Here is a 264,404-nt window from a genome sequence, read left to right as displayed (position 1 = left end):
ATCTGTGGACAAATATCTATGTTATTTTCTTCTATACCATAGCCTTGGAGGGCAGGCTTACCAGGAAGTACGGCGCAAAATGCAAATCATCTCTCCCCTTCCACCCCCCTCTCTCTCTTTCTCTCTGTCTCGTTCTGTCTGTTTGAGCAGAGACATTCAGGTGTGCTCAGGTGTTTCATTATTCAGACAGAGCTTAGAGAGCCTAATTAAACTCCAGGGATTGGGGATAGAGAGGAGGGAGTGGTGGTGAATAAGGGAAGGTGGTGGTAAGGGTACCATTCATTACATTCCATCCATATGAGCCATCCTCCCTTACCAGCCTCCACTGTGGTGGTGAGGGAGGTAAATTTGTTTCAGCCCACTGTTCCCCTCTTTGCTCATCCAATCTCAACTCCAAATACTGAAGAGAGAATAGGCTCTTATTATCTGTGGATATAATTATTTCAGAGATAAACCGGTGTCATAGATGGCAATGGCAATCTCACTTTCAAATGTATTTATAACAGCACGCTCAAATAGCATCAACTTGTCATGAAACAGTTCAATCAACTCCAATCTATTTCATCTTTGTGCCTCATTTTCTCCTTCATATTTAGGTTTTACAATAAGAAAATTAGTATTTTTTTCCATCTGGCCAGACAGAATGTTCATTCTTTGACACAATGGATGTGAAAAGAAGCAATCAATACAGTATTGTGCATTACAATAGCGCTCTGGACTCAAGTCTACAACTCTGAATTTGAAACAATTTAGAGAACCACTCTGCTCGACTCTCTTTCACCAGACAAGCCCAAGCTGCAGGTTGCCTATTAAACTGGAAAAGTCTCCGTTCTACCTGTGGTTCCAGCAGCCTTTTAGAGTTCCCCACCGTGTTCCAAGGTCTCTAATAACCACCTCTGTGTGTGCTCACTCCTCTCTGCTGAAGCCCACCTGGCTGCTGCTGCTAGCTTCGCACCCGATTGTTGCATAGCAACTACCTGCTCAGCACCTGTTTTTATCATTTAGAAGTCTGCAGCCTCAAAAGATGTCATTATGTGGGAAGAACCACTCGCATAGGTCACTGTCTGACTCTGCCTAGTGTCCAGAAGCATGATCCTTTTCTTTCAGACTGAGCACTGGTGTGTAACCACCTACTTTAAATCATAGATTACATCCCAAATGGCACCCTATTCCCTATATAGGCTAGACTTAACTACTGGGTGCGTATCATGCCATATAGCCCCCCAGAGAAACACGTTTATGTCTCATAAACGTTGCAGCAATGTTGATATATTGTTACCTAACAAATATCAGAGGGCCCTAATGGCCGGTGACTCATAAGCAAAGTGGCCATGCTGTCAATTGCAGTGCAGGGTTGGGGACTGATAATAGCATTTAGATTCTAAGGGTTTAATTAAGCCCTCAAGGAAAATCCAACTCTTTATTATCAGTGAAGCTTTGTCTTCTCCAAATGTGGATTTTGATTTATAAGTCTGTGTGTATGCTGTCCCCATTTCACACTGTGCTTCTTATCCACCCTCTATTCTATTCAACCACGATTGACACGTTTCTCAGGCAAATGCTGCGTTTATTAATCTGTTTAGTTCTACACACCCACCCAACAACTGGAAAGTCATTGCTTATTTTCTTTGTAAACAGCTTGTCTGTTGTGTTCAATGGGTAAGCTGAGCAGCACATCTTCTAGAAGACCATCGTTTGGTTTCAGTGTGCATTTGCCAAGTTTACATTAAAAAGAAGCATCCCCATTCACAATAAATTCTTAAAGACTTAAGTTATTTCTTCAAAAGCCATAGTGGCTTTTGTTCATTACATAATGTTCTCACATTGTGTTCAATGCAACAAGGTTTGTGATAAACCTATCCAGATGTCTAGTTGACAGCTTTCTATTATTCCATTTGTGATGCGGAGGTGTAGTGAAGTCTTGGATATAAGAAATAAACAAGATATTCATAAATATACTTAGATTGTGTAGTTCATACCTGAGGCACTCTCCTGTTATGTATTTCCAGATGATCCTTACCATAAATGCAAATAATCTGAGCATTATTGGAGAAAATAATCTTATCCCTCTATGGCTTTCCTCTCTAAACTGCTGTTAGACCACAGTGTTCATGCATAAATTCAGTGCAGGCGAATGTCTGTATTGTCCTTGCCATTGGCAGCTATGTGTTGAGATGATGTCTACCCAGCAGCTTCTCCAGAATGATCAAAGACAAGAATCGGACAGGCTCTATAAACAAATCCTACTGTAGAGAATCCTCAGGGTCCTTCCTTAGCCTACTTATCCATCTTTAACCCGCCTACTGTACTGCTCCAAGGTCAGAGCCTTGAGCTGAATAGAACTAAACCTGATCCATTTATTATCTAAAAAGACTCAAACCCTTAACAAGATTCAGAGGTGAATCTCCATACCGGGAAAACGTGACATACTCTAGCTATTAATTGGCACATTTACTTCTGAATACTTCATTAAATTATTTCACTATCACCCATTTTCCTTTTTTGTTAAGAAGTTTTTTTTGACTTCCAGGCCTCAATTTCCATATTATGTAGCTGTGAGGCTCAATGTCTCCACAGAAATGGTTTAAGGAGTCAGGATGAATGTGCTGTGTGAGTAATAATTCACTCCTTTTTGTATTTTCATAGCTCTAAGCATGAATGAGGAGATATTGTAGCCAATACCCAATTTCTCTTCATATGCCATTTAAGACATTCAGCTGAGAGTACAGGATGTTCTGTCCCTGGAGAGATAAGAATGATAGGCTCCTGCTCTGATCTCTCTTCAATCTGTTCCTTACCAAACCCATAAGTATCTGCTCCAAATTAAAGCACCAGTTGTTCAAAAGGCTTTGATAACTTTTTAGCAATAGAAAGCACATTAAACCAAAAATCTTCAGCATTTTTGTGGATTCACAAATACAACAATACATTCTAACGTTTTTCAATGTGTATCTGAAATAAATAAAAACAAGGGAAATGTGAGATTCTGGGGGGACCCTATATTTTGCCAGAAGATTCCGACCGTACCATTACTCTTGTTTACGCTGAGCTGCACTGGGGTCTGTACACAATCATGGGTTAATTTAATACACTATGGAGCCTGCATGAGATATGGGTCGGGAAACGTACCTCAACGCAGGGATGGAATATGCCACTGTACTCCAAATGTTGCCTTTATCCACACTGATACGTCGAAGAGATTGAAATACTGCTAATTTCCTGGAAAACTGCCTTTTTTGTCCTCATGCTAGTTAGTAGTAGCCGACACCGCCATTTTGGAATGGCAGTGTCAGTCAATCAGCTCCTTTTTGTTCAACACAATATGCCATTCCATAATGGCTGCTGTGGCTACTGCTAGCTAGCATGAGGACGAAAAGGGAAGTTAGTAGTATTTCAATCTCCTCGATCTGGCAATACTTTCTATGGCATTATTTACCTGCTGCATGAATAAAGACTAAGTTCATGAAATGGTACATTTTATTTATCTTTGTTAGATGATTCAGTTCTACACGTATCACATTACTTCTCTAAATAAGTATACCCTTAGTAATGATTAGTCTACATTGTCACTCAGACCTTAAACTTCCCATTGAATACCCAAAGTCATCAGAAGCAGGGATTTGTCGTAATTCATCTTCCAGGTGCAGGCAAACAGTGAGTCTGATGTTCTGCTTGACAGACAAATCCCATTTGTGGGCCTGGGCATTGGGCTTGTACCCGTGAGCTTACAGTCAAACTGACACCATGTCACGCCCTGATCTGTTTCACCTGTCCTTGTGATTGTCTCCACCCCCTCCAGGTGTCACTTATTTTCCCTGGTGTATTTATCCCTGTGCTTCCTGTCTCTCTGTGCCAGTTTGTCTTGTATGTTCAAATCAACCAGTGTGGGTTTCCCATGCGCCTGCTTTTCTATTCTCTTTTACTAGTCCTCCCGGTTTTGACCTTTGCCTGTTTTTCTGGACTCCATTCCCGCCTGCCTGACCTTGAGCCTGCCTGCCATTCTGGAACTCTGAACTGGTTTTGACCTTTTGTCTGTCCATGACCCTTCTCTTGCCTACCCCTTTTGGATTGTTAATAAACATCTTGGACTTTAACCATCTGCGTCCTGTGTCTGAATCTGGGTCTCGCCGTGTGCCCTTATACACCCCTCCAATAGTCAACTTAGTTTTAGCTGATGCCCTGCATCACACCAGGCTGCTCAGCGTCTGGAAGAGATTAATGAACAGACAGTGATTAGGGTAAAGGGTTTAGTCAGTATACAACTTATTTTATACAACCTTTGAAGACTTCATAAGACTATCCCACCACCCAAACAGCCTACTACTCAAAATGGATCGTATTACAGTATATGAATCACAAAGGGATAAGATTAATTAAGAATATGGAGTAATCACAGCAGACATTTTCCCCCTTCTTCTAGGAAGGATACATACATCCACCATGCACCATTTCACACAACTTGCCGTGTGGACTGGCCACATGGACACTGCCTGCTGAGCAGTGTGGTAGCGGTAGTCACAGATGGAGGCAGTGAGGTGCTACTTCTCCATCTGCAGTGGACTCTTGTCTTTAATTAAGCACTCATCAGGAAAAATCAATCTGCTGCTAGCTGGCTGGGGCTTGATGCCATCTCTCTAATGGAAAAAACGGTCTCTCATATTGATAATGTGATTCTCTAATTAGTGCTTTATTCCTGTAGTTGGTGAAGAGACAGGGAGACAGATGACAGACAGAGAGAGTTAGTTGGTGTTTTTAACATACAGGAGACAAAGTTGACTTATTTGTTTGTTACTTATTTGTTTATTTCTCTCAGTGTGGTGTCTGCAGTCTGAACCCACTGAACCATTCAGGAATGGTGTGATGGGTTTAGGCTAACTGACAACAGGCCTGGTGGTGGTTAAATTTGCATGGCAAGCTCTCAGACCAATGTTTCCCCTCCATTAGGCTATGGGCAATTCCATGTTAACGGAATTACGCTTTGACTGATTTCTCACTTTAAAATGTATGCCAAACCAAAACCATTGATTTCAAAGTTTAACAAATCATACAAGTCTATGCACAAGGACTACAGTACTTTGAACAATTTACGCAGAAAACTTCACTAAAACACATTTACTGGAAGAACTGTGCAGATGTAAAGTTTTGTAGCAGAATTACGGTAAAATCTCCCTCAGTTTTTTTTATGAACACGTTTTCCAAAAACTCTGTTAAATATCTACTCTGAATTAAGAATCAAAGATGTCTGCAGAAAGAATGGGCTGTCAGCTATGACATGACACCTTGAGTTTGAAAAAAAATGTATTTTGGTTAATGAACTACAGTAGGTGAAGTGGATTTACATTCGGAAATGTAATTACGGTAACGGAATTACATTATGGGTCCATGATCTTTACTATAGAGAGATGAATAATTGTGAATATCATTCTCTTCATTGTGATGTATCCTGAATAGGTACACGAAGATAGAAATATGTAGTATCCTTCTTTTGCATATATGGGTATTATTCTAATGAGCTCCGCCTCCAAACAAAAAGACATTTGGTTGGTCCGGACCAGACCAAATCTGAACCAATCATAGACGTCTGTTTCACAAGTTTAGACACAGTACAGAACAGTAGAGCACAGTAGAGTTCAGTACAGTTGAGTACAGTAAAATAGATATATTCAGTACAGTAGAGTACAGTACAATACAGTAGATTATACTGTACTCTACTCTAGTGTGCTCTACGGTGCTGAACTCTACTCTAATGTACAACTGTACTGTACTGTTCTGTAGCGTACTGTTCTGTACTTTACTGTTCTGTACTGTGCTGTCCAAACTTGTGAAACATAGACATCTATGATTGGTTCAGATTTGGTCGACCCAGGGCGGACTGACCAAATTTCAACAACTTTTCAAGTCCGTGGACGTCCGGTGTTGGTCGGTACTCAGGGGGTGAGGATGCTTGTTACAGTAAATGGAAAGAGAGTAGGTGGTAGGTGTCATGGTAAGTGTCAGTATGAGTTGGGAGAGGTGACATTAACTGGAGACAGATAGAAGAGAGAGAGAGTGGCAGAGAGAAGGACAGTGAGGGGTTGTCCAGACTGTTTTCACAGTCTTGCTTTGAGCTGAACATAACAGTATGCCAGTGAAAGGGAGAACAGTAGCAGGTGACCCAACTGGGGTTTGTGACTAATGTGATTTCCCATTGTAGCCAATTCAACTGCAGTAATTCCATTACTGATTTTTCGGTAATTCCTTCTGTGACCGTTCATTATCTTCCCTCATGAGGAAGAGAAAATAGGAAATATCTTAACGATATGTGTGTTTATGGTAACGGAATTACAAGGCACAAGGCAATGTTTCTTACATTTACAGAAGGCAAATAAGTATTGATATTAGTTAGCAGGGGTCTTTACTTCAACATTATTATGGTTTTAATTTTAAAAAATGCACCCCCTTTATGTCACATCCAAATAGGATCTTGTCTCGTTGCTCCAACTCCCCAACAGGCTGGTAGAGGCGAAGCAGCCACAAGAAGTGCAATTTTTTATATATATTAAAGTGCATTCATAAAGTATTCAGACCCTTGACTTTTTCCACATTTTGTTACGTTACAGCCTTATTCCACAGTTGATTAAATAAATGCTTTTCCTCATCATCTACACACAATACAAATGACAAAGCAAAAACAGGTTTTTAGACATTTTTACAAATGTATTAATAATAAAAAAACAGAAATACCTTATTCACATAAGTATTCAGACCCTTTGCTGTAAGACTCGAAGTTGAGCTAAGGTGCAGATGCATCCTGTTTCTATTGATCATCTTGGAGATTTTTCTACAACTTGATTGGAGTCCACCTGTGGTAAATTGAATTGATTGGACATGATTTGGAAAGGTACACACCTGTCTATATAAGGTCCCACAGTTAACAGTGCATGTCAGAGCAAAAACCAAGCCATGACGATGAAGGAATTGTCTGTAGAGCTCTGAGACAGGATTGAGTCGAGGCACAGATCTAAGGAAGGGCACCTTTTTGCCAGCATTGAAGGTCCCCAAGAACACAGTGGCCTCCATCATTCTTAAATGGAAGAAGTTTGGAACCACTAAAGACTTCATAGAGCTGGCTGCCTGGCCAAACTGAGCAATCGGGGGAGAAGGGCCTTGGTCAGGGAGGTGACAAAGAACCCGATGGTCACTCTCCAGAATTCCTCTGTGGAGATGGGAGAACCTTCCAGAAGGGCAACCATCTCTGCAGCACTCCACCAATCAGGCTTTTATGGTAGAGTGGCCAGACGGAACACACTCCGCAGTAAAAGGTCCATGAACGCCTGCTTGGAGTTTGCCAAAAGACACCTAAATGACTCTCAGACCATGAGAAACAAGATTCCCTGGTTTGATGAAACCAAGATTGAACTCTTTAACCTGAACGACAAGTGTTACGTCTGGAGGAAACCTGGCACCATCCCTACGGTGAAGCATGGTGCTGGCAGCATCATGCCATTGGCCTGTTTTTCAGCGACAGGGACTAGGAGACTAGTCAGGTTCGAGGAAAAGATGGAGTAAAGTACAGAAAGATTCTTGATGAAAACCTGATCCAGAGCGCTCAGGACCTCAGACTGGAGCAAAGGTTCACCTTCCAACAAGACAACGACCCAAAGCACACAGCCAAGACAATGCAGGAGTGGCTTCGGGACAAGTCTCTGAATGTCCTTGAGAGGCCTAGCCAGAGCCCGGACTTGAACCTGATCTAACATCTCTGGAGAGACCTGAAAATAGCTGTTCAGTGACACTCCCCATCCAGCCTTACAGAGCTTGAGATGATTTGCAGATGGGAGAAACTCCCTAAGTACAGGTGTGCCAAGCTTCTAGCGTCATACTCAAGAAGACTCGAGGCTGTAATCGCTGCCAAAGATGCTTCAACAAAGTACTGAGTAAAGGTTCTGAATACTTATGTAAACATGACATTTTAGTTTTTTATTTGTAATAAATTAGCAAAATTTCATAAAAACCTGTATTTGCTTTGTCATTATGGGGTATTCTGTGTAGATTGATGAGGGGAAAAAATGATTGAATCCATTTTAGAATAAGGCTGTAATGTAACAAAATGTGGAAAAGTCAAGGGGTCTGAATACTTTCCGAATGCACTGTATGCCTTAGTTTCTCATCCATATAGAGCCTTATCTTTCATTTGACACCCAATTTGACGTGCTCCAATGAACTTCACATGTTGGTGCTCATGAGTTACTTTATATGGAAATGCCCCTATACTAGCTAAGGGTCTAGCTCTGTTGCCCTCACTCCCCCACATGCCAATGATGATTATTGATTTCAAATGTGTTGGTGTCTGCAGCTCTAACTGTTGCTTCGGGGGTCTTAAACATCTAGAAAAATACAGTTTTCTTACCATAACCAAATAGCTACCATTTATTTTTCATAAGTACATTTTTTTAGTAAGCCATGAACTTTTCAACTTTGGAACTGTGGGACCCCAGAGGCATGCTAATACCAATGATTACAGTACTCTAGTAGTGGGCAGGGGTCTGCTTGCTACATCTATGAAGCTGTTTATTCATGTGTTCCCTTCATTAAACTGCTTGACTCTTAGCTAAAACAGACCATAGATGAGCAGCGATTGTATCCCGATGTGCGTTGGAGGTTGTCTGTTACATGCTATGCTCAAAGGTTCACGTTTCCCAATGCACTATAGGCGTGACTTAGTGAGAGAGCAGCTAGGCTGCTGGTGCTTGTGTAACAGGGTTGGTTATGTTTCCACTTGCCTCTAAAGAAAGGTGTATTTAATGTTCAAGCATTCTTATTGGTTGGTTCAACTCTGATGACAATATGGCTAGTTGTGATTGGCCCCTGCTTGCAGATAGGGGGAGATCGCGAATGTCAGGTCACGTTCTGAATACTGTTTTCTATTTTCTATTTTACAATATGTACAAGTTTGCTGTACATTACTGATTTATACATGTGTGAGTATATGGTACCTGTTAGGGATGTGCTTTGGCATATGATTGCTGTAAATAAGTGTGTTAGCTAGCATACACCGACGTAATGGTCACATAAGCCCACTGCTAACACAGTTGTCTTCATGCTACAGATTTTGCCATCGACAGCCATCAATACTGTTAAGCCCTGCACAACTAACGTACTGTTTCCTATTTAACAACAGGTATTTACACATGTTATATTTTGTATTGTATTTTTGTATTTTGTTCGACCAGTATGAAAATGTGATGCAAGGGTGTCACGACTTCCACCGAAGTTGTTCCCTCTCCTTGTTCGGGCGGCGTTCGGCGTCAGCGGCTTTCTAGCTGCCACCGATCCATGTTTCATTTTTCCTTTTGTCTGTTTACACACCTGGTTCCCATCTCATAATTATGTTCCTTATTTAACCCTCTGGTTTCCCTTTCTGTTTTTTGCGTGATTGTCTTTCGTGTGTTGGAGTTCGATGTCCTGTTTTGTCCTTGTTTTTATACGGGATTTTTGTTAAGGTCTTGGATTGAGTAAATTACAGTGTTCTTTTACTCTTACCTGTGTCCTGCGCCTGACTCCTTCGCTATCTTCTAGATAGACTCTGACAGAATCACGCACCAATATAATGGAGTCAGCAGGTGCAGCCGGCCCTCCGCTTCAAATGGAGGAGCGCGTTCAGCAGCACACGACCATGCTGCAGAGTCTGGGTACAGCCATGGATTGCGTGCTGCAAAACATGGACCGATGGGAGAGAGGAGGTTCTCCCGTGAACCCTGTGTCGTCTCCTCAGGTTTCCCCACTACCTACCGTGATGTCCACCTCTCCGTCATCAGGATCCGGTGGGATTTGGCTCTCGCTCCCGAGAGCGTATGATGGGACAGCTGCCGGGTGTCAGGGGTTCATACTCCATCTGGAGCTCTACCTGGCATCTGTCCAGCCAGCCCCTTCGGGACGCGAGAGAGTGAGCGCCCTCATCTCCTGTCTGACCGGCAAAGCCCTGGAATGGGCCAACGCCATCTGGGGTAGGGAAGGTCAGACGTTGGATGATTATGAGGAGTTCGCCCGCCGTTTCCGGGCGGTATTCGATCATCCCCCGGAGGGGAGAGCGGCGGGAGAACGCCTATTTCATCTACGTCAGGGGATGAGGAGCGCTCAAGATTTTGCGCTGGATTTTAGAACTCTGGCGGCCGGCGCGTAATGGAATGAGCGGGCCTTGATCGATCACTACAGGTGTAGCTTACTAGAGGATGTTCGTCGGGAGCTAGCCTGCAGGGACACCACCCTTCCACTGGACCAGCTGGTAGACCTATCGATCCGGTTGGATAACCTGTTGGCCTCCCGCGGACGTCCTGATCGAGGTCTGTCAGTTCCATCCCCCAGCGCTCCTGATCCAACGCCTATGGAATTGGGAGGCGCTGCAACGAGGGGGACCCGAGGGGGGACCATTCCCTGCACCAACTGTGGCCACAGAGGGCACACTGCTGGTCGGTGCTGGGGGGGTTCCCCAGGAGGTAGAGGTAGCAGGCGAAGTGCTGGTGGGTCATCCCAGGTGAGTAGGCACACCACTCACCCAGAGCTCCCTGTTGCACACATGTGGTTGTCGATAGAATTTCCTACAAGTTTTCCTCGCGTTCCCAGCATAAGGCAGTAGTAGATTCAGGCGCAGCTGGGAACTTTATCGATCGTTCCTTTGCTATGAGATTAGGGATCCCGATTGTGTCTGTTGATGTTCCCTTCCCTGTACATGCCTTAGACAGTCGTCCTTTGGGGTCGGGGCTAATTAGGGAGGTCACAGCTCCGCTCACTATGACAACGCAGGAGAGTCATAGGGAGCAAATTAGTCTCTTCCTAATTGACTCTCCTGCGTTCCCTGTTGTGTTGGGGATTCCCTGGTTGGCTTCGCATGATCCCACTATTTCGTGGCAACAGAGGGCTCTCAGGGGATGGTCCTGTTAGTGCTCAGGGAGATGTGTAGGTGTTTCCTTAGGTGCCACTATGGTGGAAAGTCCAAACCAGGTCTCCACCATGCATATTCCTCCCGAATATGCCGATTTGGCAATCGCCTTCTGTAAAAAGAAGGCGACTCAATTACCACCCCATCGACAGGGGGATTGTGCGATAGATCTCTTGGTAGAAGCTGCACTTCCGAGGAGTCACGTGTATCCTCTGTCACAGGAAGAGACGGCGGCTATGGAGACATATGTCACCGAATCTCTGGGACAGAGATACATTCGGCCTTCCATCTCACCTGTCTCCTCGAGTTTCTTTTTTGTGAAGAAGAAGGATGGAGGTTTGCGCCCGTGTATTGATTATCGAAGTTTAAATAAGATCACGGCAAAATACAGTTACCCTCTACGGCTCATAGCCAGTATGACCGAGTCATTACACGGGGCGCGCTTCTTCACAAAATTGGACCTCAGGAGCGCTTACAACCTGGTGCGTATCCGGGCGGGAGAAGAGTGGAAGACAGCATTTAGCCCCACTTCTGAGCATTATGAGTATCTCGCCATGCCGTACGGGTTAATGAATGCTCCATCATTCTTCCAATCCTTTGTTGATGAGATTTTCAGGGACCTGCACGGGCAGGGTGTAGTGGTGTATATAGATGACATTCTAATATACTCTGCTACATGCGCCGAGCATGTGTCCTTGGTACGCAGGGTGCTTGGTCGACTGTTGGAACATGACCTGTACGTCAAATAGTCTGTTCTTCCAACAGTCCGTCTCCTTCCTAGGGTACCTCTTTTCCGCGTCAGGGGTAGAGATGGAGAATGACCGCATTTCAGCCGTCTTTCAATTGCTGTACACTATGTATTTTTCAGAAATGTTTTATGATGAGTATTTAGTTATTTGGCGTTGGTGTCTGTAATTTTTCTGTCTGCTTTCGGTGCAATTTCTGACTGTAGCTGCAATGTAAACTATGATTTATACCTGAAATATGCACATTTCTCTAACAAAACATATGCTATACAATAAATATGTTATCAGACTGTCATCTGATGAAGTTGTTTCTTGGTTAGTGGCTATTTATATCTTTATTTGGTCGAATTTGTGATAGCTACTGTTGGAGTAAAAAACTGATGGAGTAAAAATAGTGGTGTCTTTTGCTAACGTGGTTAGCTAATAGACTTACATATTGTGTCTTCCCTGTAAAACATTTTAAAAATCGGACATGTTGGCTTGATTCACAAGATGTGTACCTTTCATCTGGTGTCTTGGACTTTGTGTTAATGTGTGAAAGTTAAATATTAAAAAAAATATATATTTTGAATTTCGCGCCCTGCACTTTGAGCTGGCTGTTGTCATAAGTGTACCGACGTCGGGCTTGCATGCCAAACAGGTTATTATGGCCTACCTTCAAACTCAGTGCCTCTTTGCTTGACATCATGGGAAGATCAAAAGAACTCAGCCAAGACCTCAGAAAAAAATTGTAGACCTCCACAAGTCTGGTTCATTCTTGGGAGCAATTTCCAAATGCCTAAAGGTACCACGTTCATCTGAACAAACAAAGGTACGCAAGTATAAACACCATGGGACCACGCAGCCGTTATACCACTCAGGAAGGAGACGCGTTCTGTCTCCTAGAGATGAACGTACTTTGGTGCGAAAAGTGTAAATCAATCCCAGAACAACAACAAAGGACCTTGTGAAGATGCTGGAGGAAACAGGTACAAAAGTATCTATATCCACAGTAAAACGAGTCCTATATCAACATAACTTAAAAGGCCGCTCAGCAAGGAAGAAGCCACTGCTCCAAAACCGCCATAAAAAAGACCGGCTACGGTTTGCAACTGCACATGGTGACAAAGATCGTACTTTTTGGAGAAATGTCCTCTGGTCTGATGAAACAAAAATAGAACTGTTTGGCCATAATGACCATCGTTATGTTTGGAGGAAAAAGGGGGAGGCTTGTAAGCCGAAGAACACCATCCTAACCGTGAAGCACGGGGGTGGCAGCATCATGTTGTGGGGATGCTTTGCTGCAGGAGGGACTGGCGCACTTCACAAAATAGATGGCATCATGAGGGAGGAAAATGATGTGGATATATTGAAGCAACATTTCAAGACATCAGTCAGGAAGTTAATGCTTGGTCGCAAATGGGTCTTCCAAATGGACAACGACCCCAAGCATACTTCCAAAGTTGTGGCAAAATGGCTTAAGGGCAACAAAGTCAAGGTATTGGAGTGTGTAACGGCTGTCTAATGCCTCCTCCTCGGATGAGGAGGTGGTGTAAGGGTCGGACCAAAACGCAGCGTTGTATGCAGACATAATGGATATTTATTAAAGAAAGACGAAACACGAAAACTCTTACACAAACTACAAAACAACAAACGACATAGACAGACCTGAACATTAGAACTTACATATAGACACGAAGAACGCACAAACAGGAAAGACTAGCCAAACGAACAAACAAACGAAACAGTCCCGTGTGGTGCAACAGACACAGGAACAATCACCCACAAACAAACAGTGAGAACAGCCTACCTTAATATGGTTCTCAATCAGAGGAAACGTCAAACACCTGCCTCTAATTGAGAACCATATCAGGCAACACATTTAACCCCACATAGAAACACCTAACATAGACTAACCACCCAGCTCACGTTCTGACCAACTAAACAAAGTTAAACAAAGGAAAATAAAGTCAGGAACGTGACAGAGTGGCCATCACAAAACCCTGACCTCAATCCTATAGAACATTTGTGGGCAGAACTGAAAAACCGTGTGTGAGCAAGGAGGCCTACAAACCTGATTCAGTTACACCAGCTCTGTCAGGAGGAATGGGCCAAAATTCACCCAACTTATTGTGGGAAGCTTGTGGAAGGCTACCCGAAACACTTGACCCAAGTTAAACAATTTAAAGGCAATGCTACCAAATACTAATTGAGTGTATGTAAACTTCTGACCCACTGGGAATGTGATGAAAGAAATAAAAGCTGAAATAAATCATTCTCAACTATTATTCTGACATTTCACAGTCTTAAAATAAAGTGGTGATCCTAACTGACCTAAGACAGGGAATTTTTACTAGGATTAAATGTCAGGATGTAACGTCCTGACCAGAGTGTTGGTCAGGACGTGAGCTGGGTGGGAATTCTATGTTCTGTGTCTAGTTCGTCTGTTTCTGTGTCCAGCCTAATATGGTTCTCAATCAGAGACAGCTGTCAATCGTTGTCCCTGATTGAGAATCATATATAGGTGGCTTGTTTTGTGTTGGGGATTGTGCGTGGTTGTTTCCTGTCTCTGTGTTTGTGTTCTGCACCAGCTAGGACTGTGACGGTTAGTTTGTTTTGTCATTTTGTATAGTGTCTTGTTTTGTGTTAATTAAATCATGGAAAATTACCACGCTGCACATTGGTCCTCAGATCCTTCTCGCCTCTACTCGTCTGAGGAGGACGACGACTTAGACTGCCGTTACAGAACCACCCACCAAACTTGGACCAAGCAGCGTGAGTACGAGCAGCAGCGGCCCACTACACAGGAATCCTGGACATGGGAGGAAACTCTGGAGGGTAAAGGACACTGGGCTCACATTGGAGAATATCGCCGCTCTCGGAAAGAGATGGAGGCAGCTAAAGTCCAGGAGCGGTGGTATGAGGAGGGGGGGGGGGGGGGGCTAAAGGGTAGTGTGGCGAAGGTAGGTAGGAAACCTACGCCCACTTCCCATACTTACCGTGGAGAGCGGGAGTACGGGCAGACACCGTGTTATGCGGAAGAGCGCACGGTGTCTCCTGTACGTGTGCATAGCCCGGTGCGTGTTATTCCACCTCCCCGCACTGGGCGGGCTAGATTGAGCATTGAGCCAAGTGCCATGAAGCCGGCTCAACATATCTGGCCTCCAGTATGTCTCCTCGGGCCGGTGTACATGGCACCAGCCTTACGTATGGTGTCCCCGGTTCGTCAACACAGCCCAGTGCGGGTTATTCCACCTCCCCGCACTGGACGGGCTACGGGGAGCATTCAACCAGGTAAGGTTGGGCAGGCTCGGTGCTCAAGGGAGCCAGTACGCCTGCACGGTCCGGTATATCCGGCGCCACCTTCCCGCCCCAGCCCAGTACCACCAGTACCTACACCACGCACCAGGCTTCCTGTGCGTCTCCAGAGCCCTGTTCCTCCTCTACGCACTCTCCCTGTGGTGCGTGTCTCCAGCCCAGTGCCTCCAGTTCCGGCACCACGCATCAAGCCTCCTGTGCGTCTCCAGAGCCCTGTACGCACTGTTCTTTCTCCCCGCACTCGCCCTGAGGTGCGTACCCTCCGCCCGGTACCACCAGTGCCGGTACCACGCACCAGGCCTATAGTGCGCTTTGAGAGTCCAGTGTGCCCTGTTCCTACTCCCCGCACTAACCTTGAGGTGCGTGTTTCCAGTCCGGTACCACCAGTTCCGGCACCACGCACCAGGCCTACTGTGTGCCTCAGCAGGTCAGAGTCGGCCGTCTGCCCAACGCCGCCTGCACTGCTCGTCTGCCCAGCGCCGTCTGAGCTGCCTGCACTGCTCGTCTGCCCAGCGCCATCTGAGCCATCCGTCTGCCCAGCGCCATCTGAGCCATCCGTCTGCCCAGCGCCATCTGAGCCATCCGTCTGCCCAGCGCCATTTGAGCCGTCCGTCTGCTCAGCGCCATCTGAGCCATCCGTCTGCCCAGCGCCATCTGAGCAATCCGTCTGCCAAGCGCCATCTGAGCCGTCCGTCTGCCCAGCGCCATCTGAGCCGTCCGTCTGCCCAGCGCCATCTGAGCCGTCCGTCTGCCCAGCGCCATCTGAGCCGTCCGTCTGCCCAGCGCCATCTGAGCCGTCCGTCTGCCCAGCGCCATCTGAGCCGTCCGTCTGCCCAGCGCCATCTGAGCCGTCCGTCTGCCCAGCGCCATCTGAGCCGTCCGTCTGCCCAGCGCCATCTTAGCCGTCCGTCTGCCCAGCGCCATCTTAGCCGTCCGTCTGCCCAGCGCCATCTGAGCCGTCCGTCTGCCCAGCGCCATCTGAGCCGTCCTTCTGCCCAGCGCCATCTGAGCCGTCCGTCTGCCCAGCGCCATCTGAGCCGCCCGTCTGCCCAGCGCCATCTGAGCCGCCCGTCTGCCCAGCGCCATCTGAGCCACCCGTCTGCCCAGCGCCATCTGAGCCGCCCGTCTGCCACGAGCCGCTAGAGCCGTCCGTCAGTCTGGAGCCGCTAGAGCCGCCAGCCAGTCAGGAGCCGTCAGAGCCGCCAGCCAGTCAGGAGCCGCCAGAGCCGCCAGCCAGTCAGGAGCCGCCAGAGCCGCCAGCCAGTCAGGAGCCGCCAGAGCCGCCAGCCAGTCAGGAGCCGCCAGAGCCGCCAGCCAGTCAGGAGCCGCCAGAGCCGCCAGCCAGTCAGGAGCCGCCAGAGCCGCCAGCCAGTCAGGAGCCGCCAGAGCCGCCAGCCAGTCAGGAGCCGCCAGAGCCGCCAGCCAGTCAGGAGCCGCCAGAGCCGCCAGCCAGTCAGGAGCCGCCAGAGCCGCCAGCCAGTCAGGAGCTGCCAGAGCCGCCAGCCAGTCATGAGCTGCCCTCCAGTCATGAGCTGCCCTCCAGTCATGAGCTGCCCTCCAGTCATGAGCTGCCCTACAGTCATGAGCTGCCCTACAGTCATGAGCTGCCCTACAGTCATGAGCTGCCCTACAGTCAGGAGCTGCCATTCAGTCAGGAGCTGCCATCCAGTCAGGAGCTGCCATTCAGTCCGGAGCTGCCATTCAGTCCGGAGCTGCCTCTCTGTCCGGAGTTGCCCCTCTGTCCTGAGCTGCCCCTCTGTCCTGAGATGCCTCTCTGTCATGAGCTACCTCTCTGTCCTGAGCTACCTCCTAAATCATGTGGGGGCCTCGGGGAGGATTCTTAGGCCGAGGTCGTGGGCGAGGGTCGCCACTCAAAGGACGCTAAGGAGGGGGACAAAGACAGTGGTGGAGTGGTGTCCTCGTCCTGCGCCGGAGCCGCCACCGCGGACAGATGCCCACCCAGGCCCTCCTCTTGAGTTTTAGGGGTGCATTCGGAGTCCGCACCTCAGGAGGGGGGTACTGTAACGTCCTGACCAGAGTTCTTATGTGTTTTGCTTGTTTAGTGTTGGTCAGGACGTGAGCTGGGTGGGAATTCTATGTTGTGTGTCTAGTTCGTCTGTTTCTGTGTTCAGCCTAATATGGTTCTCAATCAGAGACAGCTGTCAATCGTTGTCCCTGATTGAGAATCATATATAGGTGGCTTGTTTTGTGTTGGGGATTGTGCGTGGTTTTTTCCTGTCTCTGTGTTTGTGTTCTGCACCAGCTAGGACTGTGACGGTTAGTTTGTTTTGTCATTTTGTATAGTGTCTTGTTTTGTGTTAATGAAAACATTGAAAATTACCACGCTGCACATTGGTCCTCAGATCCTTCTCGCCTCTCCTCGTCTGAGGAGGAGGACGACTTAGACTGCCGTTACACAGGAATTGTAAAGAACTGAGTTGTATTTGGCTAAGGTGTATGTAAACCTCTGACTTCAACTGTATATGCCTTACTTTCTCAAAAAGATACTCTTAGCTTTCTTTTGACACCCAATTTTATATGCTCCTATGAACTTCACATGTTGGTGCTCATGGGTCCTTTTACATGGAAATGACCCTTAGAACCTCTGAACAGTGTGTCGTCGTAATTAGGAAACCGATTCCTGCAAAATGTCGGAAGTCAGACGTCCCTAAAACACACCATGACAAACTGGTCGCTAAAACACACCACACCAAACGAATGGCAGATGGACGGTAGATCAACATTCGGTGAAGTGTGTGTGTGGTCCCATAGGCCTATGCCCGTTCCAATCTTAGTTCCAATGTCTTTTAGGAAATGTTCAGACATGGACTTCATAAACTGACTACTTGGGTAGATACAGTGTCATTACTTTATAACAACTACAGTCCATTTTCTTTTTATCAACAAAATCTCAGATGCCCACTTCTTCAAAGCAGCACAATAGAATAACATTACCAGATGAATGGTTGTTTATGATAGATAGATAATCTGTCTAGAGTATTGCCACAGCTTGTTACAGAGCTGGGTATCATCATGAATACAAATGCTCAAAGAGAGATGTGGTGCGTTAACTCGTTTGTCACCGTGTCAACAGTATTAATGCATTTGCCTCAGCCTTGACAAAGGCTTTTTCCATCAGTGGAGCACACTTTAATGTGCTTGAGTGCAGTTGTCACATCGCAGTAAACAATGCCACGCTCAGGCGCTCCATGCATTATTGGTAGGCCTACAGATAATACAACAATCTGGCAGCACTGCAAAGGAAGACATTTCAGACCAGTGACAGAAAACGTAAAACCTATGGTGGGGAGAAAAATGGAGAGATGAGGCCGAGGGTGGTTGGTCATGGCTCAGTGTGGGGGGAGTTGATTCCCCATGCATTAGCCCATGCTCATTGCGCACACACAGCATGTGTTACCCAGACATATTATAAGCCGTTACCGTTACCTCAGGCTACACATCAAGCTATACCCTCTATCTCACCTTTTTCATTCTGACCCTTTCTTTGATACTGCATTCACTCTCTCTCTCTCTCTCTTTCTCTCTCTCTCGCTCTCTCTGTCTCCTCACTCTGCAGTCTTCTCATGGCTGAATGGAGAAACTGTGTGGGGAAAATGTGTGAGAAACTATACTTTATGCTTCCAGATACCAGGTAATGGGGTGGTAGTAGTATCCTAATGGGTTTATAGATCTATACTGTATTGGCTAGGTGGATATGAATCAATACAAGGTTGTCAGTTAATATAAACACAACTCTGCAAGCAGTCGGCAGAGGAGGAAAGCTGGCCTAATGTAGGACAGCTGCTCTGTGCCTCCCTCACACCCACTGTAGCTCGCTATAGGCCTAATGCCTTATTTGATTCAATTGGTTTTGATATGGATTATGTAATCTATGGAAGTGTAAGAATGGCAATATGGTCATGTCAGGATGGATTGTTATACTACTATTGATTTTCTGCCTTCATGCTGGTGTTCCTCTCCCTCTACCACATGGTAACTGATGTCTTACAATACCCTATGGTGGGTTGGGAAAATAGATTACGGTGTTAAATAGGACATAAAGTATACAGGGGTGCGGAAATCATGAATTTGTTTGGGTCGGATGCTGTAGGGCTCAGTGTGTGTGTGTGTGTGTGTCTGCATAGGCTATATAATTGTGTATGTGTGTGTGTTCCCTCAGCAATGTGTGTGTGAGTGTGTTCCCTCAGCAATGTGTGTGTGTGTGTGTGTGTGTTCCCTCAGCAATGTGTGTGTGTGTGTGTTCCCTCAGCAATGTGTGTGTGTTCCCTCAGCAATGTGTGTGTGTGTGTGTGTTCCCTCAGCAATGTGTGTGTGTGTGTGTTCCCTCAGCAATGTGTGTGTGTGTGTGTGTTCCCTCAGCAAAGTGTGTGTGAGTGTGTTCCCTCAGCAATGTATGTGTGAGTGTGTTACCTCAGCAATGTGTGTGTGAGTGTGTTCCCTCAGCAATGTGTGTGTGTGTTCCCTCAGCAATGTGTGTGTGTTCCCTCAGCAATGTGTGTGTGTGTGTGTTCCCTCAGCAATGTGTGTGTGTGTGTGTGTTCCCTCAGCAATGTGTGTGTGAGTGTGTTCCCTCAGCAATGTGTGTGGGTGTGTGTTCCCTCAGCAATGTGTGTGTGAGTGTGTTCCCTCAGCAATGTGTGTGTGAGTGTGTTCCCTCAGCAAAGTGTGTATGAGTGTGTTCCCTCAGTAATGTGTGTGTGTGTGTGTTCCCTCAACAATGTGTGTGTGAGTGTGTTCCCTCAGCAATGTGTGTGTGAGTGTGTTCCCTCAGCAATGTGTGTGTGTGTGTGTGTTCCCTCAGCAATGTGTGTGTGTGTGTTCCCTCAGCAATGTGTGTGTGTGTGTGTGTGTTCCCTCAGCAATGTGTGTGTGTGTGTTCCCTCAGCAATGTGTGTGTGTGTGTGTTCCCTCAGTAATGTGTGTGTGTGAGTGTGTTCCCTCAGTAATGTGTGTGTGTGTGTGTTCCCTCAGTAATGTGTGTGTGTTCCCTCAGTAATGTGTGTGTGTGTTCCCTCAGCAATGTGTGTGTGTGTGTGTGTTCCCTCAGCAATGTGTGTGTGTGTGTTCCCTCAGCAATGTGTGTGTGTGTGTGTGTTCCCTCAGCAATGTGTGTGTGTGTGTGTTCCCTCAGCAATGTGTGTGTGTGTGTGTTCCCTCAGTAATGTGTGTGTGTGAGTGTGTTCCCTCAGTAATGTGTGTGTGTGTGTGTTCCCTCAGTAATGTGTGTGTGTTCCCTCAGTAATGTGTGTGTGTGTGTGTGTTCCCTCAGTAATGTGTGTGTGTGAGTGTGTTCCCTCAGTAATGTGTGTGTGTGTGTGTGTGTTCCCTCAACAATGTGTGTGTGTGTGTTCCCTCAGCAATGTGTGTGTGTGTGTGTGTGTGTTCCCTCAGCAATGTGTGTGTGTGTGTGTGTGTGTGTGTGTGTGTGTACCCTCAGCAATGTGTGTGTGTGAGTGTGTTCCCTCAGCAATGTGTGTGTGAGTGTGTTCCCTCAGCAATGTGTGTGTGAGTGTGTTCCCTCAGCAATGTGTGTGTGTGAGTGTGTTCCCTCAGCAATGTGTGTGTGAGTGTGTTCCCTCAGCAATGTGTGTGTGAGTGTGTTCCCTCAGCAATGTGTGTGTGTGTGTGTGTTCCCTCAGCAATGTGTGGGTGTGTGTTCCCTCAGCAATGTGTGTGTGTGTGTGTTCCCTCAGCAATGTGTGCGTGAGTGTGTTCCCTCAGCAATGTGTGTGTGAGTGTGTTCCCTCAGCAATGTGTGTGTGTTCCCTCAGCAATGTGTGTGTGTGTGTGTTCCCTCAGCAATATGTGCGTGAGTGTGTTCCCTCAGCAATGTGTGTGTGTGTTCTCTCAGCAATGTGTGTGTGAGTGTGTTCCCTCAGCAATGTGTGCGTGTGTTCCCTCAGCAATGTGTGTGTGTGAGTGTGTTCCCTCAGCAATATGTGTGTGAGTGTGTTCCCTCAGCAATGTGTGTGTGTGTGCCATGGATGTAGGTTGATTCTGTGCGTGGCCTTTTTAATTAGCTTTGTTACTGCAGGTTGACTGTGGCCGGAGCAGAACAGAGCAGTCATAGGGCCAGAGGTAGAGAGACTGAGCACAGAGCGCTGCAGGTTGACAGTGGCCGGAGCAGAACAGAGCAGTCATAGGGCCAGAGGTAGAGAGACTGAGCACAGAGCACTGCAGGTTGACTGTGGCCGGAGCAGAACAGAGCAGTCATAGGGCCAGAGGTAGAGAGACTGAGCACAGAGCGCTGCAGGTTGACTGTGGCCGGAGCAGAACAGAGCAGTCATAGGGCCAGAGGTAGAGAGACTGAGCACAGAGCGCTGCAGGTTGACTGTGGCCGGAGCAGAACAGAGCAGTCATAGGGCCAGAGGTAGAGAGACTGAGCACAGAGCGGTGCAGGTTGACTGTGGCCGGAGCAGAACAGAGCAGTCATAGGGCCAGAGGTAGAGAGACTGAGCACAGAGCGCTGCAGGTTGACAGTGGCCGGAGCAGAACAGAGCAGTCATAGGGCCAGAGGTAGAGAGACTGAGCACAGAGCGCTGCAGGTTGACTGTGGCCGGAGCAGAACAGAGCAGTCATAGGGCCAGAGGTAGAGAGACTGAGCACAGAGCGCTGCAGGTTGATCATAAAGGGCGACTGCACATCCTGATTTTGCCTAATTTTTCATCCATCCTCATTTGAAATATTAGCAGCCATGACTGAAGGCAAACGAGAGTTGTCTTGGGGGTGTGGTTTGATGTGGATGTTTCTTGGGTGTGTCTTTTAAAATATATATATATATATAGGCTGTAGATCAGCTTCTATCTCTGAAGATCATCCAGATTTGATTTCTATTTGACAAATATGTTTTTAACTGTGCTGATTCACAATAGTTATGAACCTACTGTATACACATTTTACGGGCACGGTATATTTTACATTCGTTTTCTTGTTTTTTTGTTATTTTTATTCCCATCCAGCTTCCCTCAACACCTCCCATCTATTTCTGAACATAGTTTCTATTGATTGTAAATTAAAGATCAAATGTTTTGCTAAGAATGTTATTATATTTTGAATGTATTGACTATGACTTTTCACATCACCCAGCAGTGCTATTTGCAGAGTTAACACCAAGTAAATGTTGCAGTTCTTCAGCCATTCCTGAACCTGTGACCAAAAACAAGCCACGTATGGACAGTAGCAAAACAAATGATCTAATGATTCTGTCTCTTCGCAGCAAAATCTGCAGAGCTGGGATGGTTGTATCCCCCATATATATAACATTATATTGGTTGCAAGGATTTTGTATAATCATTTAAATATAAAAAGTGTTGTTTTGTGTATTAGTTAATAAACGTGACCGACCGGCTCGATTCAGTCTTATCTAGCAAAATTTGAAATGGTGTTATTTACATTGGATAAAATTAGACTCAGAGCTAGAAAACAATATTTCATACACTACAGCTGAGGAATAATGGGAAGTCATTTTGCTTTGGAAGTTGATCAACTTGAAACCCCACTTTTGAGAAAATGCCCCTTGAATGTTTTGGTACACCTACTGGAGAGTTCTTCTTTGTCTACACCCATTCAGTATTGTTCACACCCTCTTAAGCCTTAGCCCCACCCATCTCTTTAAGGATTCACATGTGAGGCCATGTGCTAAACAGAGTGAGTACAGTGGTGTACTAAAAAAACAAAGATTTCAAGACTAAAAACTGGTTTATACTATGTCTATGGACATGTCAGTAGCCAGTTGTTGCAGAGATATCATGAACATTCTATTGTCGTCCGACATCAAACTTGTCGTTGTCGTGGTGGTCCAAAATAGCATACCTGGTGTATTTTAACACCTAAACCCCCATTTGTTTAAAAATGAATTCACTATATGTCCATCTAGCAAACCAGGCAACTAAAAGCAACTTTCTAAACAATGTTTTGGTTCATTTCTAACTTGTTAGCTAGCTAATGTTAATTTAACTGGCTAGCAAGTTTAAATAATGACCATATCATTTAGCTGACGTCTTAACTTTAGCTAATTTGTATTATTTTATTACAGGAAAATAAACTCACACCAAGATCATTACTTACAAGTTAATGGCGAGCTAATTACAAAAATAGCTTACGGAAGTATGTGTGACGAAATAAAAGCAGTGCATTCTACCGGAGAATTTTTTAACATAGACACTGTCTCGTTGGCCTAACGTTATATCCTCATTTTACTTTGATGCAGGTCATGTTATTCTTCACATTACCGTCTCTGGTAAACACACACTATATCAAATAACATCTATGTTTATTTGTCACATGCACAGGATACAGAAGGTGTAAACGGTACAGTAAAGTGGTTACTTCCATAGTGGAGTCTTTTGATGAGACATATACAGTACCAGTCAAAAGTTTGGACACACCTACTCATTCAAAGGTTTTTCTATATTTTTACTATTTTCTACATTGTAAAATAATAGTGAAGACATCAAAATGAGGAAATAACACATATGGAATCATGTAATAACCCAAAAAATGTTAAACAAATCAAAATATATTTTAGATTAGCCACCCTTTGCCTTGATGACAGCTTTGCACACTCTTGGCATTCTCTCAACCAGCTTCATGAGGAATGCTTTTCCAACAGTCTTGAAGGAGCACTTCACATATGATGAGCACTTGTTAGCTGCTTTTCCTTCACTCTGCAGTCCAACTCATCCCAAACCATCTCAATTGGGCCAGGTCATCTGATGCAGCACTCCATCACTCTCCTTCATGGTCAAATAGCCTTTACACAACCTGGAGGTGTGTTTAGGGCCATTGTCATGTTGAAAAACAAATAATATTCCTACTAAGCGCAAATCAGATGGGATGGGGTATCGCTGCAGAATGCTGCGGTAGACATGCTGGTTACGTGTCCCTTGAATTCTAAATAATAGTCCTATTTATGATTTACAAAGATTACACCATTATTATTTATTGAATTTACAAAGATTACACCATTATTTCAAAAAAATTAATTAGTATATTTGAGTTTAACCATAATATTTGTTGTAATATTTGTTCTCTCTTTTCTGTTGGATTAAACTGAAATTGCAACCAACTTTCTATGGCTTGTTTTAAAAAAAACTACATTTTGGAGATTCTTTTATTTTCAAATAACCTTAAGTGAGAGATTGCAATCTGAATAAAAGGAAAAAGGCCATTCTTAAACACAGGGTGAGCCATTCTTACTAATCTGCTAGAGAACCAGTTTGGATTTAAAATAAAGCTTTTGTATGACTGAAGGCTTTAGTGAGAGGGCTCATGCTTTAATATTTAATCATTTCTGCCCTCCAAATTCATATTCTGTAACGGTCCTGACCAGTTTTATGTTGTTTTTGTATGTGTAATTGGTCAGGGCGTTAGTTTTGGGTGGGCAGTCTATGTTATCTGTTTCTATGTTGGTTTTGGGTTGCCTGGTATGGCTCTTGATTAGAGGCAGGTGGTTTGCGGTTTCCTCTAATTAAGAGTCATATTTAGGTAGGGCGTTCTCACTGTTTGTTTGTGGGTGATTGTCTCCTGTGTCGTTGCATGTATTTACCATACGGGACTGTTTGGCTGTTCGTTTTCGTTTCGATGTCGTCTGTTTCCTGTTCGTGAGTTTACGTTTCAGTTATGTAAGTTTATGTTCAGGTTTCGTTCTACGTCGTTTTCTTGTTTTGTATTTGTGAAAGTGTTTTTGTTATTCGTGTTGCCATCAGTTTTTTCCAAATAAAAAGATGGCTTATTTCCCTCAAGCTGCATTTTGGTCTGATGATCCTTCTCTCCTCTCCTCGTCCGAGGATGAGGAGAGCGACAGCCGTTACAGAATCACCCACCACGCTAAGACCAAGCGGCAAGGGAAAAATAAACGGAGTAAGGGACAGGAGAAGAAGGAGCAATGGACATGGGACGATTTATTGGAAGGAAAAGGTGTCTACACATGGGAGGAGATCCTGGCTGGTAGAGATCGCCTCCCATGGGAACAGCTGGAGGCACTGAGGAGAGCAGAGGCTACCGGAGAGAGGAACCGGAGCTATGAGGGAACGCGTCTGGCACGGAAGCCCAAAAAGCCCGTAAGTAATTCCCAAAAATTTCTTGGGGGGGGCTAGGAGGTAGTGGGCCAAGGGCAGGTAGGAGACCTGCGCCCACTTCCCAGGCTTACCGTGGAGAGCGGGAGTACGGGCAGGCGCTGTGTTACGCAGTAGAGCGCACGGTGTCTCCTGTACGAGTGCATAGCCCAGTGCGGGTTATTCCACCTCCCCGCACTGGTAGGGCTAGATTGGGTATTGAGCCAGGTGTCATGAGGCCGGCTCAACGCGTCTGGTCTCCAGTGCGTCTCCTCGGGCCGGCATACATGGCACCTGCCTTACGCATGGTTTCCCCGGTTCGCCTACATAGCCCGGTGCGGGTTATTCCACCTCCCCGCACTGGTCGGGCAACCGGGAGCATTCAACCAGGTAAGGTTGGGCAGGCTCAATGCTCAAGAGTGCCAGTACGCCTCCACGGTCCGGTATTTCCGGCGCCACCTCCCCGCCCCAGCCTAGTACCTACAGTGTCTACACTACGCACTAGGCTACCAGTGCGTATCCTGAGCCCTGTTCCTCCTCCACGCACTCTCCCTGTAGTGCGTGTATCTAGCCCGGTGCCTCCAGTTCCGGCACCACGCACTAAGCCACCTGTGCGTCTCCAGAGCCCTGAACACACTGTATCTTCTCCCCCTACTAATCCTGATGTGCTTGTCTTCAGCCCGGTGTCACCAGTGCCGGTACCTCGCATCAGGTATAGAGTGGGCTTTGAGAATGCAGTGTGCCCTGTCCTTGCTCCCCGCACTAGTAGGAAGGTGCTTATCATTAGCACGGTGCCTCCAGTTCCGGCACCACGCACCAGGTCTACAGTGTGCCGTATCCGGCCAGAGCCATCCGTCTCACCAGCGCCATCTGAGCCATCCGTCTCCCCAGCGCCATCTGAGCCATCCGTCTCCCCAGCGCCATCTGAGCCATCCGTCTCCCCAGCGCCATCTGAGCCATCCGTCTCCCCAGCGCCGTCTGAGTCATCCGTCTGCCAGGAGCCTGCAAAGCCGCCCGTCTGCCATGAGCCTGCAAAGCCGCCCGTCTGCCATGAGCCTACAGAGCCATCCGCCAGACAGGAGCCGCTAGAGCCGTCTGCCAGACAGGAGCCGCTAGAGCCGTCTGCCAGACAGGATCTGCCAGAGCCGCCCGCCAGACTGGATCTGCCAGAGCCGCCAACCAGACAGGATCTGCCAGAGCCGTCAGAGAGCCATGAGCAGCCAGAGCCGACAGAGAGCCATGAGCAGCCAGAGCCGTCAGAGAGCCATGAGCAGCCAGAGCCGTCAGAGAGCCATGAGCAGCCAGAGCCGTCAGAGAGCCATGAGCAGCCAGAGCCGTCAGAGAGCCATGAGCGTCCAGAGCCGTCAGAGAGCCATGAGCGTCGAGAGCCGTCAGCCTGCCATGAGCGTCGAGAGCCGTCAGCCTGCCATGAGCGTCGAGAGCCGTCAGCCTGCCATGAGCGTCGAGAGCCGTCAGCCTGCCATGAGCGTCGAGAGCCGTCAGCCTGCCATGAGCGTCGAGAGCCGTCAGCCTGCCATGAGCGTCGAGAGCCGTCAGCCTGCATAGACCTGCCAGAGTCCCTCAGCCAGGATCTGCCAGAGTTTATCAGCCGGGACCTGCCCCTTGTCCCGGTGTTGCCCCTTGTCCCGGTGTTGCCCCTTGTCCCGGTGTTGCCCCTTGTCCCGGTGCTGCCCCTTGTCCCGGTGCTGCCCCTTGTCCCGGTGCTGCCCCTTATCCCGGTGCTGCCCCTTGTCCCGGTGCTGCCCCTTGTCCCGGTACTGCCCATTGTCCCGGTGCTGCCCATTGTCCCGGTGCTGCCCCTTGTCCCGGTGCTGCCCCTTGTCCCGGTGCTGCCCCTTGTCCCGGTGCTGCCCTTTGTCCCGGTGCTGCCCCTTCTCCTGGTGCTGGATGTTTATTTAGGGGATGTGAGTTTTAGGGTGGGCATTGGGAGGGGAAGACAAAAACGGGGAGTGCCTATGGTGGTGTGGGGACAGCGTCCAGAGCCGGAGCCACCACCGTGGTCACCTGCCCACCCAGACCCTCCCCTGGACTTTGTGCTGGTGCGCCCGGAGTTCGCACCTTGAGGGGGGGGTTATGTAACGGTCCTGACCAGTTTTATGTTGTTTTTGTATGTGTAATTGGTCAGGGCGTTAGTTTTGGGTGGGCAGTCTATGTTATCTGTTTCTATGTTGGTTTTGGGTTGCCTGGTATGGCTCTTGATTAGAGGCAGGTGGTTTGCGGTTTCCTCTAATTAAGAGTCATATTTAGGTAGGGCGTTCTCACTGTTTGTTTGTGGGTGATTGTCTCCTGTGTCGTTGCATGTATTTACCATACGGGACTGTTTGGCTGTTCGTTTTCGTTTCGATGTCGTCTGTTTCCTGTTCGTGAGTTTACGTTTCAGTTATGTAAGTTTATGTTCAGGTTTCGTTCTACGTCGTTTTCTTGTTTTGTATTTGTGAAAGTGTTTTTGTTATTCGTGTTGCCATCAGTTTTTTCCAAATAAAAAGATGGCTTATTTCCCTCAAGCTGCATTTTGGTCTGATGATCCTTCTCTCCTCTCCTCGTCCGAGGATGAGGAGAGCGACAGCCGTTACATATTCATTATATAAATAGACCTGTTTTTATTTTGTCTGGCTTGCCATTCCAAATAAAAATGAATATTTTTTGCTCATATAATTAAAAAATCAAGTTGTTAGGTTTAGGCAGTGATGGAAAAAGTACTCAACTGTCATACTCGAGTAAAAGTATAGATACCGTAATAGAAAGTTACTCAAGTAAAAGTGAAAGTCACCCAGTAAAATACTACTTGAGTAAATGTCAAAGTATTTGGTTTTAAATATACTTAAGTATCAAAAGTAAATATAATTGCTAAAATATACTTGAATATTAAAAGTCTAAGTAAAATCATAAATCATAAATCATTTCAAATTCCTTATATTAAGCAAAGCAGATGGCACCATTTTCTTGTTAAAATAGTCAGGGGCATACTCCAACACTCAGACATTATTTACAAAAGATGCATTTGTGTTTAGTGATTCCGCCAGACCAGAGGCAGTAGGGATGACCCTGTGTTCTCTTGATAAGTGTGTGAATTTCACAATTTTACTGTCCTTAAAAGCATTTAAAATGTAATGAGTACTTTGGGTTGTCAGGGAAAATGTATGGAGTAAGAAGTACAATATTATCTTGAGGAATATAGTGAAGTAAAAGTTGTCAAAAATATAAATAGTATTTTCACTTAAGTACGTTACACCACTAGGTTTAGGCAGGGCCATAAACAAATAAGTAAAATGCAATATGACTAAAGAGCTAATCAGGTTGATTTTTCCACAAATAGACAGGAATTTTCCTTTCCATGGAAGCAAGATCTTATCTATTTTTGCCAACTTTCTATTAAAATGTATTGTAGTGAGATAATTTCTTTCTTTCGGGATAAGAAAACTTAGCATGTCCACTTCACTGTCAGATAATTTTATTGGTAAACTTCACGGTAATGTAAAAGTTGTATGTTTTAGTGATCCAATACGTAATATAGTACACTAATTTGATTGTTACCCAGGAAGTTAGAAACATGATCTAGATCCTCTATGACGCTATGGAGGGATTCAAATTGTGGATTTAAAGAAAACATGAATCATCAGCTTACAATGACGCCTTTGTTTTTAAGCCCTGGATTTCTAGCTAACGTTTCGATTCTGTAACGCCCTGGGTGTCGGGGGGTGCGAAGTCAGATGCAGGAACAGCAGAGCTTCAATATGTTGAGTCTTTAATGCCCAACTGGCAAACAAAATGTCCAACACGGACGTACTGGGTGTCATACACAACGGTCCAACGACACGAGAAACAAACCCAGTCCACAATAACAATATACACTCCCGAAATCCCAAAAGCTACAATATAACAATCCCGCACAAAGAAGTGTACGGGCTGGCTGACTAATAAAGCCACACTAATTAACAACTAACTGACCACAGGTGATACAAATAAACAATTAAGGAGGGGGAGGAAAAAGAGTCAGTGGCAGCTAGTAGGCCGGTGACGACGACCGCCGAGCGCCACCCGAACGGGAAGGAGAGCCTGCCTCGGTTAGAGTCGTGACAGATGGTCATAATAAATAGAGATGGCGATAGTGGAAAACCTTGTTTTACTACTCTTGACAGTTTAATACTTTCTGAGAATAAGACATTATTTACTAATTTATACCTAGGGTTACTAAACATAACTTTAAACCTATTGTATAAGAGATTCTCCAAAATATTAATATTCCATGCATTTATATATAAATTCCAGTCGTACTTTATCAAAAGACTTTTCAATGTCAGCTATGAATAGCAGGCCTGGTTTCCCAGATTTTTCATAGTGTTCTATTGTTTCCAGTACTTGTCTTATATTATCTCCAATGTATCGTCCATGTAAAAAAACCTGTCTGATTAGGATTAATAATATCCGACAATACCTTTTTAATTCTATGCCCTTTGCATTTTGCTATTTGTTTTGCATCACAACAATAAAGTGTAAGGGGCCTCCAATTTTTTTAATTGACTGGATCTTTATATTTACCATCTGGGTCCTGTTTCAGTAATAGTGAAATCAGACCTTCTTGTTGAGTATCTGATAATCTGCCATTTTTATAGGTATGGTTAAAACATGCTAATAACGGTCCTCCGAGTACTTCAAAAAAGGTTTGGTATACTTCCACTGGTATGCTATCCAGCCCTAGAGTTTTCCCATACTTAAAGGCTTTAATTGCATCAAGAACTTCCTCCTCTGTAATCTGGTCTTTACATGAGTACAGCTGTTCATTTCACATTACTAATTACTAATAGAAAAAAATCCTTACAATTAACTTCGGTTAGTGGAGATGGAGGAAACTGAAACAAAAACATATGCTTAAAGTACTTTTCTTCCTCTTTCAAAATATAGTTTGGTGAATCATGCGTGACTCCGTCATTTGTAACAAGTTTCAGGTAATTATTTTGGTAGCATTTCTATGTAAAATATATAAAAATTATTTGTTGCATTTTCCCCCAAAATCCATCCAGTTCGCCTTATTTTTATAATTTATTACACTTGAGCTTTCTTGAATAAGTTCCTCCAGTTGTTTTTGTTTTTCCTCTAACTTCTTAAGGCTAGGGGGCAGTATTCGGAAGTTTGGATGACTGACGTGCCCAAAGTAAACTGCCTGTTACTCAGGACCAGAAGCTAGGATATGCATATAATTGGATGGAAAACACTCTGAAGTTTCTAAAACTGTTAAAATAATGTCTGTGAGTATAACAGAACTGATATGGCAGGTAAAAACCCGAGGAGAATCCATTTGAATTGTTTTTTTTTTAGGTCACCACCCATTCAAATGCTTGTCTATGGGATTTTCAAAGGAATTCCTCCCAGATTGCCGTTCCTATGGCTTCCAATAGATGTCAACAGTCTTTAGAAAGGGTTTCAGGCTTGTATTTTGAAAAATGTGTTAATAATTGTAGTTTTTCACGGTGGCTCTCATTTTGGACTGTAGTCTTGTGGCGTGCGTGGATGAGGGTGCGCTCTTCATTATTTATCTCCGGTATTGAACATACTACATTCCGTCTTAAATTTGATTGTTTATTTACATATTAGGGTACCTGAGGATTGATTAGAAACGTTGTTTGACTTGTTTGGACCAAGTTTATTGGTAATTACTGAATCAAATGCGCCAACTAAACTGACTTTTTTGGGATATAAAGAAGGACTTTATCGAACAAAACAACCATTTGTTGTGTAGCTGGGACCCTTGGGATTGCAAACAGAGGAAGATCTTCAAAGGTAAGTGATTTATTTTATCACTATTTCTGACTTTTGTGACGCCTCTACTGGTTTGGAAAATGTTTTTAATGCTTTTGTCTGAGTAGTCTCAGACAAAATGCGTAGTCTGAGGTCCTGAGCGCTCTGGAGCAGGTTTTCATCAAGGATCTCTCTGTATTTTGCTCCATTTATCTTTCCCGCGATCCTGACTAGTCTTCTAGTCCTTGCCACTGGAAACATCCCTACAGCATGATGCTGCCACCACCATGCTTCACCATGGATGGTTCCAGGTTTCCTCCAGACGTGACGCTTGGCATTCCAGACAAAGAGTTCAATCTTGGTTCCATCAGATCAGAGAATCTTGTTTCTCATGGTCTGAGAGTCTTTAGGTGCCTTTCGGCAAACTCCAAGCGGGCTGTCATGTGCCTTTTACTGAGGAGGGGCTTCCATTTGGCCAGTCGACCATAAAGGCCTGATTGGTGGAGTGCTGCAGAGATGGTTGTCATTCTGGGAGGTTCTCCCATTTCCACAGAGGAACTCTGGAGCTCTGTCAGAGTGACCATTGGGTTATTGGTCACCTCCCTTACCAAGACCCTTCTCCCCCGATTGCTCAGTTTGGCATGGCGGATAGCTATAGGGAGAGTCTTGGTGGTTCCACACTTCTTACATTTATGAATGATGGAGGCCACTGTGTTTTGGGGGACCTTCAATGCTGCAGATTCTTTTTTGGCACCCTTCCCCAGATCTGTGCCTCGACACAATCCTGTCTCTGAGCTTTACGGACAATTCCTTCAACCTCATGGCTTGGTTTTTGCTCTGACTTGCACTACTAACTGTGGGACCTTATATAGACAGGTGTGTGCCTTTTCAAATCATGTCCAATCAATTAAATTTACCACAGGTGGACTCTAATGAAATTGTAGAAACATCTCAAAGAGGATCATTGGAAACAGGAAGCACCTGAGCTAAATTTTGAGGCTCATAGCAAAGGGTCTGAATACTTACAGTACCTTGCGGATCGGTTTGGACTATTTGCACATTCGGATCAAAATTATTGTTAAATAATATCATCACCGCTTTTGAATTTCTTTGCCCATGGGAGAAGTATATTTCCACACAACTTCATCTAAAATTGTTGAATGAGTTTCCTGTCAACAATTTATATTGCATTCCTTCTCTTTTAGCCAGGTAAATACTGATATTATTTTCTTGCTAAGCTATTACAATTATAACTGGCTATACTTATTTCACCATTTACCATAATGAGATACAAGTTGAAATTATATTTCTCATAATGTAAGTTTGTAAACTTACCATTAAAAAGTACCCCAATGATTCAGTGTCCATGTAGCTGTACCATAATATTTGCACAGCTACTGAGTAAATCTACACTTGTTCTCCACTTTTCCACCTGCTAAAACCTTCCCCCATCCCAAGTTAGGTTGTTGTCCCAGTGACTGGCAGACCACCCCTACCCACCTGGATCCTAGGGCCTTTGAGAGATTGGGACCCATCCTTTAAAAAAAAGCACACAGTGCCACCTACAGAACAGAAGCAAATGAACAGTCAAAAACATTTCCAATGCCATCACCTCGATTGTATTGTATATTGTTATTTAAAAAATATATATACATAAAAAATTATTGCATATCTTAATTTATTTCCACAATTAACTAATAATATGCGTAATAATCTTGGGTTTGTCTTTGCCATTCAATCACAACAAACAAGGTCAGTAGTGAGCACAGCGTGGTAAGCTAAGCTAACTTTGCTATAGAGAGAATAAAGTTTTGAAGTTGAGAACTTCTCCCCTTCTGACTGATTTGCCATCTCAAGATGCTGAGCTAACTCAGTTCTATGTATAGTGTAGCGGTTTCAGGGGTTGTGTGTTGGATGGACGGTATGTGCCTGCGAGGTTTCTGTGTTTTCGGCTGCCAGGACCACTGACAGCAATGTGAATTGTTCTCCAGAGGCAGGACCATGGACAGCTCAGGGGAAACTTCTAGACTGCAGCAGAACAGCCACACCTGTCTCCAGTTGTAATTAGAGCCAAACTGCAGACAGGTGAAACCAATCAGGGCCTCTACTTAAACGTGCCCTAGGTTTTCTTTATTTGGACCCCGGCAGGTGAAGGAGTAGGAGGTTATTGGGGAGACAGAGCATACAGTGGAGAAGGACGTTTACCAGAAGAAAGGAGCTGATGATTTCAACAAGGATTAATCCCCCAAAGACCAAAATTGGAGGACCTTCCACTGGTGATGAAGTGTTTAGTCTGCTTGTTTTGAGTTGTGTATATCAGGAATTCTGCCGAAACGTAATAATAAGAAACCGGTTTAACCCTTCACTTGGACTGTGGCTTGTGTTTGTATGTATAAACCCTGCCTTACAAAGATCTTGGCGCTTAAACTGCCACATTGATGAAGAATGTGGGCAAGGCAGTGAGGATACACATACAGCCACACCAATTTTTTTCATTGGTACCGAGTGGTCAAGAGGTATCTGAAGAAAATTATGATGACGTTGATGTTTTCCTAAAGACATTTGAGCGCATAGCAGAATGACAGGCACTGGCACAGATCAAATGGGCAGGAATACTGGCTCCATTTCTTTGTTGGGATGCACAACAGGTGGGGTCTGATCTGGAAGCAACAGAAGCCAATGACTATGACACACTGACATTTTTTATTTAACGGGATTGATTTGACAACACCCAGTGAAATAGCAGCGTGCCAAATTCAAAAACAGAAATACTCATAATTCATAAATCATACAGTTGTTATACATCGGGTTAAAGATGAACTTGTTAATCCAGCCACAGTGTCAGATTTCAAAAAGGCTTTACGGCAAAAGCAAACCATGCTATTATCTGAGGACAGCACCCCATCAAACATACACATGAAAATCATAATTCAACCTGCCAGGCACAACATAAACGTCAGAAATAACTATATAATTCAAGCCTTACCTTTGAAGATGTTCTTCTGTTGGCACTCCAATATGTCCATTAAACATCACAAATGGTCCTTTTGTTCGATAAATTATGTCGTTATATCCCCCAAAATGTCAATTTATTTGGCGTGTTTGATTCTGAAAATACACCGGTTCCAACTCGCGCAACATGACTACAAAGTATCTAATAAGTTGCCTGTAAACTTGATCCAAACATTTCAAACAACTTTCCTAATCCAACTTTAGGTATTTTTAAATGTAAATAATCGATCAAATTTAAGATGGAATAAACTGTGTTCAATAACAGACGAAAACAAAGTGGAGTGATGAATGGCTACTTAATTTCTCAAAGGAAAAACATCAACCAATTTCTAAAGACTGACATCTAGTGGAAGCGATAGGAACTGCAAGCAAGTGCCTTAGAAATCTAGAGCCACATAGAAAACCCATTGAAAAGAGCGTGACCTCAATTTTTCCCCCCCTGGATGGTTTGTCCTCGGGGTTTCGCCTGCCAAATAAGTTATTTATACTCACAGACATAATTTTAACAGTTTTAGAAAGTTTAGAGTGTTTTCTATCCAAATCTACCAAATTATATGCACATCCTAACGTCTGGGCCTGAGTAGCAGGCAGTTTACTTTGGGCACACTTTTCATATGGACATGAAAATAGTGCCCCCTAGCCTGAAGAAGTTTTAACCAGGTAAAACCCATTTGAGGTTAAAAATCTCTTTTGCGAGGGTGACCTGGCAAGAAGGCAAAACAGGGAAATGGCAGTGTGTCCATAAAGCATTACAGAATAGATACAAAAGACAGTGTCACAAGTTAAAGATACAACTGAAGATTAGAAACAACTGCAGTTAACACAAACAGTGTTGTTGATCAGAGTCTTAAAAACCGGCAAAGACACTAACTCCCCTAATTTAAATCTTCTGAAGCATGTTCCAGGATGAAGGGGCATTATGTGAAAAAAATTGTTTTCCCATCTCAGTACTAGCCTTAGGAACAGACAAAGACAGCAGCGACTGTGAACGAACACCATATTGAGTAACTGATCTGGTCAGTAAAGAACAGAGATACAAAGGGAGTTGTCCCATCAATGCTTTGTACACAAGTGTCCCAGTGCTTTAGCCTCCTGGTGGAGAGAAAGGTCCATTGCATCATAGCATACAAATCACAGTGATGGGTAAGTCATCTAGCATTTATAATGCATCTTAAGCACCATGATACACTGTGTTTCAAGGTACTTTGAGGCCTGCATATAAACAATATTACCATAATCCAGCACTGATAAAGTGCTTTGAACAAGATCCTTTCTGACTAACATTGAAAAGCAAGATTTGTTCCTGTAATAGAAACCCAATTTAAACTTCAGTTTCTCGGTCAAGGTATCAATGTGCTGTTTAAAATTTAACTTTTCATCTAACCAAATCCCAAGATACTTATAGGTGACCAAATCAATTAACTGGCCTTGCAAGTGACTCCATCTGTTAACTTTCAGGGAAGAGAGAACCATAAACTTTGTTTTCCTTTCATTAAGCACGCTTCAATTGGAAAAGCTGTAAGTCCAACTGTAAGTCCTGAAAAGCCTTCTCAATATTAGACGCGCTAGAATAAATAATTGTGTCATTAGCATACAGATGGAGATTTGCAGAGTCAACAGTCTTCCCTATATCATTTATATACAGTGTAAAAAGGATCAGACCTAAAATTGAGCCCTGGCGAACTCCTTTTGTAAGCCTTTGAAACTCAGATTTCATACCCTCCTGAGCTACACACTGTGTTCTCAGAAAGGTCGTTTTGGAACCAATCCAATGCATCAACACTTAAACCAACCTTTTTTTAGTCTATACAACAGCAGGGCATGATCGACAGTGTCGAAGGCCTTCGAAAGGCAATAAAAAGTGAAACACAGTGATTTTTTTTCTTGCCCTGAGCAACTAGAATATCACCTACATCCTTACGAACCGAGTGGGCACTGGATTTTGGTGTCTCTAATGCAACGGCCGAGAATTTCTGCGGATTGTTTGTTAGACAAACATCAATAAGTGTTGACTTAGGATGTCTTTAGGATTGAGTCTTGTAACCGCATTTATAATTTGAGTAAAATGTCATGTATTACACAGTCCTCCTATGGCTTCAGAGTTTGGAGATATCCAATCCCAGTTTAAAATCACCCATGAGGACCATTTCATTTCCCCCCAACCGCGCATCAGTTCAGCCCGAGAATCCAGGGATTCTACTTTTGCAGATGGAGGTCTATAACATCCTATCAAAACACATATGTCTTTAATATACTATACGCCCCCCACCCCCCCTTTACTTTGTTGATCACATCAATAAACATTATAACCATCCAAGGCTATAGACCGATTTATAACAGATTTCTTAAACCAGGTCTCGGACAGTACTAAGACATCTGGATCAGCAGAGTGAACCCAGACTTTTATCATGTCCAATTTTGGCATCAAACTCCTTGCATTAATATGCATCAGTCCCAACCCTGATCTAGTTTTAAAATAATTTGGAGTGGGAAGTTCATCCATAGCCAATGGGCCTTGGTTTGGGTGAATGTTTCCTGACACCAAAAGCAGAAGAATAATAAAACACATTGATTTGTTTCTTCTTAAAATTTCTCTGCACTTAGATGATTTCAAATAATCCAAATTACAATCATCTGATACAACAAACACAGTTTTAGCCAGACCAAACCCTGTAGATGAGAACGTTTTATGTGCATGTCACAGTATGAGTCAAATGGTAAAACAATCAGATCCTTCTGAAAGATAAAAGCTGCTATACCATCAGTCAAAGTAGGGTTTAGCAGTATCTTTGGGTTAGGGAGATGAGATTGTTTTTGATAATTTAGACTATGCAATTTAGACTATGCAGTGTGACATAACCCATGTAGGCAGCAATTAAAACCATTTGTACAAAAATACCCATTTTAACCACTGAATCCAACAGTTCACTAAAACAAAAAGAAAACTAAATTAAAGTATACCGAGTCAATCTTTTGAAACCATGAATTCCCCCAAAATGCTCAGCTGTAGCCTAAAGGTTAAGTAGAGTTAAAAAGCAACTGTGTGTCCGAGCATTGTTGCCTTAGTTAGAATGGTCAGCACGTTCAACAGCCGCTCCAGGAATATACTGACAGGGATTTTGCCCAGTGTGTAGGTCTGGTCAATGCACCCAGTTGCATTGCAGTAGGCTACCGCACAGTGAGGCAGATGAGGTCCAGTGGCCCTGGTGGCTAGTCCACCCGGCAGGGGTATCCTGGGCTAGGAAGCCCAGCGCATCTAAACATTATTTCACAGAGCAGATACCAACCATCCGGCTTCCACTGCACAGCGGGGCAGGAGAGGAGTCCGAAGACTTCGGTAGAGTGGCGAAACACAGATAAAAACCTGACTGTCTAGGAGTATCCAAGGCTAGTCGGCCCAACGTGTTAGACCGTCAGTCACAGCACAGATGTATCCTCTCGGCTTTCAAGGAGGGCACCACACCGGCTTTATCATCTCGTGTAGAAACCAGCATATGTCAATTAACGTTTTAATTGCTTTGATCCTGTAGGATTTTAGATTTTGCCTGTTGTTTAATGACAACTCTCACAGCCTATAACGGTTTTGCTAAGTAATAAAAACTTGTAACACTTGAAACAAACAAACAGTGTGACACAATATGCTCAGCAAAACTGCGCTGCTACCATCTTAATATATCATGGTTGGGAGTCAGTGTCTCTTTGAGGGCCCAGCGGTTCAAAACTTGGACATATCAACCTGAGAAGGCACCCAGGTCACAGATGTTTGACCTGGTTCACCTAGCAAAAAAATGGCTAGAGCCCGCAACTCTCAGTACTGGGGACATCGTGGAAAGAATAGTGATTGACCACTAAATCCGGACCATACCTTACGAGCTAAAGAAGGTTGTCAGCCAGGGCAGTCCCACCACAGCGGACGGAGTGGTGGATCTTGTTGAGAGATGCCGAGCAACTGACGAACTGCTCAAACCCAGTCGTCCGGACAGGAAAAGGGAGGCCTCAAAGGAGGGGGAAGCAAGACATCCCAACTGGAGACTCCCCGGGTTTGGGAAGGAAGAATCCAAAGAGCGGATGGGGAACGTGGGCGTCAGGATCAGGGTTTCCAACCTGAAGCAAAGATGAGGAATAGAGGGGTTGACACCGACACCCGGGAGTGCTACCACTGTGGCGAAATTGGACATATCGCATGGCACTGTCCCAGGAAGGAGGAACCCATGCAGGTTGACATTTCCAATATATACCACTGCCATGTCATTTCTGCCCATATCCAAGCCCACCGCCACCCACCGCACCTCAGTCAGGTACAGGTTCAAGGGAAAGAAGTAGATGCCCTTCTAGACTCCGGGAGCATGGTTTCCCTCATCATGCCATCACTATTAACCCAGCTGCAGAGAACTGCCGCTCCAACCAGGGACATCACCTGTGTACACGGGGACACCCAAACGCAGATGTAGAGATTAACACCACCAGAGGGCGGTTCAGAGGTAACCTAGGGTTGATTTAGAACCTGCGATATCCCGTGCTACTGGATCGCAACTGCCCATATTTTCAAGAATTGTGGAAAGGACGACAGGAGATTACGATGCCAGTAATAGGGCATGCCAGGTACGAAAAGAAAATGAAGTGAAAAGAAAATGAAACCTCTACCAAAGAACTCCCTGACCTATGAAAGGAAAATTAACAAATTGGTACTTACCTGCCTGACACCCGTAGCCGACACTCGAGTTCTTTGAAGAAGGGGAAGGACACGACGAGGCAGGAAACCCAGTAGGGATAAATGGGACAGAAATGGTGGAAGAAGAGGAACAGGAAGCGAAGGGCGAGAGGCCTGGAAATTCTTATGCCCATGAGATGTAACACAGAATAGGGGAAGGTTTGGTACTGCTCAGCTAGAAAATCCCACACTACAGAACGCCAGACAGAATGTCAAGTTAATAGAAGGTTTACCTGTAAATCCTGCTAGTGTACTCACCTTTCACCAGTCCAATGATGTCACAGTGGAGCAGCTGTTGGTTTCAACCCCGTTTTTACACATACCGGCGTTAGTACTTTCGGCCACTTCCACTTCTGCCGAGAACCTGCTGGAGGAGATTACCCTTGGTATCGCCATCCCAGACCCAAGAGTTACGTGAGTTGGTTATGAAAAATAAAGATGTGGTTTCTTCCTTACCAGGACACACCCATCATATCCAACATGACATCACACCTCCGGGGATAAGGATCCATCAAAAACCTTAGTGTCAGAGGTGAAGAGAGCGTCAATAAAACAAGAAGTGGGGAAGATGTTGGAGCTGGATGTCATTGAAGAGACACACAGTGGATGGTCCAGCCCGATAGTCCTGGTGTCGAAACCAGATGATACAGTACAATTCTGTAATGACTCCCGTAAATTGAATGCCATTTTGGAATGTGATGCTTATCCCATGCCGAGAATAGATAAGTTGATTGAAAGACTTGGAAATGCCTAGTTCATCAGTACACTGGACCTAACCAAGGGGTATTGGCAGGTTCCTCTGACCGCGGCAGCTCATGAGAAGACAGCATTCTCCACTCCAGACGGTCTGTTCCAATATTGGCGACTGCCCTTTGGACTTCATGGAGACCACGCCACGTTTCAAAGGCTGATGGACCGCATTCTGTGTCCACATCAATCCTATGCTGCAGTCTACCTGGACGATGTGATAATCCACAGTCACACGTGGGAGGACCGCCTAATCAGATTAACAGCGAAACCGGCACAGTAGGTTAAAGCCTGCGCTGATCTAGTGTTTAGCCAAGCTGACATCAGCTAGCTAGCATAGCTTGGTGATAGGATAGCCAGCTGCACCTATCTAGCTGATATTGTTCTGTCAGTTATGGACAGTTTTGGGGTGTAGTGAAATAAATGCAGTAGCTTGGTGGTAGTTTTAACTAAATTCAAATCTTGGTAGTTGTAACGGTCATCTTGGTTTTCCTCCTCCTCGGATGAGGAGAGGCGAGAAGGATTGGACCAAAATGCAGCGTAGGTGGAATACATGATGATTTTAATAATAATAAATTATACGAAAATATAAGAAAATATAAGAATATACGAAAATATACTTGAGCAAACTACAAAACAATAAACGAAGTCAACAGACCTGAACAAACGAACTTACATAATAACACGAAGAACGCACGAACAGGAACAGACTACTTACACGAACGAAAACGAAACAGTCCTGTGTGGTGCGACATACACAGACACGGAAGACAATCACCCACAAACAAACAGTGAGAACAGCCTACCTTAATATGGTTCTCAATCAGAGGAAACGTCAAACACCTGCCTCTAATTGAGAACCATATCAGGCAACACATTTAACCCAACATAGAAACACATAACATAGAATGCCCACCCCAACTCACGCCCTGACCAACTAAACACATACAAAAACAATGGAAAACAGGTCAGGAACGTGACAGTAGTGTTTTCAGTAGTTAATTACTTTTTTGTCATGTAGTGGTGTAGCTAACTACTGGAACTACACACAAAAATAACATGAATTATGAATGAAGTAGGCAAGAATTGGCCTTTCTTTTTTTGACATCAGACCTGCCTAATTCTCACTTAAAACAGTTTTTTTGTGTGTAAATCTAAATGACACATTCTGTTAAAATCCGACCTCAGAGTGATCAGTTCTTGCAATTTATAGTCTATTTCAGATTTAGATATGATATATCATGAAGTAGTTTGGATGTGGGGAGTAGCTTCCCCAACACTACTAAAGTAGCTTGCTTCTTTGTTCCATTGTTTCATCACATCATATAAATACTTACTGTGAAAGAGATATCAACTATTGCGAGTCCTACAATACAATATTTGTCACGTTCCTGACCTATTTATGTTAGTTGTTATGTGTGTTAGTTGGTCAGGACGTGAGGTTGGGTGGGCATTCTATGTTTTCTGTTTCTATGTTGGTTTTGGTTTGCCTGGTATGGCTCTTGATTAGAGGCAGGTGGTTTGCGTTTTCCTCTAATCAAGAGTCATATTTAGGTAGGGCATTCTCACTGTTTGTTTGTGGGTGATTGTCTCCTGTGTCAGTATGTTTGTTCGTACCACACTGGACTGTAGCGTTTGTTTGTTTCGTTTCGTTTCGATGTCGTCTGTTTCCTGTACGTAAGTTTATGTTTAGTTATGTAAGTTTATGTTCAGGTTTCGTCAACGTCGTTTTGTTATTTTGTAGTTTGGAAAGTGTTTTGTTTCGTTTCGTGTTTTGCCATCATCGTTGTTAATAAAGATGGCTTATTTCCCAAAGCCTGCGTTTTGGTCTTCAGATCCCTCTCTCCTCACCTCATCCGAGGATGAGGAGAGCGTCACCCGTTACAGAATCACCCACCACGCTAAGACCAAGCGGCAAAGGGAAACTAAACGGAGTAAAGGACAGGAGAGAAAGGAGCAATGGACATGGGACGATGTTTTGGATGGAAAGGGTTGCTACACTTGGGAGGAGATCCTGGCTGGGAGGGATCGCCTCCCATGGGAACAGGTGGAGGCACTGAGGAGAGCAGAGGCTACCGGGGAGAGGAACCGGAGCTATGAGGGAACGCGTCTGGCACGGAAGCCAAAAAAGCCCGTAAGTAATTCCCAAAAATTTCTTGGGGGGGGGCTAGGAGATAGTGGGCCAAGGGCAGGTAGGAGACCTGCGCCCACTTCCCAGGCTTACCGTGGAGAGCGGGAGTACGGGCAGGCGCCGTGTTACGCAGTAGAGCGCACGGTGTCTCCTGTACGAGTGCATAGCCCGGTGCGGGTTATTCCACCTCCCCGCACTGGGAGGGCTAGATTGGGTATTGAGCCAGGTGTCATGAGGCCGGCTCAACGCGTCTGGTCTCCAGTGCGTCTCCTCGGGCCGGCATACATGGCACCGGCCTTACGCATGGTTTCTCCGGTTCGCCTACATAGGCCGGTGCGGGTTATTCCACCTCCCCGCACTGGTCGGGCAACCGGGAGCATTCAACCAGGTAAGGTTGGGCAAGCTCAATGCTCAAGAGTGCCAGTACGCCTCCACGGTCCGGTATTTCCGGCACCACCTCCCCGCCCCAGCCTAGTACCTACAGTGTATACACTACGCACTAGGCTACCAGTGCGTATCCTGAGCCCTGTTCCTCCTCCACGCACTCTCCCTGTAGTGCGTGTATCTAGCCCGGTGCCTCCAGTTCCGGGCCCACGCACTAAGCTACCTGTGCGTCTCCAGAGCCCTGAACCCACTGTATCTTCTCCCCCTACTAATCCTGATGTGCTTGTCCTCAGCCCGGTGTCAACAGTGCCGGTACCACGCATCAGGGATAGAGTAGGCTTTGAGAATACAGTGTGCCCTGTCCCTACTCCCCGCACTAGTAGGAAGGTGCTTATCATTAGCACGGTGCCTCCAGTTCCGGCACCACGCACCAGGTCTACAGTGCGCCATATCCGGCCAGAGCCATCCGTCTCACCAGCGCCATCTGAGCCATCCGTCTCCCCAGCGCCATCTGAGCCATCCGTCTCCCCAGCGCCATCTGAGCCATCCGTCTCCCCAGCGCCATCTGAGCCATCCGTCTCCCCAGCGCCGTCTGAGCCATCCGTCTGCCAGGAGCCTGCAAAGCCGCCCGTCTGCCATGAGCCTACAGAGCCGTCAGCCAGACAGGAGCCGCTAGAGCCATCAGCCAGACAGGAGCCGCTAGAGCCGTCAGCCAGACAGGATCTGCCAGAGCCGCCAACCAGACAGGATCTGCCAGAGCCGCCAACCAGACAGGATCTGCCAGAGCCGCCAACCAGACAGGATCTGCCAGAGCCGCCAACCAGACAGGATCTGCCAGAGCCGCCAACCAGACAGGATCTGCCAGAGCCGCCAGCGAGCCATGAGCAGCCAGAGCCGTCAGAGAGCCATGAGCAGCCAGAGCCGTCAGAGAGCCATGAGCAGCCAGAGCCGTCAGAGCGCCATGAGCAGCCAGAGCCGTCAGAGCGCCATGAGCGTCGAGAGCCGTCAGCCTGCCATGAGCGTCGAGAGCCGTCAGCCTGCCATGAGCGTCGAGAGCCGTCAGCCTGCCATGAGCGTCGAGAGCCGTCAGCCTGCCATGAGCGTCGAGAGCCGTCAGCCTGCCATGAGCGTCGAGAGCCGTCAGCCAGCCATGAGCGTCGAGATTCGTCAGTCAGCCATGAGCTGCCCTTCAGCCTGAAAAGGCTAAATACCCAGAACTGCCCATCAGTCCAGAGCTGTCTCTCTGTCCGGAGCTGCCTTTCAGTCCGGAGTTGCCCCTCTATCCTGATCTCCCTCTCTATCTTCATCTACCTCTATATTCTTATCTATCCCTCTATCTTGATTTATCTCTCTGTCCCGGTGTTATCCTTATTAGGTATATTATTAAGAGAATTGTGTGGGGGAGAAAAGAGGGTGGACATTCTTGGAGGGAGGAAGTTAGGATGGATTATGGTGGGGTGGGAACCGCGCCCGGAGCCTGAGCCACCACCGTGGTTAGATGCCCACCCAGACCCTCCCCTAGACTTTGTGCTGGTGCGTCCGGAGTTCGCACCTTGTGGGGGGGGTACTGTCACGTTCCTGACCTATTTATGTTAGTTGTTATGTGTGTTAGTTGGTCAGGACGTGAGGTTGGGTGGGCATTCTATGTTTTCTGTTTCTATGTTGGTTTTGGTTTGCCTGGTATGGCTCTTGATTAGAGGCAGGTGGTTTGCGTTTTCCTCTAATCAAGAGTCATATTTAGGTAGGGCATTCTCACTGTTTGTTTGTGGGTGATTGTCTCCTGTGTCAGTATGTTTGTTCGTACCACACTGGACTGTAGCGTTTGTTTGTTTCGTTTCGATGTCGTCTGTTTCCTGTACGTAAGTTTATGTTTAGTTATGTAAGTTTATGTTCAGGTTTCGTCAACGTTGTTTTGTTATTTTGTAGTTTGGAAAGTGTTTTGTTTCGTTTCGTGTTTTGCCATCATCGTTGTTAATAAAGATGGCTTATTTCCCAAAGCCTGCGTTTTGGTCTTCAGATCCCTCTCTCCTCACCTCATCCGAGGATGAGGAGAGCGTCACCCGTTACAATATTCTAGAACTGACTAGTTGTGTCTCGTCTTGTCTATCCTTATGTCCGCTGTTAGATCTTTTCCTGGGAGCCAAATCCCAGAACGAAATATCCCTGCAGGTGTAGGCCACCAGTGGACATTGCACAAACCATAGAAATAGAATGAATTCTATTTCTACGTCACAAAGATCACCCAGCTTGTGTGTAGATACATCTACAACAAATCGATGGATGTGTTCGTGTTACAAAGACAAAACCTTTTCTGCTGGAAATATCATATTACTTATAAAGACACTTTACCTAACAAATCAAAATCAGTTGTGTGTTGAGTACAACTTCAACTGTCTAACCAGAACTCAAATGGCATTTCGATTCCAATGCACAGCTCCCTGGGTGAGGCTCTGTCTTCAAGTCTCCAGTGGGTGATGTCCCTTTCATCTATGTCATTTATTACAGGTTATGGACATGTGCAGTCAGGTGGCAGGAGGGGTGGAGTGCATGACACTCCATCCTAGATATGACAGAGTTTGCCTCTGTCACGTTCCTGACCTTATTTCCTTTATTTTGTCTTTGTTTAGTATGGTCTGGGCGTGAGTTGGGGTGGGCATTCTATGTTATGTGTTCGTCTTCGTTTAAATAAACGTGATTATGTCTTTAAACTACGCTGCATATTGGTCCGATCCTTGCTCCTCTTCAGATGAGGAGAAAGACGAGCGTTACAGCCTCTTAGGTCCAGCAGGCAGAGTTCAATAACTAGATGCAGGAGGATGGCACTCTTCTCATACTGAGTAGCCTACAGAGTAATATGAGAAAAATACAATTGCTGAACTTATGTAGATATTTTAAACAAAGTGTTTTGATAACTTTCAAGTGTAACAGTTTCATGTAGAATAAATCATCCTTCACATAATACTGTAGAAGCAGTAATTATGCTAATATAACAATGTGCAAATATTAAACTTGTCTTTTATTGTCATTCACATTGAAAAGTTATAGATGTGTCTGGTATCATTTTAATGCAGAGTACAAAATCTTTCCTAATTCAGACATCAGTATCAAACTATCTTTCTGTCAGAGGACTCCATGACCAAGCCTCACTTCTGTCCTCCATCTGTAGAAAAACAAGATAGAGTTGATGAGTGACACATGTATTGAAAGGGTGGGGTTATATTGTCTGTATATTCAGTTTGGCTGTCTGTAAATTCTGTTAATTTAGTCAAATTCCTCTACATGCAAATGTATTTGGTGAATAAAGGTGATTCTGATATTACTAAACACTTGTGATGTCCTGTCTTATTAGTAATCATCTTTCGTCCCTTCTGACGTTTTTGTCAGTGGCAGTAGACCAGCTCTAGATCCTCTCGTCACAGATACTGGTCATGAAAGAGCCTGCCTTACAGATACAAGCCAGCTTCTATGACAGAAAGAGAGGGGGGGGAGTAAGACTGTCACCATACAGTCATGGAATCCAACAGTAAATACACGGTTGGACATAGCCAATCAGAGATTGTGATTCACAACTAATTCACAAGGCACATGTGCCAGCATGGCACTGACTGGTTGGCATTACTCACCCTGGCCCAGGAGTAGTTCATTGCAGCACCATGTATATGGGGGCACCTCCTTACAACATACAAGACACAAACACACACAGCACTGATTACATTATTAATGGTGGTCCTGTCCTCCCTTACTCTGAATAGGTACTGGTATCTGGCCACTGCCTCCTTATCTGGTGAACTGTCATCATTATTTATGCATAGAAAATACACAATAATGTTGTTGCTTGTTGGCATTGTTTTAGGGGTTAGCTGAAGCCCTCAAATGCTAGCTAGCTATTTTGCTTGATTAATCAGCAGAACCTTACAGTAGCGAGCCAGTTTGAGTTTAAACATTATTTGAAAACAAGGTGGCAACATGCATCAAACATAGCTAGCTAGCTGCATCAAACCTGTCTTCAGGTCCAATGTTAGCCATGCAAATCTTCCTCTCACATTAGACATTATGGAGAGGCTATGTATTAAACTAGTTAGCTACATTACAGTATCATAGACAAGTATCATAGCGACATATCCTATCAAAATAATGACATGTAGCTAGCTAGCTATAAACAAGACTTAGCTACAGTACTTACCAAGAGATTTGATGAAAGATGAAATCCATATCCTGGCCATCTGCCCAAGATTGTTGAACAACTTTTATGGAAGCCCATTTTCACTCCTATTTGTCGAGCTAAATGTGTGTGCGTTGCAGCAGTGATGGAGGGGGAAAATATATAGTTACATATCTAGATATTTTTTCTGACAATATATCATATCATTTTGACTATCACAATATTATTTTTGCGCTAGTCAGCTATACCTGCACCAAAACTTTTTTCCTTCATAGCTTGTTCTCCATCTTAAAAATAAATAGGGAGCCAATTTGTTTTCAGCACTTTTATTTCCATGACTTCATGGGCAGTGGTTGAAAAAGTAGTCAAAGTAAAGACACCTTAATATAAAATGACTTAAGTAAAAGTGAAAGTCACCCAGTAAAATACTACTTGAGTTTTAAATACACTTAAGTATCAAACGGAAATGTAATTGCTAAAATATACTTAAGAATCAAAAGTAAAAGTATAAATTATTTAAAATTCCTTATATTACAGTTTTTTTGGATTGCTTACACACTAAAATTAAAAGTAGTACACTATTAGCAAAACCTTACACTCAAGAAGCAAAACATTAGCCCATATTTGCACAACTATAAGCACATTGTCAACCTCACACTTGTTGCAAAACTCTACACACAGTGATTTGCAAAACACTAAACACACTTAACATACATTACACACAAAAATCTATCATGAAGTCATGTCCTTGCAATACCAAAGCACTGACTGTCAAAATACCACACCGTCCAACCAATTGGTTCAACACAGTCATCAGGTGAGCAAACACTCGTTTGCTTAATTGTAGACACACCAATCAGGTGTATAAGCACTATAAAAAGCACCAGGTGAGTTCATCGGTCTTCAAGCACAATGGAAAGAGTCAGAGAAAGAGTAAGACGAGGAGGAGGACGAGGACGAGGACGACGAGGAGAACGAGGAGGAGGACGAGGAGGAGAACGAGGAGGACGAGGAGAAGGAGGAGGAGGAGGAAGAGGAAGAGGAAGACAAGAAGGTGCTCAAAGAGGACCGAATCTGACAAATGAGATCCACGCAACACTGGTTGACCATGTTGTCAACCACGGCCTGACGCTGAGGGAGGCTGGACTGCGAGTACAGCCAAATTTAAGCCGATATACAGTGTCAAGTGTGATGAGAACATTTCGACTGGAAAATAGGTATTGTAAAAATATCATCATATCAAAAACATCTGCACGGTTTCAGTAACTGCTTACAGTACTGTATTCTATGCACTATCAGCACTTCTGTTACCTTTTCCTGTGAAATTACTGTACTATTGTATACTGTTTTTTTTCTACATAGGATTGAGGGTCAGGGACGACAAGGGGGAAGGCCTCCTATGTTCACAGAACAGCAAGAGAGGGAGATGGCATTGTTGGCCAAAACCATGTTTACTATAACACTCAAGCAGCTCCAAGCTAACATTGTCAATAACCACGCCATTTTCAACGATATCCATCAGGTCTCAACATCAACACTGGCACGCATTCTAAAAAAAACAACATATTCAAATGAAGCAAATTTATCGAGTGCCTTTCGAGCGCAATTCCGAAAGGGTGAACCGACTGCGGCATGATTTTTTTAATTTTTTTTATTTAACCTTTATTTAACCAGGTAGGCAAATTGAGAACACGTTCTCATTTACAATTGCGACCTGGCCAAGATAAAGCAAAGCAGTTCGACACATACAACAACACATAGTTACACATGGAGTAAAAACAAACATATAGTCAATAATACAGTGAAAAAAAAAAATAAGTCTATATACAATGTGAGCAAGTGAGGTGAGATAAGGGAGGTGAAGACAAACAGATATATTTTTTTAAATAAATAAAAATATAAAAAGGCCATGGAGGCGAAGTGAGTACAACACAGCAAGTAAAATAAAAACTAAAAAAACACTGGAATGGTTGGTTTGCATTGGAAGAAAGTGCAAAGTAGAGACAGAAATAATGGGGTGCAAAGGAGCAAAATAAATAAATAAATACAGTAGGTAAAGAGGTAGTTGTTTGGGCTAAATTGTAGATGGGTTATGTACAGGTGCAGTAATCTATGAGCTGCTCTGACAGCTGGTGCTTAAAGCTAGTGAGGGAGATAGGTGTTTCCAGTTTCAGAGATTTTTGTAGTTCGTTCCAGTCATTGGCAGCAGAGAACTGGAAGGAGAGGCGTCCAAAGGAAGAATTGGTTTTGGGGGTGACTAGAGAGATATACCTGCTGGAGCGCGTGCTACAGGTAGGTGCTGCTATGGTGACCAGCGAGCTGAGATAAGGGGGGACTTTACCTAGCAGGGTCTTGTAGATGACCTGGAGCCAGTGGGTTTGGCGACGAGTATGAAGCGAGGGCCAGCCAACGAGAGTGTACAGGTCGCAGTGGTGGGTAGTATATGGGGCTTTGGTGACAAAACGGATGGCACTGTGATAGACTGCATCCAATTTATTGAGTAGGGTTTTGGAGGCTATTTTGTAAATGACATCACCGAAGTCGAGGATTGGTAGGATGGTCAGTTTTACAAGGGTATGTTTGGCAGCATGAGTAAAGGATGCTTTGTTGTGGAATAGGAAGCCAATTCTAGATTTGACTTTGGATTGGAGATGTTTGATGTGGGTCTGGAAGGAGAGTTTACAGTCTAACCAGACACCTAGGTATTTGTAGTTGTCCACATATTCTAAGTCAGAGCCGTCCAAAGTAGTGATGTTGGACAGGCGGGCAGGAGCAGGCAGCGATCGGTTGAAGAGCATGCATTTGGTTTTACTTGTATTTAAGAGCAGTTGGAGGCCACGGAAGGAGAGTTGTATGGCATTGAAGCTCGCCTGGAGGGTTGTTAACACAGTGTCAAAAGAAGGGCCAGAAGTATACAGAATAGTGTCGTCTGCGTAGAGGTGGATCAGAGAATCACCAGCAGCAAGAGCGACATCATTGATGTAAACAGAGAAGAGAGTCGGTCCAAGAATTGAACCCTGTGGCACCCCCATAGAGACTGCCAGAGGCCCGGACAACAGACCCTCCGATTTGACACACTGAACTCTATCAGAGAAGTAGTTGGTGAACCAGGCGAGGCAATCATTAGAGAAACCAAGGCTGTCGAGTCTGCCAATGAGGATGTGGTGATTGACAGAGTCAAAAGCCTTGGCCAGGTCAATGAATACGGCTGCACAGTATTGTTTCCTATCGATGGCGGTTACGATATCGTTTATGACCTTGAGCGTGGCTGAGGTGCACCCATGACCAGCTCTGAAACCAGATTGCATAGCGGAGAAGGTGTGGTGTGATTCGAAATGGTCGGTAATCTGTTTGTTGACTTGGCTTTCGAAGACCTTAGAAAGGCAGGGTAGGATAGATATAGGTCTGTAGCAGTTAGGGTCAAGGGTGTGTCCCCCTTTGAAGAGGGGGATAACCGCAGCTGCTTTCCAATCTTTGGGGATCTCAGACGACACGAAAGAGAGGTTGAAGAGGCTAGTAATAGGGGTGGCAACAATTTCAGCAGATAGTTTTAGAAAGAAAGGGTCCAGATTATCTAGCCCGGCTGATTTGTAAGGGTCCAGATTTTGCAGCTCATTAAGAACATCAGCTGACTGTATTTGGGAGAAAGAGAAATGGGGAAGGCTTGGGCGAGTAGCAGAGGGGAGGGCAGTGCTGTTGTCCGGGGTAGGGGTAGCCAGGTGGAAAGCATGGCCAGCCGTAGAAAAATGCTTATTGAAATTCTCAATTATAGTGGATTTGTCGGTGGTGACAGTGTTTCCTATCTTCAGAGCGGTTGGAAGCTGGGAGGAGGTGTTCTTATTCTCCATGGACTTTACGGTGTCCCAGAACTTTTTTGAATTTGTGTTGCAGGAAGCAAATTTCTGCTTGAAAAAGCTAGCCTTGGCTGTTCTAACTGCCTGTGTATATTGGTTTCTGGCTTCCCTGAAAAGTTGCATATCACGGGGGCTGTTCGATGCTAATGCAGAACGCCATAGGATGTTTTTCTGTTGGTTAAGGGCAGTCAGGTCAGGAGAGAACCAAGGGCTATATCTGTTCCTGGTTCTAAATTTCTTGAATGGGGCATGCTTATTCAAGATGGTGAGGAAGGCATTTTAAAAAAATGACCAGGCATCCTCTACTGACGGGATGAGATCAATATCCTTCCAGGATACCCCGGCCAGGTCGATTAGGAAGGCCTGCTCGCTGAAGTGTTTCAGGGAGCGTTTGACAGTGATGAGTGGAGGTCGTTTGACCGCTGACCCATTACGGATGCAGGCAATGAGGCAGTGATCGCTGAGATCTTGGTTGAAAACATCAGAGGTGTATTTGGAGGGCAAGTTTGTTAGGATGATATCTATGAGGGTACCCGTGTTTACGGAATTGGGGTGGTACCTGGTAGGTTCATTGATAATTTGTGTGAGATTGAGGGCATCAAGCTTAGATTGTAGGGTGGCTGGGGTGTTGAGCATGTTCAAATTTAGGTCGCCTAGCAGCACGAGCTCTGAAGATAGATGGGGGGCAATCAGTTCACATATAGTGTCCAGAGCACAGCTGGGGGCAGAGGGTGGTCTATAGCAGGCGGCAACGGTGAGAGACTTGTTTTTAGAGAGGTGGATTTTTAAAAGTAGAAGTTCAAATTGTTTGGGAACAGACCTGGATAGTATAACAGAACTCTGCAGGCAGTCTTTGCAGTAGATTGCAACACCGCCCCCTTTGGCCGTTCTATCTTGTCTGAAAATATTGTAATTGGGGATAAAAATGTCTGAATTTTTGGTGGTCTTTCTAAGCCAGGATTCAAACACGGCTAAAACATCCGGGTTGGTAGAGTGTGCTAAAGCAGTGAACAAAACAAACTTAGGGAGGAGGCTTCTAATGTTAACATGCATGAAGCCAAGGCTATTACGTTTACAGAAGTCATCAAAAGAGAGCGCCTGGGGAATAGGAGTGGAGCCAGGTACTGCAGGGCCTGGATTCACCTCTACATCACCAGAGGAACAGAGGAGAAGTAGGATAATGGTACGGCTAAAAGCTATGAGAATTGGTCGCCTAGAGCTACTAGAGCAGAGAGTAAAAGGAAGTTTCTGGGGGCGATAAAATAGTTTGAAGGAATAATGTACAGACAAAGGTATGGTAGGATGTGAATACAGTGGAGGTAAACCTAGGTATTGAGTGATGATGAGAGAGATCTTGTCTCTAGAAACATCATTGAAACCAGGTGATGTCATCGCATATGTGGGTGGTGGAACTGAGAGGTTGGATATGGTATAGAGAGCAGGGCTAGAATCTCTACAGTGAAGTAAGCCAATAAACACTAACCAGAACAGCAATGGACAAGGCATATTTACGTTAAGGAGAGGCATGCTTAATCGAGTGATCAGTAAGGGTCCAGTGAGTAGAGGTTGGTTGGGGTCGTGGCGATCCAGACAGCTGGCCGGGTATATGGCTATCGGTAGCAGCATAGGATGGAGGTCTGTTTGTAGATACCTCGTGCGTTTCCGTCGGTAGGTTCCGTGTAGTGGGGTTTTGTTCAGATAGCAGCCGATAAGACAGCTAACGATTAGCGGGCCTCAGGTGAGCGTTCAGGTAACGTCGGGACGGAGGTGCCGGTTGGATAAATCCCTCGGGCAGATAACGTCGGCAGTCAGTCGTGAAGGCCCGGTGGGGTTCCGTATCTGCAGCAGCAACAAAAGAAACGGGTCCGGATGGTGATGGAACTCCTCAGCTGGCTAGCTCCAGCATGATTTGAGTTTGCTCCGGGGTCGACGTAAGCCAATAGTCACACGGTATGCAGCTAGCTAGCTGCGAAATCAAGGGGCAAGTGTCCAGAGCCTGCGGTTGGAATCCGGGGAAACTGAGAGAAAAAAAGTCCCGGAATGCTCCGGTCCGAGTCGCGTTGCACAAAAGTGCCGGTAGATTATCGAGCTAAAGGAATAGCTGATGACCGCAAAACGTGGGCAGCTGAAACACCAACGCTAGCCAGCAAACCGGCTAATTTCGGGGCAGCTACAGATTAGCTTCTGGCTAGCTATCGGAGTAGCTTCTGGTTAGCTTTCAGGCTAGCTTCTGAATTAGCCCCTGGCTATCTTCCACGATGGATTTTCAGATTGAGGTAAATAATACTTATTGTAATTGGTGAAGCGGGTTGCAGGAAAGCTTTTGCAAGAAAGCTTTTGTAGTTGAGTTCTTGGATAATAAAATAAATAAAAGATATGTGAAGAAAAGGTGTAAATATATATACAGGACACGACACGACAATACGGAAAAGACGTCTGAACTGCTAAGCCACCTTGGAGTCCAGAGGTATGTATTCACTTTAGCAGTGTGATCTTGCATACTGTCTCATAATCTTTTACTGTACTGTAATATGTATACTAGATCTACACTGAACTACACAATTTTGCCTGACACTGTTTTTCTTAGAGTTTTACGAATGGATGGAGAGGAGATCCAGCATGAGTTCATTTACGTAGATGAGGCTGGGTTCAACCTGACGAGAACACGATGTCTAGTTATTTTGTTTATTTTTGGGGGGGATTTTACAATACGTAAAGTGACGTTTGGTTACAGTATTATGAATCTCCATGTCAACATTTTGGCCGTGTTGAGAAATAAATGAGTTTCTTCAGTCTGCAACATTGGTCTTGTGTAGTGTTTGGTGAATTGACATTATATTTGTACTTTGTTGATAGTAGCCTACTCTAATCATAGGGAAGTAGAAGTGATAAAAGTGTTTTAGGTTTATCACAGCAGAGTGTAACTCGTGCAAACAGAGTATAGTAATGTGAAACGTGTGTGTTTCATATGGTAACAAAGTGTGGTTTTTAAAAAGAAGTGTATAGTTTCTACAAGAGTGTTTAATTTTGCAAAGGATCTGTAGTGTTTTGCTAATTGGGTGTGTGGTTGTGCTAATTGTGTGTAGTGTTTTGAAAACACGGGCCCTGTTTTGAAAATCGTGCTTAAGCAATCAAAAAAAACTGTAAGCAAACCAGACAGCATGGTTATCTAGTTTTTTAAATTTACGGATAGCCAGGGGCACACTCCAACACTCAGACATAATTTACAAACAAAGCATTTGTGTTTAGTGAGTCTGCAAGATCAGATACAATAGGGATGACCAGGGATTTTCTCTTTAAGTGCGTGAATTAGACCATTTTCCTGTCCTGCTAATCATTCAGAATGTAACGAGTACTTTTGGGTGTCAGGGAAAATGTATGGAGTAAAAAGTACATTATTTTCTTCAGGAATGTAGTGAAGTAAAAGTACAAGTCATCAAAAATATAAATAGTAATGTACAGATACTCAAAAAAATACTTTAGTACTTTAAAGTATTTTTACTTAAAAGTACTTTACACCACTGCTCATGGGTCTCGCTTGTCCCTCTGCAGCAGGTTGGAACATCGAGTCGCAATACATATAGAATTGGTTGAATCCCAATACATATTGTATCGGCAGCTAAGTATCATGATAATATTGTATTGTGAGGTTCCTGGCAATTCCCTGCCCTAATATTGGGCATCATTGGCAAAAGTGGGCTTGCTAGTAATCCATACCCAACCCTCCAGGAAGTCGTGATGAACTCTACGTTTTTGACAAGACTGACTTTATGACCAAAATTATCCTATTTACACTTTGTAGTCAATTTTGATACTAGAGTGAATGCATCTGACTTATATCGAGGTGACATAGAAGAAACTTATCTGGTTTTAAACGGCCTAACGGGCAGTTGACCATTGATTGTTTAGGCGGTTGTGTCCTTGGGCGGATCTTGTTCTGTCCGTGTCTACCTGTCTCCTGTTCTTTTCTCCTCTGTTTTGTCTGTTTGAAAGGCTTCTATTATTCTACTTCTAAGGTTTCTATCTCCCTGAGTGGAAACACTTTTGAGGTGGGGGACCTACTGGTACCTACCTATTCAGTAACAATGTTTGTCAACACTGTATCAAGGACATTGAAATAACAATGAAACTACGTTGAAACAACTAATATTGTTGACCATTTTCACCAGCCGTGGGCCAACAGTATTTGCCTGGAGGGTTGTTATTCTTTCACTGCTATGTCTCTATTTATTGTTTTGTCAACAGCTAGGACACCAGGTCGGGAAACACTATCTATTTGAAATTCTCACAAATGGATGCTAGGTTTGCTGAGTTCAAGCTAATAAGCATAGTATTAGGTAAGGACATGATGCCTATTTGATGCACCTGCCCTCTGAAGTGGATACTTTCAAAAGTCTCCAACTCATGCTCAGTCACAACAAAGTGTTGAGTATCTGCCAGAGGATTATACTACGACTAAAGCTAGATCTTTTCAGGATTTTATGAAGCTAGCCAGCTTCAGTTAGCTTCACATTCCAGCTCAGGCTTCATCCATACTACGAAGGTGGATATTGATCATGCAGCTACCACTAACTCAAGCAGGCTTGTAACCGCATGTGCATGTCGCACATGGCTAGTCAAATGCCTAACTATTCATTGAGACAATGCTGAACCATCAATCCATGGGTGAGTCAGTGCCACATTTTAATTTCTGCCGAAATAAACATGAAAGAAAAGTTATCTTGGAAATTCAGCAGGCTATGCAGTGAAATAGGTGCCGTTTTCTTTTAGTATTATCTTTGATGTGCTTTGGCATTATCAATGCACAAGCGCCTTTCCCCCACAGGTTTATCGATTCAAATCATTTACTGTGCATGAACCTTCAAATGCATCGTGCCATTACTAAATGTGTAATGTGATAATTATTATAATGACTAGTTTGAACAACAACATTTTGATTAATAAAATATTTAATCAGTCATCTTCCTCAAATTAAGGTGCTGATGACGCAATCTTTCAGAGAGGAAGGGAATCTGATTTCCTTGGTCCTTAATTTGTTCGATTTTTTTGTAAGATATGTTTGTATATTGTGTTGTAATTGTTGTTAATCAAAATATTTAATTGGTCCTCAACTCGCGGCTCTGTCATTTTCATTCAGGGAAAGTGGAGTTAGCCGTGAGTTAGCCTGCCAAGGAGCATGTTAGTTCTGAAGGATTCTTTGCCATATAAATGTACCTGGCTAAAAGGTGAGCAGCTTTCATATGGCCGGTTATCCCGAGTTGAACTCAGAGTTGACTAAAGTTACCTCGCTAACTCCTCAAACCTGCTTAGTAGTATAGGGCTCAGGTGGTTGTGTTATTTAAAGCTACTGATGCATTAGCCTGTCTTTGATCTGTCTGTGTCACTGTGATATTTCACATGTCTGGCCATCCTGCTGTCGTCTCGGAGAACAGAGTATGAAAAATTCATGCAAGCAATAAGTGCTCTCTGAGTGAGAAATGACACAAATTCCATTCTCAAATAAAATTAAATTAAATGTTATTTGTCATATGCGTCGAAATGCTTACTTACAAGCCAAAGGAAATTGAAGCTCTCAACCTGCTCCACTACAGCCCCGTCGATGAGAATGTGGGCGTGCTCTGTCCTCCTTTTCCTGTAGTCCACCATCAGCTCCTTTGTCTTGATCACGTTGCGGGAGAGGTTGTTGTCCTTGCACCACATGGTCAGGTCTCTGACCTCCTCCCTATAGGCTGTCTCATTGTTGTCAGTGATCAGGCCTACCACTGTTGTGTCATCAGCAAACTTAATGATTATGTTGGAGTTGTACCTGGCCGTGCAGTCATGAGTGAACAGGAAGTACAGGAAGGGACTGAACACGCACCCCTGAGGGGCCCCTGTGTTGAGGATCAGCGTGGTGGATGTGTTGTTACCACCTGGGGGTGGCCCGTCAGGAAGTCTAGGATCCAGTAGCAGAGGGAGGTGTTTAGTCCCAGGGTCCTTAGCTTAGTGATGAGCTTTGAGGGCACTATGGTGTTGAACACTAAGCTGAAGTCAATGAATATCCTTCTCACATAGGTGTTCATTTTGTCCAGGTGGGAAAGGGCAGTGTGGAGTGCAATAGAGATTGCATCATCTGTGGATCTTTTGGTGTATGCAAATTGGAGTGGGCTTTGGGTTTCTGGGATAATGGTGTTGATGTGAGCCATGACCAGCCTTTCAAATCACTTCATGGCTATAGACGTGAGTGCTACGGCTCGGTAGTCATTTAGGCAGGTTACCTTAGTGTTCTTGGGCACAGGGACTATGGTGGTCTGCTTGAAACATGTTGGTATTACAGATTCAGACAGGGAAAGGTTGAAAATGTCATTGAAGGCACTTGTCAGTTTGTCAGCGCTTGCTAGGAGCACACGTCCTGGTAATCCGTCTGACCCAGCGGGCTTGTGAATGTTTATATGTTTTAAGCTTTTAATCACATCGGCTGCAGAGAGCGTGATCACACAGTCATCCGGATCAGCTGATGGTCTCATGCATGTTTCAGTGTTACTTGCCTCGAAGCAAGTATAGAAGTTACTTAGCTCATCTGGTAGGCTTGTGTCACTGGGCAGCTCTCGGGTGTGCTTCCCTTAGTAATCTGTAATATTTTGCAATCCCTGCCACATCCGACGAGCGTCGGAGCTGTCATAGTACAATTCAATCTTATTCCTGTATTGACGCTTTGCCTGTTTGATGATTTGTCGGAGAGCATAGCGGGATTTCTTATAAGCTTCCAGGTTAGGGTCCCGCTCCTTGAAAGCGGCAGCTCTACCCTTTAGCTCTGTTTATTTCACTTTTATTTAACCAGGTAGGCCAGTTGAGAACGAGTTCTCATTTACAACTGCGACCTGGCCAAGATAGAACAAAGCAATGCGACACAAACAACACAGAGTTACACATGGGATAAATAAACGTATAGTCAGTAACACAATAGAAAGTCTATATACAGTGTGTGCAAATGTAGTAAGATTAGGGATGTAAGGCAATAAATAGGCCATAGTGGCGAAATAATTCTGTGCGAACGTTGCCTGTCATCCATGGCTTCTGGTTGGGGTGTGTATGTACAGTCACTGTGGGTACGACGTCCTCAATGCACTTATTGATAAAGCCAATGACTGATGTGGTGTACTCCTCAATGCCACCGGAAGAATATCAGAACATATTCCAGTCTGTGCTAGCAAAACAGTCCTGTAGTTTAGCATCTGCTTCATCTGACCACTTTTTTATAGACTGAGTCACGGGTGCTTCCTGCTTAAATAAAGCAGGAATCAGGAGGATAGAGTTATGGTCAAATTTGCAAACGGAGGTCAAGGGAGAGCTTTGTACGCGTCTCTGTGTGTTGAGTAAAGGTGGTTTAGAATTGTTTTCCCAAATTCATCGGCCACCAGGATCGCCGCCTCTGGGTGAGAGTTTTCCTGTTTGCTTATGGCGGAATACGGCTCATTGAGTGCGGTTTCAGTGCCAACTTCGGTCTGTGGTGGTATGTATAAACAGCTACGAAAAATACAGATGAAAACTCTTTAAGTAGATAGTGTGGTGTACAGCTTATCATGAGATACTCAACCTCAGGCGAGCAAAACTTTGAGACTTCTTTAGATATTGTGCACCAGCTGTTGTTTACATAAATGCATAGGCCCAGCCCCGTGTCTTACCAGAGGCTGCTGTCTGTCTTTCCGATGGAGTGTATAACCCGCAAGCTGTATGTTCTTAATGTCGTTGTTCATGTGAAACATGAGATATTACAGTTTTTAATGTCCCGTTGGTAGGATATACATGCTTTCTGATTCTGATCTTCTCAATACAAACTCCCTACTATCTGATTCTCCATTGGTTGTTGAATGCCAAGTTCTTATAGCAGTGTTCCCATTCTGATGGTTTCTTTGGTGGTGATTGGGTGAACTGTGTTCTTCTGTCCCAGGTGATGGTTCAGCAGGTGGGGCTGAGTGCAGGTATATCCTGGCATTTGTGAGCGGGTTCTTCGTGGCAGTGCCAGTCACCATTACTGTTCTGGACCGCTTTGCCTATGTAGCACGAGTGGAGGGAGCGTCAATGCAGGTGAGACTCTCTCTCTGTCTCTTTCTCTTTCTCTACCCCCCATCAATTCCTTCTGATCTTATTGTACTTTTCCAAAGCCCAATTCCCTTTGTAGCATAGGTAATGGAATCTTGGCATCAATCAAACCGTAAAGAGAGAGAGGGAGAGGTTCTCTTTTATAATGGAAAATATTGGCCTCACCTCACCTCACTTGTTTTCAACCTCTATTTTTAATGCAAGTCATAAATACTCAAACCCATGTTTCATTCAGCTGTCAAACAGAGTTAATCTAGAGGTATACACATGTAGCTATACAGGTATCAAGGTAAGGCAGTCAGGCAAATATGACCCATTGGTTTCACCGCATTGGCTGGGTCTTGTCCTCTGTGTTCAGTGTTGGACGGCAACTTCAGCCTCTTGGGAAAGGTTGACTCGAGAATCTATACAGCGCAATAGCCTTGTAACAATGGAACTGAAGGGACTTGTAGGAGCTCCATCACTGATGAAAGAAATCTGAATTTCTATGGAACAATAATTGAAATTCCTAAATAAAGACATGTTTCAGTCAAGTCAAATTAAAATGTCAGTCCACAGTTCTTGTTTCCTTTGTACCATCCCTCATGACGTCCAATTACAAATAGTTAATTTGTATTTATATGTTTTTCTAAGTAAGACATCGTGAAATGTAACAACTAATTGTGAAGATGGTTATTGATCTCTATCCTCTCATCCTATACTACTACTTAGTGAATCAATACGTTCACATGCTGAATTCGGTTTCCACTGTTGGAGTTAAATTTGCGTAGACAGACAGTTGCTTTACTTTGCCTCTCCTCCTACAAGGCTGCTACAGTCCTCACAAAACCCTTTGTCTTGCCTTAGGTTGCCTGCAGCATGAGATTGAATTGTTGACCAGACAGTCTTATTTTATTAAACTTTCCAGTGTTATTGTTTTTCAGTTTTTATCAATTCTAGGGTGCTTTCCAGCTAGCAAGCTAGACAATACAGCATGTAATATGGTAAAATATGACTAAAAGTGAAAACGACAACGTATCCAACTGTAACAGAAACATTCCGCGACTGGCAGCACTCGTAGGAATATTTATTTTCAGCAGACAGATAAGAGATATTCTGTCAATTACCCCAGCAAGCATGAAATGGCCTGTGCACATCCTGTTTAATGAATCATTCTGCTTGTGTCATGTCACCCGCCGCTTGGAGTGGGTCTTCGTCACACACTAGCTCTTCGATAAAGTGACAAACAGTTTGTGACAAACTAAGTTGTAAGAATAAATTATTTCTGGGGGCGATTTAATGGTCTATAGGCCTATACTATTATACAATAGTTGCCGTTATGGTTGTTGTAGAATCCTGTGGAGTTCCAATTCCCACTGAGGGTGAAATGGTTGATTTAGGCTTGTTTGTGGATTCACTGGTTAGAGAAGAGAATTTTGGTGTGTTGTGTTTAGTAGGAAAATAATCTGGGATGTTCCGTCTGAACGTGTCCAAAACTGATGTACTCTGTAACTCACTGTAGTAGTTTTGTGCATAATTCTGTAAGCATGAGTTGTTGAATAGATTATTATTGACCTTTGTACTGACCTTTGCCATGCCCCTGAGTTGTGTGGTTTTAGAATCTTATGAAGCTAGTTAGCCTACAGCCATGTCTCAGGACAATTCTGACCCCTGGGCATGTATCCACAAAGCGTCTCAGAGTAGGAGTGCTGATCTGGGATCAGTTTAGCCTTTAAGATCATAATGTATATGATTATCTGGACAGATCCTAGATCAGCACTCCTACTCTGAGACATTTGGTGGATACGAACCGTGATCTCAAAATCTGAACGTAGAGCTGATAGACCTGTTCTCAGAATGATGAATGCTTAGAAGGCTGTATGCTTCTTAAAATGCTTCTTGAAATGCAGAATGCTACTGAGTATGTAGATTCCATGACAGATAATATACGCACACATTAATCTGACATTTAATATGGTTGAGTAACCTTTCACACCACTACATTTGATGTTTTATAGAGGGCTACTGTCAAGGCTCAGGAGAAGACCCAGATGCAGACAGTTTCGAAGTAACAAAAGTTTATTACAAAATCAGGGGGGCAGGCAAACGACAGGAACTAGAGACAGACAGGAGCACAGGAAAAAAGCTGGTAGGCTTGACGAAAAACAAAACGAACTGGCAACAGACAACACAGGGGATAATGGCGAAGATGGGCGACACCTGGAGGGGGGTGGAGACAAGTACAAAGACAGGTGAAACAGATCAGGGTGTGACAGCTACTGTGTTTTTGCCACCCGTATCTGTCAGTTTGAATCAGTAGACACAGAAGGACATAGGCTGAAGCCATCACAGTATGGCATAGCAGGAGGATGCCACTTCTCTTTTCTGAGAGGAATATGTCACTTTGAGAACAATAGGTCTCTTTGAGAACAATATATTTTTGAGAACAATAGGTCACTTTGAGAACAATATGTTTTTGAGAACAATAGGTCACTTTGAGAACAATATGTTTTTGAGAACAATAGGTCCCTTTGAGAACAATATGTTTTTGAGAACAAGAGGTCACTTTGAGAACAATATGTTTTTGAGAGCAATAGGTCACTTTGAGAACAATATGTTTTTGAGAACAATAGGTCCCTCTGAGAACAATATGTTTTTGAGAACAATAGGTCACTTTGAGAACAATATGTTTTTGAGAACAATAGGTCCCTGAGGTATTCGGGTGTTATGTGTTCAGTCAGTCAGTCCCATGTTTGTCCCTTCCTTGACCTTGGCTGCTGTATTTCTGTTCAGGAGGACACAAATAACATTGCTGCTGTACTTCTCCCCGATCCTCATATTTTTGTCTATGACTCACCTTATTTGTGTGGGTACGTGTGTGTGTCTCCTCAGCCCGCAATGTGTCCTGAGGGGAATGTGACAGGGTCTGACATGATGCTGCTGAACCGCTGGAGGTTGAGGAACTACCAAGTACGACGAGATGACATTGTGTCAGTCCTGTAAGTAACTATAATTTATCCACGTTTACATACACTGTTGTTTGTTTATTTGCTGTCATACAAACTGGGACCTTGTTTGTTGCTAAGATCAAGTGGATTTCACCTGTGGTACCAATGATGTACTATACTTGTCATATGTGTGTACATGAATAATGACAGGATTGTTGTGTCGTGTCTTTGACTATGCCAGATTAATTGCTATGACATGCTATTCTATAAAATAATTTCTCCGTAATTAATATTACCTGATTGAACTAATCATGTAAATATTAATTAACTAGAGAGGGACACCACGAAAGAATATTTATAGAGCTGTTATCTTCCGAATAAACTCTTAAAGATTTAGTAAGATTTTACATCCATAACAGTCACATTAATCGTCATTTTATTCAGTCTCATCTGAAAGTTGTAAATCCTTGATTATCTGCAAGAATCCTGGCTAACAAGTCAATCAATCAATCAATCAATCAATCAATCAATTTTATTTTATATAGCTCTTCGTACATCAGATAATATCTCGAAGTGCTGTACAGAAACCCAGCCTAAAACCCCAAACAGCTAGAATGCAGGTGTAGAAGCACGGTGGCTAGGAAAAACTCCCTAGAAAGGCCAAAACCTAGGAAGAAACCTAGAGAGGAACCAGGCTATGAGGGGTGGCCAGTCCTCTTCTGGCTGTGCCGGGTGGAGATTATAACAGAACTATGCCAAGATGTTCAAAAATGTTCATAAGTGACAAGCATGGTCAAATAATAATCATGAATAATTTTCAGTTGGCTTTTCATAGCTGATCATTAAGAGTTGAAAAACAACAGGTCTGGGACAGGTGGCGGTTCCATAACCGCAGGCAGAACAGCTGAAACTGGAATAGCAGCAAGGCCAGGCGGACTGGGGACAGCAAGGAGTCACCACGGGCGGCAGTCCCGACGCATGGTCCTAGGGCCCAGGTCCTCCGAGAGAAAGAAAGAGAGAAGGAGAAAATTAGAGAGAGCCAAGATTTTCAAAATGTTCATAAATGACAAGCATGGTCAAATAATAATCAGGAATAAATCTCAGTTGGCTTTTCATAGCCGATCCTTAAGAGTTGAAAACAGCAGGTCTGGGACAGGTAGGGGTTCCATAACCACAGGCAGAAGAGTTGAAACTGGAATAGCAGCAAGGCCAGGCGGACTGGGGGCAGCAAGGAGTCACCACGGCCGGTAGTCCCGACGTATGGTCCTAGGGCTCAGGTCCTCCGAGAGAAAGAGAGAAGGAGAAAATTAGAGAGAGCCAAGATTTTCAAAATGTTCATAAATGACAAGCATGGTCAAATAATAATCAGGAATAAATCTCAGTTGGCTTTTCATAGCCGATCATTAAGAGTTGAAAACAGCAGGTCTGGGACAGGTAGGGGTTTCGTAACCGCAGGCAGAAACAGTTGAAACTGGAATAGCAGCAAGGCCGGGCGGACTGGGGACAGCAAGGTGTCAGCATGCCCGGTAGTCCTGACGTATGGTCCTAGGGCTCAGGTTCTCAGAGAGAAAGAGAGAACGAGAGAATTAGAGAGAGCATACTTAAATTCACACAGGACACTGGATAAGACAGGAGAAGTACTCCATGTATAACCAACTGACCCTAGCCCCCCGACACATAAACTACTGCAGCATAAATACTGGAGGCTGAGACAGGAGCGGTCAGGAGACACTGTGGCCCCATCCGAAGAAACCCCCGGACAGGGCCAAACAGGAAGGATATAACCCCACCCACTCTGCCAAAGCACAGCCCCCACACCACTAGAGGGATATCCTCAACCACCAACTTACAATCCTGAGACAAGGCCGAGTATAGCCCACAAAGGTCTCCACCACAGCACAACCAAGGGGGGTGCCAACCCAGACAGGAAGTTCACGTCAGTAACTCAACCCACTCAAGTGACGCACCCCTCCTAGGGACGGCATGAAAGAGCACCAGCAAGCCAGTGACTCAGCCCCAGTAACAGGGTTAGAGGCAGAGAATCCCAGTGGAGAGAGGGGAACCGGCCCTGGAGAGACAGCAAGGGCGGTTCGTTGCTCCAGAGCCTTTCCGTTCACCTTCACACTCCTGGGCCAGACTACACTCAATCATATGACCTACTGAAGAGATAAGTCTTCAGTAAAGACTTAAAGGTTGAGACCGAGTCTGCGTCTCTCACATGGGTAGGCAGACTGTTCCATAAAAATGGAGATCTATAGGAGAAAGCCCTGCCTCCAGCTGTTTGCTTAGAAATTTTAGGGACAATTAGGAGGCCTGCGTCTTGTGACCGTAGCGTACGTGTAGGTATGTACGGCAGGACCAACTCGGAAAGATAGGTAGGAGCAAGCCCATGTAACGCTTTATAGGTTAACAGTAAAACCTTGAAATCAGCCCTTGCCTTAACAGGAAGCCAGTGTAGGGAAGCTAGCAATGGAGTAATATGATCAAATTTCTTGGTTCTAGTCAGGATTCTAGCAGCCGTATTTAGCACTAACTGAAATGTATTTAGTGCTTTATGCGGGTAGCCGGAAAGTAGAGCATTGCAGTAGTCTAACCTAGAAGTAACAAATGCATGGATTAATTTTTCTGCATCATTTTTGGACAGAAAATTTCTGATTTTTGCAATGTTACGTAGATGGAAAAAAGCTGTCCTTGAAACAGTCTTGATATGTTCGTCAAAAGAGAGATCAGGGTCAAGAGTAACGCCGAGGTCCTTCACAGTTTTATTTGAGACGACTTTACAACCATCAAGATGAATTGTCAGATTTAACAGAAGATCTCTTTGTTTCTTGGGACCTAGAACAAGCATCTCTGTTTTGTCCGAGTTTAAAAGTAGAACGTTTTCAGCCTTCCACTTCCTTATGTCTGAAACACAGGCTTCTAGCGAGGGCAATTTTGGGGCTTCACCATGTTTCATTGAAATGTACAGCTGTGTGTCATCCGCATAGCAGTGAAAGTTAACATTATGTTTTCGAATAACATCCCCAAGAGGTAAAATATATAGTGAAAACAATAGTGGTCCTAAAACGGAACCTTGAGGAACACCGAAATGTACAGTTGATTTGTCAGAGGACAGACCATTCACAGAGACAAACTGATATCTTTCCGACAGGTAAGATCTAAACCAGGCCAGAACTTGTCCGTGTAGACCAATTTGGGTTTCCAGTCTCTCCAAAAGAATGTGGTGATCGATGGTGTCAAAGGCAGCACTAAGGTCTAGTAGCACGAGGACAGATGCAGAGCCTCGGTCTGACGCCATTAAAAGGTCATTTACCACCTTCACAAGTGCAGTCTCAGTGCTATGATGGGGTCTAAAACCAGACTGAAGCATTTCGTATACATTGTTTGTCTTCAGAAAGGCAGTGAGTTGCTGCGCAACAGCTTTTTCTAAAATTTTTGAGAGGAATGGAAGATTCGATATAGGCCGATAGTTTTTTATATTTTCCGGGTCAAGGTTTGGCTTTTTCAAGAGAGGCTTTATCACTGCCACTTTTAGTGAGTTTGGTACACATCCGGTGGATAGAGAGCTGTTTATTATGTTCAACATAGGAGGGCCAAGCACAGGAAGCAGCTCCTTCAGCAGTTTAGTAGGAATAGGATCCAGTATGCAGCTTGAAGGTTTAGAGGCCATGATTATTTTCATCATTGTGTCAAGAGATATAGTACTAAAACACTTAAGTGTCTCTCCCGATCCCAGGCCCTCGCAGAGCTGTGCAGATCCAGGACAGCTAAGCCCTGGAGGAATACGCAGATTCAAGGAGGAGTCCGTAATTTGCTTTCTAATGGTCATGATCTTTTCCTCAAAGAAGTTCATGAATTTATTACTGCTGAAGTGAAAGCCATCCTCTCTTGGGGAATGCTGCTTTTTAGTTAGCTTTGCAACAGTATCAAAAATAAATTTTGGATTGTTCTTTAGCCAGCACCATCTTAAGATTAGCCTTAACGTCGGTAGCCCTGCCCCCTGGTAAACAGTGTATGATCGCTGGGTGATTCGTTTTAAGTCTAATACTGCGGGTAATGGAGTCGCCAATGACTAGGGTTTTCAATTTGTCAGAGCTAACGGTGGGAGCCTTCAGCGTCTCAGACCCCGTAACGGGAGGAGTAGAGACAAGAGAAGACTCAGACTCAGACTCCGACTCGCTACATAATGGGGAAAACCGGTTGAAAGTTTCTGTCGGCTGAATGAGCGACACCGGTTGAGCATTCCAACAGCATTTCCCTCCAGAAGCCATGGGAAAGTTGTCCGGCTGCGGGGACTGTGCGGGGGGATTTATACTAACGTTACTATCTGTACTTACTGGTGGCACAGACGCTGTTTCTTCCTTTCCTACACTGAAATTACCCTTGCCTAACGATTGCGTCTGAAGCTGGGCTTGCAGCACAGCTATTTTCGCCGTAAGGCGATCGTTCTCCTGTATATTATGAGTACAGCGACTGCAATTAGAAGACATCATGTTAATGTTACTACTTAGCTTCGGCTGTTGAAGGTGTTGACGAACCATGTCCAGATAAAGCGTCCGGAGTGAAAAAGTTGAATGAGGGAAAAAAGTTGCGATGGAAAAACTAAAAATATAAACGGTAATTAAAAACAGAAACAAAACAAAAAACGTAAAGTTGTCAGCTAGCAAAGTAAAGTAAAGTTGGCAGCAAAACGCACAGCAACAAAACGCAAAGCAACACGTCTGCAGATTCAACAACAAGTTGAATCAGCAATACAAAATTGGGTTTAATTATTTATTTACTAAATACCTAACTAATCACACAGAATCACACATATACAATTAAATCATAACTTGATCACAAATTACGTCACAGAAAAACGTCCCTAGCGGGCGGAATAGATATGACAGCTTGTTACACAAATAAAAGGGGCTGGATTTTAGTGAAAGAGCGGGAGACTGGAACAGAGGCGAAGCTGTGCTATCGTAAATACAGTATCTTATGCATTCTAAATTACCGCCCATTTGAAGAGGAAAATGCAATAAATATTTACTCTGAGCTGCGCTTCAGTAGGTTGGTGGTAGATGGACCGTGTCGCCAACCCGAGTCCTCTGTCCTTTGAAGAATGTCTCTGGTGCCTTACTGGATACGTTGGAGGAACGTTGTGTGGGTTGGGTGCAGGAACGTCCTTCCTAACCTGCGTTTAGCTGTTGCTAACTCAACGGCTAGGAGATATCACTTCTGTAGTGAATACGAGTTCAAAGTTCATACCATTCACAATCAAAGTCCATGCTGATGTTGGCTTAGTTCTGTAGTTATTATCTGAACCATTCTGACACTGGACCGTCATCCTAGTGTACCCGGAACAGAAAGTTATATTCTTGTCAATGGCTTTTATAGTGGAGGGAGAGGGGTGTGTCTGAAAAGTTTATAACCCATGCCTCTTCACAGGGGCGGGCCACTGTGAGCAGAGGAACACTTATGAAAGTCCAGATCTCTCATTTGGAAGCTAAAATTACATTTCACCTCTTCACAAATAATGTCATATTCAAACATTTGAATTAAACAACAATTCCATGTGAATCCGATACCTCTGACGTTTAGACTTTCCACAGTAGAGTTTATGTCATTCTATCATTGATGAGAATGTGTCAGAGGGCAACCGAACTGACATAATATACCTTAAGTACCACCACATATGTTCAGTTGGTCGGATTACCAGAATATAGTTCATTTCCCCCAACTTCTGATGTTACCCAGAATCTCTATGTTAACCCAGTGGTTTCCTTATGTCACATCAGTTATAGTAGGGAGAGAGAAAAATGGGGAAAGAGGTATTTATGACTGTCATAAACCTACCCCCACTGCCAACGTCATGACAGTTGTGTTTCGCCCAAAGCCTTTGCCTGTACATCATCCATCCTTACTGTACTGCATGTTGATATGGAAACAACATGTTTCTGTCCGTTCGATATCTGTGTTTCATCTTCTTGTTTTATCCTGATATATCCAGCTGACCTTTTTGAGTCACTGACGACTCTCCCTAGCAATGCTGATATGATTAGTGCTTCTCTCCGAGCCTCCAGGCTCCAGCCATGATACAATAGACCGGTGGTTCCCAGCTCCGGTCTTTCAGTACCCGCAACAGTATAATTTTTTGTTGTGGCCCTGGACAAGCACACCTGATTATACTTGTCAACTAATCATCAAGCCCTTGACAAGTTGAATCAGGTGTTTTTGTCCAGGGATATAACAAACATTTGTGCTGTTGGAAATACTCGAGGACTGGAGTTGGGAAACACTGCAATACACCATGTGATCCATAGAGTGAAGGGCAGGCTGTCCAGTTGAGTTTCATCCTCTCTAAACTATTCTGCTAATCCTCATCCTCGTCCACGTCAGTAGATGACGTGTACCACCTTACTTCCCTGCAATCACTCCTCCACTCCCCTGCCGCGCTGAGGAGCACGCAGAACTGGCCTGCTAACCCCTCTTTACCCCTCTCTCTCTCTCTCTCTCTCTCTCTCTCTCTCTCTCTCTCTCTCTCTCTCTCTCTCTCTCTCTCTCTCTCTCTCTCTCTCTCTCTCTCTCTCTCTCTCTTTCTTTCTCTCTCTCTCTACCTCTCACATGCTCTCTCCCTCTTTCTCTCTCGCTCTCTGTGTGTGTTGATTAGGCCTCTGCCCACGGCTGGCTGAACAGTGACGCTCTGCTCCCCTATAGCTCCCCTGTGCCGTTGTTAAAGTAGAGAGCCTGTTGACACTGTTGGTTCCACAGCCGAGACTGGAGAGGGAGAGGGAGGGGGGGGAGAGAGGATTACCAAGGCTCCAATTAGAGTGCCACGTCCCACGTCAAGGGTCCCTGCTTTCAGACACACTCTTTGTTCTGAAGCACCGTGGGAAGCCAAATGTGGCCCTGGCTGCTAATGAAAAGTCTGCGTCACAAATGGCACTCTATTCCCTATATAGTGCACTACTTTTGACAAGGGCCCATAGGGATGTAAGGAAATAGGGTGTTATTTGGGAATCAGTCAAAATCTCCCCTGAAAAAAGTATCCTCTCGCAATCTCTCCTCATAGACTCAAGTCCCTGGGCGCACTAATCCCAGCCTACTTATCTGTTTTTGTTTTTGCGATGGCTTCTGAGATTTCTTCTGAGACATCCCTTCTAGCTCTGTGACTCTACTGTAAAATTTTACTTTTTATGCCTGTGATATGTGCTTGTCCCACTTAGTTATTTTAAGATGAATGCACTAACTGTAAGTTGCTCTGGATAAGAGCATCTATTAAGAAAATATATATTTTTTTTATTTCACCTTTATTTAACCAGGTAGACTAGTTGAGAACAAGTTCTCATTTACAACTGCGAGCATCATTGATATATACAGAGAAAATAGTCGGAGAATTGAACCCTGTGGCACACCCATAGAATCTGCCAGAGGTCCAGGACAGGACCTCCGATTTGACACACTGAACTCTATCTGAGAAGTAGTTGGTGAACCAGGCGAGGCAGTCATTTGAGAAACCAAGGCTATTGAGTCTGCCGATAAGAATGCGGTGATTGACCGAGTCGAAAGCCTTGGCCAGGTCGATGAAGACAGCTACACAGTAGTCTTTTGGTGGTGGTTATGATATCGTTTAGGACCTTGAGCGTGGCTGAGGTGCACCCATGAACCAGCTCGGAAACCAGATTGCATAGGGGAGAAGGTACGGTGGGATTCGAAATGGTCGGGGATCTGTTGTTAACTTGGCTTTCGAAGATTTTAGAAAGGCAGGGCAGGATGGATATAGGTCTATAACAGTTTGGGTCTAGAGTGTCTCCCCCTTTGAGGAGGGGGATGACCCCAGCAGCTTTCCAATCTTTGGGGATCTTAGACGATACGAAAGAGAGGTTGAACAGGCTAGTAATAGGGGTTGCAACAATTTTGGCGGATCAGTTTAGAAAGAGAGGGTCCAGATTGTCTAGCCCAGCTGATTTGTAGGGATCCAGATTTTGCAGCTCTTTCAGAACATCAGTTGTCTGGATTTGGGTGAAGGAGAATTAGGGGGGGGGGCTTGGGCAAGTTTCTGCGGGGGGTGCAGAACTGTTGGCCGGGGCAGGGGTAGCCAGGTGGAAAGCATGGCCAGCCGTTGAAAAATGCTTATTGAAATGATTGATTATCGTAGATTTATCGGTGGTGAAGAAAATGTAAAACGTAAATGTCTGATGCATTTGTGTTGTGTTGCTTTGATGGTATACAGGTTTGATGTTGTTTGATGTGGAAGAGCAAAGGGTCATGAATAGGCAGACATGTTTTAGTTTGATTTATTCACATTAAAGAAGACAAGTGAAAAACAAAAGCGTGCACATAAAAACATGACAAAAACACTGTGCAGGTGAGGTTGGAAACCCAAGAGGGCTTACAGTTGAAGTCGGAAGTTTACATGAACTTAGGTTGGAGTCATTAAAACTCATTTTTCAATCACTCCACGAATTTCTTGTTAACAAACTATAGTTTTGTTAAGTCTATAAGGACATCTGCTTTGTGCATGACACAAGTCATTTTTCCAACAATTGTTTACAGACAGATTATTTCACTGTATCACAATTCCAGTGGGTAAGAAGTTTACATACACTAAGATGACGGTGCCTTTAAACAGCTTGGAACATTCCAGAAAATGATGTCATGGCTTTAGAAGCTTCTGATAGCCAATTCTGATAGCTAGGCCAATTGACATAATCAAAAGAAATCAGCCAATTGGAGACCTCCACAAGTATGGTTCATCCTTGGGAGCAATTTCTAAATTGGGTGAAGGTACCACGTTCATCTATACAAACAATAGTACACAAGTATAAACACCATGGGACCACGTAGCCATCATACCGCTCAAGAAGGAGACGCATTCTGTCTCCTAGAGATGAACGTACTTTGGTGCGAAAAGTGCAAATCAATCCCAGAACAACAGCAAAGGACCTTGTGAAGATGCTGGAGGAAACTGGTACAAAAGTATCTATATCCACAGTAAAACGAGTCCTTATTGACATAACCTGAAAGGCCGCTCAGCAAGGAAGAAGCCACTGCTCCAAAACCTCCATAAAAAAGCCAGACTACAGTTTGCAACTGCACATGGTGACAAATATCCTACTTTTTGGAGAAATGTCCTCTGGTCTGATGAAACAAAAATAGAACTGTTTGGTCATAATGACCATCATTTTGTTTGGAGGAAAAAGGGGGAAGCTTGCAAGCCGAAGAACACCATCCTAGCCGTGAAGCACGGGGGTGGCAGGATCATGTTGTGGGGGTGCTATGCTGCAGGAGGGACAGGTGCACTTCACAAAATAGATGTTATCATGAGGTTGGAAAATGATGTGGATATATTGAAGCAACATCTCAAGACATCAGTCAAGAAGTTAAAGCTTGGTCGCAAATGGGTCTTCCAAATGGACAATGACCCTAAGCCTACTTCCAAAGTTGTGGCAAATTGGCTTAAGGACAACAAAGTCAAGGTATTGGAGTGGCCATCACAAAGCCCTGATTTCAATCCTTGATCAAATTTGTAGGCAGAACTGAAAAAGCGTGTGCGAGCAAGGAGGCCTAGAAACCTGACTCAGTTACACCAGCTCTGTCAGGAGGAATGGGCCAAAATTCACCCAACTTATTGTGGGAAGCTTGTGGAAGGCTACCTGAAATGTTGGACCCAAGTTAAACATTTTCAAGGCAATGCTACCAAATACTAATTGAGTGTATGTAAACTTCTGACCCACTTGGAATGTGATGAAAGAAATAAAAGCTGAAGTAAATAGTTCTCTACTATTATTCTGACATTTCACATTCTTAAAATAAAGTGGTGATCCTAACTGACCTAAGACAGGGATTTTTTACTGGAATTAAATGTCAGGAATTGTGAAAAACTGAGTTGAAATGTATTTGGCTAAGGTGTATGTAAACTTCCGACTTCAACTGTATATAAAAACCACACCTAAAAGACACAGTTAAGAAATATGTAACTGCTTGGTGTATTTTCTGTCTTCTTCAGCTAAACTGTGTTTGACAACCTCTGTCTCCTTTGGTACATTGCTTCAGAAATGTTTCATTTATTTTGGTGCTACATTACTCTTCTAATTCAGCATGAATGTCCACATACCACCCATTAATGCATTTCTCCCTTCGAAAATAGCTATTCTGTCCTCAATGGGGCTACCTGGTTAAATAAAGGTTACATATAATAAATAATAAATTGCTGTGGGGTTTGATGTGATGTGCCCTGTGGGTTGAATGGGCTGAGACAGACAGCGGCAGGCAGGCAGGAAAGCAGGCAGGATAAATCCCTCTTTCATAATTACCCCAAGATGGCAGCCTCTCCCTTCCCTTCCCTGCAGGGGATGTGTTGTTCAGCCATTACAGAGCTCTACAGTGAGAACATTTTACTTGCATATGAGCCTACATTTTTCAACTGAGGCGCACACGTGCTCCTTGTAAGAAAGGTCAGCGTAGAGCCTTGCATTATGAGGCACTATTCCTGGCAGAGTGGAGAGAGGGAGTGAAGGAGATTGAGGGAGGGGGGCATGGAGGGAGAAAGAGGGAAGAAGACAGGGAGCTGGAAAGGGGGAGTGGAGGAAGGAGAGAGAGAGCTAGCACTGAATGCTAATCTAACGTAATCTGACATTGGGTTTAGCCTGAGAGCACTGTTTGAATCTTATATGGAAAATGATTTAAACAGTAACAATGTTACCGCGGTCAATGCTAAGTGATAAGGCAGTGTCTTATGGCAATGTAGTCACACACCACAGAAATAGAATTACAGACTCGAATGAGAATACCCATTCAAGTAATTATATTTCTATGGTACACACACTCAGTATGCAGTAGTATATTGTGGTAATAAAGGAGCTGTGTGTATTTGTGTCTGTTCACAAACTATCTATCTCTGGTATTGAGATGATCCCTGCATCAGATCACCCATGTACATCATAATAATACATATGATTTATATAGCACTTTCCTAAGACCCAAACGAACTTCATATTATCATATCCTAACCTTATTTTATTATCTTATTCTTTTAAACTTTGCATATCCACCAATTAACCTACATGCTTTTGAGAATGATTAAAAATGGCAACATGTGAAATACTGTCGATCTGTTTTGACAGCCTTGGTCGAGAGGGATTTCATTAAAACCACAAAAAGCTGCTATCTTATGTGCCAAAGAATCTCACCCTGGCCTGTACTGTATTTACATTTCAAATGTGATATTGGACTACTGCTACGGTAAGTCAGACTGATTTCCTACTGTAATTGGTACTCATTTTAAACACAAATTGTCCAAGGGAATATTCCGGTCCTCTGAGTAATTTCTTATTTACAGAATAGACTACTCCTCGTTTCAGGGCCAGGCCATAGCAGTGGATGAGGAAAATGGTTCTGTCAGCATGTTTATGAGTGCATATACTGTATGTAAAGCTATCCACCACATTGGGTATTTGTCATGCTTACAGACAAGACCATTACAAAGCTGATTAATTTTATGTTCTGCTGTGAACATAACCATTCGGTTCTGAGCAGCCCTGGAAACAGATTTCTGCAAAATATAATTTTCTTGTGGAAAGGGAGAAGTGCTTCTCCCCGAGTTATGAACAGGTGTCATAACAGATGACTAAATCCCCTTTCCTGGCAGTGTTCTTTTGTTTATGACAACGTTTTACGATTACCATCCTGGTACAAGACGAGAGAAAAACAGAAGTTTAAAGTTTTGACGCAAAAGTTTTGCCCTTCTAAAAGTGTATGAATATTCATGGTATGCACAGCAGCAGCTCGGTAAACCTTCAAAAGCTTCAAGTCTTCATTCTCTGAAGTTTCTTCTCTTCCTGTTGCTTGTCTTTGAAGTGGGGATGCCAAGATGAGAGAAACAGCATTCCTCCAGTTTGGTTGGACTGTATTGAGTTTGTGTAATTAGCATCAACAGAATCCAGTTCAGTTACAGCTCAGAGAACACCGGTACATCCCAGCTTTGTTAAGCTATGTTTTAGCCAGCCATGACCAAAGCCCATTGTTTTGGGATTGGGTTTAGAAAAAAAGAGAAAACAGAGGGGGAAAAAATGGCAAGCAAAAGCCTCTGAAATACTTAATCTAGGAGACTCTGAGCTGACAATCTCCCCTCTGCAGAAATGTTGCTGGGGCAACAGCTGGAACGCGGTCAGTGGAGGTAGGAGTTCCTTCCTGGAAACAGGAACAGGGGAGCTGACTTCCATGAGCCATGAGGTCCCTGTGGAAACAGAGGAACAAACCCCAGACTGCACACTTTGGCCCCTGGGGAGAGATGGGAGGCCAGGAAAGGGAAGGAGGGGAATGGAGGAGAGGAGAGGGGAAGGGTTGAGAAGGGAATGAATGGTATGGCATGGAAGAGCATGTGGGAGGTTAACAGGGTTTGTTTTACCAAAAGTGATCACTTCAGTCCGTCTCCTATCTACCAGATAGGGATGTTTTGCCACGTCTGTTGCCTTGTGGTTGCTGGCTGTAAGATTGTCATTATCTGTCATTTGTGTGAGTGCAGCAGGAGCGTGATGTCTGGGGAATGGCCTCTGTTAAAAGCAGGCCATTGCCCTCTGAGCTAAGGATCCCTCCCTGCGAAACTGCAAGCGTACACGTGTGCACATGCACGCGCACACACATGCACATAGTGCTCTGAGCATGCACACCTGCATTCACAAATGTGCTTATTTTTTTCTTAAACGTTCAATAAAAGACGTTGTTCCCTCTAACTTGCTCAGAGGCAGTCATTTCATTCAGCATGTTAATAAGAATGGACTGAATTAGTAAATTAATTGAATACCCTGTGAAATCTCATCACTTTACTAATATTTATATATGTATAAATTCCTGTTCATCAGAGCAGTAAATTAAGTATTCATATCTTCTCTGCTTAAAGATTTATGGTCATGCTTTTACGCTAAGTAGCTGGTAAATATCCTCCATGTACAGTTAGCCTCCTGTCACTGTTTCAGTGTGCTATTTATGCGATCAGGATCATCGTGATGTTAAGAGTTTTTGATTTTGTCTGGAGTTAGATAGCTTTCTCTTCAGTGGCAATTTTTTTTAAGTAAACCTTACCTTAACCATTTTAAGGACATCCCAAGGACCTACAGTACTTTATAGGCCTGTTTCCTCTGACGCCCCTAGTACTGTATATAGCATTTAAACATGTTTTATCTGACATGACGATTCTTAGATTTGGTTCAGTGTTAAGAGCATGCTGGAGAAAGCAGGGTTGGAGGGAGTAACAACAGTTCAATTCACAGGGTTTGAGTTTTTCCTGAGCCTGGCCATGCTTCTTCTTACACGGAACCCAAACCGGCTGTGCGCGTGCGCCATCGTGCATACATGTATTTTGTCCCCCCACACCAAACGCGATCACGACACGCAGGTTAAAATACCAAAACAAACTCTGAACCAATTACATTAATTTGGGGACAGGTCGAAAAGCATTAAACATTTATGGCAATTTAGCTAGCTAGCTTGCACTTGCTAGCTAATTTGTCCTATTTAGCTAGCTTGCTGTTGCTAGCTAATTTGTCCTGGGATATAAACACTGTGTCACGCCCTGGCCTTAGTTATCTTTGTTTTCTTTATTATTTTAGTTAGGTCAGGGGGTGACATGGGGGATGTTTGTGTTTTTTGTCTAGTCTAGGGTGTGTGTATTGTCTAGGGGGTTTTGGTAGAGTTCATGGGGTTGTGTTCAGTGTAGGTGTTTATGTAAGTCTATGGTTGCCTGGATTGGTTCTCAATTAGAGACAGCTGTCTATCGATGTCTCTGATTGAGAGTCATATTTAGGCAGCCATAGGCATTAGGTAGGTTGTGGGTAATTGTCTATGTTTGACGTTAGTAGCTTGTGTCTGCACTTTAATTTGTTAGCTTCACGGTCGTTTGTTGTTTTGTCTAGTTTGTATTTAGTGTTCGTGTTTGTTTCATCTTCAAAATAAAGAAGATGTATTTATATCACGCTGAGCCTTGGTCCTCTCTTTCACCTAAAGACGATCGTGACACACTGAGTTGTTATTTTACCTGAAATGCACAAGGTCCTCTACTCCGACAATTAATCCACACATAAAACGGTCAACCAAATCGTTTCTAGTCATCTACTCCTCCTTCTAGGCTTTTTCTTCTCTTGACTTTATATTGCGATTGGCAACTTTCATAAATTAGGTGCATTACTGCCACTGACCTCGTTCATCTTTCAGTCACCCACATGGGTATAACCAATGAGGAGATGGCTGCTTCTATAAACCAATGAGGAGATGGGAGAGGCAGGACTTGCAGCGTGATCTGCATCACAAATAGAACTGACTCCTATTTTAGCCCTTGGCAACGCAGACACTCGTTGGCACGCGAGAGCAGTGTGGGTGCAATAATTGAATAATATAGATTTCTAAATGTATGCACGCGACGTGAGCAGTGTAGTCAGCCTCTTACTTGGAAAGAAAATTAAGCTTATATGAAGAATTGTTCGAATAAGTGATTTTTTGTGTCTGCAAGGCTGCACTTCCTATTCATGCATGCATCGGGCTATGAAACACATTTTTACGGCCACACTAATTGGGTAAGATGGCGCCGACGGAGGTCATCTCGCCTCGAGCTCCTACAAAACATTGTAGGTTTCTACTTTTTCTAGTGCTTTTTCTAGTGTTTTCTCAAATGTTCTTACTCAGTTTGTTTTGTGCATTACTTCATACACCCGGCCAGAGCTATTGGAATATGAATCATCATCCACCCAACCTTCCTGAATTCCCAGAGACAGAGGAACAATGGGTTTAAAAAAATGACGTTTTCATCTTTTGAGCTTCTAGTCATGAAATCTATGCAGCCTACTCGATCACTTTTTATAGCTACTGTTTACAGGCCTCCTGGGCCATATACAGCGTTCCTCACTGAGTTCCCTGAATTCCTATCTGACCTTGTAGTCATAGCAGATAATATTCAAATTTTTGGTGATTTTAATATTCACATGGAAAAGTCCACAGACCTACTCCAAAAGGCTTTCGGAGCCATCATCGACTCAGTGGGTTTTGTCCAACATGTCTCTGGACCTACTCACTGCCACAGTCATACTCTGGACCTAGTTTTGTCCCATGGAATAAATGTTGTAGATCTTAATGTTTTTCCTCATAATCCTGGACTATCAGACCACCATTTTTTTACGTTTGCAATCGCAACAAATAATCTGCTCAGACCCCAACCAAGGAGCATCATAAGTCGTGCTATAAATTCTCAGACAACACAAAGATTCCTTGATGCCCTTCCAGACTCCTTCTGCCTACTCAAGGACGTCAGAGTACAAAAATCAGTTTTCTCAATAGGGGGTGCTGTTTGCACTTTGTAATAATTTCGTTCCCAAATTAAACTGCCTCGTACTCAATTCTTGCTCGTACAATATGCATATTATTCCTATTGGATAGAAAACACTCTCTAGTTTCTAAAACCGTTTGAATTATATCTGTGAGTAAAACAGAACTCGAGTTGGAGCAATTTTCCTATGAGGAAGTGAGAAATCTGAAATCTGCAGCCTGTTCTGAGGTCGGTTTATTAATTTGCATGTCTTCTATTGGTTGAGATGCACTGCATACGCCTTCCCCTGGATGTCAGCAAATAGTGAGAATTGGAATGGAGTTGCTAGGCAGATCTGAGGCCTTATAAATGGGCTGGCAACGTGGGGTCCTCTCTTTCTTTCCTTCGCCATGACGCAAGACAGACCTCAGGATGGCGTTCTAGAAAGCTCCCGTTATAGCCCTTAGATATATCCGGCTCTGATTTTATTCGACATATTATATATCTTTATTTGGTCGAAATTGTGATAGCTACCTATGCAGGAAAAAAATGGTGGGGGAAAAAAGTTGTGTCTTTTGCTATCGTGGTTAGCTAATAGATTTACATATTGTGTCTTCCCTGTAAAACATTTTAAAAATCAGAAATGATGGCTGGATTCACAAGATGTGTATCTTTCATCTGGTGTCTTGGACTTGTGATTTAATGATATTTAGATGCTAGTATTTACTTGTGACGCTATGCTAGGCTATGCTAGTCAGCTTTTTTACTGATGGGGGTGCTCCCGGATCCGGGATTGTGATGAAGTAGAAGTTAACCACCTAACTGAGGAACTCAATTTAACCTTGCGCAATACCCTAGATGCAGTTGCACCCCTAAAAACTAAAAACATTTGTCATAAGAAACTAGCTCCCTGGTATATAGAAAATACCCGAGCTCTGAAGCAAGCTTCCAGAAAATTGGAACGGAAATGGCGCCACACCAAACTGGAAGTCTTCCAACTAGCTTGGAAAGATAGTACCGTGCAGTATCGAAGAGCCCTCACTGCTGCTCGATCATCCTATTTTTCCAACTTAATTGAGGAAAATAAGAACAATCCCAAATTTATTTTTGATACTGTCGCAAAGCTCACTAAAAAGCAGCATTCCCCAAGTGAGGATGGCTTTCACTTCAGCAGTAACAAATTCATGAACTTCTTTGAGGAAAAGATCATGATCATTAGAAAGCAAATTACGGACTCCTTTTTAAATCTGCGTATTCCTCCAAAGCTCAGCTGTCCTGAGTCTGCACAACTCTGCCAGGACCTAGGATCAAGAGAGACACTTAAGTGGTTTAGTACTATATCTCTTGACACAATGATGAAAATAATCATGGCCTCTAAATCTTCATGCTGCATACTGGACCCTATTCTAACTAAACTACTTAAAGAGCTGCTTCATGTGCTTGCCCTCCTATGTTGAACATAATAAACGGCTCTCTATCCACCGGATGTGTACCAAACTCACTAAAAGTGGCAGTAATAAAGCCTCTCTTGAAAAAGCCAAACCTTGACCCAGAAAATATAAAAAACTATCGGCCTATATCGAATCTTCCATTCCTCTCAAAATATTTTGAAAAATCAGTTGCGCACCAACTCACTGCCTTCCTGAAGACAAACAATGTATATGAAATGCTTCAGTCTGGTTTTAGACCCCATCATAGCACTGAGACTGCACTTGTGAAGGTGGTAAATGACCTTTTAACTTCTTTCAGCTAGGAGGCAGAATTTTTATGTTTGGAAAAATAACATTCCCAAGGTAAACAGACTATTTCTCAGGCTCAGATATTAGGATATGCATATAATTGACAGATTAGGATAGAAAACACTCTAAAGTTTCCAAAACGGTCAAGATATTGTCTGTGAGTATAACAGAACTGATTTTGCAGGCGAAAACCTGAGGAACTCCAAACCGGAAGTGCATTTATTTTATTTTATCCCTGTTCCATTGCTTAACCCTCATCCATTTAAAGGGGTATCAACCAGAATCCTTTTCCAATGGCTTTCTCAGGCTGTGACCAGGCCTTAGACATAGTTTCAAGCTTTTATTTGGAAAAATTAGCGAGATTTATCAAAACGCGTCAGGTGTCCTTTGATTAGTTCCTGCACAGGAGAGATGTGGCTCGACATTTTCTTTCTCTGTAGTATTGAACAGTTTACCGTCCGGTTGAAATATGATCGATTATGTATGTTAATTAAAAACAACCTGAGGATTGATTATAAAAAACCTTTGACATGTTTCGACGAACATTACGGATACTTTTTGGAATTTTCGTCTGCCCTTCAGGACCGTAACGAGCTTGTGGTTTTCTGAACATAATGCGCAAACCAAATGGTGTTTTTTTGTTATAAAACAAATCTTTATCGAACAAAAATAACAATTATTGTGTAACTGGGAGTCTCGTGAGTGCAAACATCTGAAGATTATCAAAGGTAAGCGATTCATTTTATTTATTTTCTGACTTTCGTGACCAAGCTAATTTAAGGCTAGCTGTTCTAGCAGTGATTGATACACTCACAAACGCTTGGATTGCTTTCGCTGTAAAGCATATTTTCAAAATCTAACACGATAGGTGGATTAACAACAAGCTAAGCTGTGTTTTGGTATATTTCACTTGTGATTCCATGATTATAAATATTTTTAGTATTATTTTTGAATTTGGCGCTATGCAATTCAGCGGTTGTTTACGAAAATGATCCCGCTAAAGGGATCCGTGTGGCAAGAAGTTTGGCGTCAGACCGAGGCTCTGCATCTGTCCTCGTGCTACTAGACCTTAGTGCTGCCTTTGATACCATCGATCACCACATTCTCTTGGAGAGATTGGAAACCCAAATTGGTCTACACGGACAAGTTCTGGCCTGGTTTAGATCTTACCTGTCGGAAAGATATCAGTTTGTCTCTGTGAATGGTTTGTCCTCTGACAAATCAACTACACATTTCGTTGTTCCTCAAGGTTCCGTTTTGGGACCACTATTGTTTTCACTATATATTTTACCTCTTGGGGACGTCATTCGAAAACATAATGTTAACTTTCACTGCTATGTGGATGACACACAGCTGTACATTTCAATGAAACATGGTGAAGCCCCAAAATTGCCCTCACTAGAAGCTTGTGTTTCAGACATAAGGAAGTGGATGGTTGAAAACGTTCTACTTTTAAACTCGGACAAAACAGAGATGCTTGTTCTAGGTCCCAAGAAACAAAGAGATCTTCTGTTGAATCTGACAATTAATCTTGATGGTTGTAAAGTCGTCTCAAATAAAACTGTGAAGGACCTCGGCGTTACTCTGGACCCTGATCTCTCTTTTGACGAACATATCAAGACTGTTTCAAGGACAGCTTTTTTCCATCTACGTAACATTGCAAAAATCTGAAATTTTCTGTCCAAAAATTATGCAGAGAAATTGGTCCATGCTTTTGTTACTTCTAGGTTGGACTACTGCAATGCTCTACTTTCCGGCTACTCGGATAAAGCACTAAATAATCTTCAGTTAGTGCTAAATACGGCTGCTAGAATCCTGACTAGAACCAAAACATTTGATCATATTACTCCAGTGCTAGCCTCCCTACACTGGCTTCCTGTTAAGGCAAGGGCTGATTTCAAGGTTTTACTGTTAACCTACAAAGCGTTACATGGGCTTGCTCCTACCTATCTTTCCGAGTTGGTCCTGCCGTATATACCTACACGTACGCTATGGTCACAAGACGCAGGCCTCCTAGTTGTCCCTAGAATTTCTAAGCAAACAGCTGGAGGCAGGGCTTTCTCCTATAGAGCTCCATTTTTATGGAATGGTCTGCCTACCCATGTGAGAGACGCAGACTCGGTCTCAACTTTTAAGTCTTTACTGAAGACTCATCTCTTCAGTGGGTCATATGATTGAGTGTAGTCTGGCCCAGGAGCGTGAAGGTGAACGGAAAGGCTCTGGAGCAACGAACCGCCCTTGCTGTCTCTGCCTGGCCGGTTCCCCCCTCTCCACTGGGATTCTCTGCCTCTAACCCTATTACAGGGGCTGAGTCACTTGCTTACTGGTGCTCTTTCATGCCGTCCCTAGGAGGGGTGCGTCACTTGAGTGGGTTGAGTCACTGACGTGATCTTCCTGTCTGGGTTGGCGCCCCCCCTTGGGTTGTGCCGTGGCGGAGATCTTTGTGGGCTATACTCGGCCTTGTCTCAGGATGGTAAGTTGGTGGGTGAAGGTATCCCTCTAGTGGTGTGGGGGCTGTGCTTTGGCAAAGTGGGTGGGGTTATATCCTTCCTGTTTGGCCCTGTCTGGGGGTATCATCGGATGGGGCCACAGTGTCTCCTGACCTCTCCTGTTTCAGCCTCCAGTATTTATGCTGAAGTAGTGTATGTGTCCGGGGGCTAGGGTCAGTTTGTTATATCTGGAGTACTTATCCTGTCTTATCTGGTGTCCTGTGTGAATTTAAGTATGTTCTCTCTAATTCTCTCTTTCTTTCTCTCTCTCGGAGGACCTGAGCCCTAGGACCATGCCTCAGGACGACCTGGCATGATGACTCCTTGCTGTCCCCAGTCCACCTGGCCGTGCTGTTGCTCCAGTTTCAACTGTTCTGCCTGCGGCTATGGAACCCTGACCTGTTCACCGGACGTGCTACCTGTCCCAGACCTGCTGTTTTCAACTCTCTAGAGACCGCAGGAGCGGTAGAGATACTCGTAATGATCGGCTATGAAAAGCCAACTGACATTTACTCCTGAGGTGCTGACTTGCTGCACCCTCGACAACTACTGTGATTATTATTATTTGACCATTCTCTCATTTATGAACATTTGAACATCTTGGCTATGTTCTGTTATAATCTCCGTCCGGCACAGCCAGAAGAGGACTGGCCACCCCTCTCCATAGACACACATTGGTAGGAGAATGGCCTTACTGAAGAGCTCAGTGACTTTCAATGTGGCACCGTCATAGGATGCCACCTTTCCAACAAGTCAGTTTGTCAAATTTCTGCACTGCTAGAGCTGCCCAGGTCAACTGTAAATGCTGTTGACCAGGGCAAACATCTAGGAGCAACAACGGCTCAGCAGCAAAGTGTTAGGCCACACAAGCTTACAGAACGCGATGGCTGAGTGCTGAACTGCATAGCGTGTTAAATGTGTCTGTCCTTGGTTGCAACGCTCACTACTGAGATCCACACTGCATCTGGAAGGACCGTCAGCACAAGAACTGTTCATCGGGAGCTTTATGAAATGAGTTTCCATGGCCTAGCAGCCGCACACAAGCCTAAGAACACCATGCGCAATGCTAAGCGTTGGCTGGAAGTGGTGTAAAGATTGCCACCCTTGGACACTGGAGCAGTGGACACGTATTCTCTAGAGTTATGAATCATGCTTCACCCTATGGCAGTCCGACGAATGAATCTGGGTTTCAAATCAAATCACATTTTACTTGAAACATGCGCGAATACAACAAGTGTAGATCTTACAGTGAAAAACTTACTTACAAGCCCTTAACCAACAATGCAGTTAAGAAGAAAAATAATATATATATATATATATATATATATATATATATATATATATATATATATACACAGTCAAAGTCGGAAGTTTAGATACAGCTAATACAAATACATTTAAACTCAGTTTTTCACAATTCCTGACATTTAATCCAAGTAAAAATTCCCTGTTTTGGGCCAGTTAGGATCACCACTTTATTTTAAGAATGTTAAAAATCAGAATAATAGTTGAGTGATTTATTTATTTCAACTTTCTTTTCTTTCATCACATTCCAAGTGGGTCAGACGTTAACTTGGGTCAAACATTTTGGGTAGCCTTCCACAAACTTCCCACATTAAGTTGGGTGAATTTTGGCTGATTCGTCTTGACAGAGCTGATGTAACTGAGTCAGGTTTGTAGACCTCCTTGCTCGCACACACTTTTTCAGTTCTGCCCACAAATTTTCTATAGGATTGAGGTCAGGGCTTTGTGATGGCCACTCCAATATCTTGACTTTGTTGTCCTTAAGCCATTTTCCACAACTTTGGAAGTATGCTTGGGGTCATTGTCCATTTGGAAGACCCATTTGCGACCAATCTTTAACTTCTTGACTGATGTCTTGAGATGTTGCTTCAATATATCCACATAATTTCCCTCCCTCATGAAAACATCTATTTTGTGAAGTGCACCAGTCCCTCCTGCAGCAAAGCAACCACACAACATGATGCTGCCACCCCCGTGCTTCACGGTTGGGATGGTGTTCTTCGGCTTGCAAGCATCCCCCTTTTTCCTCCAAACATAACGATGGTCATTATGGCCAAACAGTTCTTTTTTTGTTTCATCAGACCAGAGGATATTTCTCCAAAAAGTATGATCTTTGTCCCCATGTGCAGTTGCAAACCGAAGTCTGGCTTTTTTTATGGCGGTTTTGGAGCAGTGACTTCTTCCTTGCTGAGCGGCCTTTCAGGTTATGTCAATGAGGACTCGTTTTACTGTGGATATAGATACTTTTGTACCAGTTTCCTCCAGCATCTTCACAAAGTCCTTTGCTGTTGTTCTGGGATGGATTTGCACTTTTCGCACCAAAGTACGTTCATCTCTAGGAGACAGAACACGTCTCCTTCCTGAGTGGTTTAACAGCTGCGTGGTCCCATGGTGTTTATACTTGCGTACTAATGTTTGTATAGATGAACGTGGTACCTTCAGGCCTTTGGAAATTGCTCCCAAGGATGAACCAGGAGGTCTAAAAAAAAAAATCTGAGGTCTTGGCTGATTCCTTTTTGATTTTCCCATGATGTCAAGCAAAGAGGCACTGAGTTTGAAGGTAGGCCTTGAAATACATCCACAGGTACACCTCCATTTCACTCAAATTATGTTATCCTAACAGGATTAGCCTATCAGAAGCTTCTAATATCTTGACATCATTTTCTGGAATTTTGTTTAAGGCACAGTCAACTTAGTGTATGTAAACTTCTGACCCACTGGAATTGTGATACTGTGAATTATAAGTGAAATAATCTGTCTGTAAACAATTGTTGGAAAAATTACTTGTGTCATGCACAAAGTAAACATCCTAACCGACTTGCCAAAACTATAGTTTGTTAACAAGAAATTTGTGGAGTAGTTGAAAAACAGGTTTTAATGACTCCAACCTAAGTATATGTAAACTTCCGACTTCAAGTGTTTATATAAGAAATAATTAGGTAGCAAGAATAAAATAACAGTAGCGAGGCTATATACAGGGTTTTCCGGTACAGAGTCAATGTGCGGGGGCACTGGTTAGTCGATGTAATTGAAGTAGAGGTAAAGTGAATATGCATGGATAATAAACAGAGTAGCAGCAGCGTAAAAATGGGGTGGGGTCGGGACAATGCAAAAAGTCTGGGTAGCCATTTGATTAACTGTTCAAGAGTCTTATGGCTTTGGGGTAGAATCTGTTAAGAAGCCTTTTTGACCTAGACTTAGCGTTCCGATACTGCTTTCCGTGCGGTAGCAGAGAGAACAGTCTATGACTAGGGTGGCTGGAGTCCTTGGCAATTTTTAGGGCCTTCCTCTGACACCGCTTGGTATAGAGGTCCTGGATGGCAGGAAGTTTGGCCCCAGTGATGTACTGGGCCGTACACACTACCCTCTGTAGTGCCTTGCGGTCAGAGGCCGAGCAGTTGCCATACCAGGTGGAGATGCAACCAGTCAGGATGCTCTCGATGGTGCATCTGCAGAACTTTTTGAGGATCTGAGGACCCATGTCAAATTTTTTCAGTCTCCTGAGGGGGAATAGGTGTTGTTGTGCCTTCTTCACCACTGTCTTGGTGCGTTTGGACCATGATAGTTTGTTGGTGATGTGGATACCAAGGAACTTGAAGCTCTCAACCTACTCCACTACAGCCCTATCGATGTGAATGGGGGAGTGCTCGGTCCTCCTTTTTCTGTAGTCCACAATCATCTCCTTTGTCTTGGTCACGTTGAGGGAGAGCTTGTTGTCCTGGCACCACACTGCCAGGTCTCTGAACTCCTCCCTATAGGCTGTCTCGTCGTTGTCAGTGATCAGGCATACCACTGTTGTGTTGTCAGCAGACTTAATGATGGTGTTGGAGTCGTGCTTGGCCATACAGTCATGAGTGAACAGGGAGTACAGGAGGGGACTGAGCATGCACCCCTGAGGGGCCCCTGTGTAGAGGATCAGCATGGCGTATGTGTGGTTACCTACCCTTTACACCTGTTGTAGCGGCCTGTCAGGAAGTCCAGAATCTAGTTACAGAGGGAGGTGTTTAATCCCAGGGTCCTTAGCTTAGTGATGAGCTTTGAGGGAACTATGGTGTTGAACACTGATCTGTAGTCAAGAATAGCATTCTCACGTAGGTGTTCCTTTTGTCCAGGTGGAAAATGGCAGTCTGGAGTGCAATAGAGATTGCATCATCTGTTGATCTGTTGGAGTAGGTCTAGGGTTTCCGGGATTATGGTGTTGATGTGAGCCATGACTAGCCTTTCAAAGCACTTCATGCTACAGACATAAGTGCTACGGGTTGGTAGTCATTTAGGCAGGTTACCTTGGTGTTCTTGGGCACAGGGACTATGGTGGTCTGCTTGAAACATGTTGGTATTACATACATCAGGGACAGGTTGAAAATGTCAGTGAAGACACATTTTGCGGATGCCAGGAGAATGCTACCTGCCCCAATGCACAGTGCCAACTGTAAAGTTTGGTGGAGGAGAAATAATGGTCTGGGGCTGTTTTCCATGGTTCGGGCTAGGCCCTTTAGTTCCAGTGAAGGGAAATCTTAATGCTACAGCATACAATGGCATTCTAGACAATTCTGTGTTTCCAACTTTGTGGCAACAGTATGGGGAAGGCCCTTTCCTGTTTAAGCATGACAATTCCCCTATTCGCAAAGCGAGCACCATACAGAATGGTTTGTTGAGATCGGTGTGTAAAAACTTGACAGGCCTGCACAGAGCCCTGACCTCAACCCCATCGAACACCTTTGGGATAGGGCTAGTTGCCCACCATCAGTGCACTTATGCTCTTGTGACTGAATGGAAGGAGGTCCCTGCAGCAATGTTCCAATATCCAGTGAAAAGCCTTCCCAGAAGAGTGGAGTCTGTTATAGTAGCAAAGGGGGAACCGACTCCATGTTAATGCCCATGATTTTGGAATGAGATGTTTTACGAGCAGGTGTCCACATACTTTTTGTAATGTACGACCTACGCAGATTGATCAAAATGGCGAAACACAAGTATAGGGACATAGTTTGAGGAGCAATTCAGCAGGTCGGACACGCATATGGCAGGGGCTCTTAACGATCACTGATTACAAAAAGAAAGCCAGCCACATCGCGGACATCAACACCACCCCACTGGAAGGAACTTTGAGCACAACGATGACTATCAGTGGCCGAGGAGAGGGCTACGTACTTATGGTCTCCACGGAAGACGTGTGTACAGTATGTCATTCAAATGTGTTAACCCTCGCAAGGCTGCTGGCCCAGACGGCATCCCTAGCCACAGCCTCAGAGCATGTGCAGACCAGCTGGTTGTTCTGTTTTTGACATTTTCAATCTCTCTCTAGCTCAGGCCGCTATCCCGACCTGCTTCAAGATGTCCACTATCATCCCTGTATCCAAGAAAGGGAAAGTAACTTAACTGAATGACTACCGACCCGTAGTACTCACTTCCATCTTCATGAAGTGCTTTGAGAGGCTAGTCAAAGACCACATCACCTCCTCCCTCCCCGATACGCGACCCTCTCCAATTCACCTACCTCCCTGACAGATCCATGGACGACACAATCGCCATTGCTCTGCACACACCCCTCACCCCTGCTGTTCATTGACTACAGCTCAACCTTCAATACTATAATGCCCTCTAAGCTCACCACAAAGCGCAAAGACCTGGGACTGAACTCCTCCCTGTGCAACTGGGTCCTGGACTCCCCAACTGGCCAACCACAGGTGGTGGAGGTAGGCAACATTACCTCCTCGACACTGACTCTCAACACAGGGGGCCTACAAGGGTGTGTCCTCAGTCAACTCCTGTACTCCCTTTATACCCACGACTGTGTGGCCTCACACAATTCCAACTCCATCATCAAGTTCACTGACAACATGACAGTAATAGGCCTGATTACCAATAACGACGAGACGGCCTACAGGGAGGAGGTAGGCACTCTGACGGTGTGATGCCAGGTAAACAACCTCTCCCTAAACATCAGCAAAACAAAGGAGCTGATTATGGACTTCAGGAGGAACCAGGCTGGACACGCCCCCATCCTAATCAACGGGGCTGCCGTGAAGACTGTCAAACCACACAGACACCGACTCTTCAACCAAGGATACTGAAGAAATTTGGCCTGTCCCCAAGGGCCCTCAAATCAAATGTTATTTGTCACATGCGCCGAATACAACAGGTGTAGACCTTACAGTGAAATGCAGTTTTAAGAAAAATACGTTTTAAGTAAAAAACCCTTACAGAGTCAATGTGCGGGGCACTTACAGAGTCAATGTGCGGGGCACAGGTTAGTCACAGTGTTCTACAGGAGCACCATCGAGCGCATATTGTCGGGCTGCATCACAGCCTGGTATAGCAACTCCACTACCGCTGACCACAAGGCACTACAGAGGGTAGTACGCTCAGCCAAACACACCACTGGGTGCACACTGCCTGCCCTCCAGGACACCTACAGCGCCAGGTGTCGCAAGAAGGCCAAGAAGATCATCAGGGACCTCGTATGAGCCATGTCTTTGCTCTCCCCGCTTCCATCATTTAGACGCTGGCAGTACAGGAGCAAAACCAATTGACTGGCCAATTCCGTCTACCCCCAGACCATCAGGCTGCTGAATAGCCACCACTAGTCAGCTACCTGGTCCCCCCCTCCTATGGACATTTCCCATCCCCCCTCAACTGATATTTACCCTGCCCCCACTCCATTGGACATTTATAATTGCCACAGTTGTCAATATGTATTATTATTTATATTCTTTATATTTGTATTGTTTTATTTCTCTTTGTCCTGCATTGTTGGAGCTCCGAGCTCATGAATTTCACTGTACCCTGTAATTACATCTGCAACCCTGTGCATGTCTCTATTCTAATCTAATTAAATAGGTCCATAGAGGTTAGCATATTTTTTCATTAAAAGGAATGATCACTTATACAGTAGTACAGCTTTGAAATGGTACAGCTACTGATGCACATGTTATCGAGAATATTTTGTAAACCTACAGGCTATAACTAAACACATTGAAATATCCTTTAAACAGGTAGACCTTTCAACGTTACTACAGTACAAGGATGTTGAGTTGTAAAGAAGATACCGCACTACTATTTTCCCCCTACCTCAGCCTTTCTTCCTTTCTCCTCGCAGGGCTGTTGTCCCTCACAGTGTGTCAAATTTTCACCTATTGTTTCTACAGTACAAGGAATTTTGAAGTTTAAACAACACAGGGGATTACTAATTTTCAACCTACCTCAACTCTTCTGCCTCTCTAATGCTCTGCTGTGGTCCCTCACATCCCTCTCTCACACAGTGACTCAGCTCGCTGTTCCATTCCACTTTTTCAGATATGATGAATGAATGCCTCCGCCTCTGGTAAATTTCTACGTTTAAATAGGTCGCCTTGAACTCGGATGTGCCTTCGAAACGTTGATTGGGGTAAAATTCCACAGTCAACAACCGAGAAAAATGGCAGAGTCCTTCAGTGGTTGTATGTGTCAACATGAGATATGAAGGGAGAGAGAAGCAGCAGCAGGCCAATGCAATAAGAACCTCTGAAAGAGAGAGAGAGGTGCTGCAGGTAAATTGAAGCAGGGCGGCTTGGGGGAAATGAGCTATGGGTCTGAGGTTCCGTTAATCTGCCGGTACTTCATAATGAAACGTATTCCTAATAGTAGGATTTTACTGTAAATCAGAATCTATATCTGATAAAACATTGTGCTTGCAGGAACACAATGAGGTAGGATTACATTCAGATGGAACTGCGCAGATAGCAGGTTTTCATGGATAGTGGAAAATGCCCACTTGGATGTGGTGATCTGTTTTCACTTCAGCTACATTTCTTCTCTTCTCTTCTCTTCTCTTCTCTTCTCTTCTCTTCTCTTCTCTTCTCTTCTCTTCTCTTCTCTTCTCTTCTCTTCTCTTCTCTTCACTTCTCTTTCTCTTTCTCTTTCTCTCTCTCTCTCTCTCTCTCTCTCTCTCTCTCTCTCTCTCTCTCTCTCTCTCTCTCTCTCTCTCTCTCTCTCTCTCTCTCTCTCTCTCTCTCTCTCTCTCTCTCTCTCTCTCTCTCTCTCTCTCTCTCTCTCTCGCAGAACCTGCCTTCACAAGGAGATGGTGAGAAGAAAAACAGTCAGTCTCCAAACACAAATGATGTTGTTCATTACATGGGAGCCCTGTCATCAGCTCCAGCGGGTACTTTGCTTATGCAGAAAGGAGATATCCCTCTCATTCAGCCGCTGTGTAATTCTACAAACATCAAAGCTGCTTTGCTGGCATTCACATCCATCAGCAGGCATGCAATGAAATGGGAATTACCTCGACATGAACAATTCCCTAATTTCTCAAAAAACAGAAGCAGCAGCTTGGAAGCACCCTGCCCACACCAAGTGAGCTGAGCGCAGTGAGCAGGTTACTCACTTGACACATTGAGGCTATGATAAAAGCCTTAAGTCAAAATTGAGCTCTGGATGGAAGGAAATTGGTGTTTGAAATGCCAGAGGGACAGGATTCTTAATTTAGACTGTTAGTGACACATTTCCAAGTCAGAGATAGTGTAAGCATTATCCTGGCTTTTTGTTTAAGGAACCAAACCAGACTTAGTTGTGAACTGAGGGTTATTGAGTTCACTTGCTTCAATGGTAGAGGTAGGCCTACAGACTAAGTGACCCTGGATTGCTTCTTCATTGGTAGAAGTGTGTCAATGGAGGGTAAGTGAAAAATGTAGTGACTCCTTGAGGGTAGAGTTCTAAGCAGATAACCATATACTGACACAGTACATTTTGAATCCCCAGGGATTAACATATTTTATCCTTCCAAATTACAAATACAGTGAGTTCCAAAAGTATTGGGACAGTGACACATTTTTTGTTGTTTTGGCTGTGTACTCCAGCAGTTTGCTGCTGAAATGATACACTGACTGTGAGGTTACTGAACTAAACTTTAGGCTACTTTAATGCATACATAAGTGAATTTGTCCCTAGATTTGTCCCTAATACTTTTGGTCCCCTAGAATGGGGGGACTATGTGCAAAAGTACTGTAATTTCTAAACAGTTCACCCGATTTGGATGAAAATACCCTCAAATTAAAGCTGACAGTCTGCACTTTAAGTACATGGTACAGAGCCAAAACAACACAATTTGTCACTGTCCCAATACTTTTGGAGCTCACTTTCTAAAATGTCCCTTTTAAACAAGAATCCGTCTTATTTTTCAGAGCTCAACTCCTCTGAGGACTATTTTGAAAGATTGCTGATGGTTTATGGTTCTCCCACATGCTATCTCACAGAGCTGTGTGTTAAATTCCCTGTCACACACACACACACACACACACACACACACACACACACACACACACACACACACACACACACACACACACACACACACACACACACACACAGAGCTGTGTGTTAAATTCCCTGTCGCACACACACACACATACACAGTGCTGTGTGTTAAATTCCCTGTCACACACACACACACACATACACAGAGCTGTGTGTTAAATTCGCTGTCACACACACACACACATACACAGTGCTGTGTGTTAAATTCCCTGTCACACACACACACACACACATACACAGAGCTGTGTGTTAAATTCCCTGTCACACACACACACACATACACAGTGCTGTGTGTTAAATTCACTGTCACACACACACACACACATACACAGTGCTGTGTGTTAAATTCCCTGTCACACACACACACATACACAGAGCTGTGTGTTAAATTCCCTGTCACACACACACACACACACACACACAGAGCTGTGTGTTAAATTCCCTGTCACACACACACACACACAGAGCTGTGTGTTAAATTCCCTGTCACACACACACACACACACATACACAGTGCTGTGTGTTAAATTCGCTGTCACACACACACACATACACAGTGCTGTGTGTTAAATTCCCTGTCACACACACACACACATACACAGAGCTGTGTGTTAAATTCCCTGTCACACACACACACACACATACACAGAGCTGTGTGTTAAATTCCTTGTCACACACACACACATACACAGAGCTGTGTGTTAAATTCCCTGTCACACACACACACACACACACACACACATACACAGAGCTGTGTGTTAAATTCCCTGTCACACACACACACATACACAGAGCTGTGTGTTAAATTCCCTGTCACACACACATACACAGAGCTGTGTGTTAAATTCCCTGTCACGCACACACACATACACAGAGCTGTGTGTTAAATTCCCTGTCACGCACACATACACAGAGCTGTGTGTTAAATTCCCTGTCACACACACACACATACACAGAGCTGTGTGTTAAATTCCCTGTCACGCACACATACACAGAGCTGTGTGTTAAATTCGCTGTCAGTGGTGTTTTAGTACGGTTATGCTAATTGGGCTGAGGGTTAGCGTAGTGGTGGTGTGGTGATGTGAGGGCTGCAGATTACGACACAGCGAGCCACTGTCAACACACTGGAGGAGGAGGGCACAGTCAGAGCAAGGCAGTGTGTGGGTGGATGGGAGAAGAGAGGCAGGATTATAGAAACATGAATGTTCTTTCCTGTGGCAACCGAAACAGCAACACAAGAACAGAGTTATCAGTAGGTAAGAGGAGGATGATTAATATATGCTTTAGCTAAACTGTGCCTCTTGATGTTTCAGTGCTTCATGAAGTGCTTCCCCTCCAGTAAGGTCTCTCTCTCTTTCTGCCAGTTTTGCAGGCATACATCAACTTAAAAATGGATTGTATCGCTGCGCGTTGGCAGTGGCACATCCTACCAGTCATTAATGCTTGTGCTCCAGCATCACATGGGTCATGGATGTTCAGTACTGGTAACTTCTAGGCCTATACAGCTAGCTATAGGGGAGAAATAAAGCATATTTGTAGTCAATTTTCTGAGAATGGTCATCTCTGCCAGGAAAAACTAAGGATGGTTCTTTCTAATCTCAAGTACTGTGTAGGCATGAGCAATTGTATAAGTGTACCTTGTGTTTCTGTATCTGCGTGTAGCAGGTGTGTGTAGAGGCTTTATCACATTCAGTTCGTAGTGGAAATGATGTATCAGTGCCAGGATTAGTGGTCGTTATGTAGCACATATTATTCTAAATTTGATATAGTATATTTTATCATATATATAAAAACCCATGTTCTATCTCTGTACTTATATTATTATGTTGTCATTCTAGTTGAGGCACCTGTTTTGGAGCTAGTGGAGTTAACTGTAGCAATGGGTGGCAGCAGGCAGGCTCCTCACCTTTAGTTCAGATGTGGGTATTTATAAACCGTCATTGAGGGAGACGGATGGTTCGTCCTCAGGTTGCTGAGCTCAACTACACTTTTTAGGGGGGCGTGGAGTGAAGAGTCGATGCCCCCTCCTCTCCCAAGCTGAGGGGGAAGCACAGGGCAGGGGCAGCCAGCCTGGCTGTTATTTTAGGTCTAGTGATTTGTGCTCTGCCTCAAGGGGTTTGGCCACCAGGCAGTCAGGCAAGGGCCTAGTACACTACAACACACACCATCCATCTAGCCACTTCGTCCTTCCCTCCCCTTTTGTATTCAGGACTTTGAGTGGATCTCTTGTTGTGAGGACAAATAGAATGCCGCAGGTGAGCTGTGTCTGTGTTTCGGCCACCGCAGGTGACAGGCTCCACAGCGGGGGGGTTGGGGGGTGGCAATAAGCATTCAGTCATCCGATCTGCCACTGGAGGCAGCGACCCAGACGCCACCTGGGCTGACTTAACCCATTTCTCATCTCACCTCCACTGAGCTCAGGGGAAATGGAGGGAGATGGAATCTGCTCTGCAGCAGTCAATGCCCCTTCGCTGAATAGGAATTAAATATATGAATGCAACAGCTCTTTAGCCAGGGTTCTCAAACTTTTTTTGCTGCTCAACTATGACATTCTGAAATTGCATGCACATTTTGATGGTGTAACTTGTTACATATCAGGTTATGTGGTTAACTGATGATGCAGTCTACTTGCTTTTGGCAGGTCTTCCACTGAATAGGTTGAATTCAATCAATCAGTCAAATGTATTTATAAACTCTGCAGTTGTCACAAAGCGCTTATACAGAAACCGAGCATAAAACCTCAAAGAGCAAGCAATGCAGAAGCACGGTGGCAAGGAAAAACTCCCTAGAAAGCCAGAAATTAGGTAGGCCTCAACATGGTAGAAATACAAACACAGGAAACAGAGGACATAGAAGGGACAGTATGTGGGTATGCGCGGGTGTATACAGAATATGGGGGGAGTGTGGTTGTGATGGAAAATGGGGTATGTTTTTGTGATAGGAAAGTGTGGTGAGTTAAGTGAGTGAAAAAGTAAAAAGGTTGCAAATGCCAGAGCCCATGTCCCGTGTCTGCGAGCAGGAGTTGTGACAGAGAGAATTCTCAATTTTGTCCAGATACGGGATATACATTTTAAACTAAATTTCAAATATTGTCTATTTATTTATTGTCCTATCATGATGGAACGGTCCCCTCAACCCTATACACCCACCTGAGTGACCCACACACTAAGTTCTTAACTGTTTTATAGGCCTACTGCAAGTAGCCTCTACGCAGCCAAGACAAAACATAAACGTTGTCAGCGACACACTGAGCAGCACCACCCCTTCAAGAGTCAGAGCCTGCCTGGCAGTGTTGGTCCAATCAAAGCCCCCGGGTGGGTGAGCATAATATCCAAGGAATTTCTCAAAGCTGCTAATGAGAACCTTAACAACATTGTACCTAGCCGGTGGGAATTCCGATGGATACTCCCACCCAGGTAGTGGCAGTGCTGGCAACACTAGCTGCAGTAACCCATGGGTAGGAGGTCACAATCGGACAATCAGAGGGAGCAAATTACTGTGGCCCTGGCAGCACAAAATAATCAAAAGGTCTGACTGCTCAGAGATGCTTGGGGAAATGATCACAGCGGGGGACCAGTCTGTGTTTCAGGGGAAAGGGGTGTATCTGAGCTCCATCAGCTAGGACTTGACATTGGTCAAGCAAATCTCCAAAATCTTGCTCAATTTGCATGCCTTCTCAAACAGCTACAACTCTATATGAATTCACGCATCGAGTCTTCTCTTGAGTTGGACTCGGGGATGGAAAAAGTTGAACATCTGAGCTTGTGGTTGTTTGTGGGGGAAGGGTAGAGATAGTGTGTGTATGTATCACATATCTGTTGCTAAGGGGTAATGATGTTAGTGACTGTATAGGATGAATTACAATAATTGTTTCCCAAAATAATAATTGCTTGCCAAAAAATGTAACTTTTGTAATGCCAGTCCTGGTTATAGGAAACAATCCTTCGTGTGAAGTGCCTACATCAGAGATAAAAAACAGTGTTCTATATGTCTGTACTTATATTATTATGTTGTCATTCTAGTTGAGGCACCTGTTTTGGAGCTAGTGGATTTAACTGTAGCAATGGGTGGCAGCAGGCAGGCTCCTCACCTTTAGTTCAGATGTGGGTATTTATAAACCGTCATTGAGGGAGACGGATGGTTCGTCCTCAGGTGGCTGAGCTCAACTACGCTTTTTAGGGGGGCGTGGAGAGAGGAGTTGATGCCCTCCTCTCACAAGCTGAAAGGGAGGCATTTTATTTGTTGTGTAAATAAATTAATATATGCACGGTACAAGCTTGGCACAACTGTATTTTGGAAGTTTCTCCCCTTCTTCTCTGCAGATCCTCTCAAGCACTGTCAGGTTGGTTGGGGAGCGTTGCTGCACAGCTATTTTCAGGTCTCTCCAGAGATGTTCAATCGGGTTCAAATCCGGGCTCTGGGTGGGCCACTCAAGGACATTCAGAGACTTGTCCCAAAGCCACTCCTGCATTGTCTTGGCTGTGTTCTTAGGGTCATTGACCTGTTGGAAGGTGAACCTTCGCCCCAGTCTGAGGTCCTGAGCGCTCTGGAGCAGGTTTTTATCAAGGATCTTTCTGTACTTTGCTCAGTTCATCTTTGCCTCGATCCTGACTAGTCTCCCAGTCCCTCCCGCTGAAAAACATTCCCACAGCATGATGCTGACACCGCCGTACTTCAGCGTAGGGATGGTGCCAGGTTTCAGGCCTAGCCAGTCTCCAGACCTTAATCCCATAGACAATCTGTGGAGGGAGCTGAAGGTTCGAGTTGCCAAACGTCAGCCTCGAAACCTTAATGACTTGGAGAAGATCTGCAAAGAGGAGTGGGACAAAATCCCTCCTGAGATGTGTGCAAACCTGGTGGCCAACTACAAGAAACGTCTGACCTCTGATTGCCAACAAGGGTTTTGCCACCAAGTATGTTTTGCAGAGGGGTCAAATACGTATTTCCCTGATTAAAATGCAAATCAATTTAGAACATTTTTGACATGCGTTTTTCTGGATTGTTTTGTTGCTATTCTGTCTCTCACTGTTCAAATAAACCTACCATTAAAATTATAGACTGATCATTTCTTTGTCAGTGGGCAAATGTACAAAATCAGCCGGGGATCAAATACTTTTTCCCCCTCACTGTACATGGACACTCAATCATCATGGTACTTTTTAATGGTAACAATATATTACAAATATTACAAAAAATAGGATTGAAACTTGTATCTCATTATGGTAAATGGTTAAATAAATATAGCTAGTTATAATTGTAACGACTTAGCAGATAATAGTAAAAGACAATCAGTATTTACCTGGCTAAAAGAGAAGGAATATAATATCTTGTTCACAGGAAACTCATTCAACAATGAGCGCGAAATGTATTTCTCCCATGGACAAAGAAACTCAAAATGGGTGATGATATCAATTAACAGTAATTTTTATCCAAATGTGCAAATTGTCTAAACAGATCTGCAAGGTAGATGGATTATTTTAAATATGTTATTGGACCTTAAACAGATTTGGTTTATTAATCTCTACGCTCAGCATTATGATGATCCACTCTTCTTTGAAAATATATATAATAATTTATCAAGCCTACAAGCAATACAAGACTATTATTAGGGTGGGAGATTATAATACGGTTTTAAATACCTCAAGGGATCGTAAAGGAAATCACATTACAAACTATTACCCTCATGCACTGAAGGAAATCATTAATATTATGGATATATTGGAACTAGTGGATATATGGAGGTTTAAAAATCCTGACCTAGCGAGACATACATGGCGGAGGCTCAATCAAGCTAGTCGTCTTGACTACTTTCTTATGACATTGTCGTGGGAGTTAAGAGTGTTGATAGGGTACAGAATGCGGTCGGACCATCAAATAACTGACATATACTAGTCCACCTGGGCGAGGATATTGGAAATGTAATCAAAGCCTAATGGATGGCAACTTGTGTTTAACCAGGACAGAAGAATTTATAACTGATGTTTTCCAACACAACATATGTACAGCAGATCCCTTTATTGTGTGGGACACTTTTAAATATGCATTTAGAGGCCATGCAATTCAATACTCATCTTTAAAAGAAAAGCAATTTAGGTCAAAATAGTTCATATTAACAAAGGAAGTAGAGGGACTAATGGTACAGATAGTAATAAAAACTGTAGCATACAGGTAAAGTTAGAGGAAAAGCAAAAAGAACTGCAGGAACTTATTCAAGTTCAAATATATTATAAAAAATAAAGCGACCTAGATGGAATATGTGGAAAAATGCACCGCATAATGTTTTAATCTTCAACATAGAAAAGCTACCAAAGATAATTTACTGAATCTTGTTACAAATGGAGTCACCCATGATTCACAAAACAATATTTTGAAAGAGGAAGCGGGAAGAGGAAGAGGAAAGAGGAAGATAATGCCTCCCGGGTGGCGCAGTGGTCTAGGGCACTGCATCGCAGTGCTAGCTGTGCCACCAGAGTCTCTGGGTTCGAGCCCAGGTTGGGCTGGGTTCGCGCCCAGGCTCTGTCGCAACTGGGAGGTTCGTGGGGCGACGCACAATTGGCATAGCGTCGTCCGGGTTAGGGAGTGTTTGGCCGGTAGGGATATCCTTGTCTCAGTATGTAAAATGTAATAAAAAAATAAAAAAAATAAAAAATGTATGCACTCTACTGTAAGTCGCTCTGGATAAGAGCATCTGCTAAAATGTAAATGAAGCCTAGTACTTTAAGCATATGTTTTAGTTTCAAATTCCTCCATCTCCACTAATCGAAGTTAATTGACCATTACTGAAACAGGACCCAGGTGGTAAATATATAGATCCAGTCCATGAAAAAAACTAGCCCCTTATCAAAATGCATTGAATTAAAAATGTATTGTGGGATATTATTCATCCTAATTAGACTGTTTTTTACATGGACAATACATTGCAGATAATATAAGACTACTACTAGTACTGGAAACAAAAAAACACTATGAAAAATCTGAGATACCAGATTCTGATAAAGTACGACTGGAATTTATATATAAATGCCTGGAATATTTCCATTTTGGAGAATCTCTTATACAATGGGTTAAAGTTATATATAGTAACCATGAGTGTAAAATAATAAATATGGCTACTTCTCAGAAAGTATTAAACTGTCAAGAGGAGTAAAACAATGTTGTCCACTTTTGGCATATCTATTTATTATGGACATCAACATGGTAGTGATTAAAAGCAGATCCAACAATAATATCAAGGTGCTAGAAATCCAGGGCTTAAAAACAAAGGTGTCATTGTACACTGATGATTCATGTTATCTTTTAAACCCACAATTTGGATCCCTCCATAGCCTCAGAGGACCTAGATAATTGTTCTTACAACCTGGAATTAAAATCGATTTTTGGGGGGGGGTTGTATCATTTGATTTAAACAACATGAATACCACTTTGAAGATGCAAAATATTTTTTCTTGTGAAACAATAATAATAAGACAAAAAAACAGAAAACTTGTGTGCATAACTAGTCACCCCACCTCCCCCAAAGTCAATACTTTGTAGAGCCACCTTTTGCAGCAATTAGAGCTGCAAGTCTCTTGGGGTATGTCTCTAAGCTTGGCACATCTAGCCACTGGGATTTTTGCCCATTCGTCAAGGAAAAACTGCTCCATCTCCTTCAAGTTGGATGGGTTCTGCTGGTGTACAGCAATCTTTAAGTCTTACCACAGATTCTCAATTGGATTGAGGTCTGGGCTTTGACTAGGGCATTCCAAGACATTTAAATGTTTCCCCTTAAACCACTCGAGTGTTGCTTTAGCAGTATGCTTAGGGTCATTGTCCTGCTGGAAGTTGAACCTCCAACCCAGTCTCAAATCTCTGCAAGACTGAAACAGGTTTACCTCAAGAACTTCCCTGTATTTAGCGCCATCCATCATTCTGACCAGTGTCTCAGTCCCTGCCGATGAAAAACATGAGGTTCTCAGAGTGATGAGAGGAGTTGGGTTTGCGCCAGACATAGCGTTTTCCTTGGTGGCCAAAAAGCTACATTTTAGTCTCATTTGACCAGAGTACTTTCTTCCATATGTTTGCTTCTTTTTTTCTTTAAGCAATGGCTTTTTTTCTGGCCACTCTTATGTAAAGCCCAGCCCTGTGGAGTGTACGGCTTAAAGTGGTCCTATGGACAGATACTCCAATCTCCGCTGTGGAGCTTTGCAGCTCCTTCAGGGTTATCTTTGGTCTCTTTGTTGCCTCTCTGATTAATGCCTTCCTTGGCTGGTCCGTGAGTATTAGTGGGCGGCCCTCTCTTGTCAGGTTTGTTGTGGTGCCATATTCTTTCCATTTTTGAATAATGGATTTAATGGTGCTCCGTGGGATGTTCAAAGATTCTGATATTTTTTTAAACCCAACCCTGATCTGTACTTCTCCACAACTTTGTCCCTGACCTGTTTGGAGAGCTCCTTGGTCTTCATAGTGCCGCCGGCTTAGTGGCGTTGCAGACTCTGGGGCCTTTCAGAACAGGGATATATACTGAGATCATGTGACAGATCATGTGACACTTAGATTGCACACAGGTGGACTTTATATAACTAATTGTGACTTCTGAAGGTAATTGGTTGCACCAGATCATATTTAGGGGCTTCGTAGGAAAGGGGGTGAATGCATATGCACGCTCCACTTTTCAGTTTACTTTATGAAACAAGTTATTTTTTTCATTTCACTTCACCAATTTGGACTATTTTGTGTATGTCCGTTACATGAAATCAAAACAAAAATCAATTACAGGTTTCAATGAAACAAAACAAGAAACACGCCAAGGGGGGTGAATACATTTGCAAGGCACTGTAAAGTGTTGGTCCCATGTTTCATGAGCTGAAATAAAAGATCCCCCAAATTTTCCATACGCACAAAACGCTTCTTTCTCTCAAATTTTGTGCACATATTTTTATCCCTTTTAGTGTGCATTTCTCCTTATAATCCATCCACCTGCCAACTGTGACCTATCGTGATGGACAATTTTATGTTTGTGTTTTCTAGTAACCAATTTCTTTGTTCTATTCTTGTGCTTTTCTAATAACCAATTTCTGTGTTCATGCTAGTGACTGATCGAATGACTCCTCACTATCAGTATCTACTATTTGTCAGTACGCCCAGACCCTTGTTTTGATAACGAATGAGATCTCAGTTTTAAGGTCTCAGCTTAGAGAGAACTAGCCTTTTGAAGTAGTGGTATGTCACATGCATGACCCAGCATTGGTCGGTCACATGAATGAAGCAAACAGTAATGATGAATTAATTATGAATGAGGAATAGGCTAAATAATGCAAATATAACTTGTCTGTATGTAAGAGATCTAATGGGACTACCCCATTAGAGCTTCTGATCGACATGTGTACTTGGTGCATTGAGTTGGTTGGAACCTCTCCAGCCCGCTGATAATAAAGAACAATTAATTAAAGATTGACTTTGAGTGTCCCTGTGTAATAACCTGCCCAGGGACTGCGGTTGAAAATTAACCGGCTGGCTAAAACCGGCACTTTTACTGAAACGTTGATTAATGTGCACTGTCCCTGTAAAAATAAAATAAACTCAACTCAACTCCCACAACAATGTCAAGAAGTTGAAAAACAGCATGATCATTACACAGGTGCACCTTGTGCTGGGGACAATAAAAGGCCACTCAAATGTAATGTTTTGTCACACAACACAATGCAATGTATAAGAATATTTTGAAGATAAATACACAACGCAGAAGATGAGAGGACTAAACACTAGAGTACTAACGGTCAATAAGGAATTGTCAATGTAAATAGGAGTTGGGTTTCAGTTCAACAGCTGTTTAGAATCTGTGGAATGTCACTCCTGAACTACGTGTGATACGTTCTGTACATTGAATCTGGAGTTGGATACGTGTTATTTGGCCATTGGCCCAGTTGTACTGCAAGGACTTCTGATTGGTCAACCCAAGGCTAGGGTGGGGGGCTATAAATGGCCTTCTGTCCCTTTGTTCTATGGAGAAAAAGTGAGGACAGGGGAGACTGAACATCTACAGTTGAAGTCAGAAGTTTACATACACTTAGGTTCGAGTCATTAAAACTCATTTTTCCAACTACTCCACAAATTTCTTGTTAACTATAGTTTTGGCAAGTAGGTTAGAACATCTACTTTGTGCATGACACAAGTAATTTTTCCAACAATTGTTTACAGACAGAATATTTATCTTATAATTCACTGTATCACAATTCCAGTGGGTCAGAAGTTTACATACACTAAGTTGACTGTGCCTTTAAACAGCTTTGAAAATTACAGAAAATTGTCATGGCTTTAGAAGCTTTTGATAGGTCAATTGACAGTCAATTGGAGGTGTACCTGTGGATGTATTTCAAGGCCTACCTTCAAACTCAGTGCCTCTTTGCTAGACATCTTGGGAAAATCAAAAGAAATCAGCCAAGACCTAGACCTCCACAAGTCTGGATCATCCTTGGGAGCAATTTCCAAACGCCTGAGGGTACCACGTACATCTGTACAAACAAGTACAGATGTACTTGTACTATGATGGGGTCTAAAACCAAACAGGAGCATTTCGTATACATGTGTCTTCAGGAAGGCATTGAGTGCTGAGCAACAGCTTTTAAAAAATGATACAGTAGGCATATTAGCTTTTTAAAAACATTTTTCAGATAAAAGGTCTAGCTTTTTGTGGAAAGGCTTTATTACTGCTACTTTTAGTGAGTTTGGTACACAGGGCCAAGCACAAACTAGCTTTTTCCCCCAGTAATTATTACGCACTCCTCTTGGTGGAGGGAACGCAACACCCCACTACAACTAAACTCCGTGTGGAGTGAATGATGTATGGGATTGTATGTGCAGGTAAGGATGACACAGGCAGAGAATATTACCGTTTACAGGGAATTTATTCTTCCTTAACACGGTAATTTGGGGAAAAGGATCTGGATGGAACCAAAGCAAATAAAGTTAAAGAAAGAACAGACACAAAGAACAGACACAGTCTCAATGGGGAAAACTGAGCTGACTACTCTGACTGTTCCAGGGGCAGACTCCACTAAGCTGGCATGTTGTAAACAGCCTGCTGCCTGGCCTCACCCTGTCTCATTATGGAGCTAGAGGAGTTCAAATCAAATCAAACAGTATTTGTCACATGCTCCCGAATACAACAAGTGTAGACTTTACCGTGAAATGCTTACTTACAAGCCCTTAACCAACAGTGCAGTTCAAGAAGAATAAAATATTTACCAAGTAGACTAAAAATGAAAAGTAATAATAAAAAGTAACACAATAAGAATAACGAGGCTATATACAGGGGGTACTGGTAACGAGTCAGTGTGCGGGGGTACAGGCTAGTTGAGGTAATCTGTACATGTAGGTGGGGGCTAAGTGACTATGCATAGATAACAAATAACCAGCGAGTAGCAGCAGTGTACAAAAGGGAGGGGGGGTGAATGTAAATTGTCCGGTGCCGATTTTATGAATTGTTCAGCAGTATTATGGCTTGGAGGTAGAAGCTGTTGAGGAGCCTTTTGGTCCTAGACTTGGCGCTCCGGTACAGCTTGCCGTGCGGTAGCAGAGAAAACAGTCTATAGGGTGACTGGAGTCTCTGACAATTTTATGGGCTTTCTACTGACACCGCTTATTATAAAGCGGCAGGTAGCCTAGTGGTTAGAGCGTTGGGCCAGTAACCGAAAGGTTGCTAAATCGAATCCCCGAGCTGACAAGGTAAAAATCTGTCGTTCTACCCCTGAACAAGGCAGTTAACCCACTGTTCCTAGAATGTGTTCTTAACTGACTTGCCTAGTTAAACAAATGTTAAAAAAATTATGAAAAATATAGGTCCTGGATGGCAGGAAGCTTGGCCCCAGTGATGTACTGGGCCGTTCGCACTACCCTCTGTAGAGCCTTACGGTGAGATGCAGAGCAGTTGCCATACCAGGCGGTGATGAAACCCGTCAGGATGCTTTCAATGGTGCAGCTGTAGAACCTTTTGAGGATCTGGTTACTCATGCCAAGTCTTTTCGGTCTCCTGAGAGGGAAAAGGTTTTGTCGTGCCCTCTTCACAACTGTCTTGATGTGTTTGGACCATGATAGTTTGTTGGTTATGTGGACACCAAGGAACTTGAAACTCTCGACCCGCTCCACTTCAGCCCCATCGATGTTAATGGTGCCTGTTCGGCCCGCCTTTTCCTGTAGTCCACGATCAGCTCCTTCGTCTTGCTCACATTGAGGGAGAGGTTGTTGTCCTGGCACCACATTGCCAGTTCTCTGACCTCCTCCCTATAGGCCTACTCATCGTTGTCAGTGATCAGGCCTACAATTGTTCTGTCATCAGCAAACTTAATGATGGTGTTAGAGCCCTGTCTATGTTGATATATAAGAGGAGAGCACTCCTTCAGCTAGGATGGAGTCCGTCACTCCTCAGCAGGCCAGCCAGGGTCCTGTTTGTGGGTGGGTCCCAGAAAGAGCACCAATTATCTACAAATCCATTATTTTTGGAGGGGCAGAAAACAGTTTTCAACTAGTGTGCTGACAAACTGCCTGGGAGCTCCTCAGTGGTGAAACTCCTCCTCCTTCAATCAGTGGTGAACCAGGTGGAACAAATCTTCCAGGCAATCTGGGCGTGCAAGCACCTGGCTCTGCTGTTGTCTTTAGACCACAGTGAAAGGAGCATTTATAAAACCACAAGACCAAGGAAACTTCATCTTTGTGATCAAGGTGACTGTGCAAGTCCAAGCCCTCCACAAAACTGTGAAAGACAGCCGGTAAGCACCATATTGGCCATGGTTTGGTTAGACTGACTTAAGCAGTGCACTGCTAATGATACTCTGGAAAACACAGACTCTTAACTTTGATAGGACTTTTGCAGTGGTATTTATAACTTCAAATGTTGTTTGTGGGGTAAAGGAAAAGTAAGAGCCAAATTCATTGTTGACAAAGAACTTGTTTGAAATTGTTAAAAGTCATTTAAACTTTGTAGAAATCTTAGTAAACCAAGTTCTTAATTCGGTAACAAATGTATAGTCTAAAAAATCTTTGGCTAAAAAATGTAAGATTTGTCTGCTTAAAACTACTGATTAGAAAATAAATGTAATTTTTTACTACTAAAAATATTTTGAATGTATTTGGCTAAAATGCAAATTTAGATAAAATATGCTCATTTGATTAAAAATGGTGGGTTTCTATTTTGGGAAACATTTGCTTAAAAGTGGAAACCTTGTATTTTATAATGGCAGAAATGTGTTTCTGAGGTGAATGTGGATAATTTTGTGTATTTAATTAGGCTGTCAACTCAAATAATAACTTGTATTTGTCATCTCTTTTTGAGGTTTTTCACCTGTTTACTGCCAACCAAAGAATGGTACATAAAAGACAAACAACTGATTCTATGGCTGTTTATTGAGTGAAATCCAGTTAAAATCTTCATGTGGAGGGACTGTCCTTTTCAAGTGGGGAATTGCACAAGAAGGAGGTCAACTTGACAACTAGCGATTGAGTTTTGTGAGTTTGCTATAGAGCTTGTCACTCCCCCAAACAGGGAGGGGGCCAGAGACAATTACTTGATGCCGACACATCTTTCAAGCAAAGTTACACACTGAAGCTATGACCTCTGACTGTTTCATCCTAACATTGTTGGTGCCGACGTGGATAAAAATATCCCTATATGCTATACACTCACCAGTTTTAGCCTCAGTCAGCACCATGTTCAGATTAGCCTTTACGCCGATAGCCCTGCCCCCTGGTAAACAATATATGATCACTGGATGATTATTTTTAAGTCTAATATTGTGGGTAAAGTAGTTGCCAATGACTATGGTTTTCAATTTGTCAGAGATAACGGTGGGAGGCTCAGCGGCTCAGACCCCGTAATGGATGGAGGAGAGACCTGAGAAGGCTCTGACTCCAACTCTTTGCTTACTGGGGAAAACTGGTTGAACGTTTCTATCGGCTGAATGAGCGTCCCCGGTTGAGCCTGCCGACAGGATTTCTTTCCAGAAGCTGTCAGAAAATGCAGGTACTGTGCAGGGGGATTAACACTACTACCTGTACTTACTGGTGGCATAGGCACCGTTTCATCCTTTCCTTCACTTTTTTCCCACTTTTTTTAACTAGGTAGGCTAGTTGAGAACAAGTTCTCATTTACAACTGCGACCTGGCCAAGATAAAGCAAACAGTGTGAAACAAACAACACAGAGTTACACATGGAATAAACAAAACATACTGTCAATAACACAATAGAAAAAGTATATATACAGTGTGTGCAAATGTGGTAAGATAAGGGAGGTAAGGTAATAAATAGGCCATAGTGGCGAAATAATTACAATTTAGCAATTAAATACTGGAGTGATAGACTGTAGTGATAGATGTGCAGAAGATTAATGTGCAAGTAGAGATACTGCGGTGCAAAGGAGCAAAAAAATAAATAACAGTATGGTGATGAGGTAGTTGGATGGGCTATTTACAGATTGGCTACGTACAAGTGCAGTGATCTGTGAGCTGCTCTGACAGCTGGTGCTTAAAGTTAGTGAGGGAGATATGAGTCTTCAGCTTCAGTGATTTTTGCAATTCGTTCCAGTCATTGGCAGCAGAGAACTGGAAGGAAAGGCGGCCAAAGGAGAAATTGGTTTTAGGGGTGACCAGTGAAATATACCTGCTGGAGCGTGTGCTACGGATGGGTGCTGCTATGGTGATAAGGCGGGGCTTTACCTAGCAAAGACTTATAGATGACCTGGAGCCAGTGGGTTTGGCGGTGGATACGAAGCGAGGGCCAGCCAACGAGAGCATACAGGTCGCAGTGGTGGGTAGTATATGGGCTTTGGTGACAAAACGGATGGCACTGTGATAAACTCCATCCAATTTGCTGAGTAGAGTGTTGGAGGCTATTTTGTAAATGACATTGCCGAAGTCAAGAATTGGTAGGATAGTCAGTTTTACAAGGGTATGTTTGGCAGCATGAGTGAAGGATGCTTTGTTGCGAAATAGGAAGCCGATTCTAGATTTAATTTTGGATTGGAGATGCTTAATGTGAGTCTGGAAGGAGATTTTACAGTCTAACCAGACAACTAGGTAGATGTACACATATTCTAAGTCAGAACCGTCCAGAGTAGTGATGCTGGACGGGCGGGCAGGTGCTGGTAGCGATCGGTTGAAGAGAATGCATTTAGTTTTACTAGCATTTAAGAGCGGTTGGAGGTCACGGAAGGAGAGTTGTATGGCATTGAAGCTCATCTGGAGGTAAGTTAACACAGTGTCCAAAGAAGGGCCAGAAGTATACATATTGGTGTCCACATCAACAACAAACTAGAATGTGTAACGGCTTTCGTCGGTGGAAGAAGGAGAGGGCCAATGCGCAGCGTAGTATGTATCCATATTTATACATTATACTTCAAGAATGAACAAAAACAATAAACTGACGAAAACCAACGAAGCTACAGTCCCGAACTAGTGAACACAGAAAAACCAGGAACACACGAACAGGAACAATCACCCACAAAACACACTACAAAACAGGCTACCTAAATATGGTTCCCAATCAGAGACAATGACTAACACCTGCCTCTGATTGAGAACCATATCAGGCCAAACAAGAAACCCCACATAGAAACAGAAAACATAGACTGCCCACCCCAACTCACGCCCTGACCATACTAAAACAAAGAAAAACCAAAAGAACTATGGTCAGAACGTGACAGAATGGTCCAAACACACCAAGACACTCTTCACGACAAAGCCTGTTCCCCCTTCAGGAAACTAAAAAGATTTGGCACGGGTCCTGAGATCCTCAAAAGGTTCTACAGCTGTAACATCGAGAGCATCCTAACCGGTTGCACCACTGCCTGGTACGGCAATTGCTCGGCCTCCGAACGCAAGGCACTTCAGAGGGTAGTGCGTACGGCCCAGTACATCACTGGGGCTAAGCTGCCTGCCATCCAGGACCTCTACACCAGGCGGTGCCAGAGGAAGGCCCTAAAAATTGTCAAAGACCCCAGCCACCCCAGTTATAGACTGTTCTCTCTACTACCGCATGGCAAGCGGTACCGGAGTGCCAAGTCTAGGACAAAAAGGCTTCTCAACAGTTTTAACCCCCAAGCCATAAGACTCCTGAACAGGTAACCAAATGGTTACCCAGACTATTTGCATTGTGTGTCCCCCCCAACCCGTCTTTTACGCCGCTGCTACTCTCTGTTTATCTTATATGCATAGTCACTTTAACTATACGTTGATGTACATACTACCTCAATTGGCCCGACCAACCAGTACTACCGCACATTGGCTAACCGGGCTATCTGCATTGTGTTCCACCACCCGCCAACCCCTCTTTTTACGCTACTGCTACTCTCTGTTCATCATATATGCATAGTCACTTTAACCATACCTACATGTATATACTACCTCAATAAGCCTGACTAACCGGTGTCTGTATATAGCCTTGCTACTCTTATTTTCAAATGTCTTTTTACTGTTTTATTTCTTAACTTACTTACACACACACACCTTTTTTTTTGCACTATTGGTTAGAGCCTGTAAGTAAGCATTTCACTGTAAGGTACCTGTTGTATTCGGCGCACGTGACAAATACACTTTGATTTGGTATCGTCTGCGTAGAGGTGGATCAGAGAATCACCAGCAGCAAGAGGGACATCATTGATGTACACAGAGAAAAGAGTCGGCCCGAGAATTGAACCCTGTGGCACCCCCATAGAGACTGCCAGAGGTCCGGACAACAGGCCCTCCAATTTGACACACTGAACTCTGTCTGAGAAGTAGTTGGTGAACCAGGCGAGGCAATCATTTGAGAAACCAAGGCTGTTGAGTCTGCCGATTTAAGAATGTGGTGATTGACAGAGTCGAAAGCCTTGGGCAGGTCTATGAATACAGCTGCACAGTATTGTCTCTTATTGATGGAGTTTATGATATCGTTTATGACCTTGAGCGTGGCTGAGCTGCACCCATGACCAGCTCGGAAACCAGATTGCATAGGGGAGAAGGTACGGTGGGATTCGAAATGGTCTGTGATCTGTTTGTTAACTTGGCTTTCGAAGACCTTGGAAAGGCAGGTTAGGATAGATATAGGTCTGTAGCAGTTTGGTCTAGAGTGTCACCCCCTTTGAAGAGGGGGATTACCGCGGCAGCTTTCCAATGTTTGGGGATCTTAGACGATACGAAAGAGAGGTTGAACAGGCTAGTAAAAGGGGTTGCAACAATTTCGGCTGATCATTTTGGAAAGAGAGGGTCCAGATTGTCTAGTCCTGCTGATTTGTAGAGTTCCAGATTTTGCAGCTCTTTCAGAGCATCAGCTGTCTGGATTTGGGTGAAGGAGAAATGGCTTGGTCAAGTTGCTGTGGGGGGTGCAGGGTTGTTGACCAGGATAAGGGTAGCCAGGTGGAAAGCGTTGCCAGCCGTAGAAAAATGCCTATTGAAATTCTCAATTATCGTGGATTTATCGGTGGTGACAGTGTTTCCTAGCCTCAGTGCAGTGGGCACCTGGGATGAGGTGCTCTTATTCTCCATGGACTTTACAGTGTCCCAGAACCTTTTGGAGTTTGTGCTGCAGGATGCAAATTTCTGTTTAAAAAAGCTAGCCTTTGCTAGTGGGCCAGGGCTAGCAGAAGGGCTTTAAGAGGGATATCTCGATGGAAGAAGTCTGATCAGCAGGGGTCCGTGTAGTAAAAGGGTCCAGGCCAATTGGCAAAATAGGTAGTAGTAATAGGTAGTAGCGCAAAAAAATTGGCTGATGGACCTCTTCAGCTAACAGTCTGGTATGGTCTAGACAGCTAGCGGGTCGCGGCTAGAAGGCTAGCAGATGGGCATTCAGGGGACGTCGCAATGGAGGAGCCTGTTGAAAAACCCCCTCGGGCAGATTACATCTGTAGTCCAGTCGTGATGGATCGGCGGGGCTCTGTATTGGCAATAAAAGGGGTCCAGGCCAATTGGCAAAATAGGGATTGTAACCCAAGGAGTGGCTGATGGACCTCTTCAGCTAGCCGGGAGATTGGCCTAGCATAGGCTAGCTCCAGGCTAATTGGTGCTTGCTTCGGAACAGAGACGTTAGCCAGGAGAAGCCAATCAGATAGCAGCTAGCTAGCTGCAATGATCCAGGTGAAGAGCTTCAGAGCAGTAGGAATCCGGAGATATGGAGAAAAAGAAGTCCGATAAGCTCTGGGTTGAATCGCATTGTGCAGACTGGAAGAAGTTGTCCGGGCTAAAGGTTAGCTGATGACCACTAGCAGTGGCTAGCTGACTACTAGCTAGTAAGTAGTGTAACACTGAGTTAGCTCCCACAGTATATACTTGTTAACAACATGAGAAACAATAACATAGCCTACAGTACTAACCACAGTATACAGGCCAATTCGCTGTACTCATAATATGCAGGAGACGCAATCGTTAAGCAAGGGCAAATTAAGTTATGATATCCAAGATGGCGTAGCAGTCAGGCGTCTTTTGTCTTCGTCTTGTCGTGTCCCGTGTATACAAATTTTTTTCTTCGCATATATTTTTTTCTACTTTTCTTAACCCCAACTTCAAAATACTCTCCTGCAACCCGCCTCACCCAACGTGGTATGGATCTGCTAATTTCTTTACTTTAGAACCGGAAACCCCAACAGGAGCTAGCCAGCTAACTAGTTACTAACCTCTTATCCTACCAATGTAGATAAATGATGAGGAGAGAAGACCTGTAACCAACGCTGTTACCACACTCACTTCCTTCCTCTCAGGCTAAAGCTTGTAAACAGACTTAATGGTCAGTGCCTCTGATCGGGGTGTGGTCCTTGGAGAGACTGACTCAATGGAGTGTGTGATAAACCTTCTCCTCCAACACCACTGCTAGGCAGACCTGGGTTCAAATACTATTTGAAATCATTTCAAATAATGAATCAGTGCTTGATTGAGCTTGCCTTGCTTAATGAAAGATTAGAATAGTACCAAAACTGTAAACCCTGCACATCTGTCACTCCATGCAGACCATAGCAAACGCTCAGAGTTTGAAAGATTTCCAATAGTATTTGAACCCAGGTCTGCTGCTAGGGTGATCTCTGTTATCTCTCATCTCAGCTGGGCAGCAGATCCAGACAGGAGGAGAGGATGCTCCTTCCGTTTAAACGATGAAAGATGACCGATAGCCTTAGGCAGGGGTGTCTGTGCCACACTCCCGCTCCAAATCCGCTACTCAGGACCCAGGACGAGCTCCCACAGCGACCCTGCTTTAAAGATGATAAATGATACAGGCACACCAAGGGCACCCCCTCGATAACACTCAGACACAAGTATCAGCTGAGAAATAATACTTTCTAATTTTTCAATAAATGTGATGTTCTGTGACATGGATTTCCAATAGCCCACATTCAGAGTTATAGAAGCCATCTCGCTTACAGTACATTGGATTTATTATAAGAAACGCCGAAACAGACGGTTCTGCCGAGTTGCTTTGCAGAGTTTTTTGGAGAAGGAAAGAGATGAAGGCTCCACACCACTCTTTCACTTAAATGAGAATGCGTTCTCAGTCAATTTATCTGGTAAAACAAGGGTTAAAAAAAAAAAAATTAAAACTCCTCCAGACCCTCTGGAGACCTTCTTTCATTCCTTACTTCCCTCATCAACTCATCCCTGACCTTTGTCTGCGTCCCCTCTGACTTCAAAATGGCCCGAGTGTCACGGCCGTTTAAAGGAGTGGACCAAGGCGCAGCGTTTTGAGCATACATACTTGTTTAATATAAGAATTCACCACTAAAACAATAAAAATCAACTGAACACGTGACGCCAACGTAGTGCTCACAGGCAACTAAACATGGACAACAACCCACATAACCAACAGGGAAAATGGCAACCTAAATAGGCTCCCCAATCAGAGACAACGATAAACAGCTGTCTCTGATTGGGAACCCATCCAGGTCACCATCAACATACATACCCCTAGACAATACAAAATCCCCATAGATAACAAAATAACCTAGACAAGACAAAAAAACCTAGACAATACAAAAACTAAACAAACCACCCTGGTCACACCCTGACCTAACCAAATAATAAAGAAAGCAAATATAACTAAAGTCAGTCACTCTCCTCCTCAAGAAACCAACACTTGAGCCCTCTGATGTCAAAAACTACTGACTGGTATCCCTTTTTCCTTCTATTTACAAAACACTTGAGCGTGCTGTCTCTGACCGAATCTCTCGCTATCGCTCTCAGAACAGTCTTCTTGACCCTAACCAGTCAGGATTTAACATGTGTCACTCGACCGAGATTGCGCTTCTCTGGGTCACGCAGGCTCTACGCACTGCTAAAGCTGACTCTCACTCCACTGTACTCATCCTCCTAGATCTATCCGCTGCCTTCGACACTTCGACATCAAATCCTCCTCTCCACCCTCTCAGGGCTGGTCGCCTCAGGCTCTGCACACTCCTGGATTGCATCCTACCTGGCAGGCCACTCCTACCACATGGAGAGGAACCGTGTCTGCACCACGTGCTCTCAAGTGGCAAATATCTCAGCTTGGATGTTGGCCCACCACCTCAAGCTCGACCTAGACAAGACAGTGCTGCTCTTCCTCATGGGGAAGGCCTAACCCACTCCAAGACCTTTCCATCACGGGTTGACAAATCCATGGCGGTCCCCTTCCCAGAGTGCAAAGAACCATGCCATGACCATGGACAACACCCTGTTGTTCTCTGTAAACATTAAAGCAATGACTCGCTCCTGCAGGTTCATGCTCTACAACATCCGTAGAGTACGACCCTACTTCACACAGGAACCGGTGCAGGTCCTAATCCAAGCACTTGTCATCTCCTGTCTGGACTACTACAATTCACTGTTGGCTGGGCTCCCCGCTTGTGCCATCAACCCCCTGCAACTTATCCAGAACGCTGCAGCCGCCTGGTGTTTAATCTTCCCATATTCTCCCATGTCACTCACTCCTCCACACTCTCCACTGGCTTACAGTCAAAGCTCACATCAACCACAAGCCCAGAGTACTTGCCTATGGAGCAGCAAGAGGACCTGCTCCGCCATACCTTCATACTATGCTCAAACCCTACACCCCAGCCTGATTACTCCGTTCTGCCACTTCTGATCTCTTGGTCTTCCCACCCCTAAGGAGGGCAGCTTCCGCTCCTCCCAGTCCAAGCACTTCTCTGTCCAATGATGGAAACCAGCTTCCCCCTGAAGCTAGGACAGCAGAGTCCCTGTTCATCTTCCGAAAACATCTAAAAGAGTATCTTAAAAATAATCCCAAAGCCCCCCAACCCATGCTTAATTTAAACCTTCTTCCTTTCTGTGAAAGTGGATGTAGACAACATGATGTTACCGTGTAAACAGGAATGGTCCATCATGGACAGAGAAGGGCATGTTGTCATGTGATGTAGCACCCTCTCCTCTCTCCCTACTCCTGTTTGTGTGTGTGTGTGCGTGTGCATATGTCCATTGTATCCCTTGTAGCCTAATCCTGGATGTTAGGCTTGACACTGAACAACTCTCTGCAATCTGCCACTTTCACTTACTGTGGTTTGTACCATTTCTGTCAGTCATGTCACATGATGTACTCAGCAGCCACCCTGCCTGTCTGTCACAACCGCCTACCTCACTGGAGTACTACTTCTTCTGCCTGCCTATTCACACGTTGCTACGGTAACACGTGGAAACTGTGGCTGTACTGCTATCTCTACCTCTACCCATGGATGACATTTTTCATATGTCAGACCTAAATTTGGTGTGCAGGTAGTGGATGCAAATTGGAAAGGGAACTGGAATGATTATGGATGTGGCATTTAAATGAACAGGGCTGTAGGGCTCCAATTGACTTCAGGAATGTCCAACAAAAATCATACACCCACTATTTGTTATTTTCTTCATTTTTGTACAAGTACAGCATTATCTTTAAGCAGGCAGATATTCTACTTAATTCTTAAATTCATTCTGTGAGCTCAGTATTAGTTGAAGCCTCAAGTTCCTTTTTTACAAAGAAGTGATAACTCAGTATTGCAACAGTTTTAGACTCAGTATTGCAACAGTTTTAGACTCAGTATTGCAACAGTTTTAGACTCAGTATTGCAACAGTTTTAGACTCAGTATTGCAACAGTTTTAGACTTAGTATTGCAACAGTTTTAGACTCAGTGTAGCAACAGTTTTAGACTCAGTGTAGCAACAGTTTTAGACTCAGTATTGCAACAGTTTTAGACTCAGTATAGCAACAGTTTTAGGCAGGTTCACTTGTCATTATTCCCCCACCAAACATTATAAAAAATGTTTTGTTATTGAACGGATGGTCAGGGGGCCGAAACATAATTACTAATAATTTGTAGACTGCAAATTGACTGCAAGAAGCCAAAACGGATATCATATTTGACAAAAAAAATCACCCACGGACCAAATTTCGGGCCGCCAGTTGGGGAACCCTGCACTAGACTACTGCAAAACCGTTTCCCCTACCGTGTCCCCTCACCTTGGTGCCACAACAAAGAGATGATGAGAAAAGTGTGGTTTTTAGATATTGATTAGCTATTGTCAAGGATGCACAGAAATTCCAAAATACAGTGCATTCGGAAAGTATGCTAACCGCTTTCCTTTTCTACATTTTGTTACGGTACAGCCTTTTTCTAAAATGTATTAAACTATTTTTTCCCTCATCAATCTACACTGTCACACCCTAATCTATTTCACCTGTCTTTGTGCTTGTCTCCACCCCCCACCAGGTGTCTTCCATCTTCCCCTATTATCCCTTGTGTATTTATACCTGCGTTTTCTGTTTGTCTTTTGCCAGTTCGTCTTGTCCCTTCAAGCCCTACCAGCGTGTTCCTGTGCCCTAGTGTTTGTTTTTCCTAGTCTTCCCAGTTCTGACCTTTCTACCTGTCCTGACCCTGCCTGCTGTCCTGTACCGGCCTGACTCTGATTTGGATCACGACTCTTTGCCTGCCTTGACTTACTTTTTGCCTACCTATTGTACTATAATAAACTCTGAGACTCATACTATCCGCCTCCTGTGTCTGCATCTGGTTCTTAGCCTGAGCCGTGATACTATACACAATACCCGAAAATGATAAAGCGAAAACTGTTTTTTAGACATTTTGGCAAATGTATTTAAAATAACAGAAATACCTTATTTACATAAGTATTCAGACCCTTTGCTATGAGACTCAAAATTGAGCTCAGTTGCATCCTGTTTCTTTTGATCATCCTTGAGATGTTTCTACAACTTGGAGTCCACCTGTGGTAAATTCAATTGATTGGGCATGTCATTATGGGATATTGTGTGTAGATTGCTGTAGAAAATTATTTATTGAATCCATTTTAGAATAAGACTGTAACATAAAATGTGGAAAAAGTCAAGGGTTCTGAATACTTTCCGAACGCACTGTATATCTAGCTGTCAGATAACACGTTCTGATGAAATGGCTTGTCCTGGACTGTAAAAACCCAAAGTGCATTGAGTGAATGCTGGAAAAAGATCTAGGTTCCTTTCTAAATATAGCAATGTGGAATGCAAAGAGAACTCAGACCACAAAATAAGTGAAGTGAACTTGCTAAAGAGTTGAGTCCTCATTCAAAGGCAAAGGCATTGTGAATACAAAGATAAATGAGTTCCTTAGATATTTCTTACCCCAAATTCACTTTAAATAGGACTGAGATGGGTTCTTTTAAAGAGGACTGAGATGGGTTCTTTTAAAGAGGACTGAGATGGGTTCTTTTAAAGAGGACTGAGATGGGTTCTTTTAAAGAGGACTGAGATGGGTTCTTTTAAAGAGGACTGAGATGGGTTCTTTTAAAGAGGACTGAGATGGGTTCTTTTAAAGAGGACTGAGATGGGTTCTTTTAAAGAGGACTGAGATGGGTTCTTTTAAAGAGGACTGAGATGGGTTCTTTTAAAGAGGACTGAGATGGGTTCTTTTAAATAGAACTAGATGTGAAAACACCCTTAATGTTGTTCATACTTCACCTTTCCAGAGATGTGCTTCAGCATGACATTACTACATCCTTTAATTGAAGAGCCAATGATCAGTGGTGTAAGGTACTTAAGTAAAAATACTTTAAAGTACTACTTAAGTCATTTTTGGGGGTACGTGTACTTTACTCCATACATGGAGTCTGATAACATAATTTTTTTGAATACTTAGCAGGACAGTGGAAAATGGATGGTCCAATTCACACACTTATCAAGAGAACATCCCTGGTCATCCCTATTACCTCTAATCTGGAGGACTCACTAAACACACATGCTTCATTTGTAAATTATGTCTGAGTGTTTTGCAGTGTGCCCCTGACTGAAAAACAAGAACAAGGTGCAGTCTGGTTTGCTTTATGTAAGGAATTTGAAATGATTTATACTGTAGCAGGTTCAAGGGTGTGGGGTTTCCACATCACCAAGTTCAATAACAAAACATGCACTAGTAACACAATTAGAATGCAAATGTGGAGTTTATTAAGGCTTTTGGTACACAGTGGAAAAAGGGGGAATTCACCAATTACTTCACTGTCCACAAGCTGTTCTCATTGTTGGTTCCGTTCTCCAGGGGTAATCCTAACACTCGGGTCCTCAGCCAATCCGGTTCGGTACACAAGGGGTGTAATCTGACAGTCCAGGTTACAACAGATACTCTCCCACTCTTTGCTCTCTCCTTACTCTGCCCCTTTGTGCAGGCTGCTTCCTCCTTTATCCCTAAGCACTCCCTGGCTTAACGAACTACAGCCTCGCCTCGTTGGGGCAGGAAATGTCCATATAAGGCTCGGAGGTGGAGCCAGTGGGCTGCCAGATATCTCCCCTCAATAACCACTCCCCTCACCGCTACCTGCCGTCTGCCACAATACTTTTACTTTTATTTTTGTTACTTAAGTATAGTTTAGCAATTGCATTTACTTATGATACGTATAAGTATATTTAAAACCAAATACTTTCAGATTTTTACTGGGTGACTTTCACTTTTACTTGAGTCATTTTCAGTGCCGATTTTGGCATAGAAATCTTGGTGGGGCAAACAAACCCAAAAAATGTTGGGATGCATGCCAGCAAAGCCACTACACAACACAACACTAAATGATACATCAAGGCAAAGGGTGGCTACTTTGAAGAATATAAAATATAAAATATATTTTGATTTGTTTTACCCTTCTGTAGTCTTAACATTCTGTATACTCCCCTTGTCCAAAGGGTAAAAAATGACCCGCCTTCACTAAACCCCTAAAATAAAGCAGCTTAATTGAATTTTAAACCCCAAATCTATTTTGCATGAAGAAACAACCTGTTTGAAGAAACAGAAACAAACTTTATGAATATCTGGGTTTTCCCTCTTCACAATGGAGGAAGACTGCATTTAATCAGTGGACACCTCTGGTTTTTATTACAACACACCTGTCATAATTGTTTTCTTTACTAAAGTAAAGGTTTATTATTAGTATTATTTATAAAGGTACTGCATAGGTGTAAACAATTTTTTTTTTAGCAAGAGATAGCATGTGTATAGCCTAAGAAAGTAGCAGAAATGTGCAAAAAGTGGTTTTGAATGCATTTTTTTGAAGGGAAACAATAACAGTATTTTTTTGGCGACATAGTGATATATTCTTATATACTGTACAATGAGGAATTGATCTACAAAATACTAGTCTTCTCACATTTTTTTAACCATTGCCCCCACCCACAAGGTGTATAAACAACAACAATAAATAAGAATAAAATAAGATAATAGATAGAAAACAAAAACGTGAAGAACATAGATCAATCAACTCTAATTAGCACATGTAGGACAGTATGCAAGTGTGTGTACATGGACTTTTCAGATGTATTTCTCACATGTGCAGCACATAGTATTTGTTTTACGGTCCTTCTTTGGGGGGAAGAATTGGCATCTCCTCCTCTTGTATGCCCCAGCTGCAGCCTCAGGTGGATCAGGACAAGATTCAGCCGCCTGAACAGCTTTCACAAGCGCTGCAGAGGCTGCTGTGTGGTGGAGGCGCTGCCTTCTTTGAATGTGTGGGGTTACAAGTGCCTTTCCCAGCTGCTCCAGGAACACCCTCCTCTTGTTTTGCTTATCAGACATCCAGGTAGGGTTGATATTGTTCCATATCATGAAGACATTGTATGAGGACACATCAATGATGTTATGGAAGATGACCAGGGGCCAGCGCGCAGTCATCCTCCTGCAGCTGTAAGTTCCAACAACCTTGTCCAGGTTGTCCACACCTCCTTTGTTGTGGTTGTAGTCCAGGATGATGGCTGACTTCCTGTCCTCACGATCACTGATCTCAGCTGTTTTGTGCAGTGTGCTCAGGAGGACCACATTCTAGAGTGGTGGTGGGGGTGAAGGCAAACTTTGATGAGAAGGCCTCCCTCCCCCTTGTTGTGAGGAGGGCAGGGGGGAGCTCAGGCTTGTTCTTTGTAACTGTGCCAACCTTGGTGTTCTTCCTCTTCAATAGCTGCTGGCTGAACTCTTATGAGTTCATAAGAGGTGAAGAAATTGTCACACATGACATTGTGCCCCCTCAATCCATCTGTCACATCAAGCACAACCCACATCCCCTGGTTCTTCTCCGGGCCTCCACTGATCAGCTTCCCTGTGTAGACTTGCATCTTCCAAGCATAGCTGGATTGTGCGTCACAGGCCACCCATATCTTGATGCCATACTTTGCTGGCTAGTTGAGCATATACTGCCGGAAAGAACAGCGCCCTTTTGACAAAAGAGATCACTATCAGTAATTAGTATCAGTGTCACAGAAAACAATTACATAAATCCATGATATTACAGCAATACATAATACAATTAACAGTGAAAATCACTTACATTACAGATATGAAAATAAAAATCTACCTCTGAATGGAACCAGTTGCTCATCCACTGTTACTTCAGGCCCAGGGTTGTAGCGGATGGCAGACGCTCCACCCACTTCTCCTAGACCTCTCTTATGGCCGTCAGTTTGTCTCTCACGCGTCTTGCAGGTATTGACTCACGGTTATCAAATCATACCCTTTCTTGAGAAAGTGTGAAAGACTTTCAGTTGTATCGTGGCATGGAAAATTGCCCTTCCACTCTTTGCATCCCAGAGACTACATGTATCCTTGCCTCGGGACCTATACACACCCGTTAAGATTAGCAGCCCTATGTAGGCACGCAGGTCAATCTCATCCATACCTTTCCAGTTGTCTCCATATTTACGGAAACTCTCCAAATTTGTCATCTCCTGGGTGATTTTTTTCAATGGCAGGTGTGATGACCATGTAGATTATTGAGGCGATGTCCTGGGCATGGGCAACTGCATGTCTTCTGGGCCCTGGGGTCATCCTTATGACATTTTGTGCTGCCATGGTTGTCATATGGGGACAAGGATCATGTTATTTTGCTGTTCTTTGACAAAAATGTATCTTTTTCAGTTTGTTGGATTTCTTATTAATCTGAAGATGATGCATTGTGCTCTGGGTTGTATTCTTCCCCATCTTCTTCTTCAGATACCTCCTCCTCTTCTAAATCATTCTTCTCTTGTTGCTCCTGGACATCTGAAGAAATCTGATCTACGACCTGTTGGGCACTGAAATGTGCACTCATGGCTTCAGCAAAGAGAAAACTGGAAGGACTGTCATTAGCAGCACCTTTATAGCCTCTGACAGCATTCCCCATTAGTAAACAATGCTTTCAAGAAATTTTTATTTTGTCTGAAATTTTGTTTCTTTTGTCTGAAATTTTGTTTCTTTTGTCTGTGAACCTGAGTTGTGTTGGGTAGCGGAGGGGAGATGCTGCACATGCACAAGAATGTTTTAGATTTGTTCAATCAGTAGCAGTAGTTCAATCAGTAGCACACAAACTAAATATCTCATCGTGTGTGTGTGTCTTTGTGGTTTTTGTGGTGTGTAAATAATTTTATAACTGCCAAGTCAAAAATGGCCCTAAGACAATCTTTGTACCCTGGTGGTGTACAGCTTTCATGGATATATGAACAAAGGCGATGTTTCACTTTTTCTGTTGTTGAGTCACTCTAGGAAAGTAATCATATTTCAAGTTGAAAAAATATAATTTAGGGGGTTTTCTCTGCTGTTAAACATAGTGGCGGGTCATTTTTGACTCTTAAGACAACACAAGGGTTAAAATAATTAACAGTGCAGGCTGACCATCAGGGCGTTGATGAGACAGAATGCAAATGCAGAGAGACTTATGTTTGACCCCTACAAACACAACTACGATGGAGACAAAACAAACACTCTGAAGCTCAGATCAATAAAGAAATAGATAAACACCAGAGGAAACTATTAAGTTACAACATCCTGGTTCAAAAAAACTTAAAGGAGAACATGAAATATCAAACAGCATACATTTCTTGGCTAAAATAGTTGTTCAGCTAAAGAGTCCAAGGCAGCCAACAGACAGGCTAAATGATATGTGTGTAACTCTATCAGACGGAAACATAAAGTCTGACAAGGCGTTCAGGCTCCAACAGAGATGCCTCCAACAGAGCAGCAGCAACAATTGATTCTCCTGCTGCCGTCTCCGTCTCCGTCTCAGTCTCCATTATCAAAATCACAGAGAGACGTCCTGCTGGCCAGCTCAGAGATGAGCTCTATCTTTCAGCTTGTGTCCCAAATGGCACCCTATTCCCTATTTTGTGCATTAAGGCCCTTAGGTCTCTGGTCAAATGTAGTGCACTATATAGGTAGTAGGGTGCCATTTGCGACTTAGACTCTATTTGCAGCTAAATAAGACGACTTACATAAATCAGACAGCCTGGAAACTCAAACATGCTTTAAACATGAGTCAGAGTCCTGATGGGAGACGGAGAACATCACACAACACTAGTTACAAGACATATTTCCTCTGCGCCAAGGCTAAGGATACGTCCCAAATGCCACTCTATATAGTGTACTTCATTTGACCAGGGGCCCATAGGCTTTGGTCAGGGAACTGGTCAAAAGTAGTGCACTAGTCTACATGGTGCCATTTAGGACTCACCCTCAGACACAGCACTGCAGCCAGTGGATCATAGACACCATGCACCCTCCTTTATTAGTTTGATTCCTCTCCTTGTTTTGGCTCCCAAGAATGATACTAATGAGTCATGCATAGCAATAGGAGGAGCGGCTATGAAAAGGATGCAAAAACAGGCAGACCGTCATTTTCAAACCAGCTCCACTCTCCTGACAGATGTGACATGGATGTGAAACTTCCAACACTACATCTACTTCCCAAATGGCAGCCTATTCCCTATTAGCCCTGGTCAAATGTAGTGCCCTATAAAGGGAATAGGGTGCCATTTGGGACGCACATATCTATAGTCTATTCCTCTGACAGATGTGACATGTGGATGTTAAACTCTTCCAACACTCCAGTTAATGAGGCTAACATGGAGGCTAGAATAGAACTATCCCTGGGGCAGGGTCGTGAACTAGGCCTGTCACTGTAGGAAAACAGACGGCCACACAGACAGTTTCACATAACGACAGTCAGACAGCCACACAGACACCTTCGCATAACGGCAGCCATGCCAAAACCATTCTAACAACATCCTGTCGGACTGCTCGGAGTTAACTCACATCCTGGGAGTCCCAAATGCTATTCCCTAAATAGTGCCCTACTTTTGACCAAGGACCGCATAGCATTCTGGTCATAGCGTTCTGTTGCTACCACTCCATAAGTGGGGGGGTGGTAATCTTGATAATTATCGACCCATTTCCAGGCTCCCTTATCTTGTGAAAATCCTAGAATCATTGGTCAACAACAGCTACATTATTATCTATCTGTAAATGGTATTCTTAATGTTAATCAATCCGGTTTCTGACCTAAACATAGCATCACTACGGCTACCATGCTTGAGTAAATTATATTGAAAATGCCTTAGAAGATAGAAAGAATTATGCTGCCATGTTTGTTGACTTGTAAAAAGCTTTTGATACTGTACACCATGTACTTCTGTTGAATAAGCTGTCCTCGATAGGGTTGGGTACTGATGCTTGCAGTGGTTTCATAATTATCTCAATGACAGAACTCAGACCATCAAGGTAGATTGGGTCAAATCTGAATTCCTTGAGTTACAAAAAGAGGTGCCCTAAGATTCGATACTCGGCCCACTACTGTTTACAATCTATATGAATATCATTGGTAATGTTGTAAAAAAATATATACAGTTGAAGTCGGAAGTTTACATGAACTTAGGTTGGAGTAATTAAAACTCGTTTTTCAACAACTCCAGAAATTTCTTGTTAACAAACAATAGTTTGGCAAGTCGGTTAGGACATCTACTTTGTGCATGACACAAGTAATTTTTCCAACAATTGTTTACAGACAGAATATTTATCTTATAATTCACTGTGTCACAATTCCAGTGGGTCAGAAGTTTACATACACTAAGTTGACTGTCCCGTTAAACAGCTTGGAAATGTCCAGAAAATGATGTCTGGGCTTTAGAAGCTTCTGATAGGCTAATTGACATAATTTGAGTCAATTGGAGGCGTACCTGTGGATGTATTTCAAGGCCCACCTTCAAACGCAGTGCCTCTTTGCTTGACATATGGGAAATCAAAAGAAATCAGCCAAGACCTCAGAAAAAAAATGGTAGACCTGGTTCATCCTTGGGAGCAAATTCCAAATGCCTGAAGGTACCACGTTCATCTGCACAAACAATAGTACACAAGTATAAACACCATGGGACCACGTAGCAATGACAACTTATTTTTAACTAAGACAAAATATTTTATACCTGAATTTTTCCAGTATAATATAGGAACAGCAAATTGTTTGGGATACTTATTGTTTGGGATACCTTTAAACGTACCTTCAGAGGTCATTCAATTCAATATTCATCAATAATAAAAAAGCTGTTTCTGGCTGAAGAGACAAGACTAACAAGGCAAATCCATGAACTAATAGTACAGGTAGATAGCAATAAAAACGATACTACAGAGATACAAAATAAGTGAGAGGAAAAACAAAAAGAACTTGAGGAACTTATTCAAGAATTATTTAATGTAATCTATTTAAAAAATAAAGCAAACTGGATGGACTATGGAGAAAAATGCACAAAATTCCTTCCTGAATCTCCAACACAGGAACGCTAACATTTTTTTTTTCAGAAACTCGTTACTGAAGACGGAGTCATTTATGAATCTCCCAATGATATTTTAAAAGAAGAAGCTAAATATTTTAAGCAGATGTTTTCCATCTCATCCTCTCCCACTGAATGAAGATTACATTAAGGAATTCTTTCCAAACAATACAAAAAATTGAAAATTAACAAATGTACAGAAAGGTCAGTGCAAAGGCCAAATTACAGAGGAAGAACTTTTTGAGGCTATTAAATCCTTTCAGTCAGGAAAAAACCCAGGGCTTGATGCATACCAGTGGAGGTATATCAAGCCCTTTTTATATACTAAAAGCTCCATTGTTTGATTGTTTTAACTACTCCTATAGAAATAGTAGTCAGGTACTCAGCAGGAAGGTCTGATTTCACTATTATTAAAACAAGACCCAGTTGGCAAATAAAAAGATCCAGTCTATCTAAAAAACTGGAGGCCCCTTGCACTTCAATGTTGTGATGCAAAAATACTAGCAAAATGCATAGCACTCAGAATTAAAAGGGTTTACCAGGTATTGTTCATCCTGATCAGACAGATTTTTTACATGGACAATACATTGGAGATAATATACGACAACTACTACAGATAATAGAACATCATGAAACATCTAAGCCATGCCTGGAATTTATAGAGGATTTTGAAAAGGTATTTGATAAAGTAAGACTAGATTTTATTTATAAATGCCTGGATTTTTTCAATTTCGGTGATTCTCTTATAAAATGGGTAAAAGTAATGTATAGCAACCCCAGGTGTAAAATAGTAAATAACGGCTACTTCTCAGAGAGTTTTGAATTGTTAAGAGGAGTTAAACAAGGGTTTTCGCTGTCACCATATCTATTCGTTATGGCCATCGAAATGCTAGCTATTAAAATCAGATCCAATAACAACATTAGAGGATTAGTAATCCAAGGCTTAAAAACAAAGGTGTCCATGTATGCCGATGACTCAAGTTTTATATTAAGTCCGCAAGCTAGATCCCTGCAATGTCTCATTGCAACTTTTCTGGACTCTCTGGACTAAAACCTAATTATGATAAGTGTACAATATTACGTATTGAATCTTTAAAAAATAAATTTTTACATCACCCTGCAGTTTACCTATAAAATGGGCTGAAGTAGACGTACTTGGTATTCATATCACAAAATATATAAATAAGCTCTCCACAATGAATTTCAATAGAAAACTTGTAAAAATAGACAATCCTGCAACCATAGAGAGATAAATACCTGTAGATTTATGGAAAGTTGCCCTTATTAACTCCATAGTCATATCTCAGTTTACTCACTTACTTATGGAGTTGCCTACTCCTGATGATTTGTTTTTCAAATCATATGAGCAAAGAATATTTAGCTTTATCTGGGATGCTAAACCAGACAAATAAAGTGTACCTATCTATATAATTAATATGAATTGGGTGGGTTGAGATTATTAAATATAAAAGCACTAAACCTCTCTCTAAAAGCTTCACTTATTCAAAAGTTTTACTTGAACCCAAAATGGTTCTCAAGTAGATTACTAAGAAAATTTCATTCATTGTTTAAAAATTGCCTTTTTGCCTTTGTGCAGATTGCCATGTCTCATTTTCGATTAATTGAAAATGATATATTTTTCAAAGTATCTCACTTTTTCAAACAAGCATTGCAGAGTTGGCTACAATTTCATCCCCCTGAAAAGATAGAACAAATATTACAATAAATATTGTGGCTGAACTTAAATGTGCTGGTTGATAAAATACCTGTATTTATGGGAAAGATGTTTGAAAAGGGTATTTTGTTCTTAAATTATATTGTAAATTGGAATGGTAGAGTTATGTCTTTCATGGAGCTATCAGAATTTTACAGGAAGGTCTGCTCGATCCAAGAACACAACCAATTGATTACAGCAGTACCCCAAAAATGGAGGAGGCAGGTGGCAGCGGGAGGAGGTAGGGAACTGGTCAGTCTGCCAAATATAAAGGATCAAAACTTGCGGGGGAATAAAAATTACATAAATAGGAAAGTATACTAGTTTCATTTGAGGACCAGTATGTTGACAACTGTGCCATACAGATTGCAAAATAGTTGGGAAGAGATTTTTGATGTACCGATTCCATGGTACCGGGTATATGAGTTGATATATAAAATGACGCAAGATTCAAGACTTCATGCTTTTCAGCTAAAATTACTATATAGAATTCTTGCCACCAACAAAATGTTGAATATTTGCGGCATAAAATCATCGAAGTTCTGCAGATTTTGTTGTGAGGATACAGAATCAATAGACTATTTATTATGGTATTGCCCTCAGGTAGCCTGTTTCTGGTCTCAGGTTCAGGAATGGCTGAAAATGCATAACATTGATTTAAAATTGACCATATAAAAAGTATTGTTAGGAGATCTTGGGAAACCGGGTCAGTCAATTACTAATATACTAATACTCTTAGTAAAAGTATTTATCTTCAACTCGCAATCTGTGGATTCGATTAGATAGAATTGTACGTTAAACATCACAGCCTAGTTTAAAGATATATGTTGCGTAGAAACCCGAAGAGGGTGGCGAGCAGAGATAGGTGGGATGGACTGAGTGAAGCTGAGGGTTGGTATGTGGAATTGGAGACAAGTGGGAGTGGAGTTGCAGGTGATAGAATGGTCTCCAGCCCAACAGATAAATTATACAAAATAAAGTACAAATAAAACATAGTAAAAAGTCAGTTTGAATGACACTGAGGTGCAGTGTTTTTACAGCTAATGCCAGTTTGCCTGAGGCTGTGCAGGTGTTTGTAACATGCATATACACACACTCTCATTCAAATACACACATACACTTTCACACACATGTAAATAGTGCCAGACATGCACTCAATCATATAAAGTTGGCCTTGCTGTTATGATTTTAGTTGTCCTTGATGTCCTTTGTTTTTTCTGCATTGTTGTTTTCTGTTTTCTTTTGTCTTTTTCTTTTTTCTCATGAGTTCCATTTCTTGGTTGTTGGTGCATTGGGGAGGGGGGTTCTTGGGGGTGGGGAAATTGAATTTATTATATTTTGTATTATTTTCTTTTTTCTTTTCTTTTTTCTTGGAGTGATTGTGTGAGGGGTCTCGGGTGGTTGATCGACAACTATGGGGAACTGTGAGGGGATCTTGGAGGGTTCACGTCCCCGTTTTTTTGGGGTCTTGTGGGAGATCTGTCAACGTGCCCTTGAGCAGGGCGTTGACCCTAGTATCGCTCTGGATGGGAGTCTGTTGGTTGACTGGTGTGGTGTAGTTGTTGAGCGGCTTCACTGCAAGTATATTGCATGGTTTGGATATTCAAAAAAAAATATATATTTTTAAAATATATATATATATGTAAAACAAACAAGTAATCTAACAATTCCCCAACAACTACCTAATACACACAAATCTAAGTAAAGGGATGGAATAAGAATATATACATATAAATATATGGATGAGCGATGACCGAACGGCATAGGCAAGATGCAATAGATGGTATAAAAAACAGTATATACATATGAGATGAGTAATGCAAGATATGTAAACATTATTAAAGTAGCATTATTAAAGTGACTAGTGATCCATTTATTAAAGTGGCCAATGATTTCAAGTCTGTATGTAGGCAGCAGCCTCTCTGTGTTAGTGACGGCTGTTAAACAGTCTGATGGTCTTGAGATAGAGACTGAAAAACAGCTTCTAAGTCACAGCTTTAATGCACCTGTACTGACCTCGCCTTCTGGATGGTAGCAGGGTGAGAGGGTCGCCTCCCTTCTAGTCCTTAGGAATCTATGCAATATTTAGTTTTGTATGTATTACTTCTTACATTGTTAGCCCAGAAAATCTTAACTGTTATTACATACAGCCGGGAAGAACTATTGGATATCAGAGCGACGTCACCGTACCAACATTACGACCAGAAATACGACTTTCTCAAAGCGGATCCTTTGTTCGCACCACCCCCCAGGGCATTTGATCTGATTCCAGATGCTGACCCAAAACAAGACAGAGCGGCCTCCTGGTCAGACTTCGGAGGCGTGCACACCAGCCACCGCTTCCGAGTATGTACAGTGTACATAACAGTCTCTAGATAACAAGGTAGACTAAATTAAGGCATAACCTAGATTCATTTGTAAAGAAGCATGTCTGACTTTTGTTAATAGGAAGGAAATTGTCCAGGCCACTTTTATGTCCATTTTAGATTATGGGGATTTTATCAAAACTGAACAAAAATATAAACTCAAGGTGTTGGTCCCATGTTTCATGAGCTGAAATGTTCCATATGCACAAAAGCTTATGTCTCAAGAATGTTGTGCACAAACGTGTTTACATCCCTGTTAGTGAGCATTTCTCCTTTGCCAAGAAAATCCATCTAGCTGACAGGTGTGGCGTATCAAGAAGCTGATTAAACAGCATGATCATTACACAGGTGCAGCTTGTGCTGGGGACATTAAAGGCTACTAAATAAAATGTGCAATTAAAGGCTACTAAATAAAATGTGCAGTTTTGTCACACAATACAATGCTACAGATGTCTCAGGTTTTGAGGGAGTGTGCAATTGGCATGCTGACTGCAGGAATGTCCACCAGAGCTGTTGCCAGAGAATTTAATGTTAATTTCTCTACCATAAGCGGCCTCCAACGTAATTTTAGAGAATTTGGTAGTACGTCCAACCGGCCTTACAACCGTATACCACGAGTAACAACGCCAGCCCAGAACCTCCACATCCGGCTTCTTTACCTGCGGGATCGTCTTTGTTGAGGAATATTTCTGTCTGTAATAAAGCCCTTCTGTGGATAAACTCATTCTGATTGGCTGGGACTGGCTCCCCAGTGGGGGGTCCTGGCTGCCAAGCGGGTGGGCCTATACCCTCCAAGGCCCACCCTTAGCTGCAACCTTGCCCAGTCATGTGAAACCCATAGATTAAGGCCTAATGAATTGATTTCAATTGACTGATTTCCTGTAACTCAGTAAAATCTTTGAACTTGTTGCTTGTTGTGTTTATATTTTTGTTCAGTATATACAGTATTCATGCAGCAGCATCTAAACTTAAACCACTATATACTGTTTTCCATTGTGCCCTTAGGTTTATTACTGATGATGGTTATAGAACTCACCGTTGTGTTTTGTATCAAAAAGGGGTTTGGGCCACTTTTTATGTAAGGAGAGAGCAGCATTTTCTTGTGTTTATCTACAAGGCACTCATGCAGAAACTATGTATCTATCATCATTAATTCAATTTAGACTTACAAATGACCAAACCAGGCTTGGATAACACTGGAGGTCCCTTCGGTCCCCACAGAGCTGGGTAAAGCTGCTTTTAGTTTTTTTTAGCCCTTTATGTAGTACAATTTACAGAGATCTCTGAAATTAGATGTTCTGGTCCCCCTTGGTCAGTTCAGAGTAATGACCGGAGACCTCTACGCTGATATATGTGTCTGCTTTTCTTAATTTCTTTTCTAATTTTTTATATTGTATGTGTATAATTTATTTATGCAGGGCTCAACTGTAAAAGATACTCTAGTCTCTGTATGACTTCCCTGTCAAAATAAAGGTTAAATAAAAACAATTTGGGGAATAGGGTGCCATTTGAGATGCATTCCAGACCAGACACCGCTTACAGACAGGTGTATAATGACCTGCCACTGGGTTGTACACCCAGGAACTAGGAACAAAACAGACAACAATAATATGACACACTAAAATTCAAATTAGCCATTCTAGGGAGAAAGATATAGGTGTTTTTTCCATGCCTTACAGGATGAATATTTCATAAAAAATAGACAAGATCGTTTCATTTGCATAATATTAGAGACTAAGGTCCAGTGACGTTATTGGCACACGACACATCTCCTCCTCCAGATAGAGAAGAAAACGATGAACGATAAACGTAAAAACGATGTGTGTCTCCAAAATGGCACCCTATTCCCTATAGAGTGCACTACCATATGGGCCATGGTCAAAAGAAGTGTACAAAATAGAGAATAGGGTTCCACATAGCCACCATTGGCAAAAAGCTGGTCATACTGAAGTGGATCCATTAGATCTTAATCTACACTAGGATCTTCGTCTATAATAGGATCTTTGTCTATAATATGATCTTTGTCTATAATATGATCTTTGTCTATAATAGGATCTTCGTCTTGGCTTGGACCACAATGTACTAAGTCTGCATTAAATGTACTGTATATGATGAACAGTCATCAGTGGCATTGACAAGCAACAGCAGATCTTAGCTCTCTGTAGTCTACTGAAAATTAGCCTGCGGTAGCTACAAACGATGATCACTCCCACCTCCAGAAATGGGCCTGGATTAAAAATGAACAAGCTGAGAGGCTGCACTACTTTAAGTGGGGTAACACCGCAGGCTTAATTGCTTGCATAATGGTAACCTGTACAAAGGCCCACTGATTTTAAAAAGGAAGAGGTCACATCGTTGAGTGACTTTGATGTCAAATAGCCTCAAATAATGATACCAGCCTCCTGGGGAGTTCTAGAATCCTCCCAAGGCCTTTGTTCTGTTCTGTCATTGTTGTGTAATGGTAGCGTCCCAAATGACTCCCTATTCCCTATTTAGCCCTATGGGTCCTGATCAAAAGTAGTGCACTATAAAGGGAATAGGGTGCCATTTGGGACAGATGCAATATCTGCTGCAAGCCGCACTGTTTCTTACCATGGCCTTCAACACAGGACCGTGTCCAGCTCAATGGCTGTGCTTTATGCTGGCACTTCCCATTGATTTCAGAAGAGTATCCAAAGATTTAATTACACAAGTAACACATAAACTGTCCCATGCCAATAGTAGTTACAGGCTGGGGAAAATATAGCCATGCCCTGTTAAAGTAATGGCTGGAGTTGTGTGTGGGTTTGTGAGGCAATAGCTTAGTTTACTGGTGGAGAGCACTTCCAGGCTTCTGGAGTTGTTCTGCTAGTCCAATATGGAGTCCAGAGAACAGTTACGTTAACTTACAGACCTCTCGGTCTCCGAGCAACAATTACTTAGCAGCTGAAGTTTAATTAGTGGAAACAATCCTGAACTTCCCGCCTAACTCGTTTGAGGCAATTAGTCAAAGTCACATCTACTCGTTTTCACACCGGTTTCCTAATGGTCTCCTACGTTTCAATGGGTAAACAGTCTACCTCAGCAAATGTTACACAGCTACTGGGGGCATGTCTCAACAGGATCATCAAGAGAATTGTAGTGTAGTTCCACAGCATAGGTATATTTTAAATTCAATATCATTAACTGACTAAGACCTGTATGGGAAACCAGGTGATGTGATTGGTGATTGACCTCTCTGGCCAACCAATCCGTCAATCCAATAATTGATAATTAAGTAAATGGGATGAAATAAAACCATCAGAAATGTCTAGTCCGTCCTCATTGACTGACTAGAGGTGAATAGTGAATAGGCTTACCACTACTGCTCTGGCTTAAATTGTCTTTCAAGGTGCATCTACAGTACTTAATTTTGGCCTTATAAATTCCACACCCACCGACTCACAATTATTTTCATCACGTTATAACTGCCTGTCGATTTCATCCACTGGACAGAGCCAAGTGACTAGGACTCCGCTGAGCGAGCAGCGCTTTCAGTCAGTACTGGTTCTGGGTTATGACTGAGATTACCATTTCAGTTGCACATAGGTTGCCTGCATCTCCTGACAGACAGAGCATGTTATGCTGCTTCCCAAATGGCACCATATTTCCTATATAGTGCACTACTTTTGAACAGGACCCATAGGGCACCATAAAGGGAATAGGGTGCCATTTGGGACACAGCCTAGGTTGCATGCCTCTACCCGACAAATCATGTCGACTGCATCTTATCTCATCATAACTGGAAATTCACATGCAGCAATACACCAGCCAGGCCAACGTGCCAGTCACTTTTCCCAGGAGAAATCACACCAATTGCCATTTGGAAAATTAATTCAGTGACCTATTATAATGTAAGATTAATTTGCACTGTGTGCTTGCTTGCTGTATTTGAACTAGAAATGAGTGCTTTCTTTTTCTATAGCCATGCCTTTCTCTTTCTCTAAATTAATTTGAGATAATTATCACATGGCAGAATCCTATACACAACAAGGCAGAATCCTATACACATCAAAGCAGAATCCAATACACAATAAGGCCGAACCCTATACCCAACAAGCCAGAATCCCATACACAACAAGTCAGAAAACAGAGCAAAAGGAGAAAGGGATGACTAAATATTCTACCAATTAAGACCAAACATTTGATCTAGTGCACAATTACTTTAGTGCTTAAATGACAGAGCCCAATGAATATACCTAAGCATTCAGTTAACACATGACATTCTCTTTGCAAAAGGACATTGGTTTTTGATAGGCCCCTAACTAGAGAAAATTCAGGAAATGCTTAGAAAAATACAAACTGATACGAACTGGCTATTTCTGGGGAGAGCTAAAACAATCTGTAAAAATAGCAGGCAGCTTTCATGGGCAAAATCTTTCTCCACAGGACTGTTTTTCTCTCAGTTAGACAAAGGAAAATATTCAGATTCTTATTTGGATGTGACAGGAAACTATATCATAAAGACAATGATTGATGATTCAAAGAAAGGTTACCGAAGAAAATATTTAGATTTTATCTATGAATATCTATGTGTGCCAGCCTCTTACAATCATGTTTGAGGAGGACACTTTTGATGTTGTTCCATTACATCGAATTTAAGATATCCACATTGGAGTAATAAGAAGTGAGTGTACGACTGAATACTGTCAAAATACAGGCCCAGCAAACTGCAAACCTAACTGCCTGTAGCCAATAACATCCACCACACATGATGCATCATGAACAAATCATAAAGAAGAAATACACCATCAAAGAAGCTCAATCCAAAGCAATCTCCTGCAGTGTCATGGCGGGGGAAAGGAAGGGAGCCAGGAAGCTCTTGGCTGTCATAGTAACCAGCAGAGAGCAAGGTCATGCGTTCTACTGCCACCTGTCAGCAAGCCAGAGGACTGGGGCCATGGCAACCATCGCTTAATTAGTCTTAAATGACTCAGCCAGATGAAACGACTCACTCACTTACTCACTCACTCACTCAATCACTCACTTCCTTTGAGCCAGCAACAAAGGATCCCCACTTCAGTCAGTCTTTGGACATCTGCCTGACTGTACCCCAGCTCTGGTTGTTGGAGCAATAGAATAAGAACAATAATTTAATAGGATCTCTATGGTCGGAGCTTGGTTTAGTTTTTTTGTTATCCACATTATATTTTACTTTGTGAATGAATTAAACAAAAGGTGTGCTTCTTGGGAAAATTCACAGTGTTACACACCACAGCCTATTCATTGCTGCTGTCTTGAACTCAAAGGACCTAGCTAAGTATAATCAACAAATAACAATGAAAATGCAAATGAAAATAAATGGAACAAGAGCAGGAAATCATTGGCAGTGGTGGAAAAAGTCATCTTTTTTATTTAATAATTTATTTGTTTAGTATTTATTTTTAATTCTTTTTTTATTCTTATTAGTTTTTTAAAATAAAAAAGCTGGATGCTTTGTTCGCACCACCCGGGGCAATTGAACTGATTCCAGAGGCCGACCTAAAACAATACCGGGGGAGAAGAGGGATTCGGAGCGGTCTTCTGGTCAGACTTAGGAGGCACGCACACCTCCCACCGCTTCAGTGTATATTATTCACTAACGTTCAGTTGACGAGACCAGGGCAGTGGTTTCTTTCCAGAGAGACATCAGGGATTGTAACATACTCTGTTTTACGGAAACATGGCTCGGGAAATATTGTCGGAGTCGGTCCAGCCATCTGGATTCTCAGTTCATCTCACCGAATAAACAATAAACATCTGTCCGGGAAGAAGAATGGCGGGGGTGTATGTTACATGATTAATGACTCATGGTGTAACGAAATAACATGTAGGAACTCAAGTCCTTTAGTTCACCCAACCTAGAATACCTCACTATCAAATGCCGTATTATCTCCCAAGAGAAATCTCTTCAGTTATTGTCACAGCCGTGCATATCCCCCCTCAAGCCGATACCACAACTGCCCTCAAGGAACTTCACTGGACTTTATGCAAACTGGAAACCATATATCTGCATTTATTGTAGCTCAGGACTTTAACAAAGCAAATTTGAGAAAAAGGCTACCTAAATTCTATCAGCATATTGACTGTAGTACTCGCGCTGGAAAAACACTCAACCATTGTTATTGCAACTTCCGGGATGCATACAACGCCCTTCTTTCGGGAAATCTGACCACGACTCCATTTTTCTCTTCCCTTCCTATAGACAGAAACTCAAACAGGAAGTACCCGTGCTAAGAACTATTCAACGCTGGTCTGACCTTGTCACGTTCCTGACCTTATTTCCTTTATTTTGTCTTTGTTTAGTATGGTCAGGACGTGATTGTCTTCCGTGTCAGTGTATGTACCACACGGGACTGTTTCGTTTGTCTAGTCTGTTCCTGTTTGTGCCTTCTTCTTGTTCTGTAAGTTCTCATGTTCATGTCGGTCTACGTTGTTTTGTTATTTTGTAATTTATCAAGTATGTTTCGTGTTCGTCTTGTTTAAATAAATTCATCATGTATTCCACCCAAGCTGCGTTTTGGTCCGATCCATGCTCCTCCTCAGACGAGGAGGAGAACAATCATTACAGAATCACCCACCAACCAAGGATCAAGCAGCGTGGGAAAAAGCAGCAGCAGCGATCGCAGGATTTCTGGACATGGGAGGAAATACTGGACGGTAAAGGACCATGGGCACAACCTGGAGAACATCGCCGCCCTCGTGAAGAGCTGGAGGCAGCTAAAGCCGAGAGGCGGCGATATGAGGAGGCAGCACGGAAGCAGGAGCAAAATCTGGACTACACTACGTGGGAGATCGACAGGTGGGCGATCGACCCAGGGAGAAGGCCGGAGCCCGCCTGGGATTCTCTGGCGCAGTGTGAGGAGGGATAGCGGCGAATGGAGGCAGCACGACGACGCGGTAGGAAGCCTGTAAGTCAAGCCCAAAAATTTCTTGGGGGGGGGGGGGTGGGGGCTAAAGGGTTGTGTGGCGAAGTCAGGTAGGAGACCTGCGCCAACTTCCCGATCTTACCGTGGAGAGCGAGAGTACGGGCAGACACCGTGTTATGCGGTAGAGCGCACGGTGTTTCCTGTACATGTGCATAGCCCGGTGCGGGTTATTCCACCTCCCCGCACTGGCAGGGCTAGATTGGGCATTGAGCCAGGTGCCATGAAGCCAGCTCAACGCGTCTGGTCTCCAGTGCGTCTCCTCGGACCGGCATACATGGCACCAGCCTTACGCATGGTGTCCCCGGTTCGCCAACACAGCCCAGTGCGGGTTATTACACCTCCCCGCACTGGTCGGGCTACGGGGAGCATACAACCAGGTAAGGTTGGGCAGGCTCGGTGCTCAAGGGAGCCAGTACGCCTTCACGGTCCGGTATATCCGGCGCCACCTCCCCGCCCCAGCCCAGTACCACCAGTGCCAACACCACGCACCAGGCTTCCTGTGCGTCTCCAGAGCCCTGTTCCTCCTCCACGCACTAGCCCTATGGTGCGTGTCTCCAGCCCGGTACCACCAGTTCCGGCACCACGCACCAAGCCTCCTGTGCGTCTCCAGAGCCCTGTTCCTTCTCCACGCACTAGCCCTATGGTACGTGTCTCCAGCCCGGTACCACCAGTTCCAGCACCACGCACCAAGCCTCCTGTACGTCTCCAGAGTCCTGTGCGTCCTGTTGCTGCTCCCCGCACTAGCCTTAAGGTGCGTGTCCTTAGCCCGGTACCTCCAGTTCCGGCACCACGCACCAGGCCTACAGTGCGCCTCGGCCGGCCAGAGTCTACCCTCTGCCCAGCGGCGCCTGAACTGCCCGTCTGCCCAACGCCGTCTGAGCTGTCCATCTGCCAAGCGCCGCCTGTGCTGCCCGTCTGTACTGAGCCTTCAAAGCCGCCCGTCTGTCCTGAGCCTTCAAAGCCGCCCGTCTGTCCTGAGCCTTCAAAGCCGCCCGTCTGTCCTGAGCCTTCAGAGCCGTCCGTCAGTCAGGAGCCGCTAGAGCCGTTCGTCAGTCAGGAGCCGCTAGAGCCTTCCGCCAGACAGGAGCCGCTAGAGCCTTCCGCCAGACAGGAGCCGCTAGAGCCTTCCGCCAGACAGGAGCAGCCAGAGCCTTCCGCCAGCCATGAGCAGCCAGAGCCGTCAGCCAGCCATGAGCAGCCAGAGCCGTCAGCCAGCCATGAGCAGCCAGAGCCGTCAGCCAGCTATGAGCAGCCAGAGCCGTCAGCTAGCCATGAGCAGCCAGAGCCGTCAGCCAGCCATGAGCAGCCAGAGCCGTCAGCCAGCCATGAGCAGCCAGAGCCGTCAGCAAGCCATGAGCAGCCAGAGCCGTCAGCAAGCCATGAGCAGCCAGAGCCGTTAGCCAGCCATGAGCAGCCAGAGCCTTCAGCAAGCCATGACCAGCCAGAGCCGTTAGACAGTCCGGAGCTGCCCCTTAGTCCGGAGCTGCCCCTCAGTCCGGAGCTGCCCCTCAGTCCGGAGCTGCCCCTCAGTCCGGAGCTGCCCCTCAGTCCGGTGCTACCCCTCATCCCGGTGTTGCCCCTTAGTCCGGTGCTGTCCCTTAATACAGGTGGGTTAATTTGGAGGGTGGCCATTGGGAGGAGGCTACGGAAGTGGGGATTGACTATGGTGGGGTGGGGACAACGTCCTGAGCCAGAGCCGCCAACGTGGACAGATGCCCACCCAGACCCTCCCTTATAGGTTCAGGTTTTGCGGCCGGAGTCCGCACCTTGAGGGGGGGGGGTACTGTCACATTCCTGACCTTATTTCCTTTATTTTGTCTTTGTTTAGTATGGTAAGGACGTGAGCTGGGTGGGCATTCTATGGTATGTGTTTCTATGTTTAGGTTCACTGTTAATTAGCCTGATATGGTTCTCAATCAGGGGCAGGTGTTTTACATTTCCTCTGATTGAGAACCATATTAAGGTAGGCTGTTCACACCGTTTGTTTGTGGGTGATTGTCTTCCGTGTCAGTGTATGTACCACACGGGACTGTTTCGTTTGTCTAGTCTGTTCCTGTTCGTGTGTTCTTCGTGTTCTGTAAGTTCTCATGTTCAGGTCGGTCTACGTTGTTTGTTATTTTGTCATTTATCAAGTGTGTTTCGTGTTCGTCTTGTTTAAATAAATTCATCATGTATTCCACACAAGCTGCGTTTTGGTCCGATCCATGCTCCTCCTCAGACGAGGAGGAGAACAATCGTTACAGACCTATTGGAATCCACGCTTCAAGATTGTTTTTATCACGTGTACTTGGATATGTTCCGGGTAGCTTCAGAGAATAATATCAATGTATATACCGAGACGGTCACTGAGTTTATCAAGAAGTGTATAGGAGATGTTGTACACACTGTGACTATTAAAACCTACCCAAACCAGAAACCGTAGATGGATGGCAGCAAAACTGAAAGTGCGAACCACCACATTTAACAATGGCAAGGTGACTGGAAACATGGAAGAATACAAACAGAGTGGTCATTCCCTCTGCAAGGCAATCAAACAGGCAAAACATCAGTATAGAGACAAAGTGGAGGCGCAATTCAACGGCTCAGACACGAGACGTATGATGCAGGGTCTACAGACATTCACAGACTACAAAAGGAAGACCAGTCACTTTGCGGACACCGATATCTTGCTTCCGGACAAGCTAAACACGTTCTTTGCCCGCTTTGAGGATATCACAGTGCAAACGACGAAGCCAGCTACCAAGGACCATGGGCTCTCCTTCTTTGTGGCCGGCGTGAGTAAGACATTTAAACGTGTTAACCCTCGCAAGGTTGCTGGCCCAGACGACATCCCTAGCCACATCCTCAGAGCATGCGCAGACCAGCGGGCGCGTTTGTTTACGGACAATTGGAGTTTCCCACCCCTGCCCTAGACCCACTTCACCTACCGCCCCAATAGGTCACACACTGCACACTGCCCCTATCCCATCTGGACAAGAGGAATACCTATGTAAGAATGATGTTCATTGACTATAGCTCAGCATTCAACACCATAGTACCCTCCAAGCTCATCACTAAGCTCGAGGCCCTGGGTCTGAATGCCGCCATGTGCAACTGGGTCCTGGACTTCCCCCAGGTGGTGAAGGTAGGAAACAACACCTCCACTTCGCTGATCCTCAACACTGGGGCCACACAAGGGTGCGTGCTCAGCCCTCTCCTGTACTCCCTGTTCACCCATGACTGCGTGGCCATGCACACCTCCAACTCAATCATCAAGTTTGCAGACGACACAACAGTAGTAGGCTTGATTACCAACAACGACAAGACAGCCTACATGGAGGAGGTGAGGGCTCTGGGAGTGTGGTGTCAGGAAAATAACCTCTCACTCAACGTCAACAAAACAAAGGAGATGATCGTGGACTTCAGGAAACAGCAGAGGGAATACACCCCTATCCACATCAATGGGATACATCTGTTTAACTTTGTAAACTAAAGGTGTGTTTTAGAATTATTTTTGTTTTATTAATGCTATTTAATCTCTCCTCAGACTAATATTATTCTGTTTGTCCTGTGGGTACCTTTGCCACTGTTCCACCCCTTGTGTATTGCGCTGTCATGGTGTATTTGCAGTGAAGAACGTGGAAAGTTCCGCGGTGTACATATCACTGACAAACTGAAATGGTCCACCCACACAGACAGTTTGGTGAAGAAGGCGCGACAGCGCCTCTTCAACCTCAGGAGGCTGAAGAAATTTGGCTTGGCACCTAAAACTCTCACATACTTTTACAGATGCACATTTGAGAGCATCCTGTCGGGTTGCATCACCACCTGGTACGGCAACTGCACCGCCCACAACTGCAGGGCTCTCCAAAAGGTGGTGCGATCTGCACAACACATCACTGGGGGCAAACTATCTGCCCTCCATGACACCTACAGCACCCGATGTCACAGGAAGGCCAAAAATATAATAAAGGACAACAACCATACGAGCCACTGGCTGTTCACCCACGCTATCATCCAGAAGGCGAGGTGCATCAAAGCTGGGACTGAGAGACTGAAAAACAGCTTCTATTTCAAGGCCATCAGACTGTTAAATAGCCATCACTAGCACAGAGAAGCTGCTGCCTACATACTCAGACTTGAAATCATTGGCCACTTTAATAAATGGAACACTAGTCACTTTTAATAATGTCACTTTAATAATGTTTACATATCTTGCATTACTCATCTCATATGTACAGTATATACTGTATTCTATACTATCTACTGTATCTTAGTCTATGCCGCTCTGACATTGCTCGCCCATATATTCATATATTCTTATTCCATTCCTTTACTTAGATTTGTGTGTATTAGGTATTTGTTGTGCAATTATTAAATATTACTTGTTAGATATTGCTGCACTGTCGGAAATAGAAGCACAAGCATTTCGCTACAACTACAATAACATCAGCTAAACACGTGTACAGTATGTGACCAATAAAATTTGTTTGATTTGTGATACCTTAACAGAAAATGACCAGTGGCGACCCGTCATTCAGGGCAGGTTGGGAAGAGCCCCTCCAGTTTTGAGCCCCACATTTTTTGTGGGGTAGCCTGTTTTACATGTTATTTTGACATTAATACCTGCCACACATCAGTTTTCAAAAAACAGTACCAGTCAAAAGTTTGAACACCTACTCATTCCAGGGTTTTTCTTTATTTGTACTATTTTCTACATTGCAGAATAATAGTGAAGACATCAAAACTATGAAATAACACATATGGAATCATGTAGTAACCAAAAAAGTGTTAATATTCCATATTCCTTATTTCATTCCCTGTTCCCAATTCACATTCCCTATTCCCTATCCACTACTCCCTATCCACTATTCCCTATTCACTATTCACCACATCGACTCCTGCTGACGTTTGGAAACCCTCTGTTTCAGTGTGAAAATGGCACAGAGCATCTGGTCTGTGTTGTACTGTGCCGTGAGATGAGACGCCATCGAGTAGATATAACACCATCTGTTACAGCGAGCCCAGTGTGATGGTGGCAATAGGTAGTGGTGATGGCTTCCCACGATAAGACAGGCAGCAGAATGAGATGTCGGGCCTCTCTTGCGAGGGTGTATTTATGAGTCTGAGATGTCTCACAGTGTAATGCCTTTTGAAGGGCCTGTTTTTAGGAACTCTCTAACACAGATAATCTATCTCTGTCATACATCTAGATGTACTCCCTCCTATGGTTTGTTTCTGTTTCCCACACTCCCTTGTGATTGATATAATGCTGTGTGATGTAATGTTGATGTCTCTTGCCAGTTCGTTCAGGCAGTTGGACAGCCAAAATGTATTCATTTATTCAATCTTTATTTAGCCAAGAAAGTCAGCTAAGTACACTTTCTGATTTACAATGACATTTACCTGAATTGAACTGATATTGACAAGTTTTAGTATTGTAGCAATTAGCTGGTTTTCCTGACATTAACATGGAGTTGGTTTGAACTCCGTGGTTGACAGCACACTGCAAATGACTTGATTAGTGCAGAACATGGGTTGACAAAACGGGCCTCATTAGTATGAAGATAGCACTCTGTTAGTTTGGCTAATTGTTTTTCAGAATTCTATTTACAGTCATGATGAATGTAGATATGAACAGCCACAGACATTTCTGTTGTAAATGCGACAACATTACCCCACACTTGTAGTATTTGAATGAATTGACCATTTATCCCAGAAGGTAACAATACAGCAGTGGTCTGATTGAACCGACAGTATGTAACCAACCACTGAATCTGGCTGAGCGGGGTCAGGCTACACTGTGTCCACTTTCAATGTCAGGCCAGGAGTCAGCACACAGGAGAGTAAAGTAACGCTAACATTACGTATGGTTGACGTTACGAATGGTTGATGTTACGTATGGTTGACGTTACGAATTGTTGACGTTACGTATGAATGTCCTTCAAAATATATTCTACAGTATGCAACTGACCATTGATTGAGAGGAGTCAAGCTACACTGTGTCCAACTGCCCACGTCAGGCCACACGGGTACAGTACTTCAGCAAGTAAAGCTAACACACTGTTATCCCATTGAGTGGACGTTATGTACAGTTGGTCAGGTAGGGTCCTCCGAGCCGTGGTGAGTCCCTCAGGGCTCTAGTGCTGTCCTTGCTTGCCATCCCACCCACAGTGATTGTTGATTATGTTAAGTGCCAGCCTGTGAGCACAAGGGCCCAGTCAGAGAGATGTCACTTTTATAAATTGTGTCTGCCTCTTTTGTCACTGGTTCTTATCACCATTTTAATTAGACAAAGGGAGAGAAAGGGAGATGAAAGGGAGAGTGGGGGAGAGTGAGGGAGGGAGAGTGAGAGAGAGAGAGAGGTAGATAGCGAACATGAGAGGGACATGAGAAGGTTGAGCGTGAGAGCGATAGAGAGAGAGGGAGAGAGAGATGAGAAAGAGAGAGAGAGAGAGAAAGAGAGAGAAAGAGAGAGAGGGACATGAGAGAAGGGAAAGAGAAGGGGAGGGAGGGACATGAGAGAAAGGGGAGGGAAAGATCAAAGGCGGGAGAGTGGGAGGAAGGGGGAGAGAGTGAGAGGGGAGGGAGGGAGAGATGAGAGAGACATGAGAGAAGGTGGAGGGAAAGAGAAAGGGAGGGAGGGAGATTTTTTGATAGCATGCTGGAGGACAATGCGATGAATGAGGAGGGAGAGAGATTTTTTGATAGCATGCTGGAGGACAGTGGGATGATTTTTTGATAGCATGCTGGAGGACAGTGGGATGATTTTTTGATAGCATGCTGGAGGACAGTGGGATGATTTTTTGATAGCATGCTGGAGGACAGTGGGGTGACTTTCTGATAGCATGCTGGAGGACAGTGGGGTGAATGAGAGTCTGGTTGGAATTTGTGTAGCGAGCAAACACTACCCACCTGCAGAAATTCTCCTTCATTGCCTCACAGCATTATATCCTATCCAGTGGATTTTGACTGTAGTATTATTATATGCATGCACAAGAAACATGCTGTTGGCATCATGAAAATCATATGCAGTGTGGTGGTGTCTGGTATAGAAAGCCAGGCTACAGTACAGAACTGTATTCTGTGTACTCAGATAAGAATGCCATTCATTTCAGTGTGTTGTTGAGTTGTGGACAGATGTACACAGAGGATGAGGTTGATACAAATCAAACCTGTTTTGTAGTACGAGGTGGCTGCACAGCTGTCAGACGCAAAGAAGCCGAACATGTCTGTTGCACGGTTCCCTGGGAAACGCTCCAGTACCTTTACCTTTATGCTTGCTCCCCCCTCCCCTCTCTTTCTCTCTCTCTCTCTCTCTCTCCTTCCTTACCTGTCTCATTCTTTCTATGTCTCTCTCTCTGCCTTTCTCTGTTTCCTCTCTCTGTCCTTCCCTACCCATCTCGTTCTTTCAAAGAAGCCAAACAAGTCTCTAGCACGGTTCCCGGGAAACGCTTCAGCGCCTTTACTTTTATGGTTGATCCATGCCCCCCCCCCCCCTCTCTCTCGCTCTTGCTCTCTTTTTCCACTCTCTCCTCTCTCTCTCCTTCCCTACCTCTCATTCTTTGTATGTCTCTCTCCTTCCATACATCTTTCGTTCTTTCTCTGTCTCTCTCGGTCTATCTGTCTTTTGTTCTTTCTCGGTCTCTCTCTCTCTCCCTCTTTCTCTCTCTGTCTCTCTCTCTCTCTCCCTCTTTCTCTGTCTCTCTCTCTTTTTCCTTCAAATCCTGCCACCAGACACCCGCCACCCGGCTCCCGGCACCTGCAGACTCCCAACTCCCATCTGTCTCAAATTAGATCTCATCTCCAGATACTGATGTCTTTTATGGTACAAGCAGTGGAGGAGAGGGGGATAAAATGACAAAGTGAACTGTCCCTGTTGAATTAATGGTCTGGCGTGCCGCAGTACCGTGTGTGTGTATGTGAGCTTGCTTGTGTGTGCAAGAGAGTATGTTGTGTGTACTGTATATGACAGAGAACTTAGAGAGAGAAGGAAAGAAAGAAAAGGAAGGGTTAGCTGCCGTCAGTGTGCAATAGTGTCTGGATCCATCTTTTCTCACTTAAACGCTTGTTTGTTACTGATGGCGAGGCACGACTACGAGTCCTAATCTACGTCCACGGGTCCTGCTCTACGTCCAGGGGTCCTGCCCTACGTCCAGGGGTCCTGCTCTACGTCCTCGGTTCCTGCTCTACGTCCACGGGTCCTGCTCTACGTCCAGGGGTCCTGCCCTACGTCCAGGGGTCCTGCACTACGTCCAGGGGTCCTGCCCTATGCCCATGGTTCCTGCTCTACGTCCTCGGTTCCTGCTCTACGTCCACGGGTCCTGCTCTATGTCTACGGGTCCTGCTCTATGTCTACGGGTCCTGCTCTACGTCCACGGGTCCTGCTCTATGTCTACGGGTCCTGCCCTACGTCCACGGGTCCTGCTCTACGTCCACGGGTCCTGCTCTACGTCCACAGGTCCTGCTCTACAGGTGAAGGATGGGTGCCAGTGGAGGATAAACAGAGCAGCCCAAGGCTTTAATTCACTACCTCCCACTCATCTCTTTCTCCTGCTCTCTCTCTCTCTTTCTCTCTCTCTCTCCCTCTCTTTCTCCCTCTTTTTCTCTCCCTTTTTACTGTCTCTCCCCTTTCTGCTTCTCTCTTTCCCCTTTTCCTGTATTTCTCTATTTTCCTGTATTTCTCTCTGTTTTCCTCTCTTTGTCTCTGTTTTCCTCTCTTTGTCTATGTTTTCCTCTCTTTGTCTCTGTTTTCCTCTCTTTGTCGCTGTTTTCCTCTCTTTGTCGCTGTTTTCCTCTCTTAGTCTCTGTTTTTCTCTCTTTGTCTCTGTTTTCCTCTCTTTGTCTCTGTTTTCCTCTCTTTGTCTCTGTTTTCCTCTCTTTGTCTCTGTTTTCCTCTCTTTGTCGCTGTTTTCCTCTCTGTGTCTCTGTTTTCCTCTCTTTGTCTCTGTTTTCCTCTCTTTGTCTCTGTTTTCCTCTCTTTGTCTCTGTTTTCCTCTCTTTGTCTCTGTTTTTCCTCTCTTTGTCTCTGTTTTCCTCTCTTTGTCTCTGTTTTTTTCTCTTTGTCGCTGTTTTCCTCTCTGTGTCTCTGTTTTCCTCTCTTTGTCTCTGTTTTCCTCTCTTTGTCTCTGTTTTCCTCTCTTTGTCTCTGTTTTTCTCTCTTTGTCTCTGTTTTTCTCTCTTTGTCTCTGTTTTCCTCTCTTTGTCTCTGTTTTCCTCTCTTTGTCTCTGTTTTCCTCTCTTTGTCTCTGTTTTTCTCTCTTTGTCTCTGTTTTTCTCTCTTTGTCGCTGTTTTTCTCTCTTTGTCTCTGTTTTCCTCTCTTTGTCGCTGTTTTTCTCTCTTTGTCGCTGTTTTTCTCTCTTTGTCGCTGTTTTTCTCTCTTTGTCGCTGTTTTCCTCTCTTTGTCTCTGTTTTTCTCTCTTTGTCTCTTTTTTCCTCTCTTTGTCTCTGTTTTCCTCTCTTTGTCTATGTTTTCCTCTCTTTGTCTCTGTTTTCCTCTCTTTGTCGCTGTTTTCCTCTCTTTGTCGCTGTTTTCCTCTCTTTGTCGCTGTTTTCCTCTCTTTGTCTCTGTTTTCCTCTCTTTGTCTCTGTTTTCCTCTCTTTGTCTCTGTTTTCCTCTCTTTGTCTCTGTTTTCCTCTCTTTGTCTCTGTTTTCCTCTCTTTGTCTCTGTTTTTCTCTCTTTGTCGCTGTTTTTCTCTCTTTGTCTCTGTTTTCCTCTCTTTGTCTCTGTTTTCCTCTCTTTGTCTCTGTTTTCCTCTCTTTGTCTCTGTTTTCCTCTCTTTGTCTCTGTTTTCCTCTCTTTGTCGCTATTTTTTTCTCTTTGTCTATGATTTTCTCTCTTTGTCTATGATTTTCTCTCTTTGTCGCTGTTTTCCTCTCTTTGTCTCTGTTTTCCTCTCTTTGTCTCTGTTTTCCTCTCTTTGTCTCTGTTTTCCTCTCTTTGTCTCTGTTTTCCTCTCTTTGTCTCTGTTTTCCTCTCTTTGTCTCTGTTTTCCTCTCTTTGTCTCTGTTTTTCTCTCTTTGTCGCTGTTTTTCTCTCTTTGTCTCTGTTTTCCTCTCTTTGTCTCTGTTTTTCTCTCTTTGTCGCTGTTTTTCTCTCTTTGTCGCTGTTTTTCTCTCTTTGTCTCTGTTTTCCTCTCTTTGTCTCTGTTTTTCTCTCTTTGTCTCTGTTTTCCTCTCTTTGTCTCTGTTTTCCTCTCTTTGTCTATGTTTTCCTCTCTTTGTCTCTGTTTTCCTCTCTTTGTCTCTGTTTTCCTCTCTTTGTCTCTGTTTTCCTCTCTTTGTCTCTGTTTTTCTCTCTTTGTCGCTGTTTTTCTCTCTTTGTCTCTGTTTTCCTCTCTTTGTCTCTGTTTTCCTCTCTTTGTCTCTGTTTTCCTCTCTTTGTCTCTGTTTTTCTCTCTTTGTCGCTGTTTTTCTCTCTTTGTCTCTGTTTTCCTCTCTTTGTCGCTGTTTTCCTCTCTTTGTCTCTGTTTTCCTCTCTTTGTCTCTGTTTTCCTCTCTTTGTCGCTGTTTTCCTCTCTTTGTCGCTGTTTTCCTCTCTTTGTCTCTGTTTTCCTCTCTTTGTCTCTGTTTTTCTCTCTTTGTCTCTGTTTTCCTCTCTTTGTCTCTGTTTTCCTCTCTTTGTCTCTGTTTTCCTCTCTTTGTCTCTGTTTTCCTCTCTTTGTCTCTGTTTTCCTCTCTTTGTCGCTATTTTTTTCTCTTTGTCTCTGTTTTCCTCTCTTTGTCTCTGTTTTCCTCTCTTTGTCGCTGTTTTCCTCTCTTTGTCTCTGTTTTTCTCTCTTTGTCTCTGTTTTCCTCTCTTTGTCTCTGTTTTTCTCTCTTTGTCGCTGTTTTTCTCTCTTTGTCGCTGTTTTTCTCTCTTTGTCTCTGTTTTCCTCTCTTTGTCTCTGTTTTCCTCTCTTTGTCTCTGTTTTTCTCTCTTTGTCGCTGTTTTTCTCTCTTTGTCGCTGTTTTCCTCTCTTTGTCGCTGTTTTCCTCTCTTTGTCTCTGTTTTCCTCTCTTTGTCGCTGTTTTCCTCTCTGTGTCTCTGTTTTCCTCTCTTTGTCTCTGTTTTCCTCTCTTTGTCTCTGTTTTTCTCTCTTTGTCTCTGTTTTCCTCTCTTTGTCTCTGTTTTCCTCTCTTTGTCTCTGTTTTCCTCTCTTTGTCTCTGTTTTTTTCTCTTTGTCGCTGTTTTCCTCTCTGTGTCTCTGTTTTCCTCTCTTTGTCTCTGTTTTCCTCTCTTTGTCTCTGTTTTCCTCTCTTTGTCTCTGTTTTCCTCTCTTTGTCTCTGTTTTCCTCTCTTTGTCTCTGTTTTCCTCTCTTTGTCGCTATTTTTTTCTCTTTGTCTATGATTTTCTCTCTTTGTCTATGATTTTCTCTCTTTGTCGCTGTTTTCCTCTCTTTGTCTCTGTTTTCCTCTCTTTGTCTCTGTTTTCCTCTCTTTGTCTCTGTTTTCCTCTCTTTGTCTCTGTTTTCCTCTCTTTGTCTCTGTTTTCCTCTCTTTGTCGCTGTTTTCCTCTCTTTGTCGCTGTTTTCCTCTCTTTGTCGCTGTTTTCCTCTCTTTGTCGCTGTTTTCCTCTCTTTGTCTCTGTTTTTCTCTCTTTGTCTCTGTTTTTCTCTCTTTGTCTCTGTTTTTCTCTCTTTGTCTCTGTTTTTCTCTCTTTGTCTCTGTTTTCCTCTCTTTGTCTCTGTTTTCCTCTCTTTGTCTCTGTTTTCCTCTCTTTGTCGCTGTTTTCCTCTCTTTGTCGCTGTTTTCCTCTCTTTGTCGCTGTTTTCCTCTCTTTGTCTATGTTTTCCTCTCTTTGTCTCTGTTTTCCTCTCTTTGGCTCTGTTTTTCTTTCTTTGTCTATGTTTTCCTCTATTTGGCTCTGTTTTCCTCTCTTTGGCTCTGTTTTTCTTTCTTTGTCTATGTTTTCCTCTCTTTGTCGCTGTTTTCCTCTCTTTGGCTCTGTTTTTCTTTCTTTGTCTATGTTTTCCTCTCTTTGTCTCTGTTTTCCTCTCTTTGGCTCTGTTTTTCTTTCTTTGTCTCTGTTTTCCTCTCTTTGTCTCTGTTTTCCTCTCTTTGTCGCTGTTTTTCTCTCTTTGTCTCTGTTTCTCTCTCTTTGTCTCTGTTTTCCGCTCTTTGTCTCTGTTTTTCTTTCTTTGTCGCTGTTTTCCTCTCTTTGTCTCTGTTTTCCTCTCTTTGTCTCTGTTTTCCTCTCTTTGTCTCTGTTTTCCTCTCTTTGTCTCTGTTTTCCTCTCTTTGTCTCTGTTTTCCTCTCTTTGTCTCTGTTTTCCTCTCTTTGTCTCTGTTTTCCTCTCTTTGTCTCTGTTTTCCTCTCTTTGTCTCTGTTTTCCTCTCTTTGTCTCTGTTTTCCTCTGTCTCCCTCCCCCTCCCCCCTTGTGTCTCTCTGCTGAATGCGACTATATTTCTATGGTGTTATAGTCTATCCTTATATGAGGCTATGAGCCCTGTGTGGGTGGGTGGGCGGTTGGGTGTATGCATGGAGAGACACTGGCTTTGGATCTGAAAGGATTATGATTGGCCCTGTGGTCTCTCATACCATCTCACGGATGACACAGCACCATTAGCCTGTTTTCTGAGGTCTATCCTCAGTTGTTGTCCAATTTGTTGAGTGAGCAGCTGGATGGCTCCTTCCTTATGCCCCTTTGGGTATACAACCTATTCAAGAGCTAGTCAGAAAATAGCTCATTTTGACATGAAAGTGGAATCTTCTTCGTGTTTGGATTTTTATCAATGTATGATGTGCTTTCAGAATGTGTCCCTAGCTTTGTTGAAGTAAACATCTTAATAGTATTAAATGTTGAAAGACATAAATGATGACAAGAGTCAAGCAGTGCTTGTTATTTTTCAAGTTTGAGTGAACCTTCATTTATATGTGTCATCTTTATGTTGCGCTACTAACTAAATTCAGTCTGGGCAGCCAGTAGTTGTAACGTTCGTCATTGGGAGAAAGAGAGGAGAACCAAGGTGCAGCGTGGTAAGTATTCATTATGCCTTTTAATGAAAACGAAACTCGAACAAAACAACAAAACTAACGATAAACGAGAATGACACGAAACGAAACAGTCCTGTCTGGTTGTAACGGCTGTCTATCTCTTCCTCCTCATCTGACGAGGAGAGGCGAGAAGGATCGGAGGACCAATACGCAGAGTGGTAAGTTTCCATGTTTTAATATAATCCACGAAAACAAGACACAATGCAAAATAACAAAAGAACTAACCGAAACAGTCCTGTGTGGCAACAAACACTGACACGGAAGACAAACACCCACAAAACAACAGTGAAAACAGGAAACCTAAATATGGCTCCCAATCAGAGACAATGCAAAACACCTGCCTCTGATTGAGAACCATATCAGGCTAAATGAACAAACCTAAACATAGAAACAAATAACATAGACTGCCCACCCCAACTCACGCCCTGACCATACTAAATAAAGACAAAACAAGGGAAAATAAAGGTCAGAACGTGACACTGGTGACATACACAAAGACAGAAAATAAACACCCACGAAACACAGGTGGAAAAAGGCTACCTAAGTATGATTCTCAATCAGAGACAACTAATGACACCTGCCTCTGATTGAGGACCATACCAGGCCAAACACAAAACACAGCATAGAAAACGGAACATAGACAACCCACCCAACTCACGCCCTGACCATACTAAAACAAAGAAATAACAAAAGAACTAAAGTCAGAATGTGACAGTAGTTCACGTTTCTCCATCTTGAACATTATTCAGAGAATACACTTTTAGTTCTCTCTCTCCTGTCTCTCTACTCTCTCTCTGTCTCTGGGTGTCTCTCTGTCTCTCTGTCTCTCACTGTTGCTTTTCCATTAACGGGGGAACATTTCTAAATGTCAGTGTGAAATTAGGCCACCTAATTGGCAGGCTAATGAGCAGATAGACTAGCATTAAGTGCATCAATATGCAGTCGTAGGCATTTTAGGCAGGCTCACCTGCCTGCTGTTTGCTCTCCTTATTATTGAATTATTTCCCTCTGTCTGTGGGTCAGACAAGAGGACACACTGTCAAAGAGAGCAGCACCACACCGTACGGAGTACCGTATGGAGACAAAAAGGATGTTTTGATGTTTGAGGACAGAATGGCTTTGAGGAGAGAGACTAGCAAGAGAAAGAGTTTAAAAAACTCTTCTCCACTTAATGTCTGTGTTGCATGATGGACCAGCGCTTAGCGACATTGGATTTCAGGAGCTATGCACAGAATGCTAACTTTGTGTCCCTGGTGCTCTAAAAGACCCCAGCCATCACTGGAGAAGAACATTGGAATGGTAGAGATTGGCTACTGGAGTGAACAGTAGAACTGGAGTGAACAGTAGAATGGCAGAGCTTGGCTACTGGCTACTAGAATGGTAGAGCTTGGCTACTGAAGTGAACAGTAGAACTGGAATGAACAGTGGGACAGTAGAGCTTGGCTACTGGAGTGAACAGTAGAACGGCAGAGCTTGGCTACTGGCTACTAGAATAGTAGAGCTTGGCTACTGAAGTGAACAGTAGAACTGGAATGAACAGTGGGACAGTAGAGCTTGGCTACTGGAGTGAACAGTAGAACGGCAGAGCTTGGCTACCGCTCCTGCAGGGCTTGAAAACTATTACGGACTACAAAGGGAAACCCAGGTGCGAGCTGCCCAGTAACGCGAGCATACCAGACGAGCTGAATGCATTTTATGCTCGCTTCGAGGCAAGCAACACTGAAGCATGCAGGAGAGCACCAGCTGTTCTGGATGTGTGTGTGTGTGTGTGTGTGTGTGATAATGCTCTCGGTAGCCGATGTGAGCAAGACCTTTAAACAGGACAGGTTAAACAGGACGTGTGTGTCTGTTCTGGATGTGGATGTGTGTGTGATAATGCTCTCTGTAGCCGATGTGAGCAAGACCTTTAAACAGGACAGGTTAAACAGGACGTGTACTCAAAGCATGCGCGGACCAACTGGAAAGTGTCTTCACTGACATTTTCAACCTCTCCCTGACTGAGTCTGTAATACCTACATGTTTCAAGCAGACCACAATAGTCCCTGTGCCCAAGGAAGTAAAGGTAACCTGCCTAATTGACTACCACCCCGTAGCACTCACATTGGTAGCCATGAAGTGCTTTGAAAGGCTGGTCATGGCTCACATCAACAGCATCCTCCCGGATACCCTAGACCCACCCCAATTCACATACCGCCCCGACAGATCCACAGATGATGCAATCTCCATCGCACTCCACACTGCCCTTTCCCACCTGGACAAAAGGAACACCTATGGGAGAATGCTATTCATTGACTACAGCTCAGCGTTCAACACCATAGTGCCCACGAAGCTCATCAATAAGCTAAGGACCCTGGGACTAAACACCACCCTCTGCAACTGGATCCTGGACTTCCTGATGGGCCGCCCCCAGGTGGTAAGGGTAGGCAACGACTGCCACGCTGATCCTCAACACTGGGGCGTGTGTTATTAGTCCCCTCCTGTACTCCCTGCTCACCCACGACCGCGTGGCCAAACACAACTCCAACACCATCCTTAAGTTTGCTGACGACACAACAGTGGTAGGCCTGATCACTGACAACGATGAGACAGCCTATAGGGAGGAGGTCAGAGAACTGGCAGTGTGGTGCAGCCTCTTCCTCAATGTGAGCAAGACAAAGGAGCTGATGGTGGACTACAAGATAAGTGGGCATTGTGTCAAGAAGCAGTGCGGCTTGGTTGGGTTGTGTTTTGACCTTCGCCTCTCTCTCTCTCCTTACGGGAGTTGCAGCGATGAAACAAGACTGTAACTACCAATTGGATACCATGAAATTGGGGAGAAAAACGGGTATTTTTTTTTTTACATCAACAGGGCTGTAGTGGAGCGGGTCGAGAGTTTCAAGTTCCTTGGTGTCCACATAACCAAACTATCATGGTTCAAACACACCCAAGACAGTCGTGAAGAGGGCACAACAAAACCATTTACCCCTCAGGAGACTGAAAAGATTTGGCATGGGTCCCCAGATCCTCAAAAAGTTCTACAGCTGCACCATCGAGAGCATTCTGATCAGTTGCATCACCGCCTGTTATGGCAACTGCTCGGCATCTACAGAGGCGCTACAGAGACGGCCCAGTACATCACTGGATGTCATGCCCCGACCTTAGAGAGCCTTTTTATGTTTCTATTTGGTTTGGTAAGGTTGTGATTGGGGTGGGCATTCTATGTTTTGTTTTCTATGATTTTGTGTTTCTATGTTTTGGCCGGGTATGGTTCTCAGTCAGGGACAGCTGTCTATCGTTGTCTCTGATTGGGAACCATACTTAGGTAGCCCTTTTCCATCCTTTCAGTGTGGGTAGTTGACTTTTGTTAGTGGCACTTATGCCCTGTAAGCTTCACGGTGGTTCTTTTGTTTCTTGTTTTCTTGGCGACATTTAAATAAAAAGAGAAATGTATGCTGACCACGCTGCACCTTGGTCTTCTTCCAGCAACGGCCGTGACACCGGGCCCAAGCTTCCTGCAATCCAGGTCCTATATAATAGGCGGTGTCAGAGGAATGCCCATACAATTGTCAGAGACTCCAGTCACCCAAGTCATAGACTATGTTCTCTGCTACCGCACGGCAAGCTGTACCGGAGTGCCAAGTCTAGTACCAAAAGGCTCCTTACAGCTTCTACCCCCAAATCATAACACTGCTGAACAATTCATTAAATGGCCACCGGACTATTACATTGCTGCCCCCCCCCCCCCCCCCCCCCCATTTGTTTTGTACACTGCTGCTACTCACTGTTTATTATCTATGCATAATCACTTTACCCCTACCTACACTTACAAATTACCTCAACTAACCTGTACCCCTGCACACTGACTTGGTACCAGTACCCCCTGTATACAGCCTCATTATTGTTATGTCATTGTGTTACTTTTTATTCCATTTTTCTTTTTTACTTTAGTTTATTTGATAAATATTTGCTTAACTCTTCTTGAACTGCACTGTTGGATAAGGGCTTGTAAGTATGCATTTCACGGTAAGGTCTACACTTGTTGTATTCGGCGCATGTGACAAATAATGTTTGATTTGACTTGGAGTGAACAGTACAATGGCAGAGCTTGGCTACTGGAATGAACAGTATAATGGCAGAGCTTGGCTACTGGAGTGAACAGTAGATGAGTGGAGATAGGCTACTCTACTTTTAGTCCCTGTTTTATTGCTGGCCTTCTTAAGTTTACTTCATACAGACAAGAATAGAAGAACTGAAAATCACATGGACTCGTTTGAAGCCCGCCTCTCTCACTTAGGCCTGTACTTGAGGTCCAAGAAGAGACTGTCAGTCCACTCAATAGAAATGCATGATCTGAGTCCTCAGACAATCAGTGTATTACTTGGTAATCATGTCACATTACTTAATTGTCCCCTAATTAACTGGGGGATATTTTCTTAATTAAAACCCATTTATCATAGTTTGTATCATATGGATTATGCCAACCAGACTAGCTGTGTTGGAATGTTGAATACTCATAAAGTCACCGATGGCTGCTGGCAAGTTTTAGGAACTAGTAGCACAGGTTCACATGACAAGATACACTGTGGCTACTTGATGTAGGCTTAAACCCCTCTGTAATAGACTACTGCGAGTGTGTCTTTGTCTGTGTTAGTGGTGAATCGGCTTCATTAAACTAAGAAAGAGCACTTGGTAGAAAATTATGATCAACCAGATGGATCATTTCTGATGATGCATGAACACAAACAACAATGACAGGTTTTAAATGGTTGTCATGGAGCGATATAAAGACTTGTGTCCTGCTGTTAGGGTTTATGGACTCTTCCTGCTGAGAGCAATACAATGTTGTCCTCCCCTCAACTAGGTATATACTAGCCTGGTCCCAGATCTGTTTGTGCTTTTGTCTACTACATTGTCATTGTCAAGCCAAACATTTGTCATGACAATTCCATAAGGAGTTGGCAAGAGCGCAGAAACCGATCCAGAAGAGGAATTCGTACAGACTACAAAAAAATGCCAGATTAATCTTAATCATGGGGCAATTAAATGGGATAAAGAAGAGGCAAGAAAGCACATAGACATAGTAGTGTACTGTACTGTACTCACAGCTAGGACAATTCTTAATTCCAGCCCTTATGCCATGTCGAACAGATAGGTACAGTACTTTAGTGCACCCCATAGCTAGGTATGACCAACTATCTGAACTAATTTATTTTCCTCCCACCATTTTTGGTGTAGGGTATTTCATGAGCATTAACATTCCAACACAGCCTGTATCTCAGCACAGGGTTCATTACACCACCGCTAAATTAAGTCCAGCCCTTATTCCTGCCATGGATTCATTGTTATTCACATAGACTTCGAGAGTCTATTATTCTTTTTTGGGGTGGATTTTTTAACATTTTAAATACAATATAAAACATACACGTACAAACGACAGCATACAAACCAACACACACATCAACGGCATCACACCTGCCCAAACCCACCTTCTCACACCCCATCTCCAGCGCCGCATCACTCCCCGCCACATGGCCTCAAACTGCGCCATTTTGTTTCTCTCTGTCGCCCATGCACTTTTAATATTTAGATAACAAAGCGTTTGAACTTTCCATTGTGTTAATGATGGAGTTTTGGTTGAGTTCAAATTTTAAGTATAAGTCTTTTCAAGATGATTGACAAGAAAACTATTGTCCAACCCATTGGATATCTCACTGCACCCTCATATGCCATGTCTTGAAATAAACTGACAGACAGATGGATTAAAAGTAAATTGACATTGTAATACTCCTGACAGCCAACTTTCTAACGCTGCCCATAACTTTGGACTTTATAGCATTCCCAGAAGGTATGGATTATTGTGTAATTCTTAGTTGTACACGTGTCTTTTGTATAACAAATTATATGCTTAAGCAATAAGGCCAGAGGGCTTATTGTATTCGTGTGGATTTTGTCCTTGTTTATTGTGGACTGGATGTTGACGCGCCCTTTTGTTGTGTGGCGTAGCCGTCTCGTTTATATTCTATTTTGGAATATTAAAATATATCCACTTGCTCGAAACTACCCTGCTCTCTGCGTCTGACTCCTTCATTCACCATTGGAAACGTAACAGAAGCTGGCACCAACCATGGAGTCAGCAGAAGCAGCGACCACCCCTCTTCCATCGATGGAGGAGCGTGTCCTCCATCACACCGCCGTTCTCCATAGGATTGGTTCGGCGATGGACATGATGATGGAGAGGATGGAGCGATGGCAGAGGAGTGGTTTCCCGACGTCTACCCCAGCTCCTTCTCAGATGTCGCAACCTACTCCATCCACGTCAGCGTCTGGTTCCGGCGCATTGCGTCTCGCGCTCCCGAGGGAGTACGACGGCGCGGTGGCTGGGTGCCAGGGGTTTTTGCTCCAGTTGGAGCTCTACTTGGCTACCGTTCATCCGACTCCCTCGGGAGAGGAGAGTGTTAGCCTCCTATTCTCCTGTCTGACGGGTAGAGCCCTGGAATGGGCCAACGCGGTATGGAACGGCCCAGACTCGGTTCGGGACCACTACCCAGAGTTCACCCGCCGCTTTCGGGCCGTATTTGACCACCCTCAGGAGGGCCGTGCGGTGGGTGAGCGACTGTTCCACCTCAGACAGGAGACGAGGAGTGCGCAAGACTTCGCGTTGGAGTTCCGGACCTTGGCTGCTGGTGCGGGGTGGAATGACAGGGCCTTAATAGACCATTACCGTTGCAGCCTCAGAGAGGACGTCCGTCGGGAGCTAGCTTGTAGGGACACCACACTCTCCCTCGATGAACTGATAGACATGTCGATCCGACTGGATAACCTGCTAGCTGCCCGCGGGCGTTCAGAGGGGGCCCTGTCAATTCCACCTCCCAGCCCTCCCGCTCCAACTCCGATGGAGTTGGGAGGAGCTGCATCTAGGGGGGCCGGAGGAGGTGGCTCCTCTTGCACCTACTGTGGCCGGAGAGGACACACTTCGGACCGGTGCTGGAGGAGTCCATCTGGGAGTCGAGATGGCAGGCGGAATACTCCTCGGCCACTCCAGGTGAGTAGGCACAAGACTTACCCAGAGCTCCCTGTTGGTCACATGTTTTTGGTTATTTTTTCCCCTGCGTTTTTCCCCTCTCTTCAGCATAAGGCGCTAGTCGATTCAGGCGCAGCTGGGAGTTTTATGGATCGCGGTCTAGCCCGTAAGTTGGGTATTCCGTTGGTACAGATAGACCCACCTTTCCCCGTGCACTCCTTAGATAGCTGACCGTTAGGGTCAGGGCTGGTCAGGGAGGCCACGATTCCGCTGGACATGGTAACACAGAGGGATCATATGGAGCAGATCAGTTTTTACCTTATTGATTCATCTGGGTTTCCAGTGGTGTTGGGGGTTCCCTGGCTAGCCATTCACAATCCTCTAATTTCCTGGAGACAGAGAGCTCTTCAGGGGTGGTCAGATGAGTGTTCAGGTAGGTGTGTGGGAGTTTCCATCGGTGCCACATCGGTGGAGAGTCCAGACCAGGTTTCCACTGTGCACATTCCCCCAGAATATGCCGATTTGGCTCTCGCTTTTAGTAAGAAAGAACGCTCCTCCAATTACCACCTCATCGACGGTGGGATTGCGTGATAAACCTCCAGGACAGGGGTGGGCAAACTTTTTGACTCGCGGGCCACAATGGGTTCTAAAATTTGACAGAGGGGCCGGGCCAGGAGCATTTGGAGGGAGTGTTTGGGCCGGATATACTAAAGCATTAAATGTAGTGTGTGCAAACCTCATAGCACAGTAAGAACACTACAACCCAATTTATTAACTGTCTTTCAAATGTGAAAAATAGCCCTTATCAGTTAATAAATTTGTCTCAAGGAATATGCAAGATATGGCATTTACATACTATTTCGCAGATACCGGGATGAGGAAATGTAAATAGATTAAAATAACATACGCACTGTGATTTATCAAGATTGCGTCTGTTTTTAATAAGTTTCAATCGAAGGTGCAAAGTTAAAGAAATCAACATTTATTGAAAAATGGAATCACTTTCAACATTCAAAACATATTATTACACAACGAAATACTCAAGCTCAATAATATCTACTTGTGTTAAACTCCGCAAAATCATGGATGGATTGTCCTGACCGCGCGCTCTACAAACTCACCACGGACGCCCTCGCCTTCACGCGCAAACAGTACACGTGTATCGTTGCCAAGCACACAGACATAGGCTGTATTAAATATCCTACCTGCAGCTGAAAATTTAAATTTAAATTAAGAGCGATGTGCGGCGTGTTAATAAAGCTACTGTACCGCTGCTGTGCGTAAATGCACATTGCTCTTAATTAAAAGACGCACTTCCAAACTTTCCATATGCATTTTTTCATAACACAGCAGAAAAACTCACCATTTCAGTGGGAACAGTGTTGTTGGTCTCCCTTTTTTGCCAGTGCATCAAAGTCTGGAGTTAGTTTTGTTGTGGCAATTCTCAGGACAGATCTGAGGTGTTGGTCAGTTAACTTGGATCTGTGATGGGCTTTGTTGATTTTCATGACGCTAAACGTCTGCTCACACACGTAGGTCGAGCCAAACAACACCAGCATCTTCTGCGCTGTCCTCCGGAGGTTTGGAAACGCGGTCTCGTTAAGTGAAGCGTAAAAGTCATTCAGTTTAAGAGACTTGAACTTCTCCTTTGAGACGGAGTCAGACTGAAGATCGATCAGTTCCAATTGCAGCTCCTGCGGTGCTGATTCGGGGTCTTGTGACAGGGGACAGGACACCAGTTGAAGTGACTTGTCAATTTTTTCAAAATCACAGAACCGACAGCAAAATTCTCTGTGCAGATCGTCCAGTGATTTGCAGTATTTCTTCGCATTTCGGGCGTTCTCTTTCTGCACGGCTAGTGTGGGGAAATGTGCGAAAGATTTGTTTGACATTTGCCTGGAGAATAAAACCAGCTTGGATTTGAAGGCTCTCACATTTGTGTACATGTCGTGCGCAAACTGATCTTTCCCCTGTAGCTTCACGTTCAGCTCATTCATGTGTGAAAATATGTCCACAGCAAACGCAAAGTCACAAAGCCAGTTTGTGTCGCTCAGCTCGGAATTCTTCGGATTTCCCCATTAAATTAAAAAATGAGCGAATCTCGTCTTTGAGCTCCCAGACTCGTTGAAACACTTTCCCCAAACTTAACCAGCGGACGCGAGAGTGGTAAAGTAGGTCCTGGTGATCCGCATTAGTTTCTTCCAGGAACGTAATGAACTGACGATGATTAAGTCAGTTAATGAAGTTAACAAGTTTTACACCTGGATCCACGACGTGATTAAGCTGCAATACAGACTTACACAGAGACTCCTGATGAATGATGCAGTGAAGTAAAATAACATCCTGGTCAGGGTTTTCTTCTTTCACTTTATCCTGGATTCTTTTCAGCAGCCCGATGTTTTTTCCAGTTAAATTTGGCGATCCATCCGTGGTGACATTGGCAAGTTTACTCCAAGGTAGCTTCATTCTCTCGATGACAGCAGACACCTGTTCATATAAGTCCTCTCCTCGCGTTTTCCCTTTCAGTGATTCCATGCTCAAAAGCTCCTCCGTTATCTCAAAACTGTCGTTAATCCCTCGGATAAAAATTAGGAGCTGAGCAGTGTCTTTTATGTCGTTACTTTCATCCAGTGCTAGTGAATATAACTTAAAGGACTCCGCCTTTTTGTTTAACTCGCTGACTATATCTTCGTCAATCAGTTCCACGCGGCGAGTCACTGTCCTGCGTGCTAAACTGATTTTTTCAAACTTGGCTTTGCTCTCCGGACACAAGAGACCTGCTGTCTCTACCATGCACTCTTTCAAAAACTCGCCTTCGGAGAAAGGCTTGCTAGCCTTTGCTAATTTGAATGCCAGCAAATAACTTGCCTTGGTACTTGACTCTTGAATTGCAGTTTGTCGGTGAAAAAAGTTCTGTTGACTCTGTAAATTAGCTGCCAACCTCTGAGCAGTAGCCGCCCGTTCTTGTGTTGACTGCTTGCTAGCATAGTTTGCATGCTTCGTGGCAAAGTGACGGCTGATATTGTACTCTTTGAAAACCGCAACAGCTTCTTGGCATATCAGACATACAGCCGTTGATCGGACTTCAGTGAAGAAGTATTTTGTTGTCCACTCCTTATTAAACACTCGGCATTCGCTGTCCACTTTCCTTCTCTTTGGTCCGCTCATTTTCACAGAAGGGCTTAATGGTGACGTGAAACGAAGTGAAAATTAAAGTGAAATAAAGAGAAATACGCGCCACTCCAACAACGGTCAATGTGTTTTGAGTGCGCCATCTATTGGGGAAACGTGGGCATTGCAGGGAAAGGGGAAAAAAAGGAGGTTTTTACTATAATTTGGACAAGTTCGGCGGGCCGGATTAAAAAGCCTAACGGGCCGTATGTGGCCCGCGGGCCGTAGTTTGCCCATGTCTGCTCCAGGAGAACGCTGCACTTCCCAGGAGTCACGTGTACCCATTGTCACAGGAGGAGACGTTGGCTATGGAGACATATGTCACGGAAGCTCTGAGACAAGGGTTCATTCGGCCCTCTATGTCACCCGCCTCCTCGAGTTTATTTTGTGTGAGAAAAAAGGAGGGAGGACTGAGGCCGTGCATTGATTATCGAGGTCTAAATTCAATCACAGTGGGATTTAGTTATGCGCTACCTCTCATCGCTACGGCGATGGAATCATTTCATGGAGCGCTTTTTTCACAAAACTGGACCTCAGGAGCGCGTATAGTCTGGTGCGTATTCGGGGAGGAGACGAGTGGAAAACAGCGTTTAGTACCACATCAGGCCACTATGAGTACCTCGTCATGCCGTATGGGTTGAAGAATGCTCCAGCCGTTTTCCAGTCCTTTGTAGATGAGATTCTCAGGGACATGCAGGGGCAGGGTGTGGTAGTATATATTGATGACATCTTGATCTATTCTGCCACACGCGCCGCGCATGTCTCCCTGGTGCGCAGGGTGCTTGGGTGACTGCTGGAGCATGACCTATACGTCAAGGCTGAGAAATGTGTGTTCTCCAAACCAGCCGTTTCCTTCCTGGGTTATCGCATTTCCACCTTGGGGGTGGTGATGGAGTGTGACCGCGTTAATGCCGTGCGTAATTGGCCGACTCCGACCACGGTAAAGGAGGTGCAGCGGTTTTTAGGGTTTGCCAATTACTACCGGAGGTTTATCCGGGGTTTTGGCCAAGTGGCGGCGCCCATTACCTCACTGCTGAAGGGGGGGGTGGTGCGTCTACGGTGGTCGGCCGAGGCAGATGGAGCCTTCAACCAGTTGAAGGCACAGTTTACTGAGGCTCCCATGTTGGCGCATCCGGACCCTTCGTTAGCGTTCGTAGTGGAGGTGGATGCGTCCGAGGCTGGTGTTGGAGCCGTGCTAAAACAGCGCTTGGGCACGCCACCGAAGCTCCGTCCCTGTGCTTTCTTTTCTAAGAAGCTGGGTCCGGCGGAGCGGAATTATGATGTGGGGGACCGGGAGTTACTAGCTATGGTAAAAGCCCTGAAGGTGTGGAGACACTGGCTTGAGGGGCTAAATACCCTTTCCTCATCTGGACTGACCACCGCAATCTGGAGTATATCCGAGCGGCGAAGAGACTGAATCCGCGTCAAGCTAGGTGGGCCATGTTCTTTACACGCTTTAGATTCACAATCTCTTATCGACCAGGTTCCCTCAACACTAGGGCCGACGCGCTGTCCCGTCTCTATGACACGGATGACCGGCCCATCGATCCGACTCCCATCCTTCCAGCCACTTGTCTGGTGGCCCCTGTGGTATGGGAGGTGGACGCGGACATCGAGCGGGCGTTGAGGGTAGAACCTGCGCCTTCCCAGTGTCCGACTGGCCTTAGGTACGTACCGCTTGGTGTCCGTGATCGATTGATTCGGTGGGCTCACACACTACCTTCTTCGGGTCATCCGGGGATTGAGAGGACAGTGCGTGGTCTTAGGGGGAAATACTGGTGGCCCACCTTGGCTAAGGACGTGAGACTCTATGTCTCCTCCTGCTCGGTATGCGCACAGAGTAAGGCTCCCAGGCACCTGCCGAGAGGGAAGTTACAACCCCTCCCGGTTCCACAATGGCCATGGTCTCTTCTATCGGTAGATTTTCTGACTGATCTTCCCCCATCTCAGGGGAACACTACCGTTCTGGTCGTTGTGGATCGGTTTTCTAAGTCCTGTCGTCTCCTTCCATTGCCTGGTCTCCCTACGGCCCTACAGACTGCGGAGGCTCTATTTACCCACTTCTTCCGGCATTACGGGGTGCCGGAGGACATCGTATCTGATCGAGGTCCCCAGTTCACGTCCCGGGTGTGGAGGGCGTTTATGGAGCGTCTGGGGGTCTCGGTCAGCCTTACCTCTGGGTATCACCCCGAAAGTAATGGGCAGGTGGAAAGAGTGAACCAGGAAGTGGGTAGGTTTCTGAGGTCGTATTGCCAGGACCGACCAGGAGAATGGGCGAGGTACGTCCCGTGGGCAGAGTTGGCCCAGAACTCACTCCGCCATTCCTCAACCAACATGTCGCCATTTGAATGCGTACTGGGGTACCAGCCGGTCCTGGCTCCGTGGCATCAGAGCCAGACCGAAGCTCCTGCGGTGGAGGAGTGGGTACAGCACTCTAGGGAGACCTGGCGGGCAGTCCAGGACTCTCTCAGGCAGGCCAGTGAACGGCAGAAGAAGTGCGCTGACTGCCACCTCAGTGAGGCCCCTATGTTCGCACCAGGGGACAGGGTCTGGCTCTCGACCCAAAACCTGCCCCTCCGCCTGCCCTGCCGGAAGCTGGGGCCGCAGTGTGTGGGGCCATTTAAAGTCCTGAGGAGGATAAACGAGGTGTGTTATAGATTGCAACTCCCTTCTTACTATCGTATTAACCCCTCGTTTCATGTGTCTCTCCTCAGGCCGGTGGTAGCTGGTCCCCTTCAGGAAGGTGAGGTACCGGAGGTCCCTCCGCCCCCTCTGGACATCAAGGCGTCCCCGGCGTACACAGTACGAGCTATTCTGAACTCGAGACGCCGGGTGAGGGGCCTGCAGTACCTCGTTGACTGGGAGGGGTACGGTCCGGAGGAGAGGTGCTGGGTACCGGGGTGGGGCATTTTAGATCCTTCCCTCTTGGTTGATTTCCACCGCCGCCACCCGGATTGCCCTGTGCCTCGCCCTCCGGGTCATCCTCGAGGCCGGGGTCGGCGCGCTGCGGGAGCCGCGCGTCAAGGGGGCGTACTGTCACGAATCCCGCCGAAGATGGTGCCTCTTCCTGTTCGGGCGGCGCTCGGCGCTCGTCGTCACCGGCCTATTAGCTGCCATCGATTTTCTTCTTTTTGTTTCTGTTAGTTTGGGCTGATTGGGTGCACCTGTTTTGAGTTTAGTTTTGTGGGTAGGCTATTTAAGGGCAGTAGGCACGCTGGCTTTTGTGCGGGATAGTTATTCTGTTTGTGGTGTTTGTATTCGTGTGGATTTTTGTCCTTGTTTATTGTGGACTGGATGTTGACGCGCCCTTTTGTTGTGTGGCGTAGCTGTCTCGTTTATATTCTATTTTGGAATATTAAAATATATCCACTTGCTCGAAACTACCCTGCTCTCTGCGCCTGACTCCTTCATTCACCATTGGAAACGTAACACAATCAGCATTCAGGGCTCGAACCACCCAGTTTATAAATTAGTTTATCCTGGATTAAGTGTACATTTTCGTAACTGTAATTTCGTTAGTTATGTTCCAACATTCCCTCCATCTTTTGCCAGTATCAGTTATTTTAAAGTCTTGGTTCCAATAGTTTATATTTTTTCCAAGAGATTGTCAGTTGGATATGCTACGCTCACTGCAAGGTTTTGTATGTTACATTCTTTGCTCTGATTTCCAAAATATTTCAAATCGAAATTTCGTGATGTGAAACTTTTAAGTTGCATTTAATCGAAAATATCTACATTGGTCAGTCGGAAAATGCTTTTTTATTCTGTCATAGAAATAAATGTATTTACAGTTGAAGACTGAAGTTTACAAACACCTTAGCCAAATACATTTGAACTAAGTTTTTCACAATTTCTGACATTTAATCCTAGTAAAAATTCCCTGTTTTAGGTCAGTGAGGATCACCACTTTATTGTAAGAATGTGAAATGTCAGAATAATATTTAGAGAGAATGATTTATTTCAGCTTTTCTTTCTTTCATCACATTCCCAGTGGGTCAGAAGTTTACATACACTCAATTAGTATTTGTTAGCATTGCCTTTAAATTGTTTAACTTGGGTCAAACGTTTTGGGAAGCCTTCCACAATTCCTCCTGACAGAGCTGGTGTAACTGAGTCAGGTTTGTAGGCTTCCTTGCTCGTACATGCTTTTTCAGTTCTGCCCACAAATGTTCTATATAAATTAGGTCAGGGCTTTGTGATGGCCACTCCAATACCTTGACTTTGTTGTCCTTAAGCCATTTTGCCACAACTTTGGAAGTATGCTTGGGGTCAATGTTCATTTGGAAGACCCATTTGCGACCAAGCTTTAACTTCCTGACTGATGTCTTGAGATTTTGCTTCAATATATCCACATCATTTCCCCTCCTCGTGATGCCATCTATTTTGTGAAGTGCACCAGTCCCTCCTGCAGCAAAGCACCCCACAACATGATGCTGCCACCCCCGTGCTTCACGGTTGGGATGGTGTTCTTCGGCTTGCAAGCATCCCCCTTTTTCCTCCAAACATAACAATGGTCATTATGGCCAAACAATTATATTTTTGTTTCATCAGACCAGAGGACATTTCTCCAAAAAGTATGATCTTTGTCCCCATGTGTAGTTGCAAACCGTTGTCTGGCTTTTTCATGGTGGTTTTGGAGCAGTGGCTTCTTCCTTGCTGAGCGGCCTTTCAGGTTATGTCGATATAGGGCTCGTTTTACTGTGAATATAGATACTTTTGTACCTGTTTCCTTCAGTATCTCCACAAGGTCCTTTGCTGTTGTTCTGGGATTGATTTGCACTTTTCGCACCAAAGTGCGTTCATCTCTAGGAGACAGAACGCATCTCCTTCCTGAGTGGTATGACGGCTGCGTGGTCCCATGGTGTTTATACTTGCGTACTATTGTATGTACAGATGGAAGTGATACCTTCAGGCGTTTGGAAATTGCACCCAAGAATGTACCAGACTTGTGCAGGTCTACAATTTTTTTCTGAGGTCTTGGCTGATTCCTTTTTGATTTCCCCATGATGTCAAGCAAAGAGAAGCTTCTAAAGCCATGACATCATTTTCTGGAATTTTCCAAGCTGTTTAAAGGCACAGTCAACTTAGTGTATGTAAACTTCCGATCCACTGGAATTGTGATATAGTGAATTATAAGTGAAAGATTCTGTCTGTAAACAATTGTTGGAAAAATGACTTGTGTCATGCACAAAGTAGATGTTCTAACCGACTTGCCAAAACTACAGTTTGTTAACAAGAAATTTGTGGAGTCGTTGAAAAATTAATTTGAATGACTCCCACCTAAGTGTATGTAAACTTCCGACTTCAACTGTATCTATTGTATCTATTACCAGGTCATTTACAGTTTCGATGCCTTTAATTTTCCATGTGAACCGATTTATCTGTGAATTCTGAAAAGCTATCCAAGGATTGTTCCGTAGTGGTGTGTTTTAGGGAGTAATATTGGTTCTTGTAGAATACAGTATGTTTCATTTTCTTCCATATTGTTATAGTGTTCTTAACTATGAAGTTGTTCATGTTCTTAGCTTTATCCTTTGACAATATACACATAAACAGATTCTGGGGAGGAGCATGTACATCTTCAATGTTTACCCATTGTTCCTCTTTAGTGCATTTTAACTATACATTATGTCTCAAGTAAAAGCATTGGGTGGCAAGATGATACAATTCCATATCTGGAAGGTTAAAACCACCCTCAGACAAGGAAGATGTAAAACTTTCCTTTCTAATCTACGAGTTTTATTTGTCCATATAAACTCTGTTTTGACCTAGTATACTTTTTTGAAAGAATGTCTTCGGTGAGGTAGTTGGTATTACCAAGAATAAATATGCCAACTTTTGGAGCCATGACATTCTAAAGAGGTTTGTCCTACCTGTAAGATTTTTGGCAAAATTGTTCAATTGAATTAGATCTGCTTTCATATTGTTAAGCAATTTGTATTTGTATTTATTAAGGATATCGATTAGCTGTTGCCAAGGCAGCAGCTACTCTTCCTGGGGTCCAGCAACATTAAGGCAGTTATATACAATTTAAAATATTACATGACATTACATTTCATAACACTTTACTGAATACATGTAGTGTGTTCCCTCAGGCCACTACTCCACTATCACATATTTACAATACAACATCAATGTGTACGTGTGTGTAGAGTGTGTGTCTTATCGTGTGTATGTGTTTGTGCCAGTGTTCGTGTTTCTTCACAGTCCCCGCTGTTCCATAAGGTGTATTTTTATCTGTTTTTAAATCAGATTTTACTGCTTGCATGAGTTACTTGATGTGGAATAGATTTCCGTGCAGTCATGACTCTATGTAGTACTGTGCATTGTCTGTTCTGGTTTTGGGGACTGTGAAGAGACCTCTGGTGGCATGTCTTGTGGGGTATGTATCGGTGTCCGAGTAGTTCAAACAGGCAGCTCGGTGCATTCAACATGTAAATACCTCTCACAAATAGAAATAGTGATGAAGTCAATCTCTCCTCCACTTTGAGCCAGGAGAGATTGACATGCATCATTTTAATGTCAGCTCTCTGTGTACAGCCAAGGGCCAGCTGTGCTGCCCTGTTCTGAGTCCCTCGTTTGAGGAACCTGGCCACACTACTGAACAGTGGTCCAGGTGCGACAAAACTAGGGCCTGTAGGACCTGCCTTGTTGATAGTGCTGTTGAAACTTCTTAGGGATAGGGGGCAACATTTTCACTTTTGGATGAATTTGTGCCCAAATTAAACAGCCTCGTACTCTGTCCTAGATCATATGATATGCATATTATTATTACTATTGGATAGAAAACACTCTGAAGTTTCAAAAAATGCTTGAATTATATATGTGAGTAAAACAGAACTCATATGGCAGGCAAACTTCCAAACAGGAACTGAAAATTCTGAAATCGGTCGCTGTGAAAGGCATCGCCTATTCAATTGTCCTATATTTATGGATCTGTCTGCACTTCATACGCCTTCCACTGGATGTCAACAGGCAGTAGAACGTGGAATGAAACGTCTAGCCTGATGTGGGACCGAATGAGAGCCTTTGGAGTGACAGGTCAGGCAGATTGCCAGTACTTGGGCACGCACATTGGGAATGTCATTTCTTTGTCTGCAATGCGTTAGATAGACATGAAGAAATTCTCCGTCTGGGACGTTATTGGATATATATGAGAAAAACATCCTGAAGATTGATTCTCGACTGAGTTTGACCAGTTTATTCGATATGTAATATAACTTTTTTAAGTTTTTGTTCATTCGCGCAAAGTTCTCTGGATACGTGAACGACACATGCTAGCCAAAGTTGCTAATTCGACAGAGGTAATGGACATTATAAAACTAAACAACGATTTATTGTGGAACTAGGATTCCTGGCACTGCATTCTGATGAAAGTTCATCAAAGGTAAGGGAATATTTATGATGTTATTTCGTATTTCTGTTGACTTTGTTGACTCCAACATGGCAGAGAATGGCTTTGCGCTGTCTCAGATTATTGCATGCTGTGCTTTTTACTAAAGTAATTTTTTTAAATCTAACACAGCGGTTGCATTAAGAACCAGTGTATCTTTAATTATATGTTAAACATGTATCTTTCATCAAAGTTTATGATGAGTATTTCTGTATTTCATGTTGCTATCTGTAATTACTTTCGCTATTTTGGAGCCATTTCTGAACATGGCGCCAATGTAAAACCACGATTTCTGGCTATAAATATGCACATTTTCGAACAAAACATAAATGTATTGTATAACATGATGTCATAAGACTGTCATCTGATGAAGTTGTTCAAAGCTTAGTGATTAATTCTATCTCTATTTGTGGGTTTTGTGAAAGCTATCTTTGCGGTGAAAAAATGGCTGTATTTTTTGGGATATGGTGGGGAGCTAACATAAATATATGTTGTGTTTTCGCTGTAAAACATTTTTTTTAAATCGGACATGCTGGATTCACAAGATGTTTATCTTTCATTTGCTGTATTGGACTTGTGATTTCATGAAATTATATTATGTGATATCCCTGTGGCGCTAGGGTAGGCTATTCTAGTCAGCGTTTCTGATGAGAATGATCCCGGATCCGGGCTTGAATGCAGAGCATTGCTTTATTATAGACAGACTTCTCCCCATCCTAGCTACTGTTGTATCAATATGTTTTGACCATGACAGTTTACAATCCAGGGTTACTCCAAGCAGTTTAGTCTCCTCAACTTGCTCAATTTCCACATTATTCATTACAAGATTTAGTTGAGGCTTAAGATTAAGTTAATGATTTGTCCCAAATGCAATGCTTTTAGTTTTTTATTTTATTTAGGACTAACGTATTCCTTGCCACAAATTCTGAAATGAACTGCAGCTCTTTGTTAAGTGTTGCAGTCATTTCAGTCGCTGTGGTAGCTGACGTATATAGTGTTGAGTCATCCGCATACATGGACACATGGACACAGACTCAAGGCCAGTGGAATGTTGTATCATCAATATCTCTCAGCTAATCATCAGTCATTTGTGTAAGTGCTGTGCTTGTTGAATGTCCTTCCCTGTAAGCGTGCTGAAAGTCTGCTGTCAATTTGTTTACTGTGAAATAGCATTGTACCTGGTCAAACACATTTTTTCCCAAAAGTTTACTAAGGGCTGGAAAACAGGCTAATTGGTTGACTATTTGAGCCAGTAAATCAAATCAAATCAAACTTTATTTGTCACATGCGCCGAATACAAGTGTAGACCTCACAGTGAAGTGCTTACTTACAAGCCCTTAACCAACAGTTCAGTTAAAGAAGAGTTAAGAAAATATTTACCAAATAAGCCTTTTGGTCCTAGACTTGGCGCTCCGGTACCGCTTGTCATGCAGTAGCAGAGAAAACAGTCTATGACTTGAATGACTGGAGTCTCTGACAATTTTATGGGCATTCCTCTGACACCGCCTATTATATAGGTCTTGGATGACAGGAACCTTGGCCCCAGTGATGTACTGGGCCGTATGCACTACCATCTGTAGCGCCTTACGGTCAGATACCGAACAGTTTCCATACCAGGCGGTGATGCAACCGGTCAGGATGCTCTCGATGGTGCAGCTGTAGAATTTTTGGAGGATCTGGGGACCCATGCCAAATCTTTTCAGTCTCCTGAGGGGGAAAAGGTTTTGTCATGCCCACTTCACGACTGTCTTGGTGTGTTTGGACCATGATAGTTTGTTGGTGATGTGGACACCAAGGAACTTGAAACTTTTGACCCCCTCTACTACAGCCCGTTGATGTTAATAGGGCCTGTCCGGCCCGCCTTTTCTTGTAGTCCACCATCAGCTCCTTTGTCTTGTTCACATTGAAGGAGAGGTTGTCCTGGCACCACAATGCCAGTTCACTGACCTCCTCCCTATAGGCTGTCTCATCATTGTCGGTGATCAGGCCTACCACTGTTGTATTGTCAGCAAACTTAATGATGTTGGAGTCGTGTTTGGCCATGCAGTCATGGGTGAACAGGGAGTACAGGAGGGGACTAAGTACACACCCCTTTAGGGGCTGAGGTGTTGAGGATCAGCGTGGCAGACGTGCTGTTGCCTACACTTACCACCTATGGGCGGTCCTTCAGGAAGTCCAGGATCCAGTTGCAGAGGAAGGTGTTTAGCCCCAGGGTCCTTAGCTAATTGATGAGCTTTGTGGGCATTGTGGGGTTGAACGCTGAGCTGTAGTCAATGAACAGCATTCTCACATAGGTTTTCCTTTCTTCCAGGTAGGAAAGGGCAGAGTGCGATTGAGATTGCGTCATCTGTGGATCTGTTTCAAGGTCTTTGTGAATGTTGACCTGTTTAAAGGTCATGCTCACATCGGCTACCGAGAGCATTATCACACAGTCATCCAGTCATCCAGAACAGCATGCTTCAGTGTTGCTTGCCTTGAAACGAGCATATTCATTTTATTTTTTATTTTACCATTATTTAACCAGGTAGGCCAGTTGAGAACAAGTTCTCATTTACAACTGCGACCTGACCAAGATAAAGCAAAGCAGTGCGACAAAAACAACAACACACAGCTACACATGGGATAAAACAACGTACAGTCAATAACACAATAGAAAATCTATATACAGTGTGTGCAAATTAAGTAAGGAGGTAAGGAAATAAATAAGCCATACTGGCTAAGTAATTACAATCGAGCAATTAACACTGGAGTGATAGATGTGCAAGTACAAATACTGATTTGCAAAAGAGCAGAAAAAGTAAAACACAAATATGGGGATGAGGTAGGTAGTAGGTTGGATGGCTATTTACAGATGGGCTGTGTACAGCTGCAGCGATCGGTAAGCTGCTCTGACAGCCGATGCTTGAAGTTAGTGAGGGAGATATATGTTTCCAACTTCAGTGATTTTTGCAATTCCTTCCAGTCATTGGCAGCAGAGAACTGGAAGGAAAGGCGGCCAAAGAAGGTGTTGGCTTTGGAGATGACCAGTGAAATATACCTGCTGGAGCGCGTGCTACGGGTAGGTGTTGCTATGGTGACCAGTGAGCTGAGATAAGGCAGAGCTTTACCTAGCAAAGACTTTACCTAGCAAAGACTTATAGATGACCTGGAGCCAGTGGGTTTGGCGGTGAATATGTAGCGAGGACCAGCCAACGAGAGCATACAGGTCTCAATGGTGGGTAGTATGTGGGGCTTTGGTGACAAAACGGATGGCACTGCGATAGACTTCATCCAATTTGCTGAGTAGAGTATTGGAGGCTATTTTGTAAATTACATCGCCGAAGTCAAGGATCAGCAGGCTAGTCAGTTTTACGAGGGTATGTTTAGCAGCATGAGTGAAGGAGGCTTTGTTGCGAAATAGGAAACTGATTCTAGATTTAATTTTGGACTGGAGATGCTTAATATAAGTCTGGAAGGAGAGTTTACAGTCTAACCAGACACCTAGGTATTTATGGTTGTCCACATATTCTAAGTCAGAACCGTCCAGAGTAGTGATGCTAGGCGGGCGAGTGTGGGCAGCGATCGGTTGAAGAGCACTTAGTTTTACTAGCGTTTAAGAGCAGTTGGAGGCCACGGAAGGAGTGTTGTATGGCATCGAAGCTTGTTTGGAGGTTTGTTAACACAGTGTCCAAAGAAGGGCCAGATGTATACAGTATGGTGTCGTCTGCGTAAAGGTGGATCAAATATTCCCCCGCAGCAAGAGCGACATCATTGATATATACAGAGAAAAGTGTCTGCCCGAGAATTGAAACCTGTGGAACCCCCATAGAAACTGTCAGAGGTCCGGACAACAGGCCCTCCGATTTGACACACTGAACTCTATCTGAGAAGTAGTTGCTGAACCAGGCGAGGCAGTCATTTGAGAAACCAAGGCTATTTAGTCTGCCGATAAGAATGCGGTGATTGACAGAGTCGAAAGCCTTGGCCAGGTCGATGAAGATAGCTGCACAGCACTGTCTTTTATCAATGGTGGTTATGATATTGTTTAGGACCTTGAGCATGGCTGAGGTACACCCGTGTCCAGCTCGGAAACCGGATTACATAGCGGAGAAGGTACGGTGGGATTCGAGATGGTCGGTGATCTGTTTGTTCACTTGGCTTTCGAAGACTTTAGAAAGGCAGGGCAGGATGGATATACTGTAGGTCTGTAACAGTTTGGGTCTAGAGCTTCTCGTCTGGTAGGCTTGCGTCACTGGGCAGCTTGTGTCTGGTTTTCCCTTTGTAGTCCGTAAGAGTTTTCAAGCCATGCCACATCCGATGAGCGTCAGAGCCGCTGTAGAAGGATTCAATCTTAATCCTGTATTGACACTTTGCTTGTTTGATGGTTTATCTGAGGGCATAACAGGATTTCTTATAAACGTCCAGATTAGTGTCCCGCTCCTTGAAAACGGCAGGTCTAGCCTTTAGCTCGATGCGGATGTTGCCTGCAATCAATGGCTTCTGGTTGGGATATGTACGTATGGTCTCTGTGGGGACGACGTCGCCAATGCACTTATTGATGAAGCCGATGACTGAGGTGGTATACTCCTCAATGCCATTGGATGAATCCCGGAACATATTACAGTCTGTGCTAGAAAAACAGTCCTGTAGCATAGCATCCGCGTCATCTGACCACTTCTGTGTTGAGCGAGTCACTGGTACTTGCTTTCGTTTTTGCTTGTAAGCAGGAATCAGGAGGATAGAATTATGGTCAGATTTGTCAAATGAAGGGTGGGGAGAGCTTTGTATGCATCTCTGTGTTATGGAGTAAAGGTTGCCTCAAGTTTTTTTTCCTCTGGTTGCACATGTGACATGCTGGCAAAATTTTTGTAAAACTGATTTAAGTTTGCCTGCATTAAGGTCTCCGGCCACTAGTAGCGCCGCTTCTGGATTAGCATTTTCTTGTTTGCTTATGGCCTTATAGAGTTGCTTGACTGCGGTCTTAGTGCCAGCATTGGTCTGTGGTGGTAAATAGACAGCTACGAATAATATATATGTGAACCCTCTTGGTAGATAGTGTGGTCTAAAGCTTATTATAAGGTACTCTACCTCAGGTGAGTAATACCTTGTGACTTCTATAATATTAGACATAGTTTTTGACAAAAAGACACACACCTCCACTCCTCGTCTTACCAGATGTAGCTTCTCTGTTCTGCTTGTGCATGGAAAATCCGGCCAGCTCTATATTATCTGTGTCGTCCTTCAGCCACGACTCGGTGAAACATAAGACATTACAGTTCTTAATGTCCCGTTGGTAGGATACTCGTAATCGTAGGTCATACATTTTATTTTCCAATGATTGCATGTTAGCAAGTAGAACGGATGGCAGTGGAAGTTTACTCGCTCGCCTACGGATTCTCAGAAGGCAGCCCAATCTGCCTCCTCTTTTCCTCCGTCTTTTCTTCACAGAAATGAAGGGGATTTGGGTCTGTTCCCGGGAGAGCAGTATATCCTTCTCGTTGGACTCATTATAGGAAAAAGCTTCTTCCAGTTGGTGGTGAGTAATCGCTGTTCTGATGTCCAGAGGTTATTTTCGGTCATAAGAGACGGTAGCGGCAACATTATATACAAAATAAGTAAAAAAATAAGTTATAAACAACGCAAAAAACTAACAAAATAGCACAATTGGTTAGGAGCATGTAAAACGTCAGCCATCCTCTTTGGCGCCATCTTACCGTAAAGGGGCTTTTACTATTCTTAGGTAGGGGAGTAACTTTTGCTTCCCCCCAGGCCTGAGGGCACACATTTTCGAATAGGCTTAAATTGAAGATATGGCAAATAGGAGTGGCAATATCGTCCGCTATAATTCCCATTTAATTTTCCATCCAATTTTCCATCCAAGTTGGCTTGTCATTGTTGTAAAAAAATAAAATAATAGAAAAACAAATAGATATACTGTACTTGGTTGTGTAGTGTCAGCATTTGTTGCTGGCATGTTATGCCTACATTTGCTAATCTTGCCAATGAAAAAAATCATTAAAGTAGTTGGCAATATAGTATATGTATGCTCACTGTTCAGAGGCATGGAGAAAAGGCTTCCTCTCTAGTATAAAGGGTAGAGGGAAATAGGGAATTTCAGTGCAATGACTCTCAAATGGTTGAATATTATGATTTAATAAAAAATCACATTCAAAAGACCAGGCAGCAGGTTATTTCCTTGATTAAACTCATGAAACTCATGAAAGGCAGGGGATTAAATTGGTTCACTCCAGACAGACATACAGGAGATATTATATCTACCCAAGTCCAGAATTAAGAATCAAATAGTTTGGATGAAATTAGAGTTCTGTTTTCCTCGTATAACTAACACTCATTACAATCTCATCGCTCGTTTAGGGGGTGATAATTCATAATAATATGTCTTGTGGTTTTATGCTTTAGGCCTATAGTGCATAAATAATGTCCCTCATCTTCTGCTGTCATGACAGCTAATTCAGCTATACTGTAGCAATGGGTGTGAGAGACTTTTTCACAAACAACACGCATTGTTGGTTATAAGTTGTTGGTTATAAATCTCGACCGTAATGGTGATGTCAAATACACTCTTATTAGTACTTGCAAACACTGGAAGCATTCAGCAATGCACTATTTATTTAGTGGTAATTAGTCAATGGTAATTGGGACACAACGTTTAATGCAATACAACGTTTAATGTTATATCTCCCTAAAAAGGACATTACTGTATCTATTTCAGTCTGTCTGTCCCATAGCTAAAGAACATTTAGTTATGTCTCTATGGTCTGTCCTCTCCAGTGGGAAACACTTTGTCTGTGGACATCAGGCTTGTGTCATGGGGTTCAGGTGTCAGGTGTTATATAATCTTTATTTACACAGTACCAGTCAAAAGTTTGGACACACCTACTCATTCCAGGGTTTTTCTTTATTTTGCTATTGTCTACATTGTAGAATAAAAGTGAAGACATCAAAACTATGAAATAATACATCATGTAGTAACCAAAAACGTGTTAAAGAAATCAAAATATATTTGAGATTTGAGATTCTTCAAAGTAGCCACCCTTTGCCTTGATGACAGCTTTGCACACTCTTGGCATTCTCTCAACCAGTCACATGGAATGCATTACAAGGTAGCGGTGGTGTACAGAAGATATCCCTGTTTGGTAAAAGTCCAAGTCCATATTATGGCAATAACAGCTCAAATAAGCAAAGAGAAACAACAGTCCATCATTACTTTAAGACATGAAGGTCATTCCACAGAACATTTCAAGAACTTTGAAAGTTTCTTCAAGTGCAGTCGCAAAAACCATCAAGCGCTATGATGAAACTGGCTCTCATGAGGTCCGCCACAGGAAAGGAAGATCCAGAGTTACCTCTGCTGCAGAGGATAAGTTCATTAGAGTTAACTGCACCTCAGATTGCAGCCGAAATAAATGCTTCACAGAGTTCAAGTAACAGACACATCTCAATGTCACGTTCCTGACCTGTTTTCTCTTGTTTTATATGTCTTTATTGGTCAGGGCGTGAGTGTTGGGTGGGCAGTCTATGTTTTCTATTTCTATGTGGGGTTTTGTGTTCGGCCTGGTATGATTCTCAATTAGAGACAGGTGTGTATCGTTTGTCTCTGATTGAGAGTCATACTAAGGCAGCCAGGGTTTCACTGGTGTTTTGTGGGTGTTTGTTTCCTGTGTTAGCGTTTGGGCCACACAGGACTGTTGCAGGTTAGTCACGTTTGTTGTTTTTGTTAATTTGTAGTGTTTGTTGGTTTGCCATTAAAATCATGAATACCTCCTACTCCGCATCTTGGTCCGATCCATGCTCCTCCTCGTCTGAGGAGGAGAACGACTACGACAACCTTTAAAGAAACACCCACCAAACCAGGACCAAGCGGATTGGAGAAGGACGGCAAGAACCAAAGCAATGGAGAGAAGAGGAATGGACTTGGGAGCAAATATTCAACGGAGAAGGACCCTGGGCTAAGGTGGGAGAGAATCGCCGCTCTCGGGCGGAGAAGGAGGCAGCCACAGCCCAGGAGCGCTGGTATGAGGAGGCAGCACGTAAGAGAGGCTGGAAGCCCGAGAGGCTCACCCAAAAATTTCTTTGGGGGGGGGGGCTAAAGCGGAGTGTGGCGAAGCCGGGTTGGTTACCTGAGCCAACTCCCCGGGCTTACCGTGGAGTGAGAGGGCGTCGTACTGGTCAGACACCGTGTTATGCGGTAAAGCGCACGGTGTCCCCAGTACGCATGCTTAGCCCAGTGCGGGCTATTCCACCTTGCCGCACTGGGAGGGCTAGGTTGGGCATCGAGCCGGATGTCATGAAGCCGGCCCAACGTATCTGGCCTCCAGTACGTCTCCTCGGGCCGGCGTACATGGCACCAGCCTTACAGGTGGTGTCCCCGGTTCGCCTGCATAGCCCAGTGCGGGCTATTCCACCTCGCCGCACTGGCAGGGCTACGGGAACCATTCAACCTGGTAGGGTTGGGGAGGCTCGGTGCTCAAGAGCGCGTGTCCTCCTTCACGGTCCGGTATATCCGGCGCCACCTTCCCGCCCCAGCCCAGTACCACCAGTGCCTACACCACGCACCAGGCTTCCAGTGCATCACCAGAGCCCTGTTCCTCCTCCCCGCACTCGCCCTGAGGTGCGTGCCCTCAGCCCGGTACCTCCAGTTCCGGCACCACGCATCAGGCCTATAGTGCGTCTCAGCCGGCCAGAGTCTGCCGTCTGCCCAGCGCCGTCTGAGCCATCCGTCTGCCCAGCGCCGTCTGAGCCATCCGTCTGCCCAGCGCCGTCTGAGCCATCCGTCTGCCCAGCGCCGTCTGAGCCATCCGTCTGCCCAGCGCCGTCTGAGCCATCCGTCTGCCCAGCGCCGTCTGAGCCATCCGTCTGCCCAGCGCCGTCTGAGCCATCCGTCTGCCCATCGCCGTCTGAGCCATCCGTCTGCCCAGCGCCATCTGAGTCATCCGTCTGCCACGAGCCATTAGAGCCGCTCGTCTGTCCCGAGCCAGTAGAGCCGTCCGTCAGTCAGGAGCCGCTAGAGCCGCCCGCCAGTCAGGAGCCGCCAGAGACGCCCGCCAGTCAGGAGCCGCCAGAGACGCCCGCCAGTCAGGAGCCGCCAGAGACGCCCGCCAGTCAGGAGCTGCCAGAGACGCCCGCCAGTCAGGAGCTGCCAGAGACGCCCGCCAGTCAGGAGCTGCCAGAGACGCCCGCCAGTCAGGAGCTGCCAGAGACGCCCGCCAGTCAGGAGCTGCCCTCCAGTCAGGAGCTGCCCTCCAGTCATGAGCTGCCCTCCAGTCATGAGCTGCCCTCCAGTCATGAGCTGCCCTACAGTCATGAGCTGCCCTACAGTCATGAGCTGCCCTACAGTCATGAGCTGCCCTACAGTCATGAGCTGCCCCTTATCCCGGAGCTGCTGCCCCTTATCCCGGAGCTGCTGCCCCTTATCCCGGAGCTGCTGCCCCTTATCCCGGAGCTGCTGCCCCTTATCCCGGAGCTGGCCCTTATCCCGATGCTGGCCCTTATCCCGATGCTGCCCCTTCATTTAGGTGGGTTGAGTTGGAGGGTGGTCATTGGGAGGGGGATACGGAAGCGGGGAGTGACTATGGTGGGGTGGGGACTTCGCCCAGAGCCTGAGCCACCACCGTGGTCAGATGCCCACCCAGACCCTCCCCTAGACTTTGTGCTGGTGCGCCCGGAGTTCGCACCTTAAGGGGGGATTATGTCACGTTCCTGACCTGTTTTCTCTTGTTTTATATGTCTTTATTGGTCATGGCGTGAGTGTTGGGTGGGCAGTCTATGTTTTCTATTTCTATGTGGGGTTTTGTGTTCGGCCTGGTATGATTCTCAATTAGAGACAGGTGTGTATCGTTTGTCTCTGATTGAGAGTCATACTAAGGCAGCCAGGGTTTCACTGGTGTTTTGTGGGTGTTTGTTTCCTGTGTTAGCGTTTGGGCCACACAGGACTGTTGCAGGTTAGTCACGTTTGTTGTTTTTGTTAATTTGTAGTGTTTGTTAGTTTGCCATTAAAATCATGAATACCTCCTACTCCGCATCTTGGTCCGATCCATGCTCCTCCTCGTCTGAGGAGGAGAACGACTACGACAACCTTTACACTCAACATCAACTGTTCAGAGAGGACATAAGTGAATCAGGCCTTCATGGTCGAATTGCTGCAAAGAAACCACCACTAAAGGACACCAATAAGAAGAAGAGACTTGCTTGGGCCAACAAACATGAGCAATGGACATTAGACCGATGAAAATCTGTCCTTTGGCCTGATGAGTCCAAATTTGAGATTTTTGGTTCCAACCGCCGTGTCTTCATGGCACACCTGTTAATTGGAATGCATTCCAGGTGACTACCTCATGAAGCTGGTTGAGAGAATGCCAAGGGTGTGCAAAGCTGTCATCAAGGCAAAGGGTGGCTACTTTTAAGAATATCAAATATTAAATATATTTTGATTTGTGAAGCACTTTTTGGGTTACTACATGATACCATAGGTGTTATTTTATAGTTCTGATGTCTTCATTGTTAATCTACAAGTTAAAATAAAGAAAAACCCTTGAATTAGTTGGTGTGTCCAAACTTTTGAGAGGTACTGTAGGCCTATTAGATATACAACTTAGACGGATGTTCTTCTAGCTGACTTGCTTTCACCTAGTTCTCTCAATGTTGTTAACATGTGGCCTTTACTAACTCTCCCGCTGTTCAAGAAATGTATAATAGCACCAACATTGTCTTGTCAGCAGCAATCAATAGAGCTTGACTTTATAATGCAGTTCACAAGGGACTGGTTGACATGCACTTACTGTTGCTAGTACCATTTCCATGTTCTCTGCTCCATCAAATATTTTATAAACTAAAGCATTCAGGGAAGCAGGGAGTGAAACACTGCTTTTCAAATATACAGGTTGTGATGTGCTCAGTGTAGGTTAGGTGTCAACGACTATCATGTTTCAATGGTCAACCCAGTTCCCAGGTAGGAATTCCAAGAGGCAGCATCACAAAACAAACAGTAGTTCAGCAAAGAACTGTGTAACCATAGAAACAGAACCCTGTTTGGATCTGTCAGAACCCTGCACGAAATCCAAACAGAATGCTTTATTCATTTGGATACTAGATAGGATGGGGGTGGGCCCTCTGCTAAACGATCTGTTTATACGAACTGCCTCTACTCAGCTTTAGATAACCACACACAAGGCTGCCGGATTCATTTCCATGGCTTTCTGTGGACTCTCTTCAATTGAACAGTTGCCAAGGAAACCTCCATGTCCAAGGCTAGTCCTATTGTGTATGCCCACATACTCCCTGAATGTTCTGGCCTAGATTACCATCCTCCATAATGATTCTAGGAAATCATGAACCAAGTATTTATTTCTTACACATTTATATAATCTGTTTTAAAAGCACACACCAGACAAGGGAAACAGTAAATAATGGTCCTGTGTCCTGTACTGTACAAGGGCGTTAAGTTATGATGTTCATATACCGTAGCAGTAAACAGGTTTTCATAATATCATACATAATCATCTATCCATCTTCTCCCCTCATCACTCAATTAGATTGTGTATTCTTCTGTCCTCATAAAAAAAAAAGATTTTATGAATTTCAAAACTCAATCTTTTATTTTCCTCTCTCAGGACAACTCCTGTACTCTTTAATTTCCTCCCAGAATAGGATTAGATTGGCCAGGGCTGGGTTTCTGGGAATATGTAATTGAAAGTTGGCACTGTCATATATCAAAGGAAGGCAGGCTGTGGCTAACTGTACTGTGGCTGTGAGCTCCCCTACTGGGGCACCAATATGGGGCTGGGCTGGGTAAAGAAGACGGAAGTGTCCTGCTCTATGAAATAGTGTCACAGTTGCATCACCTTAAGTGCTCCCCCACAAGTCATTTTCATAACTGAACAAAGGACTGGATTTACTCTGTGTGTGTGTGTGTGTGTGTGTGTGTGTGTGTGTGTGTGTGTGTGTGTGTGCGTATGCCTGTGTGTGTGTATGCCTGTGCCCTGTGTGCAGGCGGGCATATATCTCAATGAGGATAGGTTAATGTAATACCCATAGTAGGCTGCGTTTACACAGGCAACCCAATTCTAATATTTTTTCCACTAATTGGTCTTTTGACCAATCACATTAGATCTTTTCACATCAGATATTTTTCAGAGCTGATTTGATTGGTCAAAAGACCAATTAGTGAAAAACATATCAGAATTGGTATGCCTGTCTTAACGCAGCCATTGAGCCACAGAGCCAGGCTGGATCATGTTTAATGTAAATAGTGCAAGACGCAGGCCATAATTAAACCCAGAGAGAAATCCTCGGAGATGAGAAAGGCCATTAATTACTTTGCCAGAGAAATCATCTTCACCCTCTCTTAATTCTCTCATCTTCCTCCTCTTCCTCCTGCTCCTCCTCCTGCTCTCCTTCTTTGTCTTCTTCCTCCATTTTTTCATCCTCTTCTTTTCCTTCCTCATTGGCTGTAGTCCTTCCTCTACCTCCTTCTTCCGCTTCCTCTTACTCCTCCTCCTCTTGCTTCTCCTCCTCTTCATTCTCCTCCCACTCCTACTCCCTATCCTCTTTCTACTTATACCAACAGGCTTGTTAAGTCCAGATGCACTCCTCTCCTCCTCAGTCCTCTCTGAGTCACCATATCATTTTCAGGCCGATCCATGAATCACTTTATTTACTGCCAATCAATAGGAGGCTGTTATCTATCAGCTGTCAGGGGCCTCATGTCACAGCCATCGATCTGCTGCACTATAGATGACCTACAAACAGCGTTGCTCTACAAGGGTCACAGGGTCAACCACCCAGGCCTGTCGATATCCGATCATGTATAAGGGCACAAGGCGAGACCCAGATGCAGAAACGGGAGGCAGATGGTTTGAGTCTTTGATATTTATTAAATCCAAAGGTGTAGGCAAGAGAATGGTTGTGGACAGGCAAAAGGTCAAAACCAGTTCAGAATCCAGGAGGTACAGTGTGGCTGGCAGGCTCGAGGTCAAGGCAGGCAGAATGGTCAGACAGGCGGTTACAGAGTCCAGAAAACAGGCAAGGGTCAAAACCGGGAGGACTAGCAAAAGAGAATAGAAAAGGCAGGAGCACGGGAAAAACACTCTGGTTGACTTGAAACATACAAGACGAACTGGCACAGACAGACAGAAAACACAGGTTTAAATACCCAGAGGATAATGGGGAAGATGGGTGACACCTGGAGGGGGTTGGAGACAAGCACAAGGACAGGTGAAACAGATCAGGGTGTGACATCATGACTAGTTATCTTCATTGAGTCATAGAGATGACCACTCTCCAATATCTCATGGGACTTTACATTGTCTGTCAGTGAAGTTAGACTAGAGGGCCTGTTCTGGAGTGAAGACTACTGTAGCTAAGTGGGGTCATTACTGTTCCAGTAAGATAGCATGTGTTTAGTTTTATAAAGCTGTGTAGTTAGTGTTGTTCAGGTGCTTTTGAACTAGTGAACTGTCAGGTCAGGGTTGTGACAGAAGTGGGAACCCAGTTTTTCTGGGCAAGCAGTGATAAAATGTCCACATGAGTGTTTTATGCTGTGTGTGGAGTGGTCCATGGTACTGCAAATCTCTTGTGTGACACAGCACTCTTTTTGTTACACTGAACATGTGTCTGTACTGAAATTACTCCAATAAAGATTTCTCATTTATCCTGTACATGAAACAGATCCAATCTCATGGGTGTGCTCAAGTATGTTTTAGCATATCATTTTTTTTCAAGGACTAAAACGTGGAGAAACTAACTAAACATTAGTTGATTGAGAGGACAAAATGCCTGAGACTTTGTTTCCATTCTCTATTCACAGTCATACAATCTAGGGCTAGGTCTATGTTTTATAGGTTGTCAAATCAAATCAAAGTTTATTTGTCACGTGCGCCGAATACAACAGGTGTAGACCTTACAGTGAAATGCTTACTTACAGGCTCTAACCAATAGCGCAAAAAAAGTATTAGGTGAACAATAGGTAAGTAAAGAAATAAAACAACAGTAAAAAGACAGGCTATATACAGTACCGAGGCTATAAAAGTAGCGAGGCTACATACAGACACCGGTTAGTCAGGCTGATTGAGGTAGTATGTACAGGTAGATATGGTTAAAGTGACTATGCATATATGATGAACAGAGAGCAGCAGTAGCGTAAAAGAGGGGTTGGCGGGTGGTGGGTGGGACACAATGCAAATAGCCCGGTTAGCCAACGTGCGGGAGCACTGGTTGGTCGGCCCAATTGAGGTAGTATGTACATGAATGTATAGTTAAATTGACTATGCATATATGATAAACAGAGAGTAGCAGCAGTGTAAAAAGAGGGTTTGGGGGTTGGGGGGGCACACAATGCAAATAGTCCGGGTAGCCATTTGATTACCTGTTCAGGAGTCTTATGGCTTGGAGGTAAAAACTGTTGAGAAGCCGTTTTGTCCTAGACTTGGCACTCCGGTACCGCTTGCCATGCGGTAGTAGAGAGAACAGTCTATGACTGGGGTGGCTGGGGTCTTTGACAATTTTTAGGGCCTTCCTCTGACACCGCCTGGTGTAAGAGTCCTGGATGGCAGGCAGCTTAGCCCCAGTGATGTACTGGGCCGTATGCACTAGCCTCTGTAGTGTCTTGCGGTCAGAGGCCGAGCAATTGCCGTACCAGGCAGTGATGCAACCAGTCAGGATGCTCTCGATGATGCAGCTGTAGAATCTTTTGAGGATCTCAGGGCCCTGTCAAATGTTACACAGAATTATACATAATCCATATTATATTCCATGACCATGTAGTGTATGTTTTATGTGCTAGTATATCTCTATAGTGTGTTGTGATACATGTTATATTTACTATGCCCAGCTTAACCATTCTCCATTGTATACTAAACTCGTTGTCCCTTCCACGGGACGGTAGAGCTAATGTAGGCTAATGTGATTAGCGTTAGGTTGTAAGTACAAGAACATTTCCCAGGACACAGAAATATCTGATATTGGCAGAAAGCTTAAATTCTAACAGCATTGTCCAATTTACAGTAGCAATTACAGTGAAAGAATATCATGCTATTGTTTGAGGAGAGTGCACCATTTTGAACATGAAATGTATTAATAAACAAATTAGGCACATTTGGGCAGTCTTAATACAACATTTTTAACAGAAATACAATGGTTCATTGGATCAGTTTAAAACTTTGCACATACACTGATGCTAGTGGCTAAAATCAAAATTGCACCTGGGCTGGAATAATACATTTTGGCCTTTATCTTGCATTTCAAAGATGATGGTATTTTCTTTGTATTATCTTTTACCAGATATTTTGTGTAATATTCTGCTACATTCCTTTCCATAAACGTGTTTCCTTTCAAATTGTACCAAGAATATGTATATCCTTGCTTCAGGGCCTGAGCTACAGGCAGTTAGAGTTGGGTATGTCATTTTAGATGAAAACTGAAAATAAGGGGCTAATTCTTAATTAAGGAGGATAAATATACTGCAGTAAGGTTAAATGTTCTTAAGCCCACCGGACTGTAGCCCTCTCTATCTGGACCAGGGCATGGACCTCTAGCTGGTTCTGCTAGGCGTTTGATGTGTCTTTTCTGCCTTGATGCTCACCTCTCATTGGTTGACCCTCGCTTCATATTCATCGCAAAACCCACTGGCTCCAGGTCATCTATAAGTCTTTGCTAGGTAAAGCCCCACCTTATCTCAGATCACGGGTCACCATAGCAACACCCACCCGTAGCACATACTCCAGCAGGTATATTTCACTGGTCATCCCCAAAGCCAACACCTGCTTTGGCCACCTTTCCTTCCAGTTCTCTGCTGCCTATGACTGAGACGAATTGCAAAAATCACTGAAGCTGGAGACTTATATCTCCCTTTCTAACTTTAAGCATGAGCTGTCAGAGCAGCTTATCAAACACTGTACCTGTACACGGCCAATCTGCAAATAGCCCACCCAACTACCTCATCCCCATATTGTTATTTATCTTTTTGCACCCCAGTATCTCTACTTGCACATCATCATCTGCACATCTATCACTCCAGTGTTAATGCTAAATTGTAATTACACTCCTCAAAAAAATAAAGGGAACACTTAAACAACACAATGTAACTCCAAGTCAATCACACTTCTGTGAAATCAAACTGTCCACTTAGGAAGCAACACTGATTGACAATAAATGCACTGCCAGAGCCCTGCAAAATGACCTCCAGCAGGCCACAAATGTGCATGTGTCAGCATATGGTCTCACAAGGGGTCTGAGGATCTCATCTCGGTACCTAATGGCAGTCAGGCTACCTCTGGCGAGCACATGGAGGGCTGTGCGGCCCCACAAAGAAATGCCACCCCACACCATGACTGACCCATCGCCAAACCGGTCATGCTGGAAGATGTTGCAGGCAGCAGAACGTTCTCCACGGCGTCTCCAGACTGTCACGTCTGTCACATGTGCTCATGTGCTCAGTGTGAACCTGCTTTCATCTGTGAAGAGCACAGGGCGCCAGTGGCGAATTTGCCAATCTTGGTGTTCTCTGGCAAATGCCAAACGTCCTGCACGGTGTTGGGCTGTAAGCACAACCCCCACCTGTGGACGTCGGGCCCTCATACCACCCTCATGGAGTCTGTTTCTGACCGTTTGAGCAGACACATGCACATTTGTAGCCTGCTGGAGGTCATTTTGCAGGGCGCTGGCAGTGCACCTCCTTGCACAAAGGCGGAGGTAGCGGTCCTGCTGCTGGGTTGTTGCCCTCCTACGGCCTCCTCCACGTCTCCTGATGTACTGGACTGTCTCCTGGTAGCGCCTGCATGCTCTGGACACTACGCTGACAGACACAGCAAACCTTTTTGCCACAGTTCGCATTGATGTGCCATCCTGGATGAACTGCACTACCTGAGCCACTTGTGTGGGTTGTAGACTCCGTCTCATGCTACCACTAGAGTGAGAGCACCGCCAGCATTCAAAAGTGACCAAAACATCAGCCAGGAAGCATAGGAACTGAGAAGTGGTCTGTGGTCACCACCTGCAGAATCACTCCTGTTTTGGGGGGTGTCTTGCTAATTGCCTATAATTTCCACCTTTTGTCTATTCCATTTGCACAATAGCATGTGAAATGTATTGTCAATCAGTGTTGCTTCCTAAGTGGACAGTTTGATTTCACAGAAGTGTGATTGACTTGGAGTTACATTGTGTTGTTTAAGTGTTCCCTTTATTTTTTTGAGCAGTGTATATCACCACTATGGCCTATTTATTGCCTTACTTCCCTAATCTTACTACATTTGCACACACTGTATATAGACTCTCTATTGTGTTATTGACTGTACGTTTGTTTATCCCATGTGTAACTCTGTGTTGTTGTTTTTGTCGCACTGCTTTGCTTTATCTTGGCCAGGGCGCAGATGTAAATGAGAACTTGTTCTCAACTGGCCTACCTGGTTAAATAAAGGTGAAATAAAACAAATGAAGATGAAAATAAATGACCTCCTGTAATAAAGGCCTGGCTACTCGGCCCAGCGCAGAGCGTTCAGCTTGGACACCAGGGACTATTGATTGGCAGAGTTAATGGTTATGGTTATCTGATGTTCCTGTAAGACCACCTTTAGAGTCCTTAAATGCCCTTGGAGATAATGACAGATCAAAATCAGCGAGTGCACACAGACAGGCACACACACTGATGCACACACACACACACACATGTACGCACACATGTGCACACATACACTCCATCAAAAGACTGACAGAGCAGCATGTTAAGTTTGACCATGCAAGACTGTCCGTCACCTACAGTGCAGTGAGACAGCCATCAAGGACATTGTACAAGTTAAACAACCATGCTAGCCTAGTGATGGCACTGATTTCATTTCAATGGCATCTTTCAATTGTGCTGTCTTTTGAAGCTACAGCTGTAGGATCCTAATTTGATTACCCTGTTTCAGGAGAACTTTCCTGCAGGAAATGTAACTGTAAGGGTATTTGAGGCTTAAAAAGGCTTCTGAAGTTTGTGATTTTCATTTGATTTTCCCTAACAGAAAATGTATTAACCCCTATAAAAATGTCCATTAATTATAATCCACATAATAATTCACATTTCCTATTGCTGCAGGATTATTGTCCTGCTGTAGGTCATTCCCATATACAAGGACCTATGAGCACCAACATGTGAAGTTCATAGGAACATATCAAATTGTGTGTCAAATGAAAGCTAAGAGTATTTCTACTTTTGAGAAATTAAGGCATATATACATTTTCAACAATTTTCATCCCAAAAAATTGGGGTAAAGCAATGGCTTTGATTTCTGATGAGACTGATGAAAAAGGGGTCAAAAACATCAACCAGAAAAAGTCTTAAAATGTATTATAAATATATCAAAACACAATGTTGAAATAAAGAACCTTGCCAACTAATATCAACACTTATATTTACACTTATATTTAGTTTAGCGAATGGAGGCCGTGAATAGAGGCCGCTTTCCCGACGATTTGTTTTTCTATCATGCCAGGTGTGCTACTTCGGTTATTTCACTCCATGCATCAACCACTGTTTGAGGAGCATGCAGCCTCTCGCTGCATGACAGGTATTATTCTGCCCAAACTCTGTATGCCGTGTGCTCCGCAACCCTGGCAGCTACCCAGTGCTTCATTTGGGAAACCAAGTGAAATCTATTCGGGAACATGGAGGTCAGGGCTTTGTGATGGCCACTCCAATACCTTGACTTTGTTGTCCTTAAGCCATTTTGCCACAACTTTGGAAGAATGCTTGGGGTTATTATCCATTTGGAAGACCCATTTGCGACCAAGGTTTAACTTCCTGACTGATGTCTTGAGATGTTGCTTTCAATATATCCACATAATTTTCCATCCTCATGATGCCATCTATTTTGTGAAGTGCACCAGTTCCTCCTGCAGCAAAGCACCCCCACAACATGATGCTGCCACCCCTGTGCTTCACGGTTGGGATGGTGTTCTTCGGCTTGCAAGCCTCCCCCTTTTTTCTCCAAACATAACGATTGTCATTATGGCCAAACAGTTCTATCTTTGTTTCATTAGACTAGAGGACATTTCTCCAAAAAGTATGATCTTTGTCCCCATGTGCAGTTGCAAACCGTTGTCTGGCTTTTTTTAATAGAGGTTTTGGAGCAGTGGCTTCTTCCTTGCTGAGCGGCCTTTCAGGTTACGTCGATATAGGATATAGGACTCGTTTTACTGTAGATAGATACTTGTGTACCTGTTTCCTCCAGCATCTTCACAAGGTCCTTTGCTGTTGTTCTGGGATTGATTTGCACTTTTCGCACCAAAGTACGTTCATCTCTAGGAGACAGAACGCGTCTCCTTCCTTAGTGGTATGACGGCTGTGTGGTGCCATGGTGTTTATACTTGTGTACTATTGTTTGTACAGATGGATGTGGTACCTTCAGCGATTTGGAAATTGCTCCCAAGAATGAACCAGACTTGTGGAGGTCTATATTGTTTTTCTGAGGTCTTGGCTGATTTCTTTTGATTTTCCCATGATGTCAAGCAAAGAGGCGCTGAAGGTGGGCCTTGAAATACATCCACAGGTACGCCTCTAATTGACTCAAATGATGTCAATTAGCCTATCAGAAGCTTCTAAAGCCATGAAATAATTTTCTGGAATTTTCCAAGCTGTTTAACGGGACAGTCAACTTAGTGTATGTAAACTTCTGACCCACTGGAATTGTGATAGTGAAATAATCTGTCTGTCAACAATTGTTGGAAAAATGACTTGTCATGCATGAAGTAGATGTCATAACCGACTTGCCAAAACTACAGTTTGTTAACAAGACATTTGTGGAGTGGTTGAAAAATGAGTTTTAATGAATCCAACTTAAGTGTCTGTAAACTTCTGACTTCAACTGTATGCTGGGCACTTGTTAGCTGCTTTTCCTTCACTCTGTGGTCCAACTCATCCCAAGCCAACTCACAAAGACACGGCGGTTGGAACCAAAAATTGCAAATTTGGACTTATCAAGCCAAAGGATAGATTTCCACCGGTCTAATGTCCATTGCTCGTGTTTCTTGGCCCAAGCAAGTCTCTTCTTATTATTGGTGTCCCTTAGTAGTGGTTCCTTTGCAGCAATTCGACCATGAAGGCCTGATTCACGCGGTCTCCTCTGAACAGTTGATGCTGAGATGTGTCTGTTACTTGAACTCTGTGAAGCATTTACTTGGGCTGCAATCTGAGGTGCAGTTAACTCTAATGGACTTATCCTCTACAGCAGAGGTAACTCTGGGTCTTTCTTTCCTGTGGCGGTCCTCATGAGAGCCAGTTTCCTCAGCGCTTGATTTTGGGTTTTGCGACTGCACTTGAAGTTCTTGAAATTTTCCTTATTGACTGTAATGATGGACTGTCATTTCTATTTGCTCATTTGAGCTGTTCTTGCCATAATAAGGACTTGGTCTTTTACCAAATAGGGCTATCTTCTGTATATCCCCCCTACCTTGTCACAACACAACTGATTGGCTCAAACACTTTAAGAAGGAAAGAAATTCCACAAATGAACTTTTAACAAGGCACACCTGTTAATTGAAATGCATTCCAGGTGACTACCTCATGAAGCTGGTTGAGAGAATGCCAAGCGTGTGCATATGTACACATCTTTTTTAAATACATTTTCCTTCATTAATTTCCACTAAGTAAATTAAATTAATGAACAACAACACTTAGGCTTCTACTTCCATTTTTTACATAGTATTTACATTTTAAGGACACAATCTATTTTGCAATAGTTATCTTTTGTTTGTTTTTACTCCTCTATCCTCAACCCCTCCAATCTATTTCTGAAGACCATTCAGTTTGATTTCTATTTGCCATATATTTTTAACTGTGATGTTTCACAAAAGTTCTGAACCTTTCTATTCTCATAGCTCTACGGATTGTAAATTAAAGAAACATTTTTGCAAAAACTCTTATTATATCATAGATCGATTGACTAGGACTTTTCAAATCACCCACTCATCACTCAGTCATTCCTGGACCTGTGACCAAAAACAACTTACATTGGTCAATACCAAAACTGTCAGGACCCGGTGCGAGAAACAGTCACTAATAATCAGCAGAACACAGAAGATGAGGCAGACACAGCAGTACTAAAGATGGTGGTTTAATAAAAAAACAAGATCTTCAAGCAAAGAATAAATATCCACAATGTCCAAAATAAAGCCAAAAGGCAAAAAATGGATATTTTCCAAAATACAAAGAAAATCCACAAAGTGGTAAGAACAGCAAGGGAAAAAACAAACCTCAAAAGACTAATCCAAAAAACACAAGAACAAAACCAGAGAACCTCTGGAAAATCCAACAAGAGAAAATATATGTTCACAACAAGGCTGGGGCTGGGTGCTAACATACAAACACTGAGCAAAGAACTGAGGAACACACAGGGTTTAAATACTAACAAGGGAACGACATACAGGTGCAAACAATAATTAGAGCAAGGAAAAAACAAAAGGTTCAAAAAAGGTGCAATGGGGACATCTAGTGACCAAAACCAGAAAAGTCCTGGCCAAAACCTGACAAAAACAAATTATCTAATGATTCTGTCTTTTCGCAGCAAAATCTGCAGAGCTGGGATGGTTGTATCCCACATACATATAACATTATATTGGTTGCAAGAATTGTATATAATCATTGAAATTGAAAAATTCTATGTTTTGAATCCAGCGTCGTTTAGCGTATCAGTTCATAAACCATGTGCCATGGAATCAGTGTAACGCCCGGGGTGTAATGGGTGAGAAGTCAGGCGCAGGAAGCAGAGAGTTCAGGGTAGTGCTAACTTTTAATGCACCACAACGGTGAACATACGCCAACCAAAACAAATGCCCCAAACACGGGGGACTAAAACAGTCCAGCAAAAAAAACAAATACATGGGAAAACCGTGACACACAGACGTGTACACATGTACATCGAACAATCCCGCACAAAAAAAAAGCCCAACCAATCAGCCTAAAACAAACACAGGTGAAACCAATAAACAGAAAAGGGGAAAAGGGATCAGTGGCAGCTAGTAGGCCGGTGACGACGACCGCCGAGCGCCACCCGAACAGGGAGGGGAGCTACCTTCGGTAGGAGTCGTGACAATCGGTACATGGAAAGACTCTTCCCAACTATTTAGCAATCTATATGGCACAGCTGTTTTTTGGTCCTTAAATTAAACTGGTATACTTTTTTATTGATCACAATTTTATTTGACCAATTTGGTCTTTAATTAACTTCTTGAGAATACAGGGGGTGCTGTTTCGCATTAGCATAATTGCCTCTACAGATTAAACTGCCTCTTATTCAATTATTGCTGTTACTATATGCATATAACCATATGCCATTGGATAGAAAACAAGCTATGGTTTCTAAAACCGTTCCAATTTTGTCTCTGAGTCAAACACAGGTCATTTCACAGCACTTTCCCTGAGCCAGAAGAAGATTGCAAGATGTGTATGCTCGCTTCAAAGCTCTGCCTATATATGGTCACGCGACCTATGACCCGAAACACACTTCCTTCTTCTTCCTCTGGGTGTCTGGAAGACGTCAGAGGAGAAATTTTTTGTTTATCTTGTACTGACGTGAAATAAGACCTATTTCTTTAGCGTGACCGACAACTTCCGGTTTCTGAGATGCGCGTTTTCAGAGGTGCCATTGTCTTTTGTTATGCTGACGTTACGGATGAAAACTATCTCCGTGTCGAAGTTTGTTTGATACATGTGACCATATCACCGTAATGTATGTTTTTTCAATATAGTTTAATCAGATTATTAGAATTTTTTCGGGAGTTTTGCCGTGTTCCGTTCTTTGAGTTTTTTAACTTTGGACATGGACCGTGCCAGTCGACCAGTACCCAGGCTAAATGAAGAGGGGAGGTTGCCATTGTGAATGGATTGAACGACTCATCAGGACTAAGGACACCTTGATCAACATTCTGATGAAAGACCAGCAATAGTAAGACCCAATTTACGATGTTATTTCATATATCTGTCGTGCATGTGAACTGGTCGCGCGCGTCCAGCTGGTTCTGGCTGGCCTGGTTATGCTAATTTAGCGATACATTTTGTTTTCGCTATAAAACATTTAAAAAATCTGAAATATTGTTTGGATTCACCAGATGTTGGGCTTTCAATGTCTGTACGCTGTGTATTTTTTCTGAAATGTTTTAAGACAAGTAATTAGTTATATAACGTTGGTCTCTGTAATTGTTCTAGCTGCATCAGCACTATATCAGATTGCAGCTGCAATGTAGAACTGTGATTTATACCTGAAAAATGCACATTTAAAAAAAAAAAAACTATGCTATACCATAAATATGTTATCAGACTGTCATCTTAAGAATTTGTTTGTTGGTTAGTGGCTATCAATATCTTAGTTTAGCCGAATTGGTGATAGCACCTGATGGAGTAAGAAACTGTTGGAGTAAGAAAATGGTGTCATTTTGCTAACGTGTTTAGCTAATAGATTTACATATTGTGTCTTCCCTGTAAAACATTTAAAAAATCTGAAATGGTGGTTTTATTCACAAGATCTGTGTCTTTCATTGGGTGTCTTGGACTTGTGATTTAATGATATTTAGATGCTACTATTTAATTGTGACGCTATGCTAGCGATGCTAATCAGTGTGGGGGGTGTGGGGGGTGCTCCCGGATCCGGGTTAGGTACTCTGTAGAGGTTTGCAGGGCTGACAGACAAACCACTGTTTTTCAATGGGGTTTAAGTCCGGAGACTGAGATGGCTTTGCAAAATGTAGATTCAATTAATAATTTCTGTGTTGATTTTGATTTGCGCTTGGGGTCATTGTTTTGCTGGAAAATCTACTTGGGGCTAAGTTTCAGCCTCCTGGCAGAGGCAACCAGGTTTTTTGGCTAAAATATCCTAGTACTTGGTGGAGTTAAAGTTCATGATGCCGTTGACCTTAACAAGGGTCTCAGAAACAATGGAAGCAAAACAGACCCATAACATCAAAGATCCACCACCATATTTTACAGTATGTATAAGGTTATTTTCTGCATATGCATTCTTCTTTCGAGACCAAACCCACCGCTGGTGTGCATGGGCAAATAGCTATATTTTCATCTCATCTGACCATAACACCCTGTTCTTATCCAAGTGCCAATACCGTTTAGCAAACTCCAGGATTTACATTATTGAGAGCAACCAACCAAAGGCTTTTTTATGGAAACCCTTCCAAATAGCCTTATTGTCATGGAGGTGGCATCTAATTGTTGATTTGGAGATTTGGTGACCCCAGGATGCGGCCAAGTTATGTAATTCTCCAACTGTGGCCCTTGGTCTTTTCTTTGCCTCAAGAACCATCTCCCTCACTGTGCGTGAGGACAAGATACACGTGGGTCTTCTTCCAGGCAAGTGTATGACTGTTCCAGTGGTTGTTAAGTGTTATATATATATATATATTTTCAATCTTTTTTTCTGTACCCATTGTCCGATTTATGAAAGTCAACAAACATTTTACTATTTTCATTTGTGAGTTCTTTGCCTTTCCCCATGGTGATGGTTTTAGCTTCTACATACTGTAAAATGTGGTGGTGAATCTTTGATGTTATGGGTCTGTTTCGCTTTCACTGTTTCTGAGACACTTGTTAAGGTCAACGGCATCATGAACTTTAACTCCACCAAGTACTAGTACTACCACCAATACCCCAGTGAAACAGGAAGCCATAAAAGGCCACAATACAGTTCCTTTCCCTGAGATTAACTTTAAAAAAGTTGACCGTTAATGTAGATTCAATTTTATAAGAATCCTTGGGTGCCAATGACTTTTTGAGATATTTTTGAAACTTGTTAAACAAAATATTTTTCTCTGAGCAAATTGTATTAGTATGAAATAATATAATTTCCCACTTGTTTTTGAGCATACAATATATTTGTGCTTGTATTATTAATTTCATACAGTCTTTTTTGCTAATCTTTATCAAGGGTGCCAATAATTTTGGTCATGGCTATAATTGTATGTAGGAACTGGAAAGATGCAGATTAGATGAAAAATGACATGAACATTTCTAAGGAGAGGAGCAGGAAGCTGTTTTCTGAGAAAGCATATTGGAGCTTTCTATAGCCAGAGAGAGACAGAGCAGCTAAGAGGGGCCTTTACTGAGATGAGGCGGCTGGGGAAAAGTGCTTCTTTGAAATTTTTATCACACAATACGAGAAGGCAAAAACCCATCCTTTATTGATAGGACCATCTAGAAAATAAAGATGTGGAGGTTCAAAGTACAGCAAACATGACAGGATGTAAGGGGTTTGACTGGATCTGGGGGATGAAAAACAAGCAAGCAAGCTGTGAAGGTTGCTTCAGAAGAACTTAAGCATATGAATAACAAACTTGGACAATGGTCACTACATCGGAGTCAAGGAAAATACCAAATCTACATCAAAACATCCCACACTCAGATTAGCACCCAATTCCTTGAAACTCTTTACAGCGCTGGCACACCTTAATATGTCAAAACATGCTTTTCTTTGCAGTGCTGAAAAGAAAGCTGCCTTGATGCTCGTAACATTTCCTGATTTTTTTGTTAAATAAGCTTCACATTCAAACTCCTGGAAGTTCATCAGAAGCTAATTCGGACAATGACAGTTTCAAAGATTGCCAAAGAAGCCTATTATCTGATAGCTGACTCCAAGAGAAACAACAAAGCATATTGAGTCCTAATGTGCTTTTCCCCTCTAAAGAATGCCTCAGCAGTGTGTACCATTGGATATGTCACCTTAGGTAAGCAGCCCAGTTTGGTTAGATCAATGGGTCAGTCTAGTCTGAACAGTGGAGTCAGTCTGCTTCTGGTTAAATGCCTCAGAGATCGATAGCTTTACAACTTCCCTCAGCTGAGCTCAGGGCCTACATCCCAAATGGCATCTTACTCCCTATATAGTGCACTTCTTTTGACCAGGGCCCATAGGACTCTGGTCAAAAGTAGAGCACTACATGTATATAAGGAATAGGGTGCCATTTGGAACGTGGCCTGGATGTACTTTTGGAGGCCGGAGAGAATCGTTTCCTGCCATTGAGTTGTATAGTCTTTGAGGAGTGAGTCAACAAATGTTTCGGACATACAGACTCAACAAAATTAAAGAGAGAACCATTCAATGAATGTTTCTGGGGGGGTTTTGTGCCGCGGTGACATTCAAAGCATCGTTCTGGGTGGTAATGTAATGTTGAAAACTGAAAACAGTGACTGAACAATGGCTAAACATGGCTGGTGACCCTATTGGCTCAAGACAGCATGGAAAGTGAATAGATAAATAAGTGCGTTTCCCAAATGTATTACCCTTTCCATAAAGTCTCTCAGCTGTTGATATGACTATTTTCTTGTACTCTACTACTGAGAAGTCTTGCTCTGCTTCAACTGGTAACATGATAGTAATTTCTATAAATGAATTCATATTGTGTAAGTTCAGCTGAAAAATAAATGATGAGTTATACTGATTCTTGTCCTACAGTTGATTCTTTACATGAATGAACGGTGTGTGTCATCATATGTACTACTCACCCTGTAAATCTACCCCCCCCCCCCCCCCCACACACACACACACCATTTTAGCGGACAAAAGTTGCACCTGTGTGGTTTCTGCAGTGCATCTCCCAACACACCTGCTTGTTTCAAGCAGCGTAACATCGCCAATACCTCTCCAACCTGCGGATAATGAAAGGGATGGGGTGAAATATTAACTGGCCGTAATGAAAGATAGAGCTGTGATCCCAGAGGAGGAGGAGAGGAGAGAGGAAGGAGGAGAGGAGAGAGGGAGGAGGAGGAGAGGCACCAATAAAATAGTGGAGGTAATAGAGAGGCCTTGGTTCAAAGGGCAGCTGGCAGAGCGGGGAATAAAGGAAGCGCTACATAAATCACTCCACACTGGAGGTCTGACACCAGCACTCCCTCCATATGGCACGACATCTGGCAGAGAGAGAAACCAACCCCACTATCTCAGCATGGAGAAGAGGAGAGAGAGAGCATTGTCCTGGCTGGGTAGGTACTAGGTTATCTCCACAGACACAATGGTATGTCTACACACACAACTCAATGTGTTAAACAGCCTCTGTACTGTATAGAGGGCGGAGTGTTAGCTAACAATATTGGATGCAGGAATATAGATTCATAAAGCCTGGGATTCATGAGAAAAACCTACCCCACTGTCTCAGCATGGAGGAGAGGAGAGCATTGTCCTGGCTCTGGCTGGCTGGGTAGTACACAGGTAACCTCCACATACACAGGTGTAATGTCCACCCACACGCACCCACACGCACACACTGTGCTGAACAACCCAGCCTCTGTATCAAACAGAAGGGCAGGGTTACTTTTCGCTACACATTTTGTCTTCAGGAATATACATTTGTAACATACTGTAGCCTGGAATTTGTGAGAGGAAACTAACTCGTAACATATTCTCAGTATAGCATAGACATCATTTCAAAATGTATAAGATTCAGAGAAAAATCTTCAGGGACCACATAATGAAGAGAATGCTGGGCTAATTAGAACAATAAAATGTCAGATGCAAATAAAACATTCATAGTACACATGTTGTTGCCATGTGACTTTTAAATCACGTATAGAATAATTAATCCTATTAATGTGGTTTTATGTTTCTCTTTGTCAAATTATATAAAAGACTCTGTGGTGTTTGAGTACATGCCGTCTACAAATGGTAGGGCAGGAATTCAATTGTTGCAGATTGTGGATTTATTAAACAATACATTCTGGTCTATGGTGAATGGCTGTACTACCTCTGTTACTGAACATACAGTACCAGTCAAAAGTTTAGACACACCTACTCATTCCAGGGTTTTTCTTTATTTGAACTATGTTCTACATTGTAGAATAATAGTGAAAACATCAAAACTATGAAATAACACATATGGAATCATGTAATAACCAAAAACATGTTAAACAAATCAAAATATATTTTATATTTGAGATTCTTCAAAGTAGCCACCCTTTGCCTTGACAGCTTTGCACACTCTTGGCATTCTCTCAACCAGCTTCATGAGGTAGTCACCTGGAATGTATTTCAAATAACAGGTGTGCCTTGTTAAAATTTAATTTGTGGAATTTCTTTCCTTTTTAATGCATTTGAGCCAATCAGTTGTGTTGTGACAAGGTAGGGGTGGGTATACAGAAGATAGCCCTATTTGGTAAAAGACCAAGTTCATATTATGGCAAGAACTGCTCAAATAAGCAAAGAGAAATGACAGTCCATCTGTCACGACTTCCACCAAAGTCGGTCACTCTCCTTGTTCGGGCGGCGTTCGGCGGTCGACGTCCCCGGCCTTCTAGCCATCGCCGATCCACTTTTTATTTTCCATTTGTTTTGTCTTTGTTTTTCACACCTGGTTTCAATCCCCCAATTAGTTGTTCATTATTTAACCCTCTGTTCCCCCATGGTTTTTTGTGAGTGATTGTTTTGTATGTAGTAAGGTCCGTTTATGTGGGCTCTCTTTTGTATTGCATTTGATTTATGTTGAGTAAAGTGTGTTTATTTACTCATATCTGCTGTCCTGCGCCTGACTCCTAACCAGCTACACACAGACCTCATTACACCATCATTACTTTAAGACATTCAGTCAACACAGAAAATGTAAAGGAACTTCAAGTGCAGTCGCAAAACTCATCAACCGCTATGAGGAAACTGGCTCTCATGAGGACTGCCACAGGAAAGGAAGACACAGCGTTACCTCTGCTGCAGAGGGTACTGGTGGAAATTTGTCCTTTGGTTTAATGAGTCCAAATTGGAGATATTTGGTTCCACCGACATGTCTTTGTGAGACGCAGAGTAGGTGAACAAATGAGCTCTGTATGTGTGGTTCCCACCGTGAAGCATGGAGGAGGAGGTGTGATGGTGTTGGGGTTCTTTGCTTGTGACACTGTCTGTGATTTATTTAGAATTCAAGGCACACTTAACCAGCATGGCTACCACAGCATTCTGCAGTGACACGCCATCCATCTGGTTTGGGCTTAATGGGACTATCATTTGTTTTTCAACAGGACAATGACTCAACACACCTCCAGGCTGTGTAGGGGCTATTTGACCAAGTGTGATAAGGTGCATCTCGGTGAGAGGTGTAGGAGTCAGGCGCAGGAGAGCAGGGATTTCTGAGAAGTGTGTTTGATATATAATTATATATACATAGTCCACCAATACAAAATTGGCACAGACGAAAATCCAAAACTACACTCTCGAAGGAACAGAAACTCGTGCCAACACACGGAGGAACAACCACAGTTCCGACACTACATACAAGTGCCTAAATAGTGAAAACAATACAGAAATGTCAGGACCCGGTGCGAGAAACAGTCACTAATAATCGTCAGAACCCAGAAGATGAGGCAGACACAGCAATACTAGAATGGTGGTTTAATTAAAGAACAAAATCTTCAGGCAAAGAATCTAAATCCACAATGTCCAAACATAAAGTCAAGAAGCACAAAATGGATATCCTCCAAAATACAAAGAAACTCCACAAAGTGGTAAAAACAGCAGGGAAAAACAAACCTCAAAAGACTACTCAAAAATACACAAGAACTAAACCAGAGAACCTCTGGAAAATCCAATAAGAGAATCATATGTTCAGAACAAGGCTTGGGCTGGGGCTGGGTGCTAACATACAAACACTGAGCAAGAAACTGAGGAACACACAGGGTTTAAATACTAACAAGAGAACGACACACAGGTGCAAACAATAATTAGAGCAAGGAAAAACAAAAGGTACAAAAAAGGTGCAATGGGGACATCTAGTGACCAAAACCTGAACAGTCCTGGCCAAAACCTGACAAGAAACTCGTGCCAAACGCACGGAGAAACAAACTCAATTCCGAAACTTAACTACACGTACGTAATAACGAAAACAAGAAACATCAAAGATAATCGAGCGCAAATACACACAAGCTTAATCCCGCACGAAATAAGGCAGGTAACAGGTGCCCTGTATACACACAGAAATAAATGCATTGAAACCAGGTGTGAAAAGGAACACAGACAAAACAACCAGAAAAGGAAAAAGGGATCGGTGGCGGCTAGTAAACCGGCGACGCCGAGCGCCGAGCGCCGCCCGAACAGGGAGAGGAGTTATCTTCGGTAGAAGTCGTGACACCAAGAAGGAGAGTGATGGTGCTGCATCAGATGACCTGGCCTCCACAATTTGATGTCTTCACTATTTTTCTACAATGTAGAAAATAGTAAAAATAAAGAAAAACCCTGGAATGAGAAGGTGTGTCCAAACTTTTGACTGGTACTGTATGTATGTAAATATTACCCCATTTCTACATAAGAAAGTGCCAGTAACCACTACTACAGGTGTAGTGCCAGTTTGCTACTGACCAATTCCACTGTAACAGATTTTTTACAAAAAAGAATACTAAACAAAAAACATTGATTTCAAAGTTTAACAAACCATTCAACTCTATGCACAACAGACGCCTCCCAAGTCCTCAACTGGCAGCTTTATTAAATAGTACCCGCAAAACACCAGTCTCAACATCAACAGTGAAGAGGCGACTCCGGGATGCTGGCCTTCTAGGCAGAGTTCCTCTGTCCAGTGTCTGTGTTCTTTTGCCCATCTTAATCTGTTATTTTTATTGGCCAGTCTGAGATATGGCTTTTTCTTTGCAACTCTGCCTAGAAGGCCAGCATCCCGGAGTCGCCTTTCTCAAACTAGACACTCTAATGTACTTGTCCTCTTGCTCAGTTGTGCACCGGGACCTCCCACTCCTCTTTCTATTCTGTTTAGGGCCAGTTTGCGCTGATCTGTGAAGGGAGTAGTACACAGCGTTGTATGAGATCTTAAGTTTCTTGGCAATCTCTCGCATGGAATAGCATTCATTTCTCAGAACAAGAATAGACTGACGAGTTTCAGAGGAAAGTTCTTTGTTTCTGGCCATTTTGAGCCTGTAATCGAACCCACAATCGCTATTGCTCCAGATATTCAACTAGTCTAAAGAAGGCCAGTTGTATTGTTTCTTTAATCAGGACAACAGTTTCCAGCTGAGCTAACATAATTGCAAAAAGGTTTTCTAATGATCAGTTAGCCTTTTAAAATGATAAAAAATCTGCAGTTTCCACCTACAATAGTCATTTACAGCATTAACAATGTCTACACTGTATTTCAGAACAATTTAATGTTTTTTTAATGAACAAAAAAACGTTTTTTCCCCCTAAAAACAAGGACATTTCTAAGTAACCCCAAACTTTTGAACGGTAGTGTATATGCAGTGCATTCGGAAAATATTCAGACCCCTTGACTTTTTCCACATTTTATTACGTTACGGCCTCATTCTAAAATTTCTTTAATTGTTTTTTTTTCTCATCAATCTACACACAGTACCCCATAATGACAAAGCAAAAACGGGTTTGTATTAAAAATAAAAACACATTTACATGAGTATTCAGACTCTTTCCTCAGTACTTTGTTGTAGCACATTTGGCAGCAATTACAGCCTTGAGTCTTTTTCAGTATGATGCTAAAAGTTCGGCACACCTGTATTTGGGGAGTTTCTCCCATTCTTATCTGCAAATCCTCTCAAGCTCTGTCATGTTGGATGGGGAGCATCACTGCACAGCTATTTTCAGGTCTCTCCAGAGATGTTTGATCAGGTTCAATTCCGGGCTCTTGCTGGGCCACTCAAGAACATTCAGAGACTTGTCCCGAAGCCACTCCTGTGTTGTCTTGGCTGTGTGCTTACGGTTGTTGTCCTGTTGGAAGGTGAAATTTCACCCCAGTCTGAGGTCCTGAGCACTCTGGAGCAGGTTTTCGTCAAGGATCTCTCTGTGCTCTATCATTTTTGTCTCAATCCTGACTAGTCTCTCAGTCAATGCCACTGAAAAACATCCCTGCCACCGCCATGCTTCACCGTAGGGATGGTGCCAGGTTTCATCCAGACATGGCGCTTGGCATTTAGGCCACATAGTTGAATCTTGTTTTCATCAGACCAGAGAATCTTGTTTCTCATGGTCTGATAATCTTTAGGTTCTGTCGTGCCGATTGATTAATGTAACGACTGCTGTTCATCAAATGATCAACTGTTTATAATTACGTGATTAAATTAATCAGGTAATTATTAACTCAGTAACCTGGGGCACCATGGGAAAGTTTGGCTTTATTGAGTTTCTATTTCCAAAATTAACTCAAAGAATATCAGAATATCGATTTTACAACAGTCACTAATTAATTAATTTCCTCTACAGTCTCATTCTGAACGTCGCATAATCCGACAATCTGCACAAACCCAAGTCCCACTAAATAAGTCCGTACCACACCAATTGAGTTGATTATTTATATACTAACAAGCTAAAATGATAATATAAGCTACACATACACACAGTCTAGGCTATTGATTAGAATTTAGGACAATGAAACAGGTCCCTAGCGGGCCAACACAATATGACATGTGTTACACAAAATGTGGATTTCAAAAGAGAGAGAAAGAGAGAAAAGCACACTTGGGTACATTTGTAAACTATGCTTAGTTTAGCCCTAAACTTGCCCCGAACTGCCGCTTTTATGGGTTAGAATATAAAGATGCAATTACTTGTCGAAGGTCTCCGATGGGGTTTCTCCTTTTGGACCGAGTTACGACTTCTCCCCTGATGGCAACACTTCAGTTGTTACCGAGTGTAACTCTCGGATTGTCCACATGATGTCAGTATCCTTTCTCTTAGTGGTCTGTTTCCTCACCCTTGTTCTGAAAGAGGGGTCTTCTGAGGACGACTAAACAGCCATATAGGTCGTTCCAGCGTGGGAATGAAAGCAGTGTAGACACACAATTCCTTGGAGAGAATAACCGGGTGGTCCTGCTTGAATTCACCCTCTTAGACACACCTACTCATCCATAACATAGATTGTTAAAAGGTCCCTTTGTCTTCTTCAACCTCGTGTTGCGTTTTGGGGTTACAACTAATCGGACCTTGGCTACAGCTCGTGATCACCTAGTCAATGTTAATTCTTAACTCAAATGTTTTTCCCCTGGGGTCAGAAATGGGCGTTTACGCCTTTAGGGCAAGTTCTCTGGGCGTAACTAGTTACGAGGCAAGGTCTGTATTTTACACAGATCCAATTTAGACAACTAACTTTACATTTCATCTTTACAAAAACATTATCTTTGATCTGTACATTTTCCACACATGGTAATATTTACATCAGGTAAATATTATGAAAACTCTTCAAGTTACAATGTTTTCATTATAATGTCGGATATTTAACTTTTAATAATATAACAAAATGACATTCATTTTCATATTCCATCTATCATCATCACTACCATTTTGGCTGACGAAACATATTGTCCCAAAGTCCATTTATTGCACGTTACTGTTCTGAGGTAGGTTCTTCATAGGCCCATCATGCATTCCGTTCCTCCACAGTGAGAGGACAAAGGGATTGTGCCTGCTGCCTTAAGATTTACAATGGGCATGAGGTGTTATAAAAAAAACCACCTCCATACTTCTCGATCTCTCCCCCTCTGGCGGGTGTGAGAGATGTCTCATGTAGGAGTGTGGTCCACGGTAACCTGACCCAAACAGGCCAGTCATGACAGTGCATTTTGGCAAACTCAAAGAGGGTTGTCATGTTCCTTTTACTGAGGAGTGGCTTCCGTCTGGCCACTCTACCATAAACGCCTGATTGGTCGAGTGCTGCAGAGATGGCTGTCCTTCTGGAAGGTTCTCCCATCTCCACAGAGGAACTCTGGAGCTCTGCCAGTGACCATCAGGTTCTTGGTCACCTTCCTGATCAAGGCCCTTCTCTCTCGATTGCTCCATTTGGACGGGCGGCCAGCTCTAGGAAGAGTCTTGGTGGTTCCAAACTTCTTCCATTCAAGAATAATGGAGGCCACTGTGTTCATGGGGACCTTCAATGCTGCAGAAATGTTTTGTTCCCCTTCCCCAGATCTGTGCCTCCTGTCTCAGAGCTCTACGGACAATTCCTTCGACCTCATGGCTTGGTTTTTGCTCTGAAATGTATTGCTAACTGTGGGACCTTATATAGACAGGTGTGTGCCTTTCCAAATCATGTCCAATCAATCCATTTGTTCGTGCCCTTTGTGCTGTTGTCTGTGCCCAATAATGTTTGTACCATGTTTTGTGCTGCTAAAACATTGTGCTGCTGCCATGTTGTGTTGATACCATGTTGTTGTCATGTTGTGTTACTACCATGCTGTGGTGTCATGTGTTACTGCCATGCTATATTGTTGTCTTAGGTCTCTCTTTATATAGTGTTGTGATGTCTCTCTAGACGGGATGTGTGTTTTGTCCTATACATTTTTCTTTTTTAAATCCCAGCCCCCGTTCCCGGGCAGGAGGCCTTTTGCCTTTTGGTAGGCTGTCATTGTAAATGAGAATTTGTTCTTAAAAACTTCTTAGGGCTGAGATCCCGCTAACGGGATCGATATGACAACAGCCAGTTAAAGTGCAAGGTGCCAAATTCAAACAAAGAAATCTCATAATTAAAATTCCTCAAACATACAAGTATTTCACACCATTTTAAAGATACACTTCTTGTTAATCCCACCACAGTGTCCAATTTCCAATAGGCTTTTCGGCGAAAGCACCACAAACGATTATGTTAGGTCAGAGCCAAGTCACAGAAAAACACAGCCATTTTTCCAGCCAAAGAGAGGAGTCACAAAAATCAGAAATAGAGATAGAATTAATCACTAACCTTTGATGATCGTCATCAGATGACACTCATAGGACTTCATGTTACACAATACATGTATGCTTTGTTCGATAAAGTTTATATAAAAAAAATCTCAGTATACATTGATGTGTTATGTTCAGTAGTTCCAAAAACATCCAGTGATTTTTGCAGAGAGCTACATCAATTTACAGAAATAGTCATTATAAATGTCGATGAAAATACAAGTGTTATACATGGAACTTTAGATACACTTCTTAATGAAACAACTGTGTCAGATTTCAAAAAAGCTTTATGGAAAAAGCAAACCATGCAATAATCTGAGTACGGCGCTCAGAGCCAAAACAAGCCAAAAAGACATCCGCCATATTGTGCAGTCAACAGAAGTCAGAAATAACATTATAAATATTCACTTACCTTTGATGATCTTCATCAGAATGCACTCCCAGGAATCCCAGTTCCACAATAAATGTTTGTTTTGATCGATAATGTCCATAATTTATGTCCAAATAGCCCCTATTTTTAGCGTGTTTGGTAAACAGATCCAAACTCACGAAGCGCGTTCACTAGGAGCAGACGAAAAGTCAAAAGTTCTGTTACAGTCCGTAGAAACATGTCAAACGAAGTATAGAATCAATCTTTAGGATGTTTTTAACATAAATCTTCAATAATGTTCCAACCGGAGAATTCCTTTGTCTTCAGAAATGCAATGGAACTCAAGCTAACTCTCACGTGAACGCGCATTGTCAGCTCATGGTCAGCTCATGGCAGACCTTACTCAATCCCCTCTCATTCGGCCTCCCTTCACAGTAGAAGCATCAAACAAGGTTAAAAAAGACTGTTGACATCTAGTGGAAGCATTACAACATGCAACATGACCAATATCCCACTGTATCTTCAATAGGGAATCAGTTGAAAAACGACCAACCTCAGATTCCCCCTTCTTGGTTGGATTTTTTTCTCAGGTTTTTGGCTGCCATATGAGTTCTGTTATACTCACAGACATCATTCAAACAGTATTAGAAACTTCAGAGTGTTTTTTATCCAAATATACTAATAATATGCATATATTAGCAACTGAGACTGAGTAGCAGGCCGTTTACTCTGGGCACCTTATTCATCCAAGCTACTCAATACTGCCCTCAGCCATAAGAAGTTTTAACTGACTTGCCTAGTTAAATAAAGGTTAAATCAATAAAATAATTACAAAATGTAATTTTCCACAGGTGGACTCCAATCAAGTTGTAGAAACATCTCAAGGATCATCAATGCATCTGAGCTCAATTTCAAGTCTCATAGCAAGGGTCTGAATAAGTGTTTTTTTTTCTATTTTGAAAACATTTGTTTATTATTATTATTATTTTATTTTTAAAATTATTTAACTAGGCAAGTCAGTTAAGAACAAATTGTTCTTTACAAGGACGGCCTACCCCGGCCAAACCCTAACCCGGACGACACTGGGCCAATTGTGTGCGGCCCTATGGGACTCCCAACCATGGCTGGTTGTGATACAGCCTAGAATTGAACCAGGGTCTGTAGTGATACCTCTAGCACTGAGATGCAGTGCCTTAGACAGGTGTGCCACGTGAGAGCCTCATTACTGTGTGTAGATTGATGAGGATTTTTTTTTTCTTTATTCAACTCTAGAATAAGGCTGTAACGTAACAAAATGTGGAAAAAATCAAGGAGTCTGAATACTTTCCGAATGCACTGCATGTGTATGTATATACAGTTAAAGTCGGACGTTTACATACACTTAGGTTGGAGTCATTAAAACTCCTTTATCAACCACTCCACACATTTCTTGTTAACAAACTATAGTTTTGGCAAGTCGGTTAGGACATCTACTTTGTGCATGACACAAGTAATTTTTCCAACAATTGTTTACAGAGAGATTATTTCACTTATAATTCACTGTATCACAATTCCAGTGGGTCAGAAGTTTACATACACTAAAATGACAGTGCCTTTAATTTAAACAGCTTGGAAAATTCCTGAACTATGTCATGGCTTTAGAAGCTTCTGATAGGCTAATTGACATCATTTGATACAATAGGAGGTGTACCTGTGGATGTATTTCAAGGCCTACCTTCAAACTCAGTTCCTCTTTGCTTCACATATGGGAAAATCAAAAGAAATCAGCCAAGACCACTGGGGAAAAAAATGTTGACCTCCACAAGTCTGGTTCATCCTTGGGAGCAATTTCCAAACGCCTGAAGGTACCACGTCTGTACAAACAATAATACGCAAGTATAAACACCATGGGACCACACAGCCGTCATACCGCTCAGGAAGGAGACGTGTTCTGTCTCCTAGAGATGAACGTACTTTGGTGCGAAAAGTGCAAATTAATCCCAGAACAACAGCAAAGGACCTTGTGAAGATGCTGGAGAAAACCGGCACAAACGTATCTATATCTACAGTAAAACGAGTCCTATATCGACATAACCTGAAAGGCCGCTCAGCAAGGAAGACGCCACTGCTCCAAAAACGCCATAAAAACGCCAGACTACGGTTTGCAACTGCACTTGGGGACAAAGATCATACTTTTTGGAGAAAGGTCCACTGGTTTGATGAAACAAAAATAGAACTGTTTGGCCATAATGACCATCTTCATGTTTGGAGGAAAAAGGGGGATGCTTGCAAGCCGAAGAACACCATCCCAACCGTGAAGCACGGGGGTGGCAGCATCATGTTGTGGGGGTGCTTTGCTGCAGGAGGGACTGGTGCACTTCACAAAATAGATGTTATCATGAGGATGGAAAATTATGAGTCTCCCGGGTGGCGCAGTGGTCTAGGGCACTGCATCGCAGTGCTAGCTGCGCCACCAGAGTCTCTGGGTTCACGCCCAGGCTCTGTCGCAGCCGGCCGCAACCGGGAGGTCCGTGGGGCGACGCACAATTGGCATAGCGTCGTCCGGGTTAGGGAGGGATTGGCCGGTAGGGATATCCTTGTCTCAGTATGTAAAAAAATAAAAATAATAAATGTAATAAAATGTATGTACTCTACTGTAAGTCGCTCTGGATAAGAGCGTCTGTTAAATGACTAAAATGTAAATGTAATGAGGATATATTGAAGCAACATCTCAAGACATCAGTCAAGAAGTTAAAGCTTGGTCGCAAATGGGTCTTCCAAATGGACAACGACTCCAAGCATACTTCCAAAGTTGTGGCAAAATGGCTTAAGGACAACAAAGTCAAGGTATTGGAGTGGCCATCACAAAGCCCTGACCTCAATCCTATAGAAAGTTTGTGGGTAGAACTGAAAAAGCATGTGCAAGGAGGCAAGGAGACCTACAAACCTGACACCAGCTCTGTCAGGATGAATGGGACAAAATTCAACCAACTTATTGTGGGAAGCTTGTGGAAGGCTACCTGAAACATTTGACCCAAGTTAAACAATTTAAAGGCAATGCTACCAAATACTCATTGAGCGTATGTAAACTTCTGACCCACTGGGAGTGTGATGAAAGAAATAAAAGCTGAAATAAATCATTCTCTCTACTATTATTCTGACATTTCACATTCTTAAAATAAAGTGGTGAACCTAACTGAACTAAGACAGGGAATTTCTACTCTAATTAAATGTCAGGAAATGTGAAAAACTGAGTTTAAATGTATTTGGCTAAGGTGTATGTAAACTTCCGACTTCAACTGTATGTATGTATGTATGTATATGAATATAGTTACCAAGAAATTATGTAGACAATTACATTGATGGAAGCTACATTTTATCTGCAATATTACCCTCTAAAAAATATATAATGAAAATACACTGCTCAAAAAAATAAAGGGAACACTTAAACAACACAATGTAACTCCAAGTCAATCACACTTCTGTGAAATCAAACTGTCCACTTAGGAAGCAACACTGATTGACAATAAATTTCACATGCTGTTGTGCAAATGGAATAGACAAAAGGTGGAAATTATAGGCAATTAGCAAGACACCCCCAAAAAAGGAGTGATTCTGCAGGTGGTGACCACAGACCACTTCTCAGTTCCTATGCTTCCTGGCTGATGTTTTGGTTACTTTTGAATGCTGGCGGTGCTCTCACTCTAGTGGTAGCATGAGACGGAGTCTACAACCCACACAAGTAGCTCAGGTAGTGCAGTTCATCCAGGATGGCACATCAATGCGAGCTGTGGCAAAAAGGTTTGCTGTGTCTGTCAACGTAGTGTCCAGAGCATGGAGGCGCTACCAGGAGACAGGCCAGTACATCAGGAGACGTGGAGGAGGCCGTAGGAGGGCAACAACCCAGCAGCAGGACCGGTACCTCCGCCTTTGTGCAAGGAGGTGCACTGCCAGCGCCCTGCAAAATGACCTCCAGCAGGCCACAAATGTGCAGGCCACAGACATCCGGTTCGGAGCGAGCGGTCGCATTTGCATTCGCTCTGCAGGTAGTATAACTTTTCATTACATTTCATTACAGTACAACGGTTTAATTTGTCCAACCTTAGCAATTTCTTCTTAGCTAGCTACATAGCCGTCTGTGTATCAAAGATAATTGCGTAATTATCGTATTTCGTCATCTATCGTAGTCCACACTGCTATCTGCCCAGCAGCTAGCCAGCTAGCAAACGTCCACCGTCTACCCAATAGTAGTATAACTTTTCATTACATTTCATTATAGTACAACGGTCTGATTTTCATTTTCATTACAGTACAACGGTTTGATTTGTTTGATCTTAGCTAGCTACATAGCCGTCTTTGTATCAAACATAATTGTGTAGTTATTGAGGTTCGCTAGCCAGCTATTTTCGTCCTAACGTAACGCAACGTAGCCAACACTGCTAGCTAGCCAGCTTGCCACCGAATAGCAGCATTGTAGAAACGAGTGCATTACAACGGAACGACTTGATTAGTGTAGTGTTGGCTGGCTACACAGTTGTCTTTGCTATCTTTGATTTGTTTGATCTTAGCTAGCTACTTAGCTGGCTACATAGCCGTCTTTGTATCAAAGATAATTGTGTAGTTATCGAGGTTCGCTGAGGTTCGCTAGCCAGGTATTCTCGTCCTAACGTAACGTAACGTAGCGTAGTCAACCCTGCTAGCTAGCCAGCTAGCCACCGATTAGCAGCACTGTAGAAACGATTACATTACAACAGAACGACTTGATTTGTGTAGTGTTAGCTAGCTACATAGTTTTCTTTGCTATCTTTGTATCTAAGATAATTGTGTAGCTTTGAGTAATTATCGGTTAGCTAGCCAGCTATTTTCGCCTGCCGCGCTGCCGTCCTCCTACCTAGCCAACACTGCTAGCTAACACTGCTAGCTAGCCAACTTCTACCGAATAGCAGCACTGTAGAAACTTACATTACAACGGAACGACTTGATTAGCGTAGTGTTAGCTAGTTGTCTTTGCTGTCCTTGTATCCATGATAATTGTGTAGTTTAGAGAAATTTAGAGAAATTGTCGAGGTCACCTAGCCAGCTTCACTTTCAACAACGCAGCCACTGCTAGCCAGGCTACTTCACCAGCCAGCAGTACTATATCATTTTAGTCAATCAGATCTTTTATTTTACTTTTATTTTTTGCAACGTAAGCTTAACTTTCTGAACATTCGAGACGTGTAGCCCACTTGTCATTCTAATCTCCTTTGCTTTAGCGTAGCCTCTTCTGTAGCCTGTCAACTATGTGTCTGTCTATCCCTGTTCTCTCCTCTCTGCACAGACCATACAAACGCTTCACACCGCGTGGCCGCGCCCACCCTAACCTGGTGGTCCCAGCCCGCACGACCCACGTGGAGTTCCAGGTCTCCGGTAGCCTCTGGAACTGCCGATCCGCGGCCAACAAGGCAGAGCTCATCTCAGCCTATGCGTCCCTCCAGTCCCTCGACTTCTTGGCACTGACGGAAACATGGCTCACCACAGATAACACTGCTACTCCTACTGCTCTCTCTTCGTCTGCCCACGTGTTCTCGCACACCCCGAGAGCTTCTGGTCAGCGGGGTGGTGGCACCGGGATCCTCATCTCTCCCAAGTGGTCATTCTCTCTTTCTCCCCTTACCCATCTGTCTATCGCCTCCTTTGAATTCCATGCTGTCACAGTTACCAGCCCTTTCAAGCTTAACATCCTTATCATTTATCGCCCTCCAGGTTCCCTTGGAGAGTTCATCAATGAGCTTGATGCCTTGATAAGCTCCTTTCCTGAGGACGGCTCACCTCTCACAGTTCTGGGTGACTTTAACCTCCCCACGTCTACCTTTGACTCATTCCTCTCTGCCTCCTTCTTTCCACTCCTCTCCTCTTTTGACCTCACCCTCTCACCTTCCCCCCCTACTCACAAGGCAGGCAATACGCTTGACCTCGTCTTTACTAGATGCTGTTCTTCCACTAACCTCATTGCAACTCCCCTCCAAGTCTCCGACCACTACCTTGTATCCTTTTCCCTCTCGCTCTCATCCAACACTTCCCACACTGCCCCTACTCGGATGGTATCGCGCCGTCCCAACCTTCGCTCTCTCTCCCCCGCTACTCTCTCCTCTTCCATCCTATCATCTCTTCCCTCTGCCCAAACCTTCTCCAACCTATCTCCTGATTCTGCCTCCTCAACCCTCCTCTCCTCCCTTTCTGCATCCTTTGACTCTCTATGTCCCCTATCCTCCAGGCCGGCTCGGTCCTCCCCTCCCGCTCCGTGGCTCGACGACTCATTGCGAGCTCACAGAACAGGGCTCCGGGCAGCCGAGCGGAAATGTGGGAAAACTCGCCTCCCTGCGGACCTGGCATCCTTTCACTCCCTCCTCTCTACATTTTCCTCTTCTGTCTCTGCTGCTAAAGCCAATTTCTACCACTCTAAATTCCAAGCATCTGCCTCTAACCCTAGGAAGCTCTTTGCCACCTTCTCCTCCCTCCTGAATCCTCCTCCCCCGCCGCCCCCCCTCCTCCCTCTCTGCAGACGACTTCGTCAACCATTTTGAAAAGAAGGTCGACGACATCCGATCCTCGTTTGCTAAGTCAAACGACACCGCTGGTTCTGCTCACACTGCCCTACCCTGTGCTTTGACCTCTTTCTCCCCTCTCTCTCCAGATGAAATCTCGCGTCTTGTGACGGCCGGCCGCCCAACAACCTGCCCGCTTGACCCTATCCCCTCCTCTCTTCTCCAGACCATTTCCGGAGACCTTCTCCCTTACCTCACCTCGCTCATCAACTCATCCTTGACCGCTGGCTACGTCCCTTCCGTCTTCAAGAGAGCGAGAGTTGCACCCCTTCTGAAAAAACCTACACTCGATCCCTCCGATGTCAACAACTACAGACCAGTATCCCTTCTTTCTTTTCTCTCCAAAACTCTTGAACGTGCCGTCCTTGGCCAGCTCTCCTGCTATCTCTCTCAGAATGACCTTCTTGATCCAAATCAGTCAGGTTTCAAGACTAGTCACTCAACTGAGACTGCTCTTCTCTGTATCACGGAGGCGCTCCGCACTGCTAAAGCTAACTCTCTCTCCTCTGCTCTCATCCTTCTAGACCTATCGGCTGCCTTCGATACTGTGAACCATCAGATCCTCCTCTCCACCCTCTCCGAGTTGGGCATCTCCGGCGCGGCCCACGCTTGGATTGCGTCCTACCTGACAGGTCGCTCCTACCAGGTGGCGTGGCGAGAATCTGTCTCCTCACCACGCGCTCTCACCACTGGTGTCCCCCAGGGCTCTATTCTAGGCCCTCTCCTATTCTCGCTATACACCAAGTCACTTGGCTCTGTCATAACCTCACATGGTCTCTCCTATCACTGCTATGCAGACGACACACAATTAATCTTCTCCTTTCCCCCTTCTGATGACCAGGTGGCGAATCGCATCTCTGCATGTCTGGCAGACATATCAGTGTGGATGACGGATCACCACCTCAAGCTGAACCTCGGCAAGACGGAGCTGCTCTTCCTCCCGGGGAAGGACTGCCCGTTCCATGATCTCGCCATCACGGTTGACAACTCCATTGTGTCCTCCTCCCAGAGCGCTAAGAACCTTGGCGTGATCCTGGACAACACCCTGTCGTTCTCAACTAACATCAAGGCGGTGGCCCGTTCCTGTAGGTTCATGCTCTACAACATCCGCAGAGTACGACCCTGCCTCACACAGGAAGCGGCGCAGGTCCTAATCCAGGCACTTGTCATCTCCCGTCTGGATTACTGCAACTCGCTGTTGGCTGGGCTCCCTGCCTGTGCCATCAAACCCCTACAACTCATCCAGAACGCCGCAGCCCGTCTGGTGTTCAACCTTCCCAAGTTCTCTCACGTCACCCCGCTCCTCCGCTCTCTCCACTGGCTTCCAGTTGAAGCTCGCATCCGCTACAAGACCATGGTGCTTGCCTACGGAGCTGTGAGGGGAACGGCACCTCAGTACCTTCAGGCTCTGATCAGGCCCTACACCCAAACAAGGGCACTGCGTTCATCCACCTCTGGCCTGCTCGCCTCCCTACCACTGAGGAAGTACAGTTCCCGCTCAGCCCAGTCAAAACTGTTCGCTGCTCTGGCACCCCAATGGTGGAACAAACTCCCTCACGACGCCAGGACAGCGGAGTCAATCACCACCTTCCGGAGACACCTGAAACCCCACCTCTTCAAGGAATACCTAGGATAAAGCAATCCTTCTGCCCCCCCCCCCCCCCCCCCCCTTAAAGATTTAGATGCACTATTGTAAAGTGGCTGTTCCACTGGATGTCATTAGGTGAATGCACCAATTTGTAAGTCGCTCTGGATAAGAGCGTCTGCTAAATGACTAAATGTAAATGTAAGTGTTCCCTTTATTTTTTTGAGCAGTGTATTTAAGATAAAAATTTGAATTGAAGAGGGCAGTCCATAAGTGCAGACAGAAGTATATCAAGGATCTGGAAAGATTCTATATGTAGGAATTGTCTAAGATCCCTCCCAATTTATTCTTCAATCTCAATAAACATTATAGAAAAAGGCTAAAAGTCATTATCCCCACAAAGGGAGCAATAATCTTGACACCTGTCTTTTAGAGTATTTATTGTTATACTTGTTAAACAAAATGTTTTTCTATGAGCAATTTTATTGGTATAAAATAACATGCTACACTGAAATAAAAATATAAATATAAACTATTTCAAAGATTTTTCTGAGTTACAATTCACAAAAGGAAATCAGTCAATTGAAATAAATTAATTACGCCCTAATCTATGGATTTCACATGACTGGGAATACAGATATGCATATTTTGGTCAAAGATACCTTCAAAAAAAAGTAGGGGCTTGTATCAGAAAAACAGTCAGTATCTGGTGTGACCACCATTTGACTAATGCAGTGCAAACACATTTCCTTCGCGTAGTGTTAATCAGGCTGTTGATTGTGGCCTGTAGAATGTTGTCCCACTTCTTATCAATGGCTGTACGAAGTTGCTGGACATTGGCGGGAATTGGAACACGCTTTCGTACACGTCGATCCAGAGCATCCCAAACATGCTCAATGGGTGACGTGTATGCAGGCAATGGAAGAACTGGGACATTTTCTGCTTCCAGGAATTGTGTACAGATCCTTGTGACATGGGGCTGTGCATTACCATGCTGAAACATGAGGTGATGGCGGTGGATGAATGGCACGACAATGAGCCTCAGGATATCATTATCTCTGTGCATTCAAATTGCCATAGATAAAATGCAATTGGGTTCGTTGTCCGTAGCTTTTTCCTGCCATACCATAACCTTACCGCCACCATGGGCAACTCTGTTCACAACATTGAAATCAGCAAACCGCACGCCCACACGACGCCATACACTCTGTCTGCCATCTGCCCAGTACAGTTGAAACCGGGATTCATCCATGAAGAGCACACTTCTCCAGCGTGCCAGTGGCCATCGAAGGTTAGCATTTGCCCACTGTTGTGCAAACCCACAGTTTCATCAGCTCTCCGGCTGGCTGGTCTCAGATGATCCCGCAGGTGAAAAGCCGGATGTAGAGGTGGCGTGGTTACACGTGGTCTAGGCCGGTTGGACGTACTACCAAATTCTCTAAAATTACATTGGAGGCGGCTTATGGTCGAGAAATTAGCATTAAATTCCCTGGCAACAGCTCTGGTGGACATTCCTTCAGTCAGCATGCAAATTGTACGCTCGCTCAAAACTTGAGACATCTGTGGCATTGTGTTTTTTTGACTAAACTTTTTTAGAGTGTAATGATGTGTAATGATCATGCTGTTTAATTAGCTTATTGATATGCCACACTTGTCAGGTGGGTGGTTTATCTTGGCGAAGGAGAAATTCTCACTAACATGAATGTAAACAAATTTGTGCACAAAATTTGAGATAAATAAGCTTTTTGTGCGTATGGAAAATTTCTGGGATCTTTTATTTCAGCTCATGAAACATGGGACCAACATATTCCATGTTGTGTTTATATTCTTGTTCAGTAAATATACTGTATCTCAGTGTTTCTATTATTTATTTTATACAGTCTTTTTTGCTCAATCTTATCAAGGGTGCCAATAATTTAGGTCATGACTGTATATCTTTTGACAAAAGAGAGGATGTTGTGTCACATATAAAGAAATGTGATGCCCATTCCATAATGGAGGATGGCTGGATGCACTCTGCTGGAGGCTACTGCTGGGTGCATTGTGCATCCACCACCATTAACAGAGTTCTACTTAACAGTAGCAGCACTCAAAGGGCTTATTATATAAGGTTATATGTGTTGTGATGTAGGCTACTTTAAATCAGACTGTTAACAAAAACGAAGAAACCTTAGTGGGGTGGTGGCGGCTCCAAGATAGCTGTAGGATTAGCTGATGCCCAGCATCTGCAGTCTGCAGGCCGAGACTCTTCCTGATTGACTGATTGATTCGAGGATAATTTGTTGTTTTTCCTAAATGACTAGACAGGTTTTAACTGATGAGCCATCTGGTTATTACAGATTTACAGCACAGCAGGCTATGCCTCTGTGAGGAGAGCTGTTGAAGTTGTCACTTCCTCCAAATGGTCTTTGATTTAGAAGCATGCAGACGGACGGTCGGAGGGACGGTCGGGGGGACGGCCGGATGGACGGTCAGAGAGGCAGCAGGCGTTAAGTAGTGCGGATCACCCAAATGCATTCAGCCTTTAGTCTTTAGTGATGCTGTTATCTTCAGCCAATACTTAATAATCACCTTCAAATAGGCCCTGCTGGGGAGATTCTGTTGGTGTATTTTTGGAAAAACATTTTTTTTTCATGAGTCTCTTTCCAGGCCCATTTTGGTGATAACAGCAGTTTCATTTGTCTCCATAATGTTCACATGATGCATCTCTCAGCTTAATTGTATCATATTGCAGTATTGAGCTTGTAGTTTACATATTAAAGTTTTGTGAAACTGACACTGGTGAAGCAGCACTGACTGAGCCAGCATCTCATTTTTAGTGTTTGAGTAGCTACACATGTATTGTTTGCATCACTCTGTTCTGTCATCATATCAAAGTTGTTGATAAGGATGCTGCTCCAAAATGATCTTTCTAGTGAGTCCCGCGGTGCGGCTAAAGAACAACTCCGTCCCAAAGAGCTTTCAACCGTTCCCGTTTTTTGCTAATTTACAATTCAAATAATTTAAATACCCAATTTGTGCTAAATGTTTCATTACGAAATAGCGGCCTGTGTTCCTTGGCTGTGATCTTTCCTGATTTGGCAGATTTTGGGGGGGGGGTAGAGAGTGAAATAGAGAGAGCGAGAGGGAGACAGAGGATGTAGAAATGATGAACAGAAAGCACATCACAGTACCAGCCAATAGTTATTGTAGTGTGCTAAGAGCCTCCAGTAATGAAGCCAAGCTGGAGTCAACTCTCCGGAGTGCCCTACCTTCAGCAGTACTAGAGGACCTGTTGTAGGCTCTCTGGTTTCCTCGGTTACTGAAGCCTTAGTGAGCGGAATATGTTTGAACCTATGTAACAGGTTATATAGTGTGATGCACTCACTCACATAGGCTACCCACTTACCACCAGAATGGGAAGTGATGTACTGTATGGCTGTGAGGAATTATTTAGTTTCAAGCACTCCGCTCCTCTAAGCCAAAATGCCATCCATCAAGTGCACTCAGCATGGGAGCTTGTTCCAGAGAGGATCCCAGCGCCCTAAAAGCCCTGCAAACCGAGCGAGCTGAAAACTCGAGTCACAGAGATCAGTGCATTTATAAAGCTTCTATGCTCAGACCAATGTTTATACATCACTCTGTGTGCAGAAAAACATTAATGGATAGAGGGCCGTTCTTGCAACCAAAAATACTTCCCCCAAAAGGTGCTTTGATTCTCTAAGGAACATTGTGAATGACTGGTTTACTTAAAGTGCTTTTGTGGTAATAGTAGCCTACTCTGTGAGAGTCTCTAACAGATTGTGGTATAACTGACAGGCACAAGGCCATCTCAGATTGTGGTATAACTGACAGGCACAAGGCCATCTCAGATTGTGGTATAACTGACAGGCACAAGGCCATCTCAGATTGTGGTATAACTGACAGGCACAAGGCCATCTCAGATTGTAGTATAACTGACAGGCACAAGGCCATCTCAGATTGTGGTATAACTGACAGGCACAAGGCCATCTCAGATTGTGGTATAACTGACAAGCACAAGGCCATCTCAGATTGTGGTATAACTGACAGGCACAAGGCCATCTCAGATTGTGGTATAACTGACAGGCACAAGGCCATCTCAGATTGTGGTATAACTGACAGGCACAAGGCCATCTCAGATTGTGGTATAACTGACAGGCACAAGGCCATCTCAGATTGTGGTATAACTGACAAGCACAAGGCCATCTCAGATTGTGGTATAACTGACAGGCACAAGGCCATCTCAGATTGTGGTATAACTGACAAGCACAAGGCCATCTCAGATTGTGGTATAACTGACAGGCACAAGTGTTACGCACGCCTCTGAGAAGAGGGAACGCAACTCCCTGCTATAACTCAACTCTCTGAAGTGCAAGAGGTATGGATTGTAGGTGCGAGCAAGGATGACACAAAAGCAGATTTTACCATTTACTTGGATTTATTTTCTTACACGGTAATATGGGGAAAAGGGGCTGGACGGAACCAAAGCAAAGAAAGTAAATATCAAAGTTCCCCCTCTCCTATCTAACCTGCCTACCCACTTAATTTACCTAACTTAGCACCGTCTGGTGCCCTAACCAAAATACAGGGGGTGGTCCGCCCAGGTCTTACCTAGTGTGCCTAGACAGTAAATATGCTACGGGTATATGTATGCCCGCGGGCCTCTTGCCTAAGCACTCCCAAAGTGCCTTCTCCTTCCCCCTGGGAACAAATGAAACAGAGTAATTATTAATGATTTCACAAACACTCACAAACACAGGACATAGAAAAACTGCTACCAACAACAACAGTACATACCACACTTTCTGATACACAACCCACACTATATCACAATCTAATTTCTCTCTCTCAATCTCCAAATCTCTACTCCTTATCTCAAATCTCTACTCCTTATCTCAAATCTCTACTCCTTATCTCAAATCTCTACTCCTTATCTCAAATCTCTACTCCTTATCTCAAATCTCTACTCCTTATCTCAAATCTCTACTCCTTATCTCAAATCTCTACTCCTTATCTCAAATCTCTACTCCTTATCTCAAATCTCTACTCCTTATCTCAAATCTCTACTCCTTATCTCAAATCTCTACTCCTTATCTCAAATCTCTACTCCTTATCTCAAATCTCTACTCCTTATCTCAAATCTCTCCTCTCTCCTCTCCAAAACTCCTGGGGCAGAACACTGGCTTTTATCTTCAGGTGGCAATGGTGATTAGTGTCAGCTGCTTCTTGACGAGGGGGCGGGGTCAGCTCCAATCACCAATTAGCCTGAGGTTGACCAATCAGCTGGTTGGGGAGTACTTCAGGAAGCCATCTCCTGAAACACACACTCAAATACAAAACAGAACACAGAAACTGGGGAACGTAACAACAAGGCCATCTCAGATTGTGGTATAACTGACAGGCACAAGGCCATCTCAGATTGTGGTATAACTGACAGGCACAAGGCCATCTCAGATTGTGGTATAACTGACAGGCACAAGGCCATCTCAGATTGTGGTATAACTGACAGGCACAAGGCCATCTCAGATTGTGGTATAACTGACAGGCACAAGGCCATCTCAGATTGTGGTATAACTGACAGGCACAAGGCCATCTCAGATTGTGGTATAACTGACAGGCACAAGGCCATCTCAGATTGTGGTATAACTGACAGGCACAAGGCCATCTCAGATTGTGGTATAACTGACAGGCACAAGGCCATCTCAGATTGTGGTGAAGTTGTTGACTACTAAGAACACTATGATGTTCCCTCAGGAAAACAAACTTCTTGTCTAAGATGACCACACAGAACTCAGGATGTCTGGCAGATGAATGGAAGAACCATTCAACACAGACTTTGTTTGTCTCTTGGTGTCAGTGTGGTTTTCCAAGTCTTAATCAGAAGTCTTAATGTGCTGAGGTGACATTTCATTTGACCAACATGGTGGGTTGGGTTCAGCGTTAATGAGAGAGATGCCCCAGCATCACTAGCTCCAACGGTCGGTCTAGGGGATTGACAAACTCTCCTGAGCCGCTGGGAATTCCGCTGGGAATTCTACCTCTCTCACCGTGGCTACCTGCTATAATCACTGCACTAGGAGGAGGAAGACAACGTTTAAATAAACCAGCTTAACGGGTTATTAGGAAAAGGTAAATTATTCATTACGGAATGTGTAATCATAGCAGGGCCTTTGGTGGCAGGCAGCTGCGTAGCATAGCGCCGCTCGCTGCTTTTGAATGCCACACTGCTGGAAGCGGGATAAGGGAATTCTCTGAGTCCCCCCTTTGAGAGCTAGCTAAACTAGCCACGCCAGCTCGGTGCTCAGCGCTCGCTCACGTTGACAGGAGCCATGAAGGAGCACTGGGATCAGAGGATGCAGGAAGAGGTTAGGGAGCTATGTGTAAATAGAGTTGGTAATTAACTAGGAATCAACTCAAAATGCTCATCACTAATGCCAGGGTGCATGCGCATAGATTTGTGTTTAGTTTGTTGTTGTTGCTGCTGTAACAGTTGCCCCCTGCTGTGAAGCGCTTAGCCCAATGAACAAAAAGCAGATTTAGTCTCCTGTGATGGACTGTAGGCCTACATGTGAGGTGACACTTGATTGTCAGCTGGAACTAAAGCCATTCTGTTTATACAGTTCTAAAGGGTGGATTAGCTACTCTAGTGTCATCACTTACAGATATAACCATGATAGACCTAAATAGAACGCAATTTATTGTATCCTATGGATAATGCATCCTAAGGATATAACCACCATACATTTGATATATTCACATTCACATCTTACATACTGCAGAGTCCTCGCTCATAATTGCCTTTCACAAGATGTTTCCTGTGTTTACACTACTGGTAAAAAGTTTTAGAACACCTACTCATTGAAGGGTTTTTCTTTATTTTTACTATTTTCTAATTTGTAGAATAATAGTGAAGACATCAAAACTATGAAATAACACATATGGAATCATGTAGCAACCAAAAAAGTGTTAAACAAATCTAAATATATTTTATATTTGAGATTCTTCAAATAGTCCCGCTTTGCCTTGATGACAGCTTTTCACACTCTTGGCAATCTCTCAACCAGCTTCATGAGGTAGTCACCTGGAATGCATTTCAATTAACATGTGTGCCTTCTTAAAAGTTAATTTGTGGAATTTCTTTCCTTCTTAATGCGTTTGAGCCAATCAGATGTTTGTGAGAAGGTAGGGGTGTTATACAGAAGATAGCCAAATTTATTAAAAGACCAAGGCCATATTATGGCAAGAACAGCTCAAATAAGCAAAGAGAAACAGTCCATCCTTAAGTTAAGACATAAAAGTCAGTCAAAAGGAACATTTCAAGAACTTTGAAAGTTTCTTCAAGTGCAGTCAAGCGCTGTAATGAAACTGATTCTCATGAGGACCGACACAGAAATGGAAGACCCAGAGTTACCTCTGCTGCAGAGGATACGTTCATTAGAGTTAGCAGCCTCAGAAATTGCAGCCCAAATAAATGCTTAACAGAGTTCAAATAACAGACACATCTCAACATCAACTGTTCAGAGGTGACTGTGTGAATCAGGCCTTCATGGTCGAAATGCTGCAAAGAAACCATAACTAAAGGACAGCAATAAGAAGAAGAGACTTGCTTGGGCCAAGAAACACCAGCAATGGACATTAGACCGGTGGAAATTTGTCCTTTGGTCTGGAGTCCAAATTGGAGATGTTTTGACTGTGTGGGTGAACGGATGATCTCCACATGTGAATTTTCCACCATAAATCATGGAGGAGGAGGTGTGATGGTGTGGGGGTGCTTTGCTGGTGACCCTGTCTGTGATTTAGTTAGAATTCAAGGCACACTTAACCAGCATGGCTACCACAGAATTCTGCAGCGATATGCCATCCCATCTGGTTTGGGCTTACTGGGACATTCATTTGTTTTTCAACAGGACAATGACCCACCACACCTCCAGGCTGTTTATGGGCTATTTGACCAAGAAGAAAAGTGATGGAGTGATGCATCAGATGACCTGGACTCCACAATCCCCCGACCTCAACCAAATTGAGATGGTTATGGATGAGTCGGACTGCAGAGTGAAGGAAAAGCAGCCAACAAGTGCTCAGCATATATGGGAACTCCTTCAAGACTGTTGGAAAAGCATTCCAGGTGAAGCTGGTTGAGAGAATGCCAAGAATGTGCAACGCTGTCATCAAGGCAAAGGGTGGCTACTTTGAAGAATCTCAAATATAAAATATATTTAGAATTGTTAAACACATTTTTGGTTACTACATGATTCCATGTGTGTTATTTCATAGTTTTGATTATTCTACAATGTAGAAAATAGTAAAAACAAAGAAAAACCATTGAATGAGTAGGAGTTCTAAAACCTTTGGCCGGTAGTGTTATTGTAGGAAGTGATATTTTACATTGAAGAGAGGGTGTAATCATGTTTGATGATGAATATGGTACTACCGGTATGTATACGAAACAAAAATATAAACGCAACATGTATAAAGTGTTGGTCCAATGTTTCATGAGCTGTAAAAAAAGATCACCGAAATGTTCCATACGCACAAAAAGCTTATTTATCTCAAATTCTGTGCACAAATGTGTTTACATCCCTTGCCAATATAATCCATCCACCTGACAGGTGTGGCATATCAAGAAGCTGATTAAACAGCATGATCATTACACAGGTGCACCTTGCACTGGAGACAATAAAAGGCCACTCTAAAATGTGCAATTTTGTCACACGACACAATGCCACAGACGTCTCAAGTTTTGAGGGAGCGTGCAATTGGCATGCTGATTACAGGAATGTCCACCAGAGCTGTTGCCGGTGAATTGAATGTTAATTTCTCTACCGTAAGCCGCCTTCAACGTTGTTTTAGAGAATTTGGCAGTATGTCCAACCGGCCTCACAACCGCAGACCACGTGTAACCACGCCAGCCCAGGACCTCCACATCTGGCTTCTTCACCTGTGAGATCGTCTGAGGGGGATGGTGGGGGTGCTGAGCAGTATTTCTGTCTGTAATAAAGCCCTTTTGTGGGGGAAAACTCATTCTGATTGGCTGGGCCTGACTCCTCAGTGGGCTGCTCCCTTGCCCAGAAATGTAAAATTCATAGATTAGGGCCTAATGAATTTTGTGTATTTTAATTGACTGATTTTCTTATATGAACTGTAACTCAGTAATTGTTTTTGCTAAGTATAAATTAATTAGTGGAGGAGCTTCAGATGTAGCTGCTTGCTGACTTCCATCACTCTGCCCACAGTGTGGGTCTGTACAGCAGTGACGAAGGCTTTGGAGAGCTTGCCTGCTTCCTGCTTTTAAAGTGTGTATTGACTCATAAAAAAACCTTTCCTCCTCCGTTGTTTTATTACAAAAGGCTTTGGTAATTCTAGTACTACTGCAGCTCTGTGAGAGTATTTCTATTTCCTGCTTCCTTTGGTGAGCTGCAACTCCCCAGAAAACAAAACACTCACTGATTGGTTGTCATCTGTGTGTTCTCCTTTGTTGAATGTTTTATTTCTGTTTCATCCAATATGATTTTGTAAAAGAATGGGTATAAAAGGGAGTAAGAGAGAGCAGTCTTCAACTCCCATTCAAACATTCAAAAACAAATCAAAAGTATAAAAGAACCAATGTTTTCAGTTGTTCATAATCATATCCAGTTTATCAGCAAAGATTAAGTATCCCTGTTTCAGAGTTTAGATAATGATACAATCACACAAAGCCCCAATACAAGATCACACAAAGTCACCAGTGTTGTTTTATCTTAATGGACCACTGAGTGGGGAAATAATTACTTGAAGCCCCAGGGTGCAGTTTGAGGAAAGCTTGAGAAATGTGAACATTTCTATTTTATGTCGTAGGCTACTCCAAGCAACGAGCAGGAGGTCTGTCCCAAATACAACAGGATAATGGGGCAATATTTCAAAATGGGATGATTTCACACAACCTTTTGAAGAAAAATCTCCACAGATTAGGCCATTATCTGGCCAAACAAGTTTCAGAGGAATTGGGCCTTTTAGAAGTGGAAACATTATGAGAGATATTTGTTTATTTCAACTAGAGGTCATTAGGCTATTCAGATGTTTTCCAAAAATGAAAATAAACAACAGCAGAAGACTGCACAAAAACCCTGTCCTCCGTCACTCTCTGTGACTAACCTGTTCATTTGATTTGCACCACAGCACAGGTTTCAAATTGAGAGTATCTACACGTGCTAATTTAACCGATGTATTGAACTAATATTCTACTTCCTCTGATGACTTGTTTGTATTTCTTTAGTTGTTGGGTAAATATTCAAGGATTATACATTTTCCATTCAAGGCTATACACACCTGTATCCCATATTTTCACATAAATCACTGCGTAAAGCTCTGAATTCCCTATGCAAAGAATTTGTCGCCTTCAATGATAATATCCTAATTACAGATGTGCAATCAACCAAATACTGTTCTGTCCTGGCTGGAAGATGATATTAAAAACGACAATTTATTACTTTGCCTGCTAATTTTCCCAGATCTCCCCATGGCTATCATAATGCAATTACAGTATATCATCTGCTGTCTATTTGTCATACAGGGTGTATTTCCCTGAGAGAATGATCAGTGGGTTAATCATATCTACACAAGAGGGCCGCCCACCAGTGTTTCTACTGTTACTGGTGAGGGATTGGGTGATTTAACACATCCCCTCGTTCCAATATTAACTTAATTCACTGAATGATATGGCACCTACATTTTTAACCCCTGTTGATTGACACTGGTGCGCAGAAAACACTGATATCCAAAGGGGTTGAACTTGTTTATTGTTAGGAACAGTTTCTCAGTGCTATTACGGCAAGGAATTTTAACAGTTACAATTCCTTGTAATATGGCACGGTGGGAGTTTATGTGAGCAATACTAAACATATGTAACAGTTTCTTTCCTGTTTTTCTCACCATATTGCGTGCCCCCAGGTGGTGCACAAACAATAACAACAGAAGGGCATATTGCCATCGGGCCTTTATTGGAAAATAGCTTTTTTGCATGTGTGAACATTTTACGAGATATTATTTCCTTTTCTCTGAGTGGTTTGCACGTTGACATATCATTTGCTCTCATGTGGGGTTATCTGGAGTTCAAACTAGGCGAACGGAGGAGTAAAAAATGTGTGATGAAACCTCAGTGGAGGTCCTGTCAGTTCTTCTCTGAGAGCTCTCCTTTCAAGTAAGCTACCCTAATGAACCAGGGAATATACTAAAGACTCAAGTTCCCTTAATGAGCATTCTTATCTTGTTGTTATCTTGTTGTGCAATTATCTCACTGTGCAGTCAAATAAAAACATACACACATCTCTAATACCTACAGCAGTACTGTTGTTCCACCTTCAATGTGTCAAACCTGCACCTTGTCTATCCTGTCCCTGTTCATACTGACTTCTAGCCGTAGTAGACACTTTGTCCTCGTTTTGCGCTCCATTTGTCTCCTTCCCCTCTTGGAGGGTGGCGATAATGTGAAGTGCTTAACAAACGAGCCCAAGAGTTGCTGAGCTGTTCCTGTAATGGCATCAGTGTCTCGCCAGTGTCACGGAGGGAAGGGGCGCACCGCACCGCGCTCCTGTGCAAGCAGCCTCCATGTGTTCTCGCTGACCTATGCACTACCTGCGCTCTAATGGGTCATATTTTAGCTCCCGTGGCGGTGACAAATGGCTCCACTCTAAAAGCCCTGTCAAAGGTGTTGAAACTCAGTTGATATATGGCGGAGTCCCTCTGATAAATGCCCCCATCAGTCCGCATGTGACGCCGATTCATCACCTCTCTGAGGTTTATGTTAGGAATCCATATTGGGTTTTAAATGAAAGAGAATATATTGCAATTCAAAGTCATTGGGTTTCTCTGATGCCGCACACACACACACACACACACATATAAAGTACAGTGTGTAAGTTATATACACACACACGCTCTCTCTTACTCCCCAGTCATTGCCAAAACACGTCGTCCTGCCTGAGATTGCATTTTAGTAACAATGTTAAAATGTCCGCCTTCAAGGGCAGTCCCAGTAATTGTGTTTGTCCACATCACACTGTTTTCCTTTTGCGTGATTTAGACAGTGATATGAAAAGATTTATGGGATTCATATTTATGAATTATAACATTTTGCATTTCATGGATAGCTGAATGTTATTGATAAAGGAAGCTTAGATTGTTCCTTTCAGAGCATCCTAATATCGTATTCAGATTGTTATAAGCAAGTTATCCTTGAAGTTGGGTCTTTCGCAATTACAATTTCAAGTAAGTAAGAGAAAGCATTACATTTCGATTAAAATACAATGTACTGTTTTTAATGAAAAAAAAATATTTGATCATAAAATTGTTTACATATACACTGTTATTGTCTACTAGTCTAACAAGTTTTGCACATTATAAACTGTATACGAGTGGTATTTCTTACTTATGGCCCTTGAGTGTTATTTAAACAGCACAGAAAATATTCCTCATTGTGGACCACAAAGACATGGTGTTATAAAGCACAAGTCAATAACCGAGAGAGATGACAGTCTTTGTGCTGTGCTTTTTTGCAGTTGCACTGCATGAATGACCGATCAGTAGCCACGTATATCGCAATCTAGATACCTGTCTATGCACCATTTTGCTGCAATGACAATTTTGTTGTATAAAAGAGTCTGTGGGTCTGGGATTAGCTGGTTACGTATTTATGCGTGAGGGCGCTGGTTTATGGTTCCATCATGTGTTCCAGGTTCCAGGAGTTCCAGAACCCAATGCTCTGTCATTGTCATGAAAAGAGGGCACATGAGTCACACATGTCCAACACTCTTTCACCTTGTTTAAAATCCAGAACATAAATTTTCCTGCTCCAAGGCCGTTTCTTTCATTACATTGAGTTGTCTGGCAAGTCTATTACGGTCACCTTCACCTTGACTCCAGCCACACAGAGTTCTGTGAGAGAAGAGGCGGAGCCAGGGCGGGTGCTAGGACCCAGCATTGACTCAGTTTGGTCCACCATCAACTTCCTGTAAAAGTGTTGGCTTTGCAGAGATGTGTATATGATGGAGCAAGTCACAGCAACCACGATGAAAAGCACAGCACATGCAGCCATCACCACTGTGTCCCACTTCTCACTGCTCTCCACGGTGTGAGCCAGTCCCTTTGTGGTGACATTGACACAGTCCCTGTTGTGTCCGAGCTGCATGCTCGTGACTTCCACACACACCCGGTACTGGGTGGAGGGGTTCAGGTGGGTGAGACGATACACCTTCACATCGGTTGGTACTCTAGCAGTGTATGCCATGGAGGGATGCTTAGCATTCGCCATTGTGAACCACTTTATATTGGATATAAGACCACCATGAGTATTATCCCAAGACACCAAAACAGAGTCGGGCTGCACTGATCTAACGTCCACATGTAAAGCATTGCCATTATCAGAAGGATGTGGAAAGTATCCATCTACCACCAACAACACAGACTTGAGGTCTGCACCAACAAGATTGTGAGCAACACAGGTGTACAGCCCTGCCTCAAGCATGGTAGTGTCATAGATGTCAAAGGTCCCCTCTGGATGCATGTAGTACTTATCAGACACACTGTTGGGCAGGACTCTGTCCCCGGAGGGGGTGACCCAGTATATCTCTGGCTCCGGCTCCCCGAATGCCCGGCAGTGAAGCGTCACCGAGCTCCTTTTCCCAACGGTGACACGATCTGGGAGGCTCCCGGGCGAGATGAGCGGGAGGCAAATCTCGGTCATCTCCCTGAAGTGGACCTTGCGGACGTGCTGGCCCTGGTACTCCGGCGGCTCCACGCAGAAGAGGGAATCTGGCTCCATGAAGCGCACGCCGGTCTGGTTCATGTTGATCCAGCGGATGACGCAGTTGCAGCGGATGGGGTTGCTGTGCATGCTAACCTCACGCAGGTTGGGCAGGGAGTCCACAGTGCTGTGGTGCAAGGCGCTGAGGGCATTGCTGTTCAGCATCAGTGTTTCGAGTCTCGGCAACTTGTGGAAGGCATTGGGGTGGATGTAGGAGAGCTTGGGGTTGTTGGTGGCCTCGATCTTGGTCAGCTCAGGGAGATTGTTGAGGGCGAAGCTGTCGATGGACACCAGCGCAGGCATGCTGTTGATGCCCAACTCTTTGAGGTGGATCATGTCCACAAAGTCCCCTCTCTGAATCCTCTCGATGGGGTTCTTGTTGAGATCCAGAAACTTCAGGCTCTTGGCTTTCTTCAGAGCGGCCTGTGGCACTCTGTCAAACAGGTTGTCAAAAAACGAAACACTCTCCAGGTTGTCGAGGCCGACCAGAGTGTCATCTGGGATTTCGGAAAGATTCATCCTGGCCAGAACCAAGCTGCGTAGGTTGACCAGGGGCTTGAAGTTCATGTCTGACAATTGAACAATGGGGTTCTCCCCAATCATCAGGATCTCCAGGCGGGGCAGAGGCTGAAACCACACCCTGTTGATGCCCCTGAGGTGGTTGGAGTTGAGATGGAGCCGCAGGAGCCTCCCTAGCCCTCTAAAGGCACCAGGACTGATGGATGAGATCAGGTTGTGGTTGATGTAAAACTCCTGGAGGTTGGGCAGGGATGGGAGACAGTTGTCTGACAGGGCATGAATCCAGTTCTCCTCCATGTGCAGTGACAGCAGCTGAGGAAGAGGACCCAGATGGACATCGCTCATAGACGATATGTTATTCTGGGATAAATCTATCTCTGTGATATTAGCGAGGTAATCCAAAGGTTTTTCAACACTGATGATATTGTTGGTCTGTAACAATAGCACCTGTGTGTCTGAGGGCAGTCTCTCTGGCATTGTCGATAGGCCTAAGTCATTACAGTCCACCGTGGGAGCCTCGGTATAAATAGAGCTTGGAGAGAACCAGGGTCGTATCTCACACCGGCACAATGCAGGACAATGAGCAGCGCCGCCCTCCGAGGCCAGAACAAAGGCTGTCAGAGCTAGCTCCACTAACAAACAAGCCAAGAACACAGCCTTCTTCATCTTGGCCCCCTATTACCTTGAACTAGAAATTGGTCCTTATGGAGTCAGCTGTTAGCACTGTTAACTTCACAAATAAAGGCTCATTTGTTACCGCAGTGAGACAGAACGGATTTCTGCTGATGCCTGGTCCCTAAAGCTTTGGCCTTTTTGTAGTCGTTGTCTAGTCCTTGGCAGAGAGGAAAGGAGCAACCTTTCTTCAATTTACACTGTGCCAGGTTGTCAGGCAAGTTGGATGTGTGAAGGTCAATGTATCCTTCAGGAAGTCTGTCGGTGAAGAACAGGGAGGGTTGAGGAGGAACGCTCTGGCTTGGGCTGGGGATGGATCACTCTGTCTTCCATCATTATTATCCTCAATCACAGTCACTCGTCGTTTCAATTTCCATCTGGGGAGAAAAATATCAGAAAAAATACATTCAGTACTACATGGCATTATTGGGAGACTGAGGCATATATTGACATTTAGGAATATTGAGACATATATTCTACGCTTGTTTGATTTTATTGCTTTCACTTCGCCATCAAAATTATGAGTTATGATTGACTTGACCTTATATAGGTTGGTGGCTAATAAATGTGTGTCCCAAATGGCACCCTTTGTCCTATATTGTGCACTACTTTTGACCAGAGCCTTATGGGCCCTAGTCAAAAGTAGTATAATATAGGAAATAAGGTGCTATTTTGGATGCACACAATAGCACTTTGGAGTCACTTAATATCCCTGCAGGGCAAGAGATCTGCCAGAGGATCTGAAATTTTAAACAGCGATTTATATCTTGCTCACAGCAGTAATACAAATCCCCTCAAAACATTTCCCAAAAACTTTGCATCAAGAACAATTTGAACTGCTAAAACATTGTGAACCAGAGCCTATCCCAGTTTTACCATACACCCTAATTAGCTACATTTCGTCATCCATCCTAACTCTGCCGTTGTGAACTGTGTATTCACATGCACGCAGCAACTGTCGCACTCACACACAACTACCCACGATCACTTCAACTGGAGTATATGACCTCAAGGCATTTCAGATTCTCCCAAAATATCTCTGAAGCTTGCTACAGGTCTTCTTCTGTCTCTTCATCCTCTCCTGCATTATTTATGAGGAGTTGAATCAAAGTGGTTCCTACAGGTGACAGGTCTGTGCCGGGGTTTGCTCATGTCGACTGCACATATTGATGCTTTGATTAATTTGTGACCTTGAGTGCAGAAGCCACGGCTCCGTGTGTGATAGTAGATGAAGCTGTCTGTAAGGCTATAAGAGCAGGGCTGCTGATGAAGACTCCCTATGACAGAGCACCGTGCATATATTAGCTTGTTTATGGCAGTCAGTCAACACACACAGGTGAAATCAAGAGGCAAAAATATTTTTGCTGGTCATTTCTTTTTTTTGTGCCTAATGTTCTTGTCCTCAGCCATCTGTGTAGGACCCGTGTTCAAATTCTGTCCAAGCTGCTCTGTGCCTGATATTATTCAGCACGTGTAATATCCACACACATTTGGTGTTTCATTTCTAACCTATTTATGTCAAGTGTTGAAATAAATACTTAAGTGTGGTAATGCTAGCTATCATTTGCAACGATCATTTTCAGACTCCTTTATTTCATGGTTTCATACAAGGGAATGGTTTTATTGGCAAGAGATTCCTCTTCATGGCCCAGGTGGTAGAGTGTGTGTAACCATATTATGTAAATATGTTTTTCACAGTAGATCGGAAAAATATACTTAAAAGAAAAGAACCCCCATGCTAATAAGGAGAGCAAGTACTGAATTCTAAACTGGATGAGTGATGCTCTCCTGTTTGCTTCCACGAAGCACACGCTAATTTCCCTTTTTATTACTTAATGCTAAGAGCCTGTTGTTACTTCACTCACATGCCTTCCGCTCATAATTAGATCAAATGGACGTTTGAGTGGTGGTAAATGTTCTTTCAACATTATGTTAATAAAGTATCTTTAGTTGCGGGAAGAATAGTTGAGATGAGGTGAAGATGCATTGGAAAGCTGCTGCTGTTGCTTTGTGATGCCATTTCAATAGAAAGGCTCATCTCCGACGGGTAGCTAACACTCCTTGCTTGTGTTTAACCTGGGTGATAACGCCATGCACTTGTATAACGTATTGTCTACTTGTGTTTAACACGGGTGATGTGCCATCCACTTGTATAACGTATTGTCTAGTTGTGTTTAACACGGGTGATGTGCCATCCACTTTTATAACGTATTGTCTAGTTGTGTTTAACACGGGTGATGTGCCATCCACTTTTATAACGTATTGTCTAGTTGTGTTTAACACGGGTGATGTGCCATCCACTTTTATAACGTATTGTCTAGTTGTGTTTAACACGGGTGATGTGCCATCCACTTTTATAACGTATTGTCTAGTTGTGTTTAACACGGGTGATGTGCCATCCACTTTTATAACGTATTGTCTAGTTGTGTTTAACACGGGTGATGTGCCATCCACTTTTATAACGTATTGTCTAGTTGTGTTTAACATGGGTGATAACGCCATGTGTAACAGTATAACTTTACGTCCGTCCCCTCGCCCATACCCGGGCACGAACCAGGGACCCTCTGCACACATCAACAACAGTCTCCCACGAAGCATCGTTACCCATCGCTCCACAAAAGCCCCTCTGCAAGGGGAACCACTACTTCAAGGTCTCAAAGCGAGTGACGTAACCGATTGAAACGCTATTAGCGCGCACCACCGCTAACTAGCTAGCCATTTCACATCCGTTACACATGCACTATGATATATTTTCTAGTTGTGTTTAACATGGGTGAGAACGCCATGCACTATGATATATTTTCTAGTTGTGTTTAACATGGGTGATAACGCCATGCACTATGATATATTTTCTAGTTGTGTTTAACATGGGTGATGATGAACTCTATAATATACTTTCTAGTTATTTATCTTATTTAGCTCCCATAGGGATGTATTTTCCACTTGTGTTTTTGTTTGATATGCTGCAGCTGTATCAGCAGAGCACCCCTTATTTAATGCATAATTTAACATCTCTCCCCCCCCCCCCCCCCCCCCCCCTCCCCCTCTCTCTCAAGTAGAAGTTGTGGTCTTAGAGGCCAAGAGGTTGTGGTAAGAGGAAACAATTGATTGTGCGATTAAGTCAAGGGGTGTTGACCTCTGTGGACTCATTTGGGCTGAGGAAACAGAGGGATCAGTCCACACACGGCCCGACTCAGCCGCCTGCCACTTAGTAGAGAGTGCATTGCATTCCCAAGTCCCAAATGCTACAGTTAGTTACAGTTCAAAGGCAGTACTCTTTAAAACACCACAAAAAATACAACACATTTACAGAAATCCGATCAAAGACTACGAAAATTGAGTTGTGTTTGTTACTTCTATAAATAGGGAATTAAGATAACAATGCACCATGTCACTAGCATGCTAACAAAGAATATCTGGGAAATCAGTATAGCCATATGAAAGCTGTCTACTTCACAAAAAATTATTGCACTCACCTATATTTTACCACTTTTAAGTGCTGAATATTGACATTCTCCAAATGGATTAGGGGTGTATGGCAGAAAGGGGGTTGATATACACTACCGTTCAAAAGTTTGGGGGCACTTAGAAATGTCCTTGTTTTTCGTCCATTAAAATAACATCAAATTAATCAGAAATGCAGTGTAGACATTGTTAATGTTGTAAATGACTATTGTCGCTAATCCAAGTTTAGATGCACTATTGTAAAGTGGCTGTTCCACTGGATATCTTAAGGTGAATGCACCAATTTGTAAGTCGCTCTGGATAAGAGCGTCTGCTAAATGACTTAAATGTAAATGTAAATGTTTATCATTTTCAAAGGCTAATTGATTATTAGAAAACCCTTTCGCAATTATGTTAGCACAGTTGAAAATTATTGTGCTGATTAAAGTAGCATTAAAATTGGCCTTCTTTAGACTAGTTGAGTATCAGGAGCATCAGCAATTGTGGGTTCGATTACAGGCTCAAAATGTCAAGGCACATAGAAGTTTCTTCTGAAACTCGTCAGTCTATTCTTGTTTGGAGAAATGAAGGCTATTCCATGCAAGAAATTGCCAAGAAACTGAAAATCTCATACAGTTGCAAAGAAAAATCCATATCTCAGACTGGCCAATAAAAATAAAAGATTAAGATGGGCATAAGAACACAGACACTGGACAGAGGACCTCTGCCTATAAGGCCAGCATCCCGGAGTCCCCTCTTCACTGTTGATGTTGAGACAGGTGTTTTGCGGGTACTATTTAATGAAGCTGCCAGTTGAGGACTTGTGAGGCGTTTGTTTCTCAAACTAGACACTCCAATGTATTTGTCCTCTTGCTCAGTTGTGCTCCGGGTCCTCCCACTCCTCTTTCTATTCTGGTTAGGGCCAGTTTGCGTTGCTCTTTGAAAGGAGTAGTACACAGGGTTTTGTACAAGATCTTCAGTTTCCTGGCAATGTCTCACATGGAATAGCCTTCATTTCTCAGAACAAGAATAGGCTGACGAGTTTCAGAAGGTTCTTTGTTTCTGGCCATTTTAAGCCTGTAATCGAACCCAAAAATGCTGATGCTCCAGATACTCAACTAGTCTAAAGAAGGCCAGTTTTATTGCTTATTTAATCAGCACAACAGTTTTCAGCTGTGCTAACATAATTGCGAAAGGGTTTTCTAATAATCAATTAGCCTTTGAAAATTATAAACTTGGATTAGCTAACACAATGTGCCATTGGAAAACAGGAGTGATGGTTGCTGATAATGGGCCTCTGTATGCCTATGTAGATATTCCATAAAAAATCTATTGTTTCCAGCTACAATAGTCATTTACAACATTAACAATCTCTACACTGTATTATTGATCAATTTGATGTTATTTTAATGGACAAAAAAATTGCTTTTCTTTCAAAAACAAGGACATTTCTAAGTGACCCCAAACTTTTGAACGGTAGCGTACTTAACATATTAGTGTCCTTTTTCATACAGTGAAACAGACTGCAGTGTGTTCCTTCCCTCCACCTCCTAATGTAGTAGACATGTCATAAAGTGGTTCCAATCCACCATGTTTTATTCACCAGCTAGTCAGGCAGCGAGTGACGAGCATGCTGCAGCTACAGTATACAGGGGAAATGATGTGATGTGCAGCGCGCCACCGCGCCAAGGGGAAGTGACACCCTGACATTCTGCCACATTAATATACCATGGTATTGTGACAAATCTTACTGGTCTTGATGTTGTTGAGCCTAATGAATCTTGGTACGGTAATAGCTTTTTAGACTACGGAATGAAAATTTGCTCTGTTGCTAACTCCATCTCTTTAACGTTAATGTGAAAATTAGAATGTTGATGAATGAATGTGCACTGCCTCTGATACATGTCATGTTACTTCTCAAAGAAATGTGACATAGAATTGGGTTAAAGTGCACCAGTTGGGGTAGAGTAGACAGACAAAACAAAGCATGTGTACTTAAAAACAGGTATGTACAAGAGGCAGTGTGATATAGAAAATGGAGGATGGAAACAGTGGCCATTTAAAAGCTGCTGGGGCCTAAGTGGTGTTTTATTTGTGCCTTTACAGTAGCCCAGTATAGCAACACATCTCTTAACACAGTCTTTTAATCGGTGCCAGATGTCCAATTCAGTCACATCCTCCACTTTCTCTCGAAAAGCATTAAATGTGCCACCACTTTGTGACCCATCAGTAGAGTTGTTGACTTTTCTAATGTTTAGTATCAGTCTTGTAGTTTGGAGGGGAGGGGCGGTGAGGGGGTGGGAGTTGAGGTGAGGGAATGGGAGGTGAGGTGAGGCGATGGGGTAGGAGGTGAGGTGAGGGGGTGGGAGGTGAGATGAGGGGGGGGGGGGGGGGGGGGGGGAGTGGGGTAGGGGAGGAGAGGTGAGGAGGAGAGGTGAGTGGGTGGGAGAAGAGGAGAGATGGTGGGAGGAGGGGAGGTGAGGGGATCGGAGGAGGGGAAGTGAAGTGATCGGAGGAGGGAAGGTGAAGGGATCAGAGGAGGGGAGGTGGGGTGAGGAAAATGGAGTGATGTAAGTGCCCCTCTCTTCTATTGCCGCCCCCCCCCCCCCCCCACCACCTCTTTTTATTGATTTATCATTAAATCTATCCAAGCAAAATCTGTCCTTTCAACGTGACCTGCTCCCTCGTGTTCCCTATAGTGCTACCGGCTACAATATCACCCTATAGCGCTACCTGCTACAATATGACAGTCTGCTACATTTTGTCATTGCTGCCTGAGCAGCCCACCATGAAAGCCTGCATTAGCTATGCTAGCACCGTGCCTGTCATTAGCATTAGCTGTATGGCTACATTCATTAGGCCAACCCACTGTGTGGTACCCATGCATAATGACATCCCCCTTGCATCTGTTCAACGCCGCCTGCAAATAAACAGCAATTTAACAATTAATTAGGGATCGATGTTAAGCTGTCAACTCCCCCAGGCTTCCTACCAATCCCCTCCTCCTACCTACCCTCTCTCATATGGTCTACTGTCATACACACACACAGACGCACGCACGCATGCACGCGTGCGCACGCATGCACGCGTGCGCACGCACACACACACACACACACACACACACACACACACACACACACACACACACACACACACACACACACACACACACACACACACACACACACAGGTATGGTATTCATGTAAACATGACCTGCCTGTTGATTTACAATGTTATTTGTATGTATGCACCATATAAAATGAGTTTTGCAGGGTACAGTGAACTCGCAACACACATTTTTCACCATGGATTAATCTATCACTATCACAGCTCATTGCATAAATACCTAATGTAATACATTAACTGGTAAAGCATAGGGTGTTAGCTGTCAACATTCCCTTTTCCACAGGCTCAGGTAGGACTAGTTCTGCTGCTCTGACTGTAAAATGCATGGGATTTACTTTGAAAAAACAGTGTTTCAGAATCTGAGTCGTACTATATCTGCTGGGAATGCGTTTTCCCAGTGTATCAAATCAATCTTTGTTCATCCCTTGAATCCATGTGCTACGGTACACTGATATTCTCGTAGTGGGGATTTTGCAGGGTAGGTAAGTTGTGTTGCGTGGTTTTCATTTGACTCTTTATTGAGCGAGGATAGGATTGGAAGGAAGTTTTTACCCGAAAAAAATACAAAATTGAGCTAAATCTGTCTAAGGTACAGTATGTTATACACAGGAGTTTGAGGTTGGCTTGTAAATCTTAAGTCAAGATTTTAGTGACAAACAGAAACCGTCTGCTTATCATAAATAATTCATGTTTGATTGTAATGCTATTTCACATTACTGATATTAATTAGCCTGCTGAATTATTTTTTTTTTTGATATAGTAAATAGTGCCTTTTGACACTACATTACAGCCATTGTTAATGCATGGAATGGTGTTGAGTGTGAGGTACAGAATCTTGTAGCGATCTATTCCTCTCAAACTTTGTTTCTGTACAACCAGTCAGTGTGCTTTGCTTTAGTGATGTCTGCAGAGTGACATCACAGATTCAACGTGTACACTTTCACTTTTTTGTCTAAAGCACCAGTACTGTTTTCTCTTGTGGATTCATCACTCCAGTCCCCACCAGTCTGCATAGAGAACCTTGGGAAAGCAGGACGACCATAGAAGAGGACTATATGACGACTGCCTCTTTAAATCTGTTCGTAGCCAGGCTATTCAGCATGATATTGGTGCATTCTTTGCATAGAAATAAACAATTTGATGCATAATTAGGCTAGTTCTTGAAAACAGAATGATGCAGTCATCTTTCTGACCCCGATTTAGTGGCTAACATTGTGACTGTGCTGAATGAGGTCTGCTGCTCACTAAAAATGCCTCAGTGTGACGTTGTTTAATTATGAACAAGCCCTAAATGCAGCCGGGTGATGGGAGATGGCGAGAAAGAACGAGGGAGATGAGGTGAGGTGAAAGAGAGTGAGAGAGAGATGGAGAGACGGAGGGGGGGTGCTGTTCTGGTAAATTAGGCAGGCAGTGGTGGGAATGTATTTTTCCTGTGGTTAGAGGAGAGTTCTCCACAGCCCAGCACTCCAGCTCTGTCTCACCTGGATTCCTTAAAGACGCGGACAAATCCTAAATAAATCCTCTTTGAGAACCTCTATGTTCGTCCTCTTGGCACACACAGTCAAATAGTGTCCAACTGTAAATGCATACAGTACTTATGTGTTATGATCCATCAGTGAAAATGGAAAGGGGTCTCTTTACCCCGGGCTTTTTACTGGTTTACCTCGTTGAGTTCTGGTCTCATCTACTGATGGCAGATTCCCTGACTTGTCTTCTTTTCTGTTCTATCCCTGACAGACACACAGAGGCGAGTATACTTCAGTTTTTATATTTTTCTCAGATGTACCTGTAGAGCGATGCTGCCGAGATAACACCGCCTTCATTCCGCTCCAGCCTGAAAACCACAAATCTCTCTCACCGCTTTCAAAATACACCTTGATGCCAATAACAGCCCACATATTCATCCAAACGTTTCCTTAAGCATCAGTGACAAAAGCCTGTGTTGGACTCCTCAGCCTTTCATTTCCTAAATTCCCCCCCCCCGACCAAGCCTCCCACATAACTGCAGGCTGTGCCTTCTGCCTTCTTGGCTGCTAACTCCCTCCACACAGACACAGGTTCAGCTCAAGGACTACCGCATTGTCACACTGAAAACCAACCCGCTACCACCCCAACCAAACACACTTGCTTCATATACACACACAGGAGAGAGAGAGATAGATAGAAACTTACCAGTGGGAGTGAGTCCCTTCACACACTATATGGACCTGCAGCAGGTATTCCCCTCATACATGGAACCCACATGCTTTAGAGCAGTAGTCCAGCATGACAGTGTGAGACTAAGATCACAGCAGGTTTTTCATGTGTATTTCCAAGAACATGCGTCTTCTTCTCCTTTTGTCGCTAGAGAGGCAGAGAGAGAGAGAGATGGGTAGCTCCAGCTCTAAAACCGTTCCACTGTGTGTGTGTGTGTGTGAGAGAGAGAGAGAGAGAGAGAGAGAGAGAGAGAGAGTGTGAGTGAGTGAGTGAGTGAGTGAGTGAGTGAGTGAGTGAGTGAGTGAGTGAGAGAGAGAGAGAGAGAGAGAGAGAGAGAGAGAGAGAGAGAGAGAGAGAGAGAGAGAGAGAGAGAGAGAGAGAGAGAGAGAGAGAGAGAGAGAGAGAGAGAGAGAGAAACAGGAGAGGGGAGGGAGGGATAGGTAGCTCCAGCTCTGATACCGTTCCACTGTGTGTGTGTGTGTGTGTGTGTGTGTGTGTGTGTGTGTGTGTGTGTGTGTGTGTGTGTGTGTGTGTGTGTGTGTGTGTGTGTGTGTGTGTGTGTGTTTGTGTGTGTGTGTGTGTGTGTGTGTGTGTGTGTGTGTGTGTGTGTGTGTGTGTGTGAGAGAGAGAGAGAGAAGCTGAGAGAGATGCAGAGAAAGGCTCTCTTGGTTGTGTGTGTGTCTTTGCTTGCTAAAGATGCTGGGTGCAGAGCAGAGCGATAGGGTGGGGGCTGTTCTCTGTCTATCCCTCCTTTTCTCCAGCGCAGTTAGAGAGCAGATCACTCAGCTGATCAACCATCACTCCGCTCCGGTGCTGCCAGCTCCACCGTCATTAATAACACATACACACATACACACACAGTCCAATCCCTCTTCAGATCGCAGGCTCTGTTCTTGGAGCTGCTAGTAATTCTGATTGGCTGAGCGGGCTGTCTATCAGTCATGATCCCCTGTATCCCTGAGGAAGAAGGAGGGAGGAAGAGACCAAATGTGTGTGTATGTGTGGGAGAGAGTAGGAGGAAAGGAGTGACAGAGAGAGTGTGTATGTGTCTGTCTGTTTGTTTGTTAAAAAGAGAGTGATAGAGGGAGACTGAGTGAGAGAACATGGGAGGGAGAGATGGCGAATGGATGTGGCTTCTTATTAAGACTGGCATTTCGGGTTTGAATCTCCGGGGGATTTGAAGGCAGCGTTTAACATGGTGCGGTTTCTGCAGGTCATTATTCAATGCCTTTGTGTCCATCATTTGGCCAGACACTCTGAACTGAACACCTTTGTACCTCTGGCTCCCTGGTACCCTCACAGTCATATATCTATTGGCTGGAATAGAAGCCCATAAGTTTTAATAATTACAATGCTATTGATCATGGCCTTGAACAGCACACCCAAGCGAGAGAGAAAACAATTACATATCTTTTCTATATTACCCAATTATTAAACTTATTTTGTATCCGGAATGTGGATGCCATTGCTTTGTACTTCCTCAAAAAGAACAGTCATTGTCGATATCAAAGTTAATCTTGTTCTCTGTTGGCCACGCAGAAGCAGTTTGTTGCTTGGCAAAGGAGGTCATTGCAGTGTTGTTAATGGTCATAGAATTCATTAACTGAGCATTGCGGTATTTTGAATTATTATAGATGTCCTCCAGCGATTAAAAAATACACTTTTCCTATTGAAAAGTGATATTCTGAGTATAAATACAGTAAAGTACACACACGAAAGGGTAAAACAAACTTTGTTTTTTTTACACAACTGCAAACTTCAAGGAGTAGGACATTCAAGGAGTTGGTCTGATGGTGCCCTCTGATGTCATCGGCCTCCCCCTTGCTTGAGGAACAATAGAGGAGCTTGTGCTGTGTCATGAGGATACCTGGATCACCTATTGAGATGTTCAGGTGTTAAATGAGCTGAAGAGGAGACTAGAGTAGGACTTGAAGGGTTAATTAGAAACAAAGTGAACAATCTTTCTCTACCATGGGCTGTGGATGAGCATAGTGCTGCTACTGTTTGTTTGTGTTCCGCTGTGTTGTGAGGTTCACTTGCTGAGAGATGGAGAGGAAAGAGAGGGAAGACAGTGATATGAGTGGAGGAGTGATATCCTGGTACCTGAACCCTACACAATGTTCACTGCAGTATAGTACGTTTCTGTCTACTGCTGGGGAGGTACACTGATTCTAGTTCCGTCTACTGTTGTGAATAGGGTCTTTTTTATGTTATTTTTATTGAAGAGTAGACTAGAGTAAATAGGGTCGCTTTACAGTACAGACGTAAAAGACATAAAACTTGTATTTATTTTTCTTCTCTGTGTATTTGGTGATCATGGTTTTATTATGATCTCATAGCTGTATCTTTATCAAATATATTTATTGATATAATTTATTGTGTGTGTTCCAGGTATCTGTAACGGCTTTCGTCTGGTGAAGGAGAAGAGGACCAAGGTGCAGCGTGGTAAGTGTTCATATTTATAAACAAAATAAACTGAACACTGAAATGACAAAAATAATAAAGAGCGAGAACGAAAACGAAACAGTTCTGTAAGGAATACGCACAAAACAGAAAACAATCACCCACAACCAAAATGGGGAAAACAGGCTACCTAAGTATGATTCTCAATCAGAGACAACAATCGACAGCTGCCTCTGATTGAGAACCATACCAGGCCAAACACAGAAATGGAAAACATAGAAAAACAACATAGAATGCCCACCCCAACTCACACCCTGACCAAACCAAAATAAAGACATAAAAAAGGAACTAAGGTCAGAACGTGACAGTATCCCAAGAACCCCCAGCAGAAGATCATCAAGAGGGTCATAGCCCGGGAGGAAGACTTCATTAAGTACGTACAGAACGAGCTCTTTCCCCATAGCTTTATCAAATCAAACTTAAAACACAAAGGATGTCTAAAATAAAAATAGAATCACTGATTAAAGGCCTATGTGAAGACTTCCTATGTGAAGACTTCCATACATGAAGGGCCCTTTTCGGCATTTGCTGTATGATCGATGAGGATCTCCATATTGCAAATGTACGGACCCTCACTAGACGTCCGCGAATGTTTTTAAAATTCGCAGACAGCGTCGGGCTGTGCACCAGGGCCAGATCTTCCGGGAAGTAATCTAATGAAGTCACTTGGACATTCGGTTTCCGTTTTATAACATTTTCAAATTTTTGTTATTTTTCTGCTGTCCCTGTAAATTCCACCAGATGGTGAATGGCTACTTATTGCAAATGTACAAAACAACACCAATCATGACATGGCAATTTTTCCAAAACGGAAACGACTTCGAAGACAAAACTTGGTGAGCATAGGTTTGGACTAATGGTCTGTTAGCCCAGAAACAAGATGGCGTCGACACTTCAACGCTTTTTCAGTTAAGGCCATTTTTCTGGGATTAAAGGTCAAAAACAAAAATAGAGCGCTAATTTGACCACTTCACGTCAAAATACATGAACCTCCGGTGTCAGGAAAAAAAGAACCAGCATTTTATCTATTGTAATTTACGAGAAATTGTACAATGTACAATTGATGATGGTCAAAGAAATTTGGGGGGTTTTCCAAAAAGTTACAGATCCAGTTGCGGCGTGTTAAGGCGGGTTTCGGAGCTCTATGTGATTTCTGAGATTTTCTGTGATTTTCTGAAATAACACACACTCATTCAACCCTCTGTAAATAAGTCAGTTTTAAACGTAAATACTTAACACGTAGGATTCTGTAAAAGCCTACCCCAATGAGGATATGTGTTTACTTTCAGCTTCCTGTGCCAACAGGAAGTACCTTAAATCGGGGGCATAGGGGTTGTTTCGAAGGGTTGAAAAGGTCAGATCTTTCCAAAACTTCCTATGTAAATCAGTAATTTCTCCCAACAGATTTCCAAGAAAAACTCACACACACACTGCAAGGATGGAGTGACAGTGTGGGGCTTAAAGACACGCAGAGCCTGCAACAGTTACCTTCGTTCTAACTGTCAAAGAACCGTCAGACCTAGAGCTCTGAAACTTTAGAAACCTGTTCTAGAGTTCATGACGATAGTGCATGGTGAGTTATGTGGCTCTAGAAGGTTATCAGACCTAGAAACAGCCTCGTATATTTGCAATAACTTCAATAAATTTTGACCATCGCAAAAATGACCAGGAGAGAGGACCACTGGGATAGGGAGGGAGTGTGGTCCAGGAGAGAGGACCACTGGGATAGGGAGGGAGTGTGGTCCAGGAGAGAGGACCACTGGGATAGGGAGGGATTGGGGTCCAGGAGAGAGGACCACTGGGGTAGGGAGGGATTGGGGTCCAGGAGAGAGGACCACTGAGATAGGGAGGGAGTGGGGTCTGGGTGAGAGGACCACTGGGATAGGGAGAAGGTGCAGTCCAGGAAAGAGGACCACTGGGATAGGGAGGGAGTGGGGTCTGGGGGGAAGACCACTGGGAAAAACCCATCATATGCCACTGGTGACCTTTCAAAAGAAAGCTTGTGCCAAGATGACATCACTCCTGAGAGAAAACCCCACCACACGAGGGATTTTGCAGGTCTGCACTGAAAAGGTGTTGCCTATAGTAACCTTCCATACCATAGCAGGCATGCTGGACACTAGTGCCTATTGTCCCCCCACCACTTTAACCATCCTGGACTGGGCCTCACATTAGCACACAGCACCTTCATGGCTCTGGATTTAGCTATCCTACTCATCTACTCTGTCAGTTAGCAGTGTTAATGTTTTTCTTCTCAGGACTCAAATGGTATACTCTTGGAATACTATACACTTTCCAGTACTGAAATTTGTTGAGTACTTTGTAATCTATTACTTTCCCACTGCTATAGTCAGACTGAACTGACTGATCAATGGACATTTAGAAAAGTCCCAGAGTCGCAAGACTAGGTGCATTGAAACCTCCTCGGCCCATAGAGATGGACCCCAACGTTTCTGTCCGATAGCTCTTTCAAGGACCCCGTCGCAACGCACGGAAAAAGTGGATTTTCAGCACCAATTAACCTGTTTGGGCTGCAAACCCGATGTCGGAACGAAAATGACAACAGCTGCAGGGCGCGAAATTCAAAATCTATTTTTTTTAAATATTTAACTTTCACACATTAACAAGTCCAATACAGCATTTGAAAGATAAACATCTTGTCAATCCAGCCAACATGTCTGATTTTTTAAATGTTTTACAGAGAAAACACCACATATATTTATGTTAGCTCACCACCAAATACAAAAGTGGACAGACACGTATGAATATGATTATGATGTATGAATTATGATTCAAGTAGCATGCACAAGCCAACCAAAATAAACTAAAACCAACCTAAAGAACCCAGAAAAAACTACCTCAGATGACAGTCATATAACATGTTACACAATAAATCTATGTTTTGTTCATAAAAAGTGCATATTTTAGCTATAAATCAGTTTTACATTGATGCTACCATAAATGCTACCACATAGCTACAGTCTGAATCCAGACGGGAGTAGCCAGAGAAAATACATACACCAACGTCGACTACTAATTACACCTCATAAAACATTTCAGAAAAACATATGGTGGATAGCTAATGAAATACAGATATCGTGTGAATAAAGCCAATATTTCCGATTTTTGAAGTGTTTTACAGCGAAAACACAATATATCGTTATATTAGCTAACAACATAAGCTAGCATAAGGCAGCATTGATTCTAGTCAAGCGCTAGCCTAGCACAGTTAGCAGAGTTAGCATACAACAGTTCGACAGATATATGAAAAAGCATCCCAAATTGGGTCCTTATCTTTGTTGATCTTCCATCAGAATGTTGTAACGGGGTCCAATGTCCAGTACAGTCTTTAGTTGGGTTCCAGAACGAAATATTTCCCTCTTTGGTTAGCAAGCACCACGGCTATGCGGCGCTAAACTTTCTGTCTTCAAAACATTCTTCCAAAACATCACGTCTAAAGTCCAGAATAAATTGCAATAATATAATTAAAGTATATTGAAAAAACATACTTTAGGATGATTTTGTGACATGTATCAAATAATATCGAAGTCAGAGATCATATTCACCGTTATCGACCTTCTTCCAGTAGCCGAGACCAAATTCTGCTTCGCGCCCGGAATTTTTTTTTAACTGCGCAGGTCTCACAAGAAGGTGTGGTATTCAGTCCATGGACGAGATATTCGACTCCTTTCAATTCTCACTTCCGCATTACACCCTGATGAAGGCGTGTGACGTGTTTCTACGGTCCTAAGTGTAATGACCTTTTATAGACAAGGTCTTAAAGAGACACATCGCATTTTGGAAATCTCAATTCGGCTGGGAAAATGGCTGTAAAAATATTTCTGTTCGACTTAGAGAAATAATTCAAACCTTTTTAGAAACTATAGACTGTTATCTATCCAACAGTAGTAAATATATGCATATTGTAAAATAAAAAATTTCTTAAGAGGCCGTTTGAAAATGTGCACATATTTTCCAGTTTTTTCAATATTCACCCTGCAGCCTGAATTAAACTGAAGGTGCTTTGAATTATAGGCCTGCTCTGAAATATGTGATTGTTGGCTTCTAAACGAGTTGGAAAAAGTGGGTTTGGTGTCAGATGATATCAGTTTGGTGTCAGAATGATATCTAATTGATTGATGGATGCTGACTTTCTGGCTGACTTTTGTACATTTGCAATATGTTTAAACATTGATTTACCATCACCAAAATGACAGACTGAAATCAACACTAAAAATGGCATCACCATAGTCTCTAGACCGTGCCGAGTTCAACGAGACGCTTGACTGTAGCTCGCTCTGAGCGCAGCGACTGTGAAAAAAAGTAGGCCCAATATGAAGCCTGTCCCTAAATTTCAGATGCTTTTGGGGGACAGCGGCGGAACCGTTATGGTTCAACCACAGGAATGTTCCTAATGTCCTCCCGATCTGTGCAAGCCTAACCTTGACTGTGTGGCAATAACCCTTAACATTGAAAACAGGGTTTTTCATCTCACAGTTTACAATGACATCTCTCCCCATAGGAATACATTGCCTGCTCTTCTAAATTCAACCTGAAGCCTATGTGGGTTATGAATGCCATATCAACTGTCTTCGATGACAATCCATCCGGTCACTATGAGGACTACCTGTGTTGATTCTAAGCTTCCTGGAGCAACCGGAAGTGGATAAAAACTTCTTGTGGATCAAATCCCGTTAACGGGATCGATTTGACAACATCCAGGGAAATTGCAGAGCGACAAACTAGAAATACAACATCGTAACATTAAACATTCTTGAAAATACAAGTGTCTTACATCCTCCAAAAGATTAGAATATTGGTAATCAAACTGCGTTTTCCGATTTAAAATAGCTATTACAGAGAAGAAATGCCATGCTTTTGTTTGAGGGGAGCGATCAACAACAACAATCTTTTTCCGCCATCACAAAATGGACATGATGAAATCAACATATCTAGCGATGGAAAGGAACCACTATCACTGCCCGGCCATCCCGAGTTCATCGGGCCAGTCAATTTCACATTTCTGCAGTATTTTGAGCATGTCAAATTCGTGATGGTAAATGCCCATTGAAACATATCGCAAAGGGACAACTGTGCGCCTGGTGATAATAACGGGCTACCAGGAACACATTTTTTACATTGTTTTGAATGCCTTTAGGAGGATGCAAGGGGTCCACGGCTGGGTAGGGAGCACCCACCCGAAATCAAAACAACGAGCGATGGAGAGGATCCACTATCACTGCCAGGCCATCTCGTGTTCATCGGGCCAGTCAATTTCGTATTTCTGCAGTATTTTTGAGCATGTCAAATTTGTGAGGGTAAATGCCCATTAAAACATATTGCAAATGGACAGCCGTGTTCCTGGTGATTGGAACAGATTACCAGGAGCATATTTTATAAATGGTTTTGAATGCCTTTAGGAGGGTGCAAGGGGTCCACGGCTGGGTTGGGAGCACCCCCCACCCGTGCCCATCTAATAGGGGACGCCCCTGGTCATTTTGGATGTTTTTCCCCTTAGAAATAAAAACAACAACAGAGTTCCACTTCTTTCGCATGTCACCATTGAGCGATTTAGAGGTACCACTATCACTGCCCGGCCATCCCGAGTTCATCGGGCCAGTCAATTTCACATTTCTGCAGTATTTTGAGCATTTGAGCCCATTGAAACATATCGCAAATGAACAGCCTTGCACCTGGTGATCGGAACGGGTCACCAGGAGCCCATTTTAAAAATGTTTTTTAATGCATTTAGGGGGGTGAAAGGGCTCCACAGCTGGGTAGGGAGCACTCCCGACCCGTGCCCATCCAATAAGGTCATTTTGGAAGTTTTTCAAAAAGTCAGAGTCCCACTTCTCTCTCATCATACATTACAAATACCTGTTCTAGGCTGATTCAGGGCTTAACATAGTGATATATATCATTTGTGCAGTATTAATGCCATTTGGACATGGTTCACTAACTTTTGGGTTCGGAACCCGACTTCCTATGATCATATATGGCAAATGGACTTGATCCCGTATCCCTGTTTGGGCTGCAGGGGCAGTATTGAGTAGCCGGATAAAAGGTGCCCATTTCAAACGGCCTCGTACTCAATTCTTGCTCGTACAATATGCATATTATTATTACTATTGGATAGAAAACACTCTCTAGTTTCTAAAACCGTTTGAATTATATCTGTGAGTAAAACAGAACTCATTTTGCAGCAAACTTCCTGACAGGAAGTGGAAAATCTGAAATCGATGCTCTCTTCTAGGGCCTGCCTATAAAGGTCCTTGATATTTATTAGAATACATGCACTTCATACGTCTTCCACTAGATGTCGACAGGCAGCGAGAGAAGAAATGGAGTGAATAACTTGATCTGGGGTCGAACAAAAGCTCTTTGTATGACGTGTCACCAGTTTCCTGTTTTCTGGAGAGCGCGTGAAGGGACCTGGATTTGCCTTCTGATAAGCTGTCGTTATGGACGACTAATATCTCCGGCTTTGATTTTATTTGATACATGTGACAATATCATCGTAAAGTATGTTTTTTCAATATAGTTTTATTAGATTATTGACATTTTTTCGGGACGTTAGGCGTGTTGCGTTGTCTGCGTTTGTTCACGAAGGAGAGCTTAGCGCCACTTTGCTAGCTTTCCATGCTAATTGACTGGAGAAGAGGACATTCTAAATCCAAACAACGATTGTTCCCGACAAAGGACCCCTTGTACAACATTCTGATGGAAGATCAGCAAAAGTAGGACCCATTTTATGATGTTATTTCATATATCTGTCGTACATGTGAACTAGTAGTTTGCGGCCAGGTTTTGGGCACGATCTCGCCATAACGTAAACTGCATATCGTAATGAAGTTATTTTTAGAATTCTAACACGGCGATTGCATTAAGAACTAGTGTATCTATCATTTCCTATACAACATGTATTTTTTAGTTATGTTTATGAATAGTTATTTGGTCAGAATATGTGAGTGCCAGAAAAATATCCGAACGTTGTGGGAAAAAGATGCTACGTTAGCACAATGTATAACCACTGATTTCAGCTCTAAATATGCACATCTTCGAACAAAACATAAGTGTATGTATAACCTGATGTTATAGGACTGTCATCTGATGAAGCTTGTCAAGGTTAGTCAAAAATTATATATCTTTTGCTGGTTTGTTATGATCGCTAACTTTTGCTGCTGGGTAATGGCTTGTGTTTCTGGCTATTGTGGTAAGCTAATATAATGCTATATTGTGTTTTCGCTGTAAAACACTTAAGAAATCGGAAATATTGGCTGGAATCACAAGACGCCTGTCTTTCATTTGCTGTACACCATGTATTTTTCAGAAATGTTTTATGATGAGTATTTAGGTATTTGACGTTGGTGTCTGTAATTACTCTGGCTGCTTCGGTGACATTTCTGACGGTAGCTGTGATGGTAGCTGCAATGTAAAACTGATTTATAGCTCAAATATGCACATTTTTCGAACAAAACATAGATTTATTGTATAACATGTTATAAGACTGTCATCTAATGAAGTTGTTTCTTGGTTAGTTTGGTTGGTTCTTGGTTAGTTAGGTTGGCTTTGTGCATGCTACCTGTGCTGTGAAAAATGTCTGTCCTTTTTTGTATTTGGTGGTGAGCTAACATAAATATACGTGGTGTTTTCGCTGTAAAACATTTTAAAAATCTGTCAGAGCAGCTCATAGATTACTGCACCTGTACATAGCCCATCTATAATTTAGCCCAAACAACTACCTCTTTACCTACTGTATTTATTTATTTTGCTCCTTTGCACCCCATTATTTCTATCTCTACTTTGCACCTTCTTCCACTGCAAACCAACCATTCCAGTGTTATTTTTTTACTTGCTATATTGTATTTACTTCGCCACCATGGTCTTTTTATATATTTTTTTATTTATTTATATATATATTTTGTTTGCCTTCACCTCCCTTATCTCACCTCACTTGCTCATATTGTATATAGACTTATTTTCACTGTATTATTGACTGTATGTTTGTTTTACTCCATGTGTAACTATGTGTTGTTGTATGTGTCGAACTGCTTTGCTTTATCTTGGCCAGCTCGCAATTGTAAATGAGAACGTGTTCTCAATTTGCCTACCTGGTTAAATAAAGGTGAAATAAAAAATAAATGTTGGCTGGATTCACAAGATGTTTATCTTTCAAATGCTGCATTGGACTTGTTAATGTGTGAAAGTTAAATATTTCAAAAATATATATTTTGAATTTCGCGCCCTGCACTTGAAGTGGCTGTTGTCATATTGTGCCCGGCTTCGAGCTTGCAGCCATAAGAAGTTAACATCCTGATTTGTCACCTTCAATACTTATATATTGCATTTGGACATTTCTTATTGCATTTGGCAATGGTTTGCTGACTTTTAACTTCGACTTTTGACTTCCTATGATAGCATATTGCAAATGGACAAAACATATGCCTTATGGACAGCTCAATAAAATATGACAAAGGTATGTTCCTACAGTTCTTATACATGTATAATTGACAAAAAAATCAAAAGAATTTTGAAAAACTGTGCAGAAAGCACTTTTTTAGATGGTGATACATTTTGGAAAGAAAGTTCAAATTTTCAAGATATGACACTTGGGTCTTGACTTTATGTCTATATGAGTTATGTCTCAGGACAGTTCCATGTTGTCTAAGGTGGTAGTAGTGGCTAAATGAGTTGTAACTAAGGACAGGTTCATGTTGTCTTAGGTGAAAGTTGTGGCTATATGATTTGGGTCTCAGGACAATTCCATTTTGTCTAAGGTGGTAGTGGCTATATGAGTTGTGTCTCAGGACAGGTCCATGTTGTCTAAGGTGATAGTAGTGGCTATATGAGTTGTGACTCGGGACAGGTCCATTTTGTCTAAGGTGGTAGTGGCTATATGAGTTGTGCCTCGGAACAGGTCCATGTTGTCTTAGGTGGTAGTAGTGGCTATATGAGTTGTGACTCGGGACAGGTTCATTTTGTCTAAGGTGGTAGTGGCTGCATGACTCGTTACATATAACAACTCCTCCCAGTGTTCTCCTTCAAGGTGACAGGGAAGTCACACTCAGTGATGGCCACACTGAAAAGGTACACACACACAAACCCACACACACACGCACACACACACACACACACAAAATTATTACCATTGTGACTGTTATGAGCAGCAGGGGGAATTGGCCACCAAGGACTATTACCTCTTTTGTTGATCAGAGGGTGGATTGTCTATATTCCGTCACAGCTGCTTTGCTAGGGTGAATTCAAATACAAGGCTCAGGCTTGGTTGTTACTAAGACGTCCTCCAAAGCTGGAAGAACTATGGAAATACGGACCTCCCGGTTTATGAAGAAATTTACCAGAGCCTTAGTTACAGTACAATGGAAATACAGTATGTGACCTAGTGAAGTTAATTTTGCAAAGTTGCAAAGACATTCATTACATTCATTCCCCTGAAACACTGAGTGTAGTCTAGCCAGGCTTTCTAATCTCGGCAGTAGCCAAAGCGAACGGTTGATAGTCAGTGGAGCTCTAATTGAAATGACATTGGGAGAATTAGACAGAGGCGGGTGCCACTACTCATAACACATTGTCGCCATGTAATTCACTCTGGCAACAATTTGTGATGGGCGCCACTGAACAAATTACAGGTCACTTGTATTGCCTGGGAGGAGATAGTGGAATAATTAACATGGGGGTTTGATGGCTGACGGGGGGCGGTGGGATGGTCGCTGTGTGTGTGTTGCCTTTGGGGCCAGCCATGCTATAAATCACAGCTATGGTTTTAATCTCGCCATGCACAGAGAGACTGTCTTCTCTGCCTGACAGAGGATGAGGCCTCTCAGCCAATTACAGCCCTCAGTGTGTGTGTGTGCGTGTGTGTGTGTGTGTGTGTGTGTGTGTGTGTGTGTGTGTGTGTGTGTGTGTGTGTGTGTGTGTGTGTGTGTGTGTGTGTGTGTGTCTCTGAGCTTAGCTCCTCCTCAGAGATATATAGGGACATAAATCATGTGTTACAATCTAATCACGGCTTTAAATACCCCAGAAAGCCCAAGTGTTACGCCGCTATATTGTCAGGGAAATTGTTGCGAAGCTGTAAAGCTGATGACTGGGATATATACTGTACATTGAGAGGAAATTTATATTAATTTAAAGTGTATGAGGAATACAGATGTATAATCTTAATTTGAGTCAGTTTGGTACAGCAGGAAAATAATTTTGTAGCAACAGGAAATTATGAAAATGTTTGTAGGCCTTGATACATTTTTCGTAAGGGAAAATCAAGTCAGAAATTTCAAAGAGGAAAATACAAATTTCAGCAGTTCTCCTGTAACAGGGTGTTCAAATTAAGATCCTACATCTGTAGCTATCTGGAGGTAGATACTGGTGTTCAAAGAAGGAACAGAACAACTCAATCTGGGGTGCCAGGCAGGCTGTGAGACACATGGCTGGTGAACAAGACTATGGCTGTGTTCCCATGTCCATGCTAGCATACCACTTAGGATGCATGCCTAACACATTCTCATTGCTATTCATTCTAGTGTGGATATTGGAACCAGGCCTAAATTTGACTTAACCTGTCTAATTCACCTCAAGCTGTCACACATCGTCATCATCGCCATCATCATCATTGTCATCATTATCGTGTTTTATATGTCCATTATCATGTGTATCTGTGCCCTGTATGCCTACCCCATCCAACCGCCACTGTACCAGGCAGCTACTGTTTAAAGCCACAGCACTGATAGTAGAGTTAGGGAGCATAAATATTTAAGACAACTCAACGCTGAGACTGTCTGAAAATCTCCCCCAAACTCCTGAACTCCTGAATCTCCCCAACCCTTTGTAACTGCTAGACACTGCCGGGAAGCGAGTTGCATGCTAATAGCATTAATACAGGAGTCTGTATATTCACATTAAAATGAAATTGTGCTTGCGTCCCAAAGGGCACCCTATTCCCTATTTAGTGCTCTACTTTTGACCAGGACCCATAGAGCTCTGGTCAGAAGTAGTGCACTATGTAGGGAATACGGTGCCATATGGGATGAATCCTGTTTTTGTCTTCCCACAAAACTGTTCTTTTTCCTGAACCTATCAGGGGTAGCTGAACACTTTATAGTAATGTTCATTAATAAACCATTTGATAAAGTATTTATAAGTATGTAGTGTATGCCCCAATGAATATGAATTTATTAGGCTAATACATGTATATGAACACTGCTTATAAAGGAAGATGGTTTAATAAAGTGTAACTGCAGACTAGTCTACTGTTACGACTTCTACCGAAGTCGATGCCTCTCCTTGTTCGGGCGGTGTTCGGCGGTCGACGTCGCCGGTCTTCTAGCCATCGCCGGTCCATTTTTTATTTTCCATTTGTTTTGTCTCATTTTCCCACACACCTGGTTCTCATTTCCCTCCTTATTGGTTGTGTATTTAACCCTCTGTTTCCCCCATGTCTTTGTGTGGTATTGTTGATCTGTTTTCATGTAGGCGCACGTTAGGCTGGTTGCGCTGGGTTATGTTCAACCCGTATTTGTATTTCGTGTTCGTTTGTGCCGTGTGCTTTTGATTCGCCAAATAAAAGGCTCCAGTTTGCTACCAAATATCTGCTCTCCTGCACTTGACTTCCTACAGCCCTTCACGCATACCCTGACACTACAGATAAGATTTGCCCTACTTTTAAAGTATTCTAAAGCATACAGTATGATCACTAGATTTTGAAGGAGCCAGTAGTATGTTCTTGTGTTGGTTGTGTTCAGATACTGTATGTAGACCTAACCCCTGACATTTAAATTCACTGAACCTCAGTTTGCTGAAGAACAGACATTAAGTTTAGTTTTCCCAGCAGCCAAATCAATATTTTTGTCCCAAGGTCTAAAGCAGTGGTGTCAAACATAATATAAATATATATAAAACAAACCAAAAATTTGGTATACATTTTTTATGTATTTGTATTTTGTTACATTTTTGGGGGGATAGGCAAACTAAACTTTCAAATGATTAAAACTAAATCGAAACTGTGGAAATTATAATGGACCTACATTCATACAGTTTCTTGACTGTGTCCAGCTCACTGATAATCACCAAAATGAAAGCTAGACAGTCAGGGAGCATATGATTTGCAAAAAAAATGATAGAATATTGAGGAATATTTTGTGCAAATTTTGACTGCATGGAAATATAACCACTTTTCAGTTCAGTCCTCTGGACCTCGTTGTAAACTGAATGCGGCCACCAGGCCAAAATGAGTTTGACTTCCCAGGTCTAAAGAGTAGTCAGATAGGCTCCTGTAACATTGACCTAGAAAGGAATAGGAGAAGAATTGTCATTTAAAAAGTAATTTCTCCCATAATTTACAACGTTCCTGTGATGAACCATACACTAGTCACAGCAAAGTACCCAGGTGATTAATCGTGTGTACCAACCTGTCCTCACTCCTCACAAAGGCGATGAGAGGCAAAATAGTTGAAGCTTAACTAGTCTGTAGGGGAACTGATCAAACAGAGGTTATGTCCCAAATGGCACCCTATTCCCTTTAAAAAAGATACACTACCGTTCAAAAGTTTGGGGTCACTAGAAATGTCCTTATTTTTTAAAGTAAAGCACATTTTTTGTCCATTAAAATAACATCAAATTGATCAGAAATACAGTGTAGACATTGTTAATGTTGTAAATGACTATTGTAGCTGGAAACGGCAGATTGTTTATGGAATATCTACATAGGCGTACAGAGGCCCATTATCAGCAACCATCACTCCTGTGTTCACATGGCACGTTTTGTTAGCTAATCCAAGTTTATAATTTTAAAGGGCTAATTGACATTAGAAAACCCTTTCGCAATTATGTTAGCACAGCTGAAAACTGTTGTTCTGATTAAAAAAGCAATAAAACTGGCTTTCTTTAGACTAGTTGGTTCTGATTAAAAAAGTAATAAAACAGGCCTTCTTTAGACTAGTTGAGTATCTGGAGCATCAGCATTTGTGGGTTCGATTACAGGCTCAAAATGGCCAGAAACAAAGACTTTCCCCTGAAACTCGTCAGTCTATTCTTGTTTTGAGAAATGAAGGCTATTCCATGAGAGAAATTGCCAGGAAACTAGGGGCCGATAGGCTCTATAGAGGGAGTAGTGTTCCATTTGGAAGAACAATCAGACACTAGACCTAAGGGAGTGAGCTATCCTGTCCATATTCTGTCCACTGGTTGAAGCTTATTCATAAAACCCTCTTAGGCCTCACTCCCCCCATCTGAGACGCTTACTGCAGCCCTCATCATCCACATACAACACCCGTTCTGCCAGTCACATTCTGTTAAAGGTCCCCAAAGCACACACATCCATGAGTCACTTGTCTTTTCAGTTCAGCTGCAAAAAACACTCAAACTGGATCGTTTTATCTCCATCTCTTCATTCAAAGACTCAATCATGGACACTCTTACTGACAGTTGTGGCTGTTTCGCGTGATGTATTGTTGTCTCTACTTTCTTGCCCTTTGTGCTGTTGTCTGTGCCCAACAATGTTTGTACCATGTTTTGTGCTGCTGGCATGTTGTGTCTTCATGTGTTGCTGCCATGCTGTTGTTGTCTTAGGTCTCTCTTTATGTAGTGTTGTGGTGTCTCTCTTGTCGTGATGTGTGTTTTGTCCTACATATATATAGGCATTTTCTCTTCTGGTAGGCCGTCATTGTAAATAATAATTTGTTCTTAACTGACATGCCTAGTTAAATAAAGGTTAAATAAAAATAAACAAAAAAAATCTCATTAGTCATTACACACAAGCATGTTTTGTCTTCGTTCAGTTTGTCCTTGTCATCTGATTAGATTGTTACCTAAAGGGAGCATATGAAAGGACGACTGGCAGATGGATGATTTAGTAAAAAGGTAATGAACCATAATGAAACTAAATGACAATTTCCTAAATGCAGATGTACTGTATATAGACTAACTATATTCTCGACTCTAAAATATTTGTCAAATTTTTTTGTGGTTTTCAATTGAGCCTGTAGCTCAATAAATGTTAATGACTGCCTTTCTTTTATAGCTAGGTTCTGAAGTAAATTTGGGTTGTAAAACTGGCTAATGTGTTGATCCAAATGTGTTGATCCAAACCTCCGCCCTCCCTCTCCCTCCAGGACGCTTGGCTATAAAAACCTCTATCTGAGAGTTGCTGACGGCCACTTTTGGATCCAGGGGGACCATCAAGGCCACAGTCTGGACAGCAACAGCTTTGGACCGGTAAGCCACTTTTCTGCTTAAACTCCCTATTGTACACTGCTCTGCTCAAAGTTCTCCACTACACAATGGGAATGGCCCATGCCAAAGCCTTATATTAGAATATAAAAGCCTTATATTGGAATATAAAAGCCATAAATTAGAATATAAAAGCCTTATATTAGAATAAAAAAGCCTTATATTAGAATATAAAAGCCTTATATACACTGAGTGTACAAAACATTAAGAACACCTGCTCTTTCCATGACATAGACTGACCAGGTGAATCCAGGTGAAAATGATGATCCCTTATTGATGTCACTTGTCAATTCAATCAGTGTAGATGAAGGGAAGACAGGTTAAAAAATGATTTCTAAGCCTTGAGACAAGTGAGACATGGATTGTGTATGTGTGCCATTCAGAGGGTGAATGGGCAAGACAAAACATGTATGTGCCTTTGAACAGGGTATGTTTTTCATAATCAACAGTTTCCCCTGTGTATCAAGAATGGTCCACCACCCAAAGGCCATCCAGTCAACTTGACACAACTATGAGAAAAATTGGAGTCAACATGGGCCAGCATCCATGTGGAACACTTTCGACACCTTGTAGAGTCCATTCCCTGACTTATTGAGGTACAACTCAATATTAGGAAGGCGCTCTTAATGTTTTGTAAACTCAGTGTTATATTTGGATATAAATATAAGGCTCTGGGCGATGACATTGAAAAGCTAAGCACAGCTTGTCTGAGTCGTGATGTGTGTCCAGCAGCTCCACATTGGAACTTCAACAATGGGCCTAAATAGCCCTTGGGAGTATTTAATGAGGAAAAGGAAAATAATTTAATAGCCATGCATTGGCGAACAAACCTGGGTTCCAAATGTGTAATTTGTGTTCTGCTCATTATGACAAGTTGTTCCTTCAGAGGGAAGAAACTCAAACAGTTTCTCCACACAGTAGGCAGGCAGGTAGGTGGCACCAGTGGTGGAAAAAGTAACCAATTGTCATAATTGAGTAAAAGTATTTCAGGGAGCTGTCATTGGATGGAGGAAGGAAGCAGCAGAGCAGAGCAGAGGCTAGGGAATGAACTATCTGTGGCGTTCCATTCCTTTAAAGGAACTACTTTGTACTTGACATTTAACTAGGTCCATCAAACCCAGCTGCTGGTTTTTGGGGTATCACCAGGTGATTGAAGTTGGTTTTGGATGGTTCTATGTCAGTACTGTGTCTGTAGCTGGATCACAACTTTTAAGTATTTGGTTAGAGTGAAGTTTTGTGGAGGAGTTTGTGGATTACCTTATTGTGACCAGTTTATTTACCGGCCTTGAACATAATATTAAAAGTGAAACTGTTTCCTTTACTAATTTTATCCTATAGTATATCTAAATGCAGTGACACATCGGCCTAACACTGGAAATACGTACCCTCTTGTGGTTTCTTATGTAGGCCTATACGGTGTAGTATGCATGCAAATATGAACAATATTTCTGCATGCGTATTAGGCCTACTTACGTTTCACCTCAATATAAAATGCATTGGTCTTACTGACATTGTGTCGTTTGTTTGTATTGTTTTCCTGAACACAGTAGAGACCATCTCTCAGATTTGCTGATCACAACAGCTAAGAATTGAAATAGCTGCTGTCCTCATTTTGACTCATACTTAATCTCTCTTTGCACTATTCATGTTTTTCTAGCAGGACCGAGATGTATACCATATTCAAGTACATGCTGTACTCCACAAAATTCTATAGGATCTGTTCCTAAAATGTATTTCAAAGAAAAAAGCTTTGAGCTTCCTTGACCCGTGAATAGTAGAATGTATAACAATACCTTTTCAGTGCTTGTCTGGATTTACATTTCACAAAAAGTGGATTCCACCAATGTGAAATGTTATTTGTTACTAAAATATCTGGATACTGGATATATGAAAGTTAGTCCATTTTGCGGTAGAGGAACAACCAAAGACCAAGAAATGTTCAATTTTTCTATTGTGCTGACTTCATTTTAAATGGGTCTACTGGGCACGGAACCTTTTTGCTAGGAAGTGAATAAACACGCTTCTCAGTAAAGCCCTTACCTGCCTGCTCCCTCGCTCTCTCTCTCTCTTGCTCTTTCTCTCGTTCTCTCACTTTCTCTCTCTCTTTTCTCTCTCTCTCTTTCTTCTCTCTCTCTTTCTCTTTTCTCTCTTTCTCTCGCTCTTTTGTTACGCTCTCTCTCTCTTTTGTTATTTCTACTCGTCTATGACCCAATAGGCTCTCTGGGCTTCCTGGAGAGCCAGGTGCAGTATAAAGTGCCGTGTGACATGTAGTCACTGAGTGAGCTGTCAGGTCAGATAGACCTTAACAAATATCCCAGTAATACCTTTTGTCTAAATCATATTATGTATTTATTGTAGCTTGAAATATGCTGAATGCCTGAAACTGCGTTCAACGGTTGCTTTGTCTACGGGTTTACGGAGGCCAAATAACAAAAATACATGTTGCTTTATCGTATTGTGATGCTTCAATATCCTATTATTTTTCAGGTCACTGAAAAATTGCCCATTTCTCAGCGGCATAGGGGTGTGTGGTAATTGAATGACGTTATGTTTGTTGATATTTATAAATTAAATCTAAATGGCAAACATATTTGTTGTCCAGATCAAGTCAATAAATGTCACAGTGACTATCACCCACCCAACTACAGCAATTAGCGAAGGAGTATTGTACCAAATCCATTCCTAAGTGACAACCTTTAGTAGCTCGTTTTGCCACTCCCAGTCCCTACACTAAGACCTCTGAGGAGGAAGGGAGAGGTGTTGGTATTCTGGAGTCTTTTATCACAGGCCCCTGATGTCTACAAGGCCTTGGCACTCATTTCTCCTGTGTGAGGGAACAGTGGAACAGTTAGTTTAGCTTCCTAGGCCTCCTCACCTCACCTCCGCAGCCTTGAAATGTCATTTGAGAATTTTATTGTGTATTTATGAAAGTCTTGGCATCTGTCTCCAGTCTGTTGTGTGTGTTGAAACCTAAAAAAATGCATAGTCTAAAACACATTGCTTTTGTCTTTCTTTATCATTATCCCGAAGTGGCTGATTAATCATTCATTCCGGATCATTCCTGATCCCTGCCATGTCAAACAGTATGTCCTAAAGGACCGTGCATCGCAGGAAATGGACCTAAAACCACACCATGAGCACCTGCCACACCACAAACAAGATGACGCCGACAGACACGGCAGCTCTGCTTCTAGCTCCAAAGCAACTTTGTAGTATTTAGTTTTTTTGTGTGAAATGTCTTACATTATTAGGCCAGAACGTTTTTTGTGTTATTACATACAGCAAGAAATAACTTTTGTATAAAAGAGCGATGGGAACTCACCAGCATTACGACCAGGAATACGACTTGCCTTTGTTCCTATCCCTCCAGTTATAGTCACTGTCACGTTCGTCGTAGTGATGAGACCAAGGCGCAGCGTGATGATAATACATCTTCCTTTTAATAACAAAGAATACTGAACAAACTATACAAAATAACAAAAACGAATGTGAACGCTATAAGACACGAGTGCTGACATGCAACATCACATAGACAATCACCCACAAACCAAACTGGAAATGGCAACCTAAATAGGATCCCCAATCAGAGACAACGATAAACAGCTGCCTCTGATTGGGAACCAATTCAGGCCACCATAGACCTACATATGCCTCGATTACACACAGACACCTAGACATACAAAAACCCTAGACAATAGAAAACAATCACACCCACCCTCGTCACACCCTGACCTGACCAAAATAATACAGAAAACATAGAATACTAAGGTCAGGGCGTGACAGTCACGGCCGTGTATATTCCCCCTCAAGCCGATACCACGATGGCCCTCAAGGAACTACACTTGACTTTGTTCAAACTGGAAACCGCATATCCTGAGGCGGCATTTATTGTAGCTGGGGATTTTAACAAAGCAAATTTGAGGAAAATGCTACCGAAGTTCCAATCAACACATTGACTGTAGTACTCTCGCTGCTAAAACGCTCGACCACTGCTACTCCCGCTTCCGGGATGCCTACAAGGCCCTCCCCTGCCCTCCCTACAGCTAATCAGATCACAACTCCATTTTGCTCCTCCATTCCTATAGGCAAAAACTCAAACAGGAAGTACCCGTGCTAAGGTCTATTCAATGCTGGTCTGAACAATCGGAATCCATGCTTCAAGAATGTTTTGATCACGCAGACTGGGATATGTTCCGGGTAGCCTCTGAGAATGACATTGACGTATACACGGACATGATGACTGCGTTCATCTGGAAGTGTATAGGGGATTTGTTCCCACTGTGACTATTAACTTCTTGCCGCACGGATCCCTTTAGCGGCATCATTTTCGTAAACAACCGCTGAATTGTAGAGTGCCAAATTCAAAAATAATACTACAAATATTTATAATCATGAAATCAAAAGTGAAATATACCAAAACACAGCTTAGCTTGTTGTTAATCCACCTATCGTGTCAGATTTTGAAAATATTCTTTACATCGAAAGCAATCCAAGCGTTTGTGAGTTTATCAATCACTAGACAAAACAGTAAGAACAGCTAGCCCCAAATTAGCTTGGTCACGAAAGTCAGAAAAGCAATAAAATGAATCGCTTACCTTTGATAATCTTCGGATGTTTGCACTCACGAGACTCCCAGTTTAGTTAGTATAACCAAAAACCGCCATTTGGTTTTGTTCAGAAAACCACAAGCTCGTTCCGGTCCTGAAAGGCAGACGAAAATTCCAAAACGTATCCGTAATGTTCGGAGAAACATGTCAAACGTTTTTTTATAATCAATTCTCAGGTTGTTTTTAACACAGATAATTGATCATATTTAAACCGGACGGTAACCTATTCAATACTACAGAGAAAGAAAATGTCGAGCTTCATCTCTAGCACGCAGCAACTAATCAAAGAACACCTGACGCGTTTTAAAAAATCTCACTAATTTTTCAAAATAAAAGCTTGAATCTATGTCTAAGGCCTGGTCACAGCCTGAGGAAGCCATTGGAAAATGAATCTGGTTGATACCCCTTTAAATGGAGGAGGGGCAGGCAACGGAACAGGGATTTTTCCAAATAAAAGGCACTTCCGGGTTGGATTTCCTCAGGTTTTCGCCTGCAAAATCAGTTCTGTTATACTCATAGACAATATTTTAACCGTTTTGGAAACTTTAGAGTGTTTTCTATCCGAATCTGTCAATTATATGCATATTCTACCATCTGGACATGAGAAATAGTCAGTTTACCTTGGGAACGTTATTTTTCCATTATGGCCTCTCAGTTTGACCCAGTGGCCTGGACTAGCGTCATTCTATACTGTATTGCTTAGGGCTCTTTCCTGGGATTTGGCTCCTTGTGTAATGATCTTCGTCTGGAGAAAGAGAGGAGGACCAAAGCGCAGCGTGGTAAGTGTTCATGATGAAACTTTAATAGAACAAACTGAACACTGAAATACAAAACAATAAATTGAACGAACAAAAACCAAAACAGTTCCGTGTGGAACACACAGACACGGAAGACAACCACCCACGAAACCCAGGTGAAAAACGGCTACCTAAGTATGATTCTCAATCAGAGACAACTAACGACACCTGCCTCTGATTGAGAATCATACCAGGCCAAATGAAAAAAAACAACATAGAAACACAAACATAGATAACCCACCCAACTCACGCCCTGACCATACTAAAACAAAGAAATAACAAAAGAACTAAGGTCAGAACGTGACACCTTGCAATACAGGACCAATATATGATTCTGTCCTCACCCTCTATACCATTGTTTATTGGCTTGATTTAGCACGGCCTGCTTCAATGCAGTAAGCTGACACCCAGCGATAGCTCATGCAGGTGGTCCAGTGCTTGCCCTCTGGAGTTTTTACTGTAATAGAGGCACAATCAACAGAAGAATCAACACAGTTCTTTTTGAGAAGGTGTTAACTCTGGAAGTTGTTAACCCATGTTCACAGTTAGCCATTGTTATGTAGATGATGGCTGAATAGTACCATTGTCCAGGGCCTAAGGTCCAAGTCAGAGCAGGTCCACTGAGGCCACAGCCCAGTGATACACTGGGAACAGGCTGTGAAGGTGGAAACACAAAAGTCTGAGCCTTTTGGGTAAAACACTGGGGTAAATCCTCGATGGAAATGTACCATAAGTGCACTACTTTTAACCATGGCTCATAGGGCTCTTTAGTGCCACTTGAGACACAACCTCTGTTTCTCTTTGATACCTCTCCTCTGTGGAATTGTCACGCACCGACCATAGAGAGCCTTTTATTCTCCATGTTTGTTAGGTCGGGGTGTGACTAGGTAATTATACTTCTATGTTGGCCTGGTATGGTTCCCAATCAGAGGCAGCTGTTTATCATTGTCTCTGATTGGGGATCATATTTAGGCAGCCATTTCCCCTTTGTGCTTTGTGGGATCTTGACTATGTATAGTTGCCTGTTAGCACTATTGTTAGCTTCACGTTTCGTTTTGAGATTTATTGTTTTTGTTTTGCTGTGAATTTCACCTAGAAATAAAAAGATGTGGAACCCAGATCACGCTGCGCTTTGGTCCGGTTATTCTAACAATCATGACAGGAATAGAAGACTTTCTGCTGGCTCCTGTGAGAATGACACTGATCCCCAGGCCAGAGCTCAACTCTAAAGCTCCACTTGCTCAACGTGCTGCTGCTGCACGAGAGATGAATTGATGTGGAATGTATTAGGGGAATATTGAAGGAAGGTTCTGTAATGTACAGCATCTCATGGAGTGGCACTGTTCTGGTTGTTCTGTCTGGTACTACAATATCTGGAAATCTTGACCATATTTATAGATATATTTTTGGTGCCGAAACCCCAGCAATGAACCACGGACCAAACAAATTTTGAAAGGAATATGATATTCTTTTTAATATGAATTATTTCAACATCCACTCGTTGTATCCTACAGCTCATCAGTCAGGAAGAAGTGTAGTTCAATGGTGAACGTGAATAAAGATGGCAGAATTCAGATATGACATCATTGTTTTAGCATAATCCACTGAGTTAATCCACTGAACTACAGCGGTTTTGGTGGTTCAAACATTTTCACAATTAGCCATGGCTAGAGGCCTATGTGGCGCTGTCATCACCCCCCAGAACATGTATTACCACGGGAGCCAATCAGAAAGGCCTTCTTCTCATCTCGTCTGAAATAACACCCTATTCCTTATATAGTACACTACTTTTGGCCCAGTGCAGTCAAAAATCACTTTTTCCTGTGTTTTGTACCATATTGTACAATTGTACAACAAATGATGAACCAAACACTGTAAAAGTGTGAAAACATTTGATCAGTGTCATTTCCTGATAGTTGCTGGTTGAAAATACAATCTACACAGGACCTTCTAATCAGCATGTTTGCATGGGCTGGAGTTTCAGCTTGCCTGGTGACATCACCAGGTGGAATTGGTTAATAGACCAATAACAAAGCGAGTTTCAAACTTCTCTGCCAATAACAGGTAGTTTTACATTTTCCCCCTCCCCACCAGTATCACGTTTAAGTTAAGACCCAGTTCCAGACTGTGTCAAAGTAACAATGTTTATTACAACAACAGGGGCAAAGGTACAAGACGGCAGGTAGGCTCAGGGTCAGGTCAGGCAGAGGTCGGTAATTCAGAGTAGTGGGGTAAAGGTACAGGATGGCAGGCAGACTCAGGACAGGCAGAAACACAGGAACTTAGATAAGACAGGAGCAAGGTGGAAAACACTGGTAGGCTCTACGAACAAAACAAACTGGCAACAGACAAACAGAAAACACAGGTATAAATACACAGGGGATAATGGGGAAGATGGGTGACACCTGAAGGGGGATGGAGACAAGCACAAAGACAGGTGAAAAAACTATTATCGTAACGTATTTATTTGTTACCTAGAAATGATTTGGTATTCATTTTAAACAGCGGCATTGGGCCTTTAATAATATTACATTGTATTGTATTGTATATTTTGAAATCTGGCTGCAGACCCCAGGGGACTCCATGGACCCCACTTTGAGAAGTCCTGATCTAGCCTACATTAGCGAAGATCAGATGTTATAGCTCACTCCAGTAGTGGTTCATCTAAATATACTAACTCCCTTTCAACTTTTGTTCTAGCTATTCAATTTGAGCACTTACCCTACAAAAGGTCTGTGCACGACCTGTGCCAGGGTCCATAGGGTGTTGGTCAAAAGTAGTGTACTATGTAGGGAATAGTGTAGCATAGCAGTCTTATGGTTTGGGGATAGAAGACATAAGATTACTAAATAGTTAGTCCGGGTAGCTATTTGGTTAACTATTTAACTATCTGCATTTAACTTTTTTGACTGATCATATATGCTGCTGCTACTATTTCTTTATTCAAATCAAAGTCTATTTAACTGCTGTCGTGACAACACAACTAAGAGAATAACCTAACCTAAAAATAAAACACTGTTTTGAATAGAAACATTTTCTTGAAACATTTGTAGTAAGACGGAAAAAGACGGCCAACACTAGTCACAATGATACATGTTTTGTCCATCAAGCCTTCGACAGCCATGTTATTAACGCCATAGAACTGCCCCTTGATTTTAATGATAATTTAATGAGCGATAGTATGATAACTACACTGCTCAAAAAAATAAAGGGAACACTTAAACAACACAATGTAACTCCAAGTCAATCACACTTCTGTGAAATCAAACTGTCCACTTAGGAAGCAACACTGATTGACAATAAATTTCACATGCTGTTGTGCAAATGGAATAGACAAAAGGTGGAAATTATAGGCAATTAGTAAGACACCCCCAAAAAAGGAATGGTTCTGCAGGTGGTGACCACACACCACTTCTCAGTTCCTATGCTTCCTGGCTGATGTTTTGGTCACTTTTGAATGCTGGCGGTGCTTTCACTCTAGTGTTAGCATGAGACGGAGTCTACAACCCACACAAGTGGCTCAGGTAGTGCAGTTCATCCAGGATGGCACATCAATGCGAGCTGTTTGTGGCCTGCTGGAGGTCATTTTGCAGGGCTCTGGCAGTGCACCTCCTTGCAGAAAGGCGGAGGTAGCAGTCCTGCTGCTGGGTTGTTGCCCTCCTACGGCCTCCTCCACGTCTCCTGATGTACTGGCCTGTCTCCTGGTAGCGCCTCCATGCTCTGGACACTACGCTGACAGACACAACAAACCTTTTTGCCACAGCTCGTGGACACAACAGAGAAGGAAGACTGAGGAGAGGCTTACTCATGGCCATATATATACTGTACCTACCTACACACTTTCTCTCGTTCTATCATACATGTGAACATGTCATAGTCCTTTCATAGCCAAACCTTTTCAGTCTCCTGAAGGGGAAAATATGTTGTCGTGTCCTCTTCACGAGAGTCTTAGTGTCTTTGGACCATGATATTTTGTTGGTGATATGGACACCAAGGAACTTGAAACTCTCGACCTACTCCGCCTACAGCCCTGTTGATGTGAATGGGGGCGTGTTCGGCCTTCCTTTTCCTGTAGTCCACAATCAACTCCTTTGTCTTGTGCCAGGTCTCTGACCTACTCCCTATAGGCTGTCTCATCATTGTCGGTGATCAGGCCTACCACTGTTGTGTCGTCAGCAAACTTAAAGATAGTGTTGGAGTGCTTGGCAAAGCAGTCATGGGTGAACAGGGTGTACAGGAGGGGACTAAGCACGCACCCCTGAGGGGCCCCCGCGTTGAGGATTAGCATGGCAGATGTATTGTTGCCTACCCTTACCACCTGGGGGCGGCCCGTCAGGAATTCCAGGATTCAGTTGCAGAGGGAGGTGTTTAGTCTCAGGGTCCTTAGCTTAGTGATGAGCTTTGTGGACACTATGGTGTTGAACGCTGAGCTGTAGTCAATGAACAGCATTCTCATATAGGTGTTCCCCGTGGCCTTGTGAATGTTGACCTGTTTAAAGGTCTTAACCACATCAGCTACGGAGAGCATGATCACACAGTCGTCCGGAATAGCTGGTGCTCTCATGCATGCTTCAGTTTTGCTTGCCTCGAAGTGAGCATAAAAGGCATTTAGCTCATCTGGGAGGCTTGCTTCACTGGGCAGCTTGCGGCTGGGATTCCCTTTGTAGTCCGTAATAGTTTACAAGCCCTGCCACATCAGACAAGTGTCAGAGCCAGTGTAGTTTGATTCAATCTTAGTCCTGTACTGATGCTTTTCCTGTTTGATGGGTCGTCTGAGGGCATAGCGGGATTTCTTATAAGCGTTTGGATTAGTTTCCCGCTCCTTGAAAGTGGCAGCTCTAGCCTTCAGCTCAGTGTGGATGTTGCCTGTAATCCATGGCTTCTTGTTGGGATATGTACGTATGGTCACTGTGGGGATGACATCGTCGATGCACTTATTGATAAAGCCGGTGACTGCCGTGGTACAGTCCTCAATGTCATTGGATGAATCCCGGAACATATTCCAGTCTGTGCTAGCAAAACAGTCCTGTAGCGTAGCATCCGCGTCATCTGACCACCTCCATATTGAGCGAGTCACTTGTAATTCCTGCTTTCGTTTTTGCTTGTAAGCAGGAATCAGGAGGATAGAATTATGGTCAGATTTGCCAAATGGAGGGCGAGGGAGAGCTTTGTATGCATTTCTGTGTGTGGAATAAAGGTGGTCTAGAGTTTTTTTTCCTTTGGTTGTACATGTGACATGCTGGTAGAAGTTAGGTAAAACGGATTTAAGTTTGCCTGCATTAGTCCACGGCCACTAAGGGCACCGCTTCTGGATGAGCATTTTCTTGTTTGCTTATGGCCTTATACAGTTGAGTGTGGTCTTAGTGCCAGCATCGGTTTGTGGTGGTAAATAGACAGCTATGAGAAATATAGATGAAAACTATCTTGGTAGATAGTGTGTACACAGCTTATCATGAGGTACTCTACCTCAGGCGAGCAATACCTCAAGACTTCCTTAATATATAAATAATATTACATCGCGAACGAGCTGTTATTGACAAATAGACACACACCCCCACCCCTCGTCTTACCAGACGTAGCTGTTCTGTCCTGCCGATTCACGGAAAACCCAGCCAACTGTATATTATCCGTGTTGTCGTTCAGCCACGACTCTGGAAACATAAGATATTACAGTTTTAATGTCACGTTGGTAGGATAGTCTCGAACGGAGATCATTCAGTTTCTTATCCGGTGATTGCATGTTGGCCAATAGAATGGATGGTAGAGGCGGGTTACCCACTCGCCGACGAAGTCTCACAAAGCACCCCGATCTCCGCCTCCTGTATTTCCCCCTTTTTTTCACGCTAATGACGGTATTTGGGCCTGGTCTCTTAGAAGCAGTATATCCTTCACGTTGGACTCATTAAAGAAAAAATCTTTGTCCAGTTCGAGGTGAGTAATCGCTGTTCCAGAAGCTCTTTTTGGTCATGAGAGATGGTAGCAGCAACATTATGTAAAAAATAACTTACAAACAATGCGAAAAAACACACAAAATAGCACAGTTTTTTAGGAGCCCATAAAATGGCAGCCATCCGCTCCGGCACTATCATGTACATACTAAGTGCAATTCGAGAGGAAGTTGTATACATGGTGTTTAAGTGTATCCTGTGATATGCATTAATAACAACGACCTGAAATTTTGTATATGTTTGTGTTAGTTTTTGTTTCATTTCCAACATACCAGTACATCTTAAAGGTACACTCAACAAGATGACATCATCATACACAAAGGAGCGACCTCCTACTTACAGACAACATCAACAACAACATCAACAAATTGTGTTTTGACAGATTTGAATTATGTCATTGTTGTTGGCTGCTGTAGGTAGGAAGTCAAATGTCAAATTGCGGAGAGTACCTTTAATTAACCTTTAACGTTACAATGCTGTTGTGCTGACATGATGAAAGTGTTTACTGCCAAGAGAGATCTCCCACTACTTGTGAGTACACTCATAGAAAAAAAGGTGCTATCTTTAACCTAAAAGGATTCTTCGTCTGTCCTTATAGGATAACCTGTTGAAGAACCCTTTTTGGTTCCAGGTAGAACCCTATTAGGTTCCATTTAGAACCCTTTCCCTAGAGAGTTCTCCTATGGGGACAGCCAAATAACACTTTTTTTCTAAGAGTGTAGGCTATGATTTATTATTGTTATAGTATTTCTTCTGAAACCCCAGATCCATGTTCAGTCCCTACATGACATATTTGTTTGAACTCATAATTTGACGTCAATAGACTGCAACAGAGAAAAGGAAGTTCACTACAATTGAGGTTTTATTCATGCATTTTGGAGCCAGATTTACATAAAACCGATTGATGAACTCTTCTTCGAGCAAATGTAGCAAATGTAGCTAAATGGTTGTTGTTGACTTTGCGATGGGAACAGCTATGTCTGGCATGAGACTGGCACATAGAAGAAAGTCTCATTGCAGGTGTCTTCGGCCCTCCCACTGAGTCAACACACACAGTGCTGTGATGATAAAATATGCATAATTACTCAACAGAGAACCATCTTTTAATAGTCTGAAATGGAATACTGTAAGATTTCCAGTCCCAAGATCATAAATTCATGCAAACACAAATATCTGTACGCACACCAATGGCATAGCAATTTGTTCCAACGCTTCTTTCTAATAATAAACACATTTGAGTTGTTTCTATCATATTTCATTGTATTAGCTAAGAAGCATGTATATATCCAACATGTTTGTACTACAGACTGACGACTTTAAGCTCCTTTGAACTGTTGAATTATTACTTGCCTCTAACATGTTTACAAAAAGCTGAAAAGGCTGGCCTCTTCATAATCTCATATTTCGTTACCTTGCCAACACACCATGCATGCTGTAGCTGCTACTATACTCTGGTCCTCTTGGTGAGAAATGCCCTTATTTATGCACACAACCAACTGACTCAGGAAATAATCTTTAGAAAAACATCTTCTGCTCTGCTGTCACTGGAGAGAGAGAGACAAAGACAGAGAGACGGAGAGAGAGACGAGACAGGTAGAGTGACAGACAGAGAGAGAGAGAGAGAGACAGAGACGGAGAAAAAGAGTTCTCCACCTTCCATTCAGAATTGTTTTTATCCACAATTTATGGTCTGTTCAGGATGTGTTGTCTCGTTGACAAATACATTAAATCATACGCAGTGAGATTTTATGCATGAAGTGATTTAAGAATTCTGACAGAATGGTATATCCTGAGATAATAGGAGCATCAGTCAGCCATATGTCAGTATGACGTCTCCACTCCTCAAGGACAGTTCCTTTCTGCTGCTTATTAGTATGTTATTGCTGACCGATGTTGTGTCTATCTTCACTGTTCCTTCGTCCCCTGAGGGTTGCATTACAATACAATATTGTATAACTACAACAGTATTACCTTACAACAATGTGCCACAGCCAATCTTAAAGTGAGAATACCTTGAGAACAATAACAAAGAGATGAGTCATTGCTAAACTCTGAACGTTACAATGAGTAGAGGGGAATAAAAAACAATCATTGAAGAAACAACTCTCCAATGTGTTCATACATATTCCAATCGTTTTTGGCCTTGTATTGCCCCTTGTCGGTTTTACCTACTCTGTAATGAAATCTTGAGGCAGTCAGTGACGCGCCGTGTCTCATTTGACCGTTTGATTGCTCCTCTCTTAGATACGGTCTTGACCAGCTTGAAATGCAATTATGCTAATCGGAGAGCATCCAGGGTCACTCCAGCACTTTGTAGCTCATACCTTGCCTCAGAATGCCCCCCCCCCATCCCCCCCTCAACCCCTACACCCCAAAGGCCTTTAGATTATCAAGAGGCATATCCTCTGGCCCTGTAATAGATATTAAACAGTGAGTGGCTCCTTTATGTAGAGGAGCGCAGGGAATTAACCTTCCTTCAACTGAGGTCACACCACCACCATACTGTACATGGTACAGTAGGAGGCTAGGAGCAGAACAATTGTCTATTTTACTTTGAATTAACCTTGACGTGGTGGTTTGTGCTCCTGGTCCATAAGGCTCAAAGCAGCAGGAGCAACCAGTCCTTTATTGTAATAAAAGGCTGTGGGAGAAACCGGTGCTTTAAGTCATGTTTGACCCCTAACAAATGGTCTAACTCCTCAAGACGAGTAGGAGTGTTTGCTGTGGGATATTAATACTGTATTGTGTATTGTGCTACAGTGTGGTGAGCAAAGCAGAGCGGAGCAAGGTTTTACTGCTAACCTGCAAAGCATTACATGGGCTTGCTCCTACCTATCTTTTCGATTTGGTCCTGCCGTACATACCTACACGTACGCTACGGTCACAAGACGCAGGCCTCCTTATTGTCCCTAGAATTTCTAAGCAAACAGCTGGAGGCAGGGCTTTCTCCTATAGAGCTCCATTTTTATGGAATGGTCTGCCTATCCATGTGAGATTCGCAGACTCTGTCTCTTCAGTAGGTCCTATGATTGAGTGTAGTCTGGCCCAGGAGTGTGAAGGTGATCGGAAAGGCGCTGGAGCAACGAACTGCCCTTGCTGTCTCTGCCTTGCCGGTTCCCCTCTCTCCACTGGGATTCTCTGCCTCTAGCCCTATTACAGGGGCTGAGTCACTGGCTTACTGGTGCTCTTCCATGCCATCCCTAGGAGGGGTGCGTCACTTGAGTGGGTTGAGTCACTGACGCGATCTTCCTGTCCGGGTTGGCGCCCCCCCCCCCCCCCCTTGGGTTGTGCCGTGGGGGAGATCTTCGTGGGTTATACTCAGCCTTGTCTCAGGGTGGTAAATTGGTGGTTGGAGATATCCCTCTAGTGATGTGGGGGCTGTGTTTTGGCAAAGTGGGAGGGGTTATATCCTGCCTGTTTGGCCCTGTCCGGGGGTATTGTCGGACGGGTCCACAGTGTCTCCCGACCCCTCCTGTCTCAGCCTCCAGTATTTATGCTACAATGATTTATGTTTCAGGGGGCTTGGGTCAGTCTGTTATTTCTGGAGTATTTCTCCTGTCTTATCCGGTGTCCTGTGTCAATTTTAGTATGCTCTCTCTAATTCTCTCTTTTTTCTCTCTTTCTTTCTCTCTCGGAGGACCTGAGCCCAAGGACCATGCCTCAGGACTACCTGGCCTGATGTCTCCTTGCTGTCCCCAGTCCACCTGGTCGTGCTGCTGCTCCAGTTTCAACGGTTCTGCCTGCGGCTATGGAACCCTGACCTGTTCACCAGACGTGCTACCTGTCCCAGACCTGCTTTTCTCAACTCTCTAGAGACAGCAGGAGCGGTAGAGATACTCTGAATGATCGGCTATGAAAAGCCAACTGACATTTACTCCTGAGGTGCTGACCTGTTGCACCCTCTACAACCACTGTGATTATTATTATTTGACCCTGCTGGTCATCTATGAACATTTGAACATCTTGACCATGTTCTGTTATAATCTCCACCCGGCACAGCCAGAAGAGGACTGGCCACCCCTCATAGCCTGGTTCCTCTATAGGTTTTTTCCTAGGTTCTTGCCTTTCAAGGAAGTTTTTCCTAGCCACCGTGCTTCTACACCTGCATTGCTTGCTGTTTGGGGTTTTAGGCTAGGTTTCTGTACAGCACTTTGTGATATCAGCTGATGTAAGAAGGGCTTTATAAATACATTTGATTGATTGATTGATTGGTGGCAGATGTGTGTTTAAATGCCTGGATTAAATGTGCCCTGGGTTTACACTGATATAATAACCCTGAGAGTTAGTTACTCTCAATAGCCTATTCTGGGATAATTGTATATGGTTAGTCAGTTTGAGCACTGAGCACCCATGAACCTGTTATTTCTTCATCAACACTTAATATCCATCCAGATCGGGGTAGAAGAATGTCTAAAAGCAAAAGTAACATTTTTAAAACAGGCTTTTTGTTTTATTCAACCGACAGTAGTCATAGATAATGGTTGGCAAAATGTTAAGAAGCATTACACCTTTAAAACCCATATGAATAGCCAATAACAATCATAAGTACAACAGTATACATTCAATGTCAGCATCTATAGTTACATTTTATTTACAAACATCATGAACTGCCCTGAGGCTGTAACAGCTGACCCCCTACACACTAGTGGTCTATCTATGTCCCCTACGCTTCCAGTATTTGCCTCTACCGCTGACTCTGTACTCAGGAGTGTCCTTTAGCCCTGTTATAGTGGATATCTTCCATTTTGAAAAGCTAGAGTTGGATATGGCTCCAAGACTTTGCCCTCGGCCATGGCTGATGCTGGTGCGGCAGTGAGATTTCAGTCAGAGTTCTCACTGGAGATGGGTGGAAAGAAGGACATTTGCTCTAGGAGTCATATAAGTCCTATATAAAGGAATCATGTAGTCTAGAAAGGTTTCTGTGCCAGAAGATAACCAATAACACAGAATAATAACTAACTAGCTGTGTTTTGAAAAGGTTAAGCCAGGCCTTTGTTTTCTTCTTAAAGCTTCTGGCAATATCTAAGCCTCTATACGTGCCGTGCTGAAGCTTTTTACCAATCCATTTTAGCACCAAGAGAGCACCATGTCCAACGCTTTTCACTGACAATGACAATAATATTGGTTTAGCGAGATAACAACTGATGAGGACTCCTTTTTGCATATTCAAAGTTGCATGATGATAAAGGTTTTTTGAAGCCTTAGACAGAAATTAAAGTTCATTATCTGCAGGCGACATCCTCGTCTGGAAAGATAATGGAAATGAAAATGGTAAAAAAGTAGGCCTAGCTATGTTTTGGGAGTGTCTAATACTGTAACGATAACATTAATGGCAGTATTACCAGGCATGTTGAATTAAGCTTCAATAGATCTATATACTCTCCATAAGCCACAACCTTGAATACATATCCTTAATCATTTATCAAGAAATTAGCTTTTAATATATTTGTCATGTAAAGTTGATATAATAATGTAATATTTAAAGATAATGAAGTATGTATGTATTATTAGATATTAAAACACAGCATTAATATCACATTATAGCTTGTATCCACAGGTTGACAAACTGATATTTGAGGATGAGATTGCCAATTCTCGAAAATGCTGTGGGGTTACAAAATTCTAAATTCCGCATGCAGGCACCCTCCATGATGTCCTCTCCACCATGCTTTGTCTCTCTTGAATGAGAGCACCAATACAACAGGTTGTGAGTGTAGCACATCGTCCTTGAGCTACCTAGCAGTTGTACAGTAGACTACTTTAACGAGTTATCATTTGGCTTCATGTTGACACTATCTCCCAAATTCTTGCAGCAAAAAAGTACTTTCACAGGAGATGGTTCGGGAGATTTAAAAAGATGTGGTGTGTCCCTGCCCTGTCATTTAACTGAAAGCATTAACTGAAATGTAATTGCTTCAAAGAGAAGAGATTGGCTGTTGAATTACTCTGTATTGGATCCACGTACAACTGAGGTAAAACAGATTTCAAACTGAATGCAGTGTTACCAAATCATAGTGGCAAAAAGCCTTATTGAACTTCTTCTGTAGCAGAGGAAGCATTTTTTTGGCCCCTTTATTGTGCTGGCAGTTGTGATAAATGGTTAAATAATCCTTTATGGAACATGTGAGTATAATTATTTTATTATTATAAATCAATTATAATGACTGCTTAATCTCCCCTACAATACAAGTGACAACCATTTCTAAAATATAAATGACAATAACACGTCACTATCCGTGAGAGAAGGTTATGATCTTTAATTAGGTATAACATGGCTGGTGTAGGTAAATGCAATTGGACAAAGGCTTCATGGAGCAAATTAGAGACAATTAGAGACCTCTATTGACATGAATGACATTTATTATGCTCCAGGTGCCCTACAATGAATATATTTCCATGAACCCTTGCCTTCACACTATTCCTTCATTGTATAACATTGTTTTGGCACTGTTAGAGCTGTTAAAGTCCTATTAATGAGAACTTTGGCTCAAATATGTCAGTTCCAGAAATTCACCTTCACTCTCTTGTTCTCTTTCTCTCCTTCAGGAAGGTCAGACAGAACAGGACACCATGGTAGAATAAAGCCAGTAGGCTCTAATGTGCGTCATGAAACACAGGTCAATACAGATTTCCTCAAGAGCCTGTGATAAGTTCAATGGCCATTGAACACAGATCAGCAGGGACATCCTACTGATTTATTGTGCACCTGAGGATGGTCTAATGGAGATGGCTATGGTCTTACCATCAACACTTTCTAATAGGATGACAAGAGATGGGTCACGCAGGGAGGCCCATTTTGGATTTGACCTGGGAAAAGGGAGATTACGTATTGGTCTAACCATCAAGACTACTATGGAGGGTCGTCTTTGAAAATAATGAATGGAGATGGGTCATGTTAGGAGGCCATCTTGGAATTGAACTGGGAAAAGTCCAAGTAAAATCCATTAACCACTGGGCACTTACTTCAGTTCAACGTCTAGTTTTGATTTTCACTAACGTGAATTCAACATGAAATAAACAAACAAAAAATCTATTGGCTTTAGGTCAAAAGTTTGGTGGGAAAAAGACTAAATGCCCTTAAGTTGATGTTTAGCAAATCCAATCAGTTTTCCACATTGATTCAACATCACATAGATATTTTTGTTGAAATTAAGTGGAAACAGTGCTGATTCAACTATTTTTTGTCCAGTGGGTAGCTACTTTTTTACAATTACAATGTCATGGAAAACCTTTAATAACCACTAAGTATGGAGTATTAGTATCATTACTGAATGTACTTTATTCCATCAATATCTAATGAATTTTAAAATTGGAAACAAGGGGTTGCTTACTGCAATAGTTATT

General features: G+C 43.4%; 2 protein-coding genes and 1 pseudogene across 3 annotated transcripts; 1 reads left to right on the top strand and 2 right to left on the bottom strand.

Moving 5' to 3' along the window:
• Nucleotides 1-54,456: 54,456 nt before the first annotated feature.
• LOC129862956 (mitochondrial inner membrane protease subunit 2-like) lies at nucleotides 54,457-248,921 on the top strand (annotated as a pseudogene).
• LOC129862135 (general transcription factor II-I repeat domain-containing protein 2-like) lies at nucleotides 61,330-154,986 on the bottom strand. Its single transcript, XM_055933508.1, has 2 exons — nucleotides 152,941-154,986; nucleotides 61,330-62,084 (listed from the first exon to the last, which is right to left on the bottom strand). Exon 1 carries the CDS (start codon nucleotides 154,743-154,745, stop codon nucleotides 153,810-153,812), a length of 936 nt encoding a protein of 311 aa, XP_055789483.1. The 5' UTR covers nucleotides 154,746-154,986; the 3' UTR covers nucleotides 61,330-62,084; nucleotides 152,941-153,809.
• LOC129862134 (leucine-rich repeat neuronal protein 3-like) lies at nucleotides 217,544-229,255 on the bottom strand. 2 transcript variants are annotated; one of them, XM_055933505.1, is made up of 2 exons: nucleotides 228,984-229,255; nucleotides 217,544-220,617 (listed from the first exon to the last, which is right to left on the bottom strand). In XM_055933505.1, exon 2 carries the CDS (start codon nucleotides 220,232-220,234, stop codon nucleotides 218,117-218,119), a length of 2,118 nt encoding a protein of 705 aa, XP_055789480.1. In that variant the 5' UTR covers nucleotides 220,235-220,617; nucleotides 228,984-229,255; the 3' UTR covers nucleotides 217,544-218,116. The 2 variants fall into 2 exon arrangements, with proteins under 2 accessions (XP_055789480.1, XP_055789482.1); XM_055933507.1 differs by lacking the exon at nucleotides 228,984-229,255 and adding an exon at nucleotides 228,598-228,889.
• Nucleotides 248,922-264,404: the final 15,483 nt, after the last annotated feature.

The sequence above is a fragment of the Salvelinus fontinalis genome, chromosome 9 (genome assembly GCF_029448725.1).
Source record: "Salvelinus fontinalis isolate EN_2023a chromosome 9, ASM2944872v1, whole genome shotgun sequence".
Lineage (NCBI taxonomy): Eukaryota > Metazoa > Chordata > Actinopteri > Salmoniformes > Salmonidae > Salvelinus > Salvelinus fontinalis.
The sequence above is the reverse complement of the archived record's forward strand: the minus strand, read 5'-3'. Positions and strand labels throughout refer to the sequence as shown.

Coding starts and splice junctions, on each gene's coding strand:
- LOC129862135 (XM_055933508.1), bottom strand. CDS start 154,745: ATGAGCGGACCAAAGAGAAGGAAAGTGGACAGCGAATGCCGAGTGTTT.
- LOC129862134 (XM_055933505.1), bottom strand. CDS start 220,234: ATGAAGAAGGCTGTGTTCTTGGCTTGTTTGTTAGTGGAGCTAGCTCTG.